Source organism: Sebastes umbrosus, chromosome 8 (assembly GCF_015220745.1).
Source record: "Sebastes umbrosus isolate fSebUmb1 chromosome 8, fSebUmb1.pri, whole genome shotgun sequence".
Taxonomy (NCBI): Eukaryota; Metazoa; Chordata; class Actinopteri; order Perciformes; family Sebastidae; genus Sebastes; species Sebastes umbrosus.
In genome coordinates, this window is record NC_051276.1 from 27,776,097 (window position 1) to 28,019,889 (window position 243,793).

At 39.8% G+C, this 243,793-nt stretch overlaps 6 protein-coding genes across 8 annotated transcripts; 4 read left to right on the forward strand and 2 right to left on the reverse strand.

Moving 5' to 3' along the window:
* Window positions 1-105,026: 105,026 nt before the first annotated feature.
* Window positions 105,027-111,636, reverse strand: hscb (HscB mitochondrial iron-sulfur cluster cochaperone). The gene is made up of 6 exons (XM_037779143.1): window positions 111,162-111,636; window positions 109,782-109,878; window positions 107,179-107,268; window positions 106,858-107,002; window positions 105,438-105,485; window positions 105,027-105,278 (listed from the first exon to the last, which is right to left on the reverse strand). The coding sequence occupies exons 1-6, from the start codon at window positions 111,497-111,499 to the stop codon at window positions 105,184-105,186; spliced, it is 813 nt and encodes a 270-aa protein (XP_037635071.1). The 5' UTR covers window positions 111,500-111,636; the 3' UTR covers window positions 105,027-105,183.
* Window positions 111,637-112,677: 1,041 nt separating this feature from the next.
* LOC119493092 (volume-regulated anion channel subunit LRRC8A) lies at window positions 112,678-123,394 on the forward strand. 2 transcript variants are annotated; one of them, XM_037778125.1, is made up of 5 exons: window positions 112,678-112,821; window positions 113,699-113,825; window positions 114,089-114,154; window positions 116,301-118,419; window positions 118,561-123,394. In XM_037778125.1, the coding sequence occupies exons 4-5, from the start codon at window positions 116,308-116,310 to the stop codon at window positions 118,834-118,836; spliced, it is 2,388 nt and encodes a 795-aa protein (XP_037634053.1). In that variant the 5' UTR covers window positions 112,678-112,821; window positions 113,699-113,825; window positions 114,089-114,154; window positions 116,301-116,307; the 3' UTR covers window positions 118,837-123,394. The 2 variants fall into 2 exon arrangements, with proteins under 2 accessions (XP_037634053.1, XP_037634052.1); XM_037778124.1 differs by lacking the exon at window positions 114,089-114,154.
* Window positions 123,395-124,595: 1,201 nt separating this feature from the next.
* On the forward strand, window positions 124,596-128,048 carry ppil3 (peptidylprolyl isomerase (cyclophilin)-like 3). The gene is made up of 6 exons (XM_037777097.1): window positions 124,596-124,678; window positions 124,935-125,009; window positions 126,334-126,427; window positions 126,533-126,600; window positions 126,716-126,834; window positions 127,000-128,048. The coding sequence occupies exons 1-6, from the start codon at window positions 124,676-124,678 to the stop codon at window positions 127,124-127,126; spliced, it is 486 nt and encodes a 161-aa protein (XP_037633025.1). The 5' UTR covers window positions 124,596-124,675; the 3' UTR covers window positions 127,127-128,048.
* A 454-nt stretch (window positions 128,049-128,502) lies between these two features.
* zgc:101858 (uncharacterized protein LOC449555 homolog) lies at window positions 128,503-134,631 on the forward strand. Its single transcript, XM_037777095.1, has 8 exons — window positions 128,503-128,609; window positions 128,728-128,898; window positions 132,200-132,378; window positions 132,878-132,971; window positions 133,059-133,128; window positions 133,215-133,251; window positions 133,441-133,504; window positions 134,419-134,631. The coding sequence occupies exons 1-8, from the start codon at window positions 128,586-128,588 to the stop codon at window positions 134,575-134,577; spliced, it is 798 nt and encodes a 265-aa protein (XP_037633023.1). The 5' UTR covers window positions 128,503-128,585; the 3' UTR covers window positions 134,578-134,631.
* Window positions 134,632-134,890: 259 nt separating this feature from the next.
* Window positions 134,891-243,206, reverse strand: col27a1b (collagen, type XXVII, alpha 1b). 2 transcript variants are annotated; one of them, XR_005207812.1, is made up of 62 exons: window positions 242,355-243,206; window positions 239,729-239,793; window positions 232,093-233,414; window positions 227,672-227,725; window positions 221,220-221,273; window positions 216,219-216,272; window positions 216,059-216,112; window positions 208,912-208,956; window positions 202,705-202,758; window positions 200,062-200,106; window positions 199,076-199,129; window positions 198,552-198,596; window positions 196,534-196,587; window positions 194,996-195,040; window positions 194,046-194,099; window positions 193,764-193,808; window positions 193,059-193,112; window positions 192,258-192,311; window positions 191,160-191,213; window positions 190,977-191,030; window positions 190,835-190,888; window positions 190,702-190,746; window positions 189,090-189,143; window positions 188,811-188,855; window positions 188,596-188,649; window positions 188,113-188,166; window positions 187,830-187,883; window positions 186,626-186,679; window positions 182,738-182,791; window positions 182,254-182,298; window positions 180,419-180,463; window positions 180,149-180,202; window positions 178,684-178,737; window positions 178,543-178,596; window positions 177,682-177,735; window positions 176,745-176,798; window positions 173,597-173,704; window positions 173,444-173,497; window positions 173,084-173,191; window positions 172,954-173,007; window positions 171,567-171,620; window positions 170,465-170,521; window positions 170,322-170,375; window positions 170,157-170,210; window positions 170,020-170,073; window positions 169,830-169,883; window positions 168,879-168,986; window positions 168,692-168,799; window positions 167,727-167,834; window positions 167,565-167,618; window positions 165,321-165,383; window positions 165,101-165,154; window positions 164,964-164,999; window positions 164,411-164,428; window positions 164,219-164,254; window positions 163,471-163,497; window positions 155,099-155,164; window positions 154,721-154,892; window positions 154,511-154,620; window positions 153,570-153,788; window positions 151,528-152,914; window positions 134,891-135,057 (listed from the first exon to the last, which is right to left on the reverse strand). XR_005207812.1 is itself a non-coding variant. In XM_037777094.1 (61 exons), the coding sequence occupies exons 1-61, from the start codon at window positions 242,405-242,407 to the stop codon at window positions 152,768-152,770; spliced, it is 5,115 nt and encodes a 1,704-aa protein (XP_037633022.1). In that variant the 5' UTR covers window positions 242,408-243,206; the 3' UTR covers window positions 151,557-152,767. The 2 variants fall into 2 exon arrangements, 1 of the variants encoding a protein (XP_037633022.1); XM_037777094.1 differs by lacking the exon at window positions 134,891-135,057 and having other exon boundaries at window positions 151,557-152,914; window positions 154,721-154,889.
* Window positions 145,307-151,355, forward strand: LOC119492571 (3-oxoacyl-[acyl-carrier-protein] reductase FabG-like). The gene is made up of 8 exons (XM_037777096.1): window positions 145,307-145,331; window positions 145,434-145,604; window positions 148,395-148,573; window positions 149,349-149,442; window positions 149,530-149,599; window positions 149,686-149,722; window positions 149,904-149,967; window positions 150,887-151,355. The coding sequence occupies exons 1-8, from the start codon at window positions 145,308-145,310 to the stop codon at window positions 151,043-151,045; spliced, it is 798 nt and encodes a 265-aa protein (XP_037633024.1). The 5' UTR covers window position 145,307; the 3' UTR covers window positions 151,046-151,355.
* Window positions 243,207-243,793: the final 587 nt, after the last annotated feature.

Here is a 243,793-nt window from a genome sequence, read left to right on the forward strand (position 1 = left end):
GAAGGGAACATTGGTTGAGCTCACAGTTCAACCATGTGTTGCGAATATAAACACCATATCCTACATAAGCCCTTAACCCGGTTCTGAGAAACCTGGATTTGCTAGCTGGAGTACCGGATAGAAATTTTGGATACTGTGGCATGTAAACACCTTGTCCAGGTGTCTGATTATTCTCTGTCATTCTCGCAGGTGCATCATCAACTCTAGTTAAGTAGCAGTTGGTAAAACTATGACGGTAAATGATGATCAACATGCTGAAATAAATGGAAAAACAAATTGTATTGTTGCACTTGTTTTCCACCTCTTATCGGTGATCAGATGGAGAAGTAAAATCAAGTTTGCAGTGACAAATGCAGCAGTTATAGAGCGCTAGACACCAAACTGTGTGCATCTGCAGCTGTTGAGATGCAGAAATGAGATGTTTAGAAATCAAGACACACCTGCACACAGGCAATCAGAGACCTCTATACAGGGTTATGAATACCCAGGTTTATCATGGTCCATGTAAAGACCATATTTTGCATCCCAATCGCTTCTGAACCAAAAATATATACGTTTCATATCAGCCGCGGATCACTCTTGCAGAAACGTAATGACACATGGATAGAGCTGTAAAACAATTGGTTAGGTTTAGGCAACAAAACTACTTGGTCAAGGTTAAAAAAACATCATGGTTTGTGTTCAAAGAATAATGTACCATCGTAAGAACCTAACGTAACATAACGTAACGTAGCGTAACGTAACGTAACGTAACGTAGCGTAACGTAACGTAACAATGTAACGTAACAACGTAACTAAACAACAACTGCCTTTAGCGAAGTTTCTTATGTAAAATTAAGTAACAAATGTAACAATGTTACATACAATTGTTTTTACATAAAACAATGTTACGTAACAAGAGTAAAGTCAACATTTACTTTTGGTTTCACACGGGACACTAACAGCAGTCTCCTGGGTGAAAGTCTGCTGTTTGTTTGACCCACCCAAGGTATTCTCATACAACGGTTCATATGATATCTTTCAAGTTATTCATCCTTTTCTGAATGTCCAGCAACAATTTCCGCGCATTACATGCCAACAGTCTTTTCAAAATAAACTTCAGTATTCACTGGAAACAACTTCCTTAGGTTTAGTCAAGAAAACTATTCAGTTAGGCGTAAGAAAAGATCGTGGTTTGGCTTAAAATAACTCTGGAAGTGGCGTTACTTAAGTAACTTATGTGACAAATAAATCAACGTTGACTTCTGGTTTCACTCAGGACACGATCGTCGATCCACACAAACTGATTTTTTGGGATATACACAAATTATAATGCATTACTTTTCATAGGTATAGATATGAACAGTGTATGAGTCCAGCCTGATCCACCACCTCTCACACCTGCCCTATTCTTTGTTGCTTCACTCGTTATTAAACCACATAACATTCAATAATGGTTGCTCATCACTTGCTCTGCCTGAATGCAAAAATGTTATCGTATCCGTGGTTTGCAGAAGTGTATAATGCCAACATTTTTCCCTGGCGACTGGGCTGTATTCTGAATATGATCAAAACGAGGATAAGATCCAAAACCGGGATACTAGTGTGCATGTGAACCTACTCACCGATTTAAATGATAACCCCACGATGAAACAAACAGGTTTTAGTTTCTGATTTCTTTTATTTGCAATTGCACATCAGTCAGTTTTTTTTTTCTACTGTATTACAATAGTAGCAGGCTTTACATAATGTGTCAAAATAATAAGCATAATATTATATGAACTAAACATATTGTGCAAAACAATATTGGATGAAACTTAATCACCAGCTTGACTGCATTCAAATCATAACAGAGTCGCTGCACAAACACCATATGACTCCTGAACTTAATCTAAAAACAAATCAGGGAGTATCTGATTATGCTGGAGGTTTGGCTTTGCATTTCAATTACAGGAGCACAAGTGATGAGGCTGCTCTGAAGAGCGAGTACAGAAGTGAAGCTTTTTGCCAAAAGCCGACTTGTGAAGCAAAGATATGAACGCGGACAAGCAACACTGTTTATAAATAGACATCAATATGATCTGCTCTCTTGAGCTACTGTACCATTTCATCACATTCATTTAAAATTCTATTTAACAGGGCCACTTGGGCTGTATGTAAATAGGTCAACTGGTGCCAAAGATTCCCCAAACTGTTACTGTATGAGCATCAGCATCTTGGCACATTTCTTTTCATGCCTTTTTTTCTTTTTTCATGTTCAGTTAGCACCAGTGTTTGGCCTGTGAATACCAAAGAAAATAATAAGATGAAAACACAAGAAAAGTGAGCAATGGTGGTTCGTGACATGGAAATGAATCAACATGAAGCAAAGGCAAAAATGAAATTGAACATTTCTCCGAGATAAACAGCATACAGAAAACACACTGTGTGTATTATCTCAGACTGAGAGCTGCCAAATATTTTCAAATTAACTTTTGTTTTTGGCAATGTATACTTTTCTGCTCACAAACACTGACGAACCATAACCTAAAAATGAAGTAGAATACATTTAACTGAGATCGAGTGTTTCTCTTCCCTTACCAAAAAGAAGTTTATTCAAGTATGCTATTAGTCTACTTCTTTTAAACTTCAAATAAGAGAGTATACTTTTAGTTTACTTTTTATGTACTTATCAGAGATATACTTAACAAAAGTATACATAAGTATACTTGGCTCATACTGACAAGTATACAGAAACATCTAAGTATACTTGGCTCATACTGACAAGTATACAGAAAAAGTCAAAGTATACTTGCCTCATACTGACAAGTATACAGAAACATCTAAGTATACTTGGCTTATACTGACAAGTATACAGAAAAGTCTACTGTAAGTATACTTGGCTCATACTGTCAAGTATACAGAAAAGTCTAAGTATACTTGGCTTATACTGCCAAGTATACAGAAATGTCTAAGTATACTTGGCTTATACTGACAAGTATACAGAAAAATTTAATTTAAGTATACTTGGCTCATACTGTCAAGTATACAGAAAACTCTAAGTATACTTGGCTTAAACTGACAAGTATACAGAAAAGTCTAAGTATACTTGGCTCATATTGACAAGTAAACAGAAAAGTCTCAGTATACTTGGCTTATAGGCCTACTTGTACTTAATGTTTTGATCGAGATTTACTTGAGAAAAGTATAATTAAGTATTCTTGCCTCATAGGCCTACAGAAAGGTATACTTGGCTTGAAGTTATGCTTACTTTCTGATAGAGTAGCCGATTAAAGTGTGCATCCTTTGAAGCAACCACAACCCTCTGTAAGCATGCTGCATGTAGTTAACGTGATTTCCTGGGTATTGAACTTAAAATATCTCACTTAATTACTTCTTGTCTTCTTCCACAAAGCTGTCATGGTGTGAAATTACCTCTTGTAGCCTAAATTAATCTACAAAATCAAACATTCATTGTAGACTTACTGTAATATTGAGGCAGACATCTGCACAGAGGGCGTCTTTTGCCAACTGCGAAACAATTTCTATCCTTCTGGGCCTCACTGGAGCCCAACAGTCTGCGTGTGACCCATATTGCATCAGTAAATTTGGTTCAAGTCGTTGTGAAAATTCAAAATTCTCCAGTGTAAATATCTGGATGATTAATAAGACATTTTATTCCATGATGTATCCATGAAGCATTCATGTTTCTGTTTTGACCCTACAGAGCTCATTGTCACTTTCACATATTGGCTCCATGTTATGTGCTTTGCTCATGAATACATTAAAGTGGCACTCTTGTTGTTTGACCTCTGCTGACCTTCCTCAAATGAGACACGCCAGACATGAAAAGGCTTTTACCTCCACACGGTCAAATGTCTGTGGTAATTTATAGACCGTGGGTTTGCATGTTTTACCCGTGGTAGTACAAATTGTGTATGCATATAACATCACTGCCAGCCATTTTCTAAGCATACTATATTTTTCTGATTGATGAATGAGGTTGTTGTACCTCCTAAAACATACTTCTATCACAGTTGCTCCTCTGTGAGACCTGCCTACCTGGTGTGAGTGTTTTTATTATTTTTCGGCATTTTAGTATGAGTGACATGTGTTTTGGTTTTGCCTGTCTGTTTGCTTGTTTCCCTCCCCTCCTCTTGTCCTCTCTCTCCCTCTCACTACTCACCTGGACATAATCTGCAATCAACGCTCCTGCCAGTCTCCTGCAATCAGCCCACCTGCTGCCCACCAATCAAGCGAGCTCCTCTTCACTTCATAAACCTGCTCCAGCGGCCAGCTCGCCGCCATTCATGGAAAAACCTTCCTGCTGCTTCAGCTCATACAGCCTGCCAGCCAGCTCATATCCCCAGAAACCCCCCCTTTCTCCTCACCACCACCAGCCAGCAATATCAAAAACTCCTGTAGTAAAATACTTAACTTTTCACCTACCTGTTGGCCAACATCTGCATTTGGGTCCAGCCACAGAAACCCCAATTTCCCTCCATTCATACATATACAGCATCAAAATTCATTTGGATGGACTTAAAACCTGCTTGGCATATCTAATACAATGAACACTTAGGCAACAAAGTAACACCAGTGACCTTCAATAGGACCATGGGACCACACGTGGCAATTAAAAATGAAACAGAGCAATATAAATAATAGCGGCAGCCCTATGTCACATGAAAGTTGAGCATATTAAAGATTTATTTTTCCTAAATGGCTTCACAACACACACACCGTGCCAGAAAAGCAGGCACACAATGCTGGCTATATGACATTACTAAATCAAATTATGACATGAAAAACTAAAACGACTAGATTATTTTGTGAAAACAAATGATACAAGCAAATCATATTGACTTATTTCACATGTATGTTTTGCTGGAATGAAAGTTAAATGTCTAGAATATTCATTTAGTCATGATGTATCCATTCCTAATTCAGTGTTTTTTGTGTTTGTTTTATCGATTCATTTCTACGTAGAGTTAATATCTGCCAGTCCACTGAACATTTCATATCCATGGCAATAAAATGTAGTTTTTAGTGTTACTGTAACACTTAATCCCACTTTATGGAGTTATTAAATTCCACATAATACAATATCTATTAATCCTGGTCCACATGCAACAGAAATGATTTTCCTTTTCACAGAAAAAATCTAGCAATTCTGCAAATGTGGCATAATAGACAGGCAACAAGTCCAAAAAGCAGTCAAATGGTCATAACAAGCAGACATTAAGGCTAAATGCACAATAGACAATCTGGTGGGAACTGAGGCAGAGAGGCCAGCTGGGAGCTGGTGAGCGGATTGGGAACAGGTGTGTGGGAGAGTGTGGGAGTCAGGAGGAAAACACCGAGGACTACTGCGGGGCAGGAAGGGAATAGCAGGCTCTCAAATAAGCCTTTTTTTTTTTTAATAGAAGACATTTTTTTGACATGTCACAGCAGGAAAAGCTCAGGTGTGAAAAATTAAATTAATGATGCTTCAGTTTCTGGGTCCTGGTAGCTGGCTCGCTGTCTTTCTGGCATGGCTTACTAGGACTCTTGAATAGAATGGAGCTAATGTTATTAGTAACACCTGTGCTTTTCCTACAATGGCAGGTCAAAATGGCTGCTCTGAAACAGGTCCATAGCTGTGTCTCAAATTGGATACTTCCATGTAGTACACTGTGCACACTATGTACATACTTGTACTGCGTGAATTTCGACAGGGTAGTGTTGTCCCAAATCGCACATGGCTGTTGTGCACTCACCGGAAGCTCGGTACATCAGCTGGTGATACAAACAGTAATTCAATTCAGACAAATATTTATATATCCAATAATGTCTTCTATCCGACAACAGTATAGTTGTACTTAGTGAAAAAAAACCACGTGTATAACTTAAATTTGTATAGTTCGGTGTTCACCATTTAAATCACAACTGCTGCAGTTTCTTCACCTGCTATCTTCACAAGTTTGAAATAGGTAGGTGGCCCCTCCCCGCTACGTAGCAAAGATGCCAACCGTTGAAGGTGAGAAGTGTCCAGCGTTCCACACACGTTTTGATTGCTTTCAGTACAACATCTGGGAACTGAGAGTGCACTGCATTTTGCCATACTTCTCAGTGTGAATGCATTTGTGCACTCAAAATAGCAAGTGTAAATACAGAAATACGCAAATTGAGACACACCATATGTCAGGGAAAGTTAGGCAGCGTTCAAAATCACATTCTAATGTACCGCATTACTACATACGCAATCAGTAAGTACTGCACACTGCCTGCTAAATGAACAATTATGATTTCACCAGAAGACTGAAGTATGCTCAAGCGATTGCCGGGCCGTCTCAAGGCTCCCCTCCGGCGGCGTTATTTAGATAAACCTACCACATCTGAATGGTTACTTTCTCGCATGAAAACATATTAAAACTAAAAGAAAGGACATATTAAAGCTGAAGTAGGCGAGATTGGAGCAAAAATGATTAGAAAAAGTTATTTTTATAAAACGGTCGCTATATCGTGACAGTAGTGCATGAAACGGGTAACATGAAAAAAAATCATGTGCCCCTGTGTCCTCCGGTGCTCCTAACGGCATCTGCAAGTTTTCACAGACCGGAGGAAAACAACCAAACAGAGATGATCTGAGGTCTGCTGTCCATCTGCTGTCTATGAGAGCCAGCTGTCAATCACTCGCGAACTGATCAAATATGAATCAATATTCTGTTACTGTAATGCCTATTTCTATCCTCAAATGTTTTCAGAATCATCTTGTGGTGTACTGTTTAGCTGTAAAATGAGAAAGTTTGTGACGCAGCAGCCATTGTGAAATCTCTTGAAAGAAGGCCAAGTTCCAGTCACATGAACGGAGCACAGCCAATAGGAACACTCTCTCTCTGAAATGACCTGTGATTGGCCAAAGTCTCCCGTCATGGGCTAGATTTGTTAAAGCCTGAAAACAGAGCCATGAGGAGGTGCAGAAGTCTAGTTATATCTCAGAACACTTGAATTACAATATGCTGAAAGGTTATTATGGAATTTTTGCCCAATGATGCCAAAAATATACTGCCTACTGACAATTTAACAGCTTCTAGCCTGGCTCAAAATCTCACAAGACTGATGGCCGGTCTCAAAGCTCAACCCAGACACAATGCATTAATAATAATGAAATAATAATCCATTTTATTTGGTGGCGCCTTTCAGGACACCCAAGGGCACCTTACAAACATAAACATTGTGGGGCAGTTGAGTATGTGCAGTAAGCTCACGTCTCATACTCAGAAATTCTTGCTAATGTTTTATACATTAGATTATGTAACATGCATTTCTTGCGTCAGAATCCACATACTATGCATGAATGCATCTATGTGTGAACGCACTCAATTTAACGTCATATTTAGCATGAATGTTCGTATGCGATTTCGAACACAGCCACAGTGACTGGCAAACTGACAACATGAAAAATTAAGCAAGCAATATGAAGAAGTGGTTGTAGCGATGACATAGTGAGCAATAATCTTTTTAAATCAAGCAAACAGCCCAGTTAACATCATAGTTTTCCTCCACATCTATGTTTGATCTTAAGCAAATTTGAAGTGTTATCAAGTTGTTTTTGAAAGACAACTGACTGAATATAGAATAATCAAAATATAGCATGCCTTGGTAAAATGGTCAGTAACAATGTTAACTATGCTCCTTTAACTCTACAAGTGTTAAAATAGACATGGCCTGTGTTTATGCAAGTCCAATCGAACACTTAACACTCTGCTATGCACAAGCCATATCTCAAAAAGGGCATTAATGCATTGTCGTTACACCATTTTTGCATTAGTAAGTGTCTGGAATTAATTTTATAAATTCCACCCACAGCACTAAGCTGTCGAAGCCGCATTGTCAAGTCCAAGGCTGTTGAAGTAATAGAGGCTCTTTGCTGAGAGATGGAAATTTGAATTTCAATGTTATCAAAGATGTTTTTTTCCCTCACAGCAGCATAATTTCTGATACATAGAAACTTGCAATAAGCAAAGAGAAATCCAGTAGACAACCACCAAACACGCCTTGTATAATGGGACTCTGATGCATTGCAACAGGCGTACTGTAATAATATCAGTTACACTAAGCCCCATCTCTAATACAAAAGCACGCACAAAACCGACAAGCTGGTAGACAATCCCTTCTATATGAAAAGATGATGTTGACGACTTGTGGGACCTGGCCACTGGCTTGTTAATGCCTCCGATGAGCAAGCATGTCGTGAGCAAAAGAGTCCTCAAAATAAATCACACAAACTTCTTATCAGCTTAAATCAGCTCGTATGGATTTTTTACTGCATATTACTCAATACCTCTGAGGATGTATGCAAGAAATATCATAATCTGCAGTAATGCCGCGCATCAGTCAGATCCAGATTCATGCGCAGGCTTTTCCACGGCCTCGCCTCCAGTTTGCTCTGCCATCATTCTGCCATCTCTCCCGGTTGTCCGAGGCCAATGCTGGGGACTTTCCTGGTGAATATGACCAGCCTGTAAACCAACGCATCCATCTCTCTGTGGCAATCCAGCTGAGAACTGTCACCTAAGAATGCATTATGAATTGGAATTCATAAATAATTGGCGAGAAAACACTGTGAGGCAATCCGCAGGAGGATTCAGACGGAAAGTGCCAGAAAACCGACGGAAAATATCTCACCCGTGGGGTCTATAAATATTGTGGTGAAACAGCTTTCCAGGAATGTATATTCAAGAACTATTTTGAGCGAGCTGATATCCAACCAGTCATTTGAAGTAATTGTTTGTTGATGACAACAGATTCTTAAACTGGAAGCCAAACGCTGCACATAAATTAACAGCTAATCCTGGCACATTACAGCATGCAAACATCTCCTTGTAGTGTAACACCGCCGGCGTCACACAGCCCGCCGTCTCGTAAACAACGGCGTGATGCATACCCCCGCCATATGCTGGCAGAGCTGATGGCTGAGCCAGTGAGGGGTAGGGTAATGGATGTGTCAGACAGAGGTGAAGCAGAGATTCAGGTCAGGGTGTCTGTGCAGAGAGACACATCAGGGCCAGCGCCTTGCAGCATCTCAGCCGTGGTGGAATATATTAGCTTAATGAAATAGCAAGGCATAGACTGGCACTGACTGTAAATTCATCCAGCAGTGCCCACCAGCCCTGCGCGTGCTGCAAGGTGATAAAGTGGCGTCTCGTCGGCAGTACGAGGGTCACATAAAAGGGTCTCAGTTTGTGTAATCGACATCATATATCCAATCTCACACTTCTAGGACACGGGCCTTAAATTACTCAGAGGAGCCTTTTTCTTTTTCCTTTTTTTCCCTGGCTCCCACAAAAGATGATCATGACAGGGTGAAGCACTTATCCACCACAGTTGATTCCCTTATTCTAAAGCATTTTGTGCTAATGGTGGGACATACTGAAAGAGCCTTGGGTAAATGGTTATAGAATGTTTAGTAAGTGGTTTAAACTGTCTGCAATTTGGCTTTGTAAGGAATCCAGAGGAAAAAAAACAGTTACACTTTCCTTGAACTCTCTATCATTGCCTCAGATGCCTGCCAAGCTGTCTTCACATTTTTACAACCTCTATATAATGTATATAAAGAGTAATGAAAGTTTGACTACGCCGTAAAAAGAGAAGCATTATTTTTGGCCGTTTTACACAATGCGCCTTTAATAGGGCCTATTCCTTTTTTTGTGTCCGGAGAAACGATTAAGTGTCATTGGTGTCTGAAAACATCCATTTCTACCACAGTAATCCTTTCGGAGGAAAGTGTGTGACATTTATATATTTCAAACTCACAGCTTTGAGGGAAAGCAACAGTATAACGCATTGCTTGGCCGATACAGCTTGACATTGCAATCCCCTTGCCGTCGAGTCCTAAATTCACCCGGCAAAGTTTTCCCAAACCGAGAAGTAGAGCATTTTTTTTTATTAGACAGCGCGTCTGCACTTTGATCCTCAAACCTTACAGGGTTCAAAAGCTGCATAAAAGAGGGTTGTATTCCCTTTGAAGTGGCATCTATTTTTAGGCAACATTTGACATCTCACGTTTGAAAAACATCCAATGTCCAGTTTCAAAGGTAAAGTCATTCTGTTTAAGAAATGTTGATGATTAAGTTTTGTGCGTTTAAAGCTGCAGTAGGCAGAACGTTTTTTTTGGCATCATTGGGCAAAAAATTCCATTATCACTTTTCAGCATATTGTTATTCAATGTTCTGAGAGAAAACTAAACCTCTGCATCTCCTCATGGCTCTGTTTTCAGGCTTTAAAAAAATCGAGATTTCAGCCAATCACAGCTAATTTCAGAGAGAGCATTCCTATTGGCTGTGCTCCAGCTGGTGGGCGGTGCTTGGTATTTTTTCAAATGTTCTCAACATGGGTCACAAACGTTCTCATTTCACAGCTAAACAGTAAACTAAAAGATGTTTATGAAAACATTTTATGCGAGAAATAGGCATTACAGTAACAGAATATTGATTCATATTTGATCAGCGCTGTCTAGTTTGACCGTTTGATCGGAGTTTGAGAGTGATTGACAGCTGCTCAGAGACGGCAGGCTCTAGATCGGCTCTGATTGGTTGTTTTCCTCCGGTCTGTGAGACCTTGCAGATGCCAGTAGGAGCACCGGAGGACACAGAGGCACATGATTTTTTTTCAAATCACCTGTCTCATGCACTACTGTCAGGATATAGTGACCGTTTTATAAACTAACTTTTTTATATATTTGCTTCAATCTTGCCTCCTGCATATTGTCAAGGTTTACTCATCTGAGAGCGTGATAAAAATAGTCATGGCAACAAAGATATTTTTATCGTAAGGTGTCGGAACAAAAAGTCATGTTTTGTCACTGGAGTGCCAAACAAGCTTGTACTTGTAAATGAATGTCCCCGACCATGTGACTAAGAGTTGCAGAACATATCAAATAATCTCTCGCCCAACAGAGGAAGCTGGGCAACGTAAGACATAATTCCCAAGTGTTCCCAAGTAAATGTGTTTAATTTCCTCTTTGAATACTGCAGTGTTTGCCACAATGAGGAGAAGGCTGGGATCAATAGCCCTGCCGTTTCATGCAATTTCCTGACTGCTTGCCTTGGTGCCAGTTCATTTTCTTAATGAGCATCAGAATGACTAATTCTGATGCTCATTAACAAAAGCATCCTCACAATTAACCCTTGAATCCCATAGGGGTCCTCAGGAGAAACATGAAATCCTCTGCATATTGTGACTGTGATTGTTAAAGCTGCAGTGGGTAGAAATGGAGCAAATATGATTTAAAAAAAGTTATTTTTATAAACTATAAATCTCTATATCCTGACGGTAGTGGGATGAGACAGGTAGTCTGAAAAAAATCATGTGCCTCTGTGTCCTCCGGTGTCCTCCGCTGCTCCAAATGGCATCTGCAAGATTTCACAGACAGGAAAACAAACAAACAGAGCCGAGCTGGAGCCTGCCGTCTTTGAGCAGCTGTCAATCACTCGCGAACTCCGACCAAACGGTCAAACTAGGCAGCGCTGATCAAATATGAATCAATATTCTGTTACTGTAATGCCTATTTCTCGTCTCAAATGTTTTCAGAAACATCTTGTAGTGTACTGTTTAGCTGTAAAATGAGAAAGTTTGAGACCCGGCAGCCATGTTGAGATCAGTTGAGGAAATACCAAGCACCGCCCACCAGCCGGAGCACAGCCAATAGGAACGCTCTCTCTGAAACCACCTGTGATTGGTCAAAGTCTCCTGTCACGGGCTACATCTTTCTAAAGCCTGAAAACAGAGCAATGAGGAGGTGCAGAAGTCTAGTTTTCTCTCAGAACACTTGAATTACAATATGCTGAAAGGTTATTATGGAATTTTTAGCCCAATGATGCCACAAATATTCAGCCTACTGCCACTTTAAGTAGACAAACTGGGTTGGTTTGATAAGAACTAGGGGACTTTGTCACTCCACTGAAACGTCAAATAAATCACATTATGATGGAGAAGGAGGCTTCAAGCTGAATGCTAAAGTCTATTTAGAGCTTGTGAAGCATATATGTCTTTGCATAAAACAACCAAACTACATAGAAATTGTAAATGCAAATATCATTTCTATCTGTACAATTTTGCAGATTTCAGCTGCTAGCAATGTAAACAAAAGGAATCCTTGGGGGGACAAAAACTAGGACATTTAAGGCAGCTGTCATCCCAACGACATATTGCTGCTGTCATACGAAGACCTTTCAGAATGATGGATGAACTCAGACAGAACAGCGAGATGGTCAAGATGAAAACACGACTGTTTTCCACAGATCTTGATAAAATGGCACCGGAGATATACGAGGTCTTCACACGACAGCAGTTGATCATCAGTTTAAGATTCGTCTTGAGCAGCTAATTGTCGCTCTTGATCATCTGACGCTGAAATGATAAATTAAGATTGCTCACATGATTGGTGGCGGGACAGCAGCTCTCATTTAGAGCTCATGTTATTCCTTTGGTTATCCCTTTGGTTTGAGCAGGGATTTCTCTTATTCAGCAGGGAGCGTGTCCTTCACCAGGCAGCAAGTCTCTAATGATCTCTCAGTGGAGCCGGCAGTCACACTTCTCATTATGAAATAGCAGCGCCTGCCCACTAGTACTTCACTTCCACACTTTAAAGACATACAGTACAGTTTTCTTGGAATTCTTCTCTGTAAAACCTGAATATAAAAAGAGTAAACACAAGGTTATATATAGGAATTAATACCACGTTGAAATTGAAGCTACAGTGTGTTTTTCAATGATGTATTTTTGTCAGTAAGAGTAAGTGGGCTAGGGGACCTTTGTCGTCATGGTTACAATAATGACCACATAGGGACCAGCATGTGGTCATGAGTAACCGACGACATCTACTGTCAGTAAGAAACAAACAGCAGCCTCTGGTGTTAAAGTACAACCTTACCTTGTTTTAAAGGGGACATATCATGCTAATTTTCAGGTTCATATGGATTTTAGGGTTTCTACTAAAACATTTTTACATCATTTAATGTTCAAAAAACACATTATTTTTCTAATACTGTCTGTCAGAATATACCTGTATTCACCCTCTGTCTGAAACGCTCCATTTTAGCACCTGTCTCTTTAAAACCCCCTTCTGAAAAAGCCCAGTCTGCTCTGATTGGCTTGTGAGAAAAATATAGTGCAGCTTTACCGGAGTCTTCTACATGCTACTAGCTTGACATCTGTGAGTACTAACTATAGCCATGTTTTAACGTTCATAATGATCATTTTGGGGGAGTGGTTTTGGAGGGAGGCCTGAAGCGACAGACTGTCAGTGTTGCCGACTTGGCAACTTTGTCGCTAAATTCAGGGACTTTTGGAGCTAATGCTGCTAGCTACTTGATTTAACATACACTTGCTAGTTTCTTAATATTACCAATCCTAGCTTTAACCTAGCATCTGTGTTTCCAGGTAATCACTCTGGCACTCAGCGTTTAGTAATATCACCATAAAAAAGTAGGTACACGTGTTTTTTTTCAGGTAAAACATACGCATGTTTGGGATTTTACTTGGCGATGGTAATTTGTTATTGTCAGTGTATTAAAAGGTAATAACTAAGTATTGCCTTGACCTGTGGATCAGCATCCAAAACTATGTTAAGACCATTCATCTTTTGTCAGATCTGCCCAATTCCAAGCCACATATTTTGTTAACTTCTTCTAGGTAAAGTTACTTCTGTTTGCCAGAGGTTCAGCAAAAGTACAAGGCCAGAGAGTGCGCTCTTTACACATCAGATCAAACAGAGCTACGGCACATTTATTAATTCTTAAAATGTGTATTTATGATGGAAAACTGTTTGCGGCAGAATGTTGTCTCTCAAATTTTGTTTCCGTGTATTCATTGGGGCCAGTTACCCTTGACATGCATTTGAAACACTAGAAGAGAGCGTAGCTGCAGGTTTGCTGTGGCCAGCATCCCTGAGCAAAACAACTTAATGGTCTATTCACAAGCTGATGCGTGACCTTGTCTTCTATGTCCTCAGAAGTTCCAAATACAGCTGGAATCGGCCCTAAAAGCCAAAGGGATTGCTTTTCCATTAAAAGTGGAGTGACACTGGTTTTATGTTTTTCTCTCTCCTTTGTTACAACCTCTGCAAGGGCACGGTGCATCTCTAGAGTTGTTTATGAATGTTACAAGTGGATTTAAAATAAATCTTTTTGTGAGCACTTCCCACATACTGTATCTGTGTGAGTCACTATGTTATTCCACACTGAAGCTGTTTTTTATTTCAGTCCTGCAACATGGGTTACTGTTTGATTCATGGATTGGTTTTAGAAAAACCTCCCTGACTCCTCTTTGCTTCGCATTCCTGTCTTCGTGACATTTTGTGATCCTGCCGTCTTTCACATCTCCCAGTAGACCCTGTAATATCTCCAACATTTTATTTGCTAATGTTTAACTTGTGTACGCTCTAAGTGCTGTCATGTCCACCCACGCGCTAATCCTAAAGTAACATGTAGCATTAAGACAGAACAATAAAGAAAATATGCCACCTCCCTTTATCTCTTTCCCCACCAGGCAACTTAACGGTTTAAACATAAACAGTTTATAATAATTGTGTGCTGCTCCCAAATACAAACTAGCTTTCTGTTTTAAAGCTTCTCATGCAGGTGTTTGCTGCAGTAATTTGCCTGCTTGCAGAAATGCCACAGCGTACTGCGGCTCATTATAATGTACAAAAATACCTGGGGAAAGAGATGCAGATGTTCTATAAGAAGCAGCAGCAGGAGTAGGAATAGCACCGGTACAGTATCTGATGACTTCAAAGCCAAAATAACAGACTGAGGAGGATACTGGTGTGTGTGTGTGACTGTGTGTGTGTGTGTGTGAGTGTGATATGAAATGGATGAAATGATTTAGAAACACTGTAACCTCAAACGGTATCTGGACATTGGGACTTTTATTTTCTCAAAATGCCTTCTGGATTCCAGAGGGGGAAAAAAGCTTCAGATCAAATTCAGCCGGGTTACACTTCATCAATCTCTGTTGTGCAGTGTGTTTCAGAAGATATATTGTGATTAACTGTTGTAATTTACTTTCTGGTACACTCACTTTCTGCTTTGTCTTTACTTCCTCAACACCACTTCTTCCACACCTCCCTCAATTCCCACAGTGACTTTTGATGACCTCCAGAGAGCAGATTTGAACTTGTTGCGCTAAGCTGCGGGGTTGTACAAAAAAAAAGCAAGTCTGTAATTTTCTTGTCAGGATAAAGTAAATTGTGTCCTTAACACAACCTCTTCAGGGGCTGCATTGCATGCTGGTCTACTGGGGCCTCTGTGTGGAGAGAAATTAGTATCTCTGACTCTACTACAAAGGATTTCTCCTGATTATTGAACAGCGGTCCAACACAGTGTGTTTCGAAAACAAAAAGGCTGTGCCTTTTGAAAAGGTTTCTGCTATCAACTTGGTTTGTAGCGGCACAGTTGCACCAACGTGACATTATGTCATGTAAATTTGGCGAGTGATCCACAGTACTAAGAAAAATACTGCATGTTATAATGACAAAATATGTCTTGAGCCCAGGTTTTATTTAAATCACTAAAAACAAATAGCTCTAAGAACAAAACCTCTTTGCCTTTAAAGTATTTATCTTGAATATTTTCATATAAATAACAGTCCAGTGTGTAGGATTTAGTGACATTTAGTGGTGTGGTTGCAGATTGCAACTAATTGAATAATGTAATGTAAATAGGGATGTCGTAAATGTGTAATGAGAAGTAATAAATATATACAGAGATGTAAACAGGTGTAAAAACAGTAATTAAAAGTATAGAAAGGTAAAGTTGCAATATAATGGTAAAGTGACAGTGTCAAAGTGATGAGCTCAGGAGCTCAGGAGATGAAAAGTCCTATGTCCTATGGGACAAAGCTGTCCCTGAGCCTGTCTGGTGGTGCGGGACCGGATGCTGTGGTCCCATCTGCCAGACGGCAGCAGGCAGAACAGTTTGAGGCTGGGGTGGTCGGGGTCTCTGATAATTCTTTTGGCCGTCTTCCCGCATCGCCAGGTGAGGTCCTCCTTAAAGTGCCATAGAGACATTTTAGTTCCCAAAATGAGCAAAAATTGAGTTATTGACAGAGCAACTGTTAAACTTTTGATGTTATTTTCAGCAGCTCTTCCAGCCAATTATAGACAATTATATCGTCTATGACACTGAGAACAGCACCACCAGCTTTGGTCTGCTAAGTCACCGTAATGTGGAATTAAATAAATGAACCAATGAATAAAAGTAAACAGCTGACACATAAATGTGTGGTATCCAGCAGAAGGCAATTTGTTAAATTCTAACAGGGGTGACGGGGCTGGTTTGTTTTGTCCCCACCCCCAGAAAAAAGTCACAATTACAAATCAGTCTGCTACTTCAGCGACACGGATTCAACAATACACAGCACAGGGACAGCTGTGAACACTTCTGTTAATGTGCTGCATATCATTGTAGACCAGTTTGTGTTTGTTGTTTGAATGTGTGCATTGACCAATATTAACAACCGGGAGCAGGTAAAAACAGGATGTTCGGAGAGAGGGAGGTAATGGAGGTTATTTTGTCAGGGACCTAATTGTAATAGATAATGAAAAGGTCAAAATGTCAGTGGAGGAACTGCAGCTGGGTTTATAATACTATGTTAACCATTGCTATCTGAGGAAATTGATTCAATTACCCACTTAACTTAAGTGTGAACCCAGTCAGAAGGGAACACATCCCTACCATTAGCCTCCATTCAACAAATTACAGCTTTGGCTCTTTGCACCAATATATTAATTTGAGTCTCCGTGCCGTGGCAGAGATCTGTCTGAAACGTGTTTGTGAAAAGACAGCGAGCCACCAAGTGCCACGAGATATGCAACCAAACTGAAGTCATTAATAATACAGAATCTGTCATGCTGAGGTGGACTGAGAATCTCCAGAACTGCTCACATTTCAGATCCCATTTTTGCCACCTCACAGCAAGAATTTGCCGCCATATTCAATCCTACCTCCAAGAGAAATAAACCAATTAAGGCGGTCCAATTAAAACACAATTCCAGCTGAGACCAGCATGCCTTATGCCTAATGGTTGTGTTGTAATTAGCTCCAGAGAGATAGGCCTCCGGGATGCACTTTTCTGGACTGTTACACATACACACACACATGCTCCATCACTTATTCTGGGCATATGCTATTACACCTTGAAGGGTATTGATCTGGAGGAAAAAGTTTTCAGCAAACAGTGGCTTTCTTGCAATGTCATGGTGGAAAAGCTGTCATATTGTCAGAGCTGTAACACTGTAATTGGCTTTCTCATATACACCCACATCCTTTTAACACATGAGAATATCTGTATAGTCTGTGCACACACAAAACCGCCTTCAGTCACAATTGAAAAGAGATAGAAATCAAAAGAAAGCGAACCGGGCTTCATATTTCCAGCGTGGCTCTTTATGAGAACAGATGACTTTAATGGCTGCTGTATATGTGGTCTGGTCACACTCAAGGCTGTTAGTCGGCAGTTGCCAAACGGAGGCGAAAATTACATTTTCACCTTTCACATATGTGTTCCGCTAAATGATCAGTATTGATTGGGCGCTTCATGTAGCAATACCTGCATGATAATATATTCCCCTCAGGGCCGTCACCACGATATTACTCTCATATTCGCCCGTGACCTCGCGGAGGGGTCAGGTTTAGACGAGCAGGGGTAATAATTGAGATAATTACAGTCAAATGCAGGCAAAAACCAAACAACACATGCATCATACAGTAGGTGTGTGGAGCGATTGTGAGAATTCATCGTGCGGCGGCGTGCGCCACACGATCAGTTATGATTTATTGATTGCCCCTCGTGTAATGCGTAATGCAATTGCTTTTTATTGCTTTACATAGGCCGGGGCTAATAAAACATCCTGACAGTCAACACAACGTGACACGTGAAAAGGTCTGGGAAAGTGCTGTGAGATTAAGAACAAAGAAAGAGTTTGTGAGAGCTCACAGAGAGAAGAAACTGTTGTTTGAATTTTATTGATTACTATTGAAGTTCATATTGAATCCTGGATTCCTTAGGTTTTTTAGTTTCATATGATACCAGTACCTTCAATCTAGCTTTAAAACTGAGTCCGTAAGTTGCGTTAATGCGTTAAAGAAATTATTGGTGTTAAAACTAAGTTGCATTAATGCTTTATTATCGCATTAACTTTAACAGCCCTAAGTTTTACACAAATCCAATTTCAATTTTATAAAGTGATTCCTCAGCCACAGCGCTATTTACTTTGTGTCCAAACAAGAAGACAAAATCTACTTTCTTTATATTTATTTGATGCATACTACGAAATGACAAGCAAGCCCAAGAGTCAAACTACAAATCTGAATTTCACCTCATTTTGACTTATTTTTTAGATTGCATTCTTCAACTAAAAAGGAACTGTCTTCTAAAATCCTAGTTTCCTGTGGTCAGTTCTTCTAATGGCTACTGCAAGTTCATATTGAGCCATTGTGGTTACATGCTGCATACCCAGGATTAAATAAACATGTTTCCAGCTTCAATTGACTCAAACTAAACAGCCTTAAGTTTGACTAAACTCTTCCAAACATGATCGTTATGAACACGCTGTGGGAGATTCTGCCGAGAAAATAAAAGGAGAGGTTTGTTGGTTTTGGCTCGCTGATAGTCCCTCTGGTTCCCCTTTTCATTTCTTAAAAAAATGCTAATGCGTCTGTGTCTGGGTTTGTATGGAAGATCAAGAGGAGGATGAGGAGGATGGGGGCGGCTGAGGAGCGGGAGAGTGAGGAATGCGTCGGTGTAGGCTCCTTTCATTTCGCAGGGAGCCGACGCGGGAGACACACAGCCGTCAGGCTTGGGAAGTTGAGCTTGGGAAAGGCTTGACAGCAGAGCCCTGGGCAACCGAGAGGAGTGTATCCTCTGCTATGGTGCCATGAGAGAGACAGAAGAGTGCGAGTACAGATAGAGGAGTGAGAAGAGATGAAAAAAGGGAGATGGAAGAGTGCTGGTAGGGGGGCTTAAAAAGAACGGTGGTGTGAGAAGTCGTGGAGGGAAGGAGGGAGGAAAGAAGGGGAGAGAGAGAGGGGACTGTGTTCTGCAGCCATCTGGCCCATTCACTGATCCAGAACGTTGACACTGGCAGCTGAAGAAGAGGAGAGGAAGGGGAGTCAGGGAGCTGAGGAATCCTCGCTTCTGTGTCTGAAGAGAGAAGTCTGTTTGTATTACTTTAATCTTATTCAGAGGGCTACACACACAAATACATGTATATAGTGCACTGTATAATATTAGGTGGCTTTTTTTAATCTCAGACTTTGCCAGACAGACAAGTGACACCTCCGTCATCATAACGACAACGAGCCGATCCGTTCTCTCGGCTCGCAAGAAACTTACAACTAACCACACAGGTGAAGATAACGCCTTTGGCTGAGGCATAAGCTCGTCTTTTGTGTGTGAGTTTGAATTAATTCTAAGAGAGAGCAGCGGTGCGGTGAGGCTGAATTGCAAAGATATGTTAACCAGAGTCAATAAAAACTTGCAGAGCACATGTATATCACACCGCACAGCAGGTAGTTTTCCTGTTGAAAAGGCGCCACAGTAGTATCAAGGGAACCTTTTGTGAAGGAGGAAAAAGGCAAAACAGTCTACTTTCTCTACACATTGTGAGCAATAGCGCGAGTTATCGTTATTTGCCTCCGCCTGGCGACAAGTTGAATATTCATGATTTATAATTCCATAATGGAAAATTAGGATTTATCCTCCGCTTGACATTTTGAAATGAGATAAGACTGGCAATTAGGTTTTTGTTTGGTAAGATAGCCCCGGTCGTCCACATCAGTCAGCGCTTAGCCGAGGCTGGATTCAGTCGAGGGTTGTTCACACACAGGATCGGTAAAAAGGTGGCCTATCTAGCCCAAACAGATGGCCTGCGTGTGTGTGCATGAATGAACACACACAAGCAGATACAGCCACCCTACACATAAACACAAACACACACACATGTAGAGGCAGTACGAGGAGATAAACAAGGTGTAGTGTCCAAAACCAATCGAAGAGTATATGCAGCCAAATGTGAACAGAAAGATTGGAAGGAAAACAGAGTAAATGTAATCTCCTACAATGTTTACATGGAAGAATAAACCGAATGAACCTAACAGGATGTCACAAGATATTACACGAAGATTAGTAAACTGAATATAACCAGTGAAAAATAATGACGGTCATAAAGAGAGTGCTCAGCTGTGAGAGAAAGTCATCACTACAGTCGACCTAATTGGAAAATTCTGGCAGGGCTAATTGTCGAATTATTTCCTCATCTTGCGGAATGATGAGCGAATATATGGATGGCTGCTAATCTGATCGCACCTGCTTATCTTCTTAATCATATTTCACGGCTGAGCTCTCTTTCTTTCTACCTGGATTTATCCGGTATGACCCCTGAGATGAATCCAGTACCATCTAGAACGCAACGGTGCCAAATTTAATTGCTCCTATGGTTTCAAATCTGGGATAATATCTTGATAAATGTCACAGGAGCAATTAACGGCTGCATTGTATTGGTGGCCGAAAGCTCAAAGAAAAACTAATAAATTTAATGGGCTGTTTCGAAAGCTACTAATGCAAATTGAGCTAACAGGTTTTTGCCATGCAAGACCACGACCGAAGGTCTCGGTGGTGTTAAAATATCTGAAGAGTTGCAAAACATTTAATTTCATTCATTAATTGGCCGCAGTGTCCTTCAAATTCACTAAAAAATGCATGACTAAAATTCGTATAACCTTCTGCTCACAAGCTAGGAGCTCCTGTTCTGTGAGTTGTGCTGGACTCAAGGCTGTTTAGAAGGTCTCTGCCTCAAACAATGTCTAACTGGGAAAGAGCCAGAGTGTTGTGGTGTGTCTGTATTCTCATTAACAGGCTATGGCTAAGTAACAACTCATGGGACCCTGAGGAAAATGTTTTTTTATTCTGGAAAAACTCTTAAGGCTCAGTTAAAATACAATCTACCAAAAATATTACGACTAATACGCACAAGTTCAAGTCAAAGCAACAACTGTGATTGAAGACTAGAAAAGTCTTTCATGTGGATGAAATGCGAGGAGTCAATACTAATTAAGCTTTTACAGTTAGTTTAGTGGCGATCAATCTTCAAATAACCATAGAAATAATGTCTCTCTGTGAGCTTTTGATGCAGTTTGCAGAGGGGAAAAAAAAGGATAATTCGCATTTGTCGAAGCCACATCTGTTCCGACTACAGAACTAGACCTACACTGCTCGTATGACCTTTCAGTTCTGACATGGCGCTGTACTACGCTCACTGTCACTATTCACTGCTCTGCTTTTCCTCTCATTTTTGTCTCTTCTGCTCATGTGGGATCAGTCTGTCTTTGTGCATGAAGGCTGGCAGCTCTCAGCCATGTTCACCACCCCTGAAGGAGAAGCAAGCCTGTCCCAAAGTCGCTGAGGCGGATTAGTCCGTCCTCTCTCTCTCTCTCTCTTTCTATCTCTCTCTCTCTAAACATTTTGGAGGGGCTAGGGCTGTGGAACAACAACAAGCTTATAGGGTTGCCAAAAGTTTATGCATTTGTTGAGGTGACTGAGGGCCTCTGTGTCTTTCATAACACATAAGAAATCTGAAATACTTGTATAGATTTGGATTCTTGATATTTCCTAGTTATAAACTAATAAGACACAGTTGTAAGTGTATCTGAATGAAACACTAATTGGCTGCGATTGCTGGCCTGACAATATCGTAGGAGTCAAGAAATACAGCCATCACATCCAAACAGCATTCTCAAGATGCAAAGCATTATGGTACTGTGAATTGTTGGTAGATATACAATAACAGATAGCATTCGTAGATCATCCAAAGGTAGCCAAAATGACCTGGCCCAGCTTTGGACCAAACCCAGCATGCCAGAAGAAATAAGTCGTCTGGTTTGCAACTCAGCTGACACTCAGGATGAATGACACCCCAGAATCGGGCCAAATAAACTGGCCCGATTCCGGCTGCTGACACTGCCATCATTGGGCCATTATCAAAAATAACTTGGCCCAGCATCGGCCCAAACTTGGCACGCCAGACGAAATAAGTTGGGCCGCGTCTGGTTTGCGACTCAGCTGAAACTCGGGATGGATGACACCCCAGAATCGGGCCAAACATATTTGGTATATTTGGCCCGATTCCAGCTGCCGACACTGCCATCATTGGGCCATTATCAAAAATAACCTGGCCTTAGCATTGGCCCAAACTCGGCACGCCAGAAGATATAAGTCAGGCCACGTCCGGTTTGTGACTCAGCTGGAACTCGGGATGAATGATGCCCCAGAGTTGGGCCAAATATATTTGGTATACGTGGCCCGATTACGGCTGCTGACACTGCCATCATTGGGTATTTATTATTATTTTGCTATCAGTAATAACGTAAAGGTTCCCTATACGGAATTCAGAGCAGATCTATTGCCTCCACACAGCTCTCAACATGGTGATGGCTGAGCCGGTGGATTGCAACTAATAGTGCTAACAGCACTAACAGTGCAAACAGTGGCAAAAGTGGTGGCAAAGCTAACAGTGTTTACCTGGGGGTTAACCTGAGGGTGAGTGCTATGCTTCCACGAGAGCCGTGGGTCGAGATGGCGTTATCAGCTATAAACGCCATACAAGAGCAGTGCACTAAAAGGCATGCGTGGCCGGCCCGGCGATGTCAACAAAGCAAGGAGAAGCTCAAATTACAACACACACAGAGGGAGAGTGACTTCATTCTCTGCTCAGGTGGACATTACTCCTATATATTTTTAAATAGCAAAAAGTTGTTTGCTGCTATATTAATGCTTTGGATATCAATTTTAACACCTTTTAATGAAAGCTATATTTGTCAAAGGGGAAAATTCCCCTCATCTATGTCTATGAGATTGCAAATGGCTACTGTAAGAGCTGGACTATCTGTATTCCTCATGCATGAATTCCTCAGCCGATATGAGAATGGCAGGGGAGCAGGTGAGAGGGCCCGGTCTGTGTTCATGGAACCATGGTTACAATATGCAAGGCGGTATCCTTTAAGCCATAGGTCAGCAACAACCCACTCAGGCCTGATTGACTGATGGACACACCTTATCCATCCTAGCTGACATGTAGAAGATGGTGTTGAACAGATGTCTAACACAAGGTCGGTCTCGGTGCATCACATTAAACGACCACGGTAAGGTGGGGAAACACATGTGGGTCGTATACACCCACAGCTGCTACTCAGTATTAATGACCTGAACACATGACACTCACTATCAAAGATGTGAAACTTGGTAGTTTAAGTCACACAGAGCAGGTGTCAGCGAACACTTAAGACACAAGCATCTGTCTCTTACCCCGTCACGTCTCTTCCTGGTACAAAACACAGACCCTGAGAGAGACAAAATCATGTTGGGCATCTCCAACATCCAACATCTGACAGCAGGTGATCAATAACAAAAAGGCTTAAAGATGCAACCAGAGTTTCTTTCCTGGATCTTCCTGCTAATAAGAGTGGCAGTAAAGTCCAGGTGGCAACCTCCGGGTCTGAAAAGTGAAGCTATTGCTGAAGTGCCTTAAACTTGCATTATTTCTAACAGCCAGCAAGGGGCGACTCCTCTGGTTGCAAAAAGAAGTCCGATTGTATAGAAGTCTATGACAAAATGAGCCTACTTCTCACTTGATTTATTACCTCAGTAAACATTGTAAACATGAGTTTATGGTCTCAATCGCTAGTTTCAAGTCTTCTTCAATACAGCATGATGTTCATTTAGTAAATTATGGTCCTATTTAGAGTCAAATAGACCATAAAGCAGGGGATGCTTTAGGGCGTGGCTACCTTGTGATTGACAGGTCGCTACCATGGTGTTGTCCGGTCTGGGAGTTGTCTATGTTTTTGTCTTACAACTTTAACCCTTTCACAGTGTGTTTTCAGTTCATGAAAGTTAATTGTAACACTTTAGTCACCTAAAACTGTCTTATTCAGCGTTCGGTTGTACTTTGCTCCACCCTCTCGTATCACTTCTGGTACCAAAAACCCAAGATGGCAACGACCAAAAACCAAGATGGCGACGGCCAAAATGCCGAGGCTTCAAAACCGTAGTCCACAAACCAATGAGTCATGTCATGGTGACTACATTCACTTGTTACATACACCCTATGGGTAAGTCGCCAAAATTGGTCACCTCTACCCTACTGGTCTGGATGAAACTGAAAAAGAAGGGGACCCCCTTACTGATAAGGGGAGACCTGACTCTCCAGCACCATTGCCATTGTTGGACGCCAAAGCAGACCAGAAACCGTGCTCAAGAATAGGTTATTTTTGAGGCAGCCATAGTCATGAAAGACACCGTCAGAGGGCAGGAAGACTGATTTTGCCATTTTAGGTAGAAATGTTGCTCTTTTGTGACAGGCTGCCACTGTCATCCCATCTCCCAGAGGACAAGGGTAGAGGGCTGGCCTTTGGAGGAACTTTGCTCTTTAATCCCAGAGAGGCAGGGGGGACAATCACTTCCCTGCTGTCTCAGGAGACATGGGCAGACAGCCAGCAGCCAACTTAACACTCTTTACTACCTTTGGGTCGTGACTCACTGACAAGAAGGGTGGGACTGACAAAGCTGAATGGATGACAAACCCTCCTAATCACCTCCAAGTGGCATTTCCTCCATGTCATCATCCTTATGGGGTTGGAGAGATGGGTTGAGCGGGCTTCAATGCCAATGGCAGTGGCCCTCAAGCCGAGGTGACAGAGTTTGCGGACGCAAACTTCCCCAACTGTCTTAGTCATCGTTGCTGAAAAAAAAAATTGTCTGACGAGGTTTGATTAATTGGTTGAGCATGCACATAATGTAAATGTGAACACGGGAAAGGAATGAATTTTCTTGCCAGAAAATTTATTTTCTCACCATTGAGTGTCAATCAAGTGTCAATTCTAGGAACTAATTAGAAAACATCTCAATCTGCTACAGTGAGCTAACCGCAGCTTGCAAGTAGGGTCACACTAATTACGAGACACCAGACTGTGAGTCATCATCCACTTTGTATTTTAGATCACAGTTACCACTGACCTTAGCTGCTCCTTGATCAAGCCCGATTAGTCATCATTCAACATCTAAGTAGAACTTATTATAGAACAGATTACTTTTTAGTCTCAGTTATTTCTATGAAGTGTCTTTTAGCTAATATTTGGTGCCACGGATCTCTTTGGAGAAACGCCGTTGCTTGTAAGACTTGTCAAACTTTTAATCAAAAGCCAAATGAAAGATCATGTTGGATTGTAAAGTTTTCAGATAACGTAGGTAAAGGTCTGCTTGAGTTTACCACTCTGTTGAAATTGCAGGAAGGTTCGGTTGAATTGAGGTCTTCTGAATGCCTCCTTTCATGTATTCGTCTGACAGGATAAAGATTGCTTTTCCGTCAAAGATTCTGCCGTCATTATTTCAGTCAATTAACTCTGTTTTTTCCTGCCAGTGCAAACAACTGTAATTAAAAGAATCAAGGGGTAAAAGTAAATAACATCCATGCTCAAATGTTAACAAATAGAGAGAAAAGTCTCCACCACACACACCGGTAGGTGGATAAATATTCCACTGCTCCGAACATCTATTAGCCTAGCCTTATGCCTGTGAGGCTGGCCTCGAGTTAGTGAGCAGAATACAAATGTAGAAATGATATTGTGACCTCAGTTGTCATTAGCTCAGCTCTGGTCAGTTGGACATGGTGTGGCATCACCACCAAGCATATCCATAATTAATGACAGGGCCACTATGCAAGAGCACACGCAGCCAATCTGCGGTGTTTTTCAGACAGCCCACCAAATGAAGACACTAAGTCGAGTTATCTGTGTACATGGCCTCCCAAAGTGGTAGTCAGTTATTCCTATGCATGTCCTCAATTTGATTTAATTCACAAGTCTCATTTGAAAAGATGAGTGGTGCCCCGAATCCCATCTCCCCTCTAACACATCATTTGGCCCGCCACCAATCACATAAATTGGTCAGCAAAAAGTTTAATTTTGTCCTTGTGAAGTTAATCAACTCATTGGAGCACCCATAACCCGGGAAGCAGCCCATTCATTGCCTTCGAAAGGGAGATTTTTCTTTCCCTGGCCTCCATGGCAAATAGGCGGAATCGCACATTAGTTTTCTCTCCGGGTGGACTGCCCGTTTTGTTGTGGGCTGGAGCCTGGAGTGATTGAATAGCTCCCTGAGGAGGAGGCAATTTTCACAATGCAACCATCTCACCACTGAGAAGTGCCAGGGAGGCTGGGAGTGGACGTGTCCGTATCAGGGGGGTGACAGGTGCTGTGTGATTGTGTGTTTAGTGACGGTGGTGGCGCTATCCAACTGGGGAAGCTTCGGCCCCTGACCTGAGATGCTCCCAAAGGGAAACAGGGTTAAGCCTCCCTTCAGATTTGTAGAGGGACTAGAATAGAACACCTTAAGTTGGGAGGGGTGGCATGTGTTCAGGTTGAGTGTTGAAAGCGCTGGCTTTCTGAAAAGTTCAGAGATTTTCAACCAGAAGCCTTTGGAGTGGCTGCACAAAAACGTCGGTGCGCTCTGAAAAAAGACCCATATATATATATATATATATATATATATATATGTATATGAAACATGGAGACAAAACATGGATGTCCTGCTATATCCGGTCGTATTTTGCAGTATGCAAGCCAGCATGCTTTTCTGGCTATTCTGACCCACAATCCTCAGTGCAGCAGATATAGTTCAAGGCAAATGTTATGAAGTAGCATGTCCCAATTGTATGCATACTGCATGCAACAGTGAATACTTTGTATTGGCAGCTGCAGTATGTACTAAAAGTAAAAAGAGAAAGTATGCAATTTGGAAAATCACCATGTCATTCATACGTCATTTTTGTGAGACCGGGCTGTGATGCCAGTAGATTGTGGAGGGGTGAATGCACATTTCCATTTTGCTTGGTTTGCTTTGATATTGTTTGCTTATTTTGTAGTGACCTCAATTAACAGTGTACACCCAGTGTTCTTGAAACGTGCTTTTCCAAATGCTACCACTGGAGCTTATGTAATTACTTTGTAGGACTACTGAGGATAAACTTGGGCTATTGATATTCAATGTTCCTTCTCTACCTCCCAGTTGGACCCACCCACCACCAATGACCAGCTCCGAGCCAGCCAGTTCGTTTGGATATAGAAACAAAACTCTCGGGACTCTTTCATTTAAATAGTGCAATCTTTTAATTTGTGTTTGTTTGGAAACATTCTGTACCCAATAAATGAGTTTTAAACTTATTACATTAGTTTGGGTGTTGTTTGGGTCAGAATGCTGCCTTGCAGTAAGTGTTTCTCCTCCTGCAGAGGCCCAGCACACTTACACAGGTGTTTTCAATTAGCCAGCCTTATTAGAACTCTACTCAGGTGGGAGTTTGGCAGAGCTGCTTGGGAACTCTGTGTGCTAATAAAAATAATGAAGGTTGTAAGTTGTCCCACCCTAACAAACCCAACATAAGGGTGAGAGAGATGTCAATCAAGCACAGTTTTAACATGCCTTCACCGTCCTGAGAAGAGGTCTAATCATGCAACAGAAGTTAATGACAATGATCTCCGTCCAGACAAGTGTTTTAGGGCATTTCAGAATTAATCTCCATCCATACTACAACACCTGAAAACACATATCACATGACTATTCATGGACACTGGGCATGCCGGTGTAAACAGGAAGCAGCACTCTAATAATAGCTTGCCTCCCCCACATGTAGGCAGTAGTAGCACTATAAAATGCAGAATTTAACTGCACAATAGCTGCTAGCATTGACAACAAGGTCAGCAACGCTTGTAACTTGTTATCCATGTTGAAATAACCACTAGTAGTCGAGGCTGATGGCATCTGTTTTCTTCCGGAAAAGGTTCATGTTATGGGGCGTGACGAATCAGGAACGGACACCTAGTGACTGATGAGACCCAAACAAGAAGCTAACGTGGGTGTCTGCGTCATAATTTTCAAAGATCTGCATTTCTGTCCGTCCAGACTAAAACACAACCCCGGAGTTTTAAAACTAAAACGGGTTCAGCAGCGTTTTCAAACGTCTCTGTTTTAGGGGCTCAAAAACGCCGGAGTAGTGCGGACACTAGGCATGAACATAGAAAAGGTAATGCATTTTAAAACGAAAATGTATTAGTGTGGAGGTAGCTTTAGTTTATTCACTGTTTCCTCCATTCTTTTGTTCCTTTTACCAGGCTGCCAGACGCTCATAGTTTCAATTCAATTTATGGTATTATTTAAAATAAAATGTTTTTGCATTTTAAACTAACTCTCGGATATGGTGTCCTCTGCATATGTTGCTGGTCACGATGTTGAGCCAAATATTTTCCTGTATTGGCCGTAACAGCACGGCAAAAAGAAACCCCAATTTGAAACCACCCTGTTGATAAATTGCCCACTAGCTCTGATGTTTGCTGTGGTATTAACCCTATTATAGGGTCATCAGTACATTCCAGCATAAAAGTGAAAATTGAAAGAAATATTTTTTTCCTCCTGACCCTGTCTAAACTCTGATACATCTAGACTTCAGAATGTTCCACCTTTTTATATGAAATATACCTTTTATGTTGAAGAATAAATGGTAAGAGACGTATGCAATATCACCTCTGGCTTCTTTTGAAAGGAATGGAAACTGTGGTTGTTTCCTTTCGCCCTCTGCTCAGACACCGGTTTCCTTTTCACAAATCAACATTTAACCAAGTACACAAAATGAAGAGTCTTTTAAATATTTAACAGGTCTCGAAATAACAGATCATTGGGTGACAAATGTCTATGTGGCTAATTAAAACAACAAAGCACACTATTAAACTTCCGTGTCATTATGAATGTACATAGCTGGAGCTCGCTACCACAAGATCTGAAGATCTCTTGGTACTTGAAGTGCTTTCTACCCAGCGTTGTGACAGATCTTTAATTCAGTCTAAGTAAACTCCTCAGGCTGCGTGTTCTGCCTCTATTTTGAAACAAACTCATTTTGACCTTTTTGTTTGCTAACCTCCGACTTTTGTTCTCTCTTCCACCTCACCCCGTAGCTCAGAGACAGTTGTGCAGATGTGGGTAGACAGCTCTTTGTGCATCATGCTTTTTATTCCCCCGGAGGTGCAGAAGAAAACACAGCTCCCAACAACGCTCATGAGTAAGATTTGGTGTACTTTTAAACGGCCTCTGTGACGTTGCTAAACGGGAAACATTTTACTGAAATAACTTTGAAAGCATGAAAACTTTCTGAGGAGAAAATAAGTGTCTGGCCCTGTTTTGCCACTGTCAGGATATTTAGTGGTATTCTTTATGTAATTTATTACCTTTTAATGGGTGACTCCCGACAGCACTGACAGAACTGATCACCCCCTGAGTTATCGTTTCCTGTAATGACATTAAACAAACATTAAAGTCACAATTCCTCAGCAGATATGACTAAGCAACTGCTGCACATAAGCGAGCTAATTAGAGAGAAAACCCAACAAAAATGTCTAACGAAGGGATAATGCAGTGTATCTCAAAAAATATTCCATAATAAATCTGCTTTGCTGTTTCAGCTTTAAATGTGTTGTGACTAACCATCATTAAGTTCTCAGAAATGGGTGTTGTGTAGGAGGGTTCAACACATTCTCACTTCCAACTCATCAAATAACGCCGCTTGGTCAGCGCCCTTCAGCATCGGAGACCGACGCACGGGGTACCACTCATTACTTTTGGACACGTCAGGGACGGCATGTGAATATACGCTGCATAGTGTCCTTTCAAAATAGTATAATAGTTTTCACAGGAAGTTATGTTTAGGGAACACTAGTATTTCAATTTAGCATGTTTCCTTAATCTCTGATGACATGTAATGGTCATTTTATGATTTATTACAGTAATGTATTACATATTGGTCCTTTAAGCAAATTGCAATCTCATGACTGCAATTAAATTGCATTAAAATCTGCAATAATTTGAGCTTTGGGTATAGGCCGATACCAGTGTCTAATTAATAAGCTGTATGCCTCACTGTGTGGAAGTGACTGGGATCATTCTTTTATGTATAAGGCAACATCAGGCTTGATTTAAACATTGGCCAAGTTGCACACAATGACTTTATCCAGGTGTAGGAAACGGTCGTGGTTGACGTTAGCTTCACTGACTGGCGATATACGTGACTCACGTGACTAACAATACCGCCGAGTCATGTGACTGATGACCGACGAGACAGAATAAGTCAACGTTACTTTTAGTTTCACACGGGACACAAACGGTCTCCTGGTTGAAAGTCTTGTGTTTGTTTGACCCACCCACCCTTAGCGGACTCTCACGCTAATAATACTACATCACTTGCTCTGACTGCCGAATAACGCTGCGGGTGGGTTTACATTGGAGTTAGTTGAAAGCCCGGTTCGTCACATACTGTCACTAAAGGATGCCTCCGTGCGTTTGTTTCTGATGCCGAGGGGCGCTGTCCAAATGGCGGTATTTGATGAGTTGGGAGTGAGAACGGGTTGGAGAGTTTGGCCAAAAATGGCAGCAAACTAAACATTAACTCACAGTCAATGATCAACTACCCATCAAACGCCTGCAGACATAATATAATTTTGTGCTACGGGGTAAATCACCAAAAACCTGCTTCTGGGTGACAAACAGGACATTTCATTGCTTCGTGGTCAGGGAGAGATGAGCAAAGGGTCAACACAGGACACTTTATTGCCCTGCGTGTTTCTCAATGGAGTGCAAATGTCACCCTCCATGCTTGGGGGGATTGTTTACAAGGCTCATAGTTCAAATATGAAACTGAAAGCTGTTACTGTTCCCCTCACCTCTTTTTACCTCTGGTCCCCTGCTGAAAGCAGCAGTAGTTTCGGAGAATGGTTCAATGGCAAGTAAAAAGCTCACAACTTCATGCCGCCGCTAAGCTTTCGCAGTAACTCAGCCTCTGTGGAATCTGAAAGGCTCAGGCGGAGAATACAAAGCTGCACCTGAGCTGCTCTGAAAACAGACAATGATGCAATTGATCCAAACTTTTTCAGATCTGTGCAGAGATTTGCATCGGAATCGCATTAAACCAGGGAGGTGTAAATTTCGCGGGTGAATATTTATCAAGTACACACACTGTCTGTTTGCCTTCCTGATAAAGGATATGAGACAGATGAAGACAAAAGACTTGTTTGAATACTCGGTAATGACAAAAGGAAGATGTGATACGTGCGTAATCTGAAATTGAATTTTCCTGCAAGAAGATATTTGCAGTAGATTTTCATTTTAATTTTGCCCTGTAGAAGTACAAACCTCACCAGAATCTTTTCCTATTTAAAGGGAGAGTCTGGAAAGCCTCTTTGATGTCGCTGACAACTTAGGAGTAATGAGGAGATTGCTTTTCTCAGCGAAGCACAGCAAATCAAGTAATCAGGGGGTCAGTTTCTATCCTCAATCAGCAGTCACTTCTCTGAGAGTGTGGAATGGACAGCAGCGGCCACTGGATGAATTCAAATGGTTTTCAGGCCAATTAATCATCCTTCAAGTGACAATGAAGAGCAAAACTCTCAGATATGTTAGCATGGAAGGGGGAAAAGAAGCAGAAGACTTGATAATAATTCTATTTAAGCTAATTGTTATCCCATAGATGCAATTAAATTGCAGTTACATCTGCAATAATGGATTTTTTTTGTGAAACAACAACATTTACATAATATCACCTTAAGGTGAATACATTAGTTGCCAATGTTTCTGGCTACCAGATGAATGTAAGTTCAAAATTCACCCTTGTTTTAAAGCGACAGTAGGCAGAATGTTTTTGGCATCATTGGGCAAAAATTCCATAATAACCTTTCAGCATATTGTAATTCAAGTGAGAAAACTAGACTTCTGCACCTCCTCATGGCTCTGTTTTCAGGTTTTAAAAAGTCTAGCCTGTAATAGGAGACTTTGGCCAATCACAGGTCATTTCAGAGAGAGAGCGTTCCTATTGGCTGTTCATTCAATGGAGGCAGCTGTCAATCACTCGCAAACTCCGATCAAACGGTCAAACTAGGCAGCGCTGATAAAATATGAATCAATATTATGTTACTGTAATTTCTCACCTCAAATGTTTTCAGAAACATCTTGTAGTGTACTGTTTAGCTGTAAAATGAAGTTTGCTCCAGTTGGTGGGCGGTGCTTGGTATTTCCTAAACCTATCTCAACATGGCGGCGGGGTCACAAACCTTCTCATACGTCTCCTAGATATCATACAAACCGTTGTATGATGATACGCTGTCTATATCTACTGGATGTGTACATAAATAAACTAACGAGTTCACCACATCAACTTAAAAGGTGACAATATATCAGCTTGTTTCTGTTGCCCCCAAAATGGCCCAAGAATCTCTATTGCAAGTTTAAATCACTTTTCTTCTTAAAAAACATGCAAAGTGTGAGCATTTTTAAATGTCTGTGAAATCTTGCAGATGCATGATTTTTTTCAGATTACCTGTGTCATGCACTACTGTCGGGATATAGTGATCATTTTATATAAATACACTTTTTGTAATCATATTTGCTCCAACCATGCATACTGCTGCTTTAAGCTCTGTTTTGATCTACACCAACCCCTGAGGGAAATATCTGATATTTTAGCTTCAAAGATGCTCCACTATATGTTCACCATAGCTGTAAACTGTCCTTTGGTACTGGCCAGGTTGCACACAATGACTAAATCCAAGCTTTTTAACTTGAAACATGTCTGCTGCTGCTAGAAACGAGGCTGTTAGGAATTTTAAAACTCTTAATTTTGAGTCTGGGCCAGAAAAGCAAAACAATGATAAAAAGAAAAATAGACGAAAAGGCTCCCGTAGAGCAGAGAAACGCAGAGTTGGGTGATAATACTCTGTGGTCCATTGATGTGGAAAATGTTGCAGCTTTGAACTGTTTAAAGTCTGAATTGAAACTTCACAAATCTGACAAAGCAGCATTTGAGCAAATTAAAGTCTTGACTATGTAATTTACTGTAGCATCCCATCAGGACTAATACTCAGCCCATGTATTTTTTAAACAAATCAGGTTTCATAAAATCAATTCATTGAGCTCCATATTCTTCTGTAGTGACCAAAGGTGCTTTTAAAATACTTTGTCTCAAACAAAATGCTTCTAAATGCTAATCAGCAAGAATATTCGCAGATGAATTGATCAAATGGGATCTGATGACAGCCGCCTCTGAGAGCCTCCGGCTTGGCACATGGCATGCATTTTTTTTTTTTTTTACAGATGTATAATAGCGGATTATTCTCAGCGAGACGGGTACAGCAAGAGAGGGCACAAGAGCACGCTTGCTATTTACTTGAGGTTAGTTAACAGAACAACCTTCTGGTGGGTCAACAGACCAGAAAAACCCAAGCACCCCTCATACAGCCGAGCTTCTTTATCACAACACCCCAGAACCTTGTGGAAGAAACACTGCCACAGAGTGTGAGTCAATACAGAGTATGAAGAATAAGAGAGTGGAACTACCAGGAGGAACCAGTCATTTACATTTTGACATGCAAATAAATAAGCATACTGTTCATTTTCTATTCCTGCAGTATCACTTCAACTGTAATACTTCAATAAAGCCAATGAGCTCTGACTAGTCTTGCCCAGTGCCTGTGTTACTCTTATGTATAAAAATGGACTAATAATGAGGTTATTATTAACTGTATCACATTACCCTGTGACTTTGTGCGGGGCATTTATGCTCCTGCGCTACAGCGCCATAAAACACAAATGTCATTCAGTCACACTTTGATTCATAGTTTCAATTAGTTTGCTGCTCTTACATGACACAAGATCATGTTATTATGTTGCCTTTGTAAACACCAATAGTCTTTTCAAAAATTTGCTCTAAAAAGGGGCTTATGATGGGAGTTAATTTACATTTAAATTGAAACAACAGTGCCAGAAGAGCATGTGGTTTCACACTTACTGTGAATTCTGGGAAGTACAAAACACTGTGCCAAACAAATATGCCACATAAATACTAACGTTTTTGTATTTGCAAAACAAAAAAAAGAAAAAGTTTAACCCAATACAGGGCTGTAACAGAAAAAACAACAACATTGACATCATGTCCACGGTTAAATCAAGCCAACTTGCTTTTTTACAGCTGCTATAATCAATATTTTATGAATCAAATGTATGTGAAAGGGGTTCCTCATCGTGACAAACTCACAGAGGATTATCACTTCAGTGTGCAGCTCCTATTTATCTCTAATATTATAGAGTCTTTCAGTTTATTGTTTTGGTTTTCCGGCCCCAACTTAAAAGCTTTAAAATGTAAGTCATTTTAGCAAGTAAACCCACTGTACGCTACCTGACCATCACCAAACGACAGACAGACTAAGTTAGCAATTAGCTGGTGAACATAGTGGAGCATTTAGAAGCTAAAGAAGCACTTATTTCCCTCAGGAGTTGGTGAAGGGCTAAAAGGAGAGTGAATATTGGCTTTATATCCATCAGGTGGGTGCTGGACATTTGTAGGAAAACTAATGAAAAATGAGGAATAACTTATCATAAGATATCATACAAGCTGTTATATGAGGACACGCTGTCAATATCTACTGGATGTGTGCGTAAATATACGAACTAACAAGTTCACCATATGAACTTAAAAGGTGGCAATATGTCAGCTTGTTTCTAACCCAAGTGGCCCAAAAATCTGTATCGCAAGTTTAAATTACTTTTTTCTTTAAAAACATGCAAAGAGTGAGCATTTTTATATGTCACCTTGAAGAGTTGTCACCTCGCCCTCTGTCAGAAATCACATTAGTGGAGCTCTGCGGTGCATTGTACTGTTAAAGCATAAGGTGCTGAACTTCTTGCTGAATGGTGAATATGAAGTGAATATTTGTAAACTGCAGAATTTCCATGAATAAAGTCCTGGTGTCCCTGTGCCAACATGTATTTCTGCACCTCTGTGACTTTGTTGTTATGTTTTGCCCGAGACTCATTGAGAGAAACCGCTTCACATTCATTGCACTCTGTGAATTATTTGGCTCTGATTCAGGATTCTAAGCAGTTAGGATTTGTGTCACGCTTTACCGGTACATTTTTCTCCAATATTTCCTGTGCCTCCCACTTCTTTTCAAAAAAGCTTAAACTGACCTGTCAGGTAACAATTTATCAGTCAGTTCCTGTGCACAATGTGCATTTGTTAATAATGTCAAGAACTCAGCCCTTTCTTTCTCTAGGCACTAAATACTGCGCTCCGAGGGGAAATCAATGCTCTGTGGTTTAATAACTCAAAAAGAGGGATCAGTTGAAAAGAGAAAAATCTCAGTGCCCAGATTTCTTTCTACATGTTTAATCCATGAAATGCTTGTAAACCAGTTAATAAGCTGATTCACTGCTGTGAGATCAGATCTCAGACCTGCTAATCTGTAATTAGAACAACAGTGTCATATGGGCATGAAAAAACATCTAAATATTTGACACTACCAACATACCTAATGGAAATACACAATAAAACAGCAAACGCCAACCATGTATCAATGGTGGTGCATTTGATCCAATTTAGGTTAAACTATGCATCTCGGCACTGCAACAAAAAGCATTATTCAGATATAACTTAAAGAACAAATGTCTTAGCTTTCCAACTCATCCAATGGCAACTATTTATCATTTCTGTATTTAGTAGTGATGCGTCGGTCGCGAACGAGCCGGCTTTTTTTTTTATTAATTCAAGGTAGAATGATAGGATGATCTTCTCCGCGCCACGGGCACTCCATGCACTGACTGTGACTGAATGTTGTGTTAATGACGTCTGTGCGACCAATCAGGTGATGACAGACAGGCGGGAGTGTGCGGCATGCTGACGGTCTACAGGTACAGAGCAGGAGGGAGAGGAGGAGAGAAAGAGAGACAATATGAGTGACAGTAGGAAACAAAGCAGCATGTAAAATGATGGTATTCAGGAAATTATAAGGTTTAGTATAATTATATTGAATAATTGAAGTGATATATGTGCACACATACTAATCATAGGTCAAAACAGCGCTAAATTTGGCTGAATTATAAAAGGCAGAAGTGGTAAAACGAAGAGCTGTTTGGGATCCGAAAGAGCCGGCTCTTCTTGGTGAGCTGAGCCAAATGATCTGGCTCACTAAAAAGAGCCGGAATTCCCATCACTAGTATTTACACTACATTCATGTTTAAAGAGTAGGTTTTAGCCCCATAACTTTATTATTGTTGCCATAACTACACTGCAAATGTCCATAACATGTGTTTTACCAAATGCAGCCTGGACATCACTATAGGTTATGATCCCTCTTAGTTTGGGGTGAGACATTTGTTGTAACATTGTACAAAGTGAAACTGTCGGCATGTGAGTTGCATCAAAACATCTGCGCCCATTGATTGACCCATACATTTTTTATGCCAAAAGCACCATGAGCTATTAAAAGACTAAAACGTTGATATACACGTACGTAGAAATGTTTATATGAAATATATTTTTGGTTCAGAAACATCAAGAGTCAATATTTGGTTTGCAGAAACGTAAAATGCCAACTTTTTATTATGGCGACTGGGTCGTGTATCAACTTGTCAGGATACACCACTGTCCTGTCTTTCAGTGTTGATGCACATCAACTCTCCAGAAAAGCAGAAATTGTATCACATGCTCTCTGAAGCGGCACATCCCAGCTGCTCTACTATGACTATACTTATTTCTGTCAGTTTACATGTATCAGATAATGCAACACTAAGAAATGTGGCTGATTTGTGTTGCGTTTAAGGCCTATTTTGGCGACAGACAATTAGCTGGGCTTAAAAACGCATAACTTGTTTAATAGATATCAACTTATGCATATTTTAGTCATGAGATTTTGATTCATCTTTTGTCGCAATCTGTTTAGGCTTTTGTCAAACTTTGAAAATGCTGTGGCTGCTAGATAGCTGCTTCCTTACCAGAAGCACTGGCCGCTTGTTCAAACGTTTGAAATAACATGTCTTGACAAGCGACCTTTTGTCGATTTTGTTCTCTCATTAGTAGCATGGCATTGTTATGGTTCCGCAGAAACTCTTACGGAGGTGTTTGGGGTTGATGGTTGGTTGTGTGTTAAGCATGTCAATTTGACACTGGAGGCTGCGGTTCATGTTCTGTCTCTTTATTTAGTCCCTGAAGGTACTAAATTCAAGGCTATTCTTAACCATTTGAGCAATAGATCAGGAAAAAAAAAGGCACACTGAATTGTTTCGTCCTATAGGTATGAGGACTTGCTGGCTGTATTAAACTTTGAGGGATGATGCCTCTCGGTTCTGATTGGTGCACAGGATGCATTATGTGCGGGTGATGGTATGTTTACTTGTAATATGCGAAGCAACCTTCCAGAGAGAGACTTTGAATGTTTCTCATTCAGTTTCAATGGCTATAATTTCTCCATTGTTCCAGGCTCAGTGATCTGTAAACGGTAGCATAAAGTGACTCCCTTCAGCTGGTAGCAGCTCCATTGAATCTCTTTTGGAGTTTGGTAATAACATCTTTAGAATGGAGAAAAGTGGTTTAAGAGGAGGGAGAAATGAACTGGAACGTGAAGTACACAGTTAATAAGAGGATACAAAGAGGGAGTCAACGATGCCTGAAGACTTAGAAGACATTTATTTAGGCAATTGTAGGCACTCAATTACACTTGATCGACAGCACGGTTCAAACTCACACACTCCTTTAGATTGGCCAAAACCATCAAATATGTGCTTGCAAAGAAAGGACCGGCAGACACTTTTTTTGTGCACCTGATGATTGAATGACCCCTGTTGGTGTCCGTCTGTTGATCTGAAGTAAAGCGTTGAATGCCTGTTAGGGATCCGGTGGAAGAGAGAGATGTGTGAAAGGTGGAAAAAGGTAATACTTTCCTGATAATAAAAAATCTGACTCCTGACACCTCCATTCATTTACGAGCTTGACGTTTGATGGGGTTTGATTTGATGTGACTCATCTCGCTGGAGCCGGAGACAGCAGGGTGCGAATGAAAAGTCGATGCGTCACGCTATTAGGACCGGAGAGAGGATTCGGTGGGAGATTAGCTATGATTGTGTCTCTGTTGGGGGGAAGACAATTTATATATTTTTTTAAATAATAATTTGTGGTAGCTGAGTTCCATACTTTAGACTGTTGAGTAGCATAAAGCGTAGCGGTGATGCATTTAGTATTTTTTATGACTTACACGGACGATTGACTCTTGTTTTTCAATCTCTGTATGAGGCTCCATCAAACCAGTAGAAGATGAAACAACAGAGGCAGATATGGCAGCACAGAAACAGCTTCAAAGGACAACACATTCAGTAGAAGACCGCACATCCAAGAACTACTGATACACTCACACAATTCAAACATGACTCGACTACAATGACAAGCGACGAAGAATAATGGTGGATAATAATGGATATAATTATAGCCATAATTTGTTTGGCAACACTTTATCAGTCACTTTATCACTTCACACATTTGGTATTTCATGGCTATTAATTCCTCATTACTTACTTTTTTACCCTTTTTACATGCTGTTCCTTATTTAATCTTCATTTACTTACTTGCCATCCAATCAAAAATATCTGGAAAACTTTACAGCAACAGTTAAATCCTCTTATTTTTAACCCTCACAGTTCATCACCATACCAGAGTATACAGTAAGTGTATTTGTTCTTTTTGTTATACTGTACCTTTTATTAAGTCTTTCTTCTTGATTTGTGAAGTGGGAGTGCTGAAAATAAAATATGTATTTTCTAGGGCTGTCAATCAATTAAAATATTTAATCACGATTAATCACATGATTGTTCATAGTTAATCGCAATTAATCACAAATTAATTGCATATTTTTTTATCTGTTTTAATAATTTAATACTCTTATCAACATGGGAGTGGGCAAATATGCTTGCTTTATGCAAATTTATGTATATATTTACTATTGGGAATCAATTAACAAAACAAACCAATGTATTCCTTTGGTACCAATGGATTCCTTGTGTTTTTCTAGTTTCATATGATGCCAGTATCTTCACTTTAGCTTTAAAACTAAGCCCGCTACAGCCTAAAAAATTGCAAGTTGCGTTAAAGAAATGAATGGCATTAAAACAAATTTAAATTTTTATCACTTTAACATTGACAGGTCTATTTTCTAGGGATGGCCAATGTCAGTCTCGGTTTGTCTATCACTGTCAGTTGCTTTAAAAATCAATGGATAACATGCTCATGTGTTGTTATTTTAAAGTATTCCTTTCTTGTGCAAAAGCAGCTATAAAATAAAGTTGTTTATTATTTTCTCGTTCTCATCATTAGCGGTAGGGGTGGTGGCATTAGTAGCATTAGTTTTACTATTATGGTAATTACTCTCTGAGAAGCCAGCGCACACACACCTGTATTTGGGTGGGTAGTGCATTTGTGTAATGCAGTCGACGATAAACTGCACACATTGTGGAAGCACTGCGGGTGTTCTCAAAATATCTTATCATACTGTACGCACACCGTGAAATGAAATAATTGTTTTCCTTTGAAATATGGTATGCTATTCTGTTGACTCACAACTAGAGAGCCTCGCAGGTAACATCAAAAACACATATTCAGTATTTCTTGCCTGTTTAGTACACACGCAGGCATTTGTTGCATACATAAAATCACCATAATATGCAGTGGAAACACAAAACTAATTTAATGTCACATTTACGGTGTTCAAAATGAGTGGTAGCCAGTGTGGTTTGGAACATTTTTTTACTGAAATGACCTCAGGATAATACACTACATTTGTTATTCCAGAAAACTAGTAAACAGTGCACATTCTCTAAGGACTAAAAGAAAAGCAGAGGTTTCTTTTTGTTTCTCCTTCTCTTTTTTGTGATTTTTTTGAGGGATTTAGCAAGCAAGAATCCAACAGCTAATCAGTGATAATATCACTTTTTGAATATATTCTGCAATCAGTTCATTTTATATTATAAATTAGCTGATACTAAAGATATCAAATCTTGAGGTCAGAGGTCAAGGGACCCCTTTTGAAAATCGCCATACCAGTTTTTCTTTGTAGCATTATTTAGCGTTCATGCCGATAAGCCTCAGTATTACATGATATCAGTATCTTCACCCTATAGCTTGAAAACTCAGCCCACAACAACCTCTGAAAGACATAATAGCAGCCAATCAGAGTGTTAAACATCATCTATACACAAAATGTACGTGCCAGCATATTGGCTTGTGCATACAGTTTGCTGGCGCTACACATCGTCCTCATCACATAGATCATTCCTGATGATGTGACCCAAATATCTCACTTTGTTCACCACATTTAGCGCTTGGTCTGCCAGTTAAAATTAAGGAACATATTGCTTCTGATCTTCCTTGGTTTTAGCATAACACTCTTTTTAGAGTTGAATTTAATATCATAACTTGAGCAGACTGTGAGCAGTTGCTATAAGCCAGCACTAGTGAATATCAAGTGTCAATTAGTCCAGTTATAAAGTGGATTATGGCTGCTGAACATTTCTTTGAGTTGACTTTATTCAGGTGAAATACAAATAACACGGGTGATAAATGCATAAAGCAGACTTTGTGCCGGTCTGTCTAGTCTGAAAGTGAAGTTAAGCCAGCTTCTATTTTTCATGTGAAAATTGGTTGTCATGACAGGACTAAAACTTAATAAACGAACTTGAACTTGAACTTAAATGACAGATAATGCAACACACAGCTCCTCAAGGTATAAGTATAGATTGTTTTTTGAACTCTAGCTATTAACGTTTTCCACTTCACTGGCAACAGGTCCCTGCTTTATTAAAACTGATCATTGAAGATGAGAAGGTGAGACACTCAACTGGTGGTAGACATAAACAGTAAGAGGCTCTATTATATATAAAATCTAATTTACCTCTGGTGTATTGTTGAAGATGTTTCACGCTGACTCTTTTAGAATTGCATTATGCTTGGCTGCATGTAAAATGACTGTGTATTCCTATGCTTTTCAAATATCCTCCATCAAGCAGTTAAAAAAATCACAATTGCTCAAATGCATCCGAAAGCCATCTTGCAGCATTTGAACCGACACTTTCCTTCACTCAGCAGGTTTGCCTCATTTGAATGAGACAAGCTGGTGTTTTGTGCCAGTCAGGGTCCATTATTGTGACAGTTCTGCCTGTGAAGACTTCCTTTCAAAAGACAAACTAAACAACAGTTATTTGCAAAACATCATGTGGAAGATACGGGGGTGGACACACCATCATGACCGCCTGTCCAACTCAATGCAATCCAACACAACAGCTCTGTGACAAATGGTACCTTTTATGAATTTGTGGTGGTTTTCTCGACTGTATTCTGTAAAGGTGTAACTGTGCTACAATTCTGGTGAAGGGAAGAAAGAGGGCTGATATGTCCTGTTGCCAGTTTTGGGCAAGTTACCTGGAAAATGTAGTCAATTACTCATCTCTCAGCCACCAAACTGACCCAAAATGTTGGATTAACCAATGAAGTAAGTTCTATATGATTCTGTGTTTTAGTCAGCATTGCTTCGCAGCATCTTCCCACCTTTCTCATTCATTGTTACATTATAGTTGGAGATTCTTCAACAAGTGAATCAAGCAAGATGAAAAGCTGTCCTTCTGGGAACTAATTTGTCTCGAAGAATGTTCTTTATCCTGTATTTTATCGAAAAACTACTAAACAAATAAAGCTCTAAATGTGACATACAACCGGGACTGTTATATATATTCAAAGTATAATTGTAGGTACAATTTAAAGGTTCTAAATTTGAAATCCAGAGTACTAACATAGCAGCAAACAAATATTTGCTATGTAAAGATATAGAGGTGTAATGTCTACCTGAGCAGAGAATGAAGTCGCTCTCTCTCTGTGTGTGTTGTAATCGGAGCTTCTCTGTGCTTTGTTGACATAGCCAGGCCGGCCACACATGCCTTTTAGTACATGTTAGTGCATGTGATTCCCAAAGTGGGAAAGTATAACATCTGAAAGCAAAAATCCAATCAGATGGGGGACCCTGGGACAAAATCATATCAGATGCGGGTCCGTGGTCTAATTTGTGTCAGTTTAAGGGTCCATGACTTGAAAAAGTTAAGGAACCACTGTGTTTGTGCATGTGAGCGTGCCCCATTGGCTCTGCACTGCTTTCATACGGCAATTACAGCTGATAACGCCGTCCCGACCGACGGCGTCATCGTAGAAGCGTAGCGCCCATCCTCTGGTTTCCCCTTCAGGTTAATACTGTTATCTCTGTCTGCACTGTTGCCGTTGTTTTCACCGTTAGCGCTGCTAGCCACGTTAGCTGCTCAGCCGTCTCCATGTTGAGAGCCGTGGGGAGGCAATAGATCTGCTCAGAGTTGCGTACGGAGAACCTTTAAAGTCACCGTGCTGCACACTGAAGCTTCCTATAGTATTATAAATAGGCCTAGTGAACCATAAGGTAGAGTCTCAGAAGGGATGAGGCCAGTGATTTATTTTAAACTCTCCCTCCAGAGATGTACAGGTGGCCTCTAAAGGTATGCTGAGGTGTCATTATTGCCCTCATTAGCATACTCCCGGAGACTGCTGCTGACACCTGCAATGCCCAAAGAAAAGCAAGTCTCTCAGTGAATGAATTACATTTGACTCTTTGACCAACAGAGGTTCACAACCCCCCCCTGAAGGAATTACGCATTTCCCTTCCTATTCAGTCTCCTGTTTCTGAGGACTGAGCTCTCCTGAGCAGCCTGATGAAGCAAGCACTGTGTGATTGAAGCGTCAGCATCTGTTTGAAGTGTTGTCAAAAGTTTGCTCGTTAGCTGTAAAGCAAACTTATCTATTAATTCTATTAGCTGCAGCTGTGTTTTCAACGCTCTGGCAGCTTTGTGAAAATGCTGCGTGGTTCTCTCGAGAATCAAATGTAGATATTTTCACAGCCACATATTGTATTTTTTTTTTTTTTTCGTGACTCTTAATCCAACAGTCTACCTATCTGGGGAGTTTTGTTGTTTATGTGACATCATCACCACGTTCCATTAAAACTGTGACTCATCAGTGTCTGAATGTTTAATGCAACAGGAACCTAATTAGCGCCTGAAATCCAATCCACCATAGACTGATTCATGACCTGCTGAACCAGGGACAGATTTAAGACACACGCTTGTGTTTTTGTTTACTTTAGCAGCAGCACGCCTTGAATGTAATTCTAAACTCACATTAAACTGTCACTCTGACACCAGCAACTGATCCAAAGTTACAGCTAATATTTGTCCCTTTTATCATAAACATGATTGATTGTGCTTCTGGGAGGCCGAATCAAATGGAAGAAGTATTTCAAATAGCTTTATAACTTTAATAAATGTGACTTAACCTTGGCCTCATACCAGCAGTGACTATGCCCACACATAATGTGCACACACAAATTGCACCAACACACGGTGAATAACCAATTACTACACTGGTGTTAAATGGAAAATTTGCTTAATCTGTGTCCTTTGTAGTTAGTTTCTTCTCAGTTAATTTCTTTTTTTTGTGGTGGAAGGACTCAGTGATGACTCACTCTCCATCATGGTGCCTCGGGCATCACAGCAGTGACCACCCAATGACGACAATGACTTTATTTTCATCCGTTAAAAGTAATGGTTCACCCAAATTATGAGGACATATTTCCTCACTCATCTAGTCACATTTGGACATGCAGGTAGTTTTTATTTGCCAGAGTTTTTATATATTCTTACACATAAAGGGCAGACTATCAGAAAAACATATTTCACACGACTGTCCTTATATAACCGGTGTGACAATAAACATCTTGAATGTTGAATTTATTTTATTTATATTTTTCTATTGGGGCGGTTGAGGCTCAGGAGGTAAGAAGATCGGCGGCTCCCCCAGTCCGCTTGTCAAAGTGTCCTTAGGGAAGATGCCAAACACCAAATTGCTCCTGAAGGCTGTGCCATCGGTGTGTGAATGAACATTTAGATTAAATGCTGATGGACAGGTTGGCACCTTGCATGGCAGCTTCTGCCATCTGTGTATGAATGTGTGTGTGTGAACGAGTGAATGATGACATGTAGTGTAAAGCGTTTTGAGTGGTCGGGTTGAGTTGCCATACTTCCTGCGTTCCAGACTGAGCCATGCAGATAGTTTTCACTTCAGAGATTGCTGCCTCCAACCCATGTAGTTCACTGGCAAGGGCAACACCACAGCCATGGATTTTAAAAAGGTTTAATAAGATGAGGAATTATAGGATGTTGATGGATGAATGAATGAACGTGGGGGAGGAAGTTGTCCGTTCAGGCCGAGTTGGGACAGATGGGCAAGGGAGGAGGAGACTCACTGTGGGGGGATCTGTTTCTGGACAGGCTGTTCACTATTAGACTTAGTAGCTAAACCTACAAAAAGTAATGCACTTTAATTCATATATACTGTGTATCAAACAAAATAATTTTGTTTTTAAGCAACGCAATTGTGAACCAGGAATAAAGGGCGACAAAGGCAGTGTAGGGTGGATGTTTGGATCCAAATACACCGTGAGACAGGTGTTCGTACCCTGTGTGAAACCACAAGTCAACGTTGATTTGTCACGTAACTTCCAGACTTAAGTAATGCCCCTTCCAGTGTTGTTTTAACCCAAACCATGATATTTTCCTAAACCTAAGGAAGTTGTTTCCTGAAAAAAATGAGGAATGACTTTTCGTAAGATATCATACAAACTGTTGTATGAGGATATGCTACATTGCTCTAGAGTAGTGTCACCGAGCCAGTTAGGAGCCCCAGTCAAACAATACCTGGAAAAAGAGGTATGCACAGGACTGAATAAAAGGGGATGAAGGGAACGAAGAGAGGGTGGATGGATGGGAATAGCAACTGGCAAAGGGAGGGATGGGGTCAAGAAATCTGAGACAGAAACAGTGCAGGATGATTAGAGGTGTGGTTGAGGTGAGGCCCTGCTCCCAAACCTAAGTTAACTTCATGTTTATTGAAATTTGTTTGAGGTATTCACATCAATAAAAAATTGTCTTTTCAGAAATTGTGTCCCCAATACGCTGGATAGTTAACAAAACACACAGTTTAAAGACATTTTTCTCTAAAGCTGGGTAAATAATTTAGGTTAACTGACCCTTAAATTTGTTCGTAGGTGTGCAGGACGAGTTTATAACATGGATGCACAGACATTAAATCTCAAGTCAATAGAAGGCCGCTGACTTCTCTGCTCCGGTCTATAGCAGAAGCTCGGCAGGTAGGAGTATCCTGCAAAGCCCGTGAGGCTTTCACCGTGTCGATGTTATCGCTGCACCTCGGGGCATGGAGGAAACTGTGCTGTACAGTACATCTGCGGTGACGGCCAGGTTCTGCGGGGTCACAGCGACAACAACAATCAATAATCCAACTGCCACGTGTCACCGGTGGGACTCATGCACACTCACACTTATGAATGTGCATATTTTTTCCCCACCATATATCACACACAGCCTGGTATCTTCCTCCTCCCTCTGATTCTCTCTCCTCCCCCCTCTTCCTCGACTCTCTTTCTCTCACACAACACGTTGTTTCCCCTCACATGACCATCCCACTCTGAGCCCTCATTACCAGCTTATTGATCGCCCCCATTGCTTTTCTTCCTCGTCCTCCCCTGCCTGCTCTGTCGCAGCGGTGTCTGTATACGATAGCGCCTGTCGATATCTTCGCTTTTCATGTAGGAGCAAGAAATGATGTGCAGGTGCTGCTATCTCCTTAGCAATGAAAAAGGACATAAAATAAAAAAAGCGAATGAAGGTAGAACGTGTGTTTGTCTGTGTGTTATTGGGGATGTGTCGAGGAAACAGTTGGCAAGCCGCAGATAAGCAGATGAAATACAAACAAAAGCAATATTCATCCATCAAAAACAAAGACGAGATGCTGTCAAGTCTTGCCGTACCTCGCTCTGTGCGTGCGCTTGTTTGCTCACGACCGAATCCTCAAATCCTTGTCACTCCGCCGCCGTTTCCCCACATCACTGAAACTCAGGTGTGTATCCAGCTGACTTACCTCTGCCACAAGAATACACACATTAGAGGGGGGGGATGAAGGTGGGAAATGAGGATCAATACTCCGCCCCCCATTCCCCTCCCAGTTTATTTCAACCGCCCCCCTTTCCCCTCCCAGTTTATTTCAACCACCCCCAGCTGAAGCGTCTTCACAACATATGACAGGGATAGTGATCCACAAAGGACCTAAGCCTCTCATTCCATCCATGACAGAGAGCGCAGGAGAGGTGGGCGTTGAAGAGAGGGCTTTGTGAATACCTGATGAGTTCAAGCAAGGAGATTCAATCAGGCCTGGGAGAGGAGAAGGAGAGGAGAAGGAGAGGAAGCAGTGGTGGTGGTGATGGTGGTGGGGGGGGGACAAGGCCGACTCATCCTGAAAGGTTTCCTCCCTCCTACCTCTCCTGTTCTCTCCTCTGTGGATATCTCTTTTTCTTCATTCCTTTCTTCCCTTTTTCTCATTTATCCATCTGTGCAGCCTCACGCTCGGCCTCCCTCTGTCGCTCCATCACTCTCCGTCTCCTCATCCCCTGCTCGCTGCAGTCCCGAGAGGGCCACTTAAGCTAAACAAGGGATTTGAAGATCAGAGGCCAATCTGCCGAGATAGGTAAACACAGGAGACTTTTTTCTGTCCTTAGAATAGATGCGACGACAGAGGACGAAAGGTATCGACTGGGCATATTCAGTCAATTACATGTAAGCGGTATTACGGCCGATATGAGTCATTGGCAGTTCTTAATTTGAAAGCAGCATGAGGGAAAATGAATGAGAGATGGCGGCGTGTGGATTCACAGTTCTGTGCTCTCGCTGTTCACTTTGTTCATTCGAGTCATGAAACTCGAGCAATATAATTGAAAGCGAGAACGAAAGAGGATTAAACTGAGGCTTTCATACACGGTGTTGTGCAATAGACAGAGTACGATTCCTTAAATAGACATATTTTTTAGTACAATTTAATACCGATTAGTGCAAAAACAATTAATCAAGAAAATGATCGATTCATCTTGAGCGTGAAGGTTCATTCTTGACCTTTTGAAATAGTAGCTTAGCTTTGAACCCCATCTCACAGTCATTATCAACAGTCAGACCCCATTTACACTTAGTCGCCTCGCCTCATGAATCTTCTCTAATCAAAGAAGTTAAATGTTAAATCCAACTGCACTCCAGCCAAATATCGAAAAGGTTTAAATGCACCCGTCTTTCCAAAGACACACAAGTTTTTACTCCTTCCAAGTGTAACTACGCATTGAGTGCTTTGTGGAAATAACCACTCGCAGAGTTTATCTTTTGTGGTCACGCCAGCTGAATTATGGTAACATTACAGTTGAATTAGCTGTCGTTCTCCCTATTTCATTAAAGTGACCGGAAAAAGCAGCTCCGGCTATTTCAACACCTACAATCAACCGAAACATGCTGTTACAGCATTTATCTGATACCTGATCAGTTCAACCACTAAATGATCTGAGTAAGTGAGAGAGTGCTATCAATAGACCAATAAGAGCCCGTGAAGGGGGATAAAAGTCTCGTCTATAGCAACGAAAAATCCCCCTCTGGTCCAAAAAGCATTTCCAAGGAAAGCGATTTCAAAATCTGTGACATCACAAAGTAAAGTCTATGGGCCGAGTGGGAACTCGCAGGTGGGGCCAGCGGGAGAAACACTACTGCACATATTCAGTGGGTCGTGTACCCCGGAAGTTAACTCAGAAGCTAGAAATCTTTTTTGGCGTATATATTGCTCAGGCAATTCTTACTGGACTGAATAGGCGGCATCTTGGGGTCCGGTATAGTAAACTGCTAAAGTGCACATTCTTCTTCTGGCAGTTTTGGCAGTTACTAAATAGCTTCTGGTGCATTACTGCCACCCTCTGAGCTCGAGTAGGGCCGACTCTTATTTTCATGTAGTCTGGGACCTGGCCTGACCATCGAAGATGCATGTGTAAATTAAAGTTTATTAAATCTCATCAGGATTTTATCCGGGTACCCGCCCTACTCTGCCTCTGGTTGGCTTACCCTGATAGTCTTACCATAAACCTAACTAATCTCACTCCTCATGCGTAAACCTAACCAACCAACCATACCAACGAATGCATTCAAGGCAACGAGATAGGAAGGTCCGATGATTATCCATGTGCTTCTCTTTGTTGCACGGATAGTGTGTATTCTCGGAGCAATGGGCCGTCGAAAACGGCGGGCACAGCTCCGGAAAAACGCATATATAGCAAGGTGAAACGCCAAGTGGACAAAGCTCGTTCCAGAGTGAATCTGGCGTTGGCTTTCTCTCTCGCTGTTGTATGTGATGCTGCAGGTGGTCCATTAGGCTGTGTTTTGGCCAGGGGGCGCGCACTTCTGGTGTTTTGTTGAGCCGCGGAGGAGAGGTCAACTTTGAATTTTGATGATTCCTGCATACTACGCCTGTACTCACTTTACTATGACTCAGTTGAGATGAGGTTGAAAGCTCCAGAAAAAGCAAAAAAGTGGACCTTATGTCAGGATTGTTTTATCAGACTAATCAATTAATACCTTAAGTTATCTTTCAAGGAAAATACCAGCTTCCCAAATGTGAGGATTTGAGGCTTTTCTCTTATTTATATCATTGTAATTAGAATGTATTTGGGTCTTACACTGTTGGCTTGACAAAACCAGCACTATAAAGACATCCTCTGGACTCTGGGAATCAGATGGACATTTTTCACTATTTCCTGACATCTTGACAGGCTAAAAGATGAATTGAGCAATTGAGAATATAATGGATAGATTAATCATTAATGTAAATATCAGTAATTCCATACCTCATACTTATGCAAAACGACCTTGCCACAGGTCACATTAAATATTGAGAATTATATGTCATGATATTCACTAAACAATGTTGTTTTCCCCTTCGACTTCAAATATAAGTGTTGTGTACCAAACAGATGTAAATTTTTTCTGAGTCAGTCGTGTGAAGATTAAAAAGCAAAGACCAACGAAACCACATTTTCCGCCGCTTCATTAAGAAGATGTGCCTTGACATTCTCAGTGATCCAAGATAACAACAAAAGGAGCACGGAGCCCTTTTGTTGCAGTTACGTAAGAGCGCTCTACTGTAAAAGGTTTGCCGTCAGTAAAGGAACCGCGACCGCCGACGTGCCAATGCCACTGTGTCGTAGCGGAGCACATGAGAGGCAACGTGATGCAAACGATGTCTGATGTACTGAAAGATGTCTGTTCACCTGAGGCTTTCTTCATAGAAGAAAAATGCTGTTATTTCAATTTGATGTGAGACAAAGATCTAGAGTAAAACGCTTATTTTATGTAGTGCACTAATGAGGTGAATCCAGCAAAAACATCATCCGGTATTGATTTTTCTCATTGAAGGAGGTTGACGTAAAGAGAAGCAGACATTTCTGATAAGAATGATTGATTCAAAAGGGGCTCAGCATCAGGGATCTACTGTACATTCAGCATATGTCACACCAGAACGGCATATTGTGAGCTATTATAAGTATTTAACACTGCGTTAGGTGGTGTCACAAAGAATAAACATGCTAATGAAAGATGATTCCTGAAATACCCACTGAGGAGATCCCACCCACGCAAAGGGTTCTATCCCCTCTGTATTTATTCCTAGGCCCACGTGAACCCATGATGCACCGCAGCACACCTATCCCCAAATCCACCAAGATAACTAAACCCTTCAGCTGAGGGTCGGCAGAAATGGGAGAGGTGTTGGCAAGTTGCAGATGAGATCGGAGATGGAATATGCAAAGGGTGGAGATGTGAGAGCGTGACGGAGATAAAGGCGGCGAACCATCAGAGCAGGTGTTAATTGGATACATCTGTGTACTGCTTTTCCACCCTCTTGAGTGTTAGAGCAAGGGAGCCGCTGCCGCAGGAGGAGCAGTGGCGATGTGATGGCTGTGGACCGCAGCGGGGCATTGATTATGCATCGTCTGATCCTGGGGGAGACAGCGGCTGCAGCAGGAAGAGGCTGTGTTTAAAGAAATGCTTCAAATGCAGACCCAGCCTGTTTTTATATGTGGACGTGCAGTGCGGTGCGGTGCTGTGTTTGTGTGCGTGCACGGCGTTCACAGTTTTTTCCTCTAACCCCCCAAGGGATCAGCCTCGGGACTGAAAGGTGTTTTTTGAGAAAGACTCATTATGATGGAGGCTTGTGAAGCAGCTACTGCGTCTCCACTGATGTCTGCTAGTCCTCCGGCAACTAATTTTTATCAGTTACCTGTCCAAATCACCATCTTCTCTGTTCGGCGTGTAAACACCGCCTGTAATGACATACAGTAGCAGCCATAACATCTCTCCCACAGCAACCATTATTTCAGTTTAACAGCAGCGCTCTCTTCCTCGGATGGTTATGGCATTTGTCTGCTGTGCTGCGAGCGAAAAGTCACGACAAGTTGTAGGGGCGTAATCGATACTCATCACTCGCTATAGCATGCAGGGGACGGCGATTCAAGCATTCATTTAGCTCTGTTAATCAGCGGGAGTTTGCCCGACAGACGAGGCAACAACCATCAGAGGCCCCAGTTGCCACATGTCATCGTTCAGCCTGCAGGAAATGGATGTGCTTCATTTCGCCGACCCATAATATCTGCAGGGGTAACCACACAACTCCCCAGAGGGCATGTGCTGCTGTATTAAAACTGTCCATCGTCTTGGCGGTCATGTCTCTTGCCTTTTCCCGACCGAGAGCCGAGGGAGTTAAAGGTTCACGCCGAAGAGCAAGCCGTCTCTCAGCTCGAATATTGCTCGTCTCGCACGGCAACAGTGGCGGTTTGAGTCAGTCGTCTGCCGGATGAAGTCGCAGAAACTTGCGGTGAAACGGCGATGACACGCCAAGGGATTGAAGTCAAAACATGTCAGAGTAAGATGCGAGAATTAGTTGCTTTTCTTAAAAGAAATGGCGCTTTTTTTTCTCTCTCTCCCTCTGGGTTTTGGACTTTATTGAAGTTCATGTTTGAGCATGAATATTATACTGATATTGCTGTGCTGCATCTCTGTATCGGTGACAGGTGATTTGCTGCAAACAACCGAGAACGCAAAACTGTTTGAGCAGCCTAGGTCTGAGGGATAGAAAATATTAATCTGCGTAACTCACACATGCCACAATGATTCTGCGCAAAGTTTAGTTTGCGAAACACCCGGTGATTATGACAGCCACGAGCAGGTCACTCTCCGGCACTAATACACATTAAGAAGTGAAAATGGGTCTCATATCCCTGAGTCATACAATAACACCACGGGTGAAAGCACATTATCAGTCTGCATGTGAGGCGGTAGCTGCAGAGGAGGTTATGCACTGAAGAGTGTTTAGGGTGAAAGAGCATGCAGCGCACAAACAAGACATCCCACCTGGCTCTGCATTCATTTTCAACTGTTAAGCAGCAGGATGCTACGAAAATGTTTGCTCGTTCACCTCTATTGTTTATTCATGCAGGAGAACGAGCCTCATGGATGCACACTTTAATAGGCAACTCTATCAAAAAGTAAGCACAACTACTACCTTTCTGTAGGCCTATAAGGCAAGAATACTTAATTATACTTTTCTTAAGTTTATCTTGATCAAAAGATTAAGTACAAGTAGGCCTATAAGCCAAGTATACTTAGACTTTTCTGTATACTTGTCAATATGAGCCAAGTATACTTAGACGTTTCTCCATACTTGTCAGTATGAACCAAGTATACTTAGACTTTTCTGTATACTTGTCTATATGAGCCAAGTATACTTAGACCTTTCTGTATACTTGTCTATATGAGCCAAGTATACTTAGACCTTTCTGTATACTTGTAAATATAAGCCAAGTATACTTTTCTGTATACTTGTCAGTATAAGCCAAGTATACTTAGACTTTTCTGTATACAGTACTTGTCAGTATGAGCCAAGTATACTTAGACTTTTCTGTATACTTGTCAGTATAAGCCAAGTAAACTTAGACCTTTCTGTATGCTTGTAAATATAAACCAAGTATACTTTTCTGTATACTTGTCAGTATAAGCCAAGTATACTTAGACTTTTCTGTATTCTGTATACTTGTCAGTATGAGCCAAGTATACTTAGACTTTTCTGTATACTTGTAAATATAAGCCAAGTATACTTTTCTGTATACTTGTCAGTATAAGCCAAGTATACTTAGACTTTTCTGTATACTTGTCAGTATAACCCAAGTAAACTTAGACTTTTCTGTATACCTGTCAGCCAAGTATACTTAGACATCTGTATACTTGTCAATATGAACCAGGTATACTTATGTATACTTTTGTTAAGTATATCTCTGATAGGTACATAAAAAGTAAACTGAGAGTATAGTCTCTTGTTTTAAGTTTAAAAGAAGTATACTAATAGCACAACAACAATAAGACATAAAGACAGTGAAGAGTAAAGAGCAGTGCCATTACATTCAGCAGTGAATATGTATTTTTTTGTCATTTTATTAACAGATTTATCTTGATTACAATCACAAACATAATTGCAGAGCAGCCTCAGCCACACATAGAGTGAGCAGCACCCAAGTTGATTGTACTCAATATTTTGATCCTTGATTAAATCTCTTCTTTGATTAGATCCTTCCTCTTATTCCTACATTGGCCTTTGTTGTTGTGTTTTTTTGGTTTCATCAATTTTTTCCCAGGGAGTAATGGATAACATCTGATACTCATCTATAACTCTCACAGCTGCCCTAAAAATGTCATCGCGGCACCACCATGTCTCCCCGAGGGCCAGTATCTTTCCCCACGCTGCACTAGCGAGAGCCTCGTCTTCGCCGTGCCCTCTCTCTCTCACTCTCACTCTCGTCTCTTCCTCGCCTTCCCCACCCTTTCAACTCTGGCTGGCTGGGAGCTGAGGCCCTCTAACGCTTTTCTTTTTAAAAAAAAAAAAAAGCGCAGCACGCATGATCAGACTGGTTTTTAAACAAAAGGCTTCAAAAATGATGCAACTTAAGGTCTTTGACTCGATGTCGCCTTTGTTGTTGACGCGGAGGCCACGGCTCTGTGTTTCTTGTTAGTGATGCATCACAGCCCGAGTAAAAAGAGGGTAGAAGTTGCGATCAGGGTTTCAGCAGCAGTGAAGCAACTTTGGGGAACGCCCACAAACACATCACAGTGACATCCAAACTGAAAATGTTCATACAAACGTTACAGCTGCCGACAGCCTTTTTATTTCCACGCTGCACCATCGCTGTCTTTTTCGAAGTGACCTGATCGTATCAGTCAAGGTCACGAACCGTTTGCTAACAGTGTCTTCCATCTTATTGTTTGCTCAGCTTCCCCGTCCCTGCGCCACCAGCTCCTGTTCTGATTACTGACAACTGCAGCATATCATCCTCTGCAGAGGGAGAGGACGCCTCGGAGTGAACAATCTAATTCCTTTTGCGGTGGCACCAGGATAGATTAACTGCTGCGAGTTTAGCTTTCATCAGCTTCAATTCTATGACACATTTGTATCGTTTTTTTTAATTCTGTGAAGTAAAAGCGCCACGTAGCTACACGATTCCCTGAGGTGATGAAGTGTATTTTTAGCAGCAACTACGCCTAACTATTGTTCCCAGAATAGGTCTGTGATGGACATACCCTAACGAGATACCGGCCTAGTTGTAAGGTTGTGTGATTTTTTTTTTCCGAACACTGTGTGAGCTGGTCTCCAGCACAGACCCAGTAGGATTCCAATTTATCCTGCACAGCTTGATGTCATTGTTCGATCAGCTCTGTGAGGAATGCGCCAAGGCTGACTGATTCTGCCCTTCATCAAGATATGCAGGAATAAAGTTGCAGCAATACCCGGAGTTGTAGGTATGTCATGAATAGTGATTCTGTGCATAAACAAGCGAGTTCTGTTAATTCCAGTCACAGCCGGCGTAGCAGGAATATAGTGCCGTTAGATGTCCGTGGCTAGAGGAGAGAGAAGGAGTGCAGCTGCAGAATCACCTCTATGGCCCTGATTTGTCTTCCAACCCATCTCTGGGGCTCCCTCAGGAGTAGCTTGTGCTGCAGTCTCTACCCCGGTGTTTGCTCTTGCTTTGTTCCCTTTCTTTACCTTCCTTAGCTCCTTTACACTTTGTTCTCACCTCTCCCTCATTCTGCCTGTCTTCCTGTAACTCGTAAGGTTCATCTTGTACCCTATAGGCTTCATACAGTGTTGGAAATGTAAGCTCTTTGTGTGCTTCTTAATTGTGCATATATATGGTATATGTACTGTATACCATCGTCTGCAGTAGCCCATATTGCTTCTCTTTGATCTTTCCCTGTGTCCGCCTCCCAGGCATAGACTGCATATATAAGAAGTGGACGTAGTCACCGTGACGTCACCCGTTGGTTTGTGGATTACTGTTTTGAAGCTTTGATTTCAGTATTTTGGGCTGTCGCCTTCTTGTTTTGTTGCAACCAGAAGTGACACAAAAGGGTGGAGCTAAGTACAACCGAACACTGAATAAGACATTTTTAGGCGACCAAAATGTTAAAAGTAACTTTCATGAACTGAAAACACACTGTGAAAGGGTTAAAGTTGTGAGACGAAAACACAGACAACACCCAGACCGGGCGATGCCGTGGTAGCGACATGTCAATCACAAGGTCGCCAGGCCCTAAAGCAAACCCTGCTTTATGGTCTATTCTACCGGTCTCACTCAAACAAACACAAAACTTTCGACCAGAAGACCGCTGTTCGTGTCCCGTGTGAAACTAAAAGTAACGTTGACTTATTTGGCACGTCAGTCGTTAGTCACGTGACTCGTTGGTATCGTCAGTCTCGTGAGTCACGTGGTTTGGAAACGGTTGTGGTTGACGTTAACTTCACTGACTAAGTTGTTGTGTTGCCTAAACCTAACTTCCTGTGAAAGTGGAAGTTTATTTTGAAATGACACTATGCATGTAACGAGCGTGTATTGAAATGCCATCCCTGATATGTCCAAAAGTAACGCAAGAGGGGTATCCTGTGCATCGGTCTCCGATGCCAAGGAACAAGCGGCGGAATCTGACGATTTGAGAGTGAGAATGTGTCTAAATGGAACCATAATTTACCAAATGAACATCATGCTGTATTGAAGAAGACTTGAAACTAGAGATTGAGACCATAAACTCATGTTTACAATGTTTACTGAGGTAATAAATCAAGTGAGAAGTGGAGTTATTACTCATAGACTTCTATATAATCAGACTTCATTTTTGCAACCAGAGGAGTCGCCCCCTGCTGGCTATTGGAAAGAATGCAGGTATAAGGCACTTCTGCATTGACTTTCCTCCTCAGAGACGGAGGTTGTCGCCTGTTCCCAGGTCAGAGAAGACGTCATGTTGTAACCCCGGAGAGTGAGTGCTGTTGTTTCAGACTTGTTCAATCACTCAAATGAAGGCTTTGCTAATTAGATTTCAAGAAAGAGGCAAGAGAAAGTACTGATTTTCAATTACTTCCAAAATGAATCATTAGTCATCTAATTTGCTAATATTGGATTAATGTTGCTACAGAAAATGAATGCCTCCAGAGGTTTTCCCCACTAGAAGAGCATTCGCATCAAGTGCTGCAGTGCTGAGCTTTTCGCCTCCCTTATGGTGCATTTCAGGGGTGAATGGAAACCTGAAGAGGGCATCTGCTGCTCTGAACATGAAAAAGATAAATGAGATGTTCAGCGGGTTATTTATTTCTTTGTTTGGTGGTTTGCTTATTCAAACAAGCGTGCATATGGGCTGCGAGACTCATAGTGTCCTTTTGTTGCTCAGAGCACATAACAAATTTTCACTTTCCGCCTTCCTGCGATGTATAAAGAGCCGATCATTGTGACCCAGATAGATGGTCGACAAGCGTTGCAGATGTTGGGCTTGTTTAATTCCACTGAGTCATGGCCCGCTAAAGAAAAATGCAGACATTATAAAGAGATAGATCAGGCTCACAAGACTTCTGGCTCCCCGGAGAACTCACTGATAGTTGAGGGGAATCCTGTTAAGATCCTGGCAAATTACAGTTGCAGCTATATAGCCTTGAGGAATGCGCTGCTCCAAAATAAGAAACGCCTTCCTTAGCGCTCGTCGAGGATGCATGATTCAGTGGCGATACAGCATAATGACTCTCACTCCGGGGGACTGAAAAATGCTTTGACTATGATGCTAACCTGTCCTAATAGATTTCGGTGCGAGGAGCCTCTCGGAGCGCGCAGCGGAGATGAATGGAGTTTAGTGCAAACTTTGCTTAAGGGAAGTAACACTCCAGCAGTCGGGTATGTTGTGCTGTCATCTCAGTTTGCTGTTACATGAAGTGAAGAGAGTGTTCCTTTCTTTGACTCGGGGGCAAATAACCGCTGACACTAATGACGTTATTACTGAAACACTACAAAAGAAATGGTGCAAGCCCAGACTTCTCATCTGTGTACCCAAACTCCGACTGTTTGATAATAACCCCGACTCATATTATAGAGCAGCGACTGCATCTCTGACTGATCTGTTAGCAACACCTGACTGTCTCTGGCAAACTCCAAATAGAGGTGATGGAAAAATCCCATGACTTTTTGTTGAAGGAACCCAGTGCGATGCTAACTTCCTGCGATGTTGGCCTACAAAAATATGTCATCCCTGGAGCACTTTATTGTCAATATAAGAATATACATTAGTGCACCTTTAAGTACATTTTCCTGATAAAACATTTCTCCTACTGCTATTACCACACTGGTCAACAAATGTCCAGGCTGATAAATCTCAGTAAATCTGCATCCCAGCTCCTAAGACCTGTGGACAGCCAAAGTGAGACCTATATATAGAGAGACCCCCACAGGAGGGATGACAGGCGATGCGGCACAGTGCATTATACTCTCTGATTAGGTTAGAACCGCAGACTACAGGAGGCAGTTAATTTTCAGCAGAGCTGCAGCGTCTTCTACCTCAGCTGCACATTTATTTGAGTAAGCCAACACCGCTGAGCGGCACACGGCAAACACCAGCGATGGAGGTGTGATAATGAAAGTAAAACAGTGGCGGATAATTCCCGTAAATTGTGCCTGATCGGACCGGCGCCTCCCTACTCCCCGGCTCATCAAGACTAATGTAATGTACCGAGCAGGGAGGAACACAACCTGTGACAGGATTGTTAGCGCTGTTCTCTGCAGTACGTGGTAAATATCTCCTGCTACTTCTCAGAGGAAAGCGGAGAGGTCTGAGCTGCACTCCTCTGGTGACACCATAGATGCAGCTGTTTCAGAGCAAAATAGTAGTTTATTCAAAGCTCTATTAAACTGATTACATAAGAGAGTGTTTGTATGATCAGTATTTTATATGATTCAACATGGGGGTCATATGATTTCATTATAAATTCATCCTTCAAATGTGTGATGAGTGTGAAATAAAAGTGAAAGGTGCACGCTTAGAGCCAGCTAACAGGCTTTCAATAGCTTTCACAGGTTTGTCTGAATATGCAACGATGCACAAACATGCATGATAAACTCTACTTGTGCTACCCGAGTGTTCAGAACAACATGATTAATTAATCAAAGTGAAAGTAGCATTTTGCAATCTGCATAAATAAACCTGTCAACACATTTTAGTGTCATACAATCTTGTAACGTGTGACGTCTCTGTGCTAGCAGGAAATTAATTCGACATCAATCTTTCCCCAGTGTGCTCTGAAAAAGGATTTGGTATCATTAAAGGGCAGTGACATTCATTTTCAGCTGTGAAACATCTCTTTCTCTTCTGCTTTTACAGCAATCCAGTGCCAATGAGAGTATTGATCTAAGATTTGAAACAACCCTGAGTGTTTATTCAAGTGTCTCTTTCATCTATTTTTATGTTGAACGGTTAGCGTTTGAACTGGTGAACCACAAGGTGCTATTCTTTTCTTGATTTTGGTGACAACTGTGGTGCGAAACAGTAATTTCTGTGATGTTTTTTCTCACTTGGCAAAGTGTGATGTGTTGTGCATGGATTTTCAGTCAATAAAGTTTGACATTCTGTATATTTGGCACTTTTCCTGTTCTTTCCAAGGTATCACTACTTATGCATAGAGCTGCAAATAAACTCCTTTTGCTACTGCAGGAAACATAAAATGCATAATTTTTGGTGCACTGGAGAATCTTTCCCAGGAAAGTTCTCCTCGGCACCGGGTATTTTAACGCTTAGAGACCCACATAGACCTCTTTTTTAGGGGAGGGAGATATCAGGTCAACAGGATATGCCACATAGAAGTGGTGTACAGTACATCATCTGAAAGCTGGGAACCTGAAGATTAATTTGAAACAATGTGTTTTTTGGTTAGGCACCTATTCAAATGTTAAAAGTATAGAGTGTATAAGGATTTAGGACATTTCGATAGAAGTATATGATGGTCATCCCCATGCTCTATTATGTCTCATAAGTTGATACAATTTGTTACACAAATTTAGTGCAAAATATAACCATTGTTGATTGCTCAAATTAATAAAAATGATCAATAATCCCTCCAAAAAACCACATTAAGACACCAAGACCTTGAAAAAGCCATGCTGTGATTTGGTATCAAAAACTTTTGACATTTTGAGATTTCTGCAGGACTTGCAGTTTACAGGGATTGGATGGCGAGCACTCCTGTTCTGGAAACTGCTCAGAAACCCTTATTGTCAATCTACCAAGGAAAACCATCCATCCTCTGAATACTCCATGTCTGTAGTTTATGGTTGTAAAGTTTCATGAGGCTGTGATTATCCTAGAGGTCACCACAGGTCATTTTATACAGTGTGGTCAAATTTAAAAAAATGGTCTCACTATATGAAATGGCTACTATGGAGACTAACATCATCACACATGAATACAATTGGGCTCATTGGATCCACAATAGTCTCAGCTTTACAGTGATACCCAATGTATATAATTACAAAACTGTTTAGGGACCCCAGTATGCAGAAATATTCAAACACACCATTTTTAGAATAGGCGAAAATAACACATTTATAATGCATACAAAAAACTGCATGGTTTTTGCCTGAAACTGCATGTGATTATCATAGAGAGGGCATGTCTGTAAAGGGGAGACTTGTGGGTACCCATAGAACCCATTTTCATTCAGATATCTTGAGGTCAGAGGTGAAGGGACCCCTGTGTATATGGCCATGCCAGTTTTTCCTTGTCAAAATTTTGCCTAACTGTGGAGCGTTATTTAACATCCTGCAGCCTCTTAGAAACAGTAATGTCGGCTGGAAACACCAATAAAGTGGCTTTCTTGAACTATACTCTATTACAGCATTATTATTCAGATTAAGCTATTGGGAATTATTGCTGTGAATTGTTAAAATTACTATAAATTGCCCAAATGTTCAAACTAATAAACGACAGAGCTACCACAGGAAGCAAAGTGCTGAATTTGGGTTACCTCTGTGAGTTTCCAGCTTAACACTATTAGTTTCCTGCTACCTCGCAAAAGTGATGTTGCCAGTCTGACAGCAATTATCAGACACAGTCGTGTCGCATCTGAAAGTTGCAGTGGCTCAGCACCCCTGGGTGTCCTAGTTGGCGAGATAGATTTTCCAGTTTTTAGCTTTTACACACGTTCTGTCACATGAAAGGAGACATGGTAATTGAGAACATCGGGAAGATGAAGAACCACTGGTTTGTGCTTCATGTTTGTATTCATAATAAGCCTTATGTTTCAGAATACGTTGGTCTTAATAATGGTCATGGGGAAGTGTGGTCTCACCATCTATCTGTGGGCCACTGTGTGCGTGAGAGAGACAGAGAGAGACAGATATCACAGGTGTGGATGCTGGGAATGAAAGGGATCCGGTCTGATAATGGGTTGAGAATGACACCTCGACTCTCCAGAGAGCCTGTCACTATGGCCGTTTTATACTCAGACTTCCCCACACGCACCTACACACACACACACACCGTCACCCTCGCTCACTGCTGATACATTGAGCACTGGAAGGGAGTCATTAAAACGGCAATCAGTGTTTCTTAATTACTAGGCATTGCAGAAAGATATTTGGTCTGGGGGGGCCAAACTCCTCTCCAGTCCATTATGCGGGTCGAGTGTTAAAGACCTGCTCCTCTATTTCCATTCTGTTCAAAAACAGACTTAATGAAAATGCCCGGGTATCCCAAAGCCTGGGCCTTGTTAGAAGTCAAAATGCAATCAACGATAGACCCTAACTTTAATTTGTGTCGGGCCTTGCTTTAATCGCCTCCCACTAAATTACCATCAACAATAGTCCAGGGAGTCTAAGCACTACTCCGGGCCGGCTTTTGAAATCAGCTTTGAATGCAGGTAAATACTTTTTAAGCTTCATATGATAAAGATGCTCTATACATGCAATCAGCATTCCATTCTTGCAAAAGAAGAGAAATAACTTCACTTGCAATTCAATGAGCCAATTTGATGGAATATGGCCTGAGGGATAGCTGCATAATTAGCAGACATGTCTTAAAAATGGGGAGTCTGCAGTGTTGCCTCACTCCTCGCAGCTACTGATAAACAGAAAGTTTCTCCTCACACGGCCACAAAAGAAGCACATATGTGCTCACAGGGACAGCATGCGCTGCTGGTCAAGGACACGTTCGCATAGAAACTGTGTCCGTGTCCCCACCGTATCACATTCTCACACTCTGCATCAACAGGCGCAGCGGGAAGTGTGCCCGTCCACACAGCGCTCGTATCCTGATTAGTGGTGGCAGCTTCTGTGAGTGCCAGAGAAGACAGCTTGGAGGGCTTGTTTGGAATAAATGCTCCTCTCCAGGTCCAGAGGTTAAAAATCCATTCGGATAGTCACAAATATTGTCAGAGGAGATTTAGAGCGCCACCACATTGAGCCTCGAGGGCGTGGGAGGCAAGGGTGACCTCATCATCATTCTAAGAGCCAATCAGGCAGTTCAAAAGGCAATGAGTATATTTAATCTGTAAGTGGGCAATCTCTGGGTCTGAAAAGTGAAGCCAATAAACTTGCATTCTTTCTAATAGCCAGCAGGGGGCGACTCCTGTGGTTGAAAAAAGAAGTCAGATTGTATAGAAGTCTATGAGAAAATGAGCCTACATCTCACTTAATTTATTACCTCAGTAAACATTGTAAACATGAGTTTATGGTCTCAATCGCTAGTTTCAAGTCTTCTTCAATACAGCACGATGTTCATTTAGTAAATTATGGTCCCATTTAGAGTCAAATAGGCCATAACCCAGGGTATGCATTAGAGTGTGGCTACCTTGTGATTGACTTGAGGTCTCTACCACGGCGTTGTCCGGTCTGGATGTCAACTTTAACCCTTTCACAGTGTGTTTTCAGTTCATGAAGATTAAAGGTGCTATTGATAACATTCATCTACTAGATGTCACATTTTGTCTCCCACGTTCCATTGCATTTACTTCACAACAAGCCGTTGCCAGACACTTACCATCAATCTCAGCTATTTATCCGTTTTTTTCTGCACTAACTGACGACCCAGAGATACCTCGTGATACCAACGTTGTTTTACTGTTGCCTCAAAAGCCTTGTTAGAAGTGGGAACCAAACATCAGATATCTTGCAGAGATAAACAAAACATTCATTTTTGACCCGCCAATTTTTTAAAAATGATTAATTCACAATCATGATCATTTTTTTCATGAAAAGCCATTCTTTTTATCGGCACCTTTCTAAAGGCTCTGTAAATGTATTATTGTTTTAAAATATTCGTCTCCATAAAAATACTATCAATAAAACCTTTAAGCAAACCAGTGTTTGACGACATGGTGACTACGTCCACTCCTTATAGTAAATACCTTGAACACGTTACTTCTTTTTTTATCTGATGCCCAATGAATTTTTAAACTAAATGTTATTTAACAATGTTAATTTTATGATAGCGGATATAGTTACAACAATCTGTTCATACAACTGAGCTGTCAGAGTTCATTTTGGTCAAATCTGTACTACCACTTGTAGTGCCAGAAGCTGGACATTTCAACCATTTATCCATTACTTTTAGTTTACTATTTCAATTAATTAATTATAAACTTAGTTGAGCTGCTCTACAATCTGTCCAACTGGCAAACGGTAGAAGTAACCCTGGGGTACAGCTACTCCTGCTTAGGAATCACTGCTTTGCAGCACCATAGCTGTAGAGAAATATATTTGATTTACTGAAGCAAAAAGTCACACTTTAAAAGAAAAGTTGACCCGAGGAAAGCTCAAAACAGCTTTTGAACCTCTCAGTTCAGCCTCGGCTTTGGTGCCTGTTGTTTTCTGACTTGTGTTGTTAGAAGTAGCCCTTGTCTCATTGGGCTCTTTCTGTCCGCTTGTTTACTCTCCTTTTGGTTGCTTTGTATTAGAATGGGCACTAGTAGCCGGCCTCTGTCTGTTCCCAGTGTGAAGCAAAAGATCCCAGCATCTCAGCGTCTCAACTCCTCTGGAGATGAATACATGAATGTCCAAACACCCTGCTCTGAAAATTCCTGGGAGTCAGCTCTGTTTTCTTGCACATTAGACAAGGTCAAGGTGTAGTCTCATGAGGAAGAGGGGCGGGGGTGAGTTCCACAACTTTATGAAACTCAACACGAACGCTAATAAGGCGAGAGCTCAACCCAAGGAGACGGAGGGCTTCTTGGAAAAAAAAACTGATAAACGCCTATCAAGAAGTTGCTGAATTATTTATCACCTCTGCTCTGCTGTCAATTTGTTCCTGCCATTTGGTTGTGCTGTACATGAAATCTTTCTGAGCCGCAGATGGAATTCAGACGAATGGCCCGCAGTATAAGAAGAGGGGGATTATGCCTTTCTTTTGTTTGACTGGGAGTTTGTGCAACATTACCAAAGCCTCTCGGCAAATAGAATCATCTTCCAATGAGCAATTGGCAAACAGCATAGGCTTTACGAGATTTAATTACGTCTAATTGTATCCGTTTCACTGTGGTCCCATCAATCAGTCTGAGCCGTTTTATGCATATTTAAATAGACGGGATCCTGATTCTTTGATAACGATGAGAGGATGGGAGGAGAAAGAAAAGAAGCCACGCTTATATAAGATGCCGCTTCTGTACTGAACATATCAAGGCTTTGGGTGAGTGCACCATTGATGTTGTTGTGTTTGATCAGCCGCTGCCATCGCTGGGATTCTGTATGATGCAACCACAGAGAAAGCGTACGGCGTTCCAGCCCGTGGCGTTAAAGAGTGGCACGCCACCAACAACAAATGTCACAGCATCTGCCCTCCAGACTGTTATCTGCAAACCTGTCCCACAGCCTCTGCTCTCCACGCGCCTCTGTGACCGCCTGTGAATGATGTCCCCTCAGACTGAGCCCCTGACCGCAGGATTAGTTCCACCTCCTCTCACTCCCTGAAGTGTTCCCTCTAAAGGGCTTGAGCTTCTTTATCTCCCCTTGCATTTATAATGTACCGGTATATATTTGTGATGCTTTGGGAAGTGCTGACCCCTTCTGCACTTGTTATTAAATTCCTGCAGGTGTTGGAGAATCTCCAGGATGTTGTCATCCCCGATGAAACGGCTGCTAAAGTGGCACTAATAGATGTAAGATCCGTGACAAATAAGACTTTTATTCTACATGATTTTACAGTCTCTCAGAGGCTGGACATGCTGCTTTTAACTGAGACTAATACTTTTAACTTAGCCAAAGCCTGGTGAGACCAGTCAGCTCGCTAAACTGTGGAAACTGGGATCCCACTCCCAGCCAAAACTGGGGGGCCCAGTTTTTTTTTTAGCTCCATGGCTTCGGAGCCAAGATGTGAGTCTTTGTGTGGGTCGCTAAAGGGCTGCAACCAATGATTCATTACATTAGTCAATTAATTATTTAGTTTAGAAAATGTGAGAAAATAAGAACAAGTCATAAGTTCCCAGAGCCATAGATGTTGTCTTTTAATTGATTATTTTCTCTGAACGACAAAACAAGACTCAAAGGCAAATTCACAAAAGAGTTGTGCGGCTTTTACGGTCTCTAAACCTGCACGAATAAGACAAAAAAATAAAATAAAAACATCATTCTCAAAGCACCTGCAAAGGCTGAAATACATCCCTAACTGCGCTGCCAAGCAAATAGCATTTTAGTGCTCCTGTGCTATATTTGCACATATTTAAATGAGGTAATATGAATTCATTTGGCACAAAATTGGCCCCTTTCTATGCAAATTAGCCTAATTGTGAAATCAATCCAATTCACAAAGATCAGCGGTAATAGCCACACTCAGTTACAGTGGAATTATTAGCGTCCTCAGAGAGTTGGTGGTAACTGAAACCCATTTAGAAGAGGTGTCCGCTCAAACTCATTTATTTTGGGATTGCAGTGACAGGTGTGTCGTGAAAAATGTAAGAAAATATTAAAAAAATAATAAGGAATAATAATTTTTGAAAATACATGAAAAATAAGTTTATTATTTAATTGAATAAACTAATTATTTCTTCCTTCTCCCTCCTTTCTCTAAATCACAGGCTTACATGTTTCCCTTTTCTCTCTCTTAAATGCCTTCAGGGAGGTTTGGATCTGGCAAGCCTCGCTCAGGCTGACTCTCACAACCGACAAATGGCCTCAAGCACATTTGTATTTTGCCACACAGATAATTGCAATCGGACACAAAAAAAAGGCAAATTCCACTCTTGTGCAAAACTTTGTGGACGCTGTAATATCACCAGATCTTGAGACGGGGTTTTGTGTTTGCATATGATGTGCAATTCATGGTGCCATCAACATGACATGATAGTGACTCTGTGAGGCTGAATCCATCCAGTAGAAGTTGAAATATCTCACTGGACATGAGACAATTAGTGACGTCAGGGGATCACCAAAGTTATTAGGATTCATCCTCAGGGGAACCATTGGATATTTGTGCCAATCTTATTTTATGATCCATCCAATTGTTGTTGAGATATTTCACTTAACACTATAAAAATGTCAACACAGGAAAAACCAGGTGATCATCAAAGTCAGTAGGATGTATCCTCTGGGGACCATGACTGGCGATTAAATGTATTTGATTTACTTTTTCTGTGCCTGTTACATTGTGTTTGTTTGATATTTTGTGCTTTATCAGTTTAATTACACAACGTTTCTTTTTGTGAAGTAAATCTTTACTTACTCTCTCCTGTTGTCTGTCAGTGGAAGCCTCAGCTAATGGTAAGATGTCTCCTTATGGTTTGTTTTGCCCCCCGTGAGCACATTTCAGTTTATTACACCCTGCGTAAAACCAACAAACAATTACAGACATGCAGGCAGCTCAGCTCCCTATCAACCCCATGTAACTCTACTCAACAGTGAAAATCAAATGAGTTGTCATTCTTTCATCTTTTTTTTTTTCTTACAGGGCCTCTAAATGAAATGTGCCTTTCCGCAGAATTGTTTCAACTTCTGCATATTAAATGTTCTGCTGTCATGTCAGCCCGTGTCATGTGGAGGTGGCATGTTAAATGTACTACTTTTATGACTACAGCAGCAGTACTTGTCATTGGACCCCCAAGCAGCTCCCGCAGCCTAATGATACTGGCATACTTATCCTGTCATTTTCCGAGTTACTGACATTAGAAAAAGAGACGGCCGGGTATTTTCAAAGACGACTTATGCAGCCATTACTTTCATGTTCCGTGTGTAGGGGGGAAATGATCTGCTCCGGAAACTGATGGCCAGCGTGATATTTCAAAAGGTTACGCTGCATCTTGCTCAGCGATTGTTTTCTGCGGATTTATATTTGTTTAAAGGGGGGGTTTGCGGTTGTCAGCAATAACAAATGCACTGACAAATAACTGGGCAGTGTGCCATTTGGAATTCATTTAGCGAGACAAGGTAGAGATAAAGGCGCCACCCCGACTGTCTGCCGGCGACACTTCGTAAATCAGAGAGCGGCGTGGATGAATTACACTGGTGAGAAAGTCTCTCTTCTGAAGGACAACAGCAGTGTGTCTATTTACAAGCAGCTGGCCTACAGCATAGGTCAGCGCTCACTCCTCCTCCTCTCTCTGTCCTTTGGAAAATGTTACACCAGGCCGAGACGCGGGGAGCGATGAAGGGAGGAATACAAATTCAGAGTGTCACTTTAAGGCTGGCCCACACTAAAAGATATTTCAAAATTTGAGAGACCTCACACATAACGACACGTTGTGTTAAATTTGACAGTTTATTAAAGTGGTTCAGGCTATTCAAGTGTTTACTGGGAAGTTGATTCACCTAAAAAAAAAAATGATCCGCTGAGTTACAGACATCTCTATCCCAATGTAAGTCTATGGGAAAAAGTATTTTTGGGTCCAATGGCATCACATGATGAACACAGAAGTTGTAGTACCGCCGTTTAGCCACTGCAACGACCGGCACTCTTCCTGGGGGCTTACCGCGGCCGCAATGACGGCGGTGGTTGTCCTTCTTACTTCAGTCAGCTTGGTTCTCAACTGGCCTTAGTTTTTTGCCACATGACTGCGTCATCGGCTGTCCTCGGGGTTCCCCACAACAGGATATCTGATCGTAAATATTGAACAAGTTGGACTTCCTAGTCGATCGGGGGATGTAAAAAGCACTCTTAAGATACCTCACAGCACAGGAATATCTGGAAATATAATCTTTAGATCACCAATCTTTTTGAAATATAGAACTTCTACTTAATTGTAATAATGATGGCTTGACATTTTGATCTTGTTGTTTGAGTTGCTGTTAGTAAATTAACCAAGCAGTGTTTTTAATGTGTAACTTTACATACTTATGATCATGTGCCCTGATAATTTATGGTAAGATTATGAGTGTTTTCCTTCAATAGTGATGTATGTTTGATGTTCTTTGTTTGACATGTATTTTTCTTCTCCTCTCTTCCTGTTTTTTTTTTCATGGTGCAATGGATATGTGATGATGTCACTTCCTCAACCAAAAGGGATGGCGGACACTTCCAATCATCCAATCACATTGATTTGGTGGTGTTTAAAAGAACACACACCACCATTTTATCTTCTTAATGTCCTGATGAAGGTCCTTGTTGACCGAAACGTTGACAAATAAAGCAGAGAAAAGTGTGTGCGGGAGCAAGTCATTTTTTTTTTAAATATAATCTTTAGAACCATTAAAAAATCAGGGCTTTGCTGATGATTGTCGGGAGGGGGAATCGGGCCCAAAATCGGCTTGATTCTCATGTAGGGTGTACCAGGCATTAGCTGCTTTATAAAGGCATTTTTTTGCTGGCTTTGTCTGTGTCTTATCACTCATTACTGCCCTGCGATCAGTGTGCAAGATCTCTTAAATTACACAAGCAATAAACTAGCAAACGTATATCTCTTAGTGATGGATACCTGAAATCAAATCAAGATTTATTATGTACTCGGGAGTTATACGACACCTTCTTGTGGTAAAAATGGATTGCAGTATTGTGGTATTGTTTTACAACAGTGATATGGATGAGCAATTATAAATGGATCTATCCTAAATCCATTCAAAGAATCATATTACGGGGCGAGACAGTGATATTTAAATGCATTATCTGTATTGGAGAAAAAGTCAGTTTTTCCATTAATATAGAAGAGAAAACAAACAGCTCGTTTTGACATCAAGCTCAGTTTTTCATAAATCACTCCGCCGCTTTGATTTCCTGCTGAATACAAAATATGTTTAAAAGCCTTTTATAAAATAATTTCCCATGAATAATACAAGCCACTATATGCAAATTGGAGTATTTTCGGGGCCAAGCAAACACTCATCAAACAGAGTGCATTGCGCACAGATACAATGAGGACTCTTCTGCCCGTTGAGCAATTTTAATCGTGATTGGAGAAGCGCCTTCCGACGAGATGGAGCAGACTTCCTTTTTGTGAGCTCGGGCCAAAGTCCGAGCCAAATGGTCTGTAATAAAACGACGTGATTTCAGTCAACTTTGTTGGACTAAGAGTGGAAATGGAAAGTTATCTCGACCTACAGAATTCATTTGAAAACTATCAATATGTTAAAGGGTAAAGACTTCCGCTTTATCTTATTATCTCAACCTTATTGGCCCAGTCTTCTCCTGTATATACCAAACATCAGGACTGCTTTCTAGTTTGGTCAACAAGCCTAGGAGGGAAAAATCTGTTACACAAATTAGCATAAATTAAAGTCACTATGTGCAGAATTTTTATGTGATTGCATCCTTGAAATTATTCTGTTGGCATACGTTTCTGTTTGTAGAAAAATGCTGGTGAAATGTGTTGCTTTCAGTCCATTCAGCTCCGTGTGCCCGGGTCAGATCCATTGTGGAAGGTGTACCAAGGTCTTTTTTTTATATTATACCACTGGGGGGTAAAATCCTATTCATATTCAGCCTGATGATCAGACTGAACTGTCATTTGATTAATTCAGCACCATGTCGTGTTCAGGGTAGCTGATTTATATTTTGGGGGGTTTGTTGGTAGAGGCATTAATTGGGTGTTTTTCAGGACCAGGTTTATTATTGTAAACTAAAACTGAAAAATATTGTTAGTAAACTGAAACTAAATAAAAAATATGTCCTTTAAAGAAAAACTAGAAGTAAACTGAAATGTTATTGCCTGAGTAAAAAATGAATACAAATGAAGGTAAATTAATTTCAGATTTAGTCTTTTTAACTGTAATATAACTCAAGCGGAAAAAGGCGACAGTAAGAATTTCCGTCAAATCTCGTGACATCGAACCACAGAAACCGAACGGACTTCACCTTCCAGGAGAAGGCACTATGCTGCAATTGTTTCACATCGGACACTAAAGTATCTCAAAGATTAAAGGTGCAGTGTGTAGAATTTGGCAGCATCTAGCGGTTAGGTTGCAGATTGCAACCAACTGAAACTTCTCCCGTATGCCAAGCGTGTAGGAGAACCATGGTGGCCAACGCAAAAACACAAAAACGTGAATGTCCCTCTCTAGAGCCAGTGTTTGGTTTGTCCCTCGGGGGCTACTGTAGAAATATGGTCGTATCTAGAAGGTAACCCGCAAATTGTGAAAACTTGCAAAACTCTCTTGTGAGACTCGCTGCCCAACGACGTATCATAACCTTAACTATTTGAGGTCAATGCCTAACCTTATCCATCTCATGAGAGTTTTGCAATTTGCGTCTTACCTTCTAGCCATGACTGTGAAGACGACTCGCTCTCTAGATATAAACATCTCATTCTAAGCAAACGAAAACACGATTCTTATTTTTATCACTAAAAAAAAGCTACTTATTAATATTATATTACATTTCTGCCAATAGACTAACATTAAACATTATGGCCATTCTTACGCAGTTTTCCAACCATGTATTTTGTATGTACTATATATATATATAGCTACACACTTGTGAGACATTATAGCTGGCCCTAACAGAAACAAACAAAAACTTAACTTAAACTAAATATATAAAAACTAAAACGAAACCTTTCTGAAAAACTGAAACTAATCTAAAACTAGCAAACGCACTCTGAAAACTAACTAAAACTAACCTAAAATGAAATCTAAAAAAAAACTAAAATTAAATAAAAAACTAATTGAAAATTCAAAACTATAACCTTCTTCAGTATGATTAAAGAAACAACTTACAACAACTTGTACTGCTGCAATAATCTCATCCGTCAGGACTTATTCATGGATGTCTACGTTCAGCAAATTGTTAATTGGCTTCCACAGGGCAGTATGTGTATTACATTTTACAAAAATCTAATTAAAAATGTAGAATAAACATCAGTCTACCTCAGTAATTAATTTATTTTGATGAGGAGTATTTGCTGTACAGGGCAGATGATGTGTCCATGAAGGTCAGAGAGGCTCAATCAATCCCTAATAAATACACAAATAAGTAAATTAATGAATGAGTGTGTGATTACATGCTTGGAACATGAACATATAATGTTAATGTATTTTTTCCTGCATTAAATATTACATATATTACAGCCACATGTATACAGATTTCACACAACATATTCTGTTGTAAAAGCAAATCCAATTCCCATACTGTATTACCATAAACAAGTCACAGTCCTGCTGTAAGTGAAATACAGTCAGACGTAAATACTACTGTAATACAGATAGCTGTGGTAACATTGATTGGGACTGCTTGTTTGGAAAATAAAACTTCAACTGATGCAGGCTCAGATAAAATATACGCTCATTCTCAGTGGTATTCAGTTCCATGGGCAGACAATCTGTCAGCTGAGAAGCAGTGAAAGACTGAATACAGACTGATCCATATTTCTCTCCACTGTGTGTCTATATTATGCATGCAGAGTCCAATATTTAACCATACCAGAAACAAGCTGGAATCTGCTGAGATACACAAAAACTGCAGTGCAGCTTGTAATACTTGTGGCATGATTTATTTCAACAGATATCTTTAGAAGAGAGAAATGAGGAGAAAAAAAATGCTTTTTTTTCATCCATAAGATAAATGATAGTGTGATGGAGATTTTTTTTTATCATTTTTTCCGCCACTTCATACCCTATCTCGAGCGTTGTTAGTGGACAGACCATGTTGTGATGTATTATTCAAAGTCACCTTGCCCTCTGCTGTTTATAGAAGCTGATTCAGTTTGACACAGTTGTGCTATCGGTAACACAACTTTGTCAGTGCATCATTGTAAATCATTGCAGCTGATTTAGTCTCAGGGGATGTTTCCTGGTCCTTTTTGTGTCTTTGATAATCGCTGGCAAGTTCCCAGACATGCAGCGTTCAATTTGCTCAGTAGAAACCTCGTAATTGGTGTTGGAAATCTTTAACTTTATCTAATAAAAGATTGAGGTCAGGAAGTACTTGGCATAGACTGCCAGCTGAAATAAAATAGCATTTATCTGGCTGTAAGGTCTCAAACAATGCTGGCATTATTATATATTTTTCATCATGAAAAGACCAGAACCAACAACGTGTTAACTGCCTCTCAATACCTTTTGACATCTCTAACCTGTTAGTGGCACTCAGCCCCAAGCTGATATATCTTCACCTTTAAAAAAGGCTACGCAATTTCCTCAAACGGCTAGGCATTGTAGTATTTAAACTCCCCCAGGAGTCGAATGGTATTTCAGCCTGGTCTCACTCCCAGGGCATCAAATACAGACACTTGGGCAGTGGCCCAGGGCATCTTGATACCGACGCACAAGGAACCCTTTAGCGTCTGTATGAGACGCACCAATTAACTTCAATGTAAACTATGTAATTTGGAAAAAATGCAATATTCCAACTAAGCTGTTTACATGGCTAATGAATAATGAATATTCCACTAATATTCCTGTTTACATGCAAAGTTTTCCAACGTTGGCCAACTTGTTCGAACGCAGCCTCCCTCTTTCATTCCTTCAACCACCTTCTTGAAAACGTCGGCGTTGCAATATTTACAAAGCCAAATTGTAAAAGATACTTGAGATAAATGGAAATGATGCCAAATGTGGCCAGTTTTCCATTTATGAATCAGGTCAGTCATGAAGTCAGTTTATAACAACACACTCTTTGAAGGTTACCCTAAGTATTTCATGTAGGGCAGGGAAAGTGCCCGGCTTTATTTCCTGAGCTGAGTGGCAGATACAGTACAACGCTCCATTGCGCTCAGAGCACTTTACTCTGGGCCCAAGCATGTGGCCTTGATTTAGGTGAATGAGCACATCCCATTTATATTCAAGCAATCAACAATCGCTCACAGAGACACATGCGCGCACACACAATCGCATTGACTCTCTCACTCTTTCTCTGTCCTCTGCTAGCGGTGCTCATTACACAGCTGAGACGGGTGAGAGAAAGCAAAGCAGAGACAGAGAGACCCCAGTCACGGGGGTGATCTACTCCCACACCAGGTTGTTCACTCCACGCCAGCAGTCAGAGAGCCAGTGATCCTGGCACCAGCTGCATCATGGTGCTCGCTCGCCCTGCTCCTTCTCCTCTCAGCCAGGGAGGTCTGGACTGACAGGCCCCCTGACTCAAGACCTCCAAGCCCTACAGCCCCCTGCTCATGCAGTGCAGACCAGGTGCTGAGTGTTCCTGCAAAAGGGCTTCAAAGGAGCAGGATGGAGGCAGCATCAGGAATGGTGGGCTGCACAGGTTACATAAGGACAGGCCCAAACTGACAAGTGAGGCTTCATCTGGCCTCAAGGTTCACATTGTGCTTGTACACATGGAAATAGATGTAGCAACAGTGAAATATATTATAGGGAGGAGGCATACACTAATGAGGCTATATCAGACTGATGGAAACATACCTCCTGTATAGACTAACAAACAGGAGGATGGAAGACAACCCGATACCTCAGCCCTGCTGCAAATAATGTGAAGCTTATTTAAGGATGAGTCCATCTGTGTTTGTTTCCGGTTTTCTTTTTTAGTTTTTTTCTCAAATGGAAACTCCCGCTCTATCGTTAGCAAAAAGTAATGACGTAGGTTACCAAAGTAAGCTAATCATGAAGCTAATCAATAAGGTTATGAATAATGTGAACCCTAGCTCTAGCTGAGTCAACGTTAGCGGTTTGTTCGTTTGGATTTTTGGAAGTGAGGTTGAATGTATACTTTTTCTGCGAGGTAAAATTACTGTTTCTGTCAATGGAGTCTGGTGGCTTTGAAGAGAGCAATGTAACAGCTTCAGTTCCCCGGCTCACCTAAAAAGATAAATATCTGTTTAAGTGTAAGCTATATTTTGAATATTTTCACTGCTTTATCCTACCGTCAGACAGCCCTTTATGATGGGGAAACTGAAGCCATTATATCGTTGGCTTCAAAGCCACCAGACTCCATTCACAAAAACAGTAATTTTACCTTTTCCTTGCTTAGCTTCAGTGCTGGTACTCCGTTTCTCTAAACTGGCAGCATGCCGACAGCCAACCAAGTTACTGTAGGTCATACACATTGAAAGGATAAGGGTATATATGTATATAAAAAACATAAGGAACACCACTAAGAAGCTACAGAATGATATAAAACCTCAACAAAAAAAACAATGGATATACCTGTTAACTCTATTGTCATTTTAACAACCTTAAAGAAGCTATAAATCAATATTTTTTGGATCGCATCAACTAGTTTTATGTGAAAGGGGTCAGTTGTAGTGATGAACCCATCACCCAACTCTGCACTTCCTCCGTATAGCCTCTTTTAGCCGATTGTTTTGGCTTTAAGGTTTTGGTTCAGTCTCACTGCCCTCACCGGTGTTGTTCTCAACCGAGTAGGCAGCTGTTTTCAACAAAAAAAGCTTTAAAAGCCCAGTGCATGCTACCTCCCCAGCACCAAACAGCAGACAGACAAAGTTAGCATCTAGCTGGTGAACAGAGTTGAGGATTTAGCAGCTAAAGAACCACATATTTCCCTCAGGAAACCAGAGCTAAAAGGAGAGAGAGTACTTGACTTGCATTCATCATGTTTAAACACACACAGAGAACTTTTAAATGAATGCTAATATTGTTCCGTATCTGCTGGGTATTTGCTAACAAGTTCACCGATATCTGCTTAAAAGGTGATTAATTATGTCAGTGTTATGTTCACACTTTGTTCTGCCTGCGTAGGTTTGAATCTGAACAATTCTAATGTTAGACTACCGCCATCGCACACATGAAGCAACATTATAATTGAGTGTGAAAGTTCAATCTTGAGCTTGGAAACAGAAAGATTATTTCAGTCAAACAACATTAACATTAATTTTGAATCATGTTTCTGGCCAACGTTTGAATGAAAGTCCAATATTGCCTGTAATTATAGCTCTGTTTTGGTGTTTTGGACATGCCAGGAAGGGGCAAAGCGCCTGTTGTGACTGTGCTTTTTCCTCCTGCTCTTCCTCCTGTTTTCTCTCCAGGTGCTAACAACATGATTGGTTTCCACCTGTGCAGTCCGGCCATGCTGCTCATTGGTTCCCTCAGACTTCAAGCTGGCCAATCGTCCTTCAGGGCTGTCAATAAAAGGAACACTCTGTGTTTTGCGCTGTTTGAGCAACCTTGTTAATTAAGTATTTCACTGCTGGAAAAATGGTCTTTTCATTAAACTGGGCTGTCTATGCAGTAAAAATGTGCAAATCTTCTTTTTTTTTAATTGGTAATTGACTTTGGTGATGTCCTTTTTTTAGATGAGCAAGTTAGGTCATTTGTTTGCGTTTTATGTTTTCAGAGGTAGGGATTGGTCAGGCCTAGTTTTGTTGTATTGATTTCTATTTGTTTGACACAACCTTTGTCCCGTCCTCCCCCACATTTTGTGAACCTTATTATGTTTGCAACTATCAAGATGAGCTGAAAATAAATCAATTCATTTTCACTTATACTGGAACTCCTTCAAATTCTTTGGGTGTTGTTATTGTCCCCCTATTTTATAAAAGGGGACAAAACAGTCTCCAATATCTGGCTGTGCAGCTGCTAAATGTTTGACTTTATTCATCACCTATCACTACTTTTTTCTGTCATTTGGTAGAACGAGTGTAGGAAAATTTTGCTGAACGCTGCCTGCTGGAAATGGGGTTGATAAGAGTTGATCCTGTCGGCAACCTCCGGGTCTGAGAAGTGAAGCCAATGAGGAAGTGCCTTAAACTTGCATTCTTTCTAACAGCCAGCAGGGGGCGACTCCTCTGGTTGCAAAAAGTAGTCTGATTGTATAGAAGTCTATGAGAAAATGAGCCTACTTTTCACTTGATTTATTACCTCAGTAAACATTGTAAACATGAGTTTATGGTCTCAATCGCTAGTTTTAAGTCTTCTTCAATACAGCATGATGTTCATTTAGTAAATTATCTTCCCATTTTGAGTCAAATAGACCATAAAGCAGGGTGTGCCTTAGGAAGTGGCAACCTTGTGATTGACAGGTCGTTACCACGACATTGTCCGGGTTTTCGTCTTATAACTATAACCCTTTCACAATGTGTTTTCAGTTCATGAAAGTTAATTGTAACACTTTAGTCGCCTAAAAATGTCTTATTCAGCGTTCGGTTGTACTTAGCTCCACCTTCTTGTGTCACTTCTGGTTCCAAAAACCAAGATCGCAATGGTCAAAATGCCAAACTCAAAGCTTCAAAAGGGCAGTCCACAAACCAATGGGTGACATCACGGTGACTACGTTCACTCCTTATTGTATATACACAATGTATTCTATGCCTGTGGGTCATAAAACTGGCAAAAAGAGGTTAAAAACCCAGAGTTGGGGGACAGTTAGTCTCCACTTGTTCATCATGTGCGATTTTTTTTCCCATTTCTTATTAGAGTAGTAATTGTATCCATTGAATTCAGAAAATAATTAGTGGAGCTTAAGTATACAAATGATACAAATATAGTGGTGTTGTTTGAATACATACACAGTAGGAGGCAGACAAAATTAAAAACCTCACACCTCAGTGAATTCCATCAGAACACTAACCTCAGCTTGACTAATCAACACCTCTTTGCAGTCTCAATATTCACATTGTAAGCTTCACAGAGGTGGTGTTTATTGCACTGCTGCTGTATTGCATCGCATTAAACTGAGCAGGTGTTTAACACCAAGATGGTTGTTTTGCCCAGATGTCGTGAGTCATGTGGTTTTCAATTACAGATGTTGCAAAACATGGATGTAACGCAGCGTTTTGGACAGGCGTGCCATGCTGGTGGCATTTTAACAAGAGTAAAGAAGGTAGACACGATGTCATATCAGCTCCGTTGGAAAACCACAGGAATTAAAAGCCTCGGTGCTTCTGCAGAGTCATTGCTGTAATTATTTTTGGGTTAAAATTTGATAGCAGCGGGATTAGAAGTCATTCTTTTTTTTTTCCTTTTCTTTTGGCAAAACTCGCTCCAATTCCTGCAGCTGTCTCTCTAGATACACTTCACTCACATACACAGGATTATTATAGGGAGCTGTCAGCGTGGAGGATTATGTTAACAGCTTAATTAGACCATTGCTTTGCTTGCAGTGTTGATAATAGTCATTATTGTGTGTATGTAATTGTAGCCAATGATCAATTAAATCATCTATTATGTTGTGAAATTGAATTACATTTTACAATCTGTATTTATTAGGAATTATGATTCTTGTAATCGTAGGTGTGTTACACTGATATCAATTACATTACATCATGATATGATAATGACTGCAGTACATGACGCCTTACTTTTCCAACAGTTGAACAAATGAAAGCAACATGGAGGATTTCTAGACAGGTGGAGATGGAGAGATTGGCTGAGATGACAGGCTCAACACTGAGGCTTGCAAGTGAAGCTCTATCTCGCCTCGGGGTCGTATCTAACCATCAATCTGGGCTTGTCCACGCTGACATACAAAAGAAGACAACAGCACAATACCTGACAACAGTGCAGTTAATAATAAATGACGCACTAAGTGAACAACGGTTCAATGTGCGAGTGAGCAACACATTTAGAATTCAGCTTCAGGTACAAATTGTGTGATTCTTCTACTAAGAATATATAACTATATATACAGTATTAGCCCGGTCTCACCAAATGGCAAATGAATGACATGGTAATTTATGTCATTTTGCATGCAATAACCACACCTTTGTTGCTTTAGGCGTGTCATAGTCTGTATTTACTGCAATTCAAACACATCTGTGTGAATATGCTACGCTCAGAGCTAATGACGTAGAATAAAAAGTAAGAGAGACTGCTTTTGGAGGACGGGAGGTGGACGGGTCCAACAAACACAGGACTTTCAACCAGGAGATCGTGTCCCAAAGAGTTGTTTTGAAGTAACGTTTATGACGTGTTTTCCGTATTTATGTAACGTTGTTTATGTACGTATTTTACATAGTTTACATAGTTATTTTAAGCCCAACCATGATGTTTTTCCTAAAACTAAGTGGTTTTGTTCCCTAATCCTAATTGCAGCTGTTACCGTGGTATTGTTACCCGAATATAACCGTGACTATTTCACGTTAATGACGTGGCATGAAATGATACGTGAAAAGCCGAAAAAAGTGTTATTTATATGCCTTCCCATGAGATTGGTATTGATATAATATATATTGTATACATTATAGGGCTGTCAAAGTTTACATGATAAGAATGCGTTAATGCAAATTCATTTTAATGCCACTAATTTTAACGCATTACCTCTTACAAATCTGATGGGACACTGATCTTTCGGAGTTTGTAACGGGCTCAGTTTTAAAGCTAGAGCGAGGATACTGGCATCATATGAAGCTAGAAAACCTAAGGAATGTCATACTAGCTTGTCGCAAAGGAGGCTAAATAATGCTCCAAACATGCGCAAAACTTGGGGTACCCACGAGTCTCCCCTTTACAGACATGCCCACTTTGTAATTGTTTTGTGTTGTTAATTTCCAATAATAAATATACATACATTTGCATAAAGCAAGTATATTTGACAAATCTCCCTTTAAGGTCCATTTGGAACAGATAAAAAATTTGCAATTAATTTGCGATTTATCGTGATTAACTATGAACAATCATGCGATTAATCGCAATTCAATATTTTAATCGATTGACAGCCCTAGTTATCACTGAAATGGCTATTGCATAAAAAATGGAGACCATAAATAGTATCAAAAATGAGATATGATTTCATGAAAATCTCAAGGGTTAAGGCAAATAAATAATTTATCCAATTGACAGCCCTAATATATATATATATATATATATATATATATATAAAATATGATTCTCCATTCATGCCATGTGAGAAGAGGAGGAAGAACTTTCTTGTTGCTACAGAAAGCTTTGGTTATTTAATGTGAACACTCAATATGGGGACAGTGAGGTCATTTGTTGTTGACAAACTAGATTAAAATCAGCTGCAACAGAGAGCAGTCGATTTCAATACGTGCACTTGATCGCATTAACAGATTATTTTGATTTTTATTGCCTTGGATGGCTGCCATCAATGAGATGCATCTGCAAAAGTACATTATGCAAATATACAAATGAAGGATAAAGACACATGAGCATTGATTGATGAAGGTGCAGAGGACACTAAAGAAGACCACACACACATCTTGTGAAAACACCCCATTATACATACTGTATAGGTCATGTTAAATCCATCACGTCGGGAGAAAACATATCAAAAAGCATGTATCTTCCACACATTTTGGTCCCAGCAGTGTTCCCGCTGTGGATCATACAGGCATGCTAGAGATGCTTGGACCCCCACAGAGGATAGATGGAGCAAATGACATTTGCTGTCAACACCGCAATACATGTCACAGTGTCAGTAAAGGATGTCAGCAGCGATACTACAGTCTCGGGGTGCTCTGATGAGTGCCAGAGGAATTGCAAAATATTGTCAAGGGTTTACTCACTCTCCGCATGCCTTAACAACCAGCAGCACACCGAGATAACAACGCTATAAAGAGTCATATTTTTTTCACTCCCATGCAGGAGCCTTCTTAAATGAAAATAAGACTCATTTCAGAATTCGTGTGTGTTATTCGTTTGGCCCTGGAAAGTTCATGCAGGGTTTTTGGAAAAACTTTTCCTTCAAAGCTTTAAAACGGGAGTGCTGAAACTCTAATCTGCATTGTCACATCGATGTACAGCCTGGAGCTGCTCCATTAACTATGATAACAGGGAGGAACAAACTCTTTTCTCTTGTTTCAGTCTGTGGCAGACAGCACTCACTGTTCACTAATACAGGCTGAACTCTCCTAGGGCAACGAGATGACACATTTCAAACCTCAATGCAGTGGTTCTCCTCTTTCTATTCCCACCACCTCGGAGGCTTTAACACTTTCACCGTGGAATGTACTTATTTTAAGAACAAGGCTGAGTTTTCCGGGGCAAGAAATTGTAGTAAATGCTTGATTTTTTTTTATTTTTTTTAGCGTGATTCTTTAATGAGCATGATTCAAAGTAAACTCCCCCCACCCAGAGAGCCTCGCTGGGAGCTTCCACAGTAAGATCTTGTATCTAATGTTTATTGAAATTCTCCGTCCCGGTGGCTCCTCGGAGAGAGCGACTCAGCAATGCAACCCTTTCCTCAACTCTCCCCTAATTTCTTTTGTCTACCGTCACAGGCGCGCAGGCATTAGTCAAAGCTGTCTGTCACTTTATTTGAATTTCTGTTTTATTATTAACAGCAAGGGAATACAGTGCAATATTGTATTTAAAAAAAATCTGTCATTTTAAAGATGATATATTTATAGAAGTCACACAAGTCTATACATACATTGTGATATAAAAACCCGTTTCCCCAAGTGCCACTAAAAAAAGATATAAATGTTGAACATGTTACGAACTGTGTGAAACTTGATTCAAGTGAAAGTAGCAGTAGATCTGAAGCATATAGACTGTAAATAAGAAGTGGACATAGTCACCATGACGTCACCCATTGGTTTGTGGACTGCTGTTTTGAAGCCTCAAGTTCGGCATTTTGGCCGTCAACATCTTGGTTTTTGGCCGTCACCATCATCTGTAACCAGAAGTGACACAGGGCAACCCGGTCTCACTCCCAACTCGTCAAATACCGCCGTTTGGTCAGTGCCCCTCGGCATTGGAAACCGACGCACGGAGGCACCCTTTAGCAACAGTTTGTGACAAACCGGGCTTTCAACTAACTCCAATGTAAACCCACCTGAGGTGTTATCCAACGGTCTGAGCCAGTGACGTAGTATTAATAGCATGATAGTCCGTTCAGGGTGGGCGTGAGGGTCAAACAAACAAGACTTTCAACCAGGATACCATTGTTCATGTGCCGTGTGAAACTAAAAGTAACGTTGACTTATTTTGTCACGTCATTCATTAGTCACATGACTCGTTTAATACGTCAGCCCCATGAGTCCCATGAGTCTTTAGTCAGTGAAGTTAACTTCAACCACGACCGTTTACTAACTCAAACCTAACTTCCTGTGAAAACAGAAGTTTATTTTGAAAGGACACTATGCATGTAACGAGCGTATATTGACACGCCATCCCTGGTCCGTCCAAAAGTAACGCAAGAGGGGTACCCCTGTGCGTCAGTCTCCGATGCCGAGGGACACTGACCAAGCGGCGATATGTGACGAGTTGTGTTGGTTTACAATATTTACTGAGGTAATAAGGGTCATTTTCTCTTAAACTTCTATACAATTTGACTTCATTTTGCAACCAGAGGAGTCGCCACCTGCTGGCTATCAGAAAGAATGTAAGTTTAAGACACTTCCATTTTGGCCTCACTTTTCAGATCTGAGAGTTGCCCTCTGATCTGAACGTATGAGAATCATGTCTTCACTAAAATCCTCTGTCTTCAAACAGCTTAAACATGCTCCATGTGTCTGGCTATTTCCTTTCTACTCAGCCTCTTTCTCCATCACATCTTCTCTTTTCCCATAAATCTATCTCTCCCGGCTTGTTTTGCTGTTTCCCACTGCTCAAGCCTGCTCTCCATCTTTCTGTCTCTCTTTGGTCCCTTATCTTCCTCTGTCTCCTCCCCTTTCCCTTCACCTCTTCCGCTCCAGTCTATCTCTCCCTCGATCCCTCCCTCTTTAAGTCTTAAGCAAAAATCCTGGCTCCCATCTTATCTCCAGCCTCCATGTAGCGATGCCAACCATGACCAAATAACAGTGAGGACTTACATTTCCTTGGCTGGCTGCCATCTTCTCTGCCTCTCTCCTTCCCCCACGGCTTCGGCGGGGTCATGTATCTGCCTGCCAGCGAGCGGAGTGGATAAAAAAAGAAAAAAACAGGCAAAGTGTCTGCTTTACCTCGCCTTGAGTTGGCAGATTAGCACCTTCAACACCTTATCTCTTCCGAAGTTTAAGCAGTCGGCTCGGCTATCACGCATGTGTACGTGCCTGTATACAGCGTGTGAAGATTTGTATAGAAAGGCAAAACTCAGTTTTTGAGTGACCTGAGGACAGATTCCCAAAAAGTATTTCATGTTGTCCTCAAGAGTTCTTCAAAACGGCACTAAAACTTTATGAGAGAGAGGTTTCTCTTATTTATAGCACTGCTTATAATATGCAATATGCCCAGAGTAACTGGTTGATAGGGGGACCAGTCTGTATCAGTGGATTTATCAGACAAACGCAATATTCAAAGTGTACATGTATTGTTACCATATCAATTAATAGAGTCTACAGCCATGCCCATATCTCTCTCAGTCTATAAGGTAGGGGTATGCTCAAAATGAACTAGTTTATGCAAATTGTCATTCAACCACATCTGAAGGTTTTTTGCACTTGGTTGTACTTACTCAAAGTGACAGAAGTAATTGTGTGAAGAATGAAAAAGGAGAGCTTGAGAAAGATCAAACCCTGTCTACTTTCTCACCTCACAACACATCGCCAATCACTGTGACAAGCGGGTGTGAGTGGTGGTTTCGGAAGAAACCGGTGAAAGCAGCCTCCTCAATTACCACGTATTCCCAAATTAGGAATTATGCAGTTTCAGATGCTTTTCGACCGTCCGACGAGCAATTTGGCATACTGAAACCTTTGGGTACTGAGATGCCTGGACCTAAATGCTAATGCCAGTGTGTAACGGCGAATTCACACTAGAGCAGCGGCGAAGTGCATCCTGCGGCGAGCCGCCATGCAATGTCTATAAGAAGCTGCAGCGGCTGTTCTAAAGCTCTGCAAGCTGCAGCCGTTTGATTCTGATGCAAAGTTCATCCAAACTAAAAGTTGGGAAAAATTTAACTTTTAGCAACAAAGCTGAGGTTGATGGGGTCAAGTTTTTCATCATAAACTAAAGTACTGGAAAAATAATTTGAAAAAGAGTTGTCCTGATAGTGGTGTTAGATAAAAAGTCAATAAGAATTCATCCTTTGGGGACCTTGAATATTTGTACCAAATTTGATGGTACTGCATCCAAAAGTTGAAACCAAAAACCAAAAACCTCATGGTGGCGCTAGTGGAAAAATCAGAGAATCACTGAAGTCAGTAGGATTTATCCTCTGGGGACCATGAATACCTGTACAAAATAATGCAATCCATTCAGTAATTAGTGAGTTCAGTCTGGACCAAAGTGATGGAGCAACCAATCAACATTGCCATCCCTAGAGCAACGTCGCTAGCAGGGCTAAGAAGAAAAGCTAAGTGAACATTCAAAACAAAACAATAGCCAAAATTGTGAAAGTTTGCATTTCATCTTCATATAACTGATGTTTTAAATTACAAAATAACATAAAATAGTAACTACTTGGCCAAAGTTTGAAACACTTTCCCAGCAGTAGCCACATTTGGGAAAGGATATGCATCAATCTCAGGGTTTTTTTTGGCTGCCCTTGACTTTTCACAGATTAAGAAACTAGACATGGGGCACTGGAAATACTCCCAGACCAAAAACTCAGGAGTCTGAACTGACTGATTTTCTTCAACATCGACCAGTTGGAAGCTATACTGTAAGCTTTTAAGAATTTCACCTAAAAAAATAAGTTCCTAACTAGACTAAAAAGCTAACACAAAGCCTCTTACAGCTCCAACGATGGCTCCTAAGGTGAAAAACTTGTTAAGAAGGATCCTTATGGAGCTTTAGAGTTTTTTAAGCAAAATGTCTACAGGCAGCAGAGACGGGAGGAAAGTAGTACAAAACTCTTTAACAACTGTAAGTTAGAAATGTCATTAGAGATGTATTTGGGTTACTTTGTCGCCGTAGTAATCCTATCTTGTCACGAATGTTATTTTAGCCTCGGTTTCACCTGATGTGTGCGAGCCGACAAATGAGTATTAATGGATAGACGCTACATCCCTGCTGTGCTGTTATGTTGAGGGGGTCACTGATGGGACACATTTGCATCAACGCTAGTCTGCTTTCATTTATGAAACCCTGTTCACAACGGCGGAGAACCGTGTTCACTACACTCCAAATATTTAATCATACTAAATATTTGATGAAGAAAGATTTTCATTTGTGAGGGAATCACAAAACCACAATTCAATATAGCCTAAATTGTGTTATAATGGATTCATGTGAGCGCTCATGAAGGGAGGCGTGCAGAGATTTCTTGATCAACAGAGACTGGAAAAGAACAAAACGCCTACTCAATTAAACAGATTTTGTCGTTTTCTTGCTCCGAGTCAGTGCGAGAGCGCTCCTAAATCACTCCTACGCTGAGACACCTTGCTAGGATTTGCTTTTAGGCAATGTCGTGAGCATGAATATGAATATTGCCCCCTTCAAAAAAAAAGTCCTAATCACATTCATGACGGTGAGAAACATTCCTCATGTTGTGTTTGGAAAGCATCATAAATCGCTGCGTGTGCCCTGAAGATCCATGGTGGGCTGCGATGATCGATAAATGCATTTACCATGGGTGCTGAGTGACTCATGAATTTTACATAGATAGAAAGTCTCTTTTCCGAAAGTCAATATGTCATTATGAATAATTCTTTGTTTGGGAAACCTTCCTCGTAGAAAAAAATCATGAATGGAGAAAACAAAATGACTCTGGTAGCCTGGTGGACTGTGGGAACGCATTGGATGATATATTGACAGATATCTATTCCAGCCCACAGACTGATATAGTATTTGAAAATCATGTTATTGGTGAAATAATGCAGTCTGCAGACGCCAGCTATCAGTGCCAAGACACAAACGAAATGTGTCTTGACTCGGCAGCACTGGGTACTGCAACACACGGCCAATACCTTCTTCCTGTGTGTTTGAAGCAGAACATAATTATGACACCCACGCAGTGACATTATTGCTACCCGGCTTTCTATTCTACCCAAACATTGTGAGCCTCAGCATAATAAATAATAAACAAAACTGGGAGGAAAAAAAAAAAAAGAAGAGACATAGAAAAGCCAAACCATATTTGCACTGGAAATGATGAATAATTGAATCTGGGAGGCATACACACAGATGCAGACACAGACTGTGTGCACACACATATTCACATGCACACACACTCCGCCGACACACACACACACACACACATGCGGGGAAATAGTCCACTGGGTCTCCAGTGCCATCTAGAGTTGGTTTGCAGAGATGTGCATAAGAAATGCTAATATTAGGATTATGATTTTAAGAGGTTTTGTGGTCATGGTGGCTCAAAGCAAGAAAGAAGGAGTTTGCATGCTTTCAACAAGTTCATATGTTTTTCTTCCCATAACTCAAAGGCATGCAATTACCATTAGGTGACAATCCCTCCCATTATGAATATAAGTGATTGTCAGTTGAAGGATCACTGTGATATCAAAGAGGCAGGTACAGAAGAGTAAATGATGATCGCTTTTGGGCTGGATGTCATTAAAGCTTGTTAAGGGGGAATTAAGACTTTTTCATTACACCTACAGTGAGTGTTCATGCTCTTTGCTCACCAACAGCAGAGGGCTCGCCGGAGGCCAGCATGCACCGGTCCATGTGTGTATGTGGCAGCTGTGTGGTCTCCCCATATGTTCCCCCACCGCAATAATGAGTAGATGTGTCGCTCTTCCGGCTGGCCGCTCCTGACAAAGCGAGAAGTCATGCGTGAAGTTTTTTTTATCAACTTGTCGACACCAGCAGAGTGATTATCCCGCAGTGCATCGCTGTTGTTACATGGATTGACTCTTTCAGTGCATTTTTTGAAGACGTTAACAGCTTCCGCCATCGGTTGACACTGACTACGGGGGTTCTCCTCTCACTCCTCTCTCTGTACAGAAACCTTTCTCTTTCTCCTGACTGTTTGTCTTATCAAAAGAGGTTTTGTCTGGTAGAGACATATCCTATTTTCTGTCAAACTCAACTTCAAATGTTATTTCACTGTAAGACAATACAGATCAAATTCTTGTTGTTTTATGTTGTGCCTACTACAGTCATGGGTCAAGTACATTTACTCAAGTACTGTACCTTGAGTTTTTCCATTTTATGCTATTAAATCTACCACATTTCTGAGGGCAATATTACATATTTTACTCCACTACATTTATTTTAAAGCTACAGTTTGCTTAAAATGTTTAAAGGTGCTCTATACAATATCCAGAGCATGAATATAGCTGCAAACAACTATTTGTTATGTAAAGATGTAGAGGAGTAATGTCTACCTGAGCAGAGAATGAAGTCTCTCTCCCTCCGCTGTGTGTTGTAATCCAAGTGTATCTGTGCTTTGTTTACATAGCCGGGCTGGCCGCGTAGGCTTTTAGTGCATGTTCGTGTATCTGAGCGTGCTCCACTGGCTAGCTCACGGGCGCTGCTCTGCACAGCTGATAACGCCATCTCGACCCATGGCACCATTGCGGAAGGGTAGCGCGCCCTAATTGCTACACACTGTGCCTAAAGAACCCAACAATATATAACTTATATAATCAGCTCCACTTTGAGTACAACATGGAAATGCTGCGTTGCTTTTTTTGTAACAATCCAATGATATAATAGAATAACACAAAACTTTGAATTCTGCCTAATGACCACTTTTACTTGATACTTGACTATATTTTGCCAATGATATATTTTTGCTCAAGTACATTTTTGAATGCAGCACTTTAGTGGTACCCATCTACCGCTGCTGTTTTGTTATTTTCTGCAGCCAGCAGTCAATAGGAGCACAAACAAACACATACATTCCAGGAACTTTAAGAAGCACACATCATATCTGCCAACCGTTTTCCCTATGGGCGCTGGCACAGGAACACACAACATAAGCAGCTGTTGTTCTCTCCACCGCTATAGACGTTAATGTCGAGTTTCCCGTTGGCAGCACTTCAGATGCCACTGGCAGAACCTGTGCTCTGAACATGGCACCGCTCCAGAGGCTTTCCATCCCTTTGCCATTTAGTGTCTCTGCCTGCACTCGCAGGTCGGGGTCATTTTTCCCTCACAGGAGATCGACTACGCTGGGTACGAGTGGAAAAAGGTACGGCAGGGCAATTTTAGTTAGTTATAAAAAATCACTGATGCTGAGCTTTGGACGCTCTCCTCTCCTCTCCTCTCCTCTCCTCTCCTCTCCTCTCCTCTCCTCTCCTCTCCTCTCTTTTTTTCTTGCACAGCAGAGATGAAACTGAAAAAGAAGAGCCAATACTGAGAGGCAAAGGGGAACTTTTAATTGGCTACACAGAGCACAGCTGTGGTTTGTTGTCCCCCCCCTCCCAAATTCCATTTGTCAGAAGTGCAGAGCACTGTAATAGGGAGGCAGCACCTGAAACTAATACTTACTGTAAACAATGGTGACAGGATTTACGGAGGGGCGGTCACCTTCCAGAGCCATCCATCCGATTTCCTGTGTAAGCTAACTAACCAATACAACACTGAAGTTGTAAGCTATCCTATTTGTGAAAATGACGGGGGGGATATGTAGCTACTGAATGTTTGAAGGAGGCTGCATCTGACCCAAAATATCTGCACAGGCAGCGTTCCAGCGTAACATTTACTTTGATATGTTTTATTCATTCTCCTTGACTCCAGAGAGGGGAGGAGGGGAGGCGGTGTTGGGAATCAGACCGTGTTTCCAATCAACGACAGCGTTGCCTCATTTCACTAATCATCATTCAAATGAGATTGATTTGCTTCCCCACCCCTGCGCCGAGTTTCAGTGTAGAACAGTTTGCAGTGGAGGGATTTGTGTCGTACCCCACTCTCCGCTGAATTGCAGCTGAATGGTCCCCAAGTTCCCAACAATAAGCTCATGAATACTGAAGTAGTGTTTTATTTTGCTTTGCCTGGCTCGATTCTATTCACTGTCACAAAAAAGAGAAAAGAAATCCACTTGAAAAGAAGGCGTTTTGGATCATTTGCATGCAAGCTCAGCCCAGTAATGGAATGAAATATGACACACCAATTTAATTACCGCTTCGGAATTGTCTCGCCTCACAGTATAAATATTGATTCAGGCCTCTCTCTCTCCTCGGATTCACTTCTTCCTCTGCTGCTACTGCTTCCATCTTTCTCATAAAGTATTCCAGTCTTTTTAAAACGCTCCCTCTCTTTCTCTCTGTGACACACGCTCAGTGCTGCTGCCTCCTCCTCAATTTTCCTCTCTTAGCCCATCCACCTCTCATCTCCCTTCCCCAGCTGCCCGCTCCCCAGTCTGTCCATCCCTTATTCTGCTAGCATCAGTTGATGCATGTCATGTTGTAGGGGGCGAAGACTGGCAACGAATATGAGATTCTGCCCTCGGTGCTCTTCTGCTCCAGTGTGATGATAGTAGCGCTCTATATGCATGCCTGCACCCTCACCGTTAACGGCCCCTGAAATTACACGCAATTTTCATAGCGATAGGCTTTATAGAAGGAAAATGTGTCCCCGAGGGGGCCCCGGCCACGCCTTTACAGCGCGGGACAGAGCAGGGAAAAAAAGAAGATAGGCAGCGTGTGCAAAAGCACAGAGGAGGAGTATTCCCTCCCCCAGGCATCTCCCATGCGGACTTCTATAAACTCTTTGGCCCCACCGCTTCTCCTCGAGTGTGTGATGGGTCAGCCTCATGGCAAACCCCAGCTCTTAGTGGGAGGGGATAGCGGCCCAGAGATGTGGCCCTGACTGCGAATTCGTCGGCTGTGTTTGTGGCTGTCTGCCCAGCCAGCTCTGCCACAAGGCAGCAGGAGAAAAGAGGTAGAAAATGCTGGTGAAGTCAAACAAACAGAAAAGCTGTAAGGAATTAAACGCACTGAGCTAAAGATGCCCTTTTAAGCATTTAAATGGAGAAGATCAGAGAGCAGTGCTCTTAGCTCCTTGGACCTTTTTTCCCCCCAAAGCTTTTCTGAGTCAAAGGGAGAAAAAAAAAACACATGCAGCATCCGTAAAAGCCCAGGCGTTTTGTAAACAACAGATCCGTCCTCTCAAGGACTAAGTGTTTCTCATGTTTTCACAGAGCTCTTAACAGGCTGAATGCCTAACAGGGGTGTCCAAACAAGAGACGGAGAATTGAAGCCTTGTCTGTCGGTTTATCCATGAAAAGTGTAGCATCAACAGCCTCATAACAGCTCATAAATGGGTTTTATAAGTCACACAAGATGTGAACTTTTTAATAAGTTTTAATGAAGCCAAAAAAAACAATTAAGAAGATGGATCTGTCAAAGTGTTTGTGCACCACATAGAGATGGTATGTGGGCTATTAGGCCGCCTGCCTCTCAGAAAGCCTGCACTTTCAACCCACTCGCTTTCCTCCTCACAGGGTCATGAAAACATCCAATTGCTTAATGGCTCACTCATGTGAATCATCGCAATGTAGCCTAAAGAAATGGTGACAGCGCTGCTCGGGCTGACGCATCGTTAACGCTGTGTAGCTGGAGCAAAGAGGGAAGGCAGAGACATGACCTGCCGGCAGATTAATCCACCACACAATGAATGTAAGGTCAGCGCTTCAGCCGCGGACACCAGCGCAATACAGCAGTAATCACCAACGCTGTGAGGCAGACAGAAATAATGTGACTAAACTTTTTTGCTTATGTGGAAGGAAAACAGTGTTGGGAATGCTGGAAACAGAGAGAAAAACGTGGAGGGAAAGCAGATGTTGTGTTCCTGTGATTAAACATCTCAGTATGCAGGGATCTCACCGGCTACGATTATGCGACAACTGCAGTCTCTGCTTTTTGTCTTCGGCCTATTAAAGTACTGGAAGTAGTTTCTTTGCAATGCTAGTGACAAAACAAAACAAAGTTTCACTCATACCTGCCAGCGACGTGGAGATTTTTAGCTGGACAGAAACGACTTCCAGCTCACGACAAAACGAGGAGACTCATTAGAGACCCCCAACTATCTCTTTAAGGGGGCAATAACTGTTTTTTACTGCCCCATAGCACAAAACAAGCCAATGCGGAAGTGCCTTAAACTTGCATTCTTTCTAACACCCAGCAGGGGGCGACTCCTCTGGTTGCAAAAAGAAGTCTGATTGTATAGAAGTCTATGAGAAAATGAGCCTACTTCTCACTTGATTTATTACCTCAGTAAACATTGTAAACATGAGTTTATGGTCTCAATCGCTAGTTTCAAGTCTTCTTCAATACAGCATGATGTTCATTTAGTAAATAATGGTCCCATTTAGAGTCAAATAGACCATAAAGCAGGGGATGCTTTAGGGCGTTGGCTACCTTGTGATTGACAGGGTGCTACCATGCCGTTGTCTGGTCTGGGAGTTGTCCGTGTTTTCGTCGTACAACTTTAACTCTTTCATAGTGTGTGTTCAGTTTAGTTGAAAGTTAATTGTAACATTTTAGTCGCCTAAAAATTCAGCGTTTGGTTGTACTTAGCTCCACCCTTTCGTGTCACTTCTGGTTGCAAAAAAAACAACATTGCGATGGCCAAAATACCGAACTGGAGGCTTCAAAACCGTAGTCCACAAACCAATTGGGTGACGTCATGGTGACTGCGTCCACTTCTTACACACCAAACAATGAATGTAAGGTCAGCGCTTCAGCCACGGACACAAGCGCAATACAGCAGTAATCACCAACGCTGTGAGGCAGACAGAAATAATGTGACTAAACTTTTTTGCTTATGTGGAAGAAAAACAGTGTTGGGAGTGCTGGAAACAGAGAGAAACGTGGAGAGAAAGCAGATGTTGTGTTCCTGTGATTAAACATCTCAGTATGCAGGGATCTCACCAGCTACAAGTATGCGACAACCGCAGTCTCTGCTTTTTGTCTTGGTGTCAGCTTACAAGGTCTCCCGTTGAAATGTTGCGTTTGATCCTTCAATTAGCTTTTGCAGATCGGTTTCTTGTAATTTGTACATTAAAAAAAAAGGGAATTCAAGGATAATTTTAGGGAGAGATCTGCATTTTGGGAGGCAAATCTGATCAATCACAGACAGTCACAGACAGTCTCTGCAGTCCAATTAAAAGCACTTATGCCTCTTAAAGTACAGGAAGTAGTTTGTTTGCAATAGTGACAAAACAAAACAAAGTTTCACTCATCTGAGCCAGTGCCATTGAGATTTTTGGCTGGACAGAAAAGACTTCCAGCTCACGACAAAACAGGGCGACTCATTAGAGACCCCCAACTATCCCTTTAAGGGGGCAATAACTGTTTTTTACTGCCCCATAGCACAAAACGACCATAATATATCTACAGAGGGTTGATAGGGTTATGCTTTAAAAACTCATTTTCTGCCTCATACTCAAAACTTTCAAAGTCCACGGGCATTTCAAGATATTGAAGACATTATATTGAGGTTTATTTTTTATTCTAGCTGTCAATGACAAAGCACTGTTTGTATTAGTTATTAATGCAATTTCCATCGGGATATATTACACATCCACGTGCTGTTTCTGTGGGATCTCTGCTTTAATTACTTAACTTACTTATCTCTAATGGTTTGTCTATTCCAGTCGACGGTCCCTACAGAGTTTGAGATGGGTTTAGTGCGGGGTCGGCTGTGCTGCAGAGATTTGTCAGCGATGCTGTAACTCCCACTGCTCATCTCCAGAGATGGATTTAAGTCATTGAGTACCAGATGCACCTTTAAGTTCTTAAGCAGCTTTTGGGGTCTGATGAAAATCATGTTTGGAGAAGGAAGCCAATCAAAGCTCCATCAACCTAGTAATGCTAGTAACACTTGTTTTGCATGTGCAAGCACAAATGGAAAGAGTTCGCTGCAAATGCTGCCCCAGAGATCTCATCAATGTGTGTGTGAGGAAATGTTAAAATTTAACAGAACCATTAGATTGTGCACCAAATCTTCTGTGACTCGACTTTTAAAAAACAACTGCATGAACAGAAGTCTTGTAAATCTGCTGGCCAGCAATTAGTCAGACCATTAGAAATGTTTGGGTCCCTGTGCATCTACTGCGCTCTATTATGTTAGCTGCTGCACAATGTAAAACCTAAATAAAGGCAATTATATGATAATTGAACGTGTGTAATTGGGCAATAAAGTTGAGGGTCTCTGCCCGTTTGTAGAGAGAGAGAATGCTAATGTATGTGCTTTCCATACGTGTTGGGATGAAATTAATCAAGATGCGTTTGATCATTTAAATGTTAATAGAGCGTAGGTGGCAGATTGGGTCATTTTGTTTACAAGAGCTGGAAGAGCAGAGAGCAAACATTTTGAGCACATAAACTGGAACAAATTTAATTCTCTGGCATTCTCACATTGAGACATAGGGCCCCTTAACCTTGATGAATATTTCATTTTTCTATTCAGATAAACTGGCGAACTCAGTGCACTACAAGTTGCCCTTGCGTGGTCGCAAAATATAGAAAACATGTTCATCTGATATGGGTTGGAGATAGAGAGAGACGAACAGTTAAAAGATCTTTTTTATCAGTATTTTCATATGCATTCTGATCATTATGCAGCAACTTGTAGGTGGAATGAATAATAAGTTGCTCGGGCATTTGTAGTAACTTCATACACATAGGAAATAAATATTGCAGTATGTGGAATATCAGGTTTTTTTTTTTTTTTTACTTATCATAAGACTATATTTCATATTTAATAGAGCAGGGTCTCTTGCTGCTGGTGTCAATAAAGACAGAACGACCGATCCACTTGGACAGCAAATCCTCATCTTGATAGACTGTGTATCTCAGCCATACCCGTAAAAACTATTAAATATTAAAGGGGACTTATCATGAAAAACTCACTTTTTCAGTGCTTGTGCACACACATTGTATCTGGAGGGCCTACCAACCCACAAACTGTGAAATAAGACAACCCAGTCAGTTTTTTGTGGGCTGCCTAGATCAGAAAACATGTGATTCAACAAGCCATTCTGATTTGTCACCCTGTCCTATGTCACATGCATGCTCATTAGAATATATCGCCCCCCATTTGAATACCTCCACCCACAGCTTGAGAATTACTTTTGCAACAGGCGGCAACCTCCGGGTCTGAAAAGTGAAGCCAATGCTGACCAATAGACCATAAAGCAGGGTATGCTTTAGGGCGTGGCTACCTTGTGATTGACAGGTCGCTACCACGATGTTGTCCAGTTCGTACTTAGCTCCACCCCCTTGTGTCACTTCTGGTTGCAAAAAACCAAGATGGCAACAGCCAAAAGCCAAAATGCTGAACTCAAGGCTTCAAAACCGTAGTCCACAAACCAATGGGTGATGTCCCGGTGCCTACTTTCACTTCTTATATACAATCCATGCTTTGCAAAGGTGCGTCATGCCAATCAGAGCAGACTGGGCTTTTTCGGAAGGAGGATCTTAAAGAGACAGGCGCTAAAACGGAGCATTTCAGACAGAGGTATATTCAGACAGACCGTATGAGAGAAATAATGTTTTGTTTTTTTACATTAAAGCACGTAAACATGTTCCAGTAGAAACCCAAAATACAAGTATGAATCTGCAAATCAGCACGATATGTCCCCTTTAATTAAAGGTCACTATGTTGACTTTGTAGTAGTTGGGTAACATATTGTATGTATGTATGTATTCATTCCTAAATTTTGATGAGGCATCCCAACAAAACTTGTTTGACATTTAGGGGAAAGTTTTTTTCCATATTCCAGGTCACCAAAGCTTCAATTTATTGGAATCCCTCTTAGTCACAGCTGGTCTTTCCAAGGTCAACCCAGCTAGTCAAATTTTGTGGGTCTAGTAAGTTTTCACACCTGGCCAAACCAACTCTCTATCTCCATCCCTTTAAATACGCGTGGGCAGCGGGCAGAAAATATGTTTTGGCTAGCAAGTCAGAAAGCTTGTCTGGGACATAATGAAGCAGGCAACATCCTTAAGCCTCCCAGTTACCAGTGCAGAGCATTTCTCTCTATCTGAGCAGCATGTTGTCCCACGCAGGCTAATGTCAACTCAGCTGTTACATCTGCCCAGGCTCTCCAAATCTCCTCCTTAATTCCTCCAGCAGGCAGCTGGAGGCAGCCGAGGGGACACGCCAGAGATGGAGAAGCAGGTGGCAGCCTTGCAGCCAGTCACAACTCTTTATGTATTTTCAGAAAGTTACCACTCTGAAAATAAAACCTTTTCTGTCATTCCTTTTTCATAAAGTGTTCTCTTCAGAGCAGTAACGTATCGCTATCAGTGATTTTAATGGTTACTGCATATCTATGCAATAATGTGTGCTTGATATGCCTGCACTTACATTTGCTCTGCCAGGGGACTAACCAGTGTTGGAAAGTACATCAGTGAGTGGAACATTTAAGAGATTTCAGGCAGAGCTGTGAAGATAAGTAGAATGGCTGTAATAGTATACTAATCCAATTACAGCTATTCCATTACATTAAATTACAAAATTTCACTTTAATAAGGTATTATCACGGGAGGGGTCACTGTGCGGCTGGGGTTTCCATGGCTACAGTCAGAAGCACAGTTGAATTAGATATAGAGTGGAATATAACACCCACGCACACTACACAGCTTCGAGACTTTCAAAATATTTCCCCCATCGACTGGCGAGTATTTGTCAGGCAGAGAAAACAGATGGAGTCCCACTATAAACCCATACAGTACCACTTCATGTAGCTGATGGACACGTGGAGGATGATACTTGTCTGCAGGCAGGCAGTAAATGTACAGGTAAGATCAAAGAAATGAGAGCACGTTTTTATGCCTCCGTGTCGGAGACAGCCGTGGCCAGAGGCATTATGTTTTCGGGTTGTCCGTCTGAACGTATGTACATCTGTTCAGTCCATTCTTTTGAACATGATATCTCAGAAACGCCTTGAGGGAATGTCTTCAAATTTGGCAAAAACTTCCACTTGGACTCAAGGATGCACTGATTCGATTTTGGTGATCAAAGGTTACTGTGACCTTACATCTGGACCATTCTCATGATATCTCAGGATCGCCTTGAGCAAATTTCTTCAAATTTGGCACAAACGTCCACTTGGACTCAAGGATAAACTAATCGAGCGTAGCGTTAGTTCAGGCAGGCCATGATGTCAAGCTATGCTCATACGACAGCTATCAGCTGATAGCAGCCGATCTTAAGCCAGCCCAATCAGCTGATGCATCAGCTGACGGATCAGCTGATTCCCCTCTATGCATTCATTGGCAAATTTCATACAGGGCGCCTTATTTAAGCTGCTTCAGCCTGCCTACCTTTGCTGCTTCCTCTACAAGCCGCTTGCAACCCACCTCCACCCCACCAGTTCCTTTTAATACTGTATCTGACTTAATCAATGTCATTTCTGTTGTCATTGATGCCGGCTCTATTCTGCACCCGGTGGGGGGCTATGCTGCTGCTCTCCCTGCCTTTGGCTTTTCATGTATGCACGGAGGCAAGGAGAGTACACCTCCTTGCCTTATGCTACCACGTAGGCACGTAGATCCACGTATGCGTGTGGATGGGCAGGGAGGTCCCAGAGCAGAGCCATACCACCAAATATACTGTATATATTACTGCAAATGGAATAAGTTTCTTTGCTCCTGACTGAAATTAGGTTTTGGTGGTCAAAGGCCAAGGTCACTGTGACCTTACGTCTGTCCCATTTTCGTGATATCTCAGGAAAGCCTGGGCAAATTTCTTCACATTTGGCACAAACGTCCACTGGGACTCAAGGATGAACTTATTAGATTTTGGTGGTCAAAGGTCAATATGATCTCACGTCCGTCCCATTCTTGTGATATCTCAGGAACGCCTTGAACAAATTTCCTCAAATTTGGCACAAACGTCCACTTGGACTCAAAGATCAACTGATTCGATTTCGGTGGTCAGAGTTCAAAGTTCACTGTGATCTTACGTCCGTCCCATTCTCGTGATATCTTAGGAACGGCTTGAGTGAATTTCCTCAAATTAGGCACAAACATCCACTTGGACTCAAGGAAGACCTGATTTGATTTTGGTTGTCAAAGGTCAAAGGAAGGTCAAAGTAACTGTGACCTCACACAAATGTCTAATAGGATAAAATGATGAGGTGGTGATATTTTGGACAGACATGGATGTAACTTGGTTGGCGGAGGGATACATCCGCGAGGCGGTAATTCTAGTTTTTGTGATTTTCTGGCGGAGGGAGGACTGCAGGAAGAGAAAGGGAGATGGGGAAAGATCCATACTGATACGCCAGATGAGACCATCTGCTGGGGAAAATCATATTTCCCATGACCTGCACTGTCAAAAATGGACCCAATGGAATGACACTGACAAACAAGTCAGACACCTAGAGCGTAAAAAAACAAAGACCAGCTACATTTTCTTAATTTCCTGTAACTTGAATGACTTCCATTTCATTTCAACCACATTGTTCTTTGAGACCAATTATATTAGACAGTTTGCAAACATTAAGTTTATTACAGTATTAATTTTGACAAGTGGCCCAAAGAGGGTTTAATTTTATTATTATTTATATGTTTTTTTTTTATATCTGCGGTATTTTGGAGGGTAATCGTGGCCAAAAGCAACAATTTTAATTCCGAATACCAATTAAATGTAGTAATGTTGGCAATTTCTCATCTTGACATATGGCTGAATTATAATAATAACACCAGTGATTCTTAAATTAAGATTCGAAATGTTTCCCACTAATAGATTCAATTGTGTGGAAGATAACAGTCATTAATTTCCATTTAGCTTGGCAAAAAGGTGTCTTCTCCGGAAATCTGTGCGGAAAGATAAAAACCCAGGAAAGAAGCAGGACTGCATTCTGAGCTGTCAAATGAAAAAGAATAAGATATCCTAAAAGTGTTGTTTACCTCTCAGGCAAGCCCCTCGAGAGGCCTTGAAGTAAACATCAAGTTTGTCCAAAAAAAACAAATCAAGGGGAGGTGGCGATGTGTGGAACGACACCTGCTGAATAAGCTTTTTTTTTTTTCTGCTGCAGGTTTGACAAAATATTGTGATGCCTTCTCTTCCCGGCTGAAACCTTTTTGGATGCGCGCTAGAATGAACTTTGTTGGCTTGAGATGTGTCAACAGTTTTGCTTAAGCAGCATGAAGCTGATCTGAGGACACAGTGAGCCAGCGCTGGCAAACAATCCTCAGTACCGCTCCGTAACGATCCTGAAATCAGCTGCAACTTCCTGACAACACGACGGGTACAGGCGGCAAACCTCCACGCTGATGCTGACGCCTCAGAATATCGGTCCTCGCTCAAACGATGACTCAAAAGTATCATCACATTTAGAAGTGTGCCAGTACATGTATTGTCTTTTTTTTTACACGAGCCTAATCACTGTAAAGATTGAAGGCCACTAAATTACAGGATACAAGCATCATCAATCTGTCACTGTCTCTGAACTCCTGCTCTCCTGGCACACATTCAGGCAGTGAATTAATCAAAGGAACCGTTATTGCCAAATTACTGACATGGGTTCAAAGATAAATGTCTCCTGGCTGACGCCGACTGACAGCCCCGAGAGTGATTAATTCCTCTCCACTCCGGTGATTGGCAAGAGACTCAAACTGAGGATGGTGCATCCTAATCGTGCCTCGCATCATCTCATGTCGAGTCTGGATTACAGCAGCAATCCCTATTTGTCTGCGAGCCGGGGCAGTGGCGAGGTGGACAACACATTCTTGGGTGTTTTTAGCTGAAGAGGCACTGAGTGAAGCCCAAGGGGTCAATGGCACAGCACTTTCTCAAAGGCCTCAATTTGAGCTGGTGACAGGGTTGAGTTATGTGGTCCCTGTCCTGTCAAATGCAATAAGGAAAGCAAGGCAGTGAAAAGCCCAAGGTTTTTCTTCCTTGGTGCTGGAGCTTTATAACACAGAGCCGATAGCTGCTGCAGGCAATAATGCAGCCATGCTTTCATAATATGGAAGGACAGGTGTGCAACTTTCCCTGAGAAAGAGATTAACCTGGATATTAGCATGAATGTGACCTCCCTGCAAAAGGTCCTCGTTGTAATGCACATTCAATACAACATGACAGCCAGCTTAAAGTGGCAGTAGGCAGAATGTTTTTGGCATCTTTGGGCAAAAATTCCATAATAACCTTTCAGCATATTGTAATTCAAGTGTTCTGAGAGACTTCTGCACCTCCTCATTGCTTTATTTCAGGCTTTAAAAAATCTAGTCGATGACGGGAGACTTTGGCCAATCACAGGTCATTTCAGAGAGAGAGCAATCCTATTGGCTGTGCTCCAGCTGGTGGGCGGTGCTTGGTATATCCTCAACTGTTCTCAATATGGCTGCGGGATCACAAACTTTCTCATTTTACAGCTAAACAGTGCACTACAAGATGATTCTGAAAACATTTGAGGCGAGAAATAGGCATTACAGTAATAAAATATTGATTCATATTTGATCAACGCTGCCTAGTTTGACAGTTTGCGAGTGATTGACAGCTGCTCAGAGACGGCAGGCTTCAGCTCAGCTCTGATTGATTGTTTTCCTCTGGTCTCTGGACACCGGAGGACACAGAGGCACATGATTTTTTTTCAAATTACCTGTCTCAGGCACTCCTATCAGGATATAGTGACCGTTTTATAAAACTATTTTTTTTTTAATCATATTTGCTCCATTTCTACCCACTGCAGCTTTAAGAAATGCAGTCATAATTCCAACACACTGTTCAGACATATTCAACTGCGGCAAATTTGTAAGTGGAGCAAAAAAACATTATCACCTTTTGATCTTTGCCTGTTAGCCTAAACACCCCTATCAGTCTTGATATCAATCCCATGGAGAGAAGCGAGATCAATCAAATCCCTTCTCTGGCTTTTGCGTTTATCACGCTTTAAAGTTGCAGCAGGGGCTGGCGTTGTCATAGAAACAGCTGCAGTAGGAAAAGGTTAGCTTGTTGTTGAACTTGGTAGGATGCATGGAGTAACGAGAGTCATCATTATGTGAGATATCAGCAGCACAGGCGGAGAGGGGACTGCGTCTTTTGTTTGCTTGAAAAGCAAGGCCTTACAAATTAATGTACGCCAGTGACGGCAAATTGTCTTCCCCCCCTGTATGAAAATGCAGGAGAATATGGTGTCAAGGCAATATACTGCCACAGGTGCAGGGATTTGGTTGAATTCCTGCATAGTAATAAATCTCAATGAAAGAATTTTGTTTTCAGAGCTCAGAATTGTTTTTTTACTTGCACCACAGTGCAATCATCTCGTCTGGCCTTCCTTCTGAAATGAATCCTGTCTGGCCCACCTGCAGTAAAGCTGAGGCACGGTGTGATACCTCTTTGCTTTACACATTAGCATTCACGCCAACCGGTGAGCTTGCTGAGCGTCCCCAATACTGCTTACAATCTCCAACACGTTGGGCTGTTTGTTGCGCCTCGATTCAATTTTACAAAGATGTGACAGCGAAATATCTGTGAGTCATTTTCACACATGGGAACCACATTATTGCCTGGTACGTTTATCCAGGTAGGGGAGGACATTTTGTATTTGATGCAATATCATCTCCAAAGTCTTGTTTCCATATCAATTTCATGTAGTAAATTGACAGGTCTAGCGTTTTTTGGGGTTAAAGCTGCTATAGTCAATATTTTGGTAATAACAACGGATCAAACAATGATGCGTAAGTGAGAGGAGACACTTATTATCACTTGACTCTGTGATTTGCTTCAGCTTTATGGAGCATTTTAGTGTCTTTCAGCTCATTGATTTTGTTATACAGCCTGCAATTTCACTGTTTCACCCTCACCGCTCTCTTCATCGTCACTTTCAGCCAAAGCAGGCAGCTGATTTCAGTAACAAAAACTCTATAAATTCACTGTACCATAACTGTTTTGGTACACCCTAGTAACAAGGTGCACATTTTAAAGTATCGCATTAAAAAGCTGTTTAACAACGGCAAAATTCTATAAAATTTCCTCAATTTCCCCAAAAGGTTTTATCAAAAAATAGTTCATGTGCTAAATGGATTATGGAAACACTTTTGCCGAATAAGTTCTGACGTAGCGAACATTTAAAGGCCCTGACACACCAAGCAGACGGTTGGCCGTTGGACAGTTTGGGGCCGTTGGTGAGCGTCTGTCGGCCTTTTTGCGGTGTGTCCCGCACCGTTGGCTCTAGTCTGCCCGTGTCAGAGGGTTTTCGGCCGATTCAGCATCTGACGTAACTACGCTGTAGCCGAGTTTATTTGCTTCAAACCAGTTGATGGAAATGCGCCTAATTTGCATTTCTTTTTTGCAACTTTTCAAAAGTTTGCTTAAAATTTGCTTGACAATTGAATGTAAACTGTACAGCTATAGACAGACATCTAAAAAAATTCACGATACAGGGGCATCATGACAAAAAGTTCCTCTGTTTCTTCTTTCCAAATCACATTTTACGCTTGGTGTTGATGGCTGCTCTAACTGTGACAAGAAGATGTACTAAAAAGTGGTGCAGGGTGTATTAAGTTAGTTTTCGGAGCTTTGTAAAAGTTTTTTTGCCTTAAGCCATTTAAGTTCATGAGGTCAGAGTGGAATCAGAGCGGAATTCAATGATTCAATGCTGTGCAAGGTATTCAGATGAGATGAGAAACCATCAGGCCAGATCTGAAACGTGGACAATGTGATTGCTGTGAGATAGGCAGCGGGAAGGATCCGCGGCACAGGAGAGGAGGAAAGGTGAGGAGAGCGGTCTCACCAGAGGCGAGTGGTTTGCACTCAACTGAGCTGAAAGTGAATGACTGATCTGTTTCCACACGCATACATCTTGTTTAAAATCACTGGTTCTTCGCCTTCAAAGTCTTCCCAAACTCAAGAACCACAAAGGGGTCTTTTGAAGCGATATCTCCTGGTGTTTCAGTGGGACAGCCAAGCGCCCAAAAATCCCTCTTAACTTTCAGATCCACCCGCAACCTGCTGCTTCAGAGATGTTTAATTAAAACCGGACCCCTCTTTTTCCTTGGGGATTATGCCCCTCGGAGCTGGGGAAATGCTGTAAACGTTTCACATATTTGACTTTGTAGATGAAAACAACATATCAATTTGCATTCACTGGGTCTCCTGTTTTTTGCATAGCCACACCTCCAGGTGAAAAGACTGCAGCTGTAAAATGTGGAGTATCAAGACCTTGCTCAGTTTGAAATAAGTTTCTTGTACAAGCACTGGAATATAAAGTTTGGTTTGTTTGAACACCTTGCCATCCTTGAAAATTCAGTGGAGAAAGTTTGAGTTACATTAGTGAACCCATTATTAGGAATGTATGCCACAGAATAATATGCTGACATCTACAAGCAATACAGGTTTTTTCACAGCCATAACCCAACCCGATCTCACAGGAAGGGGTATAAATAGCACGGCATTACAGTACAAGGACATTCCTTGTGTCATGAACACACATTTTAGGCTTTTTGTGTGTCATTTGTACGCCACGCATCAATATTACGGTAACGTCTGCAGTTAGGTTTAGGCAAAAAAAAACATTCACTTGTTTTTAGGAAAAATGTCATGGGCTTCAAAAAAGTACATAAACTAGGTAAAGTACGTACGGAAACAACATAAGATAAGTACGGAAAACACGTCACAAACTAGACCAAAAAACACATCACAAACATAACTTACAAAATAAAACACCAGTCTCAAACACGGGTCTCCTGGATGAAAGTCCTATGTTTGTTGGACCTATCGACTTCCCCTTCCATTCCCTTTTTATTTTACGTCCAGCCCAGTCGCACAGCATTTAAAAAAAGCTAACTAAGTAGTTTTTGTCACATAAACCGCAATCTTTTCCAAAATCGAACTGAGTAGTTTTGTTGCCTGAACCTAACCAAATTGATCTATTCCTAAACCTAACTAAGTAGTTTTAATTTGAAAATACTGGAATGTAAATTGACATGTGTGTCACGTGTTGCTGGACATTCGTAGGAAAACGCACTAAAAATCCGTTGTTGAAAGTCGTGCTGAGTGTCATTAAAAAAAAAAAGGGGGAAATCTGTGTATATGTACACGAATCAAATAGCCTCGATTAAATTTCGTGACTATTTCACGAACTGCCATGAGACTGTGTTGCTATGTCACCAGCTCTGAGCGTAGCATATCTGATGTGTTTACATAGCATTCAGTGTAGACTACATAGTGTACACATGACACGCCAAAAGCAAGAATGCCATTCTTATTGCATGCTAAATGCCTTGCGAATTATTGTGTCATTCAAAAGCCTTTTCATGCGACCGGGCTGTGTAACCAGTAGCTGGATCATGAGTTTGTTTTGTCAGCAAACAAGAGAAACCTACTATGCACCACTTAGCAAATCTGACTGATCTGAATTATGAAAAGAGATAACTAAAAAAAGGCTGCCACCTTCTGTTAATCCTGTAATATACGGTAACATCATGTGAGCTGCTAGACATGACTGCTACACAACAGCAAATGCATTGGATTGGTGCAGTGTACCACATCAAATCCAATATAATTTGGAGGAATACATGTGACAAGAGGTTCAGGAAAAGACAATTGATAAGGGGATTACTTAACAACATCTTTTTTTTGTGGGCCGATTACCCATTCTTGGAAGTCAGAGGGATTTAGAAGATACAGCGGCTCTCGATTCAGATCTGCACAAACACACAAACATGCCACATCCAAATGCACCGTCCTTTTGCCTCATATTGCTGAGCAGAGCAGAGATTCCCCCAGAAATCTCTCTCTGTAGGGCCTATATCAAAAGCTTAGAGGAGCGGCTCGGCTGCTGCAGCGAGGATCACCTCTGGGAATTCTCCCCGCAAACATGTAGCCGAGAAGAAAGGCGGTTATTGTCAAAGCGTGTTCTGATTTGACTTATAATTATACTCGATGATGAAAAAAAAAACAAAGCAATCTGGAGTGTTTGAGATATCGCATCCAGAGTTTTAATGAACTGATCCCCCTTTAAAGTTGAGAGATAAGATGTTAACATTAAGCAAAAAATGGAGGCAATAGTCAGAGAAAATAGATGAATGCTTTCCCGCATGTTTAAAGCGCAGAAGAAAAAGAAAATAGTATGATGCCAACTTCTTTTTTTCCCCAATATGTTTGCTAGTATAATATCACATTAGGAGACATACAGTATGAGACATGCCAGGTGTTGTGTTGTTGTCACCAACAGCAGACAGTGTAAATAGCAGATTGCTACTGTGCTCTTGATCTTTGTGAAGACTGTCACATCCCTCTGTCGACATGAATCAGTGTCACCAAGTCAAGCAATGAGTGGGTTCAGACAGAAAAATCTAAAATATGCACACTCAAAACTAAGCAAAGAAAAGGCAAAAAAAATCAGAGAGCACATTTGTAGAGTAACAGGTTTCAAAGTGGGCTGTATAGTTCAGGAGCTTTGAGGGGAGGCAAAGACACGGCTTGATAAAGAGGTGAGGCAAACAACATAAAAACACGGATTAAGGCCGGGAAGAAAGCCTAATAGCGGTAGATTATAACGGCATTACTACCCGGTGAGACACAAGTACACACAGCAGGCTTGAGGTATCTGTGGGATGATGGGACTGACACTCACCGGCTGAGTCGCACAGAGGCTGAGCGGAGGGGCGAGGATCATAAAGACTGCCGGCTCGGCAGCACTCAGCTCCAGTGAGTCATCCTCTGTTGACTTTTGTCAATCAGACCTTTCATTTGCTGCTGTTTGTATCCATAGTTGAAGGTTTCTATATAGATCAGTGGTGTTTGAACGCCACCATCAAAAGACAAATAGTCTATAATGAGGAATTTTTCCATTAGGTTTCTGTGAAGAGTACTGTGTTTGTGTGTCAGCAGCCCACCAACGTTTCAGTCTTAATGTGATTAAGAGAACATTATGATTAAGACATGGGTCACGAGAACACATTAATCTTATTATGATATTTACGTTAAGGCCATATGGAGATGATTAATACTGCAATTAGGACATGCACTATTAGTCACGTTGTTGGAGGCTTATTTAGACACTTTATTCCAGGTAAAACTGCTCTCCAGTGATTTCACAAGTTACAACACTTGCCCAATATGCCTCTAATCATTTTTCACAGGTGCTACAGCTGGTGAAATGCAGTCATGAAATGAGACTCAATTTGGGTCGCAAGAAAATAACATCCCTAATACAAAGGTTTGTAATGGTATCAAAACTGAAATGCAAAATAAGCCTCACCTATTCTGTTTTTCCACATCAATGAAAGGAGATATTTAGTATTAATGCAGGTAGACAGTCTCATTATTACTTCCACAGTGTTAAAGGAATGGTTTGAAATTTTGGGAAACACATTTATTTGCTTTGTTACTGAGAGTTATACAAGAAAACTGATATCACTCTCATATCTGTCTGTTAAATATTGAGCCACAGCAAGCAGCTTGTTGGCTTAGCTTATCATAAAGACTGGAAACAAGAGGGCACAGCTAGCTTGGGTCTGTTCAGGTAAAAAAAAAACACACATAACCAGTAGCACATAACCCTCTTCCAAAATGCAAATTGATGTTTTTGCACTTTGGTTTTAATATGGATTAAACAAATGAGATATAAAGTAAGGAGATTAAAGGGGACATATAATAAAAAACTTTTTCAGTGCACATACATTTGGGTATTTGGGCCTACCAACGCACAAACTGTGAAATAAGTAGGGCTGTCAATCAATTAAAATAGTTAATCGTGATTTATCACAAATCAATCTCACATTTTTCATCTGTTCAAAATGCACCTTAAAGGGAGATTTGTCTCTGTATTTAATACTCTTATCAACATGGGAGTGGGCACATACAGTATGCTTGCTTTATGCAAATGTATGTATATATTTATTATTGGAAATCAATGAACAACAACAAATATTGTCCAGAAACCCTCAAAGGTACTGCATTTAGCATAAAAAAATATGCTCAAATTATAACATGGCAAACTGCAGCCCAACAGGCAACAACAGCTGTCAGTGTGTCAGTGTGCTGACTTGACTATGACTTGCCCCAAACTGCTTGTGATTATCATAAAGTGGGCATGTCTGTAAAGGGGAGACTTGTGGGTACCCAAGGAAACCATTTTCATTCACATATGTTAAGATCAGAGAACAAGGGAATCCCTTTGAAAATGGCCGTGATAGAAACTTTTGCACAAGTTTCGAGTGTTATTTAGCCTCCTTCGCGACAAGCTAGTATGACATGGTTGGTACCATATTTTTTCTTGCAAGCCAATCAGAGCAGACTGGGTTTTTCAGGAGGAGGTCTTAAAGAGACAGGCACTAAAACGGAGCGTTTCCAACAGAGGGTGAATACAGGTATATTCAGACAGACAGTATGAGAAACATAATGTGTTTTTGAACATATGAGTATGAACCTGAAGATGAGCATGATTATGTCCCCTTTAATATTTGGTGGATGGAAAAGAGTGGACTATAAGAATGGTATCTATCTTCTCATCCAACTCTCAATAAGAAATTTAATAAGCTAATTCCCCAGAAATGTCAAACTGGCGCAATAACTACCCTAATAGGAATTCTATTAACTGGGTCACGTAGGCCTTTACAGAATGGTTGAAGTAACCCAGTGCACCGTGACCAGTGCATGGTGGTCGCATCTACCTACAGTAGCTAGTTTTTCCATCCAAGTCAATTTCACAGCCCAGCTGTTTTTTTTCCCCCCTTTCGTCTCTTTCAAACTCAATTTTAAAGAGTTGTGGGAGACAGCAGTGGCCTCAGTGTTGGTCGATCAGATTTTCTCATTAATTCAAAGGCGCCGTAGATGCCTTCCGATTACGACATGAATAATAAATAGGCCTGTTAGTCTCCTTGTGGTGGGAGAAGCCCTGTTTAATTCAATGTCTATCCATGTGTATTAGGGAAACTGCTTCTCCACGGTAAAAAAAACGAAAACCGCCTCAGACACATGACATTGTTGTTCCAGCCTTAATAAACAACCAGTCAGGATGTGTTACAGTGGGATGGTGTGGGGCACAGGAAAAACAGTGTCAGTGTAGCATCACTAATACACAGAAAATGGTTTAAGTTGTGATGCTAGTGTGTCTCAAATAACATTTTTCATATGATACGTGATCTGATGGTTCACAGCCTGCCATCAGATTAAGTGGCGACTCCCCTTATTTCAGCGTGATTACACCTGTATCAGTTTCTCGGATCAAAAGCCACAACGTGACGGGAGCTCCAATTTGCAAAGTAATTACAGATTATGACTCTATAGTGTTGAAAAAAAACAACGTAAATGAGGGAGAAGATGGGTAAATTTACATTTTGATGCACCTATCAGTGTGCTGCAGGTGTACAGGGTCAAAGTTACATCAATTTATGAGCTAGAACTTTACACAGATCTTTGGCTCATCGAGTAATCGTCATTCAGTGGGGTCTTCCAGGATCATAGCATTAATGCGGAGCCACCATAAATAATTCAATAGCTTGTCTATCCCAATAAAGGACTTCCTTCTGGTCTCATATCCAGTTTGTACACCATGTACTGCTCCTCTGCATGATGCTTGTCAAGGTGTTATGTCTCCACCTAAAGGTGCCCTGAGGAACTGACCGAGAGTCCCGTTTCTGTGTGCTGAACTGATAGGCAGGATAATCATATAAACACTCTGAGCAGCACATTTAATCAGAGCCAATTACAGATCTCTGTCATATTTAATGATACATTAGGTACAAGTGGATGTGATTAGGCTCGTGAAATTGGTGGGATTCAAGGGTGATACTGTATGCATCCAATTACACTCTCATATCTGTACAGTTTTTAATCAAAACACAGCAAATTAAGCACAAATCGCCATTAATCCAGTTGTGTATGATGCATTACAAGCAGTTTTATTATTCAACGTGAACAATAGATTTACATAATCCCGAGACAAAAGTACAATAATTTCTGTGCTTCTGTGCAAAACTTTTTTAAGTAGATAAAAATATTAAATAAAGTGACACTAGTATTCGGGGGGAAATTACATGAATTCAGAAAGTTTTTCCTTCACTTTCTCTTCAATGTTTGCGTAGTATTTCATTTGGGCGAGCAAGGCTTTGGCGGCTTGAAGCTCTCCTGATAAAAAAAAGAAAAGAGAGAGAGTGCATAAGAAAGTTCAATCACTGACTCACTCAGTGACTTAAAGGAAAGCTTCAGCATAGATTACAAAACAAACAAAGGAATGAGTGGGAGGAACAGAAAATGTTTCAATGATGCGACGTGTGAATATAATACCTTTAAGAAGGACAGCGTCTATCTTCTCTGTCAACACTGCCAGCTGCCCTGCAAATGTGAGAAGAAGACGAGATCCAGTTCTGCACGTGTTAACAAGACATGGCACATATGGTGCTGTCTATTTCTAGAAGCTCAAAATCACACTCGCCTCTGAGACTAATTGTAGTTCTAATCCTTGATATTTTCATGAAATCGTATCCTATTTCTGATTCTATTTATGGTCTGCATTTTTGTATGCATTAGCCATTTCAGTGATTCTATAATTACCTTTCTATATAGTAGTTTTCATCGTTGGTGAAAACCATTCCTGTCCTGGATTCGAATTGCCTCAAATCCCCCCCCCTTAATTCACAGAGTCAGATATTAAAGTATGCCGGCTCTACACATTGTTTTCCCCCCGCTGTATCTCTGGCCCTGAGTGACCACTTGTGATCCGATCTCAAGTTCCTGCTCTATATGCAAATAAACATGCAGTAAACACATGGAAATACAGCAGACGTTGCGATGTAAGCCCACAAGAATGTCTGTAGTAATATCCTAAATATTTGTGAATTTGTCGTGTACCGCCGACACCGAACTCCCCGTGCCTAGTCTGATAGTCTGTAGATATATATAACCTCTCTCTCTGCCCGCTGAGCAGCGGCAGAGCTGCTCTCGATCTTCGGAGGTAGATCATTAAATTAGCAAAATAAGATGACGAAACATTGCCCAAAAAATTGCTCAAAAAAGCCAACCGGCGATGTATTCAACCAATTGCTGATAGCCAATACATTCGTCCAATTGCCCAACCCTTTATCGAACCCTTAGAAATAGAATAGGAGTAGAACGGACATTGAACTGTTTGCTGTGGTTATTTGACTAGTTCAAAAGAAAATGGCGATTGTTGTTCACTCGTCAGTAAATTGTGTCACACATTGTTGCTCCGCCGCTAAACCGCCCCTCTGTGTGCACGAGTGAGTCCCGGTGAGTCGGTTCATACAGAAGTTTATATAGAAGTAGCCGGCTACGTTCTTTGCAATGTTACAGCTAAAAAAATGTCCGCCGCTCTGACCATCCTGCTACGTTGATTTGAAAGGGAATGTCCGTTTTACTCCTATTCTATTTCTATGATGAAACCACACTTGCTGTTACCATGGTAATCACAGGTGTCACCAAATCAACCAGAACTGAAACCTCAAGGATTACAACTTTAACCCTTAAAACAAAGAATGTCTCAGCCAGTGAGCAGTTAAGCCCCAAAGGGATTTTCATTGTTTGTATTATTTCACTTTAATAATAATAACTAATCAAAGATTTGAAATAGCTATATATCTGTTAGGACTAAATAGCCACGTAGATGTACTCGTCCACCTGTGCTTATTCGGCTCAAATCACTAAACCAGACTTTCACTCCATTAACTAAACAGGCATATTTATTTACCTTTTGTGTCTTGGCCGATCTTATTGGCTTCATCTGGAGTCTGTGCTTCATCAAGGGCTTCATTGATCTCCATCAGCTCCATTAGGAACTCCGAATCAGCCCCGGACTCGGTGCCCTCTTCTATACTCATCCCCTTCAGCTCCAGCTGAAACACAGGACGAAGAGTTCACCCAAACTAAACTGCTCCTTTAAATCCGCGTTACTACTTTTGACTGACAGATGGTGAAGACGTTTCTCTTGAACAGGCGATCAGACAGACTGAGCTCGCAGTTATGAAAATAAACTATTCATTAGAAGTTAAGTCAGGGATTTCAAACTCACCATATAAAGGCCGCGACTCAAAGGCTTAAGCAGAGTCTGGTACGCTTTGTTCACAAGAGCCGAGTGGCTTTCTGAATACTCCTGTTCTTTCTGCAAAAAGAGGGTTCAGTCAGGTTTGCTTCTAATGATGTTCAGTCCAAATTCATTCATTAAAAAAGGAAAAGGACATTCTCTGTTATTGTGACTTTTAACTAACATGCATTTGGAACAAGACATTATCCACAGTTTCACATCAACCTGTCACAAAAGGGAATTCCATCTGAGCTATTTTACACCTTGTCATCCCAATCTATACCGCTGTCATTTTTTTAAACACAAAATCCTCGGTGATACTGACAATTAGATGTATGACATACAGCTCCTCTTTTGTAGTCGAGCAGTTTGGGACCCTTCAAGGGATCCAGGTGTAAGTTTGACACGACAGACGCGTGGAAACAAGACGGAGAGGAAAATATCTTGGAAATGGTTGGCAGATCCGAGTACCTATCAGGTCTGTCAGCTCTCGTGAAAATCAATAGTCTCGAGCTCTGGCCCATGGGCCCATCGTGTGGAGCTGTTTCTGTAATAACAACCAGTGCAGTAGGTGGCTGCCTTGTAGCCTTGTATAAGTAATGAGTTTTCTATATATGATGACGACCCCCTGGGGCTGGAAGATGTCTAATTAAGAAAAAATGGCCAGAGGTGCTGATAAATAAAACAGACTCTGTACAATGTTGGACAGGTTGTGTGTGAAGAAACCATTTAGGATACCTCTCCTCTCTCGCATTCTGCTGAATATGAGTTAAAGCTTTCATATCGTATCAAGACATTATGCATTATGCTTTTGCACCTGGGTGTACAAAATAAATTACGTGCGAAGCAACACACCTCTTCTCCTCCTTGTGCTCATAATGCTTATTCTTCTAAACTGCCAGGCAATTTTTATAATGATCCGCGAGGGGGGGGAAACGAGTCAACTATCTTATAAAACAACCTATAAACACATTCGACTTTGGACATTTTGGACACGTCTTATTTCAATCTGTGACATTTTTAAAGCTGCTCTAGTCGAGGTTTTTATGTAAAATATAAGCCTATCTGTCTCATCAGCCTAACTGCGCTTCGGGCTGAATGTGATTCATCAAACCTATTTTCCTTCGCAAGATTCTGGTGATGGAAATGTAGTCGTTATAGTGGTTGAAAAGTAGTTGTCTGCTTAAAAGAAGTGACAAATCAAAAGTGAAGAGGACGAGAGGCGCAAATGTCCTCAACAGCAGTGAGTGAGTGCTCCATTCAAAGAAAAGTGGACAAACCAAAATCATTCCTGTCTTTCCCTTTTAGTGTCTTTCAGTATAAAGCATCCCCGTGAGTTTGCGGTGTGCATTTTATTGATGGCATTCTATATAATTAATTAAAGGGGTACTCAAAGCAGCAGAGGCTGAGATATCCTTACTTTTAGTCCTTAGTAAGATAAGATAAGGTAATCCTTTATTAGTCCCACAGTGGGGAAATTTGCAGTATGGGTCAAGCTCCCAAAACACTGCAGCCTTAATTTCCCATGATGCAACTTGGTACCACCTCTCATTAGACCCTCCATGCTAGCGACGAGTATAGAAGCAAAGAGACGAAACTCTGATGCTTTTCTGACGACAGCAGCTAGATGGCGCTGCGGTAGCGCTGCCGCCATTTTGGACTGAAAACGCCAGTGAGTCTGCGGCTGTGGGTTTTGAGGTAAATCAACTTCCCAGTACGAACACCTACATTGCCCTCATTTAAATAATTTTGATGTACATTCTATTGTATGTTGTGCTTTTATGTAGATGTGTTTTTAATGTGTCCTGTCTGGATGTGATATGATAATGTACCGTTTTTAATAGCAGATTTTGCACATGCAACCTGAAGACAAATTGCTGCCTGACAATAAAGTATTTTCTATTTCTATTCTTACCCATGTTTTCTTCCTTTTAGATTCCTTACATAGATTATGTCATAGACCTTTTTTTCACAGTGGACATCTTAACAAGTCATAGCAAGAAGAGCACAGGTATATTAATAGCAGTAATAAAGGATTAGATAAACCACGATCCTGGTATTGTGCATGTTGACTGGAATCGCCTTCTGGGATACTTAATGTAACTGAGCCACCACTAATGTCATTAGATACACCTGTGCTTTTCCTGATATAAGTCAAAATAGCATTGATCATACTATACATTTTTTAATTTATTTTTTTGCAAGTTTTCCTCCTCTCTGTCTTAAAGCACTGCTTTCGTCTTCTTGGTTGTTTTGCTTTTGATTCCTTGAACTTGCTTGCCTTGCCTTGACCTTGTTTTCCTGGTAGCTAAATAAGCTGCCTTACGAGGGCCTAAATTTGTCAGTGTCTTTTAAAAACCCATCTCCAACTTTGCCCAGAGTTTCTGTTTCCGTTGACCAAATCACAATGAATCACACTAACAAAACAAAAATGCACAGCCAAAGTGGCCTAATAGGAACAAAGGGTCAAAACCCATTTCCTGTGTCACACTAATAGATAGGACAGCCTCAGCTGACTCATGAACCATGTTACTAAACTGATCTCTAGTGAGATTCCCCTCACATCCTCCCCGCCCCCACTCCCTGCATACCACAGATTTCTGGCTGAAGTTGTCTGGATGTAGAGACCGCTGGAGCTGCAAGTATCTTTTCTGCAGCTTGTGTGTGTTCAGTGTGAATGAGTAGTCACTGAAAAGAGGCAACACATGGTGACATGGCATTTTTTTGCACACAGACAGACTTAATAAAATGTAGGGATGCACCGATCTGACTTTTTCAGGCCCGATACCGATAGCGATACCTGGGCTTTGGGTATCAACCGATACCGAGTATACCGATCCAATACTAGTGTTTAATTAATGAGCAGTATGCCTCACTGTGTGGAAGTGACTGGGATCATTCTTTTATGTGTAAGGCAACATCAGGCTTGACTTAAACATTACTTTCTTAAAGCTGCAGTAGGCAGAATATTTTTGGCATCATTGGGCCACAATTCCATAATAACCTTTCAGCATATTGTAATTCAAGTGTTCTGAGAGAAAACTAGACTTATGCACCTTCTCATGGCTCTGTTTTCAGCCTTTAGAAAATCTAGCCCGTGACGGGAGACTTTCACCAATCACAGCTCATTTCATTGAGAGAGCGTTCCTATTGGCTGTGCTCCGGTCATGTGACCCAAACTTGGCGTTCCTTAACCAGATTTCACAATGGCGGCGGCGTCACAAACTTTCTAATTTTACAGCTAAACCGTGCACTACAAGATGATTCTGAAAACATTTGAGGAGAGAAATAGGCATTAACGTAAAATGATATTGATTCATATTCGATCAGCACTGCTTAGTTTGACCGTTTGGTCGGAGTTCACGAGTGATTGACAGCCGGCTCTTATAAACAGCAGATGGACAGCGGACCTCAGGTCAGCTCTTACTGCTTGTTTTCCTCCGGTGTGTGAAATCTTGCAAATGCCGTTAGGAGCACCGGACGACACGGAGGCACATGATTTTTTTCAGGTTACCTGTTTCATGCACTACTGTCACGTTTTATAAAATAACTTTTTTTAATCATATTTGCTCCAATCTCGCCTACTTCAGGTTTAACCTTGTAAAACAAAATGTAACAAATAAATATAAATTTACTGAATTGATATTTATTATTAACATAATGAATCGTACACCAGCAACTTGGTAAAAAAATCTTCAAATTTAACAGGAATTACAATTCAAGTGTAAACCTTTTTAATGCATCAATAAATTACTCAAAACGTAAACAGGAATTAATGTACCAGTATAAAATGTATATGGTATATAAACATAGAATTGAACTGAATAGATCAGCCCCATTGTCACCGATACCAGCTATTTGAGTCAGTATCGTCCCGATATCTGATCCAGTGTCAGTATCGGTGCATCCCTAATAAAATGTGCATTAGTAATAGACAGATGATAGTGGGTAATGATGAATAAAACACTCACCAATCCATGATTTTAAAGAAGGATATCCCTTCTTCTGGGGGCTGGATTACTTTGCATGCCATGCAGAAGAATCCAGATGTTTTGTCAAGAGGCTGTTTGCAGTTCCAGCAGTTTAGCTTGACTTGACTTGTGCAGTAATTCTTCCTGTGTGAACTGACTGCATGCTTTCTTTCCTTTCCCAGTGCTTTGAGGTTCCTGTTGCTGCTGCACCATGTGTCCTTCTGGAGGAAGCTGGCAGACACACAATGAGCTGAACATGTAACAGTTTTATAAGCAGACTGTCGGTTCGTCATCAGCAGTAAAGCCCGGGATGAGCACACAATCCGCAAAGACAACATTTCCAGTATTAAAATACACTATTCAGAGCTGTTGAGCAGTCAATCATAACATAAGATCCTCTGTCCTTGCTGTCAAAACATGAACATCTCTCTACTACCACAAACAGACAGGAAGGGAGTTCTTCTTCTACGTTTTGTTAAACGCGCCACACTGCCACTCCTCATCCTGGCGGCGGAAGAGGAGAACTTTTTTTTTTATTTATTTATTTTTTTTTATTGAGAAATTTGCATTACATTATGGCATCTTACAGAACAGTCCACAACTACAAGGGAACAGACAAGCCTGGAAATTGGTGCACAGTTCATAAGAGTGTGGATGAAGAGAGAGAGAGAAAAAAAAAAAAGTAAGGGAATGTGGATATAGTGTTAATAGTGCTAGGGCAGGGGTCACATGCGGTCATAATATTACAAGAATAAAGTCATAATATTATGAGAATAAAAATCATAATATTATGAGAATAAAGTCATAATATTATAAAGTAGTAATTTAACGTGTTATTTTCTTTTTTTCTCTTAATATTACGACTTTAGTCTCGTAAATTTATGACTTTATTCTCGTAATATTACGACTTTTTTCTCGTGAAGTTATGAATTTATTCTCGTAAACTACGACTTTTTTTCTCTCATTAAGTTATGTCTTTATTCTCGTAATATTACGACTTTTTTTTCTTGTAAAGTTATGACTTCTCGTAATATTACGACTTTTTTTCTCGTAATATTATGACTTTATTCCGTAAATCTTCGATTTTTCACAGGAGTCTTTTTTTTATTTTATTTTTTTCTTCCTTTTCCTCATAACAAAATAAAATAAAATGAAATATGGAAAAAAAAAAATGTCCAAGTTAAAATTAAAGAAAGAAAAATAAATAAATAAATAAATTAAAAAATTAAAAAATTAAAAAATTAAAATTAAAAAATTAATTTAAAAAAGAACAACTTTAAAAAAGCCAACATAACTGGGCAAGAGCAATATCGTGAGTGTGTGTGTTCACCTGAGAAAGGTGTGGCTGGCTGTCAGGGTGCAAATCAAATTAAGGCAAGATTAAAAAGAATAAGATAACATAAAGTAAAATAAAATAAATATAAATAGGTAGATAGATAGCGTCACTTTAATCATAGCAACCAAATATAATAATTCTATAGCACCTCCTTCGCTTTTGGTTCAAATAGGAAATTTAAAGAATGTGGATCTTACCGGAACCGGAACCGGAAGCTGTCCCGGAGGTTCCTGGAAAAGACAACAGCTAGCCAGCGGAGCTGCAATGTGTTAGCAACTACTGCTATTTAAAGTAGCGTTGTGATCGCAGCACACCAAACAAGTAGTAAGTTGGGCTTTATAGTATCTGTAATACATGTTAGCAACGTGTCACTGTGATATATGAACAACAGAGTTTGTAAACTCTCCGACAGGCAGAGAGCCGGCTGTAGCGAGCGAGCTGGATTAGCTCACCAGCTAGCAGCAGGCTAGCTCAGTTTGCGAACGTGTTTTTTAACAGCATGCTTGTTTCTGGTCGGTGCTGAGAAGTAGCTCGTTGTCAGATACGTATACTCACACATATTGTGTCACAGTATTTAATTGTATATATCAAAATAAATCAGCCAGCTCCAACTTTCTTTCTGTTAAGAAGTGCTTGCTCAGCTTCCTTAGCCAGATGACAAAGACAGCTTCATGCTAACGTTACAGAGTGGTGACAGATGGATGGACAGTACTCCCATCTGATGTTGAATTAATATGTGTATCTGATGATGCAAACATATCTGGCGCGATCCTCGTTAATAAGAGCAATAACCTGTAAAAGAACAGACTGTTTATTGTAAATTAGTGTTGTTTAAACATAGAATAGAAAGCTTTATTGTCATTATTGTATTAAATACAACGAGATTCACAGTTGCCTCTTCTGGTCAGTGCTTTAAAACAAATACTTGACAGGACTAAACGAGGCAGATAAAACATATAACAGGTAAAACACACAGTTATAAAGCATATAAAACAGGTAGAGTAGATGTAATAAATAAATATAAACAGAAGTGTTACACTAGAAGTATACAATATAGAAATAGATGTAATGTAAACAAAGGTAGTTGCACTACAAAGGTAGTTGCATAACTTTCTTTAGGCTTTTTGCTAAAGTGTGTCACTACCAAGTGTGTTAGAAAACAGATGGAACCACATAAACATCTCCTTTTATCTTTTTTCAGGTATTTATATTTAACCCCATGGCGCTGAGAGAGGCAATGGTCCATGAAGAGTTTTGGTTTCACAGGGAGTGGCTGGTCCACCAGGGTCATCATCAGTCACTGGAGCACAGATAACACCTCTAAACTGGTCAGTATTTGAGTTAACGCAGTGTGCTTGTTGTGCTAAATCATCTACCCATACCAGACTATACTGGAATAGTTATGTGTGCAAAGGTTTCTCTGAACCGGGGCCAGTGTAAATACTGTACGCTTATTTGGCCAAGGATCAGACTAGGCGTCTTGACTCCTTGTCTTTACAGTTTCCTAACAAAGTAAAAGCTCTGATGAATGCCAACTCCCTACTCTTGTTGTTGTGTGTGTGCGTGTGTGTGTGTGTTTTGGGGCCGATAGGGGTTGCAAAAGGTGACGGTAGAGTATTCCAGAGAGACACTGGTTGGAGACAGCAGCTTCTATAAGGTAAACAGGATCTTGTCCTGAAGGTTAAGGGAGGTGCTTCTCAAGGCCCTCGCAGACAATACTCTGGGTATTATTAACGGAAATGGCTAAGAATAGAGATCAGGGGAGCAAGGTGGCTCCGCTGGCGGCCGTGTTGTTTGGGTTAAACAAGCCAAAACGGAATATCATCTTTAGAAGAGAGACTTCTCAAGCTTACATGCTGGGTGTGTCACACTCACACAAGGCTAAGGGTTGATTTGGAGGGCTCTATCTTGCTCTGATGTGCAGCAACGACAAAGGAGTAGTTGTGGATCACTCTTGACTGTTTACGTATGGAATTATTGTGCTTTACGTTTTGGATTTGTAAGTAGAACTATTTTTCAAGTGTGTTCAGAGCCTTTTTATATATCTTTACACCAAAATATGTTGTTCACAAACGTGCTTTTTTTTAAAAAGTTGTATTATATTTCATACCAACAACTTGGAGTAGTAACTTTAATGTGTCTTGCTGCTGCTTGTGTACCAGGTGTAGATGTGAGGTTGCATGGACACATATACGACTTAATCTTAATTAGGGGATCACAGTGTATGTATTTTATTTCACAATAACGACATATATCACAATACAGCTTGTTTTCTGGTAATTTCAATAAATAAATAGAAGTCTATATGAAATAACTTCATGGTAAAGCCTATTTTTGTATACTCCTTTGTGAATTAAATACTTGTCAAATGAATAGAGAATATTTTCTCATTTTATTAAGATTTTTAGTGCAAAACAAACATAACTGTTTCGAGTGAAAAAATAATATTTCCAGCGATACACTGAAATGTTTACATGCATGCACACATATACAGAGTAATCAGATTAATTAACTACCCTGGGGTATTCCCATAAACAGAGTTTTTTATAAATTCAGATTTTTTGAGAAATTTGAGTTAGTATTGGCTTGTTATTACCAATGTAGACGACGTAATTGTGTGATATCTTGATATATGATTTCATCACATTATGATTCCATTGAAAGACGATAAATTATCCTATTGAATTATCGCCCAGCCCTACCTCTAGCCCTAGTTGGTTGTGATGCATCTATGCAGTACTCTGGATCAGTATCAGCACCATTACTGACGCATTTGCCAGTTGTGACTGAACTGTATCTATATTCCTGTTTTGTGACTTTTTTCAAATTTTCCTAATTTTTAAAATACTTTACTGAGTATCAGTGTACTTTATACAGTTTGAAGCACTTAGTTTATAGGTGTCATAATTTAATGTAATTTAATTTATTTTTTCAACCTTTATTCAACCAGGAGTAAAGACTACACGGTTGCAGACATAATACAAACATAATTTAAAACAAAGAGCAAATTACAGAATCAGAAGGTATTGAAAAAACATTCATCTGCATTCAAAACATCTACAGCTAGACGTGCTTGACAGCCAGATGGGCTTGATAATCAGCATTAGAAAAGGAAAAGTGGGCTCAATGCATCCATGCTAATTAGGGATGCCCTCCCAATGAAAATCAGGCGCATTGGTTTTTCTTGATTAATCCAATCTGAAATGATTGTTCTGTTAATTTACTCATTTATTATAGGCTATGTATAGCCTGCATACACTGCCTGTGTGATATTTGTATTATTTGTTCTTCTTCATGGAGACAACCCATTAATTCTCCACCTAAATCTTGTAGGAAATGAAAATGCAGACAAATTGACTTCATATTTTATCAAAGGCTGGTTTGCCATTTTAAATGCTATGTCCAGTATGACACCCCTTTTTGAAAGTGAGATTAATTGTGTCTGTTTAACAATAGTTAAATCAATAACATGGTAGCCCAGTCAGTAAAGTCAATCAGGCAAATCTTTATCACAACAAGCGTGAATCTCTATTTCATTACTCCTGGCAGCCTTCAAATTAACCGTCTGGGATGTACTGATGTATGACCTTTTTAGTTGGCATCGTAGGATTGATTTTTTGGGCTTAGTATTGTGTTGTGGTTCAGGTGAAGGCTGTTCTGGTACAAGAGGGAAAGCGCTTTTTCTTTTTAATTTTGAAGAAAGCAATATCTGTAGTGTATTGCTGTTTGGCAAGGCTGTATAATTCCGTATATCACTGTACTCCATTATGAATATGTCCTCGACTCTTTTTTTTCCCTCACAGATAAACCATGATCCCCATCACTGAGCTGCGGTACTTTGTGGACACACAGCCGGCATACCGCATCCTGAAACCATGGTGGGATGTGTTCACCGACTACATCTCCATTGTCATGCTCATGATCTCCGTGTTTGGGGGCACACTGCAGGTCACACAGGACAAAATGATCTGCCTGCCCTGCAAATGGGTGGTCAACGAGACCTGCAAGAAGAACTTCAATTCCACCCTCGCCGCATCAATGTTCATGGAGCCCAAAGGGATCCAGTATGATCTGGACCGTCACCAGTACAACTATGTGGATGCTGTGTGCTATGAGAATAGATTGCACTGGTTTGCCAAGTATTTTCCTTACCTAGTATTACTCCACACCCTTATTTTCCTAGCTTGCAGCAACTTTTGGTTTAAGTTCCCACGGACTAGTTCCAAACTAGAGCACTTTGTATCCATCTTGCTGAAATGCTTCGACTCCCCATGGACGACTAGGGCGCTCTCAGAGACAGTGGTTGAAGAGAGCGACCCAAAACCGATGAAAATGAACGGCTCAATGGACCACAAGGAGTCGGTTATCAGTGAGGACGTTGAAGCGAGTGTTCCTATGCTCCAAAGGACAAAGACGCGCTTTGAGCAGGGCATTGTAGATAGAACAGAAACAGGGGTTTTGGACAAGAAAGAGGGTGAACAGGCGAAAGCCCTGTTTGAAAAAGTCAAGAAGTTCCGTATACACGTTGAAGAAGGTGACATCGTGTACAGACTGTACATCCGTCAGACTATCATCAAAGTCATCAAGTTTATTTTGATAATCTGCTATACAGGGTATTACGTGCATGATATTAAATTCAGCGTTGACTGTTCGGTTGATATAAAAACCCTGACAGGTTACAGCGTGTACCGTTGTGCTCACCCGTTGGCTACACTTTTTAAAATCTTAGCCTGTTTCTACATTAGCTTAGTAGTGGTGTATGGTTTGATCTGCATGTACACACTTTGCTGGATGCTTCGGCGCTCTCTAAAGAGGTACTCTTTTGAGTCGATACGGGAAGAGAGCAGCTACAGCGACATACCCGATGTTAAGAACGACTTTGCATTCATGATGCACATGATCGATCAGTATGACCCTCTGTACTCCAAACGCTTCGCCGTGTTCCTTTCAGAAGTGAGCGAAAACAAGCTGAGGCAGCTCAACCTCAACAACGAGTGGACGCTGGACAAGCTCCGGCAGAGGATTACCAAGAACTCTCAGGAGAAGTTGGAGTTGCACCTTTTCATGCTGAGTGGCATTCCAGACACAGTATTCGACCTGATGGAGCTAGAGGTTCTTAAACTGGAGCTCATCCCCGACGTCACCATCCCGCCGATCATCGCCCAGCTGGTCAACCTGCGAGAGATGTGGCTTTACCACACGCCGGCCAAAATCGAAGCTCCTGCGTTGGCTTTTTTGCGCGAGAACCTGAAGTCTCTGCACATCAAGTTCACTGACATCAAAGAGATTCCCTTATGGATCTACAGTCTGAAGAATCTCAGCGAGCTTCATCTAACGGGGAATCTCAGCGCGGAGAACAACCGTTACATCGTCATCGACGGGCTCCGGGAGCTCAAGAGGCTCAAAGTTCTTCGTCTGAAGAGCAATCTTACCAAGCTACCTCAGGTGGTGACCGATGTGGGCATGCACCTCCAGAAGCTCTCCGTCAACAATGAAGGCACCAAGCTGATGGTGCTCAACAGCCTGAAGAAGATGGTGAACCTGACGGAGCTGGAGCTCATTCGCTGCGATCTAGAACGCATACCGCACTCGATCTTCAGCTTGCACAACTTGCAGGAGATCGATCTGAAGGACAACAACCTGAAGACCATCGAGGAGATCATCAGCTTCCAGCACCTTCATCGGCTGGTATGCCTTAAGCTCTGGTACAACCAGATTGCCTATATTCCCATCCAGATTGGCACACTGACCAACCTGGAGAAACTGTACCTGAACAGGAACAAGATCGAGAAGATCCCCAGCCAGTTGTTTTATTGCCGCAAGCTGCGCTTCTTGGACCTGAGCCATAACAACCTAACCTACATCCCTACAGACATTGGCTTCCTCCAGAATCTTCAGTACCTGGCAGTTACAGCCAACAGGGTGAGTACTCGAATAAGGTTTTCCATCATTTTAATATTTTTTTTATCCGTTATGTTTTATTTGCTGAGAAATGTTTAAGTTACAAATTCTAATTCCTCTCCATTTCTCCCATCATGACACCCTCCCCACCTTGAAATAAAGATCGAGAGCCTGCCCAATGAGCTGTTCCAGTGCAAGAAGCTTCGCACTTTGAACTTGGGGAACAATTGCCTGCAGTCTCTGCCATCGCGCTTTGGAGAGCTGACTGGGCTTACACAGCTAGAGCTGAGAGGAAACCGTCTGGAGTGTCTGCCCGTGGAGCTGGGCGAGTGCCGACAGCTGAAGAGAACCGGCCTCGTGGTGGAGGAGGACCTCTTCAACACCCTGCCCACGGAGGTCAAGGAGCAGTTCTGGAAAACTGACAAAGAGCAGGCTTGAACAGGTCTGTGGCTGTGAGTGAAAACAGATACTGACCAACTGGCCCCTGACACAAGAGGAACGCCTGTACTGTCTCAGAAGCAGATAGTATAGTCCTGCTGCAGTGTACTGCCAGTAAGGTTGGGTATCGATAACCAGTGCCAGCTGGGCAAAACCAAAATACTGATAGCTTCTGGTTGTTCTCTCGATTTTCCTTCCTCTACAAACAACTTCTCAAGCCTTTCCCTTATAACCCAGTAATGCTTTTTTAGCATTGCTATTGTAATCTGCAGCGTGTGTCAACTCTGCTAAAGATGTTCAATTACTATAACATCGGGTTCTTGTCTAATCAAGATAGAATACATTATTAAAATAACCTATCCAGTATTGATATTTTCACAAATGAGATAGCAAGGTGGTCTCTTAAGACCTCAGCCTCATAACATGCAAAGTAATTAATCATGATAGGCTAGAGGCTGTAACTCTTTTTTTTTTTTTCTTTTGAGGAAAGATTATACAGATGTTCGTTTACAATTAGGGCTGTCAATCGATTAAAATATTTAATATTAAATATTAAAATATGAATCCCACAATTGTCCATAGTAATTGTGATTAATTTATTTTATGTTCAAAATGTACCTTAAAGGGAAATTTGTCACGTATTTAATACTCTCATGGGAGTGGGCACATATGCTTGCAATGACAAATGTTGTCCAGAAACCCTCACAGGTACTGCATTTTAGCAACCTAAAAATCACAATTTGTGTTAAAGCAATTAGTGGCGTTGTTTATCTGCTGTTTTTTCTGGCCCTCAGATACCTCCATATTTGCTTAGTTTGAAATTAATTGGAAAATTGTCAATGTATGGCACAAAATAACAAATCAGGGATAATTAATGATGAGTCATGTAAAGAAAGGTTATTGATTCTGAGATCCTTGTGTCTGAGAGGATGTTGCATAATGTGGAAGGGTCACTGAGGAGACTGTTAGTTGTGCAAGTGCTGTAGAGAGTGATGAGTTGTCTTTGGTTGAGTCTTGGTAGCACTACAACATGTGGTATTGAGTGTGATCCTTACATGGAGCCAGTTTGGCAGAGCGGAGGGGGTTGATGGCCTCTTTCTGGGGAAAAGATGTGGAGTGTGTTTGACCGAGTGCTTGAGGAAAAGCAATTATTCTACTGAATGCTACCCAGCGGACTAGTATTCCAAAACATCACCCCCATACACAGCGGAGCATCTTATCAGCAAGCGGATACCCAGCCCTTACTGCCAGTATACTCCTCAGTGGGAATTGAGCAAAATCTGTGTCACGGTCATGCTGCATCCACATTGTTTGTTTGTAATGAATTGCACAAAACGAAATGAACAAATCTGGGGGAAATGCTGATAAGGTTTTGAATGAGATGAGTCATGTCTGCATCAAAATAATTAAAAGGAAGCTTATACAGGATAACACAATGTTGACATTGAAATGGAGCCTCCCAATATTAGTAATATGTGTCAAACCAACACAGAAGCTTACCTGAATGGTTTATTACTCTTTCTTTGGGGGGTATGAAGTAAACACTGGTCTACTTTTGTGCTCTGATAGCTGAGTGTTATCATCTGCAAATAACAAGTAAAAGAACCAGACATGTTCTCAAATGTGTTTTTAAACACCTGGCCTTGTGTTCATTTCAGTTTGTTATTATAACATTATAGGATTAATATGATTCTTATTCTTGCTGAACTGCATTAGTCAAAATATGGTGCAATGTTCAGTGTAGATGTTCAACTGTGTGAGATTACAGCCATCTTTAATCTATTTCAATTGCTATATTGGATTCATTTAGATGAGGTTAATATAATTTTTTTATGTGAAAGAACAATGCAATAAGGTCCAAAATGGCCATTTCTGAAACTTGATCGTAGTGAAATTTAAAATTTAAGCTGTTACTTCAAAAAGAGTAAAGCTTTTAAAAAAACAAGCTACATTCCACTTTATGTACAGACACATTGTAATTCCTACAAATTAATTTGTCATCTGCAACAAAGATTAAAAGCCATGGCTTTCAGGTCAGTTGCCTTAACTTTAATTCACTCCTGTGTTATGTACTGTTTCTGTTATTTTTGTTGAGGCAAACAAATGACTCTTGACCATGTTTTGATGCAGATAATTGTCTTTAAAGCTGCACTAGACCATCCACGCCCAAATGATAATGGGAGTAACAGGACAGTTTTCCTGTTTGTTTTATATTTTTGCTCTAATGTTTCATTTCATCACTTCCTGTGGACTCTTCACAAGTGACCATACTTGACACAAGTAATTAATTTGGGCAAATAAAAGATACATACGATGTCTCAAATGTGATTAATGAGACATTCTTTGTAGCCTCACCTCGTCATATGTCTGTGCTAACTTTATTTCTACTGCTGACAACTACTATAGAGTGTAAAAGTCAGAAGGGCATTAATGATTTAAATTATCCAGCAACATTTCTACCAGTCTTATTTAGTGATCAAGAAATTTAGCATTTTAGATTTTTATTTTATTAATTATTGACGGGCTGATTTTGGTTATTTTTTTAAATTATGTAATGGATTTTTTGTTTGTGTGGTTTTTCTTTGTGCCAGGTATACTCACCTTATGGAAACCCATCCTTGTCAGAGAGATAAAGAAAGACAGAAAGCTAGAAATGATTTTAATTTTAATTAAAAATCTAAGTCTAAATTATAAAGTAATATCTTATAATTTCGTTTTACTAAACTGGATCTGTGGGAGAGTTAAAAAATGTCTTAGTTTCTCATAATTTTGACTTGGTGTCATATTATACTGATTTATTTTATTCATAATTGTGGGAGATGTTTATTTTTATCATTCTTGTTTTTCTTTTTTTTTTCTTGTCGTAAATGGGCCTCCATACTTCAGGTCAGATCATCTAACTGTTGTCATTTATTTCTTTGGTTTCAACGTGTGTTCATTTGTAGAGAAATGTTCAATACTTTTTGCCTGAGAGTGACTTTTCTGCACTTGTGTTTTTGCCACAGTAAGTTCCAGTAATAAAATATGGAATTCGAGGTCAATGCACAGCTCTGACACAGCACAACACATAATAGGGGTTCTTGTGTTTACCCCGAGAACAAATAAAAACATCAGTTTATGTTTTAATAAACCTAACTGCAAAGAAAACTTGGACAGTAGCAATATACACTACAGTAACTGGGTTTAAAAGCATAGGAATAGTTTAAGCTATGTGCATTTACTTCAGTAACATGTTTAACTATGCTACATTGTGCAATATTGCCTTTATTTAAACTATGTAACGATCAGTAGTGATGTTTTCTAATGTGCATGGGCATTCTTTTTGTCACGATCATTTTACTAAGGTGACGATGAGGATTTTTGGTCTCAGAAAATGCTTGCGCACTATAGCACCTCTCCCACAAGTTACATTTAGGTAAATGCAAATAATGGTAAACAACTTCATGTGTCAAGCTCATGTTTTTTTTATGTATTTGGTGTGGGAAGGTTCGACTGAATGGCTGCCAGCCATGAGATTGAATTAGATATCAGGTATTAGATAAGTATTTCAGCTTTTTTTTTTTCAACTACTCACAGAAAAACAAATTATTTACCATTACGTCCCAACTTGAGCATTTTAAATGAACACCTCAGCAATACACCACAGATCAAGACAATCAACTACTATAATTAAGACTGACAGCAGAGAACCTTTTGTCAAATGTAAAGTGTTTCAGTGAGCACTGCAAGTAAATGGTCAGTACATTAAAAATGCATTGTGCAGGTTGCTAGTAAAGTATCAATAAATAGATTAGCTTTTATCTCATAGTTATTATTAATCTTTTTGTTCTGTTTTCCCTCCTTTTTTTTAATAATTTTGACTAATTTTATTTTGACTGCTATTAGTGTTATTACAATATAACTAAATTTCTCAGGAAACCAGCTAGTACTCACTTCTTGTTTGAGTTGATTGCCTATTTTTTCTTTTATTACACCTGGTATTTTTTATTAATTTAAACAATTGTTTTATACAGTTACAGTTTTATATGCATTTCTATACATTTCCTTTTTCTAGTTTGGTGTATTTAATATTGACTGCTGGTTTAAAACAAAATGTGTTTTGTGTTTTTAAAAGAACCACTTAGTTTAACTGTGTTTTTCCTCATTGACCACGTACAAATTGAGCTGTGTTGTTTCAGAATTATTGTCTTTGTCGTGATTAGCACAGATGAAGAGTGTGTGAGAGTGTTATCCGTGTGTTGGTATGTTGGCGTGATGAGACTTTCTCACCCCATGATGTTCATCTTTGTTCTTTCTCCTCTTCAAATCATTATGTTTGGGTACAAAATCTTTTTTTTTTTCAAATGTTTCCCAACTCAAATCCAATCATAGGTGATGTACACATTTGGCTTCATGCAATGTTTGGTTGCCAAACGTTTTTCATTAATAAGGAAATCATCAGTGCATCAGTATTGACATGAATGATATGACAGTGAGTATTTAGTTTGAACATGTGTCCCATCTTCTCCTGCACACCATCCACTAGAGGTAAAATAAAAAATAAACTTGGTTGACCTAATTTGTTTTGGTGTCTGTTGGGTGTTTGAATGTTGCAAATGACTCAATTCTCTGTTGTATTTTGGTGATGCTAGAAAATCTGCCCAGGTATCATATTAGATATTGGGATAGTCATATTATTATTATGAAGTTATTAAGAAGTAACAGAACACCTGTACAGGATATATGTCATTTTTGATGACCACTTAATTGCTGAAGAATGCAAAACCAGGGGCTGTCTGGTTATAGGACAGTCTCTCAAAACACAAGGCCACTTACTGTTAAACTATAGTAGCCATTTTCAAAGTCTATATTAACTCACATATGGATAATCTCCTGAAAATGTGCATTGGAATAGGACTGGGTGATATGGACAAAATCTTCGATCACAATATAGATAATTTCCATATCTCAATAACTACATATCACAAGCATGTTTTTTTGTAATTCAATAAATAAATAGTCTGTATGAAATAACCACACAGAGCCTATGTACTCCTGTGAATGAAATACTTGACAAATTAATAGAACTGAGCATTTTTTCATTTTAAGAACTTGAGTGCAAAATGAACATAACAGTTTTAAGTGAAATAATAGCGAAAAATATAAATAAATACAGGCCTAGCCTATATCATGATAGAAACGATATAGAGAAATATATACGATACACATTTTTATATTGTTTTGACGATATATATATTGTCATATTGCCTAGCTAAAGCATCAGTTTACATGATCAGGGCTCTAAGCTGCATCCTGCTTTACTACCTGATGTTGAAGCCCTATCTTGAAGAAGATCCCAGTTTCAAAATCTAGTTGTAATAGAAATTAATTATCTTGGTTTTGTGCCTGTATGTTGCATGTTCCTAAATTAATGTAAAATGACCCAAAAACAAATCTGGTTATATTCAAGCAGAGAAACCATAGAAAAATGCTATAAATTTCACAGAGAATGGGGAAATTGGGGGGCTATAATGGTCCAGAATATTTGTTCAGGGGCCGTATGTAGCAGGTTCATTTGGGCATGTCCTAACAGCATCACAAGTGTTAATCCTCTGCAGAGACTGGATTGTTCTAGCTTCTTTGTTCTAGCTGTTTCTATTGAGCTTTAAGGCCTTAACAGCACCGTTCACAGCTCCATAATATCTGTAAATAGCTCAATGAATGGCACAGTATAATAGTAACTACGCCACTTTCATTTTGCCATGTGTGTGTGTGCCATGCGGAACCATTCATTGCTGGGCTACTGCACCTAGACGGACATGTTTCTCTGAGACACTTGTTCAGAGACGCAGCGTTTGAAATGGTGAGTTTTGATTGTGAACATTTCCTCCAGATATATCTGTCTAAACTAAAATAACAACCCAGTTTAAGAAGCTATGGACTAATGATATGTTTTAACGTGTATGAGTTAGTTAGGAGTCAGTTCAGAAATCTCCTTTATTATAATGAGATCTTTCTTCTAGTAGTTTGGCTAACAGGCTAAGCTAACAGTGATGAATGGCTCTTCCTCTTAAAGTTTACATTGAGTGGTTGTGTTTGTTTTGTTAATGTGTTTACAGGCTGTTACCCTTCAGACAGATCTGGGAGAAATTAAAATAGAATTGTTTTGTGAGCGGGCACCGAGAACATGTGAGGTGAGTCAACTACTATTGTTTTGCACAATTTAAGACTATACAACATAACAAATAAATAAATGAATAATATGCAGTGCAGGAAGAGGCAAAAAAAACACTGGGCTTATCTGAAGCCTTCACCTAGAGACAAGATTAATATAAAGAAATAATATGACTACATAATAGTGATAACAAACAATTAGGACAAGATATATATAATAATAACAATAACAATACAGTAAATATATATATATATAAATATAAAGACATGCTCCATCTCTTTGGCTGCTGGTTTCTGTTCATTTCACAACAGGTACGAAAGTCGCCTTTCAGAACCTTGAGACTCCTAGAGATACAGCAATGCATTTAAGTTGTGCTATTATTACATTATTAGAAATTCTACAGTCTCAGTGGTGAAAGAAGTACTTTTCCAACTTTTAAACAGCATGTCCTGTTTTATGTTTTTGTTCTGATGTATTTTAGGATGCCTTCTGTAACACCTTGGCCTGGGACAATAGATGACAAATATATGTGTATTTATTATTTTGCACTGTCCCTTTACAAACTAAATTAAACTCGAGATATACAATATTAGCATAATCATAAACTTAAAGCCAAAAGTTTAAGTACCCATTATGCAGAATGGCCCATTTCAGAATAATGTATATTATACAGTATGTGCATCACTTATTTTAACTACTTTATGTGCAGCAGGGTGGCTTAATCTATTCAAATACATCATCATTTTTTGCTTTATTTTTGTATAAATAATCAGACTCTGCAAAGTAGAAAGCAATCAAAGATGTCAAAATTACGATGTGAAAAGTACAATATTTGTCTCCAAAATGTAATGGAGTAGAAGTATAACGTAAACCTGGCTTTTGTATGATATATTATCACAGACTTGTGTTGTCACTTCAATACAATACCTTAAAAAATATCAATATTTGATACCACAAGGAAAAATGTACACAGCATTGAAGGCAAACAATTTTATATTTTTATGAAAAAGAAATAGTGGTGTGTGAGTCAATTTTACCAGAAAGCGAAGCTGGTACCCGTGTTTTGATTCTGTGGAAAATGAGTATTGAAATCGTTTCAAACATTCAATATCGATATGTATCAATATTTAAGTATTTTTGACATCACTGTTATAGACATGGTTATGTTGTTTGCTTCACAGTTTTCATGTTTGATTGGTTTCAGTAGAAAAATGCATTGCAGACACTATTTTGATTGGATAATAATGCTAATGTAGTTTTTAAAAGCCTGACCTGAACAGATATTTAAACATATTTTCCCCAACGAAGTCATGAATATCCTAACATCTTTTCACTGTTTCCAGAACTTTCTTGCGTTGTGTGGCAGTGGGTTCTACAACGGCTGTGTCTTCCACCGCAATATTAAAGGTTTCATGGTTCAAACTGGAGATCCTACAGGTAACGGGATTGTTGTTGCATCTGCTGCATTTCAACACTGAAATGTCAGATTTCACATCCTCACTTCATGTCCGTTATTCTTTGTATTTTGATTAAACCATTCAGGCACAGGCAAAGGAGGAACAAGTATATGGGGTCGCAAATATGAGGATGAGTACAGTGAACATCTAAAAGTGAGTACCTACTGACTCTAGCTTGTTTGCTTATGACAGCGAGAAGGTCTACCTAATATTTCATCAGGGGTCAGTCTTTATTGTAACTTTTGTGTTCTGCTTTCTTTTATTTCAGCATAATGTGAGAGGAGTGGTCTCAATGGCGAACAATGGCCCCAACACAAATGGCTCCCAGTTTTTCTTCACATACGCCAAACAGCCCCATCTGGACATGAAGTACACAGTGTTTGGAAAGTAAGCAACCTTTATACAGATAAACAGGTGTTATGTGAGATGGATATAATGATTGTTGAAATTGTTTTGGCTCTTTAGACAGCCGGTTGGTGTACTTGACAGTTACTGATTGATTAGAATATAATTTATAATTGCAGCTGACATCTTACTCTCTTCCACACGTAGGATTATCGATGGCCTGGAAACACTGGATGAACTGGAGAAACTGCCTGTCAATGAAAAGACGTTCCGACCACTGACTGAAACCCGGATAAAGGATGTGACGATTCATGCCAACCCTTTTGCTGGATAGACCGTTATCTCTTCAAATACGCAGATCGGCCTTTAACACAAACTTGGCCTCTGATATGCCCAAGCCTATTGATACAGTGTATAGTACCTTGCCAAAGTTAAAATTAATAACTTGTCTGAAGCTAGAAATTATAGGGAAAGTTCCAAGACATCGACAATGAACTGGACACTGAATCTTGCGGGGCAGCGCAGCAGGCTAACATGTTCTTCTGTCTGTCTGTCCCCATCTACCCCCTTTCAGTTCCCAGGACAGTGCCACTGCCGCACTACTGTACACACATGCATCTCTACACATAAACAGCGATATCTGTCTGAGAATAACTATAATGATGTTGAATATGAATAATGTTGTAGGATTATTCCTTATTCCATGGGCTCATTTGGGATATATACATGATTAATAGATATGTTAAAAAAAAAAATTAAGCATTCGAATACTGATTTGGAGTTCGATTACCACGACAAAGATCGAAGGTTTGAAGCATTCGGGTCAGCTCTGTCTTACCAAAATTACATTTTTATACCAGCATTTTCTAATAAGTATGACCCAGAATTGAAATGACATTTGGCATGGCATTTTAATATGTTAACACCTTAGTCACTGTCCACGGAGTAGTGCCAGATTTTGTATCTTGAAGCAAATTCAGGGGTATACTCTCTCCAGTTTCTAGCCAGGTGTGATTATTATTTTTTAAGAAATGGTGTGCATCCCCTTCAGACCCATCTTGATGTGAAAAAGCCTTTGTAATGAGTAATTACAGGCTATTCTACTTATCTTCATTCATTCACAATTCAGTCCAAAAAGAAAACACACTCAACTCTGTACAGCTCTGCCTTACAGATTCTGATCCTTTTTTTCCCTGACAGGCTATGTAAATAAATTGTCAATGTTTTGTACCAAATAAAACTGTTGCTTCAAAACATTTTCTGGGTGTTCAATAATGAATATTTTCATTCAAATTTCACAAAAGACAAGATGCTGAAGGCTTGGTTGGAGGTCTAGAAAATGAGCAGTGTCATATGTATGTGTATATATATATATATATATATATATATATATAGATGTATTAATTTTTCATACTTTATTTTAAAAGTTCAACACAGTGGTTACACAAAGCACGTTAAGATTTTTTAAATACAAAAAAACACAATCAGGGTCTGTTAAACAAATGTATAAAAAAATCTGCCAATTTAGAGTTTTTGAGTTTTAAATTTCAATCATAGTCAAATAAAAAAAAAATCATTATCTTTAAAATAAAAATATAAAAGGAGGGCATTCTTTTAAGCCATATATTTGTATGTATATAACATTTTGCTAAGATAGTAAATTAATTAAGTATATTCCATCTGCCGAAAAACTGGAATTATGAGCACCTATTACGTCATCACTAGTCGACGCAGCCTGTCGTGCTGGCTCTCTAACAAGTTCATGCCAACAACATAAATACCGCACAGAAATCATGGCTTCAGACGATGCGTTTAAAGTAAGTATAACTTGTTTGCTTGTGTATTTGTATCATTACTTTAAAGAACTAAATTACAGTTCATTTAATCCTCATAAAAAGCATACAGTGATTTGTGTTTGCACGTGTTGTGCTCCAGGTGTCCTCCCTGAAAGGTAAAGTAGCTCTGGTAACAGGAGCCAGCTCAGGTATCGGAGCAGGAACCAGCATCCTGTTCGCTAAACTCGGAGCTCTGCTGGCTCTGAACGGCCGAGACGTGGAAAACCTCCAGAAAGTAGCCAAACAGTGCACCGACTGTGGAGCTGCTGAGGTAACTGACTCTCACACTGAGCTGTACACTGGTATGTCACTTCACATAACTAGAGTACAAACACTACTGGACTATCTGGACTATCTGCACTACCTTAAAGGGGACATATTATAAAAAAAAAGTGAGATTTTCATGTTTTTTTTATTATAAAGCAGGCTTAAAGGGACTATTTGTAACTTTCAGAAATGCTTCTTAAAGCTGCAGTGCGTAGAAATCCGGAAAACGCAAAATCCTGCATCCCCTCGAGCTGCTCTCTCCTCTCTCTCCTCTCTCCGCTCTCCCCTCTCTGTCCGAAGCCCCTCCCCCCACACGAGAACGGGCATATGCACGCGCTTCATACGTGCTCGCTACATCTGAGGAGGCTACCGCAGCGAGCTACACATTACCTTCTAACGACATCAACAGTTTGGATTGTCTTTTTGAAAGTCTGTCTTTCTTTTTTTGGGTTGTTTTGAGGTGTAGGCAGTTGCTGCCAATGCTGGAATAGCAAGCTTTCCAGTAGGTTGTTCCGCCATTGACCGAGGCTTTCACTATCTGCAGAGACCAGACGTGAACGCGCATCTCCTTTTGTGGAACAGCCAATAGGAACGCTCTCTCTGAAATGCCCTGTGATTGGTCAAAGTCTGCCGTCACGGGCAAGATTTTCTAAAGCCTGTAAACAGAGCCATGAGGAGGTGCAGAGGTGTAGTTTTCTCTCAGATCACTTGAATTACAATATGCTGAAAGGTTATTATGGAATTTTTGCCAAATTATGCCAAAATATTGTTGCCTACTGCCACTTTAACAGCGACACCTGTGGCCGTGAAATCAACGAAAGTCAGCGTCGGGCTCGCGCTTGCTCGCTCTCAATATACCTGAACGAGCATCGCTCAAAACAGTGAGGCGACACAAACCACAATATCACTCTATATTTCAGCTGCTTGGCAGTAATGTTAGCTGACCAGACGAAGGTCTCTCCATGAACATGATTTAGATCTGATCCTAGTGTTGGCTTTTCCTGCCTAAGTGCAGGCTGGAGCAGCGGGGCTCTGCAGCGTGTCTCCCTGCTCTCTCCTCCCGCAGTCGAGAGAGCAGGGAGACACCGGCACCCGGTCGGTAACGAGACGATAACGTTACTAGCTAAGGAGCTCCATCACTTCACAAGACACGGGAAACCTCTGTTGGTCTGGAGGAGCTGCAGCATTTTTTTCTGCACAAACGTCCCCTGTGCATTCACTAGATATTCTCAGAGCTAAACTAACTCTTCTGCAGTGAGGAGTGAGCGCGCGTATGTGAGCGCGCATGTGTGACGACCCGCTACATTTATGCGCGTACAAAGTTACAAATAGTCCCTTTAAGTCCTTGTCAGTTTGACAGTTGAGGAGATAACCATGGAGGAAGTGAAACCTACGATCATAGTAGTCACTCTCATGACTCTTACTCACATTGGGCTCACTTATATAGTGAATTAAATAGTGAAAACTATTTTCCATCCCTGGTTGAGAACCACCACTCTGTGACTCGGGGTGATTTAACTGCCCAGTATTACCAAAAAGCATAGAAAGAATCCGAATATAGAGAGGACAAATAACACGTGAAATCTACTTAGTTTTTCTCATTTGCTTTGGCTCAATTCTTGAGAATTATTTGTTTTAGTTCAAATCTCTGAACGATTAGTTTGTTGTTCACAACAGATTTGAATTTCTCATTCATTCAAGCAAATTTAATGTGTTTTGGCAAATGTGTGCAAAGAGTCAGTACAATTGTCTACAATTTGCACAATAACCACTTGCTGATCAAAACTGATGAGTTGATTCTCAGTGAAATTTTCATACTCTTCACAGCTTCTAAACATTCTTTCATCATTTGAGCCGTCACATGCAAAATGATCCATTCAATTATCAAAATCTGTCAATTTGTCAATCCATAAACATTTTGTGGCAAATCTTCTGTTCACTGTATATGACTTTACATGAAAGACCAAAGGTGAAGTTTCTGTTTACAGTACATGTAACATGGCTACACAAATAGATTTACTGTGTACATACACATGTGCATATCTTCTGTCTGCGTACCACAGTATTCTACAGTATTGACTTTTTTCCAGTAAACTTTGACCTACTGTTGAAATGGGAATCTAAAAAGCTCAGTGCGATACACAGCAGCATTCGGCTAGACAGAACTGATATTATTGTATAGTACAATAAGCAGTCAGTGTCAACAAAACAGAAATTTGTACATAAGAAACCAGGGTTGACTGCCATGGTGACAAAACGTCTATAAACATTTCGACCAGTACGGCTCACACGATGACAAAACAACTTTTCATTTTGGTGGTATCGGCCAGTTTACTGAAACCATAACTCAGTTTTTCCCATCAAACATTTGTATATCATATCATAAAAAAATGTAATGTTATAAGGATAAATAGCATGTAAAGGAAACTGATAGAGCTGTGTGTCCACGCCAACTAGCTTGAATATTGTCAAAAAAAAGCTCAGTATAATATCACAGACAGAATATCATGAATAAATTACAAGAATAAATGAATCTACACAATCTAAATAAAGTGGGTGATCCCGATAGAATATTAGAATAAATTATAAGAAGCAACCCAACAGCAGTTCTTCATTCAACCCCTCAGGACTCAGTTTGTAATGTGTGAATCCACTGTGCTTCCCTCTGTAGAAGTAGAAGTCTGTCCTGATCACCACCCCTCTTTAAAGGATGCATTCACATATGGATCCTATTATGTAACTATGTATTCTCTTTCCCGATTGGTGTTTGTGCCTCACCTGTGTGTATGAAATTGCCATTACTGCTAGAATGATTACGCTGATGATGATGATGATGATGGCTTCTAGCTGAAAAGCGTTTTTTGCCCACAGTAAACAAAAAAAAAGACCCTTTATCTGTGAGTGCCGGTGCTTTGTTTCTTCTGTCCTTGCCACTACCGAGCTACATTCCACTGCTATCATTGAGCCCCAATGCATTGTGGGAGGAGTACACAGCTTATTTTAAGCATGTTTGTAAATGTAGGCATATTTAGAAACACTTTACCTTTTTTAAATGGGCATATGCCACATGGATGTAAATAAATGTAAATAGATGGAGATAATATAAAGTGGCCATTTTTGATAGTGACATACACGTTAACACATACAATTACATTTCAAAACATGCAAACACTCTTAATTTATCATCCAAACATTACTACCTTTAATAAAGTGATTTGTTCAGTACTGCCTGAATATGTTTTTGAAACCTGAAAATGTCTTTAAAGTCAGCACATGAAACCATTGAGTGTCTGTGTGTTTATTAGCCTCTGCTTGTTCCTGGAGACCTGACTGATGAGGAGACAGTGAAGAAGACCGTGGAGCAAACCATCGCTCACTTCGGCCGGCTGGATGTCCTCGTTAACAGCGCTGGGATTCTGGCCATGGGCAGCATAGAGACCGCAGACCTGGCTCAGTATGACAAGATCATGAACATCAATGTCAGGTAGGAGTCCAGACACCTGACGTCATATCATTATAGAGACGAGTTAGTGCTGAGTCAACAGTAGTACAGAGTGTAGCTGGATGAGGTAAAGAGGTAATTTGATGGAAAAGAGGATTTAATAAAAAATAGTCATATTTGCTGTTTTAGTATGAATCTCACTTTATGCATAGTATGTGTATAAATGTTTGACTAAATCTAGATGTGGCTTTTTTTAACACTGTATGGATACACTATACGTGTAAAATAATAACTTTATTTATATAGCACATTTAAAAACAGAGTTTACAAAGTGCTTTGACAGATACAGCAAAACAAAAGTAGGATACAAAGTATTAAAACAACAAAAAAAACATAAAAATTAAATAAATACAAATAAAAAGAAAAAAAGCAATAAAAAACGAAACAATAAAAAGACGATAAAAAAGAAGACCTCGCATAAAAGCAAGTCTATAAAAATGGGTTTTAAGAAGTCTTAAAAACGTTTTGCTTCATATTCCAGAACTGTTTACCACCTGACTCAACTCTGTGTGCCCCACCTGATCAAGACCAAAGGCTCCATCGTCAATGTGTCCAGTGTCAATGGACAGAGATCAGTGGGTGTCACACAGCTGGCCACATGTTTAAAACTAAACCCACTACATGCCTTTTAAGAGTTGTGACACACCGTTTTCTCTCTGTAGTTCCCTGGTGTGCTGGCCTATTGCATGTCCAAGTCCGCCATTGATCAGTTCACACGTTGTACAGCACTTGGTGAGCGAGCCATCTTTCTCCTTCTACTGTATCTTCAGCTTTGTAAAACTTCACAATATAAATAACATGACTCCTTTTTATTTCAGAGCTGGCACCAAAGCAAGTCAGAGTGAACTCTGTCTGGTAAGTGTTTCAATGAAAAAATATTTTTTTATTTTGTTAACTTCCTTCATATTTCGATGTATATATTATACAGTTAACACATATCCAATGAATTCCTGATTTAAAAGCATCGATGTCAGTTGTTTTTGTTGGAAATTAAATTTGTAATGCCCGTTATGTTGTATCATTGCTCCTGCTGCATCTCTTCAGCCCTGGTGTGATCATCACAGACGTCCACAAGAGAGCAGGACTAGATGAGGACCAGTATGCCCAGGTAACACACCATGTCAAGACTGCATGTTACCATAAGCCGTATGAACATAAAACTGTGGAGAGCTTCTGGACGAGCCGAAGCATAGCACGGGAGGGGTGATGAGAACCAGGGTGCTATAATACAATGTTTACGTCCTTTTTGTAAAATAATTAATGAACTGTTTGTCAGAACCTTTTTAATTTGAGAACAAATATAATTAATGAAACATTATTTACAATTTTATGAATCATTTCCAGAAGAATTAAATGCTCAGACGAATGCTGTGATATGCGTAAATAATAAAATAATAATTTAATTAGTAATAATAATGGTCCAAAATGATGTAAAATTCCAGTTTTAAGTCAAAAAGTTTCACATTTTCTTGGGGGAGGACCCCCAAACCCAATATCTAGTATCTTTTATTCGCTATCGAAATTCAGAATGTGTCTCTGTATAATATGTAGGATCATCCTGACTGGGACACTGCTCCTAAAACCTGAATGATACTTTACTATAGGCTACAAACAACACAGGAAAGCACTTTAACTATTAACACTAAACACACCACCTTAACCCTATAATGTTCCAGTTTGAATATTGTTAGAGTATTATAGGCCTACTGTAGAAGATGCATAACACAAGTATAATAATATAGCAATAAAATCAAGGCTGATTATGACTGACACAGTATAACATGCTTTAAGAAATAATAAATAAATAGGAATAAGTCACATGCGATTGCGGATACCGGCCGACACACACGCCAACATGTGAATAAGAGAGTACTGGCTCTTACTTTTTTTCCACTTCCAGCACTGACTAAAACAGATGTATTCCTTCATCCTGGCATCTGATAGCACAGAAGACAATAGTGTAAGCCAGTCAGCGATATATCAGAGTAACACTTTGTGTCTGTCGATCTTTCTCACCACCAGTTTCTAGTAAAGTGTAAGCAGACTCACGCCCTCGGTCGACCCGGCGAGGTGGAGGAAGTGGCCCAGAGCATCGCCTTCCTCGCGTCCGATGCCGCCAGCTTCATCACCGGAGTCAACCTACCCATCGACGGGGGCCGCCATGCAATGTGCCCGAGATGAGATCATGTATGCTAAGATACAGCAGTCTGCCAATATAGTTCTTTTAAACTCTAAGTGTGCCTGTGTTTTTGTATCAGGAATCCCCCTCTGTAGCTAACTAAAACCGATCAGTTGTTAGAAAAACAAACATTACCTCAAGGATACAATTTTTCTCCCATGTTTACAATGTTGGTAGCTGTCAGGATTTGACAGTGTGAAATCAATAGAAGGAAGCTAAAAACACGCCGCCTCAAGTAGGCAGTTTAAATGCATTTGTTTCCTCTATTTCGCTATGACATTTGATGAAAAAGAACTGAAAGCTGCTAATCAACAAATGTTTCAGACTTTTATTGAATTACCTGTTAAGTCGTTTGACTTCATTCACGCAGCATAAAATGTCTGTACAGACCAAACAGTTAGCTCATGTACTGTGGTAGTGTTGTGTGTTGTAAGAAATCCTCTGAGTTTATAGATTGGCCGGACCAACCGCCATCGCTGCACCTTTGAGTGACAAATGACTTCAGCTCCGTACTTAAAGGTTCCCTGTGGAGTTTTTGCCCTGTAGTAGCATTATGGAGCAATCTTTCTATGTATGGGTTTTGTTTATCTTATGCACACATGCAAGCACGTGGATGACACGATACACATTACTGACGGTTTCACACTATTCCACTGATCTACAGGTGGTAGTAACACACAAAGATACGCTGCTATGCAATTCTATTTTGAATCCATGCCAGAAAGGCAGCAGTGCTTATCCAGCAGTCATCCCGGGGTATGAGCGGCTCCAGGAGGTCGCCTGCCTGAATCTTCTCCCCGGTCCAGGCCTTGAAGCTCACAGCCCTAGATGAAGGTTGCAGGGAGGGTCCTGCTGCCCACACAGGTGTGTTGAGGCAGTGAATGGTGATGTGCTGCACAGCCTCGGTGCTCAAAAGGTGGATGAAGTTCATCTGGATACGACCCACTCCCATCTTCAACTATAAAGCAAGAATTTATGTTTCTCAAATAATCATAATCCAGAAAATAAATTGGTTGGCTACCAATGGATTCCTTAGATGTTTTAGTTTCATATGATGACAGTATCTTCACTCTAGCTTTAAAAATGAACCCGCTACAACGTCCGAAAGATCGATTGCATTAATGCAGCCCTACTTTTAAGTATGATTGTCTGTCCCCATTATTTCAGTGTGCCTAGAAGCACAAGGCAAAGCCTTGTGCAAAGCACACTGGTCTATTATTCGATGGGTTTATTTCTTATTCTTCATCTTCCGCCACAAAGTTTGTCGTGCTACTCCTCCCGCAGCGTTGCCAGCACCTGTACAAAAAGTACATCAAAACGTGCGGAATGATCGTGAATCGTGTGCTATGACCTGGCTAAGAGATTCACGCAGCGGTTCCAGAAAAAATCGCGCGATAGCACATAGGAATGTGTGTATTTTTTGATAGGTAGCACGGTTTTCACGAAATCGCAGTTTACGTTTTGTGAAATTTTCAGACCGTTTAAGATTTTATAATGGGTGTGTATTGATCAGCGCTGCCTAGTTTGACCGTTTGGTCGGAGTTCGTGAGTGATTGACAGCTGGCTCTCGTAGATGGCAGCTGGACAGCAGACCTCAGATCAGCTCTTACTGCTTGTTTTCCTCCGGTCTGTGAAATCTTGCAGATGCCATTAGGAGCATCGGAGGACACCGGAGGACACAGAGGAACATGAACCGTTTTATAAAAATAACTTTTTATGTAATTAGCTGATTTTCCCTCCCAAAAGTAGAAGTAATTTTCTTTAATATAACTTATCCTTAACCCTCCAAGTCAAAATAAAGCTAATAGAATTGGTGTACATCATCTGAGCTGGGAACCTGAAGATTCATTTGAGATGCAGCTCAGACGCTATCCCATCTTGGATAACCTACCAATCCTGCAGAAACCTCCTTATTGTAAACCTAGCTAGGAAAGCCATCCATGCTCTGAATGCTCCAGGTCTCTAGTTTGTGGTCAAGTTTCAAAATGGGGACTAACATCATCACACATGAATACAGATGGGCTATTGGAGCTCAGGAGGTAGACACAAACACACACACAAGGCGTGGTTCAAGGTAGCTTTGGAGCTTCTTTCCTAGGAAAGTTGGAGGTTGAGAGTGACAACATTTACTTGTCCTTGATTTACTTTTACGGTTTTGTAAGGTAGTTTATTCTTTGGAATATCACCCACCACAAGTAGTGATTACCCAATGACATTCAACATCTCTGTCCTCTATCTATATCTATATATATATATGTTTTTTCCCCACACTTGCGTTGTGTTGTTGTAGGCTTGTTTAATCTGTTTTCATGGCATTATTTGTGCTTTCCCGAATAACCAATTCGGATCCCGGTAGATCCCAAATATAAAAAGAGTTGTCTTTACTTTGCTGTGATGTTCATGACAACAGTTATTGTCTCTTTATCTGGATGGTTGTATTTTTTTGAATTCTAAACACTTTTAGACAAGATAGAATTATAATAAATATGTAGCACCAAAATAATCAGTTTGTAGCTAAATGTCTGCAAAGAACTTCAGCTACTGCAAAAATCTGTGCCATCATGAAGGTGAATTCATAAACTTTAACACACATGCACATGCCCACACGGGTTCCCATTTAGTGTTTTGACAGTCCTGTGTAAGTCACGCCTGCTTTGAGTAAAATAGATCACTGTGTGCTTGGCAGGACTTTTAGGAGGTGTGTCTCAAGAAAAGAATGTTTTTCTTAATACTTCTTTCTCATGGGAACATGTGTGGGCATGTGTGTGTGTGTGTGTGTGCACTAATTGTGTAAGTATATTATAAGTGTGCCTGTATCATAGAAATCTAATCCTAAATCTAATTCTAGTTGTAGTTCTTTTCTCCCTCTTCTCACTTGCCCAATTGCTAATTTAGTAATTTCTTCCTGACACTCCTTTATCTCAAGAGTGTCTTATTCCAATGCTTATTTAGCACCTCACTCCATCACGCTGTTTCGTACACAATAGTATACTTATTTAAGCAACTATTGTTTCAGAACTCATTTATTCCTTTCAGTGGTCCACAGACAATCGTACCCCGTCCACCAGATCACACTGAGTGCCAATCCGGTATAGGATATAGAGTACGATCTTCTTGCCAGTGATCAGAATACACTCACACACACACACCCTCAGTGCAAGAGGAAATGCGTCTTCTCCACCAGGTCACGTTTAGGTGACGGTCCAGGACAGGTGTGCAACTCCTCACCAAAGCCGGAGCTCTGTCTTCAATCACACTCACCAACACACACACTGGTTCTTACCTACTCCAACTATCCTGTAAATCCTTGACCTATTTCTAGATTACAGCCCCTCAGGTGAAGAAACAAGAACTATTCTATATTCTACAGACAGATTACCCTGAATTGCCTCCTTTCCTGAGTGCCAAGGCTGCCTATTAGAATACTTATCCCATCTTGGATGACCTACCAATGCTGCAGAAACCTCCTTATTGTAAACCTAGCTAGGAAAACCATCCATGCTCTGAATGCTCCAGGTCTCTAGTTTGTGGTCAAGTTTCAAAATGGGGACTAACATCATCACACATGAATACAGATGGGCTATTGGAGCTCAGGAGGTAGACACAAACACACAAACAAGGCGTGGTTCAAGGTAGCTTTGGAGCTTCTTTTCCTATGAAGACAGAGGTTGAGAGTATATATATATACATTTTCCCAGCATTTAGTTTGTGACTTTGTTTTTGGGCTTGAGATCTCCGGTATATACATTTTGGTGGTTTTTGGTTTAAGTTAGACACTTCTGAGTTTAGACGGTTGAGCTGGGTGCGACTGCCCACTGCGTGGCTGGCCCAGGAACTTCCCCTTCTTTTGTTCATTTAACCGGGATCTCCAACCTTTTGTTTACTCAGTTCCATTTTTTATAGTTACTTTTGTCCTGATTTAAAATAAATTGATTGTTATATAGCCTTTGTTTGTCTGAGAGGCCGTAACATATTTGGGGGCTCGTTCATGCGTTTTTTTCCCACACTGGCGTTGTGTTGTTGTACGCTTGTTTAATCTGTTTTCATCGCATCATTTGTGCTTTCCTGAATAACCAATTCGGAAATGGGTACATCCCTAATATAAATAAAGTTGTCTTTACTTTGCTATGATGTTCATGACAACAGTTATTGTCTCTTTATCTGGATGGTTATATTGTTTTAATTCTAAACACTTTTAGACAAGATAGAATTATAATAAATATATAGCACCAAAATAATCAGTTTGTAGCTAAATGTCTGCATAGAGCTTCACCTACTGCAAAAAAATACGTGTTGTCATGAAGGTGAATTCATAAACTTTAACACACATGCACATGCCCACACGGGTTCCCATTTAGTGTTTTGACAGTTGTGTAAGTCACGCCTGCTTTGACTAAAATAGATCACTGTGTGCTTGGCAGGACTTTTAGGAGGTGTGTCTCAAGAAAAGAATGTTTTTCTTAATACTTCTTTCTCATGGGAACATGTGTGGGCGTGTGTGTGTGTCCTTGTGTGAGCTGATTGTGTACGTGTGTGTGTGTGTGTGCACTAATTGTGTAAGTGTGTGTGTGTGTGTGTGTGTGTGTGTGTGTGCACTGATTGTGTAAGTATATTATAAGTGTGCCTGTATCATAGAAATCTAATCCTAAATCTAATTCTAGTTGTAGTTCTTTTCTCCCTCTTCTCACCTGCCCAATTGCTAATTTAGTAATTTCTTCCTGACACTCCTTTATCTCAAGAGTGTCTTATTCCAATGCTTATTTAGCACCTCACTCCATCACGCTGTTTCGTACACAATAGTATACTTATTTAAGCAACTATTGTTTCAGAACTCATTTATTCCTTTCAGTGGTCCACAGACGATCGTACCCCGTCCACCAGATCACACTGAGTGCCAATCCGGTATAGGATATAGAGTACGACCTTCTTGCCAGTGATCAGAATACACTCACACACACACACCCTCAGTGCAAGAGGAAATGCGTCTTCTCCACCAGGTCACGTTTAGGTGACGGTCCAGGACAGGTGTGCAACTCCTCCTCACCAAAGCCGGAGCTCTGTCTTCAATCACACTCACCAACACACACACTGGTTCTTACCTACTCCAACTATCCTGTAAATCCTTGACCTATTTCTAGATTACAGCCCCTCAGGTGAAGAAACAAGAACTATTCTATATTACGTTAAAGAACTTTTTATAACTTGTTTTAACATATTATACTATGACTTTTTTCATGAAATTTTCCGACATACTATATTATGATTTTATATTTCTACTTTTTTCGGAATACTATACTGACTTTTTTCCATGAAATTCTTCGGCGTACTATTCTATGACTTTTATGACTTATTGGCATTCTATACTATGACTCTTTTTTGCGAAATTTTTCAACATACTATACTATGATTCTTTTTGGTGAAATTTCCGGGATGCTATACTATGACTTTTTTTCATAAATTTTTCGACATAATATACTATGACTTTTTTTCATGAAATTTTTCGACATACTATACTATGACTTTTTTCATGAATTTTTTCGACATGCTATACTGGGACTTTTTTTCATAAATTTTTCGACATACTATACTGGGACTTTTTTTCATAAATTTTTCGACATACTATACTATGACTTTTTTCATGAATTTTTTCGACATGCTATACTGGGACTTTTTTTCCTGAAATTTTTCGACATGCTATAAAATTACTTTTTTTCATGAAATCTTTCGACATACTATAAAAATTACTTTTTTTCATGAAATTTTTCGACATGCTATAAAATTACTTTTTTTCATGAAATTTTTCGACATACTATAAAATTACTTTTTTTCATGAAATTTTTCGACATACTATAAAAATTACTTTTTTTCATGACATTTTTCGACATACTATAAAAATTACTTTTTTTCATGAAATTTTTCGACATACTATACTATGACTTTTTTTCATGAAATTTTTCGACATACTATACTGGGACTTTTTTTCATACATTTTTCGACATACTATACTATGACTTTTTTCATGAAATTTTTCGACATCCTATAAAATTACTTTTTTTCATGAAATTTTTCAACAAACTATACTATGACATTTTTTCAACATACTATACTATGACTTTTTTTCATACATTTTTCGACATGCTATAAAATTACTTTTTTCATGAAATTTTTCAACAAACTATACTATGACATTTTTTCAACTTACTATACTATGACTTTTTTCATGACATTTTCCGACATGCTATACCATGATTTTTTTCATAATATTTTTCGACATGCTATGAAATTACTTTTTTTCATGAAATTTTTCGACATAATATACTATGACTTTTTTTCATGAAATTTTTCGACATACTATACTGGGACTTTTTTTCATAAATTTTTCGACATACTATACTATGACTTTTTTCATGAATTTTTTCGACATACTATACTGGGACTTTTTTTCATGAAATTTTTCGACGTGCTATAAAATTACTTTTTTTCATGAAATCTTTCGACATACTATAAAAATTACTTTTTTTCATGAAATTTTTCGACATACTATAAAAATACTTTTTTTCATGAAATTTTTCAACATGCTATAAAATTACTTTTTTTCATGAATTTTTTCGACATACTATACTGGGACTTTTTTTCCTGAAATTTTTCGACATACTATAAAAATTACTTTTTTTCATGAAATTTTTCGACATAATATACTATGACTTTTTTTCATGAATTTTTTCGACATACTATACTATGACTTTTTTTCATGAAATTTTTCGACATACTATACTGGGACTTTTTTTCATAAATTTTTCGACATACTATACTGAGACTTTTTTTCCTGAAATTTTTCGACATGCTATAAAATTAATTTTTTTCATGAAATCTTTCGACATACTATAAAAATTACTTTTTTTCATGAAATTTTTCGACATGCTATAAAATTACTTTTTTTCATGAAATTTTTCGACATACTATAAAAATTACTTTTTTTCATGAAATTTTTCGACATACTATAAAAATTACTTTTTTTCATGAAATTTTTCGACATACTATAAAAATACTTTTTTTCATGAAATTTTTCAACATGCTATAAAATTACTTTTTTTCATGAATTTTTTCGACATACTATACTGGGACTTTTTTTCCTGAAATTTTTCGACATACTATAAAAATTACTTTTTTTCATGAATTTTTTCGACATACTATACTGGGACTTTTTTTCATAAATTTTTCGACATACTATACTATGACTTTTTTCATGAATTTTTTCGACATACTATACTGGGACTTTTTTTCCTGAAATTTTTCGACATGCTATAAAATTACTTTTTTTCATGAAATCTTTCGACATACTATAAAAATTACTTTTTTTCATGAAATTTTTCGACATGCTATAAAATTACTTTTTTTCATGAAATTTTTCGACATACTATAAAAATACTTTTTTTCATGAAATTTTTCAACATGCTATAAAATTACTTTTTTTCATGAAATTTTTCGACATACTATACTATGACTTTTTTCATGAATTTTTTCGACATACTATACTGGGACTTTTTTTCCTGAAATTTTTCGACATGCTATAAAATTACTTTTTTTCATGAAATCTTTCGACATACTATAAAAATTACTTTTTTTCATGAAATTTTTCGACATGCTATAAAATTACTTTTTTTCATGAAATTTTTCGACATACTATAAAAATACTTTTTTTCATGAAATTTTTCGACATGCTATAAAATTACTTTTTTTCATGAAATTTTTCGACATACTATAAAAATTACTTTTTTTTCATGAAATTTTTCGACATGCTATAAAATTACTTTTTTTCATGAAATTTTTCGACATACTATAAAATTACTTTTTTTTCATGAAATTTTTCGACATACTATAAAAATTACTTTTTTTTCATGAAATTTTTCGACATACTATAAAAATTACTTTTTTTCATGAAATTTTTCGACATACTATAAAAATTACTTTTTTTCATGAAATTTTTCGACATACTATAAAAATTACTTTTTTTCATGACATTTTCCGACATGCTATACCATGATTTTTTTCATAATATTTTTCGACATACTATACTATGACTTTTTTTCATGAAATATTTCGACATGCTATAAAATTACTTTTTTTCATTAACAATTTTCGACATACTATACTATGACTTTTTTTCATAAATATTTCAGGCTGACATGTTCTTCTGTCTGTCTGTCCCCATCTACCCCCTTTCAGTTCCCGGGACAGTGCCACTGCCGCACTACTGTACACACATGCATCTCTACACATAAACAGCGATATCTGTCTGAGAATAACTATAACAATGTTGAATATGAATAACGAATAATGTTGTGGGATTATTCCTTATTCCATGGGCTTATTTGGAATATATACATGATTAATAGATATGTTAAAAAAAATTAAGCGTTCGGATACTGATTTGGAGTTCGATTACCACGACAAAGATCGAAGGTTTGAAGCATTCGGGTCAGCTCTACTGTCTTAACAAAATCACATTTTTATACAAGCATTTTCTAATAAGTATGACCCAGAATTGAAATGACATTTGGCATGGCATTTTAATATGTTAACACCTTAGTCACTGTCCACGGAGTAGTGCCAGATTTTGTATCTTGAAGCAAAATTCAGGGGTATACTCTCTCCAGTTTCTAGCCAGGTGTGATTATTATTTTTTAAGAAATGGTGTGCATCCCCTTCAGACCCATCTTGATGTGAAAAAGCCTTTGTAATGAGTAATTACAGGCTATTCTACTTATCTTCGTTCATTCACAATTCAGTACAAAAAGAAAACACACCCTACTTTGTACAGCTCTGCCTTACAGATTCTGATCCTTTTTTTCCCCTGACAGGCTATGTAAATAAATTGTCAATGTTTTGTACCAAATAAAACTGTTGCTTCAAAACATTTTCTGGGTGTTCAATAATGAATGTTTTCAATCAAATTTCACAAAAGACAAGATGCTGAAGGCTTTTTTAACTGGACTGGACCATACAAAGTTGTCTCGTCAAATAACGAGGGACTTGTATACAAACTCTTGGATTTGAAACGTCCTCAAGCTGGATCGAAAGTAATTCACTATGATCGATTGAAGCCTTATCGGTCCACTTGGGATACATCTTCAGCGCCAGTGAACCTACCTGTGCCTCAGCTACCTATACAAATGACAGATATGGACTGATTGTGAACATTTATTGGGACACTAGACATTTATTTCCTGATTATTGAGGGTTTGCAAGCAACATTTGCAGATAATCAGTGTTTGACAAAAACAAAAGGAAGCAAATAAAGGTACTAAAAAAAAAAAAAAAAGAAAACCTGAAACAAATGTGAAAAAAAAAGAAAGTTACTTTCCTGTATGTTAATGAAGTTTGTTAAAATGTCAAAATGTGCTACATGTGTTTTATGGTTAAATGGTTTAGATATTTCACAGTTTTGGAAGTACAAATATTGCAGGATTTTTGTATATCTATAATGTCTAGTATTTTTTTTTTTTTTTTTAACTTAATTTTTATTGCAGTTACAGCAACTTACATAATCATAATAACAATCTATATCACTGTATTTTCATTTTGATAGCTGTCTCATAGTTTTAACACAAAATCTTACAGCTTAAAACAAGGGGGAAAGAGAGAACACAAAAAAGACAATCCAAATAATTAAAATAAAGTAAAGTAAAGTAAATAAATGCATAAATTTAAATGATGATAACTGTGGTAAGGGGTCGGAGGTAAGGGAGGGGGAGTGTGTTGTATGGGTGTGTGCTGTATGAGTGCGTGCACGTGCCCAGAGAGGTGACCTGGGTCAGGAAGACAAAGACACAAGCATGATCCAGGATATACAAGAACACTCAGATCACCGCACTAGTACAATCCTGGCAGGGCTCCACCTTTTAACAAATGTGTCTTTTTGGAGTCTTATGGAATAGGTTATTTGTTCCATGTGGTAGATTTCCCATACCTTCTCGATCCATAAATTGTATGTTGGGGGCTCAGGTTTTAACCACATAATTGTGATACATTTAATTGCTGCTGTAAGCAATATTTGTAAGAGATATTTTTTGGCTCTTCCATTAATGCCTTCTGGTATTGCTCCCAGCAGTGCCATTTTTGGATCTTTGGTGAAATTTTGGTCGAATACATCTTCGAGTGCCCGAAATACCTCTTCCCAAAATGTTTTTAATTTGGGGCATGTCCAAAATATGTGATTATGGTTGCCAATATGTGTAATGTCTAGTATTTTGATAACATATGGTAGTTTGTCAGGCATTCATAACAGAATTGTTATTGAATAGGTATTTCCATTCATCTGGTTATATGATGTGTTATTGTTGATGTGTTATTGTTTCCATATTCACTCAGCAGTTACAAGGTACTGATTGTCTCCTCTTTGTTTCAGTTTTAAGACTAGATTTATTTTTCTTAAACTCAGAAATGAGGACATTTCATGTGAAGAGGGGGAAGAATGTAAGATTAGATTTATTTTTGTAAAGACATGTTATACAGTGTACATGTTGTATTCTGCTCTTTAAGTTAGAGATGGAGCTATATGGTTTGGCGCACCTTGCGTGCTTGTGGGATGAGTGATGGTTAAGGATTGGCGGAGGGATATGAAGTGATGTGCCACCTTTTTGATTTGTCCTACGCGGAGTTGAGTAATTAAATGTGGATCCTGTTGAACAGACACAGATCTCCCTGTGCTCTTGTTCTACCCACAGAAAGCATGGCTTCAGACGATGCGTTTAAAGTAAGTCTACTTTGTATCATTACTTTAAAGAACTAAATTACAGTTCATTTAATCATCATAAAAAGCATACAGTGATTTGTGTTTGCACGTGTTGTGCTCCAGGTGTCCTCCCTGAAAGGTAAAGTAGCTCTGGTAACAGGAGCCAGCTCAGGTATCGGAGCAGGAACCAGCATCCTGTTCGCTAAACTCGGAGCTCTGCTGGCTCTGAACGGCCGAGACGTGGAAAACCTCCAGAAAGTAGCCAAACAGTGCACCGACTGTGGAGCTGCTGAGGTAACTGACTCTCACACTGAGCTGTACACTACTGGACTATCTGCACACACTTTTTCAGCATGCGAGCTACTTATAAAATGACCAAGTCAAAATGATCTACCTACTATAAAAATGCAAAACATATATTTATTTATAAATATATTGAGTATTCTTTATATGTACAATATATGTTGGTGTACCTTGCATAACTGCATGAACCCATATTGTACAATATAACTCTGTACATGTTTTGTCATTACCTTACTCTGATGACTTGCACTGAATGGAATCAGCCAGGGATGCATAGTCCGGACAGTAGCTGCTGATAGCCAGCCTCAAGCACACTTCCAAATGATCATCAGTCAAGGTGGAACGGTATTTGGACTTAATAATCTTCATGTGGGAAAAGGCTGACTCGCATAAATAAGTGGAGCTGAATAATGCAGTGAAGGAGGCAGCACATTTCCTCATGTTGAGGTACTTTTCCTCTGTGAGGAAGTTCCAGAACTGTCCATGAGCCCTGGACTGAAGCTGAATGTCAGCTTGTAGTGTCAAAATCTCATCCTCCACTCCAGATGAGTTCAGGTGAAACAGTGTTGCAATTTGTTGGCTGACGTCTATTTAAAAAAAAAAAAAAATTTTTTTTTTTTTTTTTTTTTTTTTTTAATGCCATGTATTGGGCACCCCTGATCTGGACTATCTGCATCTATCTGCACAACCTGCAACCACCTCTCCTAACCACTGGTGCACTTTAAACTTTACACTACATCCCATATACCATTTTATAGACTGCACATATTACATCTATTTATTGTACACTACATTTTTTTTATTGATGGACGGTACACTTTATGTTCATTCACTATGTATATTCTGTATTTCTATTTGTTATTGTTTTATAATCTTTTTATTACACCTGTACCTCTGTATCTGCGCTTTGCTGCTTTGACACCTGAATTTCCCCCCAGGGATTACAGTTTTTCTCAATTGTTTACACACAAATACTGGTACTTGACACACAATGACCACAACATGTAACTCATGCACCAACCCCCTGAACCAATTCTGCTAAACTACAAGCACAATTCCTGCTTTACACTCAAATTGCAGTTCTAAAACACACTTTTTTCAAAAACACTACACACAATTCTCTGCATTTGGCACAATTTTCATGAAGAAAATCTCGTTTTCACAAGGAACACACTGTCATTCAAAATTATAAAGTCAATTGCCCTACTATGCACACTGACTCATCACATGGGCAAACACCTGTCACACAGTGTTACAATTAGCAATCAGTTGATGCTTTTCATGGCTGGATTTGACATGCTAAGCGATATTTCCCCCGCTGCTTGGCCAGGGAAAACATTGCTTGTGATGTGGATGAGGTGCTGTGGCCAGACCGAAACAGAAGAGAGGATGCAGCATAGTTTTTTTTTTTTCCACTGTATGTGCAACTTTGTGTTGGTTGGGATGTACACTGTGTACATTGGTTTTGTGGGGAAAATAAAATATATTTGTTACCGTGTATTTGTGTGTTCTGAGTATAAAAACAATATTCTAAAATATTTTACAACACACTTCTGTATGTACTGTCTGTAGTAAGTGTAACACTGAACAAAAAAAAGGCCTAAGTCATTATGATGAATGGAGAAGAAGTGTTTTCCATTCATCATAGTGTTTTACATTGAGCACATCAGTGTTCAACTGGTTCTTATAAATGTCTATTCATATGATGGTTTGTGTGTGTCATTTGAAAACAAAATACCATTTTGAGAAGAAATAACATTGTTTTGAATGTAAAGTTTCATTTTGCAGGAGAATTGAGGGGTTTTGCCCATTGTGTGTGTGTTTTTTGATTTGTGTGTAGAGTTCTGAGAGTATGAGGCATGCTTTCAGAAAATGTGTGTAAACAATCAAGAAAAACTGTAATACAGGTTCATTTTACCTTATCTTATCTTATCTTTTCTTATCTTATCTTAACACGTTGACACTGTGCCAAAGTTGTCGTTGAATGTGGTTCTTCGTGGACCAGGAGACGTTTGAATATGAAGAGTTATTAAGGTTCTACATCTTTAATGTGTTTTTTGAATGGAGTTTGGCGTGGCATCCTGTTTGTATAACTACGTAAACTTACAATCTCTAGAGCCTCATATTAAGTTGTCAGGGGGAAAATAAGTCAAAATGGCAGGGACCTCCATCTGAAAAGATTTTGGTTGTTATATATGATTAAAGGTCCCATGTCGTGCTCATTTTCAGGTTCATACTTGTATTTTGTGTTTCTACTAGAACATGTTTATACGCTATAATGTTCAAAACAACTTTTATTGTCCTCATACTGGCTGCCTGAATATACCTGTATTTACCCTCTGCCCTCTACCCTGTATTTTTAGGGCAATCCCAATATAATATCATAGACAGAATATTATGAATAAATTACAAGAATAAATTAATCTACACAATCTAAATAAAGTGGGTGATCCCGATAGAATATTAGAATAAATTATGAGAAGCAACCCAACAGCAGTTCTTCATTCAACCCCTTGGGACTCAGTTTGTAATGTGTGAATCCACTGTGCTTCCCTCTGTAGAAGTAGAAGTCTGTCCTGATCACCACCCCTCTTTAAAGGATGCATACAATTACATTTCAAAACATGCAAACAATCTTACTGTACTTTATCATCCAAACATTACTGCCTTTAACAAAATGATTTGTTCAGTATTGTGTGAATACGTTTTTGAAACCTGTGCAAAAAAATGCCTTTAAAGTCAGAACATGAAACCATTGAGTGTCTGTGTGTGTTTTATTAGCCTCTGCTTGTTCCTGGAGACCTGACTGATGAGGAGACGGTGAAGAAGATCGTGGAGCAAACCATCGCTCACTTCGGCCGGCTGGATGTCCTCGTTAACAACGCTGGGATTCTGGCCATGGGCAGCATAGAGACCGCAGACCTGGCTCAGTATGACAAGATCATGAACATGAATGTCAGGTAGGAGTCCAGACACCTAACGTCATATCATTATAGAGACAAGTTAGTGCTGAGTCAACAGTAGTGCAGAGTGTAGCTGGATATGTCAGATGAGATGGCTCTTAAATGTAGCGTTCGACTGGAAGTTGGCTAAAGTGATGTATGGATGTTTATCAAAAAGGATTTGGGATAGATGGAATATTTTTTTTAAGTTATAGCACCTGAAAAAACCCTGAAATTTCAATATTATTTGGACAAAATAAAAAAAAAAAAATGTTTTGAGTGGAAAATAAATGGAGGTAATTTGATGGAAATTTAGGAAAAGAGCATTTTATTAAAAAAAGTCATACAGGTATTTGCTGTTTTCTGTGACTCTCACTGTATGCACAGTATGTGTATACATGCTTGACTTAATCTAGATATGGCTTTTTTTAACACTGTATGGATACACTATATGTGTATAATAATAACTTTATTTATATAGCACCTTTTTTTAAAACAGAGTTTACAAAGTGCTTTGACAGATAAAGCAAAGCAAAAGCAGGATACAAAGCATTAAAACAACAGAAAGCCAAACAGTGAGGCCAACAAAAAGCAAATTAAGGTCAAATTTAAACACATATTAAACAGTAGATAAAAACAATAAAAAAACATATAAATTAAATAAATACAAAGAAAAAAGCAATAAAAGCGATAAAAACAAAACAATAAAAAGACGATAAAAAAAGAAGACCTCGCATATAAGCTATAAAAATGGGTTTTAAGAAGTCTTAAAAACTTTTGCTTCATATTCCAGAACCGTTTACCACCTGACTCAACTCTGTGTGCCCCACCTGATCAAGACCAAAGGCTCCATCGTCAATGTGTCCAGTATCAATGGACAGAGATCAGTGGGTATCACACAGCTGGCCACATGTTTAAAACTAAACCCACTACATGCCTTTTAAGAGTTGTGACACACCGTTTTCTCTCTGTAGTTCCCTGGTGTGCTGGCCTATTGCATGTCCAAGGCCGCCGTTGATCAGTTCACACGTTGTACAGCACTTGGTGAGTGAGCCATCTTTCTCCTTCTACTGTATCTTCAGCTTTGTAAAACTTCACAATATAAATAACATGACTCCTTTTTATTTCAGAGCTGGCACCAAAGCAAGTCAGAGTGAACTCTGTCTGGTAAGTGTTTGAATTAAATTTATTGACCTCCTTCATATTTGGATATATACAGTACATTATATAGTTAACACATGTCCTATGAATTCCTGATTTATGAAGCATTGATGTCAGTTGTTTCTGTTGGAAATTAAATTTGTAATGCCCCATATGTTGTATCATTGCTCCTGCTGCATCTCTTCAGCCCTGGTGTGATCATCACAGATGTCCACAAGAGAGCAGGACTAGATGAGGACCAGTATGCCCAGGTAACACACCATGTCAAGACTGCATGTTACCATAAGCCGTATGAACATAAAACTATGTGGAGAATATCTGGACGAGCCGAAGCATAGCACAGGGGAGGAGGGATGAGAACCAGGGTGCTATAATACAATGTTTACGTCGTTTTGGTAAAATAATTAGTGAACTGTTTGTCAGAACCTTTTTAATTTGAGAACAAATATAATTAATGAAACATTATTTACAATTTTTATGAATCTGCTCTTTTAGGGCAAACATTTCCAGAAGAATTAAATGCTCAGACGAAAGCTGTGATATGTGTAGATAATAAAATAATAATTTAATTAGTCATAATAATGGTCAAAAATGATGTAAAATTGCATAGTTTTAAGTCACAAAGCTTCACATTTTCTTGGGAGAGGATCTTAAACCCAATATCTAGTATCTTTTATTCACTATCGAAATTCAGAATGTGTCTCTGTATAATATGTAGGATCATCCTGACTGAGACACTGCTCCTAAAACCTGAATGATACCGACTATAGGCTACAAATAACACAGGAAAGCACTTTAACTATTAACACTAAACACACCACCTTAACCCTATAATGTTCCAGTTTGAATATTGTTAGAGTATTATAGGCCTAATATAGAAGATGCATAACACAAGTATAATAATATAGCAATAAAACGAGACAGTATAACATCTTTAAAGGAAGAATAAATAAATAGGAATAAGTCACATGCGATTGCGGATACCGGCCGACACACACGCCAACATGTGAATAAGAGAGTACTGGCTCTTACTTTTTTCCACTTCCAGCACTGACTAAAACAGATGTATTCCTTCATCCTGGCATCTGATAGCACAGAAGACAATAGTGTAAGCCAGTCAGCGATATATCAGAGTAACACTTTGTGTCTGTCGATCTTTCTCACCACCAGTTTCTAGTAAATAGTCAGCAGATTCACGCCCTCGGTCGACCCGGCGAGGTGGAGGAAGTGGCCCAGAGCATCGCCTTCCTGGCGTCCGACGCCGCCAGCTTCATCACCGGAATCAACCTACCCATCGACGGGGGCCGCAATGCAATGTGCCCATTTTGAGATCATGTATGTTAAGATACAGCAGTCTGCCAATAAAGTTCTTTTAAACTCTAAGTGTGCCTGTGTTTTTGTATCAGGAATCCCCCCCTGTAGCTAACTAAAACCGATCAGTTGTTAGAAAAACAAACATTACCTCAAGGATACAATTTTTCTCCCATGTTTACAATGTTGGTAGCTGTCAGGATTTGACAGTGTGAAATCAATAGAAGGAAGCTAAAAACACGCCGCCTCAAGTAGGCAGTTTAAATGCATTTGTTTCCTCTATTTCGCTATGACATTTGATGAAAAAGAACTGAAAGCTGCTTATCAACATATGTTTCAGACTTTTATTGAATTACCTGTTAAGTCGTTTGACTTCATTCACGCAGCATAAAATGTCTGTACAGACCAAACACTGTTAGCTCATGTACTGTGGTAGTGTTGTGTGTTGTAAGAAATCCTCTGAGTTTATAGATTGGCCGGACCAACCGCCATCGCTGCACCTTTGAGTGACGAATGCATAAACAGTAAATACAGTTGATTGTCTAGGACGATTTAATTAGAATAAAAAAACAGACTGTAGAATCCTTAAAGCTCCTAAAAATATGACGTTGATGCCTGGTTTTGAACTGGAAAGCTAATCAGAATTTAAATAAAATTTAAATAGAATCCAACGTAGATAATAAAGGTTGCATACTTATAGACATTTTGACAGATACAAAAACTTAACTTATAGTGTCAGACAGTACAAAGAATATTGAAAACGTTTAAAATACTTGAAACCTTGAAAATATAATTTAATGAATTTGGCCTGCGTGTATATTTTTTTACAACCTTCCCTTTTTTTGGTAAAAAAGCGCAGACGTAGCTTTGCTGAGAAGCTGACAAGAGTTTATCATACGAGTGTCAACCGTTGCAGCACCAGGTGTCGCCTCCGTGTCATCCCAGATTATATCCGGTAACATCTTGTTTTTGTCTGCGAGATGAGAGGTGCAGTACGAGGTAGCATCTTGACACACTTTTCTCGGGTTCACACTGTGAAAAGCTGGGATCCATTTTAACACGGACAGCACCACACAGCAGTTGTTTGTGTACGGATATCTGTATAAAAACACGGGGCCTCTCAGCACTAGACAGTCGGTTCAAAAAGACTTACCTGGAGACAGCGCGCCTGTGTGTCTGAGGCACACCGTATACCTGAATGAGTGATATGATGTTGAAACTGTATATGCCTAAAGGCTGTGGAACAATAACTATTGCACTTTATATTACAATATACAGTACATATACATGTATAAATAATACTTAAACATTAAAATACAAATTATTTCAATTGCAGATGTAACTGTTCCATATTTCTGTACAGATCACTTTTTAAAAACGTTCTAGGTTATCAGGGTATCAGGCCGCGAAGAAAATATGATACAACATGGTCCGAGAGATCATAATACTTCCTTCCAAAAAGGGGCATTCAGGTCTTGTATCACACAAAACAAGTCTCTGAAAAAAAGAAGCTTATTATTATTTTCCATAGGCTGATTAGTGCTAGAAGTCTCTGCATTCTCAACGGGGCCTTCTCTCTCTGGCGCCCCCTCCTGGTTCTGCAGTCCAAGCATATTTTGCGGAGAGAAAAATGGAGGTCCGTTGTTGTGGAAACCACAGAAGCGTTAGTCTCCCCTCCGTCCACCCTCCTCCATGCAGTCGCTCCTTTGAGGAGCATTCTCGGCCCCTCCTCAGGGCCCCCTATAAGAAGCACACGGGTCCGACCTCGAGGTGATAGCGTGCGCCGGGGTCTGCGGTCGGCAGGTTGTACACGTCCACGATGGGGAGTAAGTTTGGGTCCTGGGTCTGGAAGATGAAGTGGGTCTGATGCCAGCGGCCATCTTTGATCTGAAAGTGAAGGTTTGCGTTAGATAGTTCAGAGTTTTGGCGCAGGTTTTGAGATGTCTGCCTCCACACACATTACAATGGAGGTGAATATGGAATTTTATTTTTGATGCTAAAAATAATGAACTTTTTTTTTTAACTACTGTCTACCAAAAACGTTGACCTTGAGTTCTGTGGATTAGTCAAAGTAACAGGGACACTGCTGTGTGCATGTTGAACTAAATTCCATTCATCTACACTGTATTGAGTTGGAGGTAGAAATATTAGAAACTGTTTTTGTTTTATTTGTCTAGGTTTTGAGACATCTATCTACATGGCTGATTAGCTAAGCTCTGCATAAAGACAAGAAGCAGAGAAAACCGCTAGCCTGGTTCAGTCCAAAGTTTAAAAATCTGCCTTTTAACCCAAAAATAAAATTTTGTATCACGTTTGTTTGATGAATTTTTACGCTTGGACAAGAAATAGTTACAGCAGGTAACTCCCCGTAAATAACATAACTTGTTGTTTTTACATAACTTTTTGTGTACTTATCGGATGACACGATACACATTCCTGCCAACGGTTTCACACTATTCCACTGAACTACGGGTGGTGGTAGCACACAAAGATACGCTGCTATTCTACTTTGAATCCATGCCAGAAAGGCAGCAGTGCTTACCCAACAGTCGTCCCGGGGTATGAGCGGCTCCAGGAGGTCGCCTGCCTGAATCTTCTCCCCCGTCCAGGCCTTGAAGCTCACAGCCCTGGATGAAGGTTGCAGGGAGGGTCCTGCTGCCCACACAGGTGTGTTGAGGCAGTGAATGGTGATGTGCTGCACGGCCTCGGTGCTCAAAAGGTGGATGAAGTTCATCTGGATACGACCCACTCCCATCTCCAACTATAAAGCAAGAATTTATGTTTCACAAATAATCATAATTTAGAAAATAAATTGGTTGGCTACCAATGGATTCCTTAGGTGTTTTAGTTTCATATGATGCCAGTATCCTCACTCTAGCTTTAAAACAGCCCACTACAGCCTCGGACAGATCGATTGCGTTAATGTGTTAATGAAATTAGTGGCGTTAAAAGGATTTTGCGTTAACTTTGACAGCCCTACTTTGAAGTATGATTGTCTGTCCCCATTATTTCATTTACAGTTTATGCAGGCATTGAGTCTTACTGTATTTGTGTTCTTATGCACTGTGATGTTTAATTGCAATATGCTATGGCTTATGTATAACTCCAAAACAAAAGAATAAAAGGAGAGATTAAGATCCTAGAGTTTTACTTGCCAGCCTTTGATAGTGACTTGGCCAACAGGCCTAAATGGGAAGACATATGGCAAGAATATGCATCAAATAAGAGCTACAGTTTATAGTAGAGAGCCAGGAAATAAACAGCTGTGCAGCTTAATTTATACCATGATCAACATCTAACTAAGCTTTTCTATTTGATAACTTTCTCTACATGCACACAAGCAATCACGCATTTGATATTCATCCACTGTATGCATAAAAAGCTCCCACAATTGTTTTATTTTCAATCTAAGTTATGGATTTACGTTTCACTGGGTGTTTTGTCTAGCTGAAGCAAATAGCTCAATAAAGAAGTGATCCGAACCTTGGATACTGTGATCGGCTTCAGGCAAGTCTGTCCTCCACTAGTGAAGTTGCACATCACCTCAATAGTGTCAGCAGCGCAGCCGAGGTTTGGGTCGATCCAGTAAGTGCCTGCCAAAGAGCAGCAGCAGAGGAGGAAACAGCTCTTATTTAACAAGAACAGACTGGATATGTGCACAGACATGACTAGGTAGTTCAAATGTCTCCTCACCATCGTGCATCCTCTGTTCACAGTTGTACAGGTCTCGGCAGATCCGTGCAGGGTTGTCACGGGTTCCCAGCGGGTTCTTAAGACTCTGGATCAGGGTGCTGAGATGCTGTAAGGTCTTGAAGATCTCTGTGCCCTGGTCTAACATGGGTGGGTCCATGCTCTGATAGTTCTGCTTCAGACATAAATGTTGGCATGACTGAAATGTAATTTCTATACATGTTTATCTTTTATTAGATCAGATTATGTTTTTGGCAGACTTTAGTTGGATCTTTAAATGGTTAAAGTTTATACAGACTCATTCAGATTAATAATACCCATGAGGGGCCCAGCGATCAACAGTGATTCCTTGCAATGAGCAAAGTTTCCCTCAAAACTAACCTCTGGCCTCATTGCAGCATGGGAATCGATGATGACTTGAAAGGCGGCACCAAGAGCCTCATTTCTCTAGCAAAGAAAACAGCAAGGCAATAAAGTAACCACAACCATGCCGTTTTATGATATACTATACTAAGACATTTTTATGACTTTATGACATACTATACTATGACTTCTTTTCCATGTTATTTTTCAACATACTATACAATGACTTTTTTTCATATTTTCTACATACTATACTTTGACTTATGACTTTCAGCATACTATACCATGACTTTTTAAAAGACATTTTTCGACACACCATACTATGACATTTTTCATATTTTTCCACATACTATACTAGGACTTTTTTTTTTTTTACATTTTTCGACAAACTATAATATGACCTTTTTCATGAAATAGTTCAGCATTTTATACTGAGACTTTTTATGACTTGTTTTGACATATTATACTATGACTTCTTTCATGAAATTTTCCGACATACTATATTATGATTTTATGTTTCTACTTTTTTCGGAATACTATACTGACTTTTTTCATGAAATTCTTCGGCGTACTATTCTATGACTTTTATGACTTATCGGCATTCTATACTATGACTCTTTTTTTGTGAAATTTTTCAACATACTATACCATGATTCTTTTTGGTGAAATTTCCGGCATGCTATACTATGACTTTTTTTCATGAAATTTTTCGACATGCTATAAAATTACTTTTTTTCATGAAATTTTTCGACATGCTATAAAATTACTTTTTTTCATGAAATTTTTCGACATGCTATAAAATTACTTTTTTTCATAAAATTTTCGACATACTAAACTATGACTTTTTTTCATGAAATTTTTCGACATGCTATAAAATTACTTTTTTTCATAAATTTTTCGACATGCTATAAAATTACTTTTTTTCATGACATTTTTCGACATGCTATAAAAATTACTTTTTTCATGAAATTTTTCGACATGCTATAAAATTACTTTTTTTCATACATTTTTCGACATGCTATATTATGACTTTTTTTCATGAAATTTTTCGACATGCTATAAAATTACTTTTTTTCATGAACTTTTTCGACATGCTATAAAATTACTTTTTTTCATGAAATTTTTCGACTAGCTATAAAATTACTGTTTTCATAAAATTTTCGACATACTAAACTATGACTTTTTTTCATGAAATTTTTCGACATGCTATAAAATTACTTTTTTCATGAAATTTTTCGACATGCTATAAAATTACTTTTTTCATGAAATTTTTCGACATGCTATAAAATTACATTTTTTTCATGAAATTTTTCACATCCTATAAAATTACTTTTTTTCATGAAATGTTTTGAAATACTATACTATTGACTTTTTTTCATGAAATTTTTCGACATGCTATAAAATTACTTTTATTCTTAGAATTTCGACATACTATACTATGACCTTTTTTCATACATTTTTCGACATTCCATACTATGACTTTTTTTCATGAAATTTTTCGACATGCTATAAAATTACTTTTTTTCATGAAATTTTTCGACATGCTATACTATGAAATTTTTTCATGAAATTTTTGGACATGACCTTTTTTCATACATTTTTCGACATTCCATACTATGACTTTTTTTCATGAAATTTTTCGACATGCTATAAAATTACTTTTTCATGAAATTTTTCGACATGCTATAAAATTACTTTTTTTCATAAAATTTTCGACATACTAAACTATGACTTTTTTTCATGAAATTTTTCGACATGCTATAAAATTACTTTTTTTCATAAATTTTTCGACATGCTATACTATGACTTTCTTTCATGAAATTTTTCGACATGCTATAAAATGACTTTTTTTCATGAACTTTTTCGACATGCTATAAAATTACTTTTTTTCATGACATTTTTCGACATGCTATAAAAATGACTTTTTTCATGAAATTTTTCGACATGCTATAAAATTACTTTTTTTCATAAAATTTTCGACATACTAAACTATGACTTTTTTTCATGAAATTTTTCGACATGCTATACTATGAAATTTTTTCATGAAATTTTTGGACATGCTATAAAATTACTTTTTTCATAAAATTTTCGACATACTAAACTATGACTTTTTTTCATGAAATTTTTCGACATGCTATAAAATTACTTTTTTCATGAAATTTTTCGACATGCTATAAAATTACATTTTTTTCATGAAATTTTTCGACATCCTATAAAATTACTTTTTTTCATGAAATGTTTTGAAATACTATACTATTGACTTTTTCCATAAAATTTTCGACATACTATACTATGACTTTTTTTCATGAAATTTTTCGACATGCTATAAAATTACTTTTTTTCATGACATTTTTCGACATGCTATAAAAATTACTTTTTTCATGAAATTTTTCGACATGCTATAAAATTACTTTTTTTCATACATTTTTCGACATGCTATACTATGACTTTTTTTCATGAAATTTTTCGACATGCTATAAAATGACTTTTTTTCATGAACTTTTTCGACATGCTATAAAATTACTTTTTTTCATGAAATTTTTCGACATGCTATAAAATGACTTTTTTTCATAAATTTTTCGACATGCTATACTATGAAATTTTTTCATGAAATTTTTGGACATGACTTTTTTTCATAAATTTTTCGACATGCTATAAAATTACTTTTTTTCATGAAGTTTTTCGACATACTATACTGGGACGTTTTTTTCCTGAAATTTTTCGACATACTATACTGGGACTTTTTTTCCTGAAATTTTTCAACAAACTATACTATGACTTTTTTTCATACATTTTTCGACATTCCATACTATGACTTTTTTTCATGAAATTCTTCGACATGCTATAAAATTACTTTTTCATGAAATTTTTCGACATGCTATAAAATTACTTTTTTCATGAAATTTTTCGACATGCTATAAAATTACTTTTTTTCATGACATTTTTCGACATGCTATAAAAATTACTTTTTTCATGAAATTTTTCGACATGCTATAAAATTACTTTTTTTCATACATTTTTCGACATGCTATACTATGACTTTTTTTCATGAAATTTTTCGACATGCTATAAAATGACTTTTTTTCATGAACTTTTTCGACATGCTATAAAATTACTTTTTTTCATGAAATTTTTCGACATGCTATAAAATTACTTTTTTTCATAAAATTTTCGACATACTAAACTATGACTTTTTTTCATGAAATTTTTCGACATGCTATAAAATTACTTTTTTTCATGACATTTTTCGACATGCTATAAAAATTACTTTTTTCATGAAATTTTTCGACATGCTATAAAATTACTTTTTTTCATAAATTTTTGGACATGCTATACTATGAAATTTTTTCATGAAATTTTTGGACATGACTTTTTTTCATAAATTTTTCGACATGCTATAAAATTACTTTTTTTCATGAAGTTTTTCGACATACTATACTGGGACTTTTTTTCCTGAAATTTTTCGACATACTATACTGGGACTTTTTTTCCTGAAATTTTTCAACAAACTATACTATGACTTTTTTTCATACATTTTTCGACATTCCATACTATGACTTTTTTTCATGAAATTCTTCGACATGCTATAAAATTACTTTTTCATGAAATTTTTCGACATGCTATAAAATTACTTTTTTCATGAAATTTTTCGACATGCTATAAAATTACATTTTTTTCATGAAATTTTTCGACATCCAATAAAATTACTTTTTTTTCATGAAATGTTTTGAAATACTATACTATTGACCTTTTTTCATACATTTTTCGACATTCCATACTATGACTTTTTTTCATGAAATTTTTCGACATGCTATAAAATTACTTTTTCATGAAATTTTTCGACATGCTATAAAATTACTTTTTTCATGAAATTTTTCGACATACTATAAAATTACTTTTTTTCATAAATTTTTCGACATGCTATAAAATTACTTTTTTTCATGAGGTTTTTCGACATACTATACTGGGACTTTTTTTCCTGAAATTTTTCAACAAACTATACTATGACTTTTTTTCATGAAATTTTTCGACATGCTATAAAATTACTTTTTCATAAATTTTTCGACATGCTATAAAATTACTTTTTTCATGAAATTTTTCGACATGCTATAAAATTACTTTTTTTCATACATTTTTCGACATGCTATATTATGACTTTTTTTCATGAAATTTTTCGACATGCTATAAAATTACTTTTTTTCATGAACTTTTTCGACATGCTATAAAATTACTTTTTTTCATGAAATTTTTCGACATGCTATAAAATTACTTTTTTTCATAAAATTTTCGACATGCTATAAAATTACTTTTTTCATAAAATTTTCGACATACTAAACTATGACTTTTTTTCATGAAATTTTTCGACATGCTATAAAATTACTTTTTTCATGAAATTTTTCGACATGCTATAAAATTACATTTTTTTCATGAAATTTTTCGACATCCTATAAAATTACTTTTTTTCATGAAATGTTTTGAAATACTATACTATTGACTTTTTTTCATGAAATTTTTCGACATGCTATAAAATTACTTTTTTTCTTAGAATTTCGACATACTATACTATGACCTTTTTTCATACATTTTTCGACATGCTATAAAATTACTTTTTTTCTTAGAATTTCGACATACTATACTATGACTTTTTTTCATGAAATTTTTCGACATGCTATAAAATTACTTTTTTTCATGAAATTTTTCGACATGCTATAAAATTACTTTTTTTCATAAAATTTTCGACATACTAAACTATGACTTTTTTTCATGAAATTTTTCGACATGCTATAAAATTACTTTTTTTCATAAATTTTTCGACATGCTATACTATGACTTTCTTTCATGAAATTTTTCGACATGCTATAAAATTACTTTTTTTCATGAACTTTTTCGACATGCTATAAAATTACTTTTTTTCATGACATTTTTCGACATGCTATAAAAATGACTTTTTTCATGAAATTTTTCGACATGCTATAAAATTACTTTTTTTCATAAAATTTTCGACATACTAAACTATGACTTTTTTTCATGAAATTTTTCGACATGCTATAAAATTACTTTTTTTCATAAAATTTTCGACATACTAAACTATGACTTTTTTTCATAAAATTTTCGACATACTAAACTATGACTTTTTTTCATGAAATTTTTCGACATGCTATAAAATTACTTTTTTTCATGAAATTTTTGGACATGCTATACTATGAAATTTTTTCATGAAATTTTTGGACATGCTATAAAATTACTTTTTTCATAAAATTTTCGACATACTAAATTATGACTTTTTTTCATGAAATTTTTCGACATGCTATAAAATTACTTTTTTCATGAAATTTTTCGACATGCTATAAAATTACATTTTTTTCATGAAATTTTTCGACATCCTATAAAATTACTTTTTTTTCATGAAATGTTTTGAAATACTATACTATTGACTTTTTCCATAAAATTTTCGACATACTATACTATGACTTTTTTTCATGAAATTTTTCGACATGCTATAAAATTACTTTTTTTCATGACATTTTTCGACATGCTATAAAAATTACTTTTTTCATGAAATTTTTCGACATGCTATAAAATTACTTTTTTTCATACATTTTTCGACATGCTATACTATGACTTTTTTTCATGAAATTTTTCGACATGCTATAAAATGACTTTTTTTCATGAACTTTTTCGACATGCTATAAAATTACTTTTTTTCATGAAATTTTTCGACATGCTATAAAATTACTTTTTTTCATAAAATTTTCGACATACTAAACTATGACTTTTTTTCATGAAATTTTTTCATGAAATTTTTGGACATGACTTTTTTTCATAAATTTTTCGACATGCTATAAAATTACTTTTTTTCATGAAGTTTTTCGACATACTATACTGGGACTTTTTTTCCTGAAATTTTTCGACATACTATACTGGGACTTTTTTTCCTGAAATTTTTCAACAAACTATACTATGACTTTTTTTCATGAAATTCTTCGACATGCTATAAAATTACTTTTTCATGAAATTTTTCGACATGCTATAAAATTACTTTTTTCATGAAATTTTTCGACATGCTATAAAATTACTTTTTCATGAAATTTTTCGACATGCTATAAAATTACTTTTTTCATGAAATTTTTCGACATGCTATAAAATTACATTTTTTTCATGAAATTTTTCGACATCCTATAAAATTACTTTTTTTTCATGAAATGTTTTGAAATACTATACTATTGACCTTTTTTCATACATTTTTCGACATTCCATACTATGACTTTTTTTCATGAAATTTTTCGACATGCTATAAAATTACTTTTTCATGAAATTTTTCGACATGCTATAAAATTACTTTTTTCATGAAATTTTTCGACATACTATAAAATTACTTTTTTTCATGAAATTTTTCGACATGCTATAAAATTACTTTTTTTCATAAATTTTTCGACATGCTATAAAATTACTTTTTTTCATGAGGTTTTTCGACATACTATACTGGGACTTTTTTTCCTGAAATTTTTCAACAAACTATACTATGACTTTTTTTCATGAAATTTTTCGACATGCTATAAAATTACTTTTTCATAAATTTTTCGACATGCTATAAAATTACTTTTTTTCATGAAATTTTTCGACCTGCTATAAAATTACTTTTTTTCCTGAAATTTTTCGACATTCTATACTATGACTTTTTTTCATGGCATTTTTCGACATACTATAAAATTACTTTTTTTCATGAAATTTTTCGACATGCTATAAAATTACTTTTTTTCATGAAATTTTTCAACATACTATACTATGACTTTTTTTCATAAATTTTTCGACATACTATACTGAGACTTTTTTTCCTGAAATTTTTCAACATACTATACTATGACTTTTTTTCATGAAATTTTTCGACATGCTATAAAATTACTTTTTCATGAAATTTTTCGACATGCTATAAAATTACTTTTTTTCATGAAATTTTTCGACATGCTATAAAATTACTTTTTTTCCTGAAATTTTTCGACATACTATACTATGACTTTTTTTCATGGCATTTTTCGACAAACCATACTATGACTTTTTTTCCTGAAATTTTTCAACATGCTATAAAATTACTTTTTTTCATGAAATTTTCGACAAACTATACTATGCCATTTTTTCAACATACTATACTATGACTTTTTTTCCTGAAATTTTTCAACATGCTATAAAATTACTTTTTTTCATAAAATTTTCGACATACTATACTATGACTTTTTTCATGTAATTTTTCGACATGCTATACTATGACTTTTTTTCATAACATTTTTCGACATGCTATAAAATTACATTTTTTTCATGAAATTTTTCGACATGCTATAAAATTACTTTTTTTCATAAATTTTTCGACATACTATACTATGACTTTTTTTCATAAATTTTTCGACATACTATACTATGACTTTTTTTCATAAATTTTTCGACATACTATACTGGGACTTTTTTTCCTGAAATTTTTCAACATACTATACTACGACTTTTTTTCATGAAATTTTTCGACATGCTATAAAATTACTTTTTCATGAAATTTTTCGACATGCTATAAAATTACTTTTTTTCATGAAATTTTTCGACATGCTATAAAATTACTTTTTTTCATGAAATTTTTCGACATACTATACAATGACTTTTTCATGAAATTTTTTGACCTGCTATAAAATTACTTTTTTTCCTGAAATTTTTCGACATACTATACTATGACTTTTTTTCATGGCATTTTTCGACAAACCATACTATGACTTTTTTTCCTGAAATTTTTCAACATGCTATAAAATTACTTTTTTTCATAAAATTTTCGACATACTATACTATGACTTTTTTCATGTAATTTTTCGACATGCTATACTATGACTTTTTTTCATAACATTTTTCGACATGCTATAAAATTACTTTTTTTCATGAAATATTTCAACATACTATACTATGAATTTTTTTCATGAAATTTTTCGACATACTATACTGGGACTTTTTTTCCTGAAATCTTTCAACAAACTATACTGTGACATTTTTTCAACATACTATACTATGACTTTTTTTCCACAAAATTTTTCAACATACTATACTATGACTTTTTTCATGAAATTTTTCGACATACTATAATCTGACTCTTTTTGGTGAAATTTTTCGACATAAAAATTTCTATGACATAAAACTTTCTATGACTTTTTTTTCATACAATTTTTCCACATACTATACTATGACATTTTTTGACATACTATACTTTGACATTTATATGACTTTACATAACATACTATCACTTCTTTATGACATTCTTATGGCATACTTTACATGATGGTAATTTTTACTTCTTAGTTTGTACTAACATTTCATCATTCCCAAAACCCTGACTTGACAATAAAGAGAAACAAACTTACAAGTGAGAGGACAGAACTGGGAAGACCCTGAAAACCAAAGAGAAAAGCCTGTATTATATGCACCATGTATACTGACACATTTGCTGTTTTTATTGTTGGCACTTTTGTCAGTGTATTTGTATTCAGAAAACCATTCTGTAAATCCTGATTGGTGGGTTCTGCCATTCTCATTCAATATGCAGATAAGAACAGAAACGCTCATGAACGCACAGCAAAATAAAGCATGTCAAATGCGGAGAAGAAGACCCCCTGGCTGACATCTATTTGAATCAGATCACAGTGGATAACAAGCAGGTATAAGTAGTTAAATCATTCTCTAAATAACACACTTGATATACTCACAGTTTAATTACGGTGTACATGCACAAATGAGTTTTCCCTCTTCAAATGACTTTCCAGCAGACTAGATGGTGCACTCACAGCCGAGTACTTTTTTTTTCAATGTAACTTTGGAATCTGAATTATGAAAACACTTGTTTGCATCAGTACATTTTAAACTTTTATGAATGCACAGTAGAGACAAAACACTAGTCTGCTCTGTGCACTGTGAATCAGTCAGTCAATCAGTGTGTTCCACTTTTTTTTCCTTTTGAAATGAGCTCTCATTGATTTCTGGAAAAAGTTTGGAGAACCTCTTTTAACCAAGCACAATTCTCTTTTGTGATTTTTTTTGTTCCTGTGTTCAGACACTGAAATCTAGACTGAATTACATAAAACGAAAATCATTCATACAAAATGAAGAACTTACTGGTGGTCCAGGTGGTCCACTGGGGCCACGAAATCCCTGAAAAATTGCATCACCACATTATCCTTCAAATTATTTAGAACTTGGCCTTTATAAAAGATGATGAAGTAATTTATTCATTTCTTCTAGTATTGAGCAGACCACAGGCCTGTGCAGAGAATAATGATTAAGCTACAGAGGTGAATAATTACTCACCCTTGGTCCTTGCAACCCCTGTTAGAGATGAAAGAAAAAGTAATCAATATTCACAAGTGGACAATCCCACAATAATAGAATGAGTTTGAGAGTAGACCAGATATTATTCCATTATGTGCAGTGTAGCGCCGTCTTTGTGCTTCCAATTCAATAGTCAAACAGTCGTAATCCTCTGTATGTTGAATTGCCCTCTTGCTTCTTTGCCTACACTCAGAAATCATATTTCTACACAGCAAATCCTATTTTCACACAGCAAACTCATACATGAATGTTGCCGTTTTGGGAGTGAGCTCGTGAGATATGCCTGTATACGAAGCGCTTAATAAACCTCTTAAAAAGCTTGAGATGAGCATGCAGCCAACATTTATCACCCTGACAGGAATTCCACAGCAGCTAAGTGTCACTGTGAGTGTAAGAACAAACAGTGGAGCACAATAGGAAATGAAAAGTGCTGAGGGCAAAAGAGGCTGAGTGGTGTGCCGTCTCCATACTAAGTATCCTATTCTGTGCTCACAGTACAGACAAAAGGATTCATCAAAACAGCGCCACGCACCGTCTCCCCCCGACTTCCTTTGTCACCCTTGGGTCCCTGATGGAGAGAAAGGAGACAGAAGATCACTCCATCACTGCCAAAAAGCAGAGAGAAGTCACATAGAGCTTGGCAGATAGGATGAGATATGAGGTACATACAGAATGACCGCTGGGGCCAATGATGCCAACGGGGCCCAAAGCTCCCTCCATACCCTGGAAAGCAAGAGGCATGTTAGTGACTGACGACACTTATGATGGAGCATCTTATGGAGCACTGCTTATTTTTCATGTGAAGTGTGCAGTTTGTGAGAGTTCAGTGCGCTGGCATTGGCTGAAATACTACACCGAGTTACCAAACTGCCATCAATCTTCATCTTACCAACAAACCACGTGGTCCTTTTGGTCCCTGTATCCCTGCTGGGCCAATGTCTCCCAGGGGTCCCTAGAAAGACAAATATTTGTAATTTATAATGGTGGATAAGATATGGTAAGTTTAAAGGTTTAACCGATATTGAACAATCAATGACCTTTGTCGACCTCCATTGGCAACAAGCAGGATTTGTTACATTGACAAAGCACCATGTTGAAGGTGCTAAATACAAGATTGGGAGCACTCTATTGCCTCTCAACATGGTGATGGAGAGCCGCGGCTTGTACCTAACGGTGTTAACAGCGGTGTAAACAATGCGGAAAGTGCTGACAGAGCTAACAGTGTTAACCTGAGGGTGAACTGGAAAGTGGGTGCTATGTTTCTGCGACGACGCCGTCGGTTGGGACGGCGTTATCAGCTGTAACCGCCGTATGAGAGCAGTGCAGAGCGGCGGCCGTGAGCTAGCTCCTGGGGCACACTCACATGCACACAGAGGGAGAGCGACTTCATTCTCTGCTCAGGTAGACATTACTCCTCTATATCTTTACTAGGCTTGCCGCGGTAGTCTGTGTTACCGGTGTGACATGGTGTTCGGGCATACGCCAATTATATTACTTGCCCACCGTTGTTTTGCTTTTTAAAAATAAAAATAAAAATAAAACCCATTAAGTTAATCGTATCAGCGGCCACGTTCATCAAATAAAAAAACACTAATTTGTGAAATACTAAGCCTGTTGTCCGACGACGGACGCTATAATTATAAACTTAAAGTGTCTGTTCCGTGCACGTACAGCAGCAGTAGTGTAGTCACAGCACCAAGTAGCATCAGAAATCCTTTATCACATGATGAGGGAGAGTTGACCGACAAGACGATGGCGGAGGATTTGATGCCAAAGCGAAAGGCAAAAGCGCCTATTTGGCAATAGTTCGGATTTAAAGAGCTCTACAGCTGGTTTCCACCTGGCGCCACTGTGCTGCGTTCGGCTGCGACCCGGTTTTGTTCCTTCCTCCGTACGGCTTCAGACGACACCACGAGCATTTCAGAAGCAGAACAAATGTCCGGTGTTGTCACAAATTTATTAAGCGGTGGGAACATTTCCTCACTGTAGCATCCCAAATATTTTCATAGCAAATAGTTGTTTGCTGCTATATTAATGCTCCGAGTATCATTTAGAGAACCTTTAAAGTTGCCTGAAAGCAGTCGCAGCCTGTTACTCTCAGGGGGGTGATTGCCACTTACTCATCCCTCCTCACCGTTATCTGAGAGCTGTAAACCCAAACCCAATCTTCAAAATGCCCCTTCAGTAACTGTGTCACAGATGTTTTATATGGTGCAATGCTCCTACATTAGTCTACGGGCAACACTATGCAACACCGTTATGTTAGTGTAGATTCTGTATGATGTAACATTTTCATACACCCCTACCAAGCAGCTACTCCACTGCTTAACGACACATGTGCTACCAGTTTTAATCTACTCTTGATATAGCTGTAAAAAAATAAATGGTTTGCAGCACGGTGCTTTCATCATAAAAATATCATAATAAAAAAAGTTTGATTAATGTAATAATTCCAAGCGGAAAGTGAAAAAGTTTTATAAGAAACTAGCGTAAACAACTTAATCTCTCCTCTTATCTAGAATATGGTCAATATTGTTGCTGTTAAATTGTTGATTACAACCATTAAACATCACTCCTGGACAGGAGATGTTTTGTTTTTTATCTCCTTACTAATTAGCCTTACTCATTGCTTCGGAGTAAGAAAAATTATTATAAACTCCACTGAACACTAAGACAAAGCTCATCTGCTTCACACTCCTGTTCAACTCCCACAGTAGGAAAGTATCCGAGATCACCCTCAGGGTTTTAAATTAAAGAGAGAGACTCCAGGAAAGCCTGTTCTGTTTCTTCAGCTGGCAGTAATGTATAGTGCAGCATCGCTGTAAGTAAAGCAGACTTATGGTGCAGCAGATGTCATCCTGGGGCATGTTACAGTAATACATAACAGCTTTCATATCATTTTTTACTGAAGACAATATAATGTAATGCACCTCCAGACAATGTTAGATGCTCAAACTTGACAAAGTACTTCAACCAAAAGGTGAGTTAAAACGCAGGACTGACATTTTGGGTCATTTTACTGTCTCAGAGCCATATCATCAGTCTGGCCTTTGTTCAGACTTGAAACTTTATAGGTCTGATTGACCTGAGGTCATCATTTTGGTTTTGCATGGAGCTTAAAGGGTGCACATACCTTTGGTCCATACAGACCAAACACCCCTGGAAATCCTTGTCCACCAGCATCCCCCTGATAAACAGAGAAGGAAAAGTTAATAATGGCAATATTCATCACTGAGCAAGCAAAAAAAGTTGTCATGTAAAGGAATTTTAATTTATTTGACAAATCAGTGCTCACTGGTTGTCCTTTAGGTCCCTGGTCTCCTTGTTTTCCTGGCAATCCCATCCCGCCAATAAAGCCTTTTTTTCCTGATGCACCAGTTTGGCCTGAAAGACCCCTCTCACCCTGGAGAACACATATAAATACACGTAAACACATGCACATCCTCCTCACATCCCACCCAGTAAACTCTGAACAGACACCCAGACAAACCAGTCAAAGATTGTGCAGGAACAAGCTCATGGTCCCTCACTGGCTTCCCACCAATGGACACTTGTAATTGCATGAAGTGGGGTAGCAAACCAAGTAGGAAGCAACACCGCCAAGAACTGAACCTTTTATCTCAACTGTGCTTGGCTGATGCTTTTCCCCTACATCACTATAACATCAGTTTTGAAAGTTTCATTATCGCAAGATCCAGTAGTAGAACAAAACTACAGTTTACTTCATGACAATCAGTCCAAATCCAATACATGTTTGCACATAGATCACCGACATATGACCAAATCACAATGCAAATTTATTCCCTAACCATGAGGGTACAGTGAGGGGAAAATAATAATAAAATAAAGCCTCTCTGTATTTTATATAATATTGGCAAATCGCTGCAAATCAAGACTGTGCCAACTCATTAATAATTGCGACACCAACTTTCCTAAAATTATTGCTGTGAAAACGAGGTCTTTAGAGATACGGTGTAAAGACTTAGTGCACAGTTTGGCATTTGAGATCAGAAAACACTCCGAACAAAAAGGCAGCACTGCACTGTGGCGCCAAGGGAGGCAACAGTGGCAGATTAAAGCTGAGTTGGCAATTTCCACTTGATACTGGCAATAAAATTGCCTGCATTGTGATCTATCAAAAAGCTGTGCTATAACTTTACATTAAGTTCTTTTTGAATAAGATCAAAACTTTGCACTCTCAGCTCAAGCTACTAAAATAAAGTAATAAACAAATTGTTCACCCATCATCATCATTCTCACCTTTGGCCCAAAGTAGCCTTGACTTCCAGGAAGCCCCGTCACACCAGTTGTACCCTGCTGCCCAGGTTTGCCAGTTAAGCCCACAGCTCCGTCTTCTCCTTGCTCCCCCTAAACACAGTTTGGTGAACAATAATGAGAGCTGGTTTCCTTTTTTATTCATTTGTGAGTTTCACCGCAGTGTCCTCACCTTGACTCCTTTAGTTCCATCTTTACCGGGCAGTCCATCCATGCCAGGCGGACCCTCAAGTCCCCCCCTGCCCACAACTCCCCGTGGGCCGAGAGGACCCTCTGGACCCTTAGAAAAGATAATCAGAAATGTTTATGTCAAAGCTTGCATTAGTTTTAAATAGAGCTGTCAAAGTTAACGCGATAATAACGCGTTAACGCAAATTAGTTTTAATGCCACTAATTTCTTTAACGCAATCAATCTTTCGGAGGTTGTAGCGGGCTCAGTTTTAAAGCTAGAGTGAAGATCCTGGCATCATATGAAACTAGAAAACCTAATCCATTGATACCAACCATGTTATACTAGCTTGTCGCAAAAGAGGCTAAATAACGCTCCAAACGTGTGCTAAAGTTTGGCGAGGAAAAACTGGCGTCCCTTGACCTCTGACCTCAAGATATGTGATTGAAAATGGGTTCTATGGGTACCCACGAGTCTCCCCTTTACGGATATGCCCACTTTATGATAATCACATGCAGTTTAGAGCAAGTCCATAGTCAAGTCAGCACACTGACACACTGACAGCTGTTGTTGCCTGTTAGGCTTGAGTTTGCCATGTTATGATTTGAGCACATTTTTATGCTAAATGCAGTACCTGTGAGGGTTTCTGGACAATATCTGTCATTGTTTTGTGTTGTTAATTGATTTCCAATAATAAATATATACATATATTTGCGTAAAGCAAGCTTATTTGTCCACTCCCATGTTGATAAGAGTAATAAATACTTGACAAATTTCCCTTTAAGGTACATTTTGAACAGATAAAAATGTGCAATTAATTCGCCATTAACTATGGAAAATCATATGATTAAATATTTTAAATCGATTGACAGACCTAATTTTAAATAATAGCATGTAGCTCTGCTCTGAGTTATGTCGGATTATATAGTAAGACAAGAAATGCATCCAACTCACTGGAGGTCCTTTGGTTCCAGATGTGCCTCTCGCCCCTGATTTTCCTTTCCGACCCTGGAGCATAAAGAGTTCATGTTCCACAGCTCTGACATGGTTGCATGGTGGAAAATACAATCCAATAATATTGTATGAAGTAATTGAGTTTTCAAATAAAAAAAAAAATCATGCCACTTTTTATTTATGTCCTTACTTGGTCACCTTTGGGTCCTTTCAGCCCTGGTTGTCCCTTTGGTCCAGGATGTCCCTAAAATGATCATTACTGTTTACACTATAGACACTATACATATCGGAGATTTACATTTTAAGAGACATAAATAAGATACTTACAGGAAGCCCTGGGGCACCAGCTTCACCTCTCTTTCCATCAACACCTATTTGACCCTGGAAAATATAATTTTCTGTATTTCAATATACAGAACATCACTTAAACGTAATTGAAATTATACCTGAAGACAAAAGCAAACAACGTGTTAGTATGTTTATTTCACTTACAATGTGTCCGGGGTCACCAGGCTCTCCTCTGTCTCCTCTGTTTCCAGCAGGACCCTGGGTTCATATGCAAACAAATCAATTAAACAATCCAGACCACCGCTAAAAAACGACACAGGAAAAACGGATACGTGTAAGAAACTCACTCTGTCACCTTGGGGACCTGGAGGACCTTCGACCTTGCTGTCGTCTCCCTGTTCACCCTAAACAAGCAATACAGACAGACAACCGCGATCAATGGAATTTCCCCTCGAAGCCAATGACCTGTGCAAAATCAATGCATGTTTTGTTTGAAAGAGTAGAACAATGGCAACACATTGCCCCGCTCTCTCTTTATATGAATGGCAAATCATTACATGCGCTATTACCCACAATGATCCCATTTCACACAAATGGAGCCTTTCTCTGTTCCAGGGTCTTTATTGGACTCATTAAACAATAACCACGGATGTGTGCACGATTTCATGTTTGGTGCATGTGTCAAATTAAATAAACAATTGAGGAGCCCAACAGGCATCTAAAAGTAGGAGAATAATTAGTGATGGCTGGGGGCCGAGCATAACTGACACTTGCGGGGATGAAAGCAATATATTGTAGCATTAGTGCTTTTAATATAACTGTGATACAGTATCTGTATTTTATCTGCAGCATGTTCTAGTGCCAGGATTACCTGTTTCTCTCAATTGACAATCATGCATTTTGCAACGACCCGTGTGATAGCTAGATACAGATTTAATTAGAAAGCGAGCGGAGCCATTATTTTGTGTATATTGGCAACGAAAAAGTAACAGATATCCACATCCAGATGGCTCCTGCCCAGGGAATAAAAAAAATGCAAATTAGCGTCTCACTAAACTCTAGTGCAGTGTAATGTATTTTGGGCTGCTCCTGTCAAATAAACACAAATTATGTTGCTAATATCCGCAAAATCATGAGCAGACCAGGTGCTTGGCTAATTATATACATTTGACAGCAGCACTGAGTTAATTGGACGTGTCCTGGTTCATATCATGGATCAAATTAGGGTTGACTTTAGGGGCATTGCAAGGACTAGGCAGACAGAGGACGCACTAATTAGGGACACAACTGAAGAACCAATGCATCAAAAAACTGACCACTCAAAGACAACGAGCTGCACGACAGTTTTACATTGTTAAGTAATGCAACCATTACCGGCCTCAAGAGCTCATTAGACACAATCAAAGTGCAGACGGCTATTAGGGATAGCAAGTAAAAGTCGTTATTTACCTTTTCACCTTTTGGCCCAGGAGGTCCCAGGGGGCCCTGCGGTCCCGTGTGACCCTATGACAAGAAAAAGAGTTTGTGACTGTAACCCTCCCCAGCCTTCACTCCCAATTTATCGTGTGAAATATTACGTTGGGAGTCGAGGAAGAGACAGAGAGTGAGAAAACTTCTGTAAACTGAAAACGCAACAGTGTCATCAATCAACACTTCATCTTTTGCTGCTATGGAGAATGCAATTTTAGGATCCATCAGTCAAGTCGTGGTTATTTGTGTCAACGATTTGATTATACTGTAGTCTTAACGCTGCAATGATTGATTTCTCACCCCCTTATCTTATCCTGAATCTATTACACACGAACACAGGTAATGACCAGTAATATTGCTTTTCTCTATATTGTCGCTTTGCACAAGAAGTAAATAAAAGTTTGTTAAAAATCAATGAAAAGCTTCTCCACCACCCCGGAACTGGCAAAGAGGTACATCTAGCTAGCTGCAAGCAGACATGGTATGTTAGGAAACAACACAACACTCATTTTTAAAAAACATTTTTGCTTGTATTTGTCCTTGTATGGCCTCCATAGCACATAACAAAGTTGTTCTGATGTCTACTTTCTGCCCTCTAGTGGTCAACTTTAAGGCAAAAACATAATTAAAGTTGTATAAGGTTTTTACCTCTATCCACAATGCTATTAATCAAGATAAGATGGCATATTTTACCCTGGTTTATACCTTTAAATAGCAAAGAATCATGAGAGAATTCAAAGTTAAGTCATTGGCTGAAGACAGACCAGTGACTTGACCTACATAAAAAAATGAAATTAACCAAAACTGCACATGAAAGTAGAGGATTCCCCCGACTGTGGAGCGAAGAAGAGGAAGAATGAAACACCAGCTATTGAGATTCAGCCTGTGATTCATCAACAGCAGAACAATACAAGCTCGGTATCTACTTGCAAGTCAATAATATCATTCAATAATGTTCCGTATGAAAAATAAACCCAGATGAAACTCCTTACAAAAAAATCAATCCAGGCTTTTGGGTTGTGAGAGAAAAAACGTGCTTAGCATTTCTTGGTTAAAAAAAAGCAGAATAATATCAAGAAAAATTCCCACACACACTAAACGGACCCCAAACTGATTTATTGATTACACGCCTGATATTATATTGTGCATACACACCAGTATGTGGCATAAACATAAAAATAAAAAGTTTTCTTTCAATATATGAAATAGAAGTAGAGAAAGAAAGTTTTTACTTTAGACGCTTACTAATGTTGATTGTCACTGTTTTTACATTTATGAATTGAAAGCAGATTGAAGACTTTTGTATGGTTTTGCTTCAGGTCCCTCACTTTCATAACATCCTGCGTTATTCCATCACTGCTCTCACCTCGTAACCTGATATGCCTGGATCTCCTTGTTGGCCCATTCTCCCCGGAGCACCCTGGGGAAATATATACATTTAGCCCACATCCACCAACAACAAAGCAAGTCCTTCAAACCATCTGCGGATGTCTTACCACTGGCCCGATGGTTCCTCTCGCTCCCTTCTGTCCGACAAACCCCGTCTCTCCCTGCTCGCCGGTCGGCCCGGACTGACCCAGGTGACCTTGGTGACCTTTGCTCCCCTGGAGAGACGCCGTCAAAGAGCAGGTATGCAGTGAGAGAACAAACTTCCCCCCGAACAGTTGTGCGAGTAGTTTGACAATTCAAACATTTAATACTGAAAGTCTATTTGACATTCTTATGGAGGTTTCTGACCTGATACTGTTTGTTTACCACAACAGCAGAGAACTATTCAACCGCTTGTACAAGACAGCAAATTGACAGACATCCAAGAACGAAAGGTTTTTAAGCCCCGAGCAAGTGAACTGACGAACCTTTTCTCCTGGTTTTCCTCTTTCACCAATTTTGCCAGGTTTACCCTCCTGACCCTGATGAAAGAAAATCGAACGGGGTTTGTAAGCGGACAAAATGAGCTGTCTTTTCATGGGAATTGAATGAAATTTGGAGTTGGCTGCTGTGACACTCACCCTCACACCGACCAATCCGGGAGGCCCAAGGGGTCCTTCTTTTCCTTTCAGACCGATTTCACCCCTTTCTCCTTTACCGCCTTCTTGACCAGCATCCCCCTTGTCACCCTGAGGAGAGTAGTACAAGTCCAATGAAAAAGTTGATCACACAGTTGAGTTACCATAGACAGGATTTTGGACTGTTTGAATACGTTTGAATAAAATATTCAGACTGGAAAAATTATTACTTATATCCAATAAAACTTTCAGTAAAGTAAATATATCAATGAAAGGTCTGTGTGTGCTTACAGGTTTTCATGATATTCTACATTAAGTGACCAAATGTCTGCAGAAAGGGCCACAATGCCTAAGCTCGGTCAGTCAGTAAGGCCTGATCCGATGATTGCAGAGTCCTCCTGTCTATAGTGTACAGCATTAAGGGTCAACTAGCAGCAAGTAATAAATAAAATCTTAAATTGTATCTAGTATTCACAGGCCACAAAGACACGAGGCCGGGACAGGAGAGATCTCAGCTCTACTTTAGAGATCTTAATGCAGCATCCTCGACAAGCTGCAGTTTCTACAGAAGCAGCTCAGGCATGTAAACAGAGTTACAGTAGTTTGGCCAGAATGACACCAAAGCTTGACTGATTTATTAATGGGACACAACAGGCTGTAATTTGGAAATATTTCTACATCAAAGATGGAAAAGAAGATGTCACAGTGGCTTGACATGCAAGGTTCATCACTTGTTGCCTGAAAGTGGGTCGAGGCTCAGCTGCACATTTGATAGATTATTATCAGAACTGATCATTCAGTTACGTTGTAATTTTACTGAAAGAAATTGTTGGCCAACCAACCATTCATAGCGGACAAGCAGTTTTGTAGACTGCTAACATGTCTTAGATTAGTTTACGGGAAATATATAGCGAGTCCTGTCTGTGTAATGAGTAAGCAACAAAACCAAAAAGGCTGATGGTCTCTCCAAATGGAAATATGTGATTAAAAGAACAAGACTGGACAAATAAATGAGCCTTTTGGAACACAGATATAGGGATAAAAAGTAGCAGAAGAAGACTGATCAATCAGCACTGTCTCACGGCAAAGCGTGTAATAGACCAGCCTGTCCACCGGAAGAAAGCTTGTCAGTGTCACGTTTTGTGTCGCCGAGACGTGAATATTACATGCCCCGCATGAATGTGCAGTGTTTTGTAGTGACGGTTGTCGTGTATTGTGTAATGACGGAAGTCTAACTTCAGAGCAAGTTACTCAGTATATAAAGTGAGAAAGTCCACTTTTGGTGCTTGAGGGGGTTGACGGGTCCAACAAACTCAAGACTTTCAACCAGGAGACTCGTGTTCGAGACCGGTGTTTTGTTTTGTAAGTAAGGGATAATGTACAGCGAGCTGGTCATTGTTGTGAAATAAACCCTAACAGGGCGATGCAAGAAATCCACCCCTCTACATCGCGAAGGGGTTTATTTCACAATAATGACCTCTAGCTGTACATTATCCCGCTTATTACACGGCTACTTACTTAAGAAATCAATAATTTGACACAAAAAAGGTCCGCCAGAGTCCGAGATCAGAACTGCATCCATAGCAACGGTCTGTTATACAGAAATAACAGACAGTAGAACGCCGTGATTGACCGATCAGAATCGAGTATTCAACAAAACCGTGTAATAAGTTAAGTTAATGATGGTTGTCACGTGTTTTCAGCACCGACGTTACGTTGTTTCCATATGTGTTTTACTTAGTTTACATACTTATTTTAAGCCCAACCATGATGTTTTCCCTTAACCTAACTAAGTGTTTCTCTTGCCTGAGCCTATGTCTGTGGCTTTGTTGCCTCCTGTCGGTACTGCACATTAATACAGGCGTGTAATATTCACGTCTCTGCACGGCAAAATGTGACACTGACACGCTATCCTCTGGTGGACAGGCGGGTCTATTACACACTTTGGCGTGATAACAGAATGGATAAATCCATCCAGAAACTGAGAAACACCTGTCGGGGAGACAGGATGAAAATCAGTGCAGTGCGGTCCCACCTACTGAATATTCTAGTGATCAGCATGAAGTCCACAGCGCACTAAAAAAAAAAACTGTAGTTGGATCAGCTGTTAAGACATGGTTTTAGTGTTGACTTCACATTAAATATTCAGTAGCTCCTGCTGTTTTTCCAAGTCCTGTATCCAAAAACTGTTTGTTTCCATCTTGTTTCTCTTCCTTTGGTCTCCCTCTTTCTCACCCTTTTCCTGGCCTCCTGCTCAACCTAGCCAACCTAATTGAGATTTATTAAGAAACAAATATGGCTTCTCTGTGAAGCAACTGATATTGCAGATATTCAATACAACAGACTTTCGCTATTTGGAAAGACTCACTCACAAGAATCAGGTATTAAATTTGCTCCAGACTGCTGGAAGGAGGCAAAATATTGTTGGAATCCTCTGATTATTTGCTGAATTTCAGTTTTAAATTTCACCACATAATACAACAATGAACAATGACAACACTCTGATTTCCATTCCCCTAACACTTAACAGCAGAAGCTGCAAATCCCCCTTGAGCTGACGTTTTCCATCCAGAAGCTGCAGCGTGGCCAAGAACCCCTCAAAGTAGTTTACTCTCCTGACTTAACAGAAAACGTCTCGCGCAGCTCAGAGCTGGACAGACTCTCAGGTTGAGTCTATTCTAATCCTCGCTGTTCTCTGTGCTCACATTTTACCACCTTCTCTAAGCCAAATGTTGTTTGTGGGTCTGTCAGCCATACTTCCAGGCTCTGCTGAATAGGCAGGCTTTTTGTGCCTTTCCATCTTTTTTTTCTCTGTCACAATACTTGCCAGACGTTAGAGCTCTTAAAATAGCCCCGCTATCTGTTTTCACTGAGCGTCAACACAATGCAGCTCCAACTGTACAAAGGCCAATATCTCACAAACAATAGTCGCCTTGCCCTAATCACAGTAGGCTGCTACAGTAAACTGGAGAGTTCATTGAGTTCACAGACCGGAATCAGGATAGTAATCCGTGTTGAAGTTATTGACTACAATTTGATTACCGGCCAAAGTCTTAAAGCAACGTTTTACTATTTACTCTGGGCCTTTACAGTAGAAAGACACTTGGCTTTTTAAAGTGATGAATAAATCAAATTTATCTTTTGAACTTGCCTTGGCTCCATCAGGTCCACTTAGTCCAGCCTCCCCATCAATGCCTGGCTCACCCTGATAGACAAATCATAAAAAGTATTGTGGTTGCAATATGTTTTAGTGTTACAAGTACAGTGATCACAGGAAGCAAAAACAGATGTGTAGTAAGTAGTAAAACATTGGCCAAAACTGTATTTGAGTACATTTTGAAAACAAATTTACCACTCGGTTTACTCTGTGGTGCAAGTGACGTGTCTATTTTTTTAAAAATTCAGTGCACTTTAAATCATTATGACTTCACACAAAGACAACATGGGATACTTCTACAAATACCTGGGTGTTATGATAGATGCCACTCTATCATGGATTCCTCACATAGATCTTATTAGTAGGAAGATACAGCAGTGCATTTACTTTCTTGGGTAGACTAAGATATTTTGGTGCCAGTAGCCAAATTATTTATCTGTTTTTCACAGCCGGGCTCTGGTTTCATCTGTGAAACTCAAAACTAAACTACATAATCAAATCCAAATTTATACGAAGATTATTGGCCAACCTGTGGCGCACTCCTTTCAAGCAACTCACAACAAGAGCATGCTCATTGCTAACAGTATTTCTTCTGACTCCTCGCATTTCTTAAACAGAGAATACCAACTTCTGTCCTCCAGTAGGTGATTTTGAGTCCCTTCATTTAAACACAGGCTGAAGAAATCAGTCTATCAGTCTATGCTGTTGCTAAACCAAAAACACTGTGCTGCTAAATAAGATCTGAATCCAAGGATATAATGTCATGTGTCTAATCGTCATAACTGTGTTTTGTACGTCTCCGAAAGTGTCATACGTGTAGATGTATGTTTAACCTGTGTTTAAATTTCTTGAATGGAACTGTCTAAGGATGCAAAATGAATTTGAGTGCAAACTGACAATAAAGTTTTATCGTATCATATCGTGTACTCACTCTCTGGCCATTCAAACCCTGCTCCCCGATGTTGCCAGGTAGACCAACGTCACCCTGTCAGGAGAAGAAGCATGATGGTTATGTCAGTGATGAAGTGTTGTATCTCTTGATGTACAAACTTTGCTTCCACCATGGTTGCTTTTTTAGTACATTTTGAGTACAAAAAAATAAATAGCCACATGTAAGTAGTTTGGTCACATACCTAGATCCATTATCTTCCATGAAATTTCATTTAGAAACTTAGCTTAGTTAAGAGTACTTACTTATCATTCTCCTAGTGCTTCCTACTTCCCTAGTAACAAAAAATCCTGATAATTTCTTCATAAAATATAATTTATGTGCGTTCTTTTTTTCTCTCAGGATTGGGGCACAAACATATTTCCATAAAAATAGGAGTTGCAAACTGCATGTGATTATCATAAAGTGGGCATGTCTGTAAAGGGGAGACTTGTGGGTACCCATAGAACCCATTTTCATTCACATATCTTGAGGTCAGAGGTCAAGGGACCTCTTTGAAAATGGCCATGCCAGTTTTTCCTCGCCAAAATGTATCGTAAGTTTGGAGCGGTATTTGACCTCCTTCGCGACAAGCTAGTATGACATGGTTGATATAATGGATACCTTAGGTTTTCTAGTTTCATATGATATCAGTATCTTAATTCTAGCTTTACAAATGAGGTCGCTACAACCTAAAAATCGCAAGTTGCATTAATGCGTCAAAAAATTAGTGGCGTTAAAACTAATTTGCATTAACATCACATTAACTTTGACAGGCCTATGTAAAACACAAAGTAGTACACATCCACCAGCCCAATATCTTAATAATCAATGAAAATGTCAACATCATATCGTCATCTTCACCTTATCTCCCGGTTCACCAGGCAGTCCTCTGTCTCCAGCCTTCCCCGGCAGACCCTGACCAAGACAGCAACAGCTTTTAGTATTAGGTGCTAACGTAAAAGTCAATGGGATTTCTTACAGCAGCTGTGTGATCAAACTCACCCTTAGCCCCATCTCCCCCAGTGGCCCAATCGTTCCTGGTGGCCCTGCTGGTCCCTGCGGCGACAGAGCAAAGGCACCAATAAAAAGGTTAAGAGTACTTTCTAATCTTGGACAAATGCCTCTGAAAGTGACAGTAAAGGAAGAAAAATGTGAAAAGAAATAAGAACCAGGCAGAAAGTGCGGATTCGGAGAGATAAGTTAATCTGCAGGGCTAACAGTCTTCAAAACACTGAGCCAAAGCTTCTGTAAGTGATGGAAACAGGCCTCCTGTTATAGAGACACATTCAGGCTACAATAAAGCTGCCTCTCCAGGAAGGGGATGGTGTAAATCAAATTGTCTCAGACTCACTACTTCTCTGCTTGTGTCTGTGAGACTTGGGCAAAATGAGAGAAAGTCGATTAGGTTGTTCAGGGCTTTTTGAGCAGGATATGGGTTTCTAGGAAGCACTGAATAAAAGGTGTCAAAGTGGAAATTCAGAAATGGAAAAAAAAATGGAAATGGAGTTTATATGCAAAGGGGAAAGAAGAAGAGTTCACAGTTGGTGCAGGAGAGCCACAGGCCATTATAGATTAAAAAAAAAAAATGTCATGGAAGACTTTGCCATAAAAAAAATCTTAAAAATGTCATAGTATAATATGCCATAACAATGTCCTAGAAAATGTTATTAAAAATGTCATAGTATAGTATACCAAAATCCTACAAAATTTAATAGAATCATATGCCATGAAAAGTCATAACAAACTCATACTGTAGTATAGAATGCCATAGAAAAGTCATAGTATAGTATGACATAAAAAATTAAAAAGTCATAGTATAGTATGTTAGAGTAAAATGTCAATATGCAGTATGCAATAAAAATGTCATTAAAAAAAATCATAGTATAGTATGTCATAAAAAGTCATCCAGAGTATGCCATAAAACAATTTAATTAAAAAAATCATAGTACTGTATAGAAGGCTGTAAATAAATGTCATAAATAAAAAAGTCATAGTATAGTATGCCATAAAAAAATATATGGTATATAATAATAATATATAGTCTGGTATGTCATGAAAAATTTCACACAAAAATTATCGTAAATTATGCCATAAAACATCCTAAAAAAAGTATAGTATGCTATGAAAAATGCCATTAAACGTCATTAAAAAGTCTGATATGTCATAAAAAATGTCATAGTAATGCATGCCATAAAAACAATCCTATAAAGTATAGTATTCCATAAAAACGTCATAGTACAGTATGTCATAAAACTCTCGTAAAAAATTGACATGGTATAGTATGCCCGATGAGATAGTATGGTTTCTGCCTATATCATCTTTAACAGATTCTGCACAATTTTATATAATTGGACCAGATGGAGTAAAAAACAGAGAAAAAAGAAATAACCATACAGTAGGTCTTTGATAATGGGGGTCGATTCTCAAATACGGAACCAAAATGAATGTAAACAAATAATAAACTCACTGGCTCTCCTTCAATTCCTTTGGCCCCTGGAGATCCAGAGGGTCCTTGAATACCCTGAAAATAGTACAGGCGTTTATAACACACACACACACACACACACACACACACACACACTATTGGTATTCATATACATGTTGAAATGCTACAACACCCTCTAGAGTAAAAGTGTGGCACACAGGCCTCACTTATCCACCACTGTTCCCCAAAATGAGTCCACCCCAAAAATCAAGACTGACCTAAAAGAGACCTCTGTTAGCCCCAATCACTTACTGGAAATCCCTTAGGCCCAGCTTCACCTGGCTCGCCAAGCCTTCCCTGCAGCAAAATGACACAAAAGGAAAAATAAGTCCTTCAAAGTTCACTTTCATGTGTGTTCCTGTGTCGTCCTTTAGGTTTTATATATATATTAACCAAGACATGAACTTTTAAATAACTTTAAATGATCAGTGGTGAGAAGTACGGAATACATTTACTAAAGTACATAGGTACTTATTCACATAGTCAGTGTATTACCTACAGTAAATGACGGTCGGCACGCCCCCAGTTTGGAGAAACAGACAGGAGTACTGACACTGAAGCAAAGCAATGTACTGCTCAATATCAGTTTAAATATACGCTATATTTAGAATATTTTCACCGCTTTACCTTGCCGTCAGACAGCCCTTTAAGACAAGGAACTGAAGCTGTTGTATCCATCTATGCTCTCGCTAAAGCAACCAGACTCCATTGAAAAAAACTGGTCTACCGCTGCCTCCATCGTTAGTTCGTTTGTGCTATTCTGTGACTTTGGTTAGTTCGGATTCACCAAAGTCACACAATAACACAAACAAACTAACTGATGGAGGCAGCGTAAGACCAGCAACTCCCATGTTCTGCAAGTAATATTACTGTTTTATTCAATGGAGTCTGGCTGCTTTGGTGAGAGCATAGATAACAGCTTCACTTCCCCGTCGGAAACAGACAGTATAGCTGTCTTACGGCAAGGTAAACTGGTGAAAATATTCTAAATATAGAGTACTCTTAAACTGATATGGATATTTTTTAGGAGGGCTTTTCTTTTAGGTGGCTAAAATACGTTTTGTTGCAGTAGATTGCTTTGCTCCGGTGCGGTAACTCCTGTCTGCTTCTCTAAACTGGGGGAGTGCAGACCGTCATCTACTGTAGGTAATACACTGACTATGTAAGTACCTCATACAACCCCACTTCAAAATACCTGAACTATCCCTTTAAGTACAGGTTTAAAATACTTTACTTTACTTTTTAATTCTACCCTAATACATTTCAGAGGGAAATGCTGTAGTACTGGCTCTACTACATTTGTCTGGCAGCTATAGCTACTAGTTAGTAGATTTTGTATATAAAACATATGATCTTGTATAATGCATTATTGTAGATTAAACTACCCAACAATATATAAAAGTAGGTAGCATTAGCTCCACTTCAATCGGCAACAATAGTAACTTACATATGAATGCATCAGTAATATAATCCATTAATATGATTTATAATAATAATAATAATAAAGACTCTCACGGGTATTTTTTTCAGCATAACTAGTACTTCCATTTTTGATACTTTCAGTACATTTTACTGTTAAAATATAATAATAAGATTCGAAATGCAGGACTTTTACCTGAAGTGGACTATTTTTATATTGTGGTATTGCTACGTTTCCTTCAGTAAATTATTTAAATCCTTCTTCTACCACTGAAGTGATTATTTGACTCATCATTTTGCATTGATTAAATATCTCCAGGAGCCCATTAGCCAGCTGTGGATGTACCAAATTGTCAACTTACCAACAAGAAATAATTGTAAGATAGATGACAGCAGTTACACCAGATGGAGAAATGAATGAAGACACAACATATCTTACATGATCATGTACTACATGCATGCCAAACTGTATGACTTCCTCTCCGTGCATGCTTTAATGAGATAGTCATTGTTTTCTTCACTAGGACAAAAGCATCACAGTCTATTTATCCTGGATACTAATTCCTCGCAGACTTCAAAAGGTCAAATGTAACCAGGCTTGTGATAATACTGCTAATAAAGCCATTTCTGTTACGAGAGGAAAGTAAAGAAGCCCAATTTTTTCTTACCATCTCCCCGGGGAGGCCCAATTTTCCTGGTGGACCATCAGGGCCCTGCAAAGAAAATAACCAACTCAGTTAAGTGAGCTTTCTGAAATCCCCCAGAGTTAAAATGTTCTCGACTGCCAAGCACCACCAGCACCATCAATATTTTAGTCCTCTTTGATTTAAGGTTCTGTTGTTAGATTTGCAGCTCACAAAGAGTGTCCTCTAAAGAGTCTTCAGATGTTAAAAATAGTCAATAATTACAGTCTGCTGAACAAAGCCGCTTGTAAAAGTTCTGATTTCTTTTCCCTGTGTTACATAAACTTCGGCAATTTTGTTTATCCTAGCTTTCTGTGGGAAAGATTTGATGTGTGCAATTAGGAAGTTGAAGGCCGGACATTTCTCTAAGGCAGCTTTGGCATGTAAAGTAACATTATTAATTAAGAACCACACAATGAAACTACATCTGAGACTCTGAAAATGTTTTATTAACCAACTTTCTGCTCACCTTTACTCCAGTGGACCCTTTTGCCCCCACAGGGCCATCAGGACCCCTCAGACCCTATAGAGAGAAATAAAGTTGTCACTGATGAATAGCTTGGGAACATTTGGCCTTTAACAGACCCGAGGCACACGTTGTTTAACATATTAAGTCAATGAATTAGAGCACTTAATCTCCATTTTTGTCAACCCTACTTAGTGGAGCCTGGGAGGCAGCTCTCTTTGGTTTCATGTGGTTTAGCCCACATCGGAGTGACACCATCGAATATTGTGGCTATTTAGCAAATACTTGGCATCTGAGATTTAGCTCCGAAGCATGCCCAATCCGCACTGTGTAGACTTTGTCCCCATCTTTCCACGATCACACAAAGTGGCACCGCCTGCACACTGGGGTTATTGTAACGACGCCTGGGGAAAAGGTCACAAATCCTGTAGCTGATTCATGCTTGCCTATAAAATTGAACTAAACTATTCACTGTCAGAAAACATTAAAGGACCGACTTTGTCTTTTGCTGGTTGTTCATGTAAGCATCTTATATAAAAGGGATCTAAACAGACCCAGAGCGGAATACAGCTCTGACCTATACATGGCCTTAAAATGTCCCTTGCAGTTTGGTAATAACAGACAGAATAGTTCAAGACCGTTGTTGAGAGACTGACACGTAGCGGGGTTTAATTATGAGGGAAACTATTTCTAATTGTGACTGCGTATGATCGATGACAGTTATTATCAGAATTGTGAAATGTATGTTGAAGGATAACTTTGTTTTTTTTCAAACTGGACCCTTTCCCGTGTTTTTTGTGTCTAATTGAATAATGGGGACAACAATTTTTGAAACTGGTCCAGTACTGAGGGAGAATGCTGCAGCCACTAAATGGGCTGCAATGAAATCGCTTGGGACAACCTGGCACCGTCAGTTTTAGTTTTGCCACTCAGATGTTATTGTCTGTATGTGTCTGACAAAATTATGGAAAGGACCCTTTTTCTTACCTTCGCTTCCTGTTTGTCACTGTGTCATGTGACTTGTTGCCAGAAGAGACAACGTGGAAACATGAGAGTGGAGAGAGGAGTACCACGGGACACCGGTGTTGTCAGAGTTTGTTTCGTTGGAGTACAGAAAGCGTAGCTTAGAGATATCTAAAAGATTTTCAATGTCATGGCTGAATATTTAGCTGGTTTCGACAATGTGGGGGTGACTAGAGATTTCCGACTTCTCCGAGCGAAACACACAATAACAAACAGACTGGATCAAGCGAAAGGCAAGAAAAACGTTTTATTTCTCTGTAGGATCCTTTCCATAATGTACACTTATAATAAATGACACACATAATAACAATCTGAGCCTGTCAGAGGCCAAATCAAGCTCTTTTAGTGGACGTAAACTGATGGTGGCAGGTTGCCCCAAATGATTACATTACAGCCTAAGTGGCTGGCGGCTGCAACGTTCTCCCTCAATACCGGACCAATTTAAAAAAATTGTTGTTCCCATTAGTCACTTAGACACAATAAAAAACATGGGAAATAGGGTCTAGGTTAAAAATGACCTTAGTTGCCCTTTAATACATGAAGTCAAAATATTAATCAAATTTAATAAGCTTGGATAAGCTCCCAAAAAAGTATTCTGAATCATTACATAAATAAAGCTGACCTGTTCATGTCCTTTTCTGCCTAATTTTCACACATAAAAACTAAATCCACTGGGGAAAAAAGTAATTCTAGTTAATTTAATGACCTGTTTTGTTTAATATTGAGTGACATCTGAACATAAGAGTTGATAACTTTACTTTTTTCCAGTGCAATTTAAATTTTCGCTAATCAAGTCACATCTTCATGGCACTAGGGGAGTAATCTGTCTTATTTTGAGTTATTGACACTTGTTTGAAAAAAAAAACATCTTTAAAACATTTTTTTGGAGAGGAAAACAATATTGACTATATGTCTTATTAAGATCGATATGTTTTATAGTGCAGATATGTACCATCCATCCCTCTATAATCACAGTGAAAACCCATGAGAAAAAAAATATGCTAATGACTTGTTTACATATCAGAGAAATTCATTATGACTGAAAAATTGCTTCAATTCAGTGGACTCAGTTTGGATGAAGGCATGGGAGATTCAGCTTTTAAACACAATTGATTGACAGGGTGACATGATGCTGAAGTATGACTGACGTACGACTAAACCCTCTCGAGGTCAAATTAAAAAACTTAAGATATGAAAGCAAACAAGACGTAAAGTAACAGGATTAGAAACATCTTCCAAATAGCTGTCAGTGCTTTTCTTGGAACGCTACGATTCATTTATTGTGCTGCACATATTGCTTCACTTCTTACAGGCACATACACACAGACCACATTTATAAAATGAGTGTCCAGAAGAATAAAGCCACTATCTTCTTTTTTTGGAGGTAATATCACAATTTTTATGACAAAACTTTGGGCACAGGAAAAGGTTGTTACCGGTTTTTCCTCATTTTATTTGACTGGGAATCGCTTCAGAGAGTGTAATAAGGAGACTGGAGTTTAATCGCGCTGGTCTTAATTCTATTTTCCAAAGCCTTGATGTAATTTTCAGCTATTATACGTATTAAATATTACATTTGCGACTGCTTGTGATATCAGGGGAGCCGTGTAAAACCAATCAGAATGAAATGCCTTAATTATACCACTTATTCATGTTAGATCAATTATTCATTCAGTCCAATGATCCTGCTGTGCAACCATGGGCGATTTTCCCAAAGTAGAAAACTCAATTATGGAAAAGCCAGCGAACACTGGAATCATCCTGAGCTGGCAGACACAGCAACGCTCACACACATTTACATGTACAGAAACTCCAGGGTGTGTTGTAGGGACGAGCTTCTCAGCATGTTAGAAATCACGCGCTTTACTAACACGTGTTCAGATTCAACTTGCTGTTACTACTGTATGTACTAGGGCTGTGCAACTAATCGAATTTCAATTACGATTTTGGGCTTCCAACGATTATGAAAACATCTCCATGGTGGTGCGCCGCAACACCTCTAAGTTGGCTTGGAAAGGTGGACCTTTCCAGCACCCCTCGCCCGGACCTCGCCACTTAGTGCATGCTGTGCTCAGTACGGCAATGTCTGCAACCCACCAGACCCGTCTGGAAACACAGATCCCATCTCATTTACCATGCTTTCTGGGTGTTACATTTTTTGGTGTCATCACCATTCATACAACCAATGTGTTTATGATTAAATTGTTTACAAGATCTCGCCTCTTAATTTAGCTCTCAAAGTGCACCAGATTGATGCATTTAACTTTAACATGTTCTTTCTAAATGCATGATGTTTCCAAAGTCAATGAGTAATCATGTTAAATAATCGCAATCTCAACATTGACCAAAATAATCGTGATTATGATTTTTGCCATAATCGAGCAGCCCTACTATGTACAGATATATATTACTTTATATGTTTATGTTACAGGTCTTTGTTTTCTTTGGAGAAGGTTGCTAAGCTATCCTTGCTCTGGTGTTTTTGCTCTGCACTTCTTACAACCCTCTACAGCCAGGCAACACGCTCACAGTGACAATGCCATCATGCTGTTGTTTGGCAGGCATAATGTTTATCATGTTCAACATCCTAGTTTAGTGTGTCAGCATGCTAACATTGGTTAATAAGCACTAAACCTGAAAGGGAGCTGACAATTGGGACCATGAATGTCTTCACAAAATTTCATGGTGATCCATCTGATAGCTGTTGACGTATTTCAGTTTGGACCAGAGTGATGAAGGAGAGTGATGACGTAAATTCAATGAGTTGGGTGTAAATTGAATTGTTGTGTCATATTATTCAGTAACAGACGGTAGCTTTGTGTCACTTAACAGTTATATAATCTTATAACACAGACTTAAGTTACTTACCCCCCTGCCTTTGGGTCCTCTGATGCCGATGGATCCCAGTGAACCAGGAGGCCCCTGAATGTGAGTGAAAAAATAGTCTTTGAGTTTGACTGTAGCAGACGAAAGATAAAAGATAAAAGGCACAGTTGTCTGAGTTTCATTCCTATCTTTATTCTCTTGTCTTATCTTTTTACCCAGCCTGTTTTAACAGTACTCAGCAGTTCCATTTTTTAATATAAATTCGACTATCAAAGGCTGCTTTTTTTAGTGCCTTTATAGAGGCTAGACTGATATATTGAGTCAATAATGGGTTTTTGTTCAAGAGTAATTTAACACTAGCTAAAATCTTATTTTTGCTGAACTCCAGTGGTTTAACTTCTCACTTTACTGCAGTGATGTAAATGTGTCAGTACACTGTGACATCACAACTGCCCCTACACGCACGTTGTGAAAGTGAAAGTGAAACTTAACGTTTTGAATTGAAAGAAAACAACTTTAGGTTCAAGCAACAAAACTACTTGCTTAGGTTTAGGAAAAAACACTCAACATTATCAGCTGTAACTGCCACATGAAAGCAGAGCAAAGCAACGGCCGTGAGTTAGCCAGTGGGCTACACTCCCATGCATGAACATGCACTAAAAGCATGCGCGGCCGGCCCGGCTATGTCAACAAAGTGCGGAGAAACTCGGATTAAAACACACACAGAGGGAGAGCGACTTCATTCTCTGCTCAGGTAGACATTGCTCCTCAACATCTTCACATAGCAAATAGTGGTTTGATGCTATATTAATGCTCTGGATATCAAATTTAGAACCTTTAACTAACGCTACATACATAAGTTACGTAAAAGAAAAGTACATAAATGAGTCAACGTTGACTTTTGGTTTCACACGGGACACAAACTGCAGTCTCCTGGGTGAAAGTCCTGTGTTTGTTTGACCCACTAGAGGTCGGCGTTGTATATTTGTATTCATATCAGTGATGTGAATAGATGATAACGGCCTTCTGAACCTACTAGTACATGTAGCAGGGCACTTCTAACCCATATCTATGACGCTGATAAAGCCCATTCAATCGGCTGACATCATTCGAGTGGGTGACTTTCCATCAGACAGTGAAACATTGAGTATCAGACAAGATCCAGTTATGTAGACCACATAACAGACCAGTGTCTGGTTTACATTCACTGCAAATAAAGCTATGACAATGATAACAGTAAACTTACTGGGATCCCTTGCAGTCCAGGTGGCCCCGACGCTCCAGGTATTCCAGTGTGACCCTGATGGATACAACATTACTCAAATGATATCATATGAATTATCAAATAAATCATAAATTAGCCCTCATTTCTGACAAAACTGCATGACCTTATATCATAGCTGCCTATTAGATGATTATGGTTGAATAACTTGAATCAGTCTCTCCAAACATATGACACCCCCATCCCTTACGTATGTAGAATTGAATGTCCCCTGGTACGAGAGACGGGGTCCAGACTTACTCCTTACCATCGGCCCCGTTTCACCTGGCGGCCCGGGGGCGCCTGTTTTGCCTCGATCCCCCTGGAGAGCCAAAAGCCACCATTAGGGAAACATTTATGGATTAAATGATTACGCGTTAAGTCTACAAAATATAAAAAAAATAGCCCAAAATGGCAATCATAATTTGACAAAGCCCAAAGTGATGCCTTCAAATTACTGTTCCAGATTCTGACCAACAGTTCAAAAACTCAAAGATATTTAATTTAATGACATAACACAGAGAAAAGCAGCAAATCTGCACATTTGAGAGGCTGCTCCCAGAAGGCATTGTGCTTGATAAATGACAAACAATTCAATGATCCTAAGATTAGCTGTAATTGACTTCTTGTTTCGGCACTAATCACATGCTACATCAACAGAGAGCAGTTTAACTGATTTAATTTGCCGTCGGACAACAAAGACAACAACTTGTGATACCAGCAAAATGTGACAAATTGAGACCGCGCTAACCTTTTCTCCCGCGATGCCGCTCTCTCCAACAGGCCCGACAAAACCAGGCAGTCCCTGAAGGAAAGAAAACATGCTGTCTTAACTGTCTCTTATTTCTCTCGGCGCTATTGAAGTTATATTTCACATGCTGCGAAGCTTTGGGACTCCAACAAAACAGACACACAGTGAGCATCAAACAGAAATCAGCAGAAAGAAGAGGAGAGAAAAGCCTTTACCCTCTCGCCAAGCTTTCCAACCTCGCCAGTTATCCCGGTCTCGCCCTACAGCAAAGCAGCCAATTAGCATATCACAAACTTATTCATGCCTTTCTTTTTTAGTTCAAAATCAGTTGAAATGTGCTCGGAGGCCCGTTCCCCTGTGGTAACGGGAGAATTAACATCTAATTTATACATATTCAGATGATATATATTATCATAAAAAGAAAGTCGGGGAGAGAATGTTCAGTTAAGGATGACAAGTGGTTCGGCGGTGGATGTGCGACTGTTGGGTCTGACCTTGAGTCCATCTGGGCCTGTCAGTCCAGGGAACCCCTGCCTCCCAGGTCTGCCCTGAACAGAAAGCAAAAATGACACAGAGAAATGTACCGCAGCTCCACACAACAAACAATAAACTCTATCTATCTCCTGTGAAAGGTGCAGTCTGCTGTCCCTCAAGAGGCCGCAGCACAAAGCAAACCCACAATTGATGCCAAAACAAAAACATCCCCTTTAAAAAAAAAACTTAATGATCCATAAAACAGAGAGCTGTTTGAAGCATCAAAGGCTTCTTATTACTCACAGAAGTCATCGGGTCATTTGTGTTTGTTTTCGGTAATCACTTGTGGGTTCAACTTTTGGGAGAAGGCGGACCGGAATCAACCGTTGCAAAAAAATAGAGTTTCATTGGAAGAGTCCTCTCTATTGTTTAGCCTGGGATGACTCCAAAATTACACTTTTTTTTTGGACCGAGATAGTCACTGTGGATTTTACTCACACTGCAGAACAGTTCAAAGCCTTCCTATTTGTCTCTGATGAAGTCATAAGAGTTTGTCTTGCACTATGTTCTACGTTCAGATGCTGATAATTGAGAATATAATCTATGTAGAGATATTTGAAAAACAAACAACAAAAGGGACTATTTGAGTTATTTCATAGTGTTCCTTGATGTAATAACTTTAATTGCACATTTGGCCTCGTGAATAAATACCAATATAACAAATTATTGTCAGGATTTCAGCCCGTTCTCTTTTCCAGGGCGTTAAATACCGAGGCTTTGTCACGGCCATCGGCATTCAGGTACCACCGCACACGGCACCCTTTAGCGCCGGTATGAAACGCACCGGGCGTTCCATTAACTATAATGTAATCCCATCTGCAGGGAACAGTAAACGCTCCAAGAAAGTGCACCGGGAGTGTGGCGACGTAGTTTAAAGGGCGAAAGAGACCCAACAGGCAAGTGAGAGGGGAGATGGATGTGTCCAACAAACACAAGGTTTTCATCCACGATACTGCTGTTTGTGTCCCGTGCATCACGTTACAATCAGCTGTTGGTTTGTGTCCCGTGTTCACAACGTTCAGTGTCATGTTCACTGTACAAACGTAGCAGTTTTAAGCCCAACCATGTAGATCTTTCCTAAACCTAACTATAGTGATTTTGATGCCCGAAAATAAAGTGACGCCAAGGGTCGTGACAAAGCAGTGGTATGTGAAGAGTTGGGATGACCAGGTGTTGAGGATTTAGGTTCAAATGTTCCTTTTCCTCTGCATTCATCTTCAAATGAATCAATCATTGGATACAACTATATTTGACAAACAAACTATCCACTTTGGTTTGACATTTAAACAGACAGTTGCTTTTGTTTATGATGGAAAAGAGCATAGCAATTTGCTGACCAATCTGGTAATATGAGTATACAGCGTCCAATAGGAAGTCTTTCAAAACAGCTTTAGAACAATAGAGACTTCAGTCAGCCAAAGGACATACTGTCCTGAACAGGTCACAGTTAAAAAGCTAAATTTAGGCAGAGACATGTGGTGCGCTTGTTGTTTTGTGTGGATCCTAAAAGATAACAGTTATTGTATTTTCTGTCTGGTCTCGAGTCGCAGGGCTTATCCAATCAGCACTCACCTCGAGTCCAGCGAGTCCAGCGGGCCCAAATGGTCCCTCATCACCCTGACAAAAAGAATTGTCAGTAAAGGTCAGCGTATGAAAAAAAAAAAATCTTTTATTCATTTTAAAAAATATATGAAGTCAACCCCACCTGAAGTCCAGGTGTTCCCCTTGGACCTGGCAACCCTCTTGTCCCCTGCTTTCCCTGTAGATGAAACACTGAGAGTGAACTTTCACTTCATTTCTACTCACTGACAATTCATATCTTAAAAAGTTAACGTCACTCTGCTAACCTTGGGTCCTTCGGGGCCGTTTAGTCCTGGTGGGCCAATGTCACCTGGAAAACCCTGTGAAAATGAACCACAGCTTCATCACCACACAGTGTGGCACACAATACTGTATCAACTATGATATAATAACATAAATGTAATGCACCTAGTCAAAATACAGTACTTAGTAAATTGAATCTGTCCTACCTCTGGGCCAGGAGGACCAGGTATACCATCAGGACCCAGCTCACCAGGTTTGCCCTGAGAAATGTCACAAATGATCTTATTGTTATCACACAAATCAGAAACCTATAGATAACTTTAACCAAATTAACAATATCATAGCCCAAATTCCCTAAAGGATTTGAGCAGGAAACATGTGTCATGTGACCAAAACAATCTAATACAACCCTGAAAATGCCAAGAAATAAACCTCAAAGCAAAAAAACTGCATCTTCTTCTTTGTGCATATCTAGGTCATGTATACTGTATATGCCAGTTTCATGGAAATCTCCTTTTCTTTAAGGTTCAGTATTCCCCATACCAAATCAACCATTGTGAGGTAAGATTCTGATTGGAGGAAAGAGTATGGCCGTTAAGAGAGCGAGTTTTCCATGCTGGAATCTGAAATCAGATCAGAGAGCACTCAAAATATTAAGGACACTTCAGAACCAAGTGCCAACGTTGGTGGATTAGTCTTAACGCTAAGGCAGCATATGCACTGGGAAGTTGCCAGCGCCCTCCTCTCTGCTGGGTTGTTTATGCCACAGCTTGATTAGCATACATTTCTTAGACCAAAGTTCTCCTACACGCATTAGTGCTTGAAGTTTACTTTTGTTTACATTTGAAGATTTCCACACATTTTTCTAAAAGAGCAGCAGCTTCCTAAGACTTACTTTGCCCGTTGAGCACACCGCCATGCTTTCAGAGCAAAATTCAGTCTACTGTGTGCTCCATTAGATAGACAGTACTTTATTTAATTTATTAAATCACTTGATGAAAACATACAAACAACCAAAGCAGTTAAGAATGATAAGAAATTACAAAATAAGTATATGAAGTAATACTGTGCAATGTAGAGATAAACTGTGCTACATTACCAATGACAGATTATCTGTGTAATCTAATGAAAAATATCCCATCTCTGCACTGGCGCTCCTGTTAGGTGTTACCTATATGTAGAGTCCATTATGCTGTATTAATGCGTGGGATGTACCTGCATGCCCGTATGGGATTTTAATGTCTGAAACTAGATTTTCAACTTTCTTTTTGGTACTCAGTGTTTGAATGTGGGATAGAAAATACCTGTGGCCCAGGTATTCCACAAGGACCTGGCAACCCAGGTGAGCCACGCATACCCTGGAAAATAAAAGACAGCTCAGTGTAAACAAGACACACAAGTAGGTCAAATGTAAACTAGAATTACAACCACAAGGTTGCATGCCTCCGCCAACCAGTCAAGTTGCAGTTTAAATCCGTGTCTGTCCAAAATATCATCTCTTCATCCTTTTAGACATTTTGTAAAATTGTCATAATTAGCACATGAATTCTTGAGTTATGGCCCAAATCGTGTTTTGTGAGGTCACTGTGACATTTGACCACCAAAATCTATCAGTTAATCAATGAGTCCAAGTGAACATTTGTGACAGAATTGAAGAAATTCCCTCCCGGCGTTTATGAGATATCGTGTTCATGAGAATAGTTCCGGACAGACGGACAGACAACCCGAAAACATAATGCCTCCAACCACGGCTGTCTCCGGTGAGGAGAAAAACAAAAACAACTACACACATGAAAATGCTGCTTAGATACAGAAACACACCAACTACATGTATAGGATAGGATTGAAAGAAAAGGTAAATGGACTGCACTTCGATAGCATTTCTAGAGAGCAGAACGCATTTAACCCATGCACACAAACACACCGACGGTGGCAGAGATGCCTACAAGGCACAGGTTTTATCATCTGACGCAATCCGGAGTTCAGGGTGTTGATAAAGGACACCGTGACATGAAGATAGGAGAAGCCAGGCATTGAACGCTAATCTCATTATTCATGGATGGCCCACTACCACCTGAGCACGTAGTATACAAACATAGACTGACCTTGTCCCCTTGGAATCCACTCTCCCCCGGCTCCCCTGGTAAGCCAACGTCCCCCTGAGGAAACACAAAGGAACATGAACATTTAATATATATTATTCAACAACATGCACCACTGCAAAAACTGAAATCTACTAAGATTAAATGTCTTAAATCAATCAAGGCATATGCTTGTTTTATGTTGGCCAAGATATGGGGCAGTTTTTATGTTTGATAATTTCAATTGTTTCAAGCTTTATTTGCCCTTAATTATCTTAATAAGATATTATAACTTGTTACTGAGAGTAACTTAATGCTTGAAACTAGAATGACCAGAATTGTAAAGCTGTTTGATCAACACTGACAAGTACAAAACTGATTTGTCGAAGTAGCAGGGCTGTTAAGCACATCAACCGTGCATTTTGCGATAAAAAGTAACACATTTGGCATTGCGAATTTGGCCCCACATCAGGGCTGTGGCCTATTTGGCAGCAAGGGGCCAAACAAAATGCACAGTTGTTATGAATATTTCATCTTAGCTGCCTCGCTAAAGTCAAAATTTCTTATTTCAAGCATCTTATCCTTTTCATCTCCTATGGGTAACACAAGCCGTGCATTATCGCTTTGTGTTATCTGTTAGCTTTCTCAGGAGTCTGAAATACAATTTTGTGATTTTTTCCACCTCCAGCATCCTCATATATAGTAGTGAGAAAAACGTATGCAGATCACCTTATCACCTTTCAGTCCTGGTTCCCCTGGGTTTCCAGGTACTCCCTTGGAAGCAAATAATAAAAACATGATTAAAGATCCTCCATGATTAATATGCAGTCCTGGCGTTTACTCAGGCTGCGGAATAATTTAATTACCAACCACTTGCCACTTCGTCTTGTAAAAGAGAGGTCAACCGCTACTTGGAGACATTCTGGTTAACCAATCAAATACTCCAAATGCACCGTGTTTATATTGGATCCGTACCAAAACCAGACATAACTAGTAAACCACATCATTTACCTTGAGTCCTGGAGGTCCTGGGAAGCCCATAATGCCAATAGGGCCCATGTCTCCCTGCACACATCAACACACACACAAGACACATCCTTGAAACGCTGAATGTCCAGATGAATTAAAGGGGACATATCATGAAAGTGAAAGTGTCTGAGAGTTGGCAGACAAGACGATGACGGAGGATTTGGTGTCAAAGCGAAAGCAATTTGGCAATACTTCAGATTTAACCCCAATGCTATAAGGGAAGCATAACGTTAATGAGGCAATCGCTGTGTGGAGGACGAAGCGGTCACAGGGGCGCCAGGTGGAAACCTGTAGCCTCGCAGCAAAAGCTTGATCGGACAGGCCGGACACACAGTCGTCCAACGTTTAAGATCAAAGTAAGCGCCCTACATTTATTGAGCGTCATCTTTTCTTGAAAAAATATCCGGAGTAATCGGTAGGAAGATTTCCTCAGCGTGACATCCCTAATCTGAGTATGTCCGCACACAGTTTGAGAACTACTTTTGTAAAGGTGCGCCATATTTTTCTCACCAGCCAATCGGAGCAGACTGGGCTTTTTCGGGAGGGTTTTTTTAAAGAGATAGGTGCTAAAATGGAGCATTTCAGACAGAGGGTGAATTACAGGTATAATCAGACATTATGAGAAAAATGATGTCTTTTTTGACCATCAAAGCATGTAAACATGTTCTAGTAGAAACCCAAAACATGAAGTATGAAAGTGAAAATGAGCATGATATGTCCCCTTTAAGTCTTAAGGACCGGTGCTCATAATACACAACAAAGAGATATAAGAATAGTGGTATAAAATTTCATAAAGCACTTTTCAAAACCATATAACACGCTGCTTTCTAGAAGAAAGAAAAGACAATATATAAAAAAACAAGGCACCAAAGTGTTTAAAATCCCAAAACATAAAGTTATAAAATCAGTGAGAAGGATTCAACAACACTCACAATAAGACCAGAGACTCCACACGGACCAGGAGATCCCAGCTCACCCTAAGAGGAAGAAAGAGGACAAAGAACGAGAGATAAAGAAAAGATGCAACACAATCGCAGTCAGATAGGAGGTGTAGATCTGTAGGGGGTGGATACACATGAAAGCATGTTTCTATACTTTGTTTGTTTACTAATTTCTATCCTCTATCGATAACCTGAGTTATGTATTTCTGCTCTCGTTTTAGCATAGCGAGTGAGCACTTGGCGCTTGACACACAGAGAGGCTTGTTCCAAATGATCTACCCCACGGCCACATGCCATGCCTACATCCTTTCCAAGCTACACATCCAGTGGAGGGGTGGATGACACACAGCCCAGTGTGGCCTTCCTGTCGCACTCCTCTCTTCCTCTACGAATGAAAGGAGATGAATTCAGCCAAATGGAACAGCTCCGTCCTCCCTCTGGAGGCAGGAGGAAATGAGGCCTGGAGGAGGCTCTCAGAGGTCAGCCAATCAGAGTCTAACACTGACCCTGTCAATCACGGGCAGTGAGGGTCAAACTAAAGAAAGAGGAGAGGCGAGTGAAAGTGCTGATGCTGCCCTCGTAGATATCAGTATGGATTATGATGGGGTGAGTTACTGAATGACTGCACAGACTTGCCTCACAGTCAGTTTTGTGCAGGAACAAAATGTTCTTGCTGTAAAACAATATGCCAGTATTTAATGACTGTGTCTGCTTTTACATGAGTGTTTTTAATTTCTTGTAAAGCACACTGTGCTGCATTTTTATATGAAATGTTCTACATTAAAAGGGACAGTTTGGGTGTTTTTAAGTGGGGTTGTATGAGGTACCTATCCGTAGTCAGTGCCGTGGACGGAGCCGGATAAAACGTGTTCAGCCACCGAAAATAAAGGCCCACCTAAAAAATCAATATTAGTTTAAGTTTACGCTATATTTGCAATATTTCCGCCAGTTTACCTTGCCGTCAGACAGCTATACGGTCTATGTTTCCAACAGGGAACTGAAGCCGTTATCTATGCTCCTGCCAAAGCAACCAGACTCACAACAGTATTGTTGTGTATAGCACAAACAAACTAACTGATGGAGGAGGAGTCTGGTGGCTTTGGCAAAAGCATAGATGGATGCAACAGCTTCATTTCCCAGTCTGAAAGGGCTGTCTGACGGCAAGGTAAACCAACAAAAATATTCTAAATATAGCGCATATTTAAACTGATATTGATTTTCTTTTAGGTGGCTAAAATATGTTTTGCTGCTGGCCCCGTCCACACCAGTACATTGCTTTGCTCCTGCGTAGTAACTCCTGTCTGGTTCTCCAAGCTGGGGTTGTGAGGATCTACTGAAGATAATACACTGACTATCTGGATAAGTACCTCATACAACCCCACTTCAAAACACCCAAACTATCCCTTTAAGTCTGAAATATGTTGACATCTCAGTCAGGTGTAATTGTGTGGACTTCAGGGTCAGATATGGAGATTTTCACGGTGCCAAGAGTGAGTAAATGGTGCATTCATCTCCATAATTTCACTTACTGGGTTCCCATCAGGGCCAGGAGGTCCCCTCTCTCCAAAGTCACCAGGAAACCCCTGAGCACATAAAAAAACAGGATGGTCATGTAACCAGAGGGGGGAAATTTCGTGCTCATACTGTCAAAACACTTGAATTTATTTAGATATCACATGGTTTGTCAGTGGAGTTATCACACCATGCATAGGGGATCAACAAAGTGTTTCCCAAAACAGAAGTTTGCAGAGTAAAGCCAAGCAAATCCCCTCAAATGCGCTCCCAGCGCTTCATTCCTGGGAGACCGGCAGGAAATTCCACGGCTGAGCGTTTCCGAGCGACCGCGTGTCTGTGTGAGTACACGCGCTCTGCAGCCCGCGAACCAAACCCCCAGGACTTGCCTAAACGGCAGAATAAAGCTGCTTGGCCCCAGAAACTGATGACTGCGTCCTTTTTTTTTTTTTTTTGCTTGGTGCTCGTAATTCCATTATAGAGGCAGAACAAGAGGAGTGATGCAGCCGCGAGGCCACATGCTCAACGTGTGCTTGTCAGGGTGCCACGGTCAACATGCATCCGACCGCACATCACGGCTCAGCACTCGCCTACAGTGGTTAGATTAATGGGAAATGAATGAGGATAGCACAGAGATCTCTCGTCGTCTCTGACGGTTCTCAGACGGAGAAGAAACGGATCGAATGAAAGCATGAAGACCTCAAGAAGATGGCAGAGATAGGATTGTTTGTGAGGCAGACTGCTGATTTACAACATTAGGCAAATGCGGACAGAGTAATGAGCAGTAATTGGTGCAACATGAAGCCCACAGGAAATGTGGAAAAATTTGCCGTTTCACAAAAATCGCAACCGACTTGATCAGAAACACATGCAAGTCTTTGTTCTCGTATTGACAACAACTTTCAGCGAGGCTGGCGAGACCCTTTTCATTATGAGATCGTTCCGATGGAAATCATGCCATTCTATGTAAAAACTATAGCACTGATTAGATAACTACTTTCCATCTATAAGGTTAAAACAGGAAGGAGCTTTTAAACACTATATAATGCACATATATTTCAGCATTTGCTTTATTGTGGTTCACATTGTTTTGGGCTTTGGGACATGTGGATCAAACATGTCATCTCCTTCTCTTATGTGACTTTCCAGATTTTGTTAAACTGCATTACTGCTGACTCAGGACAGAAAAAAACACATCTTGCATAAAAACCCCTGACCTCACTTTTCACCGCAGAGGAAGGGAAATGGCTTGCTCATGACTTGGCTATTACGAGCGTATTTTCTTGGCCTCGGTCTATGTCGCTGACCGCTACTGCATAATAATATCAAAAAGAACATGTACAACCAGTCCAGACTGGGCCTGGGAAAACAGCAGCGGTTATGTGCAGTATTAGTATTTTCCATGTAAGCCTGGACGGATGGGGAATTTACATCCAGGCGCCAATGACGATAGACTTCCCTGATCTGTGGGTAGAGACTCCGGAGAGCCAAACCCACAACTGACACATCACATTATCATATCAGTCTCATGCAACAACAACAAAAAACACAGTAATAAGCACAGTCTATAAACGTACAGTGTTTCCTAATCAAATTCAGCCAGAGAAGATTAATCATATAAAGATTTATACATGAGTAGTCACTGACTTTAATATGACGCCAGGAATATCTGATTTATAAAAAAGGGATCTGACTGAGAATTTAATCTGCTGACACATGAACATTTGTGTTTTAATACATTCAGTTACACTATTTAGGGTGCATATTTGTCCCCTTATAATAATCCCTATAGTAATCCCCAGCATCACTGTGCTAGTGTGGAAGCTACCACAACTTTTCTTCGCAGATTTACGACTTAAGGCCAAGAGGGGCTTCACGCTGAACCAGAGTCTCTGTCAGAGTAATGCTCATTTAATACACTTTAAAGTAGCTCTGCACTATAGTGAGAGTCCATAGATCAAGACAAAACGCCCTCACTTCCGTGAGGCTGCATTAAAAAATGTTCTCTGAGAAGTATGTTGAGAGAAAACTTTACCGGCCTACCCATCTTGCCCTTCTTCCCATGAACGCCAGGAATTCCCTGGAAACAGGAAAGAAAGAAAACACAGTTGAGAGACAAAGAGAGAGAAATGGATAAGGAGCTAAAGGATAATGAAAAAGACGTAGATATTATTAGATAAGACTACTGTAAAAGCCTTTAGCCACACTAGCAGCAGTGTGAGGCTATGATGCTCCTTATACGAGAGAAAACAAAAGGGTTGGATGGAGTAAAAATTGAGATATATAACTTTTATTTTCTTTGATTTTCTTGTGGGGAAAAAATGAAAATATTGATCTTGGCAACAACAAGTCCATTTAGTGGCTTTGTACATTTAAATCTTCCATGACAGTATAGAGTTTGGGGTGTAGGTTGTCTTGTTGTTTAAGGGAGCTTGCACTACTTTGAGCTTATAATAGTGATTTTTGGTTAAATGTACCTGCAGTACTTCAATAATCAAATCTATTTCGTCATAAAATGCAACCCAGTAGGCGTTTACTCTCACAGCCACTAATACTCACTCTCTCGCCATCAGGACCAAGAAGGCCAAAAAGCCCAGGGATGCCAATGTGACCCTAGAGAGATGAATAAAAGATGGAGTGGAGGAACAGAAAAAGGCAAAGATAGACGGAAAAGCAAAAGAAGGTGGACAATGAGACTGAGCAGACATGATGGACATTGTGAAGCAGGCGTCTAAAAAAAAATGAAATCTCTACAAAGGCTTCAGCTGTGATGCTTTGATCTGTTGCAGCACCGCAGGCCTTTTTTGCTACGGTGGAGTGGTCGCGTAGAGCCAAGCCTTGAGGCAAGTGTATATGCCCATGGACTGCATGGTGCTGGCTTCCACGATGTAGTCCAAGGGCACATACCCTCACATCAGGGATCTCTGAAGAAACTCGCTGCCAAACCTGCTCGGTGGAAGAAGAGGAAACAGTGGCGAAAAAAGGGGCAGAGACACACAAATTACACAAGGACATTTAATGAGAAGAAACGTCTGAATGCATTACGGTTATGCTCGGCGGCAGAGCAATATAGTTTTATGATATTTGGCTAACATTAACAAGAACAGCAAAGCACGGACGGGGATTTAAAGGAAGCCACAGTTAATTGCTCCTACAGCACTTTAAATACACTAACAAAACCATCTGTCGTTATCATCACGGAGTTCACAAGGGCAGAAGAGTGGCGTTTATGACATTGGCCTTTTTATGTACCCGCACTGGTTAGGTAATTCATTTAGCAGGCATTTTACAGTTCGTTGAAGAAAGTGAGAGTTCAGAAGCTTTACTACACAGAGGAGAGTCATGTGGCCTTCAGGGGAAAGCTGAGTGGAGGTTCATGACAAGAACATGAAATACAAGTAAACAGAGGAATTTGTTCTGCTTTAAACACCTTGCAGTGTGAGATACAGTATACATTATTTAGTTTTTATTACCAAACATACTGCCTTAAAGAGCTTAATAACCAAATCCATGCTAAAGCTGTAATTTTCCCAACATCTACTTACCCTGACTCCTTTTGGCCCCATTTTCCCTACAGGTCCGGGTAAACCCTAAATGTAATACAAGACAAAACAGATTTCTGTGGTTACAAACTTAATTTGTGTCGCTGTGAAAGTACTTAAAGGGATAGTTTGGGTGTTTGGAAGTGGGTTTGTATGAGGTACTTATCCATAGTCCGTGTATTATCTACAGTAGATGGCGGTCGGCGCACCCCCAGTTTGAAGCCGTTTTATCTATCTATGCTCTCCGCAAAGCCACCAGACTCCATTGAAAAAAACAGTAATGTTACCCTACAGAACACAGGGGTTGCTGGTCTACCGCTCGTCCCTCGGTCGGAAAGGGTTGTCTAATGGCAAGGTAAAGCGGTGAAAATATTTTAAATATAGCGTACACTTATATACTGATATTGATTTTTTTTAAGTGAGCCTTTCTTTTAGGAGTCTAAAATACGTTTGGCTGCCGGCTCCGTCCACAGCAGTACATCGCTTTGCTCCCGTGTCAGTCTGTTTCTCTAAACTGGGGGCATCATCAACTATAAGTAACACACTGACTATGGATAAGTACCTCATACAACCCCACTTCAAAACACCAAAACTATCCCTTTAAGTGGGAAAAAAAAGAAAAATGTTATGATATATCTAACAAAATGAAAAATTCTCACTACTTGATGATAAGCGACTTTATCCAGATTTTTGCATTTGCAATTCTAATTAGCCTCTTGGCATTTGCAGTGTCAATACTTAAAGGCAGAATGAGTAGGATTAGTCGGTTGCAGTTTGTAAACACACATTCAAAGTTGGCCTCTCCTGCCCGGCTCAACGACAACAGAAGCGCACGCCCCCTGACCGCCAATTGCCTGGCCAGGGGCCTCAGGAACCCCAAGCTTAAATGTAAATGTAATATCAGGGTGTTCCGAAGAACGAGGGTGCTGTAATTTATGATACAATGGTCACATCCTGCTAAATCAGTACATAACATCGCTGAGAGCAGGTCATCTACCAGTAATTCTGTTAGAATGCCAAATTCATACCGGTTCTTTGCCTGTGGTGTTTGCGGGGTTTTAATCGATAAGACTGATCTTCTCGTGTCGCCGCTGTGCACACAGGCCTACATGATCTAGCTTTGTCTTGACATATTGTCTTATAATGACGAGTTTCATATTCTGTTCACTGATTAGGAGGGCACTCCATTCACTATTTGTCACCTCAAGTAATATTAAGCCACCTGTGTTGACCGCTGTTAGGTTTAGGGAGCTCGCCAGCAGGTGAAAGCCAACCCCAGATTCACTCTCGTTCTAGAACGAACTTTGTCCACTTGCCATTTCCCCTCACACGTCTGCCATTATAGCTTCCTCTTGGATGCATGCTTACGATGTGGCACCTGGTCGCCATGTTTTTAAATGGAGGCCGACACCCAGAAACATCCCAAACACAGCAAATTAAGAAAACACAGGCAGAGAGAGCTGCAGGGTCTCTGCAGATACAGACACCACCACACACTTCTAGTGGGTCGTAAGTGATGATTGAGAGGGGTTATTTTCATATGCGTCTATATATAGTTTTTTTTTTTTTGTTTTTTTTAGGAAAATTCTTCTCGTTCTGCCTTTAAGCAACATCCACTAATTACATCCATTAATTTCCCAGAGACACTGCCAGCAAATCCACCAGTGCAGAAAATCTCCCCCCTGCAACTTTAGAGATCAACTCTCAGCTCAGGAGAAACTCCCCACAGCAAAGTACAACGCCATGACATAAACTCAGCCCTGGTGATTCACAGCCCTCAGATGGTAGGGGGTGCTAAAACCTAATCCATCACACACGACTAAGTGTCTACAGGGATCAGAGTGCTGTGACATAGTGAGTGCACTAAAACACAGAGGCAAACACCCAGACCCGTGCCTGGTCTCCACCTTATCATAAACATTCAGGAGTGGGCAAGTGAGTTGTGCAGCTATTTATGGAGTTTACGTTTACTTAGATTTAATAGGACACATATTTTTAATGCAGAGAAACTCCACAGCTTTGACTTCTTAAATTAAACACTATTCCTCGAAGTGGAGAAAGGAATGATGATCACAGTTCGGAAGGACAGAGGAAGCTTATTTGTACCCGAGGAGCTGTGGCGTTAATCACACTTTTATTACCTTTTCTTTCTTCGGAGCGGTGCTCACTATGGAAACCCTTTGACATTTTATTTCCTCGCTAGACCGGGGGCATCCGTCGCTGAAATTCCACTGAAAGGTGCTTCTTAACAGCTTAGAGCCTTTTTTCCCTCTTTCATTCAGCCGCAACAAACTTTTTATTTGGATTTACCAAATGAGATTGAGACGCCGACGGCTCAGATTCTTCCAATATCTTTGAATTGGATTATTTTATAGCTGCAGAAAACGTACAAGGACTTGGTGTTTCCCTAATAATTCCCCTTTTATTCATCATTCTGACAATGAACAAAAACTTACTAGCTGAAATGTGATTTAAAAATATTTTCAAAAAAAGGTTAAAGAGCCTCAATTTATTATTTTGTGTGTGTCTCAGTGTCGGTGTGTGTGTGGGTGTGTGTGTGTGTGTGTGTGTGCGTGTGTGTGTGTGTGTGTGTGTGTGTGTGTGTGGCCCTGCTCAACCAGCACCGCAACACTAGATTTACTGCACCTGCCTGCCAGGATAGCCTTTGGCCCCGAGGCTTCCATCATCTCCCCGTTCACCCTGTGGAAAGAGAGAGAGAGAGACAGACAGAAGAGAAATCAGCACAAGAGAAGGGCAGGAGACTAAAAGAGGGAAAAGGAAGGGAGAAACCATTGAAGGATGAAGGGAGGGATGCAGTAATCTGTAGGAGGAAAAGGGAACTTATTGTACAAAGGTAAAAAAGACAGAGGTCTTGGTGCCATAGATCTGAGTATAAAACTAAAGGTATCCTTCTGCAAAAACATTGCGTCCGGTCTTAAAAGAAAGGCGATGTGGATCAGAGAAGCACTGAGTTGGACTAAGGAAAAAGGACGTCCAAGAAACTCAGTACCGTACAAACTCGTCCATAGTGATCATGTGACAAATGTTGCACACTTAAAGCTTCAGTAGGCAACAGTTTTTTGGCATCATTTGGCAAAAAGTCCATAATAACCTCTCAGGATATTGTAATTCAAGTGTTCTGAGAGAAAACTAGACTTCTGCACCTCCTCATGGCTCTGTTTTCAGGCTTTAAAAAATCGAGCACCTGACGGGAGACTTTGGCCAATCACAGGTCATTTCAGAGAGAGAGTTTTCCTATTGGCTGTGCTCCGGCTGGTGGGTGGTGCTTGGTATTTCCTCAACTGATCTCAACGTAGCTGCCGGGTCAAAAACTTTCGAATTTTACAGTTTAACAGTACACTACAAGAAGTTTCTGAAAACATTTGAGGTGAGAAATAGGCATTACAGTAACATAATATTGATTCATATTTGATCAGCACTGCCTAGTTTGACCGTTTGGTCGGAGTTCGCGAGTGATTGACAGCTGCTCAGAAACGGCAAGGCTCCAGCTCAGGTCTTACTGCTGGTTTTCCTCCGGTCTGTGAAATCCTGCAGATGTCATTAGGAGCAGCGGAGGACACAGAGGCACATGATTTTTTTCAGATTACCTGTCTCATGCACTACTGTCAGGATATACAGTAGTGATTTTATAAAAATAACTTTCCTTAATCATATTCGGTGGATTAAGTGGAGTTGCTTTGTTAAAACGAAAGGGTGCCCTATTGATATTTTTGTGATGAAACTATTGAACGCTTAATTCTGGAGTGCCAGAGGTCTAGAGGTGTATGGGGAAAAAATGGCAGGTGTTGGTTTTAATATTAATGTGAACTATAATGCAGTGATGTTTGGTTTTTTTTTCTAGAAAATCTGCCCAAGTTGCAGCAAGAATTATATTGGATGATAATATGTATGATTGTAACAAAAATATGGAAGACAAGGTGTGCAGTGTTCCTTCATCAAGTCACAATCTCTAGTGATGCGGTTTTCAAACAAATTATAACTGAATTGAAAAGAAAAAGAACACTGGACGTCAGACAAAAGAGACACACACCTTGGCATTTGATAAACATGTAGCTTTTTTTTCTTGTGTAAACTCAATAAAGTGTTACTAAAAAGTGTAATCTGTAGGAAAAAAAGGGTTCTTTTATGCACACATGGTTTCTGTTGGAGCCCCACTGATTGCAATAATAAGAAGTTAAGAAAGACGGTATAAAAATGGAAAAAACAAGCACTTTATTTATGAAGTATAGAAGAATTTACATCTCTCAGCTTTTCAATAAAGACCTTTTGTTTAGTCGAGTCAGTGCTGCCTCAGGAAAGAGGCGCCACTGTAGACGTTACCACTCAAACCATTCGGTTAATCCGATACTAAGAGCTATTATAATGGGGTCGAGCCACATGCTGTTAAGACTACTGTGAGCACAGTTTTGCCTTAATATGTTTATCCCCATCAACGCACGGTATAATGCATGAGTCATTCCTTCCTTGCGGTGAGACCAAACCAAATCAAGAGGAATGTTTAATTCTGTATGTATGGGAAGAGTAAAACAGGATTAGTTCGTTAGTGAAGGCATGCAAGAAATTACCGGCTGCCCATACAGTGAAAGCTGGAAGCTCACCACAGTCATTATACACTGGCGACAGTTATGTTTCTGCACAAAACCAGATAATGAATGTGTTGTTAGAGATCAAAATGTTAATGCATTATTAAAAATGATATGAGAAATCTTGTAAGTGGCCGCAGAGAAACAGTAGTCATAGTAGCAGTAGTAAAAATTTTAGTAATGGAAGCACTGTTGCAATAAAAGGAATTATATTATTATATATTGTGCAGCAGTAATGTTATTATTGTAAAAAAAAACTCAGAGAGGGTAAGGCCAATAATTATCTGGTTTATTAAAAGGCGGCTAACCAAGTACATTAAATCCTTTGACATAAAAATGGGCACTTATAATTTTGTTTCATAGGTAGCAGGCCTGAAATTTCATCATTTTAGAGCCATTTTTGGCCTTTGGTGTTGTACATTTTTTGAGGGCACAAAGGCCATCAAATCGGTAAAATAAAAAAAGTAAAAAAGCTGTTTATTTCACAAAATACTTTACTGGTATTTACGTTTCAGAAGCCAAGCGTTTTACCTGCCCGATTTTGTTTATTTAATCATTATTCCTTGATATTTGTGCTTCTACTATAGCCTAAGAAGGCCAAATATACGTAAATGTTTTTTTATCTATTTTAGTTGTTTATTGTTGTTATTTCCTACTTTGTTATGCTGTAGCCTACAGACAAAGTTAATACCGGTAAAATCCAATATTTGTGGCTGTTGTTAAAAATACATTCATCCTCATAATTATGTCATATCTATATTTACATACAGTGCCTGTTAGCAGGAGGAGAAGGAGCAAGTTCTGGGTGCATGAAGGAGCACAACGGCCATGGCCCCAATGGCCTCTTTGGGTGTTTCTCTTGGATACGCAGTTGTTTCTATCTTATGTTCTACTAGTACAATGGCACACATATACAGACGTAGGCAAAATTGTTGGTACCCTTCCGTTAAAGAAAGAAAAACCAACAATGGTCACTGAAATAACTTGAAACTGACAAAAGTAATAATAAATAAAAATTCACTGAAAATTAACTAATGAAAATCAGATATTGTTTTTGAATTATGGTTCAGCAGAATCATTTAAAAAAACAAACTAATGAAACTGGCCTAGACAAAAATTATGGTACCCTTAACTTAATATTTTGTTGCACAACCTTTTGAGGCAATCACTGCAATCAAGTGATTTCTGTAACTCTCAATGAGACTTCTGCACCTGTTGACAGGTATTTTGGCCCACTCCTCATGAGCAAACTGCTCCAGCTGTCTCAGGTTTGAAGGGTGCCTTCTCCAGACTGCATGTTTCAGCTCCTTCCACCGATGTTCAATAGGATTTAGATCAGGGCTCATAGAAGGCCACTTCAGAATAGTCCAATGTTTTGTTCTTAGCCATTCTTGGGTGTTTTTAGATGTGTTTTGAGTCATTATCCTGTTTGAGGACCCATGACCTGCGACTGAAACCAAGCTTTCTGACACTGGGCAGCACATTTCGCTCCAGAATGCCTTGATAGTCTTGCGATTTCATTGCACCCTGCACAGATTCAAGACACCCTGTGCCAGATGCAACAAAGCAGCCCCATAACATAACCGAGCCTCCTCCATGTTTCACATTAGGTACAGTGTTCTTTTCTTTGGATGCTTCATTTTTGCGTCTGTGAACATAGAGCTGATGTGACTTGCCAAAAAGCTCCAGTTTTGTCTCATCTGTCCAAAGGACATTCTCCCAGAAGCTTTGTGGCTTGTCAATATGCATTTTGGAAAATTTCAGTCTCGCTTTTTTATGATTTGGTGTCCTCCTCGGTTGTCTTCCATTAAGTCCACTTTGGCTCAAACAGTGACGGATGGTGCAATCTGACACTGATGTACCTTGACCTTGGAGTTCACCTCTAATCTCTTTGGAAGTTGTTCTGGGCTCTTTGGTTACCATTCGTATTATCCGTCTCTTCAATATGTCATCAATTTTCCTCTTGCGGCCACGTCCAGGGAGGTTGGCTACAGTCCCATGGACCTTAAACTTCTGAATAATATGTGCAGCTGTAGTCACAGGAACATCAAGCTGCTTGGAGATGGTCTTATAGCCTTTACCTTTAACATGAAGGTCTATAATGTTCTTTCTGATCTCCTGAGACAACTCTCTCCTCAGCTTTCTGTGGTCCATGTTCAGTGTGGTACACACCATGATACCAAACAGCACAGTGACTAATTTTCACCCTTTAAATAGGCAGACTGACTGATTACAAGTTTGAAGATACCTGTGATGTTATTTACAGGACACACCTTAGTTTAACATGTCCCTATGGTCAAACTATTTTACATCTTTTCTAGGTGTACCATCATTTTTGTCCAGGCCAGTTTCATTAGTTTGTTTTTTAAAATGATTCTGTTGAACCACAATTCAAAAACAATAGCTGATTTTCATTAGTTAATTTTCAGTAAATTTTTATTTATTATTACTTTTGTCAGTTTCAAGTTATTTCAGTGACTATTGTGGGTTTTTCTTTCTTTAACGGAACGTTACCAACAACTTTGCCTACGTCTGTATGTACATGAGCATACAGGTGAGGCCATACACGTTCCTGCTGACTGCAGAGGGTGATAATGCAAATGTTTTGAGCATGCAAACCACTCTATTCCATTGAGCGACAGTTGGTGGCAGCAGCACGCCAAGAAACGTAGAAATGTACCAGTTAAAAGGCAGAGAAGAAGACTTGCCAGCCGTCGTGAACGTGGACTGTGTCCAAAAATGACTCCCTCGTTTACACATTCACTTCTCCCTTTATAACAGACACTCAATAGTTTACTTTACAGGGAGCACTAAATCAAGATGTGGACACTTAATCACACTGACAGGTGGAGAGTAATTTCCGCATCAATAAAATGCAGCAAATGTTGGATTGTTCACAGAAGGTAGTGTACATGCCATGGAAACTCTTTTTCGTTCTACTGTGGGAGTTTGTGAAGGCCCTAAATAGTCCAGAACTTACGCACTCAAATTAAATTACAAAGGGTAAAAATGGTGCACTGTATTAGAAATAGGGAGTTGTTTCAGACACATTTTATTTGACAATATTAAAAATGTGGTTTGTGAGGAAGAAAATGCATTCAACTCCTTAGTTGCACACAATGCACTTTGGTGGGAAACACTGAAAAAAAGCATGTTTGTTCATAAGAAAACTCTTATAAACTCACTTAAATGATATACAAGTTCAACCAAATTAATAGTCAATCAGGAGTGTCTTCAGTAACCAAGAAGTAATGTCTCTCTGGCACAAGGTGTCGCCAGTTATCTTCACTGGATTACAAAACAATTAAGTCGACTTCACTAACAAAAATATACATTACAAGCCCATTCACAACTGACTGTGTGCCTCGTCTGAAGAGACAGAGAGCGCTGGCGGAGACAGGAAAAGTTTTCTCTTTTTTCATTGTGACACAGCACATTCTTCTCAAAGATAGCACACAGGATCTGGACTCAGGAAGGAGGGAGAGAAGGAGGAGGAATGACCTAGGGGTGTCCAAACTATTTAGCCCACTTGTACCTCTGCCAAAAATCTCTCCATCCCATTTCCCGCCAAGATTCCCGAATGTCTCTTCTCTCTAACTGTAATCCCCAACCGGCCCACACCTCTTCTTTTTTTTAACGCCTCGATGTGTCTGTGTTAATATTTTCTCCTGTTTTGTAACTATAAATGGAAAGACATGCCGGAGTCTCTGGAGACTCTTGGCTCTTCTATTCGATGAGTAAACATACAATTTTGACGTACAGCTAACACAGCGCAGCCAGCAGACAGACAAACAGCATGCAGTGGATTTAGCCAGCGTGATAACACTTCAAAGAGACGGAGGAGGGATTGTGTCAGAGGAACCAGAGGAATCGCAATTTAGAAATTCCCTTTTGGTTGGCTCATGATTGTTTTTAACACCTGCGATAAGACTCACCATCTCACCTCAGACACTATTGATCAGATTTATAAAAGGATTAATGATTCATCGCATCTCAGGAGTTTGCTGTATGCATTTTCAAAATTGCATAAATTGCATTCTAGCACTTTCCTGTTATACTTATTGACTTAAATGGGGCGCTACTATTAGAAACATTGGAATTACCGATGAGTTTATTACAGGGTTGCCCAAAGGGGTGCGACACTGGCGAGGATATTGAGAAAGACATTCTACATATTGCATGTTATGCATAAGACAACAACTGTAGCCATGATTACAGAGATGTAGAAAGATTACAAAGAAGTACTCACAGGTTCACCCGGGAGACCAGAAGGACCAGGATGACCTTTTTGTCCCTGTTGATAGAGAAACAGTAAGTTAGAGATTTGCACATCCAACAATAAAGTCTGAGTGAAAACACCACGGTATCTTATTCAAATTCTGACAAAGTCACAGGGAAGTACAATGCTAAATGATGCACATTGGAGAAAGAGACTATGTCGGTCTTGATAAGAGAAAATTAAAGGTACAGTGTGTAGGATTTCAACAGATTGCAACCAACTGAGTACCCCTCCGCTCACTCCTCCCTTTCCAAGACTGCGGTAGCGTAAGCCGGCGAGTGCAAAACTGTGGTAACGCCGTCCGCTTTGCTCAGAGGCCATCCTTACCATAATAACACTACTTTAAGAGCAGCTGAAGTCAGACGGCGGCTGGCGCTACCATGGTTTTGCACTCTGTGGTAGGGATGTCACAATACTACTTCAACATCCACTCCTTTATTACCATTTGCATACTGGTTTTTGTTCGGAAGTTCAATAGGTCATAATTCCCTCTCCATTATCTATTTTATATTGCTGTGAAAACATCTCCTTCAAACTACTGTATTTTCAGCCCTGCATGGAGCTAACAGCTAACTTTAACTAGCTTTCATTCTACTGATAACACAGATTTGTTGATCGCAATGTAGCATTATCAGGGGGAAAATAGTGAGTTTACAGTATCGGGGCACCATTAGTCTCGAGCCCCGATGGTACCTGCGGTACTGTAGAAAAACGAGAACCGCCACATTTTCACAATTTTGGCATTGACTTGTTACGGAGGTGACGGTTCTTGTGACATCCCTACTCTGCGGCTCACGTTACCGCAGTTTCATAAGCGTGTCGGAGAACTACGGTGGCCTTCAGGTAACGTAAAAACGTGAAAGACTCTCTCTAGAGCCAGTGTTTGGTTTGTCCGTTCTGAGCTACTGTAGAAACATGGCGGACTCTGCTCCTTATGTAGATATGAAGGGCTCATTCTAAGCTAACGAAAACACAATGATTCTTAGTTTCAGGTAATTAAACACTAATGAAAACATAGTTATGAATATTATATTCCATTTCTGCTAATACATCCCCCAAAATGCTCCTCACTGGCCCTTTAAGTCAATGGTTAAATTTAATCTAATTGTTGTTGTTAAGAAGTTTATCACCTTCTGTTGAAGAGCATCTCTGTCAACACCGCAGGGCTGAAACTATGTTGTATTTTCCAATTGCCTTAGAGAGGACTTGACTTTGTTTCTAAATCAAATTAAATAACTTAATAAAGAGCCGGAAAGTTTAGTTTAAAAGGGTCCACAGCAAAGACAAATGTAATCGCTGTGAAACCAATAGCCCACTTATCAGTAGCGTTGGCTGGTTAACCCTGAATAAAACACTTCTTTACGATTTCTACGCAACACAGCTGCTTGGCTAGGAGACTGATCCTTGCCACCAATGCACTGTGACAAAACAATTCAGAACAGTCTCGCATTAATTAAACCAATAAACCAATTAGACGGGAACAAGTGGAACCCAACGAGGTAATTAATGGTCACCTTCATGCCCTGTGGCCTCAAATGAGCATGCCAGCCGGTTACAAAATGTATTAATCTTTTCACAATCAAGGCCTACAGTAGAGTAGATAGAGTCATGTGCAGTCATCTCTGAGGAAAGAACACGTCCATCCCCTTACGTGTGAAGTCATTAGCCACCAGCTGTGTTGGGCTGTCGGTAGCAGAACAAGTAAACCACAGGCAGCCAGAGGCTGATGTAAAAAAAATAGTATCAGTGTAAACAAACAAGTCTCCATAAGAGACCCATACCGAGCTCTCTCAAGCCTGCAGCCAGTGTGTATACATGAGGATTAAAATCTCCCTCTGCAAACGTCCTGTGAGACGTTTGGTAGTATTGATGTAAAGCAGGGATCAACTTTAAAGGCTACTTCACTGAGTTTATGCAGGCCTGGTTGACAGTGACGAGGAAGGGGAATGCAACTAAATGTAAGATTGTTTTTTTATCAGGATTTGGCTGATTTAAATGCTGTAATTGGCCTCTTTTTGTGCTGATATTCAGTTGTTTGAGAATGCAGCGTGATTCTACCTCTTGCCAATACCACAGCCTCTTAAACCGAGATTTTCCACTTTAAATTTCCCTTAAAGGAATAGTTCGACATTTTGAAAAAGATCCACTTTCTTGCTGAGATTTAAGGCCTTTGCACACCAAGTCCATATTTTTCATTCAATATTGTCGCACGTTTAAAAATTAAATACGACCTCATGTTGTGTCAATCACGTTCACACCACCGACTCCAAAACTTTCATCCATCAATAAAGTTTTTCGGAATAGGTTTGATTTTCTGCGTTTTTTTCAATCTGTCAATCACAAGGAAGCCATGCCCTAAAGCATCCCCTGCTTTATGGTCTATTTGACTCTAAATGGGACCATCATTTACTAAATGAACATCATGCTGTATTGAAGAAGACTTGAAACTAGAGATTGAGACCATAAACTCATGTTTACAATGTTTACTGAGGTAATAAATCAAGTGAGAAGTAGGCTCATTTTCTCATAGACTTCTATACAATCTAACTTCTCTTTGCAACCAGAGGAGTCGCCCCCTGCTGGCTATTAGAAAGAATGCAGGTTTAAGGCACTTCAGCATTGGCTTCACTTCTCAGACCCGGAGGTTGCTCACTGGCGTCACTCAAATTCTCGGCAAGAAAGCGAATATTTCCCAAAATGTTCACCTATTCCATTAAACATGGGCTGGTGTTGCGAATCATTTAACACATATTTTTGCACTAATGAAGCTTGACATGTTTGCTATCTTTGGAAACTTTTGGACAGTTAATTAAAATTTCAAATGAGGCTTGAAAAACATTTGGCTGCACAACGTGAGTTCATAACGATGGACCCACCGGTGGGTCAGACAGGGTCGAGAGGCCGAGGCAGAGCAAAGCTGACATGCCTGAAGCTGTTAGGTGAAATCACGCTGGCAGGCTGACGTCCCATGTTGATCAAAAGCCTAATAGTGGTCTGTGTATCTCTGATGTCATCATGATGTGAGAACTGATCCTTAAACCATCAGCAGGAGGCTCAAGTTGTGCATTCACAGAAGTATGTAACAGAGATGAAAAACACTCATGAGTTAATCTTTTACAAATGGTCAGTTCCTGAGTCCAATTAAAAAAGACAAAGAAAGAAAGAAGTAAACACACTTTTGAAAGGCAACTACTTTTTTTGAAGATTTAAATTTTCTGTCACATCTCCTGCAGCTTTTGGACGCAGAGTGAAGCCAGATGCTGGTCCATCGACCACAGTAATTCTATCGCACGCTTTTATACTTCAGTCCTGTCAAACGCCTTATTGATGATTATTTGTCTATTTATCTACTGACAGACAACGCTCTGCTTCAAGTTGGAAATATCTGACGGGATTCTTTGGGAGTAGATGAGTCTCTCGCTGGAGCCGAAGCGCTGCAGCCAAGAAAAGACAAAAGAATGTGTCTGAGCCTTCCAGCGAGGCCAATACAGCTGAGTACAGTAAAAGTAAGAGAAAGGAAGTCTGTGTGTGTGTGTGTGTGTGTGTCGTATATATATGAACTAAAAAAAAATTTCACAGTTCTGTAAATCCATTGTGTGACACAAAGATGGCAAAGCATCACATTCTCCATTAGTTCTCCCTCTCTCTGAAGAGCAAACACTTTTAATTAGTGTAACTCACACCAGATCAAGCCTGCAGCCAACAGGCAAAGTGCAGCAGCAGCAGCAGCATATGAATACGTAGCAGACTTTCCTTGGCAGCTAAAAAATAAGTTGTTCTTTCCATAGATTCTTTATTTTTCTTACAGCACAAAAACATATTCCCACCTGGCAAGCCCCCTTTTCCTTGACAAAATCAGACTCAGCAAATAAAGGTACAGTATATGAGAATGTTATTATACAAAAGCTGAGGAGGAGTAGGAAGGAACAATCTTGAGGGCTGCACAGCCAATAAAAAGTTGAGCGCTATTCCAGTGTGCCATCATCAGAGCTGGCTGTGTAAAAGTCACACTGGTCCAAGGCTGGTAATACTCTACAGTGTTTTGGTTTGACACACACAAAGTCTTACTTCACAGTGAAGCCGACCGCTGACTGACTCCCAGGCAAAACTCCCCATTACATCTCTTACACATTTCCCACAGAGAGAGAGGCTTTCTCTGGCAGCGGGCCAAGGATTCGGCACACAAAACTCAGCGAAAAGGGTCCATAAAGCAGCGGCAGGTCATTGGTTTTACTGGCCAGCTTGGACAAGAGCAGAGCAGAGCGAAGAGAGCGAGCCTCGAGCTTCATTCTGTGGCAGATGATGGAATTTCGTTGTAATTTGAATACAAAAAGTGCCCTGTAAGGAGTTTTGGCTTCCAGTGCCGGAGTATGATCATCTAAGTGAGTTAAGAACAGCTGCAAGCAATGAGGTGTCTGGTGGCATTCAGAAGAGCCAAGCTGATTGCCTTGCTTTTATTAGCTGGATACAAACTGCATTTTATTACTTTGTATGGCTGTCAGCAGTTAGTTTTGTCTGTAAGGTCAACGCATCCCAGAATCCCACCTGAACTCATCATCAGAACAGGAAACGGGGATCTGTAAGAACCACTTAACCTCGGCCAGAATGCCGGTCCACGCCCAGCGAAGATCCCCAATTACCATAAATCAGCGGGAAGAATATCAGCTTTTTCCCATGACTCCATGTTCCATGACTCACTCACAAGGCGAGAAGAGGTCTTCCTCTTCGGAGCTGGAGTCCTCCCCACTACTACACTGAATGGAGGAGCGCGGCGCACCAGATGGTTTTTCACAGTCAGCGCTATCCGATTGCATAACAGATTGTTGGAGCTCCCGCCAAGGCCTTTTACACTCATACTATTGTGTCCCAAATGAGGACAGAAATGTGTGTGTGTATGTGTCTAAGTCAGAGAGAAATTTGCTTACAAAAAGTGATCTCATATTGTTCGACAGTCGTTTTCTAAATAGCATTCGAAACCTGACCTTTCTTTAACCCTTTACTGTACTGTTTTTGTTTCTTTCCATCTTCTCCAGAGTATAATTCTGACAGCAAACCACAAAAGGAGTAGTGTGATGATAAACTACGTAGTGTAATCTAAAAAAAAAAAGCCCTGTCTTTTTTCCACAGCTTTTGTTTTTCTGAACAGATGTTGCTGTACTCTCAGACTGTCAGGTAACTCAGCAGTGATTCGCTTTGCAAAGCTTCTCTTCTTCATTCTCCTTTTATCCCAAAATGAAAACAGTCTGTAACCTAAAATGACATTTACATTCATTTGAACACCACATTGATTCAATTCCTAATCTAAATCTTGGAGAATCCCTGCGACTAAGTCAGTAGGGTGGGTCCCCCAGCTTGAGAAGTTGATAAGCTTTAATGAATTTCATACATTTGGGTTTCAGTGGAGAGTTTTCGTGTCCCTTGAGTGCTGTTTCTGAGGTTTCCCACACTGCTAACAAGATGAATCTGGGGTAAATGCTGAATTTGTAAAATATGTGGCATGGAAATTAACTGCACACATCGTCACCCTCTCCGGTGTCGGGAGGTAATTGATAGCAAGTTGTTGTGGAAGATTTTGTGAGGCATGCTATTTACTTGAGTCAGCCATTGTTACAGACAGCTAGAAACCATTCAACTAGACTTGTACTGTTGACTATAGGAGTGAAACTGCACACATGGTGTGAGACGTATCTCTTCCAGTCCATTGGATCTGTTTTGAACAGGATTTTTCAACCTGACAAGATAATCAACATTACTCAGTAGCACAGTAAAGATCTGTTAACGATGGTTGAAGGTAGAGTAGTAGTTGGCATATTATCCTGTTTAAAGCTGGAGGAAGCAGTTTATTTTTCTGCATTTGGCAAGACAGGGGAGGGAAGTTGGGAAGTATTGAGAGATAGACTACCACATTGCTGCTTACTGTGTGGTCTTTTCATGGGATTTGCTGACAATAACAAAAATATAGAATATAGTGAGCTTTATTCTTAATGAAAGCAGGTATTATGTTTTGCGATACTCAATCAAAATGAAAAATATTAATACACGGAAAAAATAACTACTGCAAAAACATTGTCTTAAAGGTGCAGTGTGCAGGATCTGGTGGCATCTAATGTAGCACTGAGGTTGCATATTGCAATCAACTGAAACTTCTAACCCGCTGCGTATTAAGATATAAACGGTTCATTCTAAGGTAACGAAAACACAACAATTCTTAGTTTCAGGTGTTTATACACTAAAGAAAACATACTTATTATTATTATATTCCATTTCTGCTAATAGATCCCCCTAAATGCTACACACTGTTCCTTTAAAACAAACGATATGGAAAAACAAAGTCGGTCGGTTGCAGAGTACTATGTTATTTGCACACTCTGCATAGTAGGAAATCCAACAGGCTCTGGCCCACTTGAGATGTGTAATTACTGTGGAGGGATAACAGGCTTTGGGAAAAGGCCAAGGATAAAACACACAAGGCCATGGAGAAAAACGCTCTGCTGCTAACCATCACACTCTGTCATTACCCAGGTCATGTAAAGAAGTCAAATAATATAGACAAAGCAGGACCAGATCACAGAACTAAAACACAATCAGAACTTGCCCTACTTTTTCAGAAGAACTGCTCTCCAGAGAGTGAATGACATAACATGCATTTGGAAGAAGGAGCACGTAAAACTCAAGTTTCACTCGGTAAATTTCGGCTCTCCCCAACATCTTTTTGGAGGACTGCGATACCGATGATGTAACAGCTTAGATATTCAAACCTTTACTATTTCAAACCCACAAGGGAGCCCGAAACACAGGTGTGCTCCACGACGCCTGCATCATGTTTGGCTGCTTTCCAAACAAGAGCTCAAACATCCATATTTGGCTGGAGTCTCTAAACATAGCGACTTCACAGATTTCCCGGCTCAAAGGCAGTTCAGGGTGTGTCGGGGTTGAGTCGGTGTACGTTAGATTTATGTCAGGAAACATTTTTGAAAAGCAGAAACATACATGTACAATATGAACTTCCACACATATGGGACAGGGCCAGCGATATCTGAAGGATATCAGTTACTTCCTTTTAGATTTACACAAATAAACAAACAGCTTGAGTTGTGAGACAAATCAGATTTTCTACCTTTCGTCCATCTTGGCCATGCAGTCCGGGGGGGCCCGTGACACCAGGCTCACCCTAAAAAAGGACAAATTGGGTCACATTCAATACACCAACCTATTTTACATGACTGTCTACTAATAATCGAGTAGTTCCTTGAAAGGAAAGATGGAAATATGCATACTTTTAGTCCTTTTGGGGCTTGACCAGGTGACAGTCCATAATCTCCTTTTTGTCCCTAGAACATAAAAACACAGATCATTTTATTATTCATACTTTTAGAGACACTTTTCCTCAAGTGGGTACAAGATGTGCACCAACGTTCACTGCATATTTTCTGCATTGCCCCACCGTTCCACTTCAGTTCGCCGTCTGCATTTACACTATCACAGAGCAATGAGTTCATCCTACTTATTGGTGAGTCTCAGCAGTTGTATTTACACAAAAGTGCAGTCCATTTATGCCCCGCGGGGACTCGGTTTACACCAAGCCAGCGAGAATTGATGGGGACTCGTCGTGTACATTCTTCTCCCTTTTCGGGCAGTGGGAATCCTGTCAGCGCTTTCTGAGTCAGCACTCAACGTCCAATCGTACTGGTGAAAGAGTGACCCAGACGGCATCGCAATTATAATGTAAGAGGTCCACGGAGAAATAGATCATTTCCTGTGTTAGTGCTTATCATCTAAAGAATTATGTAGAAAAAATGTTGCAGCACTGAGCTGGTTGGACTGTAATCAAACAACAGCTGTTACCGGCTGATTGCACGTGTTCTGACACATTTCATTTAGCAAATTAAATTGCAGAGAAATCTTATGTTTCTACTAGAACATGTTTACTGTGTTGCATCACCTCTTTTCACCATCTGTCTGAAACGCTCTGTTTGAGCTCCTGCAAAAACATTCCAGTCTGCTGCGATTGGTCAACAGAACCAAACTCTTGGTTTGTTTGGTCTGCGCTCCAGCTCCGCTCTCACTAGCTTTTAGGGCTTTCAATTGATCAAAATATTTAATCGTGACTAATCACGATTGTCCATGATTAATCGCGATTAATCGCAAATTAATCGCACATTTTTTATCTGTTCAAAATGTACCTTAAAGGGAGATTTGTCAAGTATTTATTACTCTTATCAACATGGGAGTGGACAAATATGATTGCTTTATGCAAATGTATGTATATCTTTATTATTAGAAATCAACAACAGCTGTCAGTGTGTCAGTACGCTGACTTGACTGTGACTTGCCCAAAATTGCATGTGATTATCATAAAGTGGGCATGTCTGTAAAGTGGAGACTCGTAGGTACCCATAGAACCCATTTTCAGGTTACAGGCCTTTGAAAATGGCCATGACAGTTTTTCCTTGTCAAAATTTAACGCAAGTTTGAGCGTTATTTAGCCTCCTTAATTCCCACCAGGCTATGACATGGTTGGTACCAATGGATTCCTTAGGTTTCTAGTTTCATATGATGCCAGTGTCTTCACTCTAGCTTCAAAACTGGTCTCGCTACAACCTCCGAAAGACTGATTGCGTTAAAGAAATTAGTGGCGTTAAAATGATTTTGTGTTAAAATCGTGTTAACTTTGACATCACTACTAGCTTTGTTTGAGGGAGTGCCAAACTAGCCACTAGGCATGTATTATGCAAATGTGTTACTTGTTGACATCACCACGTTACGGAAGAAAAGGCGGGACTTCAAGCAAGGCATTTCAGGCAGTTCAGGAGCAACTCCCTTTGACGTGGACTTTGGGCTTGTAACTTTGCTGAACTTTTACATGCACAACGAACTATATAACACACTAAAGGAAAGGGAAAAAGCACAAAAGCATAATAGGTCCACTTTAAGAAATTTCAGGGCTATTTTTTCTGCAGACGTCTTAGTGCAAAAGCCAATGGTTCAGTCATAGTGGAAAGACACGCACTGCTTCAAAGGAGTAAGTTGGATTTTACTGGGTAACTGGTGAAAGTACAACAGGAGTTCCCATCAACAGCACATCGGTCCATTTAAACCTACATGTTCGTGGCAGCTACAACTTGGCATTGAAAAATCTTTGTGGGAATTTTCCCCAGACTGATATCTGAACAGAGCCAAGAATGCAACTTCGGCCAAGAGCAACATGCATTCCCTGAACACTGTGTCTTTTCACTGTTTAAAGGTTTTCACCTCAACTACGTCATCTGAAGAGTTTAAACTCAAAGAGGAGCTAAGTGAGGTAATTTCTTCTGAAGGCTGAAGACCCTAATAAGCACTTGTACCTTCCACTGATTATACGTATTTTAGGCCTTCATTTAATTTTTTAAGTCTACTGGTAGGCCACTTACAGCAGTAGGTAACTTTATCATCATTACGTCCAGATAAAATGACATATTCAAAACAAAATTCAGCTAACAGGGAGGTTTTCATCCGGCTTGATCATTTTTCTTAAAGTAGAGAACTGTGCCAGACCAAACTGTCTTCTGTTTGAGGTTTGTGTGGGTCAAACTGAGCTGTGCCAGGTTTGGTAAGGCTCCAATAACACATATGTACGATATAGGAGTTATGTTTTTTTTTCCCAGGTTAAAGCAGGCCACAGCATGGTATCAATTATGTTGTTTTTAAATGTTTAAAGAAAGTGTGGAAAATGCTGAAATTCAACCCATTGGAGCGGATTAGGTGCAGACTTGAAATACGAGCAATTTTCCATTTTATACCAACATATTTTAACACACACACAGACTCCTTTGTGATCTAAGACTGACACATTATGGAGCTAAGCAACCATCTGTGTTGACAATTCAAATCAGCTGGAACACAGACTGATGTCAAGTACATGCAAATTAGTGTGTCAGAAAAGAGTTAAAACTGCCGCTTTCTCCTGAAGGGAAACAAATGGCTTTCTGAGAGGCTACAAGAGGTGTACTATGAAGCAAAGAGCATCTGACTTCAGACATGCAAACTAAGTGAAATCACAAACAAACATTGGATGAACAAGAAAAAACACAATAAATACTTGCTCTTAAATTTTACATTGTTGTTTTAATTCCCTTGTTACATCACTTAGATGTGGACCAAAGAAGAGTATTAAGGCTGTATGTACCATAAAACACTCCATATTGTGTTTTATTTACATTATCGTCTCTTGCATCCCCAAGAGGTTGACCCATATCTAGTCCTAGGTCTCCTTAAGGATCCAGTCTAGACTAGTATAAGTTCTTTCTTTGTTGTGTTTTTACACTGTACTGTTTTTTACCATGCTTTCTTTGTTTTGACCAGTCAGGGGACAGCAGATGTGAATAAGCTCAAAGCTATAATCTGGTACGGTCTTCAAATGGCGACATTTATGTTTAAACTGTACAATATATTGACAATATATTTAGAGTTTTATATAAATGTGAAAAAGTGAAAATTCAGACCCGTTTCCCCGCTGTGTTTTGTGGTGTAAACAAACCACAAACAGCATCAGAAAAGGCTCCTGTTATTCTGTATTTTTCTCCCTCAGCAAATCCCATGAAAAGACCAAAACAAACAGTGTGTTAGTCCACAGCTCAATACGTTCTCACTTCCCTACTCTGTCTGTGGCTCTCAGCCTCAAGCCCATTAGTTCCTACTGAAGATATAAAGTGTGAAAAACAGGTCACAAATATAAAGTTGATAAAACAGCTTGACCCTGTCTAGTCTATTTTCAAACAGATTAATACACATTTGGTGTGTTAGTGATTAATAGCACCAAGATGCGGAATAGACCATGATTGGCTTGAAATAAACTACTGAACAGTGTCAGTGTTCATGGTGATAAAGTGTAATGTCAACCATTGCAACAGTGCAGCTCATTTACGTGTTATTTATCGTTTGTTTCATGGGGTTTGTTGACTAAAACAATACATATTAGTGTCGTTGTTGTCTTGTGTTAGTCTGTATTAAAATACCTGTCAGTCAACTGAAGTGATCTGGGATCAAGGATTGTTCACCCCAAAATAAAAAAATACATATTTTTCTTCTTATCTGTAGTGCTATTTATCAGTCTAGATTGTTTTGGTGAGAGTTGCAGTGTTGGAGACATCAGCTGTAGAGATGTCTGTCTTCTCTCTAATATAATGGAACTAGATGGCACTCGGCTTGTGGAGCTCAAAGCGCCAAGAAATGGCAATGTCTCTTTCCAGAAATCATAACCCGGTTACTCAAGATGATCCACAGACCTTGTTGTGAGCAGTTTCGTGCAGGAACTATTTTCTTTCTACCGAACTACACCCACCAACCGTATCACCGTTAGGCTTGCGGTGTTAAAGGCGTTACACGGTGTTCGGGCATACACTGATTGCATGATTTGCCCACCGACCCCACTGTCGCTTTGCTTTTTTTACAGAAATAAAACCCATTAAGTTAATTTTCGCGTATCAGTGCCGTGTTATCAATACATACTCGGACGACGGACGCTACAAACTGAAAGTGAAAGTGTCTGCTCCGTACGGAGTCTCAGCTCAGAGTAGCAGGAGTCAGATTTCACACAAACAGGATGAGAGAGAGTTGACAGACAAGACGATGGCGGAGGATTTGGTGTCAAAGCAAAAAGCAAAAGTGCATGTTTGGCAATATTTCGGATTTATACCCAATGCTATAAGGGAACCATAACGTTAATGAGGCAATCACCATGCGAAAGACAAATTTGTCACAGTCGAAAGCTCGACCGGAGAGGCCAGACACACAGACGTCCAACGTTTAAGATCAAAGTAAGCGCTCTACACATATTGAGCATCAACTTTTCTTGTAAAATGTGTGTAATCTTCTGCACAGTTGGCGGGTGTAGTTTGGCAGAAAGAAAATAGTTCCTGCATGAAACTGCTCCCAACAAGGTCTGTGGATTGTCTTGAGTAACCGGGTCATGACTTCTGGAAAGAGACATTGCTATTGATTTTTTCAAATGTAATTTTGGTGCTTTGAGCGCCACAAGCTGAGTGCCATCTAGTTCCATTATATTAGAGAGAAGGCAGACATCTCTACGGCTGATGTCTCCGACACTGCAACTCTCACCAAAACAATCTAGACTGATAAATACAGGAATAATATGTCATTTTGATTGTGGGGTGAACTGTCCCTTTAACACTTTGGCTGAAAGAAAAAGACTACAGTCTAGATCCTCTACAAATTACAAGATGAGGCTTAGGGTTTTTTTCTCTTCCTAAATACAGAGTTAACAAGATATTGATTTGTACCTTCACTCCAGGAGGTCCGGAACGACCAGGGTTTCCATGTGGGCCGGGAGGACCCTGAAAACAGAGACACACATGATTGAGGAAGACACTGAGTAAGGGTGATCATCTGGGTCACTGAACAGGACTCCATTTCAGCAGCAAAGAGAGGTGAGTTAGTATTATATGTGAGGTTTTCACAGATGTATGCGCATATTGTATATACGGTCTGCATTACGGGACAGGTCATCTGTGCCCCGAGGTCCCTCTGTGTTTGTGTATAGGTGCTCCGTGAGACGTACTGCGTCTCCCGCCTGCCTCGCCTGTCAGCCCGCCCGTCCAAGTTATGACATATGGATGTGATTTTCCTCATCCCTACACTTTTCCACTGGTTTCTGGGGTCCCGCAGAGTGAAGGCCACTCATCCATCACACCATATTCTCCGATGGCTTTGTGCCACAAACTGTAGGTGTCTGTAATATATAACGTGCTTAGATGTAATTCATTGAGCCATCCGTGCCAAATGCTTTATCAAAAAGGACTATCTCCTGCAAGTCGGGCCAGGTGGCTGGACGCACAGGAGCAGAGAAGACAAAAAAGGGGACTATAAATTCAAGCAAGCTGCAAAGAGGGATTGTTTGGAAAAATAAAGCCACAACTTCCTGAGGCATCCAAGTGAGGAGCATTCGGTTCAACGGTCGAAACGCTGAGCATGGAAAATCTTCCCCGGCAAAATTGAAAGCATTGAAACATGTTCAGATGGCCCGAACAGGAAGCTACTGTATCTTCAGCCCGTTCTCGGAGTTGTTCAGACTTTCCAGAAAGGCTCCCCCCCCCCACCCTGAGCTGGAGGTGAGAGTGAGGGATAGGATTACTCTGAGTCAAACAGACGGAGGAGGCCAAGAGGTGTAAGTGTACGGTTGGGTGATCCAAACCGTCTCTGTTATTAATCTGCGCTAAAGTATCAGACTGTGAAGAGGAGTCGAACAGCCCGGGCAGCTCCCCTCCCCTCGAACTGGCCAGACCTCTCCTCTCGCAGCCGCTCCATGCTGGACATGTGGAGACACTTAACAGAAGCTCATCTACAGATTTCCTCCTCCTCTTCTATTCAGAGCGTTCCCCTTTTCCACTCTCTCCTTATTAAAACGTATGGAAGTCGTTATCCTCAAGATAGGAAGCAAAGGGAGGAGGAGACCGATAGAAAAAAGGGGGATGTCTGGACAGAATATTACAAATTGCATTCTTGCGGTACATAAGGTGAGGAGGCACGGCGCCGATGACAAGGTGGGCGGGTGAATGAGACACGTTGTCCATCTATCTTTGTGTGGGTGAGAAGAGGAATGAAGATCCTCTTTGCTTAATTACTGAAAAGAGCTCCTGATAAGAAAGCGTATAGAAATCACCAGCAAATACACACAAACGCTAATGTAAACCCAGGTCAGCAGCACGTACACACACACACACACACACTCACAGCTGAGGCCTGCAGATGAAGGGCACCTGTATGCCAGAGCTGTGGCCAGGGTTTACGATGTGGGCCAATGACTTTTACAGGACTGACACGTGGAGCGCTACTGTTTTTATAGGCCATTAACCCTGAACAGACCCGCTAACACCTTCGCTGGACTGCACTGGAGGGAAACTATGTCTTTAGCCTGATGATTATTCCATATAATGTATATTAAAAGGACCTTAACTCTTTTATTGTGGCAAGATCCTTGGTGCTAACTAAGTGCTAATTGCTTCCCTAAGATCAGAAATTCTCTTCTCAGAGAAACGGCGCGGCCAGATGTGCGACTGGGGTTGCGTCTAGCTGCCAGTGTTTTCTTTAGTCTGCCTTTTTTTTTCATTATTAATCTATCCAGTGTATTTTGGCATTTCTATGATATTTCATACTTATTTGAGTCATTTCCTCACGTTATGTTGATTAGCCACACTGTTTGCCAAAATTCTTCTGACAAATGACTTCATTTTGTGCTCAAAGTTTAAAAAAAAAAGGCAGTTGCTAAAATGGGAATATGGCGTATGACAATAGTAGAAGCTGCAGGTCATATATCATCCTCCAAGCTTGTGCAGGTGCACGTGTAATTCATTGCTTTAGCTTACTAACTGAGTGTTTTCATTTTGTCTTTTAGTTTCCCCCACCTTTTATTTTTTTATTTTCAGGTGAAATAAATGCAGTGGATTACACGAAATCCCACCAGATGCCGGGAGCGCCAAACGTTCAGCCCAAGAGAAAACAAGAGAAAAGTTCAGTTGGAGGAATAAATGAATCACAGTGCAGCCCGGTGCGGTGTGTCGGTGCTGGGAGCTGACGCAAGAGCGGTCGGTGCAGGTCGATGGTGCACCTCCAAAATGTCCTGAAAGTGCATTTCAAACGGCGGACTTCGGCAACATGTCCAAATGGTGATATTTGAAAAGCTTCAACTGGCAAGTGTCTGTCATTTCTGCTTAATAAAGGACTCATTATCAAAATTGTTGGTTAATTGTTTGTAGATCAATTAATTGACTTCAGTACAAAGTGCATCGGACTTTGGGACCTTGGGTTTTCTGTTGATGAATCATGTTTCTGAAAGTGGTGCTCTTCTATTTTCTGCACTTATTTAAAACAAACTACTCTTGCTGCAGCTGGAAATATAAAATGCATCATCTGCTTAGCACCAGAGGTGATACCACATACCAAAAGCAGCAAACATTTGTGTTAACTGGGTTAAATGACTGTTACAGTACATTAACATTTAAGTAATACATGAAAGACTGTGTAGATTAAAGGTTTCCAAATCTAGACATTTACAGATGTTCACGGTTTAATGGTCAATGCTCAAGAACAATTAATGATGTTGATGTTCACATCATCTGTGAACCTCCTGCCTCTTAACTTTAACTCTCTAAATGTGCTCCCTATTAGCTTTAGCACTAGAAATAGTGGAAACCTTCAGTGTAGCCAATAATGACAGAAGAACTTAATCAAGCCTTTGAGACCGCTCATTTGTGCCTACATATGCAATTCATTTCAGAAGAATCTCAATTCTACAACATACATAAATCAGTTCAGTTTTCTGCACCAATCAACCACCTGCAAAAAAAAAAAACAGAGCTCCCACTGAGTCCATATTTCCTGTCATAATAGTGTCAACCATTCTTAAAGCAATTATGCAAATGTTTTCAACTTCACAGAAACCCAGGATCACATACTGACTGCACGCTGGCCGCTCCGTTTCTCTGCACAAAGCCCTCTTTGATCCGCTCTCAAGCCTCTCCTTCAGGGCCGGGTGAACCCCGGCGCTCTGCCGGGCTTATGGCTGTGTAGAGGAACGTGGACGCTCTCACGTGTACGAGATGCTCGGTGGTGGCAGCGCTGAGACTGTGCGCTCATTAACACATGACACCTCACTGTCAGAGAGGTAAAGCCCTAATGGTGCTGTGCCACCCCCGAGCTTTAGAGCTTTTGTGATGAGTGAGAATGCCCCACACAGGTTGCATTGTTCACATATTTTGTTATCTGTTTCAGATCATATCTTGGTGCAACTCTCTCTAAATCTGATTTGAAAGGTGAAAGTGAAAAGAGATAAAGGCCTTCCGAAGATTAGAGTTGCTCACTGCAAATCAGACAATTCTGAGGAAAATACATTTATCGGACATCTTCAATTTCTTGAGGCTTTTCACTTCACGAAACAAAAGCTACCAAATCTTGTGGTACTGTCCACCTCAGCAGTCTTTCCAGTAAATGTATTTTCAATTAACATATGATTCATGATCCATCTCTATTCACAAGTTTCTACATAATTTCCCACAAATTAGGGCAAAAATGACATGCTTTATAACTCAAAGGTGCTAAATTTGAAATTCAGAGCATTTCTACTGCCTCCACATGGCTCTCAATATGGCGACGGCTGTGCTGGAGGCTAGCAGCTAACAGTGCTAACGGTGCAAACAACAACAACAGTGCTAACAGAACTAACAGTGTTAACCAGGGGGATCGTAGGGTGGGGGCTACGCTTCCGCGACGATTGCCATGGGTCGAAACGGCATTATCAGCTGTAACCACCATGAGTGCACTAACATGCACTAAAAAGCATGCACAGCCGGCCCGGCTATGTCAACAAAGTACAGAGAAGCTCTGATTACAACACACACACAGAGGGAGAGCGACTTCACTCTCTGCTCAGGTAGGCATTACTCCTCCTTTACATAGCAAATAGTTGTTTGCTGCTATTTTAATGCTCTGAATATCGTATAGAGAACCTTTAACAAACAAATAAGACTAAATTTTGTTGTACCGTCTTAAGATCACATGCATAGCAAAATTTTGATTTGGTGCGTGTCAGTGAAAGTACATCTGTTAACCGTTATCAGTATCAAAAATTAGGGCTGCACAATAAATCAAATATTAATCGCTATCACGATTTTTGGCTTCCCACAATTAAACGAACATGATCGAGTGATATTTTGATGTTTTAAATGCGTGCTCCGCTAATAAAAAACTCTGCTGCATAAATCAAGCGCTTCCTAAACTATCAGCTAGAGATGCACCGTCAATCAGCAGCCGATCAAAGCCGGCCGGTTTTCAGCAATCTCATATATCCGAGTCTTTGCTTGTCACACCCACATGTGCAGCCGCCACATGATGGTTTTACGTCGACAGAATTTTTGACGGTTGAAATGTAGAACAACATGGAAGTGAACGTAGCGATCTGTATATTTAAATGTGAAATTGCAATACAAATATTTTGTCCCTAAAATCTATGAATAATCGTGATCTCAATATTGATCAAAATAATCGTGATTATCATTTTGGCCATAATCGTGCAGCCCTACCGAGGATTGAAATTCACATTTGGCCTTTTTTCCAGTAATTGATTAATCTCTAAATACTTAAAGTTCAACACGTCTTCCTTGAAAAATGGACACAAATTGTACAACAGTGTCCTAAGTTATATTACAGTAGGACTTTAGTTTAATGCATACATTTGAAAGACAAAGAGGAAACAAACAGAAAAAAAAGCAGTCTGTTAATCAACTTTCCGCATATGGAATTATGGCATGTTTAAAATATAAAATCCCCTACTACTGTATAGTGAATGTCGCTTTTATTCCTACTGTTTGTACAAGCAATGCCCAGAGCAGAGTCCACTTTAGAGCTTTTTGTAGATCATGTGTGTATAGCTGCGAGGCATTTCTTACTAATCACGTGAACTATCCAGGAAAATTCTGATGGTTCAAGAAAACAATCAGCAAAAACTTGAACTGCACCCTCGGGTCCTTTTTTTTTCGCTCTGAGTCGGTGTGGCCCGCAGTTGGGTCTCAAGAGCTTGATGATGAATGAACTCTATAGAGGTTGGTGTACTACTGCACAGAGCTGCTGAGCTCCAGACAGGGTCTTAAATGCCTTTAATAAGATGGGGACAAAGCCCTCTTTCTTCCTTGTTTAAAGGGATTGGGTTCCCACACAGCCCACCCCCTCTGAGACCTGACCGCGGGGGCACGGTCTCACGGGCTGCGGCGGCAGGTAGCTCGTACGCACACTCCTCAGTAGCGAAAGTCCTCTGCAGGAGTACATCAGCAGGAGCTCTGCAAAAGAGCAACCAAAATGTGCATCCCTCCATTTCTTTCATTATTCCAGCATGCTTATTTCAGCAACTGTGCCAAATACAACTTCTGCTTTGTTCATTTTCATATAAGGGAGGTGAAGAGGTTGTGAACTACGTACATATACAACCATCAGCTAAAGGTCTTAGAAAGACATTAAAATAACAAACCGTCCCTCGGGACAAATCATCTCCCCGTGTTTTCTCTCTTCTTATATTTCTTCTGAAAACATGAGCTTAAAATAACATCTGCTCTCACTCGGTTCGGTTCCATGAGGAGCTCACAGTTGTAGACATGGCATTGAGCCCCAGAATGGGAGATATGGCACTGGAGGACACAGTAGAAGCATTCACCGATGTTAACATAGGAGCTATGCCTAATTTAAGTACCAGTTGTTTGTGTATGGGATAGAATAAGTACTTTTCTGGATATCTATATATATGTAGACTCACAAAAGTTATCTTATTTTTTCATGTCCACCTAATACCTACCATATGTGCTCAATTAATTTTACATTGGCAAGCCGCAGATTTGTAGCATGGGGCTGTTTGCTCTCCAGCTTTACAAATGGACCTTGGCAGCAAGAGAAGCACAGCTTGATCAAACCCAGAGCCAAAGCAAACTAACGTCTGGCTGAATAATGCGCCGTAATCCAAAGATGTCACTGAGTGCTTGATCAAAATGCTGCAGAGGTCGTGCATATCAGTGTGCTGATAATGGTGTAATCTTGGTATAATGCAGATCAAGACATGATTAAAGCATCATTAAGATACGGTGAAAGACATTTCAGGAGATTTTGGAGGAGGAATGAGAAGTGGTAATGGAAAAAAAAAAAAAAAAAGAGGGAGGTAAATTGGGAAACTTGTCACTGGTTGGGAGAAACTCACCCTTGGGCCCCTCTTTCCTGGCTTTCCTGGCAACCCTGGAAGTCCTTGAAGGCCCTAAAAAGAAAATATAAAATGTGTCAAGGACAGAGTGAAGTCTATGAATACGGGTTGCAAATGAGAGTTGTGGTGACATTTCAAGGGAGTCTAGAGAACAGCCTTGAATGGTAAAAGAGAGTTTCAAGTGTTCAGAGTAAAATCTGAAAATACATCTTGAGCTTTTTTTTTCTGATTTCATCAAATGATGTTAGCTGAGAGAGAGGACTGAGTGAGTGAGATGCTGGCAGACATGGGGATGTCTTGTCAGAGGCTCGAACAGTCCTGTCTCTTCGCAGCCAATATAACTTGAGCCCAAAACCCACAACAGCGCACAGACTGTAAGGCTGACTCATTGCACTGGCAGGCGGGTCGGCACTGGTTCCAGCCACAGCCAATCACATTAATTATGGGCATAAGCTAGCTTTAAAACAATTTCATACATGGATTAGCAAAGCTCTGAAAGGTTGAATCTAATGAGGGGTCAATCTGAGGAACCTGAGTTTGCTTTGAGACGTTTGATTGTTACTTATTTTCCCATGGCTCCACAAGGTTAAAGACAGAGGAAAAAAGGAAATAGGCCTTAAAAACAGCTCGAGGCAATTCAGCTTAAATTGGGCTACTGTAATAATGTCAGATGTATGTATAGAGAGCTTTTGTCTGACTTGAACAGCAGGTCCAACAGCTATAATTATACCCTTTCAGCCAGCATACACTCTGAAAGCCAAAATGCTTTCAGCAACCTTTAGATTCTTTAGACTGCAATCATCAGGCTGTCCACACACATGATAAGCTGTTTGAGCTGCAGTCCCTGCTGGGGTGGGCAGAAAGGCAGTGCTGGAGCTCACCTCTTTATAGAATTTATGCAATTTTCTAAACAAGATTTGATAGGTTCGAGTCATAATTTGGGATTATTTTGTCACAAATAGCTATTAAACTATTACAAACAAGATTAAAAATCAAAGTATCGCAGCAACAAGGTGTAAAATCCCAGTGGTGCAAAACTTTCAGGGCGGCACTTCTGCGAAGTTCAGATCATCGCTCTCTCCAAAGGCAAAGGATGCACCAATGCAACTTTTCCACTAGAGCTGCAACAGTCTCCGAACGGGTGCCGGTGTCTCCCTCTGGCCGCGGTCGGGAGGCTGAGGCAGGAAAAGCCAACACTAGGATCAGCAGTGATTCATGGAGAGACCTTCGTCTGGTCAGCTAACATTACTGCCAAGCAGCTGAAATATAGAGTGATATTGTGGTTTTAGCTGACGTGTGTCGCCTCACTGTTTTGAGCGATGCTCGTTCATGTCTATGTAGAGCGAGCGCAAGCGCGAGCATAACGCTGACTTTCGTTGACTTAACGGTTAAATGGGCATATGATATCGTCTCATCGCAGGCCCCTGAATTGAATCGCATTGAAATCGTGTCAGACGTTGTGATATCAGAAAATACCGTATTGTTGTCCAAAGAATCGATTATCATGATGAAACTTGTGATTCACACCACTAATTAAAAGCCTGTATACTTCACTGGTTGAGGTATTGGAATCATCTTAAGGTAATGGGCACTACAAATCAGAGCAGCGGCAGCCATGACTGAATAAATGTAAGTGAAAACTTATAATGACATTGACACAGAAACTTTATTTACTTGTGGATTGGTCACGTCTGACCCGTTCCGGGTTAATTAGGTCAGTGTCGGCGAAGATAACGATCCGTCCAGCGTTTCGGAGCTGTGCCTCCCTAAAACAATACAATTCGGCTGCTGATCAATGTGTTGACAGCCGACGGGAACCCCAAAAGGTTTTCTTTGAACAACCCCTCCATTAGACTGAAGACCTCACTTGATTATCTAGTCATCAATTTCCATCCTCCCCTCTTCAGAGCGTAGGCTTGTTGAATAATTCATCAGCACTTATGTTATCCATCAGAGCTGTCATGCTGTTTTTAAAAAAAAAAGAAGTTGCAGTAGTCTCTGTCGCATTTACTTTCAAAGACAATCCTGCTCTTGTGAGCAGTTGAAACTGATGTCTTTTTAAACAGACCATGGCCCACCAATGTCAAACCCAATCCCAGTGGAGGGGGTTCAAAAACTCAACAATGTGCTTCTAGCCATCGCTAAAATGATTCAGAGGACAATATAAAATTGCCTGAACATAAGTCAGAACCCATGCCTGACTCAGCAATCTTTGTAGACTTCATACTAAAACATTTAACAAGCAATACAACAGTGAAAACCCTCATGAAGGTAACCTTTACTATACACCAGGGACTGATGGGCATCGGTTACAGCACTTCTCTCTCATAAAGAAACGGGCTCCGGGGGCAGAGCTGTGGTTTCTCTCGCTGCCAAAGCAGCAAAGCCTTACTTAAAACATTCTTTTGGGTCAAACATGACCCAATGCAAGACAGAGAAGTCCTTTTAACAATGGAAAATGTGGGTAACCATCTTATGTTCAACAGAGGATCAGTGTCTGACAGGCCCACATGAATGTATACAGTCTACAGTCAACACTGGCTGGTGAATGACGAGATGAAATACTTTGACTGCTCTGAACTCTAAAATGTCAGTCTTACGCTGCCGTCTCAAGATGATCCAATGGTTTCTCTTTATAAGTAACTTTTCGGTTCAACCATTTTAACAGTGAAGCTTGTGTTGTGATTCTTTGCAGACATGCAAAACCTCCGACCTATAATCAGAACAGTGTTTTGAAATGTAATACTCCATGTGGTTTAACATTCGAGGATGTTATTGTCAGAGGAGAATATTTTTTAATGGATTATACATTTAACTTTCTTTATAAAAATTGTAGAGTCTGCATTTTAAAGTTTAGTCTGTTGACCCGTCCCAATGTCAGCTTGGATCGGCTCCAGCCCGCCCATGACCCTGAACAGGATAAGCGGTTTCCAGATAATGGACGGATGGATTTTATAGTTTCTCCATATGGAATTCAGAGCATATCTGGTGCCACCACACAGCTCTCAATATGGAGACGGCTGAGCTGGCGGCTCGTAGCTAACGGTACTAATAGTGCTAACAGTGCAAACAACAGCAACAGTGCTGATAGAGTTAACGGTGTTTACCTGAGGGGGAACCCAGGGATTCAGCCAGTGTACTACAAGCCCAGTGGCCTGCCGGGCCTAATCATTGGGTGGTTAACGTTAGCGAGTGTCGGTGTGTGCGGTAGGGAGAGACGGAGAGAGGTGAGAGTGTACGTGTGCGTGTGTGACGGATGGTGAGTATATGATGTTATTTCTGTGAACGTAGCGGTGCAGTGTGTGTACAGTTTAGACCGTCGGTTAATAAATGCTACAACTCCTAGGCCAAGAGCCCGTGTCTCGCTTGTCACCTGCAGCTTAAAGTGAAGGGGGTTAGCCCCGAAGTTAACGACAACAACAGCCCAGGCTCGCTCACTTAAAGTGGGCTTGAACTTTAAGGTGGACCAGCTATTATTATTATTTCACTGACAAGCCAAAGTGATTTCATTCTCTGCTCAGGTGGACATTACTGCTCTATATCTTTACATAGTAAATAGTTGTTTGCTGCTATATTGATGCTCTGAATCCAATTTATAGAACCTTTAAAGAAAACAAAAGACAATTTTTGATTTCCTACAATTCCCTCACGTCATGCCAACAAGTCTGCGGTGCTTAAAATGCGAAAAATCACTTTGTATTTTTACCCTAAATGGATAATTGTGCACAAGTGCTTTATCCTTTTTTACCTTTAACCCTACTTTAAGAGTATCCATTGTCTGAGCGGTCACACTCCCTCTCGGAGGAATCTAACACTTCCGCGCCAGCCCCTCCACTCACACAAACACTAACTGACACAGGCCAGCAATGAACCGGACTATTTCTACCACCACTGCTAAAAAGGAAATTACACATTAATCAGCAACAATTGGACGGGGATAGGAAGCCTTTAACACCACATGCAAGTAAAACAAAAATGTGGGAAATGGAGCAATCCTGAATCCTCAACACAGCAACACACCACTGCGAAAAATAAACAAACATTTCAGACATGCATTGCTGCCAGATTCACAAAACCACACGACCAAAAGGCACGTCAGTAAAACAAACATCATCAAAGAAAGGCATTTAAATAACAAGCTGTCATAATTGTATATCATTATGATCCAGTGATGTAGGAAGTTGGCCCAAAGCGTAGAAATATGGCAGCCAAGAGTTAAAACGTGCATCTATTACAATTCAAATGCCCTATTTCTAAAGTTATTCATACATAAAATAAACCGTAAAACACTATACTGTAAACAGGTCATAAGTTAAATAACTTTCCTGCACAAAGAAGCACTTATTGTGGCTCAAAGGTGTGACAAACACGGGTTTCAGGAGCAGGTGTATGTTGTGTTTGTTTAGAGGTCGCACACTCACCGGCGGTCCTGGTTCTCCCTTTAGTCCAGGTGGTCCAGCCAGCAGTGAGAACTGGGTCGGTTCCAGGTCAAATGTTTGAAAGCCATCTGTTGCAGCTGGAGTGACTGGAATAAGTGAGGTGGGTTTGACATCCTGCACGCTGGTCACCTTTGGCTCAGGTTTCTTTGGAGCTACTGTGGTCAACTGCTGTTTCTGCTGGAGGTCGACGTTTGAAGGAGCCCCCTGCGTGGACGCAGCTGTGGTGTGGAGGTTTGGCTGCATCTCGGACGGTCGGGTCGAAGCAGGTAAATCCATTCTTTCACCAGAAGGTTTCTGAGAATTAGTATCTCCTTTCTTTGTGTTCCCTCCAGCACTGCCATGTGAAGTTGGTTTGGGTTTTGGTTGCGTCCTGCTGATCCTAAGAGATGTAGAAGCAGTTTGAGTCAGAAAACTAAACAGACTTTCCCAGCCCGGATGAAGCGGCGGAGAAACAGCCACAGCGTCAGGTTTTGGAGTGCTCACAGTCTGATACACAGATGTTTTGTTCTGCATCAGCGAGCTGTCAGTTGGAACAAGAATCGTAGTCCTGGTGTTTTCCTCAGTCGAGGCCAAAGCAGGTCTCTGGGCCTTTTTGGATATCTCTGTCAAAGACAGTGGAGTTATATGAGTGACAGTGATGTTTGGGTCTATGGAAAGTAGAGGTAGCAGGGCTGGAAACACGGGCCGATACGTGTCGGCTTCTCTGCAATGTTTCTTAATGTAATCACAATAGTTATGAGCTGCCTTGGCAGAGGGATAAATGTCAAACTGACAAATGGCGCCTTCAAACGGCACCGAGTTGTGGTTCATTTTGCCCAGCAGGAAGGAGCCCTCTGCGTCCAGGGCCTCCTCTTTTTTTGAATGCAAATCTGCATGTACACTTCTCTCTCCGCAAGAAGTGTGTAAGAACACCCGGTGGCCTTGGATATCCAAGGCCAGACTGTGCCACTGGCCATCGTGGACATCATAGTCGAAGCTCACAGAGCTCCTCGGTCCCACATGGACCAGGATCGACCCCGGTGCGAACTGCACTCCGAGCTGCACTTTCCTTTTCTTAGACAGCACTGAGAAGAGAAAGGCGCTGTTGACGCGGTGAACAGACAGGCTGAGGATCAGGGAGAGATTGGTGGAGCTGTAGGTAGCGGGGATAACAGTGCGCAGAGGCACCTGGACGCGTGCCCTCGGGGTGAGGATAACTCCAGACTTGAAGGGGATGATGCCATTAGGGATGGATCGAGCGCCTGAAGATGCCGACCCGCCTGATCTTCGCCCAGAAAGCCCGAGCTGCTGCAGAACATCCACATCTTCAGAGAAACAAGAGAGAGAAGTCAGTGACCTAAAGATACTGAACAAGAACTAACTTTTTTTTTTACAATATTTCTAAGTTTATATAACAGAATATGTATTTGTCTTTTGCAGGCACCATTTTCTAGGCTTTTTTTCCCCTAAATAACTTACATTTTTACACTTAAAGGCCCAGAGCACAAAGGGCTTTAACATATGAATGTCAAAATTAAAAGAAAAAGCTATTGCATAACACATTTCACTTTATATGTGCACTTAATAAGCTATTTAAAAGAGGATACTGTATTAATTTGCGTAACACACCTATTAACAACCTCCCACTCAAGTGCACTGATCTGCATCAAAGTATAATCTCAAAAAAACAAAATTGCAGTAATATAATTAGGTTGTGATGCCGAGCTGGGAGTTCACAAGTTTAGAGTTAGACTAATGAAAATCCTGCGGCAAAAGCTATTTAAAAAGGCTGCATAGAATTTACGATAGGGCCACACATCAACATCTAGTTTTGGAGGTTGCTGCAAATTATGTAATCGTTACATCAGTCATAATTAGAGCAATCTCAGGAAACGGAGGCCGATCCCTGGAGAGGACAGAGTTGGGGTTCTAAGACGTGTATTAGTGCAGAGACAGAAGAGCCATCTCACTTTATCTGGTAATGTCTGTTGATTAAAGATGATCGCTCTGACAGGGGCCCGAGCTCGTGAAAACATACCGGTGTTTTCTGCAGGTTTTTAATTGCTACTTGCACCTCATAGGAGGAAAATGTGGCCAATTTTCCCACATTACAGTCTTGTGAGTACTGTATATTTCTCCTAATTGGATCCACAGCTTTGTGTGAGGTTTAATTAAATCCACATTTCACTGGAGCAAGAAACAGCCTTTATTTCAAGAGTATTCTTTACAATAAATTGGGGCTGCAACTAACGATTAGTTTCATTGTCGATAAATCTATTGATTATTTTCTTGATCAGAGTAAGTTCACACTACACGACTTTAGCCCTGATTTTCCACTCAGCGACAGTTCTTAGAGCTCCTCAACAAAAGCCCCAGATCACAAGGGTCACCTGTAACAATAGGAACTTACTGTTTGTGTTGCATTTGCAACACGTAACAAAGTTGTTGCACCTAGAGGAATGAATAGTAAAAAAGAGTGTGGAAACCAGTGGAAACAGACTATTTTGTAAGCACATGTGCCAACAACAACATCAGCATTGAGTTCCATGTATGGTATCACATCATTTACCGTGTATTTCTCACGCATGTTTTTGTGACAAAACTTAGTTTGTAGACCTCATCGGGGATTCCTCCCGGTGAAAGATCTTGTGTGACCTGCTGTCGCTGGTCAGTCATGTAGTGGGAATACCACAACGACTTAAAGACTCACGACTAGCAAGTTGTGCAGTGTGAACAGTACTAAGATCTGATGACTTTGAATGTTTGGTCTATAAAATGGTGAAAGAAAATGGTGAAAAATGGCGATCGGTGTTTCCCAAAGCCCAAGATTACGTACTCAAATGTCTTGTTTTGTCCACAACTCAAAGATATTCAGTTTACTGTCATAGAGGAGTAAAGAAACCAGAAAATATTTGCATTTCAGAAGCTGGAATCAGAGAACTTTGGCTTGTTTTTCTTAAAAAATGACTGAATATCAAAACAATTGGCGATTAATTGATTAATTGTTGCAGCTCTAGTGACCACCCATTACAGTACGCGTAGAGAAAGGAGAGCATACGGGTTGTGATACTGAATTGACACGATTTGGTATTTCACAAGAAGTACAGTAAAGTTAAAAATTAGAGAAAGAAAATAATGTTTTTAATCTCTAGATCATCTCTCAACTCCAAAAAACTGCTGTCCTTTTCAACCCCTCAACCCAACGTGGTGGTCCAAAACCGCAAACCGAGAACCTCTGAAACAACACCACCAAGGTTATGCTAAATCTAGGATATTACTTTTGCAAGCAAAACATTCGGCGCTCTTAGAAAGTCAAATCTGGTTTTGGTTCAAACATCAAAACAGACTGGAAATGTTCCCACTATCATACCATTGTCTATTGTTAGGCACCGGTGCAAGTCATCAGTAATGTCAAACAAAAGCTTTTTTGTTTAGTTTAGTTTAGTAAGGTTGGAAAATAAAGAAGAATTGATCATCCCCCGGCCAATCAGCATATCCTGAGTACAGTACATTAATCTTCGCAGTACGTGCAATGTGGAAACTAAAAGCTTTCATATAGATCTCAAACATCCGCCTTCTTCCATACTAATACAAAACAAATGTGGGCAAGACTGAAATAAACTGCTAAATGATGAATTACGGCTCAGCAGAGAAGAAACAAGTATAGACACTAGACATGTTGGGGAGGGAAACCCTGCTTAGCGAGTGCAGGCAGTGGGAGGTCAGCTCGATAGAAAAACCCACACATAGAAAAGAAACATCAAACAGAAACTGAAAAAAAAAAAAAAAAGAACAAAGATTTTCTTGGGCTGAATTTCACATATAGCGTTTGAATTGTTAATGTGGTATGAGGAAAAGCAAAATTGTTCTTTCATTGTGTGATTTGTAATCTACTTTCAGGGCTTACCCTGCATATCTAAATCTTAGCGGGTAGACGAGACGCCTACGGCTTTTTTGTGACCTCCTGATGAGCTGGAGAAAAAATAACTGAGTATAACACGTCCTGGAGACAAAGCACTGCTAGAGAACAAGCGTAGCAGAACACAACCTTTCTCACAAAGCAGACACGAGCACAGACTAATGCATTTCCACTATTAGTACGTCGTCAATGCGGACTCAACATTCCTGCAGCTTTAACTTCAACTTTGCGCTGGAAACTAAGTAACACGACTGGTTCTTAACATTTAATACAACTAGATTACTTCCAGCAACTCTGCATCCAAATGTTTTTGGGTTACACCGGGTTTCTCAAGAAACAGGGAGTGCATTGCTAGCCTCTGACTCAGCACATTCATGCATCCTCTAGCCAGCGGATATTACTAAAAAGTCTGAAACTCAGTCAAAAGTTGTCTCAGTTACACTTTTCCCATGCCACATTAAAATGGATGATTTTTTTTCTTTAAAAAGTCTCAGAGCGAGCAATGGGACATCACGATTCCTCACATCTGTGAGTGCTCTCCCAGTGTGTATGTCTTTACCTTATTACCTATGAATTATTTACTATCGTCATTATTATTCAAACCGTTTCCTTTCTGCTTAGATGGCATCAAGGTAGAGGTAGAGGTAGATGTAGAGGTGGGGGGTGTGAAACAGTAACAGTGGGGTTGCTGGTGTGATTTCCAGCACAGACATGTGAGCCATCATCTGGAAGCAGGCTGGTATTACGACGAGTGGTTCAAAGAATATGTACATACATTTTATAACACAAAGTCACTTTGCAAACCTGTTTAAATGTTTATTAGGGCTGTCAGTTGATTCAAATATTTAATCATGATTAATCGTATGATTGTCCATAGTTATTCGTGATTAGTCACAAATTTTTTTATCTATTCAAAATGTACCTTAAAAGGAGGTTTATCAAGTATTTAATACTCTTATCAACATGGGAGTGGGCAAATATGCTGCATTATGCAAATGTTTGTATATATTTATTATTGGAAATCAATTAACAACACAAAACAATGACAAATATTGTCCAGTAACCCTCAAAGGTACTGCATTTAGCATAAGAAATATGCTCAAATCATAACATGGCAAACTCCAGTTCAACAGGCAACAACAGCTGTCAGTGTGTCAGTGTGCTGACTTGACTCTGACTTGCCCCAAACTGCATGTAATTATCATAAAGTGGGCATGTCTGTAAAGGGGAGACTCGTGGGTATCCATAGAACCCATTTTCATTCACATATCTTGAGGTCAGAGGTCAAGGGACCGCTTTGAAAATGGCAATGACAGTTTTTCCTCGCGAAAATGTAGAGTAGGTTTGGAGCGTTACTTGGCCTCCTTCCCGACAAGCTAGTATGACATGGTTGGAGGCGATGACTGCAGTGGCTGAAACGTTATTAAAGGATCATAAAAGTAAGACAGAAATTATGTCTGTTATTGGTGATGTACAATTTGGTGGTATGAGTAGCTCTCGGCCACTTTCATTTTGTCAAATTAGCTCTCAGAGGGAAAAAGGTTGGAGATCCTTGATCTACAGATCTGAGCCGTCAAATCTGCTCCAGGGATGCTGCACTGGGGCTGACCTTGATGACCCTTCTGAGGAAAATGCGTACGCAGCTTATGCAAGTGTAGCTATTGTAACTGTGCAAAATGACTGAAATTTAAAGGCCTGTGAACATTGACAGTTCAGTTTCCTTCTGGTGTCTGAGGTCAAGATGTAGAAGTAGCAAATAAATGCAGAGGAAAGGTTGCAGTGCACCGGTCTTAAATTAGGCCACCACTCAAACAGAAAGAATACAATAGCTTGTGATTGCACAGACACTTTCCATATGCATGATTTTTCACTGCTTCTTATGAAACGAGCAGACAACATAGAGTATTTATCTTGTATTTTTCCAGTGCACCGTGCTTTATTAAGGGTTTGCAAATGAACACATCCTTACCTATAAAAATGTAAGTGTCTCTAGACACTCAGCGGTTGGAAAATATCAACTGATGAAGGCAGAATTACTGAGAAATTGCCAGAAAACAGTTATCATTGAGGAGCGCTGTGGCTCACATTATCAAAGCACATCTAGAAACTTGGAAAAGCTCTGATTGAATATAAGATCTGGCAGATTTTTGACTGACAGCAAAACCAGACACAAACATGCTCATAAGGGTCTTTAAACGGTGCAACAGAAAGCTGACTGCATCAAGGCGCAGCTGAATGTGTGTCGACATGAGAAAGAGTGCACTTCAATTTAGCAGAGAAGACTTTGGGAATCAGAGGAGACGGGTGGAAACCTTTATCATAATATAGACGAGACATCAGATAGTGGTGTGAGGCTTGTTTGGGACTTTCATTGGACCATTTCCAATTAAATCCAACAAAATCAATGTCCCAAAACAGTTCAGAAATTATTATAAAATACATCTTCTTTTCACATTGTGGTTTATGTACAATGAATGCCCTACTTTAAGCTACTTTTTTATGTTTCTACTGAGAGTATGGGGTGTCGTGAGAGCAGAGTGTGATGTACCTCATGCTCAATTTGCACAGAAAACAATTCCATGAATACTGTAGGAAGGGAGCCATATTCTGAGGGGCGTCTGCATTTTCAAACTAATCCAGTTCAAGTGTTCAGTACACAAACATCCACTTTCGAGGGACAAGGGCGGAAAAAGAGCGGCCAACAAAGACTTAAAATCTTTTCCTGGGAAGAGTAAACATACTGAATCAAAGACTTTGGGCTTGATACTGTAGATCAAACAGCGATGCTGACAGAGCTGTAAATGGAAAATGTAGATGCTGATCACGTCGGTCATAGATAATCCCTGGATAATTTGGATAAACAGGATTACAACAAAGGCAGGGTTCAACAATAAGGCTTGCCCAGGGCAAGTAAAATGCCACGTTGGGCTTGTAAATCTAGCAACTCACTTGCCCAATAAAAAAGAAATAAAGATTTTTTTCCAAGCTGATGTTGGAAGTAGCTAAAGAGTGAGCCTTTCTTATATATTGTATTGTTGTTTTACCACTGTACAGTGTGTTGTATTTAAATGTTCTTTATAAATATGAAACATGAGCCATCTCGCTTCCTTCTCATCTCTGTTGAGAGTTGCACATACGCAGTATTGATTAGGGAATTCGCGAGAAAATGGCGGCGGGAAAAGACTTTATGAGCTGAAGGGCAAGCGAGCATTTCAATTATCCTAATTGGATGGCGTTAGAGAGGATGTGCTATATGTATTGCACAGTAAGCTACAAGTTTGATAGCAAGGCAGATAAAACATGACAATTACCTTTAGTCTTTGTTGTTATTTGATAACCACTGATAAATAAAACTATTTGAATAGGGGCAAGTAAACATCGACTTTGGGCAAGTAGATTTCTGACCCAAAAACGTTAACATTGAAACCTGTAATGGGTCGGTGTTGGGGTAATGTATTTACTTAAAGTGGTTATTTTCACTTTCTTTATCCATTTTGTGTTCTATAGCCATTCAACGTCATATAATGATAATATTACCTAGTTTATCTGAACAGTCTCACTGAGGTGTAATGCACAGGTCATACCTGAAAGTGTCACTAACCTCCCATGAATCAAGTTACATTCCTCTTTCTCTGTGAGGCACATTTGTGACACTACCTGCTCAACAATGTGTTTGCATGAAAACATTCACCCAACCTTGTCCTCCTAAAAGTTGCTTACCTTGTGCTTGTGCGAGCTTTAAAGAGCAGGTGCAACAGAGTATAGCCCAAAGAATCAGAACTCTCCTGAAGAGAAAAGACAAAAAAAAGGTTAAGAAATTACAAATTATTATGGTAGATAGTTAAAGTACAGATAATCTAAGAGCTTTTTCTTTGCAATTCATGAATCTTTCAAGTATGTTTTGATATCGAAAATGTCAAAAAGGGATTATAAATCCCCATCAAAGGTAACAAGAGCCCTAAAATGTTATCCTTTATTTTCGTACTTAGTCTAATCAGGAGCTTTATGCTTTCATTTATTCATTCATTTATTCAAGTCTGCATAGTGATATGAAACGAAGAAAAGCAAGATTATCTTTTCATCTGCATAATCTTTTGCAATATTGAATCAGAAGTTGCAGAACATAGAACAAGTCTAAGTTACAACATGGAAAAATGAAACTGATAAAGCATAAACTCCTGTACTTCCACCTCCCACAGTGATCAGATCCGCTGCAGAAGAGCAGCATCTGCATCGCTGCTTTTGTTCAAAGAGTCAAACATCTGTTTCAAGACAACAAGCTTCGTCTTATCTTGCTGCCTGACCAGATAAGCTGCTGCTCAGCAGGGACACCACTGACAAATCAGCAAAACACTGCATCACCTTAAAACCTACAATTCCACCAAGACCATGTAATCCTTCCAACTGGAATTAGATCAGCTGTTTCCACATGACAACTGTGACATTTATCACCTCACGTCAGCCAATAAACAGCTAATTTTACACCATTGGTTTTTCTGCCGACATTTATTTCTCAACGACAGGTGATAACAGGAGTGTTGATTGTTCACACGTTGGAGATGATATGGCTCTAAAGGTGTTAAATTATCTCTGATGGGTGTGAACTCATTATCACCAGGATCCTGTTTTTACACAATTGGAGCTAATGATTGATTCGGTTGTATAAATATAGACCAGGGGTCTGCAACCTGCAGCACTTCAGCTCCTCTCCAGTGGCTCCCTGTGGATTTTTAAAAATGGAAATGAATCACTGTTTCTTGTTTACATTTTCATTTTTATTTATCATTGTTGTAGGTCTATGGTATCACCAAGTATTAGGGCCACATTTAGGAAAAAAAATAAATCTGAGATTTAGAGAGTAAAGCCATAATATTATAAAGTAGTAATATTACGTTTTATTTTCTTTTTTTCTCGTAAAGTTATGACTTGATTCCCGTAATATTACGACTTTTTTCTCGTAAAGTTATGACTTGATTCCCGTAATATTACGACTTTTTTCTCGTAAAGTTATGACTTTATTCTCGTAATATTACGACTTTTTTTTCTCGTAACGTTATGACTTTATTCTCGTAATATTGCGACTTTTTTTCTCGTAAAGTTATGACTTGATTCCCGTAATATTACGACTTTTTTCTCGTAAAGTTATGACTTTATTCTCGTAATATTATAACTTTTTTCTTGTAAAGTTATGACTTTATTCTCGTAATATTACGACTTTTTTTCTCGTTACGTTATGACTTTATTCTCGTAATATTATCACCTCACTGCATTAGACTTATATACTGTATACTTAGACTATAAACTGTGTTACCTTCATCACAATGCTCAAATGTTTTGCTGCTCCAGACAGATTATCTTTTGCCTAAAATGGCCCTTTTGATAGTAAAGGTCACTGACCCCTGACGTAGACCATTCTGTGTGATTTTCTTTTTGATAACTAATGTTATAGCTAATGTAATTTCTTTTCACTTCCATTCACAGTGTGGAGCCCCCCCTGTGGCGGCCCGCCTCACATTTCTCGACCTCTGCACTACGTGAAACTGGACGCCTGTTGAGCAAGAGATGTTTTGAAGTGAACCCGGCATCAGTGACAAGTGCCATAACGAACGCACTTATGGGAAATCTATTACATTTGTGGGTTTTCCCAGAGAGCCGCTTGCAGGAAGCCACTGGTCAACCACTGACACACTGACTGGAGCTTTTAAAAGTTTTCCTCCCTCCTCTTTTTACTGCTCTCATACTGACATTAGCAGAAACACACAATAAGAAGAGGGGGGAGTGTGCACAGTTTGGGATCAAGTCTCTCATATAGTCCAGCAGTGGTTATATTATATGATGCAACATTTGGACTTTTACTTCCCCCTCCCATTGGGACAGCTGGCCAACCAGCTGAGTGAGATGCACAGCTGGGAGGAGAGAGAAAAGTGGGAGGAGAGGAGAGGACTGTCTCCTCCTCTCATACATCTCCCTCAAATCAGTCCCAGATAGTTTGGCAGCTCATTCTGGTTACAAGCTGCAAAGACTTTCATGAACAGTATACAGCCGGCTACACAATTGTTTCCATAAGCTATATCCTGCTCCTTATTATTAAAAGCACAGAACTACCACCTGTTCAACTGATTAATTTCTCAAATATGAACATTAAATATGTGTAATTTCTCAGGATATATATCTTAAAACAGTTCTGCAACACTAAAATATCACAACTTTATAATCAAGCTATTGCCTTATCTATTAGCTATAATAAACAATTTCAAATGGAATGTAATTCAGGTAATGTTCAAGAGCACATGAAAAAAAACAGGCATTTAAGTTGTAATATTTAAATATGTTTTAGACTACTCACCCCCCGACTCCAGTGCTTTTCAGTTTGGAGTACGGGGCATTGTCCGGCTCCATCGCGGTTACTTCATGCTTTCTTTAGGAGTTTTTACTACTACAAGTCCAGAGACGAGGCAGAGAAAGTTTTTCCATAACCAGGTGCTCCTCGAGGAGTTGAACGTTTTAGAGAAAGCAAACAACCCACAAACGCAACATTAGCCTGCAGTGAAAACGCTGCTTCTTTCTGTCATTGTCTTCTTGTCTCTTCTTGTCTCTTCTTGTCCCAGTAGTGTCCTTCCAGAAGATGAGACGCTCCACCTGTGCGCTTCCTTGTGTTTGTTTGTTTCCTTCCTCCTTAATTTCGCACAATGAACGTCCAGTCAGGTTTTGTGCAGCTTTCAGTTGCAGGACAAGATGACGACCGCCGTTGTGTGTGTGTGTGTGTGTGTGTGTGTGTGTATGCTGCATGTATGTATGTGTGTGTGTCGACTTCCCCCAAAATGAAAGTTTATTGTAGACTGAGGGAAATCTTGAGAACCGGGAAAAGGGGGAACACCTCCCTCTGTCGCCCTCCGCTGACAGCAGAGGAAACAGAGACGCTGCAGCTTCAGCTGCTGCAGCTGATGAAGGTGTGTCCAACCCTGCAGGGTTCATGCACGTGTGTGTGTGTTTGTGTGTTGCTGGTCAGTCAACATGCTGTATAGGTGGTAATAATAAGTGATCTTTTTTTCTGCATTTTGCAGTCTTTTCAGGGCTGCAGCAAGAATTTTAGAAATACTGAGGCAATGAGTTCCCTCAGTCCTTCCCACCACACCAACCTGCAGGAAACTTTCCCCACACACCAAAAAGCCCTTCATGTTATTACTTAAAGGTCCCATATCATGCTCATTTTCAGGTTCATACTTGTATTTTTTGTTTCTACTAGAACAGGTTTACCTGCTTAAATGTTAAAAAAAAAAAAAACTTTACTTTCCTCATAATGTCTGCCATGAGGAGGTGCAGAAGTCTAGTTTTCTCTCAGAACACTTGAATTACAATATGCTGAAAGGTTATTATGGAATTTTTGCCATTATGATGCCAAAAATATACTGCCTACTGCCACTTTAAAGGACCCCATTTTGTAAAAAGTGAGATTGTCATGTCTGTTATAGTATAAAGCAGGTTTAAGTGCTATATCAATAATGTGAAAGTATTGAAACAAAATATATACTGTTTATACAATATACGGAGAAATATGCACAGATCGTATTCAGAAATTGTGCGTTTGAAATAAGCCGTCAGGATTTCTGTCCATTTGTGATGTCACAAATATACAATATTTAGACCAATACATGGCTGTAAACGTAAACATTCTTAAAGGTCCCATATTGTGCTCATTGTCAGGTTCATACTTGTATTTTGTGTTTCTACTAGAACATGTTTACATGCTTTAATGTTAAAAAAAAAACTTTACTTTCCTCATAA

Coding starts and splice junctions, on each gene's coding strand:
- hscb (XM_037779143.1), bottom strand. CDS start 111,499: ATGTTGTCTTTGCGGATTGTGTGCTCATCCCGGGCTTTACTGCTGATG. Junction 107,269..109,781: donor ACTTCAGCCAGAAATCTGTG/GTATGCAGGGAG, acceptor CTCTTTTTGCAG/AAAGAACAGGAGTATTCAGA. Junction 105,279..105,437: donor AGACGCTGTCCTTCTTAAAG/GTATTATATTCA, acceptor TTTTTTTATCAG/GAGAGCTTCAAGCCGCCAAA.
- LOC119493092 (XM_037778125.1), top strand. CDS start 116,308: ATGATCCCCATCACTGAGCTGCGGTACTTTGTGGACACACAGCCGGCA. Junction 118,420..118,560: donor TGGCAGTTACAGCCAACAGG/GTGAGTACTCGA, acceptor CTTGAAATAAAG/ATCGAGAGCCTGCCCAATGA.
- ppil3 (XM_037777097.1), top strand. Junction 125,010..126,333: donor GGGCACCGAGAACATGTGAG/GTGAGTCAACTA, acceptor CACTGTTTCCAG/AACTTTCTTGCGTTGTGTGG. Junction 126,428..126,532: donor TCAAACTGGAGATCCTACAG/GTAACGGGATTG, acceptor TAAACCATTCAG/GCACAGGCAAAGGAGGAACA.
- zgc:101858 (XM_037777095.1), top strand. CDS start 128,586: ATGGCTTCAGACGATGCGTTTAAA. Junction 128,610..128,727: donor CTTCAGACGATGCGTTTAAA/GTAAGTATAACT, acceptor GTTGTGCTCCAG/GTGTCCTCCCTGAAAGGTAA. Junction 133,252..133,440: donor GTCAGAGTGAACTCTGTCTG/GTAAGTGTTTCA, acceptor GCATCTCTTCAG/CCCTGGTGTGATCATCACAG.
- LOC119492571 (XM_037777096.1), top strand. CDS start 145,308: ATGGCTTCAGACGATGCGTTTAAA. Junction 149,443..149,529: donor GTATCAATGGACAGAGATCA/GTGGGTATCACA, acceptor TTCTCTCTGTAG/TTCCCTGGTGTGCTGGCCTA. Junction 149,600..149,685: donor CACACGTTGTACAGCACTTG/GTGAGTGAGCCA, acceptor TTTTTATTTCAG/AGCTGGCACCAAAGCAAGTC.
- col27a1b (XM_037777094.1), bottom strand. CDS start 242,407: ATGGAGCCGGACAATGCCCCGTACTCCAAACTGAAAAGCACTGGAGTC. Junction 233,415..239,728: donor AAAGCTCGCACAAGCACAAG/GTAAGCAACTTT, acceptor GTTTCTCTGAAG/ATGTGGATGTTCTGCAGCAG. Junction 194,100..194,995: donor GTGGAGTCTCTGGTCTTATT/GTGAGTGTTGTT, acceptor TGATGTGTGCAG/GGAGACATGGGCCCTATTGG.